General features: G+C 44.4%; 2 protein-coding genes across 8 annotated transcripts; one reads left to right on the forward strand and one right to left on the reverse strand.

Annotated features, from left to right (window-relative positions):
- Positions 1 to 18414: 18414 nt before the first annotated feature.
- TULP4 (TUB like protein 4) lies at positions 18415 to 241476 on the reverse strand. Of its 7 annotated transcripts, none has more exons than XM_044924040.1 (15): positions 241202 to 241476; positions 163781 to 165998; positions 90002 to 90130; positions 80958 to 81119; positions 52262 to 52442; positions 50336 to 50470; positions 47296 to 47462; positions 38211 to 38435; positions 37020 to 37254; positions 34103 to 34247; positions 30392 to 30536; positions 28361 to 28454; positions 27105 to 27248; positions 22204 to 24725; positions 18415 to 20571 (listed from the first exon to the last, which is right to left on the reverse strand). In XM_044924040.1, the coding sequence occupies exons 2-15, from the start codon at positions 164030 to 164032 to the stop codon at positions 20455 to 20457; spliced, it is 4653 nt and encodes a 1550-aa protein (XP_044779975.1). In that variant the 5' UTR covers positions 164033 to 165998; positions 241202 to 241476; the 3' UTR covers positions 18415 to 20454. The 7 variants fall into 7 exon arrangements, with proteins under 7 accessions (XP_044779975.1, XP_025150118.2, XP_044779976.1 ...); XM_025294333.2 differs by lacking the exon at positions 241202 to 241476 and adding an exon at positions 221849 to 221983; XM_044924041.1 differs by lacking the exon at positions 241202 to 241476 and adding an exon at positions 189997 to 190141.
- Positions 211193 to 211432, forward strand: LOC102407001 (60S acidic ribosomal protein P1-like). The gene has a single exon (XM_044924045.1). It carries the CDS (start codon positions 211193 to 211195, stop codon positions 211430 to 211432), a length of 240 nt encoding a protein of 79 aa, XP_044779980.1.
- Positions 241477 to 253610: the final 12134 nt, after the last annotated feature.

The raw sequence follows: 253610 nt of genomic DNA on the forward strand, positions 1-253610 counted from the left end.
TAGTGATGAAGAATTGTGGCCAAATGAGATGCCTCTTTCCACACGTTCTATAGCCACCAAAAAAATAAAAAAGCAAGTCTGTGCAAAGGCGTTTTTCTCATCCTCTGCAAAGCTTAACACTAGTGTGTAAAATAAAACTCACATATCAACACACCCTCCATGGGACTACTTATCTAAAGACAGTGTCATCTCCTTTTGTGAATTTTCCCATAAGAAGCAGAGAAACAGTTGTTCCAGATGATGTCAGCGTGCTTCCAGCTTAATTCAGGACAGGTTTCCATGTGGGGTTGATTGTGCAAGCAGGGGAGAAGCCTTTTATAAATATACATTTTGGGGCCCAACTCACTATTGACTCTAAATTATAAAATATGGTTCTCAGGAACCTACATTTTTTCAAAGCTCTGGTAAGTCTAATGATCACTCACGTTTAGATATTCTCAGAATTCCTGTATTTCCTGCTACTTTTAGCTGTGCTCTAATTTCACCCACTCTTCCTCGCTCTTTATTTTTATCATCCTGTTTTATTTGCTGCCCCCCCCCCCACCTTATATTTGGGAACAACTTTTCTGTCTGCTAGCCAAGCTGTCCCCTCAGGCCGTGCAAGTATTCCCGTAACTTCTGAACGTCCTGCACTGTGCAGTTTAGGTTTTAGCCCTAATTCAATAATGTGAGCATGGTATATAACCATCTCAAGAGGACAAAGAATGGAGCTCAGAACTAACTCGATACACCTAAAATACAGTGCAGAAAGACACACGCTGTCTGTACTGTGATTAAGATTATGAGACCAGCATATGCCATATTTCAATTATTTTACGACTGGCTACAGAAAGCTTATCATTAAGGGAAATATTAATTAACCTCAGAGATACCCCAGAAAAAATATCTCCAGGACTCCTCCTCTAGTTTCTCCAGCCTACACTCTCCTCAACTTTGAACTACTGCAGACCCTAAAAGGACAATGCAAATCTTCTGGCTCCAGCACCGTGGGGGTAACTAATGTGCTACATTACCTCTTGTACCACAAACAGCTGGAAATGCTAGATAAAATGTCACATGTACACAGGCGCTGGTATATATGTAACAATTCTGTGAGTATCACACACACTTGAGCCCCACAGTATACTGTAATTACTACCAGCTGTGAACTGGCTGCCTTATGCCTTGTGCAGAGCAGTCGTCTACGCCACCCCTTCACTATCAGCCAGGGAATTCCCTCCCTCTGTTCTTTGGATCCCATGCCTCTGTCTTTCTTGGTGGCACATATCCTCCAGCTGGAGGATCCAGTTCCAGGACGGTTCACTCACACTGCTGGTGATTTGATGCTGGGAACTCAGCTGGGCTGCTGGCCAATGGCCTCTCTCAGAAAGGCTTCTCCATGAAGCTGCTTGGGCTCCCTCACGGCATGGTGGTAGGTTATCCGGAAAAGACAGCATAAGCTGACAGGCCTTTTAAAAACCAGTGCCTGGAAGTCTCAGGACAGCACTTTCTTTGTGGAGCAGTATAGACCCAGCCAGGCAGCAGTGTTTTCTAGCTTTGGTTTCTTTGTTTTTGCTATATAGCATGCCACTGTGTGTGTACATACAGCACAATTTATCCATTCTCTTGTCAGGTTTTGGTTATTCTGATTATGAACTTTCTTGTGTATTTTTTGGGAAGGGCATAAGCACTCATTTTACTAGGGTTTATACCTAGTGAAATCACTGGGTTATAGATTAGACATATACTTGTCTTTAGTATATATAGTCAAACGGTTTTCCAAAGTGATTGTAACATTTTAATTCCCACCAACAATGTACAAGAATCCCAGTTGTGCCATATCCTTACTACTCTTGATTTTATCAAGATTTTTATGTATTTATTTATTAGTAGTGTGGCATATGGAAGCTTAGTTAACCCCTGTGACTCTGTACTGGAACTGCAGATTCTTAACCACTGGACCGCCAGGGGAGCCCGCTTGAGATTTTTTCTTGCAGCTATTCTAGTGGTCTGCAGTGACCCATCTTGAGTTTTGCCCCATCTTCACTCTCACTTCTAAAGAAAGTGACTCTGCTGTTAGTTCCCAAAATACTTGAGGAATTTATGGTGCAGACTGGGTTGTTTTTTAGCTTTTCTTACTACAGGCAAAGCATCTAGGCTTTGCATATCTGCTCATTTGCTTAATGATTTGCAAAATTTTGTTATTATTATCTCCTCTCCCATTTGCCCTGTTCTTGAGGGTGTACGAATTATTATTTTTTTAAATCCCTTTACTGTTGTTTCAGTGGAGTTGTAGGGGGGGTTGTGGGGTTTTAGCAAAAGTAATGAATGTTTAGTACCTTCATTTTAGCCATGTCTTACTAACAATGCTGGGGCTTCCCTGGTGGCTCAGGCGGTAAAGAATCTGCCTGTCAATGCAGGAGATGCAGGTTCGATCCCTGGGTTAGGAAGAGGCCCTGCAGAAGGAAATGGCAACCCACTCCAATATTCTTGCCTGGAGAACTCCATGGACAGAGGAGCCTGGTGGGCTACAGTCCATGGGGTTGCAAGAGTCGGACACGACTGAGTGACTCACACACACACCACTAACAATGTTAATGGGCTTGCCTGGTGGCTCAGACAGTAAAGAATTTGCCTGCAATGCAGGCAACCTGGGTTCGATCCTTGGGTTGCAAAGATCCCCTGGAGAATGGAATGGCAACCAACTCCAGTATTCTTACCTGGAGAATTCCATGGACAAAGGAGCCTGGGGGGTTACAGTCCACAGGGTTGCAAAGAGACAGGACTGAGTAACTAGCACTTATACAGTTACGTGTGTGCACAGTTCAAATAGGTACTTAATACATGTTTCTTGAATGTCAAATGCCTTGTACACTTTCACTTGTCAAAAGGACCATTATCTTATTCTGATGCTCTTATGAAACTGCAAGAAGGCAAACATATTCATTCAATTGTGGCTAAGAGCAGAGATACCAACAAGAAAGACGAGTGACACCACCGTTTTTTAACAATGAGCTTGTGCTGAATACTCCCTAAGTTTTGGCACCTTTGCAGTCATGAGTTAGTGGGTAGGATTATGTAGAGCACTTAGTACAATGCCTGGCCCACAGTGAATGCTCATTAATGGGTTAACTACCTTGGATCATTTACATATTTCCTCTCCCCAAAAGCACTGATATCCATGCTTTCTCATTATAGAAACGTAAATAACATACAGAAGCTTAGGCAAGAGAATGAAAATCATCCATCCATCCATCCATCACTGATAGATAATTACTGTAAACATTTTTTTAAACTTTTCTTATAATATGTATAATACTTTAAATTGCTGTCCCAATCCCTTCAGTGACTGGCTGGGGTCTCTTCATATCATAGAGAACTGGAACGGCACTAACTAGCTTACAGAAAACTTTTCCTGTCAATATGAATAGCCAGCAGCTCACTGCTAGTGTGACAAAGTCATCTTCTCTATGACCAAGACGTTATCTGTTTTTCTTTGATCTCTGGGTTATTTAGAATGCGTTTCAAATTTTAAAATATTTAGACAATTTTGTCTTTTCATTGATTTATACATTAAGTGCATTGTGTTCCAAAAATATAGTCTATTTGGTATAGATTATTTGAACTTTGTTGATGCTTGCTTTATGGTCTCCTATATGATCAATTTTTATAAATGTTCCACTTTTGTCTTAAAGCATTTTGTGATGCTCTAGTTGTTGGGTGCCAAGTTTTATTTATATCCACTAAATTAGGCTTTTGAGCCTTAGACCCATCTATAATGAAAAGAACGATGTTGTATGCTTCATCACAATGGTGGACTTGTCAATGAATCCCTGTAGTTCTATCAGTTTTGGCTTTATATGTTTTGCGGCTATTTAAAAACTTTCACTATGGAAATTTTCACACACACTCAGAAACAGTCTACTGAATTCCCGTGCTCACTCCTGGTCCACACATCCACCACCTCGCGACCAGCTTCAGTTACCAGTGCCATCTGATTCCTCTACCATTTTTGCTGTTGGGACATATTAAAGCAAATTCCTGATATAACATTTAACTTTAATATTTTTCTCTCATAAGGACTTAAAACAGACAAAGTATGTGGCACCTACAAGGGAAGAATTGCTCGACCTTAGTAAGCTGAATGTTCATGGCTTTCAGGATTTCCTTTGGGAAAGCTGATCCCTTCTCTAGGTCAGTCTTCTGTGGCAGAACAGAGTCAAGGTGGGTGTGTGAAGCAGCTGCAATGATGTCCTGTATCTGGTAGATGCTCAGTAAGTGACTACTTACCCACTGAAAGCTTTAGGAATGGTCTTGGGAAGTCAAGCGTGCTCAACAGCTAACAATCCCCTTGGGCAAAATTCTTGGGAAAAGTCTTGATGTTATCTTTGTTCTTTTGCTGTCAGGATGAGCACTTGGCACAGCTAAGCAGGGCTCCTGGCTGGATGGGGGAAATGAGAGTAGGGTGAAAGGGTTGACACCAAATGCTACCTTTAGGTACATCAAGGCTTGTGGCCAAAGTTTCCAGTTTACACTGGAATGTTGCTGAATGAGACACTGCTTAGGATGAGTGGTCTCTTAAATAAGCCCTGTTTATTACAGAGATTTTATATACACTGAGCACCCACCCTGTCCCAGGTACTTTACAGGGCACTGGGCATGCTCACAGAGTCCACAGTGTAGACAGGGCATGAACTAATGCCATGCTTACCTAGTGGGAAGGATGGTGACGCACTATTCTGAGCATTTAAACCTCTCCAGCGGGTGCTCTGTGATCCTCTTTCTGCAGGCGGGGAAACAGATACAGAGCTGCTGAATCTTGCCCCAAGGTACCCAGCTGGTGAGCAACGGAGCCCGAGGGCTGGGTCTGTCACACCTGATGGCCGTTAGAGGATTTTAAGTTGAGCAGTGATATAAAAACAGGGATTTTTATTAAAAAAAATCACCCTGGCTGCTGAGTAGAGAACTCAGGGAGAGGGAGTAGGAAGGAGTCTGGGTAGGGGGGTCACCAGGGCTTGTACCAGGGTCAAAGCTGCAGAGGTGGAGTAGTGGGAGGAGAGATGGATAGGACCCGAAGGAGAGGGGTGGGCCAGGCAGGCTCCTCCACAGCACAACGGGGTACGCTTCTGTTACCGAAAGGGGTGTGGGACTCAGCTCGCCACTCAAGAGCCAATAAACAGGCCAGGCTGGTGGAAAGGAAGTTTGTTTTATTTTAGATGCCAGCAACTGGTGGCGGGGGGAGGACATCTTTCCAAAGGCCACCTCCCCACCCAACTCCCCCCTGCCCAACCACCACCCCAGCAACCAGTGGGGCAAGAGCTTTTATAGACAGAAGTGGGGAAGGGGCTACATGCCGTAACAGCATAGTCAGCTCTGACAGTCATCTTCAAACTGGTCATCGGTGGTCTGACCAGCGTCATCTTGGTTGTTTTCGGTACAGTTTATCTTCATTTCCAGGGTCCATTTGTTCCCATTTCTCTGAGGCCAGTTCTCGGAATTGACAGCTCATGTCCTGGATGCCGTCTGATCATCATGTAGTTTTCTCCGCCTGGTGTTTTGTGTCTGTAGGATAGCTCACAGGATATGGCTCAGAATATTATCTATAGCCCGTGAGAAAGAACTAAAGATCCTTGACTAAGCTTAATGACTGCTGCTGCTGCTAAGTCACTTCAGTCGTGTCCAACTCTGTGCGACCCTATAAGACGGCAGCCCACCAGGCTCCCCCGTCCCTGGGATTCTCTAGGCAAGAACACTGGAGTGGGTTGCCATTTCCTTCTCCAATGCATGAAAGTGAAAATTGAAAGTGAAGTCGCTCAGTTGTGTCTGACTCTTCGCAACCCCATGGACTGCAGCCTACCAGGCTCCTCCATCCATGGGATTTTCCAGGCAAGAGTATTGGAGTGGGTTGCCATTGCCTTCTCCAAGCTTAATGACTACATTATTATAATTTAGTCTCCTTTGTTTTCACATTTCTCACTTCTCTGAATAAACTTATTCTTTGACTAAAGCTTTCCAAAGACAAAAGGCAGGCAGAGCACATGGTGGGATAGCAGTTAGAGGACCATGGGGTCCTGCCCTGTTTCACTTGCCCTGGGCCTTGAGTGGACAGGAGGAGCTGACCTGCTGCTGCTGCTGCTGCTAAGTTGCGTCAGTCGTATCTGGCTCTGTGTGACCCCATAGATGGCAGCCCACCAGGCTTCCCCATCCCTGGGATTCTCCAGGCAAGAACACTGGAGTGGGTTACCATTTCCTTCTCCAATGCATGAAAGTGGAAAGTGAAAGTGAAGTCGCTCAATCGGACACAACTCTTTGCGACCCCATGGACTGCAGCCCACCAGGCTCCTCTGTCCACGGGATTCTCCAGGCAAGAGTACTGGAGTGGGTTGCCATGGCTTTCTCCGGAGCTGACCTGGGAAAGGGATTTAGCAAAGCCTAGGAGACGTGACCAGCTGGGACCGTACACTCTGTGAGGCAGGACTGGGACGATTTTATCCATCCTGGGATGACCTGTCTGAACAGGAATATGGCATGGAGCAGGCACTTTGTTTATAGCTGCTGAATTCATAGAAAAAGTGTTAAAAGTCTATGTCTTGAACCCCTTCACCTGAGTAACTTCAGGTGCAGCACTTAGCCCCCCTAGCTTAACCATTCCAGCACTGCAGTCAGACCTGAGGCCCAGCTCGCTCTGCATTCGGAAAAACAGCACAGCAAACTTCGACGTGCTGGAGTCAGCTCATGCTGGCTCCTAACAGCTGACGGTTCAATTTTTAGGAATCATGAGAGCTGATTGTTTAACTCAGTCATTTTTAAACATTAAGCTGTTCCTCATTGTTCATCTCTTTCTGACTCCCTGTTCAGGGATGTGTTGGTTGCTTGAAATGGGCTCTGGTGGGACTATTTACATCATGAAAATCAGCAAAAAGCCATAAATCAGGAGTTAACTTGGTTTTGTTTATTGCTTCCAGTCTAGGCTCTAGACTTAAGTCATGGAGACAATGTTAATAATGTAGTTTAACTTGAAAACTGTATCATGTCAGTTGCCACCACATTGTAAATAGCACAAAAATTTAGGAAATTTTCTTCCAGTATTTGGAAACCATTATCCTATTTAGCACAGAAATTGCTCATGTCATTAATGTCCTAGTAAAGTTCTGGCAATGCATGCAATATACATCTTTGTTGTTTCACATTTGTCTCTCTCACAACCAACATTCATGTCAGAACTACGCTAATTTGTCAGTTGCAGTCATAGGTTGGCTACGGATATAAGTGTTTGGAGAAAATCAACAAATGCGTTCTCTGAGACCCAAATGGCCATATGGAATTATAATAGAGTGCTGTATATTTTATTATTTGTAATTGTGTGCTATGCATTCTTTGTATTGTGGCGATTTATAATGCTTATGTGGGCATATCATGCATTCAGGGCTTTGTTTCTAGAAAGCTAGTTGTTATTAATAGATATTTACCAGCGGGTCAGTGCACTCAACCCTGAGTTGAAAGTCTGGTTCTCTGAGAAAGGGGATCTCAAACGAGATGACACCCAAGCATCAGAGGACTTGTGGGGGCAGAGGGGAAGATGACCATGTCTGTCCAGCAGCCAGACATGGGCAGGCTGGATGACTTAAGGAGGAGCGTGGGTAAAGCTGTCGACATTATACTTCCACCCCTTCTACACGGTGAGTCAGTCAGTAGAGAATTAGATGCTCCCTGAATTTTTGAGAACACGCTGGCTTTCTATTCATGCGCCGCTGAGCTCTCTCAGAGTTGCTACGCCTTCCCCTGCCACCTCCCCAGGGGGACTCAGCATCCATTTTTCTCCCCAGGGTGGTATTCCTATTTAGAGGTGGAGAATTCTTATTCAGACGTGTCAGAAGCAGGTGGCCAGGCAAGCAGCAGCCCAGCCCTGTTGCGGGTGAGCACCGGTTCCCTGAACTTGGCTTTATCAGTGATAACAATGTCCCAAGTCTGCCACAGGAAAGGTGAATAAGCTTTGACGAACTCGCTGTGTGCTCCTGGGAGGAACTAAGGCAGTAAAATAAAACTGAGGTTTGTGATAAAACGTGGCTGTAACTGGATGACGATCTGCTCCGCATTTCCTAATTATCTTTCTCACATAACTTCCAGGGGCTCCTAGGACGTTTACCCCTTACGACTGTTTCTGCATGTGTCTTTTCCATTTTTACAAGATTAAATTAGAAACTGAGCGAGATGCGTGTTTTCTGGACAGCATTGCTTCTTTCTGGACAGTATTTAAAAATATAACTGAGGCAATTGTAAGGCTTTTTTTTTTTTTTTTTTTAACTAGTGCCAGTTAATTTACTGTTCACTGGGGGTAGGTTGATTTCACTCTTATGATAAACTCTTAAACTGAGAGGCTGAAGGGATAAACCGACAGTGAGCAGACTCTGTACAGACACCCTGACCTGAAACCCGCTGTAGCCACTCCCAAAGGCCAGTGTGCTCGACGTCAGCTTTGAGGGAGTCACACTGCCACCTCCAGCAACAACCTCTGTGACAACGGCCCCGTATAGTCAGAAGGTGGCCAGTAACTGACGGTTCCCCTAGTTTTCATCCCTGCTTCCAATTCAGGACCAACCAGAGAAAACCAGTATGCGTTCCTGACCAACCACCAGACCCCAGGCTTCCAATCAGTCACCTCCAGCTTCCCTGAAGCCTCCATCAGGACACACCTGGGTCACGCCTTTTCTCCACTAAGAAGCCCCCTCCCCTGACTCCTCTGAGTCTCTGCCAATCACACTGATGAGAAATGACGCCCTTGCTACATCGAGCTCTGAAGAACTAGGCTTTGCTTGTCACCACTGGTTAGTCTTTACTTCCATAAATGTAAGACAAAAACAAATTTCCAGATCATCTTGAGGCGACCCTGACCCCTGCACTGTCTCCCTGGTATCAGCGGGCACCACACAGTACCTCTTCAGCGGCCCTTTTGGGGCCCTCAGCCCCCGGCCTCCTTTTAGGAGGTGCTCCCCAGGGGCGTGGGACCCTCCCAGGAGCACACAGTGAGGCCTGGTCCCCCTCCATCGAGGCTGACCCCAGGTGGCCACCAGCTGTCCCCCGGCCATTTGGGCAGTCCCCAGTAGGATGCCAGCCTTCAGGGGCTCCTAGGGGACATTATCTGCTCTGACTTTCAGGTCATCAAATATTCTTGGTACTGGCAATTGACATGACAAGAAGTCTTTTGCAAGAGCTCAGAAGAGATGTTTACTTTGGTAAATCATCTATCGAGCCAGCATTTCTGGATATGAACCCCCAAGCCCTGGAGATCACAGACCTTAGGGTGTACTGGCTTCAACCCAGATGAACACTTGGCTGACCCTAAGTGGTTCTCTTCTCTAAACTGAGTGAAAGATGAGGTCTAGGGCCCCAGTGAAACTGGGGACAAAAATCTCCAAATATTAATTAGGAACAGATGACAAACGTGGTCAGAATGAGTCTGGCATTCTCAATCTCAATTATCTTAGGAAAGACTGTATTTGCGAGAGTTAAACTGCAAATTAAACAAGCTGAATATTTGCATCTTGGTAGGCTGTAAACGGCAAGAGCTCATTTCTGTTTCCATCGGCTCTGCTGCTTCAAGTAAGTACTCTGTAGTAACAAACCAGCACTCTACACCTGTGCAGCTCAGCAAACACACTCCACACTTGAGCAAGGGTCTCTCGCCTGCTTGAGCAGGAGCGAAGTAGATCTTTTATTCTATGAGAAGAGGGTGAAAGAAACCTGCCTTAGGTTTTCAGTAAAATTCACAGAAGCACAGAATTCTGAAGTCAGGAAGAATGTGGAGCGCATCCAACCCAATTTCCCTACTTCTATTTATTCCTTGGGCCGTTGGTCTTACTAAGACACTCCCTTAAAATCCAAGGGCAAAAGAGTTTGGGTTACTAAAAACTTCAGTATTTCTTCCCCTGTGTGGTCTACCATGCACAACACATTAGAGTATTGATATTTCTAGAAAACCCTACAGTAAAGGAAGTCTGTCTTCCTTTCATCCGAGTTCAAAGTACTTGGGAATATGACCCATCCCTTGGGGAATACAGACTTAGTCTGGTCTCCTCATTAAATAGTTGTCATTCACTGTGCCCGACTCTTTCTGACCCCATGGACTGCAGCACACCACACTTCCCTGTCCTTCACCATCTCCTGGAGTTTGCTCAAACTCATGTCCACTGAGTTGCTGATGCCATCCAACCATCTCATCCTCTGTCATCCCCTTCTCCTCCTGCCCTCAACGTTTCCCAGAATCAGGGTCTTTTTCCAGTGAATCACCTCTTCGCATCAGGTGGCCAAAGTATCGGAGCTCCAGCTTCAGTATCAGTCCTTCCAATGAATATTCAGGGTTGATTTCCTTTAGGATTGACTGGTTCCATCTCTTTGCAGTCCAAGGGACTCAAGAGTCTTCTCCAGTACCATAATTCTAAGCCATCAATTCTTCAGCCCTCAGCCTTCTTTATGGCTCAGCTCTCACATCCATACATGACTACTGGAAAAACCATAGCTTTGACTACATGGACAGTTGTTGGCAAAGTGATGCCTCTGCTTTTTAATGTGCTGTCTAGGTTTGTCATAGCTTTTTTTCCAAGGAGCAAGTATCTTTTAATTTCATGGCTGCAGTGACTGTCTGCAGTGATTTTGGAGCCCAAGAAAATAAAATCTGTTATTGTTTCTACTTTTTCCCCTTCTACATGCCATGAAGTGATGGGACCGGACACCATAATCTTAGTTTTTTGAATGTTGAGTTTTAAGCCAGCTTTTTCACTCTGCTCTTTCACCTTCATCAAGAGGCTCTTTAGCTCCTCTTCGCTTTCTGCCATTAGTGTGGTGTCCTTTGCATATCTGAACTTGTTGATGCAATTCTGATGACAGTCAGGATAAGTTCCTTCATCTCCCAGCTTTCAGAACAGTGCTCCTGATCCCACACCACTGATCTGGAACCTGATCACAGTTAATAGTCTTGTCACCACTCATTGAGAGTGCTGTGACCCAGCCTTTACCAAGAACTTCCCATTCAAGTCTGGTCTCAACTATAACTCTGTCATCCAGTGGTGCACACGGGCATTTGTTAAGGAGATAAGTGCTTTATAAGTTTTAAATAAAATTTGAACTGTTTCCAAGAACAATGCCTGGGTGTTAATGTCCAAACCCTGTGGATATGCCCACATCCTTCACCTGTAACCTTGAAGATGCTCAGCACAGAGGACCTCCGACCCAGCACAGGCCAGGCACCAGGTCTGGGTGGGGCTGACGAGTTTTGGAGTCTGGGCCCTGGCTGAGTGCTTCACTGCTTCTGTGAGAGGAGGGAATGAAACCCGGAACACTTTCATGGCACAAAGTGACCAGAAGGAGACCTCGGTGCAGGAAGGTCTGGGTCAGGGCCCCATCTCTTCTGCCTCATGTGGCTCTTTGCCCTGCCCAGGGGAGAGGTTTGAAGACCAGCTCTTCTTAGGAGGATGGCCGGTGTGGAAAACCCCCAGGCATATGGTACTTTCTGGTTCTTCTCTTTGCACCGAGTCCCTTCCCCCACACCCAGGTGGGTCTTGACTGCCAGCAGCACAGGCTCTGATGAAACGTCAGCTGTCCTGAGAGTGGCTTCTCTTCTCTGAATTTTAACTGAGCTTCTCAACACTTCTAAGACGTCCAAGTCAGGGGTCTGGACAAGGTGCACCCAGGTCTTTGGAGCATCATGCCCGTCTCGGGAAGCTGACCGTCGGGGAGGAATGAAGAGAAGGTGAATGTGAGGCCGACTCTCAGCCTCGCCCTGGGCTCTGGTCTGGGCCTTGTTTCCCCGGGAGGGCGGGTTTCCACTGGCCGGGAGCTGGTGCTCGTTCTCTGTCATTTATGAAGTTTTACACGTGCCCTTTTCTAAAAGCAGTGCTGGTCTGGCTGCTCTGCAGTGTGCTCCTGGCTCTCAACACTGCCTGGCTTGGAGCGAAGCCACTTAGGAGTTTCTACCTGCTCTTCTTGTCTCTCTGTTGGGACCAAACTCTCCCACGAGGGGCTTGAGAAGAGGGAGAGCATGCTTGCTCGTGGTGGTTTGCAAAACTTGCTGTTTTTAGGGGGCTGTGCTGTTGCTGTCCTGTTCACCTCTGCTCTAGCCTGGATACTATACATACAGCCAGGCAGCCTTGGGTTGTGTCGGTTGGAAGACCTTAGCTAGTTAGTTTTAGCTGCGCCTCTAAAGTGTGAGTGAAAGTCACTCCGATGTGTCCCTTTGTGATTCCATAGACTATACAGTCCATGGAATTCTCCAGGCCAGAATACTGGAGTCGTAGACATTCCCTTCTCCAGGGGATCACCCCAACCCAGGAATGGAACCCAGGTCTCCTGAATTGCAGGCAGAGTCTATCAGATGAGCCACAGGAAAGCCCCTCTATAGTGTACTGAAGATAAAAACAAGTACTAGGCTCCAGATAAAAGTCTCTTGGAACAGATGCACTTGTATCTGGCTGCTTTTGAAAAATTATTATGCTTTTAAATACACGCTTGAAAGTGAAAGTGTTAGTCACTCAGCCGTATCTGACTCTTTGGGACCCCAAGGCGGGCCCTGAAGCATGGTGAGACCCACCACCAGGGTGGAGCTGATGGAAATGAAAAGGGAAAGGCTGGGGAAGGGAGGCCAACTCCATGTGTGATCAGCACCATCAAATCAACCATTTGGTGCTGATGGGACTGTCTCCCACACGACTGGACACACGGAATGAATGGAGACAATTTCTTTATGGCAGAGAAATATTTTCTTTCATGATTGAAAACAAAGGAGGCAAGCTTCAGTACTGGCAAGAAACCATAATCCCCAGACTTGAGAGCCCCCTGTAGTCAGTACAGGTACTTTGGGAACATGTACCCAGGACTCAGAGGACCCCCTGGGGCTCCAGTAGAGAGAGAAATAAATCACTAGAGGACAGCCCTTCTCTTCCCAGTGGGAATCCATCACACGTTTGCATCCCAAGCATTGTGGTATCTGGCCGCTCGCCTTCTTACCAGGGAGACAAAAAGTAACATTGGTAAAGCCCAGATTTCCATGATATCAGACATGAAAAGTATGAGATTCGAGGATTAAAGCACTGCTCCTCTTCTACCTGGGACTGCACTACTACTGGGTCCATGCAAGATGCCACGGGTGGTTCGGGGTAGGGGCAGCCCTCAAGGTGACACGCGGGAGGCAGGAAACACTGAGCTGATTCGCTTGAAAGGGGAAATGACAAGACCGTTTGAATGAGCTGGAGGCCAAGCTAAAAGGACACTCAATGACCCTCGGTTCCCCGTGCACAAATGGGGAATGGCGTCAGGACTGGCCTCTTTGTCGTGCTTTGGAGACTGGAAGAGCAGTCCCGAGGTCTCTCCGCACCCTGTTAGCTGAAGATGGGAGAAATGACCAAGGTAATGGGCTTGACTAAGAGAAGGCAACTGGATCAGTGGTTTGAGACCCTGTGATGCAGCCAGCCTTTATCATCCAAGTTTCCCCCATTTTGGGGGGTCCTGGGGGTGGGGACTACTGTTGCACATGCAGTGAAAACTGCTGCATAACCACGGGGCTTAAGTGCCTGGAACACACAGAGCTAAGCAGCACAGGGGCTACCTAAATTTCAGATTAATCAACTGAAGGTACAGACATCCCACACGGCCAAGACGCTGTCCTGAGAGATAGCTGAGGTTTAATAAATTCCTCAGGCTTATCTTGCCTCAAGATAAACTCAGTAAGTTCTCTGCTATAGTTTTTTCCTAATTTCCCACAGCTTTTACTTTGCCTTAAGTGCCAAGTTTCAAGGAACAAGTCTGGGAACTGCACTGAAAGTTTCAGGAGAGAAGCTTTCACGTTCTCTAAATCACAGAGAATGCACACTCTGAGGAGTGAGGTGATGTGGAGGCAGGGACCCCAGAAGACAGAAAGAGGGATGTAACTATTTTCGCCCGGGACTCAGTTCCCTGCTAGGGTCCTGCTTCTAGGCTGCTGTACCTGCTGTGGCCTGAACCTACGGTTCCAACAGGAACTTTGAGTGAGATTTCAGAAACAAGCCTCTTCTTTGCGTGGATGGTTGCATGTTCTTCAGTGCATCGAGCAATGGTTTCTAAGATAAGCAGAGAAACAAATCCACGCAGACCAGCTCCTTCATGACGCCTGGGTGAGTAACTGTTCGATTTCCTGACAACTCTTAGAGGACAAGCTCTTGAGCGGGTGGGCGCGCCTGCTGGTGGGCGAGGGCGGCCCACCTACACTGCCTCTCTTTTCCCAGGAGATGACTGAGTGCAAGTGGCTCAGAGCTCATTACAGGCACATGATTACGAAACACCCGAGTGAGAAGCTGGGAATCAAAACTAGGTCTATTCATTAATGCGATCCAGAAACCTTCGATTGTACTTCAGGATTGGTTTTTTTTTTGTCTATGGAATCCAGAAATCATTTCAATCTCTCAATGCTTTAATTTTCTTCTGAAAGGTGAAAGGTATCCACTGTATAACGGAGTATGGAGATTCAGCTGTGCATTCTTGGAACAGCTGCAGTGCAATCTCCACGAGGCACTTGTGTGTCTCCAGAGTTTTGGGGGCCAGGATATGGGAGCTAAATTGACTCCCTATTCTCTTAACACTACCAGGGAAAAGAATACTGAACGCCAGAATAAAAACAGAATGCATCCTTTTCAAGATGAGGTTTTAGAAGGAAAGGGATTTGCCAAGTATCCTTACTTTGAAAATAAATCATTTCTGGAGACACCACCTCACACTGAATGGCCCCAAAGCTGATAAGGAGCCGGGCTGGTGGAGAAGGTAATCCCACTCCTACACATGGCCCTCAGCTCACAACAGAGCCTGGCCCTGAGGCCTTTGGGCCCTTGATTTCAGGAGAGGGGAGGAAGGAACTTGTTTCTGATCAGGTCTCCTTGCTACCTGATTTAAGCGGTGAAGATACAAGGAATATCAACTTCAGGCTCACAAACTTTCACACTAAAACAAGATCTATTTTGATTCTCATACAAAATCCAGGTTAGCTTTGTATGACTATTACTATTTAAAGCACAGATTTATAGTTCTATGCTTATTTAGAAATTAATGATTAAAATTTGCTAGAGATGACAGTGGTTTTTGGTTCTGTCTCCTAAAGCTTGAGTGATCATATCTATTTTTTATCTCTGGAAAAACCACATGGATGGCTCTGTAAATGCGCATGGGGACAGTATTCACAGGTGAGCCTCCTATGACCTTCAGTCCTTGCCTCCTTTCCAAGGTCAGAGAGAATTCCAGGGCGAAGCAGGGAGGTGCACCAAGTCTCATTAGAAGTAATAACAACAGTTATCTTAGCACTTGTAGTGGAATTGCTCAAAACCTGGGTTTATTAAGTTTGTTACAAAGTAAAAAAGAAAAGTGTCAATGTACTTAGCACCTCAGATCTTGTAGGTACTAACAGAAGCACCCTGAATTGGTTTTTTTTTTTTTACAAAAGCAAAGAGAAACAAAAACTCAGATCAGCTCAACAGGAAAACAGCATGACCTGGGACCTCTCAGAAGGAACAATGATAATAAAGGCCTCAGGTGTCACGTAACAGCTGGCGGTAACCCAGAAGTCTAACTGGAGCCGCGGTCATCCTGGGTCATGCCAAAGGACAGAACCGATTTCTTCTCAAATGACTTAAGACCACATCTGAATTTGGCACACAAGGAACTGATGGGTTTTTTTTTTTTTTTTTTAATCTGAAAATTTTATTAAGCAATAGCTGACAACTCTTACAACTTCAAATCATCAAGAAAAAAAAATAAGGAGATTGATCCATCTCAATAATAAAGATGGAAAATAATTTGGACAAACCACATCATTTTGAATGCAAACCACCAATGCCTTTTAGAATACCTCCTGCACAATCAAATACACAAAACACATAAGGAGAGAGGAGACCAGGGTGAGCTCATCAGAATGAAATTTGGAAACCTCAACAGATCTTGCTTGGAAAATGAAACAAAGCAGGATGCTGAGTTCAGAAACCAACCGATCAGCCGATAGGAGAGGAACCGGGTGCAGCAGGCAGCGCGCCACTCCGCAGGCGGGGCCAGGAACACGCAGGGGGTCTGGTTTGGTCTGGGGTGTGTGCACCTGCACTGCGCGTGTAACCGTTAGGAAAAAACAAACAAACAAAAAAACGAAAAAGGAGACGCCAGTAGTAATAAACTCAGAAAGTGTGTCCAAATTTACAGTACTCAAATGATGCATTTATAAACAAATGCAAAACCAATACTCCCCTTGGCAAAATAATACAGCGCCTTCTTCAGTCAAATGCAAACTTTTCTACGACACGAAAGAAATCGTATCTACAGTAAACAAGGTCTTAGAACCGTCCCCCTCCTCCTTTAAAGAACATATAAACAGAAAACACAGGCACAAGTTACAAGAAAATCACACAAAGCCAAAGAAATGAAAACCACAACCCTTCAGAGTTTCATCAGCCAGAGATAGGCAGACACAGGAATGGTGAAGAGTTTTTGAGTTCTGTGCTGTGACAAAAATCCCAGGAACTCCACTACATCTGGACACATCTTGTCTCAACCAACTCTGTTCACAACCACTGACTTGGCCGAGCAATACATGGCCCACGGGGGACACAACGGGTTCCTTCTTGAGAAACCTGCACATGAAGATCGTGCAACCCTGCAGAGCACACTTGGCAACTCAAGCCAGACGAGACATACACTCGTTTGTCTTTTTCCTACCCACCCTTTAGGGCAAATGGTGACTTGTTTTAGGGCCATTCTCAGGGGTGCCCACCAACCAGGGCACACGCATGTGTGGGTCCGTCTCACCTGGACTCGGTGTGCTTAGTCTTGCTCAGTCATGTGATCCCACGGACTGTGGCCCACTGGGCTCCTCTGTCCATGGAATTCTCCAGGCCAGAATACTGGAGTGGGTTGCCATGCCCTCCTCCAGGGGATCTTCCCAACCCATGGGTTGAACCCAGATCTTTCACATTGCAGGCGGATTCTTTACCATCTGAGCCACCAGGGAAGCCTGTGAATACTGGAGTGGGTAGCCTATCTCTTCTCCTGGGGAATTTTCCCAACCCAGAAATCAAACCCAGGTCTCCTGCATTGCAGGAGGATTCCTTACCAACTGAGCTACCAAGGAAGCCTGTCTGGAATTGGTGCTTTTGCATAATCTTATGAGAACAAACATGATTCCAAACTCATTTGCTTTTAGAGGTAAAGCTTCCAAAGGTATTATTTTAAATGCACTGGTTTACATTCAGTAGGTGGCTCATGAAAACAGGCAAAAAAAAAAAAAATTTTTTTTTCTACAAAAGGCCATGTTTTGAAACCTACCTTCCAAGTTTGTAAAGTGGAATGAGGAAACGTACATTTCAGGCCCTCACACCATTGATCTGGACCGCAGGCATTTATAAGATTGTTCAGACCGTCCTTTCATTTTACAGATGGATAAACAGAGGCCCAAGGTCACCCACCAACTCAGCGGCAGAGCTGGCTTGATCTGGGGGTCAGTCTCCTGGCTTTCATCTATGATCACACATTCAAGTGTCCTCTTGGGGCACGATAAGGAAGCAACAGCCAAGGGTGAAAACACTGCAAACCCTTTGACTTCTGCCATGAGAGCTTTGACATTTTCCTGCTTTCTTGGTGTGAGTTCTTCTTAGGATACACATACATTCAATGGGTGTACTATACTCAAAGCTGTGCCTTTGGTTTGATGAGGTTAAACCAAGTTTAAAATTGGTTTTCATGTTTGTTAATATACCGCTTCCCTCAAAGAGGTGTAGATCCTGTTTTGTAGTTGACTATTTACTGTGCTAATGTTTTTAACTTTAGAGATCCAGGGAGGTATCTTAATATTCATAAGTTGCTATTAATAAACACTAAGTATGTATACTTCCACTGCTTAAAGCACTGACTTTGACAGAGAATGACCAAATGAAGGCAATTTTCAAAATAAGTGAAATCATCACCATCAACTGCAAAGACACGGCATTACAATGGCTACAGCCACCTGTTTCTGATTGGCGAGTGGCTGCCTCCTCCTTCAGGCTGGGGCAGCTGCTGCTCATCAGAGGCAAATTCCTGCCAAACATCCAGGGTGGAGGCCTTCACCCCTGTGTAGGAAAAAGGGCTTCTGGGGACTGAGCTAAGCATTCAGCAAGTTTAGTTCATTATCTGTTACAAATACTCACTTTCTCTTCACACATATTTGTCATTTATCATTCCAATGATTTCTCTTCATTTCACCTCTTATTTTAATTGAAAATAAAATTTTCAACAGAAGAGGAAATAGTGTTTTAGGATCTGTTATCTCGAAGAAGTCTCCTTTGAATATAATTGATAACACAAAATGGAAAAAAAAAAAAATTACTTTTAAAGGATGAGTAGGAGTTTTTCCCAATCAGAAAAAGTACAAACTGTCCAGCAAAAAAAAAAAACACCTTCTACCATATCCTTTTTATTTCTTGCAGCAAAACATACTGCCACCAAATAAGTCATTACAAACATACTATTTTTCTAAATAAATAATAAAATGGCATAACTCACCAGAACATAGTAACAGAATAATTTCTACGAACACTATCAAAGCAAGATAAATAATTAACTCTTGGACAATAAAAACAAGGGAACTGGCTTTAAATTATTTAGAAATAGGCTCTAACCATTATTGCACAACTGATGATAAGCAGTGAAACATCATATTAAGCTACACAAACTCATATAAAAGAATTATGTAATTCTGAGTACACAGCTAAATTCTTTCTGGAAAAATTTACCCACCAAAGAATCAGGTTCAATATTTTAAAATATGGGAACCTCTGGTAATAGCGGGGAGATGGCCTTCACCATATTTAAAACCTCACCTGTGTTTCTTCGGGGTCTGGAGACAATGGTAAGGGGGTGTCATCTTTCAGTGGGCCTGTTTCCTTCCCAATTTTTAAACTAAAACAGAAGACTAAAAACCAATTTTTTTTTTTTAATACATTTCTGCAGTATCTTCCACTTGTTTCTTTTTAAACAAAATCCAAATTTAGGACCCTAAACCAGTAGACAGTTCCTGTGTTCCTGCCCTACTCTCACAGATATGAGTAACCAAAAACATGAACTGGGTCGTGTTATGAGCAGGGCTGAATATGGCCCAACAAGTCCTCTAGGAGAGGGAGATGGGGAAAGATAATCTCTGGATTTTTGTTGTTGCAATTAACAAGCAACAGTCGAGAACTTCGGTAGGTTCTGTAACTTTAACCATGTTCTCCCAGTGGTTTATCACCTCAGTAAACAGTCTGTACAGTCAATAAACAACTTTTTTTTTTCCCCCTAGAGAAGTTGGTGGGGCTCTTGTCAAAGAACTGATTATAACTGTATCTTTTCACACCCTGGCAAGTGCCTAACATCTTTTATTTTTTGTTACATTTCTAACCTGTTGGAAAAGGTCTCTAGCCAACTGAATTTTAATACAGCCCCAAAAAGGAAAGGAGTCCTTTCAAATCAGTGCTGTCAGCATTTCTAGGAGGAAGTACAGAACAGTGTTATCTAACGGGAAAAATACTGTGTCGGCTGGGGTTCCCAGATCCCACAATGAGAGCGGGAGAGGGAGGGAACCCCCGCTTCTTGGCTTCTAGTGACCCATCCCTGCAGCCCAGGAAACCGCTGCCCCCGCCACGTGTGGGGAGCTTGATTAGAGGGAAGGATCGCTGAGCCGACGGAATTCTGACACATTGGGAATCTAGTGGAGGCACCAATGTAAACGCGCTCTCACGAGCGTGGCCCTTGGACAGCGCACACACCTGCAGGAGCCCCTTCCTCCTGTCATCCTTCCCTGTCAGCTCACGAGCACATCCTGTTACACCTGGTAACAGCACCCCCGGGAAAAAAGCCTCCTTTTATTAGCCAAACACAGTGCATTTGCCAAAATACCCTTCATTAATCAAGTCACCTGGGGGGGTGGGGAATAACATAACATGTGAATTAAACGGTGCCCCACCAAGAGAACCTGTACCTTCAGGATTTTTTGGTTGTGTTTTTCTTTAAAAGTTTTTTTTTTTTTAAACACTAGTGGTGATGTTGGAGGAATAATAAAAGCTGGATGTTGTGGAGGAGGAAAACGACACAAGCTCCTAGTCTCGGAGAACCAGCCAGGCGGGAGGCCGGCTGACCCTCCCTCTGAAGGGCCCTCTGGCCTGTGGCCGACAGAAGCAAACCCAGGACATCCATTCCCACAGCAGCCTTGCTTCCCAAGCACCACCAGGTGCCTCGCACCCTTCGGTTCCAAATGCCACTCTCTTGTATCTTACTTTTGCTTAAAAAGAAGGAAAAAAAAAAAAACCACAATAAAGGATAGTAAAAACCCAAACAAACAATGACGAAAGGTCAGTGCCCTCTCCTGGGCCTGAGAGATGTTTCCAGTTCTGCCCTCATCTTCTGGGCCCCGGACCGCGGGGCTCCATCAGGTCAGGCCTCTCTCTCCTGCTCATACCAGGCCCCTCACTTGAGGCGCTGAGTCACGTTGGCCAGGGCGACCGCGAAGGCCTGCACGGCGGAGAAGGGGTACTGGAAATCCAGGATGTAGGCGCTGCCGTCGATCCTCCCGAACTGCATCACCTGGGGTGGGGTGGGGTGGGGAGGCAGACACGTTAAAGGAGACCCTCAGGGCCGCTCCCGACAGAGGCAGACAGCACGTCTGTGAGAGATCTGCGACTCTGATAAGCTCCTCAATCTAACTGTGAGTAAGTGGGAAATAAACGCATGGAGGACCATGTTGAACAGTGTGGTGGGGAGGCCACAAGGAAGATTCAGAGCATGGGGAGCTCCATGGGTCAGAAGAAGGGGTTTCTCCACCAAGGAAACAGAGAGGAGAAAGGAGCAGCAGAGAAAGGAATCTCCAGGCTCAAAGAGGCTTAAGAGAACCACCGTTTGTGACTATCAGACGTCCCTGCTCAGAGAGGGACCAGGAAAGCAAGCTCGGTCCCCTCGTGGGCCTCTGCATTTTGGTCACCCCAGGGCTTACCGGGACCACACTACTGATGTTGTTACATGACGTGACATTCATTTGTTCATGGTCTCTTTTCCATTTTTGTAAACTCCATGAGGAACAGGGACCTTTCCTCTGATTTCCTCAGTGCTCTAATTTCAGCACTCAAAACAGAGGTTGGCAAACTCTCTGGGAAGGGCAGATAATAAACATTTCAGACTTTGCAGGTCATGTGGACTTTCCCACAACTACTGAACTGCTGTTGTAGGGTGAGAGAAGGGTAGATAGTACTGAAGTGGACGGATGTGGCTGTGTCTCAATAAAACATTTACAGAAAGAGGCTGCAGGCTGGGTGGGCCTGTGGGCCATAATTTGCCAACTCCTGGGCCTAGAAGATTGCCAGGTATTTAGCAGGTACTCTATAAACATTTGTTGAGCAAATTAACAATGTTGAGATTTAAATGAGCAGTGAAGAGTTCCCAGAATAGTAGGGAAGGACAGTCCAGACTGACAGCCATGCAGTGGGACCACAACAACTCCAAGTTGGAACGGGAAGAACTGAGAAACTACGAAAAAGGCTCAAGTGTACCAAGAGGAGATGCATGTTCTGCCGGAGAGTCAGGGAAGGACTTAATGACAGAAACACAGGGAAATACGCGACCAGAAGCTGGGTAATCGCTACGTCTAGGGCAATGAGCCTACACAGTCAAGGAAATGTAGTGGCTCAGAGATGAGTCATATCTAGAGGCACAGTCAGGGACCCATGACGACTGATTTACCTGGGAAAAGGGGAAGGGAAAGTTCACCTGTGCTGGGGTGAGACTAGGGTGAAGAAAATGAACCCCCAGGTTGCTCAGAGAGAAATAAGTACATGACGCCCCAAACTCAAAAATCAAGAGACAGAAGTAGAAACGTGTTCTTTGCTGATGCATCGACAGACACCAGGAAAAGCACACAGAACTGGAAGAGTAAGCCTCTGGGAGGGTAGGTTCTGGGAGCGGGTAAGTGCCTACTACTTTCCTCATGGGTCTTGTAGGAACCATCGGACTTTAAAAAATCAGGACATGGGTTACTTTGGTGAGAAATAAATAAGACGGGCACACTGAAAATGAAAGGTCCAAGTGGCCCACCCTAAGAGACATCAGCTGCTTCCCATAGTTCCCATCGGCCTTCTGAATGATTCTCCTCGAAGGCCAGAGCCCAGAGATCTGTCTCGACCAGAAGGTCGCATTCTGGCCGCACCCCGGGACACGGCTTCTTACCTGCCGCCCCTCCAGCTCGATCTGGAAGTTCTTTGCCGACTCCTGGGTCACCCGCCCCCCAAAGTCCAGCTGGTACACCTGGGTGGCCTCGTTCCAGAGCGGCTGCTTGTTGGCCATGACGTACACAAAGCCCTGGCTGCCCAGCCGGCCGTCCTCCTTCTCGCTGGCCTTCCTGCACTTGAACTCCTCCAGCTCGCTGGCCGCCCGCAGGCTCCTCTTGCTCTTCCAGCCCTTCTTGCTGCCCTGGCTCTGGTTCATCAGCTCATCCCCACTGATGAAGAGCTCCGGCTCGCTCTCTGAGCTGTCCTGGAACTCGTTCGTCTTATTCAGCTTCTTGGACTTCAGCTGGTCCTTCTGACTCTTCACTTTCTTCTTCTCCCTCCCCAAGCGGGGGCTGGAGATGAGGGAATTAAAGTCGCTCAGCGTCCGAGCCTCCTTCTTCACCTTGCCCTCAGTGATGGCCTGAACATTGCCCTCCTCTGCCCGACTGTCCAGCCGCTTTCGGTTCTTCTTCCCGAATTTCTCTGTCCGCTGGGGGATCGGGCTCTCCGTCAGGGAGAGGACTTCCTGGAAGTTGTCTGCGGTCTCCACCATCACCTCTGTCCCCAGGTGGCTTTGGAGGTCAGTGGGCGGGGGGGACACCAGGGGCTTCTCCACCACCAAGTGTGCCTTGGGGGGGAGAGTGCCCTGGGGGTTCTGCACGGGGGGACAGGGGCTGTAGGAGTTCCAGGGGTGCAAGGCGATAGGGGGCAGCTGTAAACTGGAGCAGGCACTGCTTCCCGGGTACATGGGGGGCAGGGTGCAGTAGGCCAGGCTGGGCGGGTAGGCGGGCTGCAGAACCACGGTGGACTCCTGCTGGGCAAACTGCGCTGCGGCCAGGGCGTCTTTCGGGGAGCAGGGAGCCTGCACCCCTGGCAGCGGGGAGGTGCTGCAGCCGGCCGGGTAGGGCACCCCCATCCCATAGCTGGGCTGGAAAGTGGCAGCAGGGCTGGCAGGAGCCTTGGGGGAGACGAAGGGCACTCGGGACACGTCCAGGTGCTGGCCCGGACCCACCACCAGAGGGGGCAGTTTCAGGGGGTTGGGCACCGTGCTCTGGGCTGTCCTTTCCTGAGGGACCCACACGTCCTCCCCCAGCACGGGGTCCCACTGGTAGGGGGGCGGCCGCTTAACGGCCACGGCGGCCTCGCCCAGCGCCGGGTGCCTCGGCGGCTTGTCGGCTGGACAGTGCTGGGCCAGCGCCTCGTCCTCAGTGAAGGCCGAGTTCACGTAGTCAGCACGCTCGCGGGCGCCTTCGGCCGCGCCCAGGAGGCTGTAGGACGACTGGGAGGTCAGCGGAGAGGTGCTGGCCGCATGCACCAGGCTGGCACCCGGCTGCGCCCCTGGGTCGGGCCGGCCCGCCGTGCCCCCTGCGCCGCTGCACTGGCTGCAGGTGTAGAGCGCGGGCGGTGGCCGCGCGGGGAAGGGCGCCGCGCCCTTGGGCTTGGGCGGGTGCGGCGGCGGCCGCGGGAGCTCCGCCAGCTGCGCCGCCCTGAGCGCCGCCTCGCGGTTGTTCCTGCGCAGCGTGGCGTGGATGAGGCCGCCGTCTGGCCTCTGCCCCGCGCCCCGGCTGGGGCCCAGCGGGCCGGAGAGGTCGGGGTAGGGCGGCGGGTCCCCCGGGGGTATGGAGTAGCGCGGGACCGTCAGGCGGTTAAGGGTGGCGCTGGTGCAGGGCTGCGGGACCTTCTTCTCGGTGGCCGTGAGCCTCAGCGTGGCCGAGCTGCCCGGGCCGGGCAGCGTGTAGGTGTTCTGGGAGCAGAGCATCCGCGTCCGGGGCCGGCACACCTCCTCCACGTTGCCGCTGCTGTCGAAGGTGGTGATCCGCTCGTAGCCCAGGGGCGGCTGGTAATGCGCCGCCGTAGGGTATGGAGAGAAGTCGCCCTTCTTCAAGCACGTGTCCACCGGGGGCTGCGGGGGCGGCAGCGGGGGTGGCGGCGCCGCCGTGGTGGGGGCAGCGGGGATGGTTCCGGGGTAGGGGGGCGGGGGGTTCATCTTGGCCACCTGGACCTCCTGGGGGGCACTGAACACCACCGCATCCCCCTCAGTGGCCAACTGGGGCACCGGCCGCAGGGCCTTGGCTGGCTTTTGCAGATGCTCGTGGTCTCGGTCGCCATGGTCTAGCACGGACAGCTGGATGGTCCCCTGGGCCGGCGGTGGCAGGGAGAGCTGAGGTGGGTTGGGGAGGCTGCGGCCCATCTCCACGCCTCCAAAGATCACCTGGCCGGGGCTGGAGTAGCGGCTGGACACGGGGTACTGGCTGGACACGGGGTACTGGGCGGCACTGTCACTCGCGTGCTCGGCACCGCCCACGGCTGTGGTCTGATTGGTCAGGACGTCCAGCTGCACATTCTGGTTGGCCAGCAGGGACTGCACCAGCCCGATGCTCTGCGTGGGGGACATGGCTTGAGCCGAGCTGTGGATGGGGGCGATGGGGATGTTCACGGTACAGGGCGGGTTGTTTTCGGGTACACCAGATGCTCCTGTCACTGGAAGGCAATTAGGGAGATGAGCTGCTTACAAAACAGTGCCATGAAACTGGGTCAGCGCAACTCATCCAGTCCTCCTGCATACAAAATACAATGGCTACAGAGGAAGGTGTGTTTGCTTAGGGAAAGCCAGACAGTTCACACAAGTTATGCAAAACTTCCCTAATGTTTCTAGAAGATCACACAGGATGAACCTGATGGGTTCTTCAGGGCAGCCTACAGTCATCCATAAGCTTAGGGCATTGCCAGAGCTTTTCAATAAACACCATGTACCTCAATGGCAACGGGGCAAATAACTAAATGTTTAAAGATGCTGATTACTTGTGATCTTGATAAAAGGGGCCACTGTTTTGTGCAGGAAGCGGGCAGTGGTACAGTATCAAAGTCCACTGAAGACTCAATGCCTAGGCTTTGGGGTAGATTTCTCCCGAGTTATGGGCTGGTCAGGGTAGGACATGTCCTGCAGCACACGTGTGTCCGAGATTTGTATATAAATTAAGTTTCTATAAATAGAACCATGTGAAATGCAGCAGAAAAGACCACTGAAAAGACTCTTCCAGCAAATCTGCATATGAGGGGAAGGGTCATTTCCTAATTTATCTGCTTTTTAGCCTTTCAAACAGTATGTAAGGTGAGCCACACTGAATAAACCCTGTAGATGTATCTTATTTGTACAGTGTGCATTTGCACAATGATCGGCAGAGCACATGTGAGTGCTCAGGGCCACTGTCTGAATGACCCTGTCTACAGTGTTCACCGAGCGTGCCAAGCTGACTCCTGCAGGCCTGTGAGTGCTGCTAGTGTGTGAGCAGGAAATAGAGTTTAACAGGCTAATTGCAGAGGCTGGCTGACCTTTCACCAGGACTGTAGCATGAAGCCAGCTGGTTCATCAAAAGCCAAGCCTGCCCTCAGCTCCTATAACAGACTCTCCCCGCCCCTGGGTGCTCTAGTGAGACAGCATGACCTCCTGGCTGCCCGAACCCGGGCCCCATCTCAAATCTACTCTTTCTGTTCCGCTTCCTCTTCCAGATGCTCTCCCCTCTGCATGGAACTCTGAGGGCAGGCATCTTCCCCGCTGAAGGAGGGTCTCTGTCATGTCCTCAGCACTAAGTGTAAGCCCCTCATCCACAGGGAACCGCAGACAATTATGACCACAGCTTAGCGTCAGACAGAGCCCTACCTGTCACCTTCCAGGAGAATGGAGGCCAACACAGGGAAAGTGTAAAAGACACTCCTATATCCGAGGCTGTGAACAGCAGGACATGGGCTATATGCTCAAATGTGTGCAGCCTTGCCAAACGGCAGGCTCCTGCGGTTCCAAGACCGTGCCCATCAGGACTGCGTGAGTTGATAATATCTGCTTCACCACTCGGATAGAGAAGCTGTCAGAGAACCAGAGGCGGCTACCATGAGCAAGCACCACATTGCTTTACAGGTAAAAACCTAGGCTGAGAGAAGTCAAGCGAGTCCCCACGTTCAGGGCCTGAGGTGGGATCAGAGCCCCCCACCCTGCACTCCATGGGGAGGAGCAGAGCCCCTCTGTTTGAGAATGACCAGGGACAGGAGAAGTCTATGAACCATGCACGGTTCCTCTGGCTCAGAAACCAGAGATTTTTCAGAGCCTGTATTTACATAACTGCAGACAGGCTTTTTTGAGAATAGTCACAGACAAGTAACTGGCAGACTAATTACAAATCATTTTAATCTATTAATAATCAAAATAGGGTCCCCTGACCAGAAAGCACTTAAATTAATTTGAGATGCTACAAATATCTCAAATTTGTAAACTACAATTTTAAAACCTTGTACCAGATTTTAACTCAGACCAGGCTTCCATGCACAGAGCTCTGCACTGCACTTGAGAGAGAGAGAGGCTGAAATGCACAGGTTTTCCACCCGGGAGCCAGGGCAGGTTTGAGAAACTGGGCTTTGTGGGCACAGGGTCATCTCAGTGATGCCATTCTCTAAGCAGGGGCTGACAGGATGAGGACTGGCCTAGGGCCGGTGAGATGGGGCTTCAGTTCTGATTTCTGAGTCCTGACTGGTCCTGATAACGTCTCTTTATCCGGGCATGGGACCAAGAGGAAAACCGTGAGGGTAACGAGATGGTGGAGTACTCTGTGAACATGAGGCATCACGGCCCTGCGATCGCCCTTGCTCTGGTGGCTTCTTTCTCCCCAAACCAGTGACAGGATGCGCCCTTTTCCCCGCGACACCTCACACACCTTCCACCCTGACTGAGGAAGCTGTACCTTTTTCAAACCGTGTCCGCAGGCACACCTGACATGCTGGAATCCTCAACTACTTACCACTCTGTCCCCCTCACCATTAACAGAGAGTATGGGCTCGTGACAAACTGGTTGACATGCGTGAACACACCTGGCAAGTCATCTTCATCTTCACTGAAAACATTCGGGTTGAAGACAGGTAAATTAACGTAGTCCATGGAAATCTTCCGAACCTCCGGGAGATAGATGGTCATCTGCCGCGGCTGGAGATGCAGGAGGCTAGTTTTGTAGATTACTGGTGGGGAGGAGTAGGGACACAGTCAACAGAGATGCGGCAGACGACAGCCAAGGCATCAGCAGAGCTCCTCGCGGGAAGGGAGACGGGGCCACGGTGGCTCTGCCGTCAAAAGACAGATCTCGTGCAGGCAGAGCCCAGGGCCCAAGGGCAGCCCTTCCAGGCACAAGACCACCAACCCCTGACCCGGACACAGCGTGGATGCGGGAACAACACACGCCTGGACACGGCAAATTCTCAGTCTACACGACAAACTGCCCAGCCACTCTGCCAGTAGTTTGTCTATAGAACCACATACATTTCACATGTGAAAGACAAATTCTGTTTTGGAATGAGCTGGGTATGATAAATTTATTTTGAAAAAACCTCATTTGTAATCAGAAGGATAATTTAGTGAAAATAGTTATGATAACCACAATGCCAAGCTTGGGGAATCAAATTCTGCTTTTATTCAGGACTGAATTCTTGGTCTGACTCACTTTAAATATCAGGGTAGAGACTTAAGAGTGAACTGCCACCTGCTTTCTGTAAAACGTGAGCCGAGTAAAGGCGAGCAGACAGAGCTGCTCACTGGAGTTGGGTACAGAGAGAGCCAGATGCTCTGGGCTCCTGCTTGGCTCTGTCCTCCCAATTCCACTTTCCCCAATGTCTCAAGCTACCAACAGACATGACATTTAACTGATACTCGAAAATGAAGTCTATAAAGATTTACCACTAAGAACTGCACTAACAGTCAGCCAACTTGTTCTTATAGCCTCTAATGCTCTCTTCTTGGCTTTCCTCAGAAATTGCTTTTGCTTCAAGAACCTGAGGACACTGGTACCAAAATCTGCCCACAGTAAAAGGCCAGAAATCAAAATGACCAGAAAAACCTATCAGAGCTTTTGGCTATTTTTATCACCCAGGGCTTATATAAAAAAATGAAAGCACCACTGGCAAAAAAAAAAAAAAAAAAAAAAAAAATTGAACAATAATTCTATTCTTCACTAAATCATGGTGGCTTGAGTCAAACTTTGGAGGGAAATACAAACTCATCTTTCGGTGCTGTAAGAGCTCACTGTACACCACTGGAGGCTGAATCGATTCCTGAGTTCCGATGGTGCAGCACTTACCTGCACCGAGGTTGGTTGGCAGGAAAGCAGCCAAGCCCACGATCTTAAATTTGGTTCCCCAGATATTAGACGTGACCTGAGCGAGATAGTTGTGCTGTGGGAAAAAGGAAGAAGAATCACAATCTGTTTCCATATTTTCTATCAATCACTTAAGAAGTAAGAATGCTAACACTTTTTGCTTAAAAAGCCACTGGCAGTGGCCGCTGATAGAGATATTCACCCTGTGTCATTCCACCGTTTTCAAGACCAGACGCTGACAAGAGCAGAACAGCCCTGTTTCCAAATGGTGGCTCACGGGCTGTGGTTCTCGGGTTGGGAGCAAGGGGTGGACGGATCCCAGCGTCTCCATGCGTGGGGAGGTTAAAAGGTCACAAGAGTGACTTTGGCACACTTTTCTTCGCCTATCCTTTTGCCCATCACTTGAACTACAAGGGTACCAAGCTCTGACTCCATTCTTAGCCTTGATATTTCTCCTGGAAACATCAGTTGCACTGATAACCGTGTGTCCTGAGACCACCCAATTATCTGTTTTCTCATTCGATTAAATTTCAAAAAATTTTAAAAGTTATCACTGTGCCCAAAACCACACACATACATAGGCTGTGTGTGAGGCTGTGTGTGTGTGCGTGCGCGTGTGCACACACAGGTGCAAAAGCAATAATAAAGATGAGTAAAATCCAGCTCCTCAAGAAAAGGGAACCCTCCAACACTGCTGGTAGAAACGTAAGCTGGTATGGCCACTGTGAGAAACAGTATGGAGGTTCCTCAAAAACTAAAAATTGAAATACCATATGATTCAGCAATTCCATTTGTGGGTACTGTCTGAAAAGAAAACCCTTAAAACCCTAATTTGAAAAGATATGTGCACTTCTAATGTTCAGAGCAGTATTATTTAAAGCATCCAAGACATGGAGGCATCCTAACTACCCAACAACAGATAAATGGGCAAAGAAGCTGTGGTAAACACACACACTAAAATATTACTCAGCCACAGAAAGAGTGAAATATTAGCCATCTGCAATACCACGAATAGACCTGGAGAGTATATGCTAAGTGAAGTATGTCAGACAAATACTGCATGATTTCACTTATACGTGGACTGCAAAAAACAAAACAAATGAACAAACAAAAAACAGAAACAGATTCATGGGGAACAAACAGGTGGTTGCTGGGGTGGGGGTGGAGGGGGATGAGTGAAATAGGTGAGGGAGATTGAGAGCTACAACTCCAGTTACAAAATAAATACTCTCAGGGATGAAATGTACAGCATGGAGAATATAGTCAATAATATTGTAATAACTTTGTATGGTGACAGCCAGTAAGCAGACTTATCATAGTGACCATTTAAAACGTATAAAAATACCAAATCACTATGTTGTACACCAGGAACTAACAATAGTGCTGCAGGTCAGTTATAGTTAAAAACAAAAACCTATATACACACATACACTCAGCTTATAACCCAAGGGAGGAGATAAGGCTTGTAGTTATTCACACACAAGGGAGTCATGAGAAAGGATAAGGGAGCATAAGCAGGATGCACTGGCCTTATTGTGGCTAAGCCAGGGAAGGCGGGCTTTGGACAGAGGTGGTTACACCTGGAAACCTGAAGACAGAAACCACGGGGAGGAGACAAGAAGGTGGGCCCACTGACCGGGAGATGCAGGCAGAAAGTGGAAGAGTGCAGTCAACTGCGAGGCAGTGGCCCCGGGGTGAAGGGGGCCAGGAGGGAGACAAGCCGGCCAGACGTGGGGCTGCGACCAGGGCTGGGCTCCTGGGACGCTGGGAGTCACTGAGGGGTCAGGAGTGGTTGGGGGTCCTGCGGTGGACGTGCGGAGATGTCTCAAGCAGAGCTGCCTTGGAGAAGGCTCTCACGGCAGCCGCAGGGATCCCCGAGGTGGGAGAGAGGCCAAGTGCGACAAGGAGGCGACAAGAGCCCCGAGGGACGGCTGTTCCAGGCACGGAGACGGTCCCCGGGACTCAGCGGCCCTCACCCACGTGCAAGGGGGAAGGGGAGCGGGGCTCCAATACCTGAGTGATGTCTTCAAAGGGGAACTCCCTCCGCGCCAGGCTGGGCGAGCCGATGGACGGCTTGCGCATGGGCAGGCGAGGAGAGCGGGAGAGCTCCTGAGCGGCGCGAGACAGCTTGGGGGACTTCCGGGCCTCGATGTTGATCCTGCAGAGACCAGGCCGAGGTCAGGCACCACCCGTGGGCCCCCGGGGACGCCACACTCTCAGGGGTGGGGCCCTTAGTTTAATGAAGTCCATACCGCCTGCTTTTTTGCCTTATGAACGTGAGGAAAGAAGGACAGAATTGTATGTGGAATAGTGTATATTTAAAAATAAACTGCAGTTAGATCAAGTGATTCATTTCTAAGGAACTTTTACTTGAGGCTTCTCTGGTGGCTCAGATGGTAAAGAATCTGCCAGCAATGCAGGAGACCTGGGTTCGATCCCTGGGTTGGGAAGATCCCCTGGAGAAGGGAATGGCTACCCCACTCCAGTATTCTTGCCTGGAGAATTTCAGGGACAGAGAAACCTGGCAGGCCCCAGTCCATAGGGTTGCAAAGAGTTGGACACAACTGAGCAACTAACCGGAGAAGGCAATGGCACCCCACTCCAGTACTCTTGCCTGGAAAATCCCATGGATGGAGGAGCCTGGTAGGCTGCAGTCCATGGGGTCGCTGAGGGTCGGACACGACTGAGCGATTTCACTTTGACTTTTCACTTTCATGCATTGGAGAAGGAAATGGAAACCCACTCCAGTGTTCTTGCCTGGAGAATCCCAGGGACGGGGGAGCCTGGTGGGCTGCCATCTGTGGGGTCACAAAGAGTCCGACACGACTGAAGTGACTTATTAGCAGCAGTAGCAGCAGAACAACTAATGCTTTCACTTGAGAATTAACTTTCACTTTCTACTAATAGTGGGCCTCCCAGGTGGCTCAGTGGTAAAGCATTCACCTACAGTGCAGGAGATGTGGGTTCAATTCATGAGTCAGGAAGATCCTCTGCAGAAGGAAACGGCAACCCACTCTAGTATTCCTGCCTGGGAAATCCCATGGATGGTGGAGCCTAGTGGGTTGCAAAAGTGTCAGACACGACTTAGCAGCTAACCAACAACAACAAATAGTGTGTTTAGAAATGCATTCTGTCAGGGGTTTACAAAATTAATCCTGGGGAAAATGGCGGGTGGGAAGAGTTATTTCTCACCTGAAGGCCACAACAACTTCACAGGTCCTAATACATGATATTTGGATTTCAACAGACTGACCTAGCATTTTGCCACTATATTTAAACTAAACTAGCAGATCTAATGGAGAAGGCAATGGCAAGCCACTCCAGTACTCTTGCCTAGAAAATCCCATGGATGGAGGAGCCTGGTAGGCTTCAGTCCATGGGGTCGCTACCAGTTGGACGCAACTGAGTGACTTCACTTTCACTTTTCACTTTCACGCAATGGAGAAGGAAATGGCAACCCACTCCAGTGTTCTTGCCCAGAGAATCCCAGGGACGGGGGAGCCTGGTGGGCTGCCGTCTATGGGGTCGCACAGAGTTGGACACGACTGAAGCGACTTAGCAGCAGCAGCAGATCTAAAGTTTTCCTTCAGTTTCCGTGGTTATGACATAGGGGACATGTGTTTAACGCCAATCTGCCTCAGACAGTACAGTATTATAAAGATGAATATGGGAAGGCTGATGGCACTCTATGACGGAGCAACACTGAGTCTCACATATATGGGCTTGCTGCTGCTGCTGCTGCTAAGTCGCTTCAGTCATGTCTGACTCTGTGCGACCCCATAGACGGTAGCCCACCAGGCTCCCCCTCCCTGGGATTCTCCAGGCAAGAACACTGGAGTGGGTTTCCATTTCCTTCTCCAATGCATGAAAGTGAAAAGTCAAAGTGAAGTCGCTCAGTCGTGTCCGACTCTTAGTGACCTCATGGACTGCAGTCCACCAGGCTCCTCGGCCTGTGGGATTTTCCAGGCAAAGTACTGGAGTGGGGTGCCACTGCCTTCTCCGCTTATATGGGCTTGAGGACTCGATAAGACATCTAGGGCTGAGGAGGACGGAGCTGGTTAAAGCTCTCGTGTTGAGGACAACCAGCCTGGCTGCCAGGTAGGGGGATTCACTTGGAGATGGCAGGAAGGAGGGCCAGCTCTGAAGACTGCAACACCCAGGAACTTTAGAGGATATTTAGAGGTGAGGGTCTCAGTGACGATCAATGCACCCTTTAAGGAAATCGGTGTCCAGGCCAGGGAGCTGGGACAGGGAATGTTGGGTTTCTTATCTGTAACAACAAAGGCCCTTCCGTCTACTCTCAGCGTTTTGCCATTCCTTATGACAAACTTTAGGATTATTATTTTTTAGTTCACTACTTTCCCATTACAGAATTATAGGCATGTAATTGACATTTTCTTTAACACATTACATACAATGTAAAAACCTCTTCTTTATTCCTCTCAAAGTAGAAGATAAAACAAGATTGAGAAAAGAGTAAGGCAGGGCTGTCTGCTGTCACCCTGCTTGTTTAATCCATACACTGGGCACATCATGAGGAATGCCAGGCTGGATGAGTTGTAGGCTAGAATCAAGATAGGTGGGAGAAACATCAGCAAACTCAGATATGCAGATGATACCACTCTGATGGCAGAAAGCAAAGAGGAACTAAAGAGCCTCCTAATGAGCGTGAAAGAGGAGAGTGAAAGAGCCGGCTTAAAAAGAAATATTAAAAAAACTAAGATCATGGCATCTGGCTCCATTACTTCATGGCAAATAGAAGGCAAAAGGTGGAAGTAGTGACTGATTTCCTCTTTGTGGGCTCTAAGATCACTGCAGATGCTGACTGCAGCCATGAAATCAGAAGACATTTGCTTCTTGGCAGGAAAGCTATGACAAACCTAGACAGTGTGTTGAAAAGCTGAGATATTGCTCTGCCGACAAAGGTCCGTATAGTCAAAGCTATGGTCTTCCCAGTGGTCACGTACAGTTGTGAGAGCTGGACCGTAAATAAGGCTGAGTGCCAAAGAATTGATGCCTTCAAACTGTGGTGTTGGAGAAGACTTCTGAGAGTCCCTTGGACAGCAAGGAGATCAAACCAGCCAATCTTAAGGGAAATCAACCCTGAATACTCATTGGAAGGACTGATGCTAAAGCTGAAACTCCTGAATTTTGGTCATCTGATGCAAACAGCTGACTCAGTGGAAAAGTCCCTGATGCTGGGAAAGATTGAGGGCATAAGGAGAAGACGGCGCTAGAGGATGAGACAGCTGAATGGTATCACTGATGCAATGGACATGAACTTGGGCAAACTTTGGGAGCTGGTGAGGGACAGGGACGCCTGGCGTGCTGCAGTCCATGGGGTCGCAAAGAGTTGGACACGACTGGGCAACTGAACAACAATTTGACTTTCTCTTTAACATGCTACATACACTGTAAACCCTCTTCCTTACTCTTCTCAAAGTGGAAGATAAAATAAGCTCCCTGGCTGTGACCCCCATAGCACCCACCATCGGTGCTGACCCCTGGAAGTTCTGTGTGCTTAGCAGACCTCCTCCCAGATGTCTTTTTCTGTTGCAAAGGAGAGGATGAGGGAAGCTGAGATGGCTGCAGGCAGGCCTTCTGGATGAAAGGTGGCTGCCTTTGCCCCTCAGCTGTCGATTTCAGTGGGACTCTGCCGCAGACACACCCGACACATCTCCAGAGACACACAGCAGGGAGCACACTCCTGCACGTCCAGGTTACCTTGGGAGTTTGGGTGATTTGCTAGCCCGGGAGATTTTGGGAGACTTCTTGGCAGCCCAGTCATCACTCAGTTCAATGTCGCTGGAGTCTGAGCAGTTGCAGCTGTCGATCATGGTGGAAATCAAGCTGTTTCCATAGATTTCATCTGGTGAGACACCAAGCAGCAACATTTAGGGGAGTGACGCCGATTAGCCCCCAGCAGTGGTCGTTATTGGAAACCAGAGGACAGACTCACTCCACAGGCCGTCATTTTTAGTCTAGAGGTTGAAACAGGCAGGGGCAGTTTTCCTTCTACATTTTCATGCTATGCCAGTTGCTATCAACACAGGTATGAACTGTAACGCTTCTGGAATGTAAAAAACAGCCTGGCCACATTTACCGTATGGAAAGCTGGAGGCAAATCGGCTGTGCTCTCGCGCCACGGGACCCCCCAGCATCGGTCTGGGCCCACACAGGCTCTCAGCAGCCCTGGGACCCAGGCCACGCAAGCGGCTTGCTGACTCAGGGCCCTCCCAGCCCCATCACTGGGGGCCTGGTGCTGACCCGGGACCTGGGAAGACCCCCCAGTGGGTTCCAACCTGCTCTGAGCAACGGGTGGAAGAGGACCCCAGCAGCAGATACCGAGCGGCAGCTGTGGACTCCACGGAGGGGCCCGTGTGGGAGCCAGCCGGCCACCAGGCCAGAGATGGAGGCCCCGGGCCAAAGGTGATATGTGGGGAGTGGGCCGTCACAAAGCCACAGAGCAGATGGAGTTCATGTTAGACTTTTCCCCCAAAATACCCTTCTCCTTTGCTGACTTCCTCATCCCTTGGGGGCTCCAAGAACATTACCTGGCAAAGTAATAAAGAAGCCGAATGAAATTATTTCTAGAACATGAGAGATCTGGTCGTTCAAAAGGGCTACTTACATCTACAAGGATGAGTTTGTTCATTCAAACCAGTCTCTAGGTTTCTGAGCATATGGAGGTGACATCTGCAGACAGGGGCCTCTCGGAGGCCACAGGAGGCAGAGCAGAACAGCCAGGCACAGAGACCGCTGACACCCCATCTGTGTCACCACGCAGCCCTAAACTGCTGCCCAGACTGGGGAACACAACTCCTGCACCCAGCAAGCCCCAGTGCTGGGCATCCGAGCCCCATCACCCGCCCCGAGTAGTGCTTTATTGATAATTAGATAATTACAAACTATTCCAGGATCAGAGGAAGCTTGGCCACGATTCAGAAACCCCTGTGAGCCCACAGGACGCTTCCACGTGTTCCTGAGCAATGAGCCAGTCCGCTGACCTGAGCAAGTTCTGCAACAAACACACTGTCCACTCAGCACTGACCCACTTGTGTAGGCCAGGATTTCACCACTGCTATGGGACCCACTACTTGCTCTTTTTCTCACTAATGTCTTAGTCTGTTCAGGCTGCTATAATAATATACCACACACCAGGTGGCTTATAAACAACAGAAATTAAAGTCTTGCCGTTTTAGAGGCTGGATGTCCCAGATCAGGGGGCCAGCATGGCTGGGTTCCGGTCCTGCCCTCTTCAGGGCTGTGGACTGCGGGCTTCTCACTGTGCCCTCCTGCGGCAGGAGGGGCCGCTAATCTTACTGCAGCCCTTTTTATAAGGCACTGAGCTCATGATATGTAGGCCCTGCCCTCTTGAACTAATCACCTCCCCAAGGTCCCATCCCCTAATACTACTGCCATTTCAACCAGCTGAGACCAAGCTGTCAAACCAAACTGTCAGTGAATTATTGTTTTTTTCACAGCGAAAATGCTCAGAGCAAAGGTGTCTATGGAACAAAGCTTATGGCAAAAATACCTCACATGGGCTTAGACAACAGAAATTTACTTTCTCAGTCTGGAGGCTGGAAGTCCGGGATCAGGGTGCCAGCAGGATCAGGTTTTGGCGATGGCGCTCTCCCTTCCTGCTGACAGTCCTGCCTCATGTCCTTACATGGCATGCACGTGTGGACAGACCAGAGACCTCTCTCCTCTTTGCAAGGCCACGGTCATACTGGATTAGGACCCCACCCTTACAGCCTCCTTCAGTCGTAATTGCCCCTAAAAGCCCTGTCTCCAAACATGGTCTGCAGCACCCTAGCCTGCTGCCATGCTCAAATTCTTGTCCCTCTCCCGTGCAAGATACACTCACCCCGTCCTGGCAGCCCCCAAGTCTTCTGCCTCATTCCAGCATCAACACTCTCTTCTAAAGCCCAAGGTCCCATGTAAATCTGAGTCAGACATGGGGGAAACACCGTGTACAATTCATCTGAGGCCAAACTCCTTTCCAGCTGTGGAGCAGTGGAAGCAGACAAGCTATATGTGTCCAAAATACAGCTGTGGGGGCAGGTGCAGGGGAGAGTGCTGTCCAGAGGGAGAAGGGAGGGAGGAAGGAGAGGGAGGCTCCCGGGAGAACTGCGCAGGGAGCACCTGGGTGCACTCATGGAGACCAGTCTGGGGGAGCTCCTGGATGGACGGGCTGGCCCATCATGCTAGATCTCTATGGATGAGTGGGACACTACTCTCGGCAGTCAGCTAACAAGCAGCTAATGGTGGATGAGCAAGGAGCAGAAGTAAGATTCTAGAGGGAGGCTGAGGAGTGGGCTGGAGGTTCAGAAGCTTTAACTCTCTCGTTCCCTCTGCCCGCCCCCACTACGGCCTTCACAGCACATAAGGTCCTCAGTGAATACCTGATAAGTAACCCGCAGAGGCAGCTGCTGGCTGCCTCTCACCACAGCCCCGACCCCACAGAGCCCTACGGAACACTTTCATAACCCCGGCAGAAGGAGCATTTAGAGAAGCCTTAACTTTTAACAGAGAAACAGCGGCTTCAAGGACCCTACTGGCCAGCAGAGGCCGGCTCGTGCTTCATCCACAGGCCCCACCTCCACACGGGCCACCGTGCCCCGGGGGAGGGCCCCACCTGCTCGGCTGTCGGTCCGCGGGTCCATGATGACGAACTCGGGCCTCAGCTTGCTGACGCGCCGGCCCTTGAGGATGGGGACCAGCCCGCCCAGGTGCTCCAGGTAGAGCGTGTAGCACGGGCCGCCCACCTCCGGGTCGTCCTCCGTGCGCTTCATGGTGCAGTGCAGCCGCTCGCTGCCAGCCGACGGGTAGCTGACGAAGTCCCGCATGTTGTTGGGGTCTGGAATTGGGGGCTGCAGGCAGGACACGGAAGGAAGAGTGTGTGGGCCTCACCGGCGACTCTGCGCTGGCCGCAGCTCAGGGACTCATGGCTCTGGGGGCCCATGGGACTCTCCAAAGACCTCAGCCAGGACCCCACCTCAGACAGTGGAACTGGAACCTGTGGGCAGGCCTGGGCACAGGCATGTTCTCAAAACTCCCCAGGTGACTTGAATGCAGCCAGGGTTGAGAATTGCTACTGCAGAACTAAGACTGTAAACCAACTCGGGGTGGGGGGGGGAATCATAACAGGTTCTAAAACTCTGATGTTTTAGAGAAAAAGTAACCAAAAGCCCGTGTGATACTTAGAAGCAAGACAGAAAACAAAAGGCGAATATTGTACAGAAGAGAACCTAAGGAGCAGAGGGAGGCCCAGAGGGTAGGAGGGAAAGCTGCCCTTAAACAGCGACTGGCAGCACAGTCCACCCACTCCAAGAACATACTAGGTCCCGGGTTACTGCCAAGTTACAGCTGGCAGTCAGTGCTGTGTGGGGTTGGCCTCCTGAGCACAGGGGTGAGAACAGACCCTAGGACTGAATGGGGCCCAATCCTGACCACTCCAGTAACTGTGGATGAAGAGCTATCTGACTTCCAGGAACACGTGCCCTGCTCTTGCACATGGGAATCACGGCAGCGGCTGCCACTGAGTCAGGACTGAACCGACAGACTGGTCATTGGGAGGGCCACGCGGTCAGGCTCAGAACGCTACCTTTGCCACGAGAAGATCAGTTCCATCACCCAGGGCCAACCTGCCTTGGACACAGACGCGAGGGGTGGACTGCACAGGGGGAGGACAATGGCAGACTATGGGTGCCACGTGACTGGTGCTCTGCTTGCAGACTCTCGCCCATCTCCCTGACCCCACCCTCCTCCCTGTGGTCCCTTGGGGGCAGGCGGGCAGGGTGAGGGAGGAGGCGGTGGGGGGCTTCACCTTGATGGTGGGAATGAAGGCAGTGGAGAGGTAGGAGCAAAGGCGGGGGGGCAGGGTCAGCTTGCTGACGTCCTTGTCCTCGCGCAGGGCACTGGCGATGGCCTGCTGGCACAGCAGCTGCAGGCTGGACACCCGGTGCTCCACGCGCACCACGTACAGGGCCGGTCCCGAAGCCATCAGCAGCCGTGAGTCCCGGTGTCCCCAGCAGATGGAGACGATGGGGCGCTGCCGGGGAGGGAAGGGAGGGCGAGTCAGCCTGGACTCTTGGGAGAGCAAACCGAGGTCACGCACCCCGTGTCGAGCAAAACAAAGTCATCTCACAGATCTGCAGCAGGTTGGTTTTAAAAAGCACAATAGAGAACATTAAATCCATATGATAAAGAGTCAGTACTGTCGGTGAATAGCAGTTAGGTCCCCAGGCCAGAGCCCAAAGCACCAGAACGGTGTTACAAAACTCTTTCACATGGATTATCTCATTAAATTAGGTGACAAAAAAACCTACCTGAGCTTCATATAATGACATTTCTGCCAGGGGATGCACTTAGCCTGGGGTACAGTAACCCCTTTTCCTTACTGAGGCCCTGACTACTTGGATCCTGAAGTAACCAGTAGTAATCCAAGGCTTGGAGGGGTAGTGAGGAGGTAGACCAGATGGCCCATCACTTTGGTCCTAACAAGGACCATTTCAGATAGTCAGGTCAACACTGGATTCAAGCCACAAGCTTGTGACCCAGGGAATATTATATAACCCTGGAAGTCTTGTACTTTTTCATGAGTAAAATGGGGGCTGTGAGGATTAAAGGAGACGAAAGATAACAGTGCTTCTGGGACCCATCACAGGTGACAACCCACAGATTCTCAGCTATCCCTGAGCTGCTGACAGGGTAGGAAAGGGCAGAGAGAGGAACACAGTTTCTGTGGCAGCTGCTCTAGAGGTCTGTGGATGTTATTTGCTTTGAAAAAGGAGGATGATAGCCAAATACGCGAGTCAGAAACTGGCTGCATCGGGGAAAAGAAATCCAAAGCTCAGGGGTTCCATCGGCCAAGGAAGAAAGAAAGAGGTGGAGGGCTGTGATGGAGAAGCAGCGAGAGAATCTGCTCCTTCCGATCCGGGCAGATGGAGTCCTAATTTAATGGAGTCCTGAGGGGCTGCCAGGATTGGAAGAGGGGACACCAGGTCTTGCATATGAAACAGATAGGAGAACTTTCATGATACTTCAGTGACAATCGTCGAGATAAAAGGAACACATGAAGACACTAGCTTAAAATAGCCTCCAGGGTCAGCTAATTCTGGTTTCAAATTAAAAACAAAATGCAAGGCTGGAGATAATTCATCTTTCATTGCCATCACAACAAGGCTGGGCAGCCGCTGCGTGGGACCACGGCCGCGGTCCCCTGGAGGAGGCCCATGGGGCCTGGCGCTCAGTCTGGGGCCTTCAGACTACTTCCAAGATGGGCCTCCTTGTAAGAGGATCCCTCACAGAGGGTAGACCCAACAGAGAACACTGTTAACTGACAACAAGATGTGATCACAGCCGATGACAAGGCAGACAACACAGAAAAAAACATACCCCCCCAAACTTCTTGGCATCAGCAACTACCTTCCCATTAGTGCAGTTTAGGACAAAAGTTCTTTTAGTAGCATAATCATGCTTAGTCATACTATAATATATAAGTGTATCAAATCCACACCCTGTACACCTGAAACTCACAAAGTGTTCATATCAAATAAATCTTAATAAAGCTGGAAATAAGTAAGAAAATGAACACACACCACAAAATCCTTTTATACCTTGTGTTTACTTGCACAGGTGCCTACACGTCCTCCTCCTCTCTACAAGGCTCGCTTCCCGCTGGTGCTCGCCTTCTTGTGCTGTTCACTGGGGCCCCAGCCTACGAGCCCTCACTGTAAGTGCTGTGTTGTCTCAGAAAGCACAGGAGTCAAGGTGGCGGCACAGACACAGGGTGGGGCGCCTCCATCCAGCGGCCTCGCCCTCAGCCATTTCTGGGGCCCCATCTGTAGGTGGGACAGGCATTCCCCGGTCTCGTCCAACCCAGCCTCACACACGGGGCATGTCTTCTCCAGGCACAACCCCCCGCCCAGGGTCAGCTGCAGCCGAAGAGAACCGTGTCTGCCCAACATTCTCTTCCAGCAAACCTGGATACACACGACGCCCACAGATGATGTTTTTGTTTGAACAGCTGTCGTCTGCTAGGGAAAAACTCATGCAAATCTGTAGGCTTCATCGCTTTCTCAAATTGCACAAAATGACTATTTTTAGAACGAAAGCTAGAGGTGTGGAGTTGATAATATTCAGATTTTAATCTGTTGTAGGTATTTTGCACGTAAATCTGAGGCACAAGACAAGACACTGAGCTGCATTTCAGGAGCACTGGTGTGGCAGAAACCTGGTGCCCTGGTGAATGTGCTGGACAGACACAGGTGGCCCCTGGCTGGAGATGTGCGACGTTCACAGGGAGCTGGGGAGCAGCTGTGGACGGTCAGGCTGCCCTCTCTCTGTGGCAGACGCCAGCCCCTTATGAGGAGAGGGGAGAGTCTGCTCCCTCAGCCTCCCTGGCCACAGTGTCACGGATGGTCAACGGCCGGTTTCAACTCCTTACAGCACATGAGGAGACGCCAAGGAGCTCCTGACCTCACCTCCTGCTGCCAATGATCCGTGCCGTGCGTCCACCAATCACACTTGCCTATGAGCTGCCATCAGTCCATCAGTGAGTCCCTGTAAAGTGTATGTAGCGGGCCGGACACCTGCTGGGCATCTGGGGATTGACACAGAAGAAAAGGAATTCCCTGCTTCACGGGCCTGAGGCTCTGAGGAAGGAGGGGAGACAGGAGGGTCTTGGGCTCTGTGACAGGGACAGACGGCCTGATGGTGTCCGAGGGTGACAACGCCGCGAGGTAAGAGCAGTAAGACAAGGGCCAGAGGAGGAGCAGGGGTCATTTCAGGAGGGGGACAGAGAAGGTGTCCCCGGAGGAAGTCTCAGCTGAGGCCTGACACGAGGGAGCTGTGGATGTGGACACAAAGATGATGCCTCTGACTGGAGCCCAAAGCTTCCCACTACTCTACTAACTGTGTGCACTGCATGGGGTCCTCTGATAACTTAGCAAAGTGAAAGTCGCTCAGTCATGTCCGACTCTTTGCGACCCCACGGCCCGTACAGTCCATGGAATCTCCAGGCCAGAATACTAGAGTGCGTAGCCTTTCCCTTCTCCAGGGGATCATCCCAACCCAGGAATCGAACTCAGCTCTCTTACATTGCAGGCAGATTCTTTACCAGCTGAGCCACAAGGGAAGCCCAAGAATACTGGAGTGGGTAACCTATCCCTTCTCCAGCAGATCTTCCTGACTCAGGAATCGAACTGGGGTCTCCTGCATTGCAGGCAGATTCTTTACCAACTGAGCTATCAGAGAAGCCCCTAAAAACTTGAAGGGGATAAAAATAAAAAGCAGGATGTCCTTCCCTTCTTAAAGATAAGCTGTTCAAGTGGGATTAGAGTCAACAGACAACAAAAGGGTCAAACCAGCTACATTGGCCTGAGAGAAAGAAAAGGTGGCCACCCAGTTAGGTGGTTTCTGGGTGATGAGGCCCTGCTGGGGAGTCAGACCCTGGGAATGTCAGAGAGGTCTCCTGTTACCCAATCACCTGCCTTCCTTTCTGTTGTTCTTTAGTCGCTCAGTTGTGTCTGACCCTTTGCAACCCCATGGACTATAGCCTGCCAGGCTCCTCTGTCAATGAGATTTCTCAGGCAAGAATACTGGAGTGGGTTGCCATTTCCTTCTCCAGGGTGTCTTCCCAACCCAGGGATTGAACCCACATCTCCTGCATTGGCAGGCAGGCTTTTTTGACTTTTACCACTGAGCCACCAAGGAAGCCTAAGCTCCCCCTAAGAAGGTGGGTATCTCTTTCAGAGGAAATACGCTTTAAATGTTTCACAGCCCTAGACAGAAGAGGGTATTCAACATTTGTACAGGCATGTACACAGAAGGAAAGCCTTCAAGAACAGTTCACTTGTAAATAGACCAAGGTGGTGACTAGTCACCGTAAAACTGTGTTGGTTGGTGCCATGGACAATTCTGAGTATTAAGTTACAATGATTTGACCAAAAACTAAGCCACAGTAATAAAAGCTGGCTCAGGACTCACTTACCCAAACCTCCATTTTATTTTATTTATTTATTTATTTTTAATTGATTTTCTTTTTTTTTTTAAATTTTATTTTATTTTTAAACTTTACATAATTGTATTAGTTTTGCCAAATATCAAAATGAATCCGCCACAGGTCCAAACCTCCATTTTAAAAGAACACACACCATTCCTGAATTTTGTAAGCAGACAACCCCGGAAAGAACTTTTTCATCTATTTACAGCAAACAATGGGAAAAGCATACCTATGCCAGCTTTGTGAGAATAGGCAGAGTTAATTCTCAACAAAAGGAGGCAAGTACAGTTTTTGCCAAAATAGTCTCCTTCAAGAGCACAGAAAGTCAATGACCATAATCACTCACTTGACTTTTCAGTGTCCATACTATCTTCCTCCTCTTTTAATTTTTTACCCAAATATCTTATATTAATACCTGAACCTTACAGAATGTTAAGGCGATTCTACCAATCTGCCTTTAATACAGAAAAAGTTCATAAAGCTAAAACACACAAACCCCCAAAATCCAACAATCCAACCAAACAAAACCAAACAAAAACACACTGATCTGAATTACTGAAGCCTTTGAACTGCAGTCAGTGATGCTAACCCTCAAACTCTGTGGTCAGATGATCAGTTATGCAATTACATATATGCGTACTAAGCCGGTTCAGTTGTGTCTGACTCTTTGCGACCCGATGGACTGCAGCCCACCAGGCTCCTTTGTCCATGGGGTTTCCAAGGCAAGAATGCTGGAGTGTGTTGCTATGCCCTCCTCCAGGGGCTTTTCCTGACCCACGGATCCAACTCTCGTCTCTGGCGTCTCCTGCATTGGCGGGTGGGTTCTTTACCACTAGCGCTACCTGGGAACCCCCAATTACATAGAGATGGTCACAGATAGCAGCTGGTGAGATGGGACTCTAGACTTATAAAGTATGACAGGCAGGAAGGAAAGGAAAATGAATTAGAGTGCATTTTCTTCTAAGAGCATCAGCCTCAAGCATTGCTGCTGTGAGTAACTCAGGAGAATCCGTTTTAAAGCGAGGCTGCCACCAGTCTGTGCCGGGCACTGGTTTTGTGCGTAATAACCTACAATCTCATTAACTTGGAAATAAATTATCCAATCTAAACTGCATTTAGTTCTTTTTATAAACAGCCCAATAAGCTGCCTAACTTCCTTCCTGCCATAAAAACGTTCCTGCCTTTGGACAACTTGAACAGCACAGTACAGACACGTGATTCTAGAATCATTACAGACGACAGTTAAGCTGCTGCCACACACAATCGATACTGTACTTGGTTTTTAAGAGCATCATTATTTAACTGTGTATTATTGAGGCAATTTTTCAATGGCTGAAACAGACCCTCAAATGAAAAAAGAGTCAACAGTTTATTAAAATGCAGGGATGCTATGTGACTATCTTTTCCAAAGGTAAATAAGATAGCCAGTCTGTCTCTTATCCCTGAGCCTCAAATGGCTTAAACTCAGGATCTATGCTAGTTTCATGTGATAGCTGATGAGAACGCTTGCAGATGGTTAAGGTCATTGAGCTTCTACTGCATTCTAAGCACAGTGAAGATCAGAAAAATAGAGAAACTGAGGTCTTTAAGAAAGTAAAACAAATAAACAAAAAAAGTGTAATACGTGCCAGAGGTAGTATATACCCTGAAGGTTCACAGAGAAGAGGGGTAGCAGTCTTCGGGCAGATTTACCAAAGGACGTGGCTGTGTGGACAACAGAGACGATGGATTTCCCCAAGCTGAAATGGCCGGGAAGGACAGTCTCTGTGGGGGGATGCCAGGGGAGGGTGCCGAGTCAGACAGAATCATGGACGATGCTCAGTGCACTGGGAGTGTGTTTCAACGCTTCAATTCACAAATGCTCTAGCAGACATAAAAGATCTTAAGTCAGAAAGGGCTGAGAGTTCCCAAGTTCTCCTACTTGTCTCTCAGTGAGCCTAGAGGTAGAAAGCTGGCATGAGATCTGATTGAGGGCACACAGCCTGCTGGGTCAAATATTCAACAGAAAGAACTAAGAAACCATAACTGTCCATCTGTCAATCCACTGAACACGTACTTACTGAGCGCCTATACTAAGTTCCAGGAAACAGACTGGCAGTAGGGTCACAGTTACTGTGTAAGTAAGGTAACCTCTTCTTCAATCTCAAACACACAGGGACTCCAATATCTACATTTACTTTGCCACACACATTGGCCTCCTGCTAACGGCCTCAACTCTGCTCCACTTTAGCGCTTCCCAGGTTCGCCTCATCACTTGGAACCACTTCACTTCTAAAGCAGGAGTTTGAATTTCCTATCCATGCACCGCTTCCCACCCTATGTTTATCACTTCTTTCTGAAAATGCCTGATTATGACTTTTTTCTGGCCAGTATCAAATCACAGAGCTTCTTCCCACTCCAACTCCATGGCTGCCCATTTCTGTAACCTTCTTCCCAGTACCCTAAGTTCCTTCCATTCTTCATCTTTCTGCTACATAAATTTCTCCAATTCCTAGTATCAGGCAGCTTGTACCACTTCTGCCTCTAGGGGTTGCAGAGGCGGCCTGGGGAACACTGAACCTCACTTTAAAACCACGCTGCCCTTCTCTGGCTGGGGCGTGACTCCAGCTTGTTACCTTGACTGGCTCCTACATCACCTTCTATACCCCAGCACTCAGAGCTCTGAGCTCAGGGCCCAGCTGCATAGGAGCCCCGCAAAATATGTTTGCTGGATGCTTGAACAGATGAACAAACAAATATGCTTATCTGCTCACAGATTTTACATTGTCGAAACATACATTTAAATCCTGTAACTTGGGACCTTCCCAGCAGTCCAATGGTTAAGAATCTGTACATCCACTGCAAGGGGCTCAGGTTCGATCCCTGGTTGGGGAACTAAGATCCCACATGCCATGCAATGCAGCCTATATAAATAAATAAATAAAACTAATACCAATAAACATCTTTTTTTTTTTTTTTTAAATCCTACAACTCAACAACAAAAAAACCAAACAATCTAGTTAGGAAATGGGCAATGGCCTTGAACAGACATTTTTCTAAGGAAGATATACACATGGTCAACAAGTACATGAAAAGATGCTCAATGTAACTAATCATCTGCTGCTGCTGCTAAGTCGTTTCAGTTGTGTCCGACTCTGTGCGACCCCATAAACGGCAGCCCACCAGGCTCCCCCGTCCCTGGGATTCTCCAGGCAAGAACACTGGAGTGGGTTGCCATTTCCTTCTCCAATGAATGAAAGTGAAAGTGAAGTCCCTCAGTTGTGTCCGACTCTTAGCGACCCCATGGACTGCCTACCAGGCTCCTCCATCCATGGGATTTTCCAGGCAAGAGTACTGGAGTGGGGTGCCATTGCCTTCTCCAAACTAATCATCGGGGATACACATATCAAAACCACAGTGAGATCCACCTCATGACCATCTGTATGGCTACCACCCAAAAGCCAGAAAACAGCAAGAGCTGGCAGGGACGTGGGGGGTCTCTGTGCACTTCTGGTGGGAGTGTAAACTGGAGCACCCACTGTGGAAACACTATGGAAGCTCCTCAAAAAAGTTAGAAATAGAATTACCATATAACCTAGCAATTCAACTTCTGGGCATTTATCCAATAGAAATGAAAGCAGCATCTCAAAGAGATATTTGTATATTCCTGTTCACAGCAGCATTATTCATAATAGCCAAAAGCTGGAAGGAAACCAGACATCCACTGATGGATGAATGGATGAACAAGATGCAGTTGTACACATACAACAGCATATTCTTCAGCCTTAAAAAGGAACGAAATTCTGACACGGGCTACAATGCGGATGAAATAAGCCAGACACAAAAAGACAGACACTGCATGGTTCCACTTACATGAGGTATGTAGAATAGTCAAATTCACAGGAACAAGAAGGCATAGTTTCAGTCTTACACGATGAAACAGTTCTGGAGATTGGTTACACAATAGCGCAATACACTTAAAAAATGGTTGAGACAGTAAATGTGTATTGTACTACAATTGAAAATATATGTATTTAGATAATTAGTGCTGGCATCTGGATTCCCAGGTGGCTCAGTGATAAAGACTTCACCTGCCAATGCAGGAGACACAAGACACATAGGTTTGATCCCTGGGTAGGGAAGAGCCCCTGGAAGAGGAAATGGCAACCCACTCTAGTAATGCTTGCCTGGAGAATCCCATGGACAGAGGAGCCTGGTGGGTTACAGTCCACGGGGGTTGCAAAGAGTTGGACACAACTGAGCACACACACAACTACAAATTTCCTAAAATCTGGCACACCTGTCTCTCTGATGAGCTGGGTCAGACTAGAACGTAAGTCCCTAGTTTATCATCACCCCCATCAACCATCAACTCACTCTCAGACCTATCTCTACTATACCTCCATGAGAGTGGGGCTGTGTCTCCACTGTAACTGATCCACACCAGAAACGAGGCAATCTACAGACTTCTGGGAAATAAGAACACACAGAAAGGGGCCCGCACATGCACACTCTTTTAAAGACCTTTAAGCTTTCCTATTTATGGTTCAACAATAATTTAGCTTAAATGGAAAAGTATATTACTGGCATAACAAACAAAATCAGAGTAAATAAACGAAGATGCACCATTTACTTCTCTGCAAGTTGCTGATTTTTACTTTGTAAAGATGATAAACACTAGCTCACTCTGCTTACTCACTGTCCACCATTTAGGAATGGAAATGGATACATTTTGGTTAAAAGGCAAAAACTTTTTTTCCCCTTACTTCTTCTGGTTTATACCCTATAATTTAATTCATGGTCAACAAAAGATTAAAGTCTGCCAAAGAAAATTACAGTGAGTAGAAGCAGTTCACGAGTACTTAATGGAAGTTGGGGGCAAATTAACACACTGCTGTCACAGCGTGTGTCCGACACACGTCCTTACTTGCACAAGCGTGTCCAGGGTAAAGATGTGCTCCCCACGAACGTTGTAGAACTTGACCATGGCACTCTTCAGAAGAGGGCCATTGGGGAGGTCACTGAGCTGGCTTGGGCACTCCATACCAGCAACTGCCAGGAGGTCTCCCTGCGTGCACCACTGGGCCACCACCTCTGAAACAAAAAAGAGGGAGGTAGTCAACATGAGCTGGCGGGGTGGGGGTGGGGGTGTCCTTTCTGAACTCTCATTTAAGGAGTTTAAGAAATAGAGCCACTGAGCACGTACAACGGCGTCCAAGTTTCTCTTGTGAAGTCAATGGAGACTCTGAACACAGATGTTCACTACATGGGTGGGGAGTGCTCATTACATGGGTGGGAAGTGCTCACTACATGGGTGGGGAGAGTTCACTACATGGGTGGGGAGAGTTCACTACATGGATGGGGAGTGTTCACTACATGGATGGGGAGTGTTCACTACATGGGTGGGGAGTGTTCATGTAAATGGGTGGGGAGTGTTCATTACATGGGTGGGGAGTGTTCACTACAGGGATGGGGAGTGTTCACTACATGGGTGGGGAGAGTTCACTACATGGGTGGGGAGTGTTCACTACATGGGTGGGGAGTGTTCACTACATGGGTGGGGAGAGTTCACTACATGGGTGGGGAGTGTTCACTACATGGGTGGGGAGTGTTCACTACATGGGTGGGGAGTGTTCACTACATGGGTGGGGAGAGTTCACTACATGGGTGGGGAGAGTTCACTACATGGGTGGGGAGTGTTCACTACATGGGTGGGGAGTGTTCACTACATGGGTGGGGAGTGTTCATTATATGGGTGGGGACTGCAGTTTCCCCTGAAACACACCTAAACCAGGAGAAAACCACACATGATATATCTACTGCAGTACCAGCACTTCCACGATGAGAAGGCCACAACTACGAGAGTGCAGGTAAGGTCAGAGAACCCACCACTGTCCATCCTGAGTGTCCTTCCCTCTGCCGTGACCCCGACTCCCAGAGAGGACTCAGAGAGTTTACAAAAGCTCCAAGTGAAATGCAAATCAAGAGAAAAGCCTAAATTCAATTCATTCGATGTTCTGTGCACTACTAGACAGATGAAGTTCAGATAAAGGACGGGTCTGCGTATCAAGGCCTTGACTTTCACCCAGCATCTGGGTGATGTGATGTGGGGTCTCAGAAAAGAAGACAATCCCTCTGCTGGATGGCAGTGTTGTCAGACACACTGTCACAGAGATGTGATGCTCACCTACGAGCCATTCAGGACCTAGAAGAAATGGCTATTAGACATTGTGTCTAATTCCAATGTGAGCGATTCACTTATTCTTGCTGGTAAAACAAGCTGCTGGTACAGTAAGATTTATGGTGTAGTTTGTTTTCCCTCAAGATCCTAAAACTGGATCTGGCTTATCCAGAGATCCCTGAAACCTGGAAGTCCGCGGCCGATTCTGCAGAGAGGCTGGAGTTGAAAGGTGCACCCCATGACAGGGACGGGTTTCAGAACTTGGTCTAGATTTCGGCAGTTCCTGAGCTCCACCTGTGATCTCAGCAGCTCTCTCTCATTCACGTGCGGCACCGATTCTGACATCAACACCGAGCACATTCTGAGGTCACTGAAGTTCCCCAGTTTCCCTGGAAGACTGAAGAGCAGTCCTGGGAGAAGACAGCTCTCCAGACCCCGGGAACTGAGGGCCCACTTGTCAAGTCAGCTGCAGACGGAATCTAGAGACAGATCCCAGCAGAGGGCTGAGAGGATGCAGTTATGGACAAATACAACATGGTAAAATCTCCACAACTGGAGACAGTAAAAGCATCAATAAATAGAGGATTTTTCTTTTTCTTATAGACAGGTATAAATAAGGTTGAGTATTGGGTGGGCCCAAAACTCTGTCCAGGTTTTTCCTTATAGGTAAGTGGGTGGTGGCCCCCACAGGACGGACCCAGACACACAACAGATGCGCAGCAGCTAACACAGGGAAGCCCGAGGGCTCAAGGCGGCCGTTTGCTAAATGGCGACATCTGAGTAAGGATCTCAGTCCAAACGTTTATGAGCAAATGTGCAGGGATTTCTTTGGTGCAGTTATAACATTACACTGAGATGGCGGTAGTTCCCAAAGGTATGTCATTCTTTTGAAAAGAGTAAGTTTCATAAGAATAATGCCATTTCTCGTTCTGAAATTATATAATTAGGAACATAAAAGGATGCAGTGACAAGTGCGGGCCCCTCAATATTGAGCATAACCCAGGCCTGATCCACATGACAGGCATGCAGCCATCAGGGATGCCCGGCCCCATCCCTTCCTTAGACGTCCACATTAGTGACTCATCTATTAGCCGTTAGATGTGTGCACACTTGTGTGTGCATGTGTGAGAGTGCACCCGCACATGTGCGCCTGTGTCCAGAGACAGGGAGGGAGAGAGAGAACGAAAAAGAAAGCCAAGGTTCCGGTTTGCCCTACCTCCATTCAGATCACAGCAGGTCCCTTTACCATGGGGACCAGAGACCACCCTGGAGCTTTCTGCACTGCACCGTCCAATCCTGAAGAAACAGACTGGTTTTCCAGAGAACTCATCAGAGCCACCACCTCAGGAGACTTCCTGAACTGCACATTTCACAACACTCAGAATGCTGATGGACACCCATTTCCTCCTGAGACACCACTTCCTACCGCCCCCTCAGGAGGCCGTCAGCCACTGACCACTGACCTTCACACGGACGCCTCTATTTGACAGGTTTGTCACAACCACCAGCTCCTCAAGAAGCCTCAGAACCCTGGGGGCTCCTGTGTGTTGTCTGGAGGCGAGTGCCCCCTGTCTGAGAGGACCACTCCTCCCAAGAAGGGCAGGTGAGGACGAAGTGACTGTTGGGAGAGCTTCCTCAAGATGAGACTAGATAGGAATCGACTGGTCAGACAAGCAGAGGAGCGAGAGGAAAGACCTTCACGGACAGACTCCATTAAGCCCTGTACAGGCTGGCGGTCAGGAGGCCTGGGAGTGACGCCTAGCTCGCAAGGCGGGCCGCTCCGTACCTTTCAGCCCCGACTGGATGATGGTGGGAGACAAGTCGTCGTAGCTGTTCATCAGGCTGATGTCTCCAGAGGTGAAGCTGACAGTGAGCAGGGGCTTGATGTTCTGCACCGGGATGGGGTATGCTGCCGGACCATCTGCGGGAACAGAAGTGCCGGGTGAAAATGAGGTAACGAGCACGTGACCTGAACCCAGGCCCGCACGTGCAGCCCTGAAGAGGCCTGGAAACCGCTAACAGTGCAGGACAGACCCTGGGCTGGGGGGGTCACCCAGGAAGGTGGTGCTGCACAGCATCAGGCTCTAACCACATGGGCATGGGGGGAGCCCCAGACGAGAGGTGGTGGGGACAGCAGCCCTTTGGGTACCGGGTGGGGCTCCCTGGGCTCTGGGTGCCCTGCTGAGAGTTTACCAACCTGCGTGTCTCTGGTGATATGCAAACGTGAATTACTTTAATATCACGTGACATAGGAGGATGGGGGGGAAGGTTGAAAACATTTTCTTAATCCTGGTCCAATGTACCGAAAGCTGCCTTTCAACACTGGACGCACTTTCACTGAACATTACAGGCATCGAGCAGCCAACGTGAGTTGTTTTTACCAAAAGAGACCCCACATCTGGAGGAGGCCCAGACTGGCTGTGGCTGATGCCCAGGGTGCGTGAGTGTGAGGAGACGTGTGTGTGTGTGTGTGTCTATTAAGGAAGGAGCCCTGAGGGGTGCTCCTCTGCGTCCACCCCCTGCAGTGGGTCAGCCTGACACCTGCTCACTTGCCCTGCTCAGCCCACCTGCGGAGGCTCTTGTAATAACTGTCCTCTGCTTCACTTTTAAGATACTACAAATACTGGCCTCTGTGCTCAAATTCCCAAGGTCACCAGGAACACCCTGCTCTCTCTGAAAGTCAAGTTTCAGTTTCCTCCAAACTGCCCCACTGCTTCTGAGGAGGGGAACCAGTTAGAGTGCAGCTGGGAACTAATGCTGCTCTTAGACTTCATCTGGACATGCTCCATCACCTTGGTCTCTGGACCCTGTTTCTGCCCTAGTAAGAGGGGAAGAGCAAGTATGCATTCAACCCAGTAAGTCCTGTTTTAAAAGTATGCTGAGCCGAGTGCTGAAAGACACCAATTTGATCACTGCCACCGGCAGTCAGTCCTTCCGTCTCACTACTCATCACACTGTCTCCTTTAAAAAGAGAGGCTCTTTAAAAGGAGCAGGGATGGGACCCCGAGGGAGAGTCAGAGCCCTGCGGGGGGCACGCTGAGGGCTGACAGTGGGGACGTCCAGGCCAGCACCCACCCCCAAGGCTTCTGCTCTGGGGCCTCAGGCATGCTCAAGGTGGCGAGGGGAGGCAGAACCCAAAATCACCCCCACCAAGGGGCTGAAACCATCTGTCATGACTGGGCCAAATGTTCACAAACTCAGATGTCATCTACTCTAACGTCACTGTAAGGCTTGGAGGTGGCGGGGTGAGGGCAGCGGGTTCTTCTGAACTGAGCAAGGGAAGATCTTTTGCCTGAAATAAACAGGCAGGGACATGGCAACGTGCTGGCCTTCGTCAGGGGCAGAACTAACTAACCCTTTGGTCACACAGCCAGGGTCACCAGCTTCAGTAATGTTACGGATCTAGAGCACATGGGTTAGGGTGTAGGAACAGCACAGCAGTTTTCACCTTCGGCTCTGTTCTCCCTAGGCACCCCCCTCCCCCCAACACCTCAGGGTCACGGAAACGGCCATCAGTCTTGTTCTGCGTCTAGGAAAACCAGTGGAGGGCCAAGCCACCTGACCACTGATTCTGCGAAAAGGGATGGCAGAGAGGTAGGTGACAGTCCCATCCAGGTCAGAGACTGGGTGGGCCGGCTCTGCCCTGCATTCCGCTGAGAACCCTGCCCGATGGGAAGGGGTCCTTCTCCTCCTGCCCTCCCTGCAGGGCCACCTTGGGGCGGGGAGTAGTCGTCCGAGTCGGTGTCGCTCTCGCTGCTGTCCTCCACCAGGAAGGCAGGGTAGTTCCAGGACATGCTGAGGATGCCATCCGACTCGTGCAGCAGGACGTGGGCCAGCATCCGGCCGTGGCAGTCCATGACGATCACCTGTCCGTCGGCGGTGCCGAACAGTACCTGCAGCAGAGGAGCGGGACCCCCGATGGGCGGGCAGAGAGGACAGCGGTTGTGGCCCCACCCCACTCCCACCTCAATGTGTTCACAGGACACAATACCTAAGAGCTGGAAGAGACCAGTTAAGCAACGGCGGGATACATAAGGCTTGTTAGCTGGCTCTTACTGGAAGAATTTTAGTCCTCTATTAGCGAAAGGGAGCTAGTGCTGTAATAAATATGTTATGTGGACGCTTTCGAATGTCAAAATCACTGTCTCAAACATTTTGTGGGTTGCTTTTTTTTTTTTTCAGTTGGAGGAGGGGGGTCAAGAAGAAGATAATATTCTCTTATTTTTCTCTTAAAAAAAAAAAAAAAAAAGGCAGCAGGAGAGGATCATCATATGCAAGTGTACGTAAGCCTGTTTATCTTGTTGTTCCATTTCACTGAGAATAGTACCAGGGTTGATGTATTTAAGTAATAACGTTATAGTAAGTTAATGGTATTAATATATTAAGTACTTGCTTTGTACTAAGCACGATTCTAACAAAGCTCACCTCATCAGCTGTCTGAATAATCCCGGCGGCTAAGCGCCAGCACTGCCGGCATGGAGCTGAGACGGGGCTGGCGCCTTGTGCGCTGCGGGCTGCTCCTGGGGGCCCCAGTCACCCGCCCCGAGCACATGCTCAGGCACGTGCTGGGGCGCGGGCAGGCACACGGCCAGGGCTAGAGCACAAGCAGGCAGAGGAAGGCTGGACGCGGGGGTTGGGGGGACGGTGGGCGGCCTCCATCAGAGCGGCAGAGGAGCCGCTCACAGCTGCTGGAAGCCCCCTGACCGGCGTCATTCTGATGGGTGGCCCTGAAATCTTTGTATTTTTTGTGTCTAATGAGAATTCTCTAATCGTCAGCAACTCATTGTGAGACCCATGCAAGGTATTTCCATTTTATAGATGCAGAAATAACTTAGCAGAGCTCAAGTAAGTTGACAAAGTCATTAAGTGGTCAAGCCAGGGCTATTTACCTAGAAAGACCAAGATTTACATAAAGGGAAAGTTATTTAAGACTTTTTAGGTCCATGCCTCTTTCTGCTTTTAAGATTTTGACACTGAGCTTTTGGAGGTCAAAGACTGTCCACAGTTGTACCCCTGGGACCTAACAAGAGCTTTGGGTACAGTTAAGTATTTATGGTTACATGAGTGAGTTAAAGTCAGTGACAATCAGAAGGCAATCTTAGGACATAAATCCAGATGATTAAGAAAGATTAATTGCAAAAGAAGATATATTTCATTTAAGCAGTAATAAGCTGACAGAATTTACAGAGCTGTTGAGATAAACCAATTGTCCATCAAATATTCCTTTAAACATGAGCTACATTTTAATGACTGGAAAGTAAGAAAAAAAAAGGGAAAGCTGAAACAGTTTTCCTTCAGGGCTGGTGATGAATCATTATTGAATGCTGCTTACAGGAAAAAGAGATAAGTTGTACTAGGAACACAGTAAAAGTCATTTTAGGAAAAGCAGAATTCTTGGCCGCCAGCATTGAAAATGAGTATCCACCAGTATGCCCACAAGGACCTCATGAGACACGGGCAGGGGAGGCAGACACGGCAGGTGTCTCGTGAGCAGTCCGCAGTGCAGATGAAGATGGAACATGACCTCTTATAACTTCAACTACAATTTGCATATTTCAGAGGAGGAAGATGTATGGGCAGCCCTCTAAAGCGACATCCCAGGACGCAGGCTTTTATTCTCCACTTCCCACATCCTCACTCACTTGTTCAAGCACGTCTCAAGGGCAGCGTTTTACCTGGGAGCGTGTGAAGGGGTTATTTCACAGTTATGACTTTGTTTCTCATAAACACAGCTCATGAGCAGCCAACAGCAAACAGTTATTTTTCTCAAGTACCCAGAATTAAAATGTTTATCAATCCCAAACAAGCTCCCTGGGCCCTTCCACTTTAGTTCCCAGTCTCTGCTGGCATGGGATCCTCACTATTCTTGTGTCTTACTGTGTGGCTATCTGATCTGTCTGACTCCCGTGCTAGACATAAGCTTTTGAGGACATGGACTGTGTCTGCTCTCACTGCGCTCTCCCCAGGGCCTGTCCTCAGAGGACACACAGCAGCCTCTGTGAAGGGAGGGAGGAAATGAAGCATCGTTTGAGTAACACATTTTTCCATTATGGAGAACAGACACCATCTAATTCCTGAATGAAGGACTGGTGGCTTAATGAGTTTTCAGTGTTCAACATCACACTAAAGCAAAAGAGGACAAGAGAACCAGCCTCCAAATTCCCCAACATTAATCAACTCTGACTGCAGCTCTCTTGGAAGTTAATGCACTATTAAGATCAGGGAGAAGGAAAAAGGCATCCCTGACGCTCGAGCTGTCAAGCAGTGATGGAGGAAGTTACTCTGTTGTTTTTTTTTTTTTTTATTTTTTTTTTTTTAATTTTATTTTATTTTTAAACTTTACATAACTGTATTAGATTTGCCAAATATCAAAATGAATCCGCCACAGGTATATGTCAGATAACTGAAGAACACTGATGTGATATAAAATCAGATTTCTGAAGATCTCCTCTATTACAAGTTCTTTAAATGCCTCATCACTTTGAAATAGATAAAGCTTCTCCAAGCCAAGGACTTCAAAGGAACAAGACAGCAAAGTCTAAACAATAAGGAATACACATATGGGCAAAGGCATCACTCTCTGCAGCCTCTCCTCCCTACTTCTGGGGCTCAGGACAGACTGGTCTGGCTCCTCTTGCCCAGGCTCGGTCTCCTCCTTTAGGCTTGGCCCAGACCCTTTCCCTTCTCTAGGAGGTCACAGTCCTGTCCATGGCCTGGCTTGCTCCCTGTCCAGGCCATTCCCCTAAGCTCCAGACTCACACACTCCAACTGCCTGCCAGCCTCTGACTCCCGGATGTGTTAAAGGCCAGGCCCGTCAGAGTCAACCTGTCCCTGATGAGGTGCATGACCTCGTCTGTCCCCCGGGCCAACACACACAGCAGGTCCTCTGCCGGCAGAGACTATGGTTTGTGCTTTATCTCCGGTGTCCAGTACAGGGTCTGGTATGTAACAGGGACTCAGACATCACTTGTCAAGGCTTTTGAGACCCACCACACAGACTTGTCCTCACTCTAGCCATGGTCCCTACAGTATTCTGTTTCTGCGGCACCATGAGCTTCCCGAGGGCAGGTCTGTGGCCATAGGCTCTCACCTGCTGCCAGTCACCAGTGGACGCTCAGTGACTCTCAGTAAATGCATTTCTGCCCAAAGCTTTAGCCTTTGCCCGAGTTTTCCTACACATGAACAGCTTCTTTCTTTTCTTCTTTTAACTAGATCAATGCTCAAATTTTCCCATAAAACTGGCCTCCAAAACACTTTTAGTTATAGATAATTTAAATTTCTGTCTCATATGTCCCTTACTATTTCTGTTGGACTGCAGGCTTCACCGAGGGGTGGAAATAATGCTCCCTCTGTAATATGTACACTAAGAACCAAAGGTGGTAGAAACCTGCCAGCCCTTGGGTTCAATGGCTGTCCCTCTGGACAGGGGACACTGCTTCAGGGCAGTGTTTAATACCATTGCAATGCTTTTTAAAAATTATGGTATCCACATATAATCTCTCCATTCTAAACTATTTTTAGATGTAATCATTTTAAAATGTAACACAATTATCACCAGCAATTTAAAATGAACTAAGCCGTAGGAAGAAGACAGAAAATCATTCAAAAGATTCATGTTTTGCAACCAGTGATGATGTATCATCAGTACCTTTATCTCTGGAGACTGGTCCTCATCTACATGCTTGAATAAAGATCATGTTAGGAAATTTCAACTACAAAAATATATGCTTCTGTAAATGCAGTAGAGTTCAACGAGTAGCATACAAACTAGTCACAAAAGGAGTTGATTTTTCCCATTTATTTGCTTTTGTTAAATCAATTTAAAGCTGGGGGAGAGGATGACAAAGTTATTACAAATTCCGACTGCAGGCATACCTTATTTTATTATACTTTGCATATATTGTATTTTTTTTTAAACTAAAGGTTTGTAGCAACCTTGCATCAAGCTAGTCTGTCTATGCTGTTTTTCCAATATGATTTGGTTACTTTGTGTATCTGTGTAATATTTTGATAATTCTCACAGTATTTCAAACTTTTTCATTATTATATTTGTCATGGTGATCTGTGACCAGTGACCTTTGATATTACTATTGTAATTCTTTTGGGAAACCAGGTCTATGTAAGATGGTAAACTTGATTATTTAAATGACAACAAAGGCTCTAGAATATGACATAAACTTAGTTGATAGCAGGGTTTGTGGGAACTGACTGATTTTGAAAGAAGTTCTCCTCTGTATAGAAAGCTATCAAACATAGCACTGCATGCTACAGAGAAATGGTTCCTGCAAGGAAGAGCCAATTCATGTGGCAAGCTTCACTGCTGTCTCATTTTAGAAATGGCCGCAGGCACCCCCGCATTTAGCAACCACCACCCGGAGCAGTCAGCAACCATCAACACTGAGACAAGGCCCTCCACCAACAAAAAGATTACCACTTGCTCAGATGATAGCATTTTTCTTTTTAGCAATAAAGTATTTTAAAATTAAAGGATATACATTTTTTTCTTTTAGACATAATGCTATTGCATACTTTTAATAGACTACAGTATAGTATAAACATGATTTTTGTATGCACTGGGAAACCAAAACATGTATCTGACTCATTGCAGCGCAATGGTCTGAAAGCAAACCCACAACACGTCCGAGGAAGGCCTGCAGCTGGCGTCAAGTGCAGTGTCAAGCGTCATGCACGGCCACGCAGGGAGGACGGGAGGAAAGCGTGGTAACGCCCCTTTGCTCCTTGGCAGGAATCTTCTGTCCTGAGCTGCACTGAAGTAACACTTTTGTTCTGAAAGACCATCCTGTCAGCTTCAAAACACTAGCTTTCAAATGTGCTTCAAGGCCAGATTTGAGCATTTTGTGACTAATATTTTTCAGTATTTTTTCAGCCACTGACATCAGACAGTTGTAAAGGACAGAATTGCTCAGTTGATTAACAGAGTATTTCCTGGTTCAAAAAAAAGGATAAACTATAACTTCACAATTGATTCTAATAATCATTTCTAAAACAGGCATTTTAAGACTTATTCTGATAAACATGGGAAAGAAATCTAGCCCAAACAGCAATAATAAAAATTTGTATCTTTGGGCTAAACATGTAATTTTGAAGTCATTTCATCTCCTCACTGCAGGATAACTGCTTATAAACTAACCTATAAAGAAGAGCACCTACTCTATGTTTAAAGATTTTCAGAGAAGGAGATAGTCTATCCACCTCAAGTACTGAATTTAACATTAAATGATTTTCATTGCTATAACATTCTTCCCCAAATCTTTCAGGTTCCATTTTAAAGTTTATTCATCCTTTTAAGACACCTACACATTATTTCTGGGGAGTGGAGGGGAACAGTCTGACTACAGGAGTAATTTAAAAACACATTTAACTAGGATACCTCTGGAAGGACACACAAGTAACTGGAAACACCGATCACCTCTGGGGACAGAAGTGGGTGGCTGGGGATAGTGGGGAGAAAGGGAACTTTTCATCATATATCCTTCTGAACATTTAGGATAATATACCATGTGAGTATGCTATTGAAATATACTTAAGTACACATGGAATGAAGTAGAGAGAAAAGGTTCAGGAATACAGCTCCATTATCAGATCTTTGGAGCTGGATGAAATGTGCTGGGCCTGTTTGCTGAAGATCGTCTTAAGTCTACCGGCAAAACATGCTTTCCTTTGCAAAGAACTCAGAATTGGGAGTTGGCTTGCTAGGGGTATGGTTCTATTTTGATTCCTAACTACTTATGTCACTTTGAATTTGATCATTTGCCTTCCTGAGTACTGTTCTCGTCTTCATCTAAAAAAAGTTGTATTAGATGAGTTCTCAAATCCTTTCCTGTTTCAAAAGGTTCCAACTCTTTCAATAAATACCTAAATACATTTCTCATTATGTAGAAATAGTCATTTTTTTCTGTGGCTACTAATAAACTTCCTTAACAAAAGGGCTAAAAGGAAATGATTTCCTTGTCTGAGGAAACTGATAACCTTGTGACTCAACAGAAGAGGTCAGGGTGCGAAGTGATGCGGGCAGGCCCAACAGCGCCCATGGCTGCTGTCGAAGGTCAGTGAAGCCAGCACCAGTCAGGGAGGCAAGATCAGATTTTATCCAGGAATCACTACTGCAGGACAAGGAGCTGATCTCAACTTCCACTTGTGCAGACATGACTGGGCATCTTAAAGGGAGAATGGGAGAGGGGAAGAGGAGGGAGGCGGGGTGCTGAATCTTGTCAAATGCTTTGTCTGCATCTACTGAGATGACCATATGGTTCTTATCCTGTATTTTGTTAATGGGTGTATCACAGTGATTGATTTTTATATGGTGAACATCTTGTTATCCCAGGGATAAATCCCACTTGACTGTTGTGTGAGATTCTTTTAATGAGCTGTTTCACTCAGATTGCTAGTATTTTGTTGTGGATTTTTGCATCTATGTTCATTAGGGATATTGGTCTGTAATTTTCTTTCCTTACAGTGTCTTCATCTGGCTTTGGTATCAGGGTGATGGTGGCCCAATACTATTAAGCTTTTAGAAGAAAATAGGCAGAACACTGACATAAATGATAGTAGTAACTTTTTCAATTTAGCTCCTAGGGTAATGGAAATAAAACAAAAATAAACAAGTAGGACCTTATTACAAAGCTTTTGCATAGCAAAGGAAACCACAAGCAAAATGAAAAGACAACCTACAGAATGGGAGAAAATGATGCAACCAACAACAGATTAATCTCCAAAATTTACAAACAGCGCGTGGAGCCCAATATCCAAGAAACCAAACAACCCGATCAAAAAATGGGCAGAGGATCTAAACAGATGTTTCTTCAAGGAAGACATACAGAGGGCCAAGAGGCACATGAAAAGACATTCAACATCGTTTTTAGAGAATTGCAAATCAAAACGACAATGAGGTATCGCCTCATACCCAGTCAGAAAGGCCATCATCAAAAAATCTACAAACAGGACCTACCTGGTGGCTCATTGATGAATCTGCCAATGCAGGAGACATGGCTTCAAGCCCTGATCAGGGAAGACCCCATATGCTGCGGAGCAGCTAAGCCCGTGTGCCCCAAGTACTGAACCTGTGCTCTAGAGCCTGGGAGCCGCAACTACGCCACCCGCGGGCCATAACCACTGAGTTATGCACATCCTAGAGCCTGTCTGTGCTCTGCAACAGAGAAGCCACAGTGAGAAGCCCACGCGTCGCAGCTAGAGAGCGGCCCGCTCACCACAACTAGAGAAGAGCCTTGCGCAGCAGTGAAGACTCAGCACAGTCAGAACTAAACAAATAAATAAAAATTTTAAAAATCTACAAAGAATAAATGCTGGAGAAGGTGTGGAGAAAAGGGAACCTTCCTATACTGTTGTTCGGAATGTAAATTGGTATGGCCACTATGGAGAACACTGATGGAGGTTCCTTAAAAAGTTAAAAATAGAACTACCATATGATCCAACAATAGTATATTAAAAAGCAGAGACATTACATTGCTGACAAAGGTCCATCTAGTCAAAGCTATGGTTTTTCCAGTACTCATGTATGGATGTGAGAGCTGGACCATAAAGAAAGCTGAGCACCAAAGAACTGATGGAAGCAGTATGTGACATATTATACCACGTATATAATTATTTAAACAAACTTGATGTAGTGTTTGAAATTAAAAAAACACACATATCTGTTAGGTCTACTTGGTTTATATAGTTGTCAAAGGGCACTGTTTCTCTATGGATTTTCCATCTGTATGTTCTATCCAGTATTGAGAGCGACAGTGAAGTCTTCTATGTTACTGGATTGCTGTCTGTTTAGGGTGCTGCAGAAGTTAATTGTGGTTTTGCATTGTTCAACTTTGCTGTTTGATATTAAAATACATTCTTAAATGTGGTTATGTTATACATCATCTTAATGTGCATTTTTCACTTTATTTTTTTGCTAATGACTTGCTGTTTGTTTTATATTTATTTAGACTAGGGAAATGATGTTAGACAAAAAAGCAAATTTGAGCAATTTTCTTATTCGAGTTCAAAATGGGTAGTAAAGCAGCAGAGACAACTCACAATGTCAACACATCTGGCCCAGGAACTGTAACGGATGCACAATGCAGTGGTGAGCCAAGAAGCTATGCAAAGGCGACGAGAGCCTCGACGATGAGGAGAGCAGCGGCTGGTCACTGGAAGTTGACAACGACCAACTGAGAGAGTCACTGAAGCTGATCCTCTTACAACTACACAAGAAGTCACTGAAGAACTCAATGTCGACCATTCTACAGTCATTAGGCGTTTGAAGCAAACTGGAAAGGGGAAGGGGTTCCCAGGTGGCGCTAGTTGTAAAGAACCCACTTGCCAGTGCAGGAACCATAAGAGACGTGGGTTTGATCCCTGGAGAAGGGCATGGCAACCAACTTCAGTGTTCTTGCCTGGAGAATCCTGTGGAGAGACGAGCCTGGCAAGCTACAGTCCATAAGCTCATACTTGGGTGCCTCATGAGCTGACCCAAAATTTTAAAAAGTACTGTTGTATTGAAGTGTTGTCTTCTCTTATTTTACACAACAATGAACCATTTCTCAACTGGATTATGACATGTGGTGAAATGTGTCATTTTACATGACAATCAGTGATGACCATCTCAGGGGCTAACTAAGAAGCTCGAAAGTACTTCCTAAAGCCAACTTGCACCCAAAAAAGGTCATAATCATTGTTTGGTGGTCTGCTGCCAGTCTGATCCACTGCAGATTTCTGAGTCCCAGTGAAACCATTACATCTGAGAAGTATGCTCAGCAAATGAATGAGATGCACCAAACTTCAAGGCCTGCAGCCAGCACTGGTCAACAGAATGAGTCCAATTCTCCATGACAACACCCGACCACATGTCGCACAACTAATGCTTCAAAAGTTGAATGAATTGGGCTATTAAGTTTTGCCTCATTTACTCTATTCACCTGATCTCTCGCCAACCTACTATCACTTCTTCAAGCATCTTGACAACCTTTTTCAGGGAAAATACCTCCACAACCAGCAGGAGGCAGAAAATGCTTTCCAAGAGTCTGCTGAATCCTGAAGCATGAATTTTTATGCTACAGTAATAAAGAAACATTTCTCATTTGTAAAAATGTGTTGACTGTAATGGTTCCTATTTTGATTAATACACATGTTTCAGCTTAGTTATGATGATTTTAAATTCATGGTCCAAAATCCGAATTACCTTCTCACCAACCTTAGTATTTCTAGTATTTCTCCTTTCACTTGTGTCAGTGTTTGCTTTATATAATAATTGAGTGTTCTATATATTTAGGTGCTCTACTAGTGCATGCATATATATGCATATATATTTACAATTGTTCCTTCTTACTGGTAAGTTGACCCTTTTGCCTTTATGTTTTTCCTTATCTCTTGTGACAGTCCTTAACATCTATTCTGTGTGATATAGTCATCTTTGTTCTTTTGGTCATTATTTGCATGGAATATCTTTTTCCATCTCTTCACTTTCAGCCTATATATGATCTTCAATCTGAAGTGAATCTTCTACAGGTAGCATATAGTTGGATCTTATTTTTGTTTTTTTCAGCAGACCGGCTACTTTGTGTCTTTTTATAGGGAGTTTAATTCATTTAAATTTAAAGTCATTATTAATAGGGAAGGACTTATTATTACTATCTTGTTAACTGTTTTCTGTCAATGTTTTAGTTCGTTTGTTCCTCTTTTCCTCTCTTGCTATCTTCCTTTGTGTTTCGTTGAAATTTTTTTTATATTCATATGCTTGGATTTCTTCTTCTTTTTCATATCTCTAGAAGTATCTTCTTTGTTCACATGGAGCTTATATGAAAGAAATTATAGCTAATGTCAGTCTATTTTATTAAACTCCTAACAACTATAGTTGCATAAAAAACTCTACTTCTAATTATTTCATTCCACTGCATTTTATGTTACTGATGTCACAATTTGTATATTTTTACATTGTGTATTCATTGACACAGTCATTTTTAATATTTATCTTTTAAGTTTTATTATATCTAAAAGTGATATCAGTTCAGTTCAGTTCAGTTGCTCAGTCGTGTCCGACTCTTTGCGACCCCATGAATTGCAGCACGCCAGGCCTCCCTGTCCATCACCAACTCCTGGAGTTCACTCAAACTCATGTCCATCGAGTCAATGATGCCACCAGCCATCTCATCCTCTGTCATCCCCTTCTCCTCCTGCCTCCAATCCCTCCCAGCATCAGAGTCTTTTCCAACGAGTCAACTCTTCGCATGAGGTGGCCAAAGTACTGGAGTTTCAGCTTTAGTATCAGTCCTTCCAAAGGACACCCAGGACTGATCTTTAGAATGGACTGGTTGGATCTCCTTGCAGTCCAAGGGACTCTCAAGAGTCTTCTCCAACACCACAGTTCAAAAGCATCAAGTCTTCAGCACTCAGCTTTCTTCACAGTCCAACTTTCACATCCATACATGACCACTGGAAAAACCATAGCCTTGACTAGCCGGACCTTTGTTGTCAAAGTGATGTGTCTGCTTTTGAATATGCTATCTAGGTTGGTCATAACTTTCCTTCCAAGGAGTAAGCGTCTTTTAATTTCATGGCTGCAATCACCATCTGCAGTGATGGTGATGAACTACTTAGCTTCTGTGTGTCTGGGAAAGCCTTTATCTCTCTATCACTTTTGAAGTACAGTTTTGCAAGGTACTCTTGATTGGTAGTTTTTTCACTTAGCATTTTGAATATATAGTCACATCCCCTTCTGGACTGCAAGGTTCCTACTGAAAAGTTCACTAATAGCTTTATGGAGTTCTCCTTACATGAGACAAGTTACTTTTTTTCTTGCCGATTTTAAAATCTGCTTTGTCTTTGGACTTTTGACGACCTGATTATGATGTGTGTTGGTTTGTACTTCTCTAAGTTCATCTTATTTGGGAACCATGAGGATCACTGAATCTGTATGTCTATTCCCCAGATTTGGAGAGTTTTCAGCAATTATTTCTTTGGGTAAGCAGTCTTCCCCTTTCTCTCTCTTTTCTTCTGAGACTCCCATAATACATATATTGGTCCATGTAATGGTATCCCACAAGTCTCTCAAGTTTTCTTCATGCTTTCACTTCTTTTTTCTCCTCTGATTAAATAATTTCCAATGATCCATCTTCAAGTTTGCTGATTATTTCCACTGCTTCATTTAATCTGCTGCTGAAACCCTCCAGTGTATTTTTTCATTTCAGTTATCATACACATCAGCTACTTAATTTCTAATTAAAAAACCACTTTAAAAACATTTGAAAGTCTCACTTGGTTCATGCATTTTCTCTTTAACTCACTGAGCATCTTTATGACTGCTATTGTGAATTCTCTGTCAGGTAAATTTTATATCTCCATTTCACTGGGGTCAGTTTCTGGAGATTTATCTTATACCTTTGGGACTTATTTCCCTGTTTCTTAATTTTTCTTGACTCTCTATGTTGATGTCTGTGCATCAGACAAAATTACCACTTCTCCCAATTTTCCTGGACTAGGCTTGTGAAAAAGAAGACTCTCACTGCTCAGCCTGTTTAGTGACTCTGGAAGTCGCTCCAACCATCATACTAGTCCAAACCACTATCTTTGTTCAGAGTGACCCAAGATGTATGGAGTATGCTGGGTCCTGTCAGTGCTCAAATTCAAAAGCCAGTCCCCTGGGCAGCCCTAAGGAAATCTGAACACTGGATACACGGTCCAACTCTTTCCTACCCACTGCTTTTAACATAGTAGCTGAAATCTGGGACTTCCTTACCAGCTCACTCTGTATTGGGCCAGGAGAAGGGGCTGTGTTGAGCATGCTAGTTCAAACTGTCATCTTTTTTCTCAGTGGCCCCTGGTGTTCCATCAGCCCTTTGAGACAGGTAAGATAGAAGCCAGTGGCTTAGGCCACACCCAGAAAAAAATCAAAACATCGGACACATGATCCAGTTCTTTCCTTCTCTTCCCAGGGTCAGCTTGAAGCTGGGGTTTTTCTCCCAATTATATGGCACTTAGTGATTATGGCAAATCAAGTTTTTCTACCAGCTCTGATGTGGCAGTTTCATAACACATTAGGGGTACAAAAGCCTCTTAACTAGCTTCTGGATTTCTCACAAAGGGAATTGGTCAGTATATTATTGATTTGGTCTGTATGTTGAAGAAAGGAGGTTCCAGAGCTTGCTATTCTGCCATTCTGCTAACATCACTTTTGTTGAATATAATCTTTAGATGATGTATTTAATAAGAGCCAGCGTACACAAATAACTGCCTCCCATCTTTCACTCTTAACTTAAAAAATTTCAAGAAAGTTTTTATTTAGTGTATTTTAAATTCACCTATACTGAGTGTTCTATACAGTAATTCTTCAATGATCTGAGTTCAGAGATAACAAAGAGCAACTTAATTTTTAAACATCTTAGTTACCAGTGTCACTCAACCAAAACAGCACAAAATAGTACACAGTAGTTTGGCCTATTTTTGCTAAAAAAATACTATTTTCTCCTATGAAGCACTCAATAGGATATCTACAACACACATACACACAAGCAAAATCCAAAAAACTTTAAACAGTATTAACAGTAGTACAAAGATAGCCATAAAGGGTGGCGGCCATCTCCTGATCTCCTTTCCTGTGTATGTTTCCATTATTTTCCTTAATTATTACTTACATCCTCCTTGCATGTTTTTGGCAAGAGTCATTTCTATATGTGTTCAGTTCAGGGCTTAAAATAAAGATGAGCTTCCCTTTTACAGTACTTTTTTAGTACATGCACCACTAAAAAGTCATGGGAAAATCGAATGGGAAGGGAGGGAGGAGAATCACTTTTTCCACTGGTCAGATTAAATCTAATATCAAAGCTATGTTTCCACAAGTAGGCAGGATCTCTACTCCCCAGGGCCTTTAACCTGCTTATAGTTCACTCTTCATCGAGGGTCTCTTCTCCAGAATAAGACTGGTTCACTGAGTAATTACTCTAGTGAGTCTGCAGATTAAAAATAGTAATAGCAATAAATAATTTAAATACCAGAGCTTGTGTGAGAGAGATTTCCATGTGCTTCTTTCATTGAGTTAGCACAATGGCTTCCAAGTCTTCACAGGCAATCTAAGGCCTACAGAGCTCCTATGATTACTACTGAAGGGGCTAGGTGCAGGCTCATCCCTCAAACCAGCACTAACACAGCCAGCAGAGGAAAACGTTTTCTTACAGTGAACAAGAAACTCCTTGCAAATACCAAATTGTGATTCCTTTTATTTTGGTTTTATTAAGTCTGGCTTTCCCCCGTTAATGAGTGGGTCTCACCTATAAGACAGTCATTTCTTATACGTCAGATATCAGTAAATTACTTTTCATTTATAAAAATATGGTGGCAATATCATATTTTTAGCTGAGAATGTAAAGATTTATGTTGCTTTTTAAAGTTTCCTTTATAAACCGCTTTTGATCTTACAGTACAAGACACAGAGACACTTGAGAATAAATACCCATCTCCTGGACACAACAGATGTCCTCCTTTAAAGCCACAGTCAATCCAAGCCCCAGACAAATCATTTACTTTAATCTGACAAGAACCTTCTTCAAAGTAAAGAGGTGGTTGTGACAGATAACAGCACTGTGATTATGGCAGGAAATCCACATTTTGAAGAGATTTATTTTGAAGTAAGTATGGGTGAGAGGACATGTGATCTGGGATCTGCCTTAAATACAGCACAGAAAAAAAATAAAGGATAAAATAGCAAATGTCATGAATATATGTTCTTTGTTTCTATTTTTGATGTTACTGAATTTTTTATAATCTGTTTTAAAAATTATCGAATTAAAAAACCCTACAGAATCATTTATTACTTGGAATACTTTGAAGGAGTTAGCAAATCTACTTGACTTGTATGCTGGTACTTCATAACCTTAGAAAGAAGAGAGAAAGTTGCTCAGTTGTACCCGACTCTTTGCGATCCCATGGACTGTAGCCTACCACGCTACCTTACATTTCAAAATTAAATGAAGAGTTATTTTTTCCCACTGACTAATGCATTAAAGCTTTAAGCACATGCTAGTATCATAATTGGAGAAGGCGATGGCACCCCACTCCAGTACTCTCGCCTGGAAAATCCCATGGACGGAGGAGCCTGGTAGGCTGCAGTCCATGGGGTCGCTAGGAGTCAGACATGACTTCACTTTCACTTTTCACTTTCATGCATTGGAGAAGGAAATGGCAACCCACTCCAGTGTTCTTGCCTGGAGAATCCCAGGGACGGGGGAGCCTGGTGGGCTGCCGTCTATGGGGTCGCACAGAGTCGGACACGACTGAAGTGACTTAGCAGCAGCAGCAGTATCATAATAGTTCCTTTTTCATCAATTAATATCTCTGAAAAGATGCTGTATACTGATGATTTAAATATTTTGTTTTTAAAATGATTAGAATTAAATAAACTAATCCTGCACTGAAATACCCTTTGAATAATCTTGCCGTATCACTCAAGTCCTGACTCTACTCCAAATGAGCAATAAAGGTCATATCAATATTTCTTACAAATTATGTACAGAAAAACCAGTTTTCATTTCATAGATGTCACAGAGGCACAAAGGGCACTTTTAGTGATTTTCCCTGTTGCTGTCCGCATCGTGGTCCTGTCTGCAGTTAACATTGTTGCAAAAACTCTGGTGGCTCACAGATCGCATCAGCAGAGACCAGGAAGGACTATGTTCTGTGAAAAACTTCCTTTCAGCTGCTAAGAGGAACTGGGATCTACCTACAATTTGTATTCAGAAGCAAAAAGAAATCTTCTCTCTTCCTAGATTAAAAACAACAAAAACAACAAAACTTCAGGATGGAGGCCAGAGGCAAAGATTTCACCCCTCTCATATCTACATGTGCTAAGACCTAAAAAATGCTAAGTCTTCTCTTGGGGCTGTTTAGGATGTACCAACCTCACAACAAGGCCTTCAAGTTTATTTGAAATCATGGCTTAAAGTGTCTAAGAAAATACTAGGTCTGTTAAAGTATTTAAGACCTCCTTTAAAAAACTTAATATATAAACAAACATTACTCATAGAAATCTAAAGTCAAATATGTATTAGGTGAAGAATTCTCACTTCACATCAAACTACCTTCTAAACAGGGCAATTTTCATAACTCTACTTCTCTCCCTTCTATTGTAAAGGATTGTTCTCCTGTTTTCTAAGTTCACAAGCATCACTGGATAACCTCGGCTGAATAATTTAATCATAGTTTGTATCTGTCATGGCCTGGATAAACTCTACAAAGTAATGATCAGTACTTCCAAATTTTATGAAAAGCAAGTTCCTGCCTTCATGATTTTTTAAAAATGCTGACTTGTGTCCTCACTGAAGGCAATGAGCCTTAGAGTTTCCCTCCTGCGACTACAGACTTCCTAAAATGTAATTCTGGGATGTTCATCATGAGTTTTTATTGGGAGGGATGTCACCAAGATGGTGAACTGTTGTTCCTGACTTCACTCCCCCATACAAGAAGAGTAACTATTAATAACAACTATGCACTATACACTGAGTATCCCAGTGAGGCCGTGCACCGCCCCACCCCGTACCATGGAGACCAAGGTCTGCAATAGAGTAACTGCGGTACATCATTCACTTACAACCCCCGTGTAACGGTGAAAAAAATGAACAGGGGTCTTAGGCACACTGGGGAAAGAGGAGAATTCCAGATTAACTCTGAAGAGTCTGTTGGCACAGGATTAAAAGAGTTCTCATTACTGTAGAGAAGAGATCAAAGAGCTGGAAATAGAGGGGCCAGCTATGACACAGGAAGAAAAGAGGTAAAGAATCTGAGGGCGGGTGGTCTGTGAAGATGCCATCAATCCTATCCCACTGCCCTCGGGCAGTACCACAGGGACACATGCCAGGCAATGGGAACACTGAATCTTCTGAAAATCCTGACACCACGGCTCTGGGGCGCAATGGTAAAGAATCCTCCTGCCAATTCAGGAGATGCAAGAGATTTGGGTTCGATCCCTGGGTCGGGAAGATCCCCTGGAGAAGGAAATGGCAACCCACTGCAGAATTCTTGCCTGGGAAATCCCAAGGACAGAGGAGCCCAGTGGGCTGCAGTCCACAGGGTCGCAGAGTCAGATGTGACTGAGCACACAAACACACACAATCTTGCAGAGTGTTCTCAAAGGAACCACATGGATTTTCTTGGTAGAGTATCCTAGCAGCTAATACCTGTCACTGAGTTGAATTTTCTATATCATGGATCAGGATTAAACCAACAATGATCACATTTAGGAACTGTTTTTGGATTTGAGAAAGAGGAAGAATTCAGTTATTAGGATCCTCAATCAAACTGCTTTCTAAAGAAGGGATAACCACAGAACCTAAAAAAAAAACAACAATCAACCAGCCTTAACTAATGAAAGATTCCACACAAGTGTCAATAGATTTGAAAAAAACAAAAAATTAGACTAAAGAGTTATGATGAAAAATGTATGCAGGGTCCCCCCAGGGCAGGCTCTGTAGGGTAAACCAAGAATTCCTCTCACGTCTGTGTGGCACCCAAAGATGCGAGGAGACACGGAGAGTCCTCAGGCGAGGCCAGGGCTGGATCATCCCCAGGTGCCAAGGCCGGGGGAGCTGACTGGACAGAAGAGGGGCAAGGGCAGAAGGAACAGCCTGTGTGAAGGTAGAAAAGCAATGTGAGCTCAGGAAACTAGTCCACTAGGGCGAGTGTGAAGGAGGCAGCTGGGCAGAGAGAAGCCTGGAAATGCATGAGGGTTTGCAGGATGAACTGACACCTTCCCCAAAACCCACACAGTTGCGTGTAACAAGTGTAAAACTCTCACAGAGAACTGGAGACAGTAAGTCAGCAGACAGAGAAGTCAACGCTTAAGAGAGTGGACAGCAGACAGGTACATGGTAAGCGACAGAACAGACCAGAGCCAGCTGAAGCCCAAACCTGCAGCGAAAAGCACAAGAGAAAGCTGATTCCACCTCACCTTCCCAAAGTGGACTGGCTGACGTCTTGAAAAGGAACGGCTAACCCGCCACATCTCCTCCCCTCCCAGGCAGACGAGTGCGCATCTTACTCTCAGAAGGGGCTGAACAGAAGGCGCAGACACAGCTCAGGGGTCTATGGTGAAAAACCCAGCAATTCAATGATAAAAGTGAGTCCAGTTCAGCCACCGGGTAAGGCCCACAGGCAGCCAACCTCCAACACTGCCATGGTAGGGAAGATAGTACAAGACTCTGAAGTCCAGATGGGTCTTCCAAGCAGAAGGAAAGGTTCACTCACTACCCCACCTCCCAGGCTTTACTTTTTAGTATCCACATTACAAATATGAGGAGACAACCAAGGATCACCACACATTTGAGAAAAGCATCTAATATGAAAAAGAGAAGCCAAAACCAAACCAGAAAGAACATGGAAAAGAAAGACAATGAAGAATGCAGAAGAATACTTCAAAAACTCAACATCTCACATTGTTTTGTCCTCCATGAAATAAGAATTATATATATATATATATATTAAAAAGAACAGATCATAATCTAATCAGAAAACAAAAATAGAGCTCCAAAAAGTTAAAAATGTGATAGCATTAATTTTTTCAAAGTCAAAGAAAACTTGGAGTATATAGCTCAGCACATCACCTAGAAAATTACATTAGGCAAAGAAAAGAAACTGGGAGAGAAAAGAATTAAAATCAAATCATCAATCTAAGAGGACACCTGAATAATAAGATTTCCTGAAAGCGAAAAGAAAATATCACAGAGCTATGACAAGTCCTTGGAGGCAAAGGATGAGTTGGAAAGTGACCACCATGTTCCAGCCAAACTGGTGAGAGAGACAAAGCACATCTTGAAATTCACAACACTCTGACGACGTGTTCCACCAAAATGAAGGGACAAACCACAGAAATACAGGTGCTGGTCTGAGATCAACAGGGGGAGATGAAGGAACGGGCTCAGGCTCCAGGTGTGCTGCAGGCCGAGAGCAACCGGTCCAGGCTGAGGGCCCAGGAAACAAGTGAGTTGGATGCGCTGCTTGGGGTAGTGAAACTCTTCAGAGGAGCCTTTCAAGTGTTTGGAGAGTGGAAGGATTAGTTCGTGATCGGTACACTGACAACCAAGCAAATAAGTCAGGCAACTGACTAATTCTGGAAAATGCAAATGACTGCGTGACGATGGCAATGCCACCCTGGCTCTGTGATGAGTCACGTGTGCCCTCAGCAGGAAGACTGAGCACACTGGGCGAGTGGGATGGGGTGGGGACGTGGGTGGCCATGGAATAGGGGGAGAGCCAAGTCCTCATCTCCCAGGTAGGAAGTCAGTGCAGAACACCCGAGGCTGAAAAACATCAAGCTGACAAATAAGCCCACCACTCAGAAATCTGGAGGGAAACAAGCAAAAGTGGTGACCACGGGAGCAGAACCTGGGAGCGGGAGGGATGGCACCAGGAACTGAAAGGTAGTTTGTGTTTTGTGTGCTGTTTTTTTTTTTATTTAATTTTATTTTTCACTTTACATAATTGTATTAGTTTTGCCAAATATCAAAATGAATTCGCCACAGGTATACATGTGTTCCCCACCCTGAACCCTCCTCCCTCCTCCCTCCCCATACCATCCCTCTGGGTCGTCCCAGCGCACTAGCCCCAAGCATCCAGTATCGTGCATCGAACCTGGACTGGCAACTCGTTTCATACATGATATTTTACATGTTTCAATGCCATTCTCCCAAATCTTCCCACCCTCTCCCTCTCCCACAGAGTCCATAAGACTGTTCTATACATCAGTGTCTCTTTTGCTGTCTCGTACACAGGGTTATTGTTACCATCTTTCTAAATTCCATATATATGCGTTAGTATACTGTATTGGTGTTTTTCTTTCTGGCTTGCTTCACTTTGTATAATGGGCTCCAGTTTCATCCACCTCATTAGAACTGATTCAAATGTATTCTTTTTAATGGCTGAGTAATACTCCATTGTGTATATGTACCACAGCTTGCTTATCCATTCATCTGCTGATGGACATCTAGGTTGCTTCCATGTCCTGGCTATTATAAACAGTGCTGCGATGAACACTGGGGTACATGTGTCTCTTTCCCTTCTGGTTTCCTCAGTGTGTATGCCCAGCAGTGGGATTGCTGGATCATAAGGTGGTTCTATTTCCAGTTTTTTAAGGAATCTCCACACTGTTCTCCATAGTGGCTGTACTAGTTTGCATTCCCACCAACAGTATAAGAGGGTTCCCTTTTCTCCACACCCTCTCCAGCATTTATTGCTTGGAGACTTTTGGATCGCAGCCATTCTGACTGGTGTGAAATGGTACCTCATAGTGGTTTTGATTTGCATTTCTCTGATAATGAGTGATGTTGAGCATCTTTTCATGTGTTTGTTAGCCATCTGTATGTCTTCTTTGGAGAAATGTCTATTTAGTTCTTTGGCCCATTTTTTGATTGGGTCATTTATTTTTCTGGAGTTGAGCTGTAGGAGTTGCTTGTATATTTTTGAGATTAGTTGTTTGTCAGTTGCTTCATTTGCTATTATTTTCTCCCATTCTGAAGGCTGTCTTTTCGCCTTGCTAATAGTTTCCTTTGATGTGCAGAAGCTTTTAAGGTTAATTAGGTCCCATTTGTTTATTTTTGCTTTTATTTCCAATATTCTGGGAGGTGGGTCATAGAGGATCCTGCTATGATGTATGTCAGAGAGTGTTTTGCCTATGTTCTCCTCTAGGAGTTTTATTGTTTCTGGTCTTACATTTAGATCTTTAATCCATTTTGAGTTTATTTTTGTGTATGGTGTTAGAAAGTGTTCTAGTTTCATTCTTTTACAAGTGGTTGACCAGAGTTCCCAGCACCACTTGTTAAAGAGATTGTCTTTAATCCATTGTATATTCTTGCCTCCTTTGTCAAAGATAAGGTGTCCATATGTGCGTGGATTTATCTCTGGGCTTTCTATTTTGTTCCATTGATCTATATTTCTGTCTTTGTGCCAGTACCATACTGTCTTGATAACTGTGGCTTTGTAGTAGAGCCTGAAGTCAGGTAGGTTGATTCCTCCAGTTCCATTCTTCTTTCTCAAGATCGCTTTGGCTATTTGAGGTTTTTTGTATTTCCATACAAATTGTGAAATTATTTGTTCTAGCTCTGTGAAGAATACTGTTGGTAGCTTGATGGGGATTGCATTGAATCTATAAATTGCTTTGGGTAGTATACTCATTTTCACTATATTGATTCTTCCAATCCATGAACATGGTATATTTTTCCATCTGTTAGTGTCCTCTTTGATTTCTTTCACCAGTGTTTTATAGTTTTCTATATATAGATCTTTGGTTTCTTTAGGTAGATATATTCCTAAGTATTTTATTCTTTCCGTTGCAATGGTGAATGGAATTGTTTCCTTAATTTCTCTTTCTGTTTTCTCATTATTAGTGTATAGGAATGCAAGGGATTTCTGGGTGTTGATTTTATATCCTGCAACTTTACTACAGTCATTGATTAGTTCTAGTAATTTTCTGGTGGAGTCTTTAGGGTTTTCTATGTAGAGGATCATGTCATCTGCAAATAGTGAGAGCTTTACTTCTTCTTTTCCAATTTGGATTCCTTTTATTTCTTTTTCTGCTCTGATTGCTGTGGCCAAAACTTCCAAAACTATGTTGAATAGTAATGGTGAAAGTGGGCACCCTTGTCTTGTTCCTGACTTTAGAGGAAATGCTTTCAATTTTTCACCATTGAGGATAATGTTTGCTGTGGGTTTGTCATATATAGCTTTTATTATGTTGAGGTATGTTCCTTCTATTCCTGCTTTCTGGAGAGTTTTGATCATAAATGGATGTTGAACTTTGTCAAAGGCTTTCTCTGCATCTATTGAGATAATCATATGGTTTTTATTTTTCAATTTGTTAATGTGGTGTATTACATTGATTGATTTGCGGATATTGAAGAATCCTTGCATCCCTGGGATAAAGCCCACTTGGTCATGGTGTATGATCTTTTTAATGTGTTGTTGGATTCTGATTGCTAGAATTTTGTTAAGGATTTTTGTGTCTATGTTCATCAGTGATATTGGCCTGTAGTTTTCTTTTTTTGTGGGATCTTTGTCAGGTTTTGGTATTAGGGTGATGGTGGCCTCATAGAATGAGTTTGGAAGTTTACCTTCCTCTGCAATTTTCTGGAAGAGTTTGAGCAGGATAGGTGTCAGCTCTTCTCTAAATTTTTGGCAGAATTCAGCTGTGAAGCCGTCTGGACCTGGGCTTTTGTTTGCTGGAAGATTTTTGATTACAGTTTCAATTTCCGTGCTTGTGATGGGTCTGTTAAGATTTTCTATTTCTTCCTGGTTGAGTTTTGGAAAGTTGTACTTTTCTAAGAATTTGTCCATTTCTTCCTCGTTGTCCATTTTATTGGCATATAATTGTTGATAGTAGTCTCTTATGATCCTTTGTATTTCTGTGTTGTCTGTTGTGATCTCTCCATTTTCGTTTCTAATTTTATTGATTTGATTTTTCTCCCTTTGTTTCTTGATGAGTCTGGCTAATGGTTTGTCAATTTTATTTATCCTTTCAAAGAACCAGCTTTTGGTTTTGTTGATTTTTGCTATGGTCTCTTTTGCATTTATTTCTGCTCTAATTTTTAAGATTTCTTTCCTTCTACTAACCCTGGGGTTCTTCATTTATTCCTTTTCTAGTTGCTTTAGGTGTAGAGTTAGGTTATTTATTTGACTTTTTTCTTGTTTCTTGAGGTGTGCCTGTATTGCTATGAACTTTCCCCTTAGGACTGCTTTTACAGTGTCCCACAGGTTTTGGGTTGTTGTGTTTTCATTTTCATTCGTTTCTATGCAAATTTTGATTTCTTTTTTGATTTCTTCTGTGATTTGTTGGTTATTCAGCAGCGTGTTGTTCAGCCTCCATATGTTGGATTTTTTAATAGTTTTTCTCCTGTAATTGAGATCTAATCTTACTGCATTGTGGTCAGAAAAGATGCTTGGAATGATTTCTATTTTTTTGAATTTACCAAGGCTAGCTTTATGGCCCAGGATGTGATCTATCCTGGAGAAGGTTCCATGTGCGCTTGAGAAAAAGGTGAAATTCATTGTTTTGGGATGAAATGTCCTATAGATATCAATTAGGTCTAACTGGTCTATTGTATCATTTAAAGTTTGTGTTTCCTTGTTAATTTTCTGTTTAGTAGATCTATCCATAGGTGTGAGTGGGGTATTAAAGTCTCCCACTATTATTGTGTTATTGTTAATTTCTCCTTTCATACTTGTTAGCATTTGTCTTACATATTGTGGTGCTCCCGTGTTGGGTGCATATATATTTATAATTGTTATATCTTCTTCTTGGATTGATCCTTTGATCATTATGTAGTGACCTTCTTTGTCTCTTTTCACAGCCTTTGTTTTGAAGTCTATTTTATCTGATATGAGTATTGCTACTCCTGCTTTCTTTTGGTCCCTATTTGCATGGAAAAATCTTTTTCCAGCCCTTCACTTTCAGTCTGTATGTGTCCCCTGTTTTGAGGTGGGTCTCTTGTAGACAACATATGTAGGGGTCTTGTTTTTGTATCCATTCAGCCAGTCTTTGTCTTTTGGTTGGGGCATTCAACCCATTTATGTTTAAGGTAATTATTGATAAGTATGATCCCATTGCCATTTACTTTATTGTTTTGGGTTCGAGTTTATACACCATTTTTGTGTCTCCTGTCTAGAGACTATCCTTTAGCATTTGTTGGAGAGCTGGTTTGGTGGTGCAGAATTCTCTCAGCTTTTGCTTGTCTGAAAAGCTTTTGATTTCTCCTTCATACTTGAATGAGATCCTTGCTGGGTACAATAATCTGGGCTGTAGGTTATTTTCTTTCATCACTTTAAGTATGTCTTGCCATTCCCTCCTGGCTTGAAGAGTTTCTATTGAAAGATCAGCTGTTATCCTTATGGGTATTCCCTTGTGTGTTATTTGTTGTTTTTCCCTTGCTGCTTTTAATATTTGTTCTTTGTGTTTGATCTTTGTTAATTTGATTAATATGTGTCTTGGGGTGTTTCACCTTGGGTTTATCCTGTTTGGGACTTCTCTGGGTTTCTTGGACTTGAGTGATTATTTCCTTTCCCATTTTAGGGAAGTTTTCAACTATTATCTCCTCAAGTATTTTCTCATGGTCTTTCTTTTTGTCTTCTTCTTCTGGGACCCCTATGATTCGAATGTTGTAGCATTTAATATTGTCCTGGAGGTCTCTGAGATTGTCCTCATTTCTTTTAATTTGTTTTTCTTTTATCCTCTCTGATTCATTTATTTCTACCATTCTATCTTCTAATTCACTAATCCTATCTTCTGCCTCTGTTATTCTACTATTTGTTGCCTCCAGAGTGTTTTTAATTTCATTTATTGCATTATTCATTATATATTGACTCTTTTTTATTTCTTCTAGGTCTTTGTTAAACCTTTCTTGCATCTTCTCAATCCTTGTCTCCAGGCTATTTATCTGTGATTCCATTTTGATTTCAAGATTTTGGATCAGTTTCACTATCATTATTCGGAATTCTTTATCAGGTAGATTCCCTATCTCTTCCTCTTTTGTTTGGTTTGGTGGGCATTTATCCTGTTCCTTTATCTGCTGGGTATTCCTCTGTCTCTTCATCTTGTTTAAATTGCTGAGTTTGGGGTGTCCTTTCTGTATTCTGGCAGTTTGTGGAGTTCTCTTTATTGTGGCGTTTCCTCGCTGTGTGTGGGTTTGTACAGGTGGCTTGTCAAGGTTTCCTGGTTAGGGAAGCTTGTGTTGGTGTTCTGGTGGGTGGAGCTGTATTTCTTCTCTCTGGAGTGCAATGAAATGTCCAGTAATGAGTTATGAGATGTCTATGGTTTGGGGGTGGCTTTGGGCAGCCTGTATCTTGAAGCTCAGGGCTGTGTTCCTTTGTTGCTGGAGAATTTGCTTGGTATGTCTTGCCCTGGAATTTGTTGGCCCTTGTGTGGTGCTTGGTTTCAGTGTTTTGTGTTTTTAAAAAATATTCATTATAAACCTAGCACTACTATTTGACTTTTAAGAACTACAGCTCTTTAATAAAAGAAAAACAGGAAGGGAAGCTAGAGAGGGACCAGGGTCACACCCTGACATCACCTCTAAACTCACAGGGGTGGGGCTGCCCTGGGCTCCTCCGGGTGTTCTCCGCCTCCTCCCCCCGAGCCCCCGCCACCCCCTGCCCCAGGAAGGCAGCCACACCCAACTCCGTGAGGAACACACCCGGTGTGCAAGCCACTGCTGCAGCCAACAGGAACCTTATAGTGACTTCAAAGAACTGAACAGCCACTCATTCCCTCACGGGACATGAACCAAGAAAAAGGCAGCCCGGTTGGCAGAAGCAGCCACTGGACACAACAGAAGACACCAGCCCGGGGATGAAGTCGTAGACAAGGAGAGTTGGGAAGAACTTGGGAGCCCCCAAATCCACCAGCCCTACTCCAGAATTTAGGCACGTGGAGCCTTAACTATCTTCCCTGATGTCAGCCTGAGAATAATCATCTGTAACTTTTCAATACAAGTAAATAATTCCTGGCAATAAAGTATTCAGGAGGTGGACTCAATAGGGCTAAGTGACTAAGCAGAGGGTACAGACAAAGGAAGAAGGGAAGTTGAGCACAAATCCCGCCTGGTGTGGAGATGATCAGCAACAGAGGCGCAGGGTGGGCGTGGAGACTGATGCGGAGCACGGACCATGTGGGATTCCAGCGGCGGGGCAGCGGGGGGGGGGGGGTGGGGGGGGTGGGGTGGTCTGTGGGCAGCCTGGGCTTGGTGCAAAGGAAAAGAGGGAGACGGGAGCACAGCAGAGCTGGGAAGCTAGAGATGCACATGAGGCAGCAGAAGAAATTACCCCGAGGGCAGGAGAAAAGAGGGGGGTGGGGTGGGGGTGTTTGCGGTGGGGGAGGTGGGGGAGGCTGAGGCTGAAGCCCAGCAAGAGAAGAGGAGTACAGGAGCCGAGGGCGGCTGCTGGGAGACAGCAAGGGAGGAGCCCAGGGAGAAGATGTTCCAAGACCCCAGTGCCCGGGGGCAGGCAGCTTGAGAAGAAATCGGGGGAAGCTGGCAGGACAGGCCAGCAGGCCAGGACTGGGTCCAGTGGAAAGGGCAACTGGCTAGGGGAGGGAAACCGCAAACGCCGGGACGGAACAAGCCCTGTTTGATCAGGGGCTGCGCTGACTGTGGAAAAACGTGTTGCTAACTCGCCCCAACGGCACATGGCTTTGACACCTGAGGTCCCTTAAAAGAAGCCAAACACAGTTGGTGCACCCAGACCATCACATGCCTCTCGAGGGAGCTGTGACAGAGAAGTGGCAACTGAGACAAGAACGGGACAAGGCCACCAGCCTGAGACGTCCTCTGCAGAACCCTGGTCCCCGCCCCAGAGGACTGGTTCTGCGAGCTGCTTTCTTGCAGTTCTCCTAGGAAGGGCGGAAACGAGGGAGAGTTTTCTTCTGGTGCTTTTCTGCTCAGAACTGTGACCACAAAATTCTTTCTTCATTTAACCTAAATTTGTCAGCTCCAAGTCTGAGGCTCTTTCCTCCATCCTGCTCTTGCGGGCACAGATCCTCAGTGTCCTCTGAGGAGAGCGGTGTTTGCCCCGAGACACAGACTGGACCACCTGCCAGCACGCCTACCTTTCCTAATGGAGACACGCCTCAGGTTCTCCAGAGCCAGCTGGAAGGCTACGACAGCGAGCGACACTCGGCCAAGGCTCAATGCGAGTTGACTGCGTATCTGTAAACGTTTATGTCTGAAGAGCCACAGTGTCAACCCACCCAGACCACCCCCCTCAAAAAACTGAAAAAAAAAAAAAATTATATATATATATATATACATATATATATATGACAAATAGGAAAATACAAGATCTCAAAATCACTTGTTTGTAAAACAGTACTGCTTGTATTTTAAAGAGTTAACAGGAAGCAGCTTGATGACACAGAGGGGTGGGATGGGGGTGGAGGGAAGCTCAACAGGGAGGGGATATATGTATACTTGTGGTTGGTTCACGCTGTTGTCCAGCAGAAACCAACACTGCAAAACAATTATACTGCAACAAAAACATAAATTAAAAAAGAAAGATGTGGCGGCGGGGGTGGGGGGGCATCCTGGAGGCTGTTTACATCAAAGACAGAAGGTTATTAACTACATTACAAACACTACACTGTCTTCATACTCTTTTTCCATGAATAATTTTGAAACCAAGCAAGAGATATGAAAGAATGACCGAGACAGAGGGAGGAATGTTTCCGTTCACACATGACCCACAGAGCATCTATTCATTTCTTCTCTGTGTTGAATTCCTCCAAGGTCGGCAATATTTTTTGAAAGGCCATGGAGCACTTTGCTCAAATGAAACTTCATCCATTAGCTCTAAATACAGACCGACAAAAACAGTCATCTAGACTGAGGCATGGGCCAGGAGCCCAACCACCTGCAAAGCTGCTCTGAGGTCCTGCCGACCGGCCAAGGGAACCAAGTCCATGGCCTCAGCCGGGCTTCAAAGCTGCAGCCCATCTCCACTCCATCCTGCCCACGCTGTCCGCTACCCTCAGCAATCACGCTGGACGCAGCACATGACACCTGTGGGCCTGCCTCCTGGAGCAGCCCAAGGCCCTCAAAGGTAAGCGGGCATCTCATCCACTGTGTCCCCCGCATCTCCAGGCCCCATGCCTGTCACACTCCAGGTGTGCAGTCTGCTGGGGTCATTTGGTTGGCATAGCTCACGGGGGACCGAGACAGGAGCCTCATGGTTCCATCACTCTAAGCGAGAGAAGAATGTGAAGCCGAGACTTCCTCTGACATAGTCTGAAGTGCCTGCACATGTGTTCCCTTATCTGGTCATTACAAAAGCCCTGGGAATTAGGCAGGAAATAATTCACATCCCTCATCACAGAGGAGGAAACTGAAGCAGGGAGAGGTTAAGTGCCTGTGTGTGAGGTCACTCACTGGGCTGCGGACGCAGCTTCTGAGCAGACAGCAGGGACAGCAGAAGCCTACAGAAATAAACCAATGTGATAAATAAACCCAAGTGCTTCACGGAGAAACACACATATGCTACTGGGTAATCAGATGCCTCTAGGGGAGGGTGAGGGAAGAGACTCAGAAATTCAGAACAGACTACCTTTTGTAATTCTCACAACAAAAATTTTGAGAAGAGGAAAAAATATTGAACATTTTTACTTGAAAAAACTGTAAATATGAAATACACAGTGACTACAGGCAAGCAATTCATTAAAAAAAAAGTTCCCCTCAAATTTATGGTTTCATATTACACTTTACCAAAATTAAACTGAAATCTTGAGTGTGAAATGTCCTGGCATTTAATGGATTCTGCTGTACTTGGAAAACACAAGTTTTATATTTACAAAGGTTTTACTTAAAAAAATAAGTAAATAATCAATATATGATTTTATTAGGTTATTATATATTGTCTTATCATGAATATAAAATAGGCACATTAAAGGAAAATTTGAAATCAGGTTTTAAAAATGACCCCGAGGCTTATCAGCATAAAGTAACCACCTCCTTGTGACATTTTGATTAATTTCCTTCCAGTTCTTTTTACAAGATGGGTAGTTTCCTTTGGTTGTTTTATGATGTGGTACTCACACCATACATACAATTTCATATCCTGGCTTTCTTCTTAACACTATATCACAAGAGCCCTTTTAGATTATACATCATCTTTATAACCACAATCTCTAACTTACTGAACTCCAATATGATCCTTTAAGTGGTTATACCACGGTTTACTTAACCATTTTTATACTAGCAGACTGCTGCCAAACTTTTACTATCATAAATGCTTTAATGACTTCAACTTTTATTTTCTTCCTATTTTGTTTTAGATAAATTCCTAAAGCATATTACTAGATCAAAACAGATGATAATTTTTAAGACTTGCTTAAAAATTGTATTAAATTTTTGCTTCCTCAAAGATCTAATGCATATTATTACCAGCAATGAATGAGAATATGTATTTAATTAAACTCTTATGAATGATCAGTAAAATCATCTATATCACTTTTTCTGTTAATAAGTGAAAATAGACCTTCACTGTATAATTTTGCTTTTTCCCCCAGAATACATACATGGTGGGAACACCATGATTACTGACAAGCTGAACCTCTTTTGGGAATAATTTATGTCCATTATCCATTTATTAATTGGCTCTTTCTGTAGACTTTAAAATACTTTTGTATGAGTATTTTGTATAATTAAATTCTTAACTCTGTTTATAATACTGACAGGGCATATTATTTCCTCAATCTATGGTTCACATAAAATTTTTGTGTCGGTTGTTACTTGGGCAAGCTCAGTGCTCTTTTCCTTTGTGACTCTTTACGAGCCTTTTGAGGTGGCTCTTTCCCACCCTCTCCCTGTGTTAATACTTACTGCCTTTCCCCCTCAGCTCACGCGGTTTGAACATGACACATCACGTGCAAGAGGTGTTACCTGCTGGTCGTCAGGCGTCCATATGCCACAGGTGATTTGACTTTCCAAGTTGATCTCAGATGACCAGTGTCTTTGTCCACTGACAGAACCAACCAGGACAAACCCATCTCGATACGAGATCAGCGCCTGCGTCCCATCGTGGCTCCACGTGAAATCGCTCACCTTTGGGACACACAGGCAAAAGGAGTCAGCTTGTGATCTGAAAGGGAAGCACTATCTGTAGTCATTACCTGAGCCTTTGGCTAAAATCAAGACGGCCTTAGACACTATACTATGTTGTATGTATTTTAACAGTAACATATAAAAGACACTGTTTGGAAAGCATACGCCAGTGCATGCTAAGGGCTTCACACACACGTTACTTCATCAAGCTCATGATAATACCTCCCACAGAGGACATATGTAACTCCTCCCTGGTCTTACAGAGTGGCCAGTGGCAGAACCAAGACTGTCCCAGGGCTGTGTCCCAGCATCCTTGCATTTAAACACTGTTTGGTCTATGGCCTCCCCCTTATACTAACAGATTCTCCATCAATGTCTCTTGGTCACTTATCAAGAAAGCAAAGGTTTCAGTTTCTGATCATATGTTTCTCAGTCTTGCTAACATTCCCACAATCAAAATGAGAAATAATCTAACCAGAAAACATTACTTATACTTGTGTGTTGAGTTCTATCAAATGCATTTATTCAAATGACCACACGTTTTTTTTCTCTTAATCTATTACTGCAGTAAATTACTTCTCAGTTTTATGCCATCCTGCATAGCTACAAAAAGCCCAACCTGGAGGTAAAGTATTGCCCTTTGAAGCTGAAGTTGATTTGCTTATGTGTTTGGAATTTCTACATCTACATCTATATACAGGAGTGAGTCAAACTCATGATTTTTTTTTTAATGTCTTTGAATTTATTAGGCTTATGCTGACCTCTCAGTTTGAGATGGACGGTAGTCCCTTTTCTTCCATGGCTGGGAAGAATTTGTATAAACCGGCCTGACCTGTTGCCTCAAAGGCCAGTGGAACATGCCTGTGAAACCATCTGGCTCTGCACTTTTCTATGGGAAGATTTTTAACCATTGCTTCACTTTATTTAATAGTGTTAGCACCAGTCAAGCTTTCAAGCTTTTTATTTCTTCTTCAGTCAATTCTATTACAAAATATTTTCAGGAATATGTAAGTTCATGTAAGTTTTCAAAACTCTTGGCAAGTAGTTGTTGATAGTACTCACTATTCTTTTAAATACCAACTTAACTGAGCTATAATTTATATGTAATGAAGCTCCCTTTGGCAGTCAATTCCCTACCCTCACCCTTGGTCTGAGGCAACCAATGATCTAATTTCTGTCACTAGCTGTTTATTCTAGGAATTTTGCATGAACAGAAGCACACAGTATGCTCACGTTTGTTTATGACTGGTTTTACTGAAAGTAATAACTTTGAGAGTATTCTGAACTCTTGTGTGCGCCAGTAGTTCATTCCTTTTTATAGATGAGCAATATTCTATTGCATAAATGTGCCACCACTTATTCATTTCTCCAAACTGCTGGGTATTTGGGTTGTTTCCAGCATTGGGTTATTTTACAAAACTGCTATGAAGATTCATGTGCAAGACTTTTGTAGACATATGGTTTCATTTTTTCCTGAGTAAATACCTAGGAACGGAATTAATTGCTGGGTCAAACGTAAGTGTATGTTTAAATGCATAAGAAATTACCAAACTTTTCCAAAGTGGATAAACCATTTTACACTCCCATTAGCAGTGTGAGCGAGTATGTCCACACCTCACCAACACTTGATGTTGCCAGTCTTTTATTTTAGCTATTCTAGGTATGTAGTGGTAGGACACTGTTTTTAATTTTAATTTAATTCCCGAATGACTAATATGCTGAGCGTCATTTCATGTGCTTCTTGATTATTTGCACATCGTCTTTTAGATCCTACCTGTTCGCTTTCCTGCCATATATATTTGTATATCCGTTCATGTTTACCTATTCATTATAAATATACACATACATATGTAAATACACACACACACACACACATATACATGCATCGTTTACCTTACTTTGATGTAAAAATTCTAGATACAATCCTCTATCAGAATATATGCTTCAAGTAATTTCCCCCACTCTGTACCTCGCCTTTTCATTTTCTTATCAATCTCTTTCAAAAAGTAAAAGTTTTAAATTTTGATGAAGTCCAATGTCAAGTTTTCTCTCTTATGTTTCGGGTTTTTTGTATCCAATCCAAGAAACCTTTACATAACCCAACACTGCAAACCCAAGTTTTCCAGAAGTGTTATTTAGTCGGTAAGTCGTGTCTGACTCTCTGCGACCTCAAGAACTGAAGCATGACAGGTTCCTCTGTCCTTCACCTTCCGGAGTTTGCTCAAATTCATGTCCATTGAATCAGTGATGCTATCTACAACTTCATTCTCTGCCACCCTCTTCTCCTTTTGCCTTCAATTTTTCCCAGCATCAGAGTCTTTTCAAAGGAGTCAGCTCTTTGCATCAGGTGGCCAAAGTACTGGAGCTTCAGCTTCAGCATCAGTCCTTCCAATGAATATTCAGGGTTTATTTCCTTTAGGATTGACTGGTTTGATCTCCTTGTTGTCCAAGGGACACTTAAGAGTCTTCACTAGCACCACAGTTCGAAAGCATCATTCTGCAGTGCTCAGGCTTCTTTATGGTCCAACTCTCATGTCCATGACTATTGGAAAAACCACAGCTTTGACTATATGGACCTTTGTCAGCAAACTGATGTCTCTGCTTTTTAATATGCTGTCTAGGTTTGTCATAGCTTTCCTCCCAAGGAGAAAGTGACTTGTAATTTCATGGCTGTTGTCACTGTCCACAGTGATTTTGGAGCCCAAGAAAATAAAATCTGTCACTGCTTCCACTTATTCCCCGTCTATTTGCCATGAAGTGATGAGACTGGATGCCAAGATCTTAGTTTTTTGAATGTTGAGTTTTAAGCCAGCTTTTTCACTCTCCTCTTTCACGCTCATCAGAGGCTCTTTAGTTCCTCTTCATTCTCTGCCATTAGGGTGGTATCATTTGCATATCTGAGGCTGCTGATACTTCTCCTGGCAATCTTGATTCCAGTTTGAGATTCATCCAGCCCAGCATTTCGCATGATGTACTCTGCACAGAAGTTAAGGGTGACAATATACAGCCTTGTCGTACTCCTTTCCCAATTCTAAACCAGTCATTTGTTTGAAGTTTGGTTCTAATTGTTGCCTCTTGATCTGCATACAGATTTCTCAGGAGACAGGTAAAGTGGTCTGGCATTCCAGAAGTGTATGCTTTTACATTTATGTCTATGTTTCATTTAGAAGTTAATTTCTGCACAGAGTATATGGTAAGAATCAAGGTTCTACTTTTTAAATTTTCAGTACAGATATTCAGTTTTTCTGCACCATTTGTCAAAAAGACTATTCCCAGTATGTCAACTAGACTTACTGTGGTGATCATTTCCCAATAGATACAAATACTGAATCATTATGTTGTACATCTGAAATCAATATAATGTTGTATGCTATCATACTTCAACTTAAAAAAAGACTTTTCTTCCCCTTACTGAATTACGTACGCATCTTTTATTTACCTTTGATTACCTTGTAATCTCTACCTTATCTATAGTTATATTCAACTTTTCATTCATAAAATTATTTTAGGTTTTATTTTTCTTCTCTTACTCAAGTCTTGTCATTGATTTGTTTCCAAAGAACAAATTTTGGGGTATTGAACCTGGGCCCAGGCCGTGAAAGCACTGAGTTCTAACCACTGGACCACCAAGGAATTCCCAGCAATTTCTTATGTTTTTGTTATTAACTTCTAACCCATTCAGAAATTACAGTCCGTAATCAGGACACCTACCAATCAAAATCTGTTTTTGTTTTATTAACATCCTAAAATCCAGGGTGGCAAACTATGGCCAGTGGGTCAAATCTGCCCTGCCACCTGTTTTTGAACAGTCCAAAACTACAGTTTTAAAGGATCAGGGAAAAAAATTAGGAGAAGAATATTTTGTTATATGCAAAATTATATAAAATTCAAATTTTAGCATTCATAAACAAGCTTTTAATTTTATCAACAGAAACTTTTCTGGTTTCCTTTCTTGTTATACAGTACTTATATAATATCCTAAAGTGTGATTCCTGGCCCACAAAGCCTAAAATATGTACTATCTGCCCCTTCAAAGAAAAAATCTGTGAAACCTTAGAACATGATCAATTTTTGTAAACATTCAAATGATCCTTGGTTCTCTAATTGGTGAATTCAGAAACTACAAATGTCCATTAGGTCAAGCTTGTTAACTGTGTTGCTCAGATTTTCTAAACCTTTGCTGATTCCTTTTGTTGTTGAAACCTCTCAGTATATCAATGAATTTATCAATCTTTACTTTCAGTTCTATCAATTTCCTTCATGTGTTTTGATATTATTATTAAGTACATATATATTTAAAATATCATCTTAGTAAACTACACCTTTTATCATTATGTGGTAGCACTCTACAAACTAAACATTACTTTCTATCTTTAAGTCTATCTTATCTGAAGGTAATATTTGCTACTCCAGCTTTTTTTTTCTGGATATATGCTTAATATATTTTTTCAGCCTTTTAAACTTGTACACGTCAAGGTTCAGGTATGACTCTTAATAAACACATGGCTATGTTTTTAAAAATGCAATCAGTCAAGCACCATCTTGATTGGTGAAGTCAGTCTATTTACATTTATTCTAATTAGTGGTATTTTGATCCTGTTTCTATCACCTGAATTTACTTTTTCAGTTTGTGTGTGTGTTAGTCGCTCAGTCGTGTCTGACTCTTTGTGATCCCATGGACTGTAGCCCACCAGACTTCTCTGTCCATGGGGTTTTCCAGGCAAGAAGATTGGAGTGGGTTGCCATTTCCTTCTCCAGGGGATCTTCCTGACCCAGAGATCAAACCCGTGTCTCCTGCCTTGCAGGCAGATTCTTTACCATCTGAGCTACCAGGGAAGCAATTTGTATTACCTTTTATATCTTTTCTAACCTAAAAAGAAATTGGTATCTATGATTTTCCCTGTTGCTTATACTTGGAAATGTTCACCTCCTTTAAAATTTGTAGCACTACTAGATTTATCACATTTCAGATAATAATAAAATAAATGAACAAACACAAAAAAGGACATGAACTTTTTGCTGTTTTCCCAGACGGAGTTATAGGTTGTCAGCGACCAGCATGTTTCCATTACGACCATGGCAGAACTGTGTGAGATAACTTCTCGACCGCTCATCTGAAGTTACTGAAAAAATGCTGTTTGCTTAGGAAAACTCGGAATTTTGGTTTCTCCGTCCTTATGTTCCAACCAATTAAATTATTTAGTTTTTCTTAAGGACCAAAAAGATTTTTGACAGACAACACATTAATTCTGCAATAAAATTTAAAAGTCCTTTCATTTTGCAATGATAACACTACTTATTTACATGCAGTTTAACTCATTTATCTTTGTATAAAAGGAGCAGTTTCTTGCTAGAGGCTAAAACATATAGCCAGTGATAAGTCGCTTCTCTGAGATACCAGCAATGTTACAATCACAAAAAATTGGTAATACAGAATGTTTATCGGAAAAGGCAATGGCAACCCACTCCAGTACTCTTGCCTGGAAAATCCCATGGACAGAGGGGCCTGGTGGGCTGCAGTCCATGGAGTTGCTAGGAGTCGGACACGACTGAGCGACTTCACTTTCACTTTTCACTTTCATGCATTGGAGAAGGAAAATGCAACCCACTCCAGTATTCTTGCCTGAAGAATCCCAGGGACGGGGGAGCCAGGTGGGCTGCCGTCTATGGGGCTGCACAGAATCGGACACGACTGAAGCGACTTAGCAGCAGCTGCAGCAGAATGTTTATAGAAACTAATTGGGAGTATTAAATTAGGTCAGCACAGAGTGATAAGACTGTATCAAAACTGGGAAAACAAAACCAGGGGAAAGGAGTTCCCCGTGCTCTAACGGAAACAAGCAGAAAGCCCTTCTTTGCCGGTCTTTCTGATGCAGAGGCTGCTGCATTCCTGCCCTGATGAAAGCGAGCAGCCTGACGGCCCCTGCCCAAGGTAGCCTTTCCTCGGTCGGCCCGAGACCTGTGCCTGGCACAGCCGGCCTGTGACTAATACTATAACATAATGCAGGCACGCCTCCAGACTCATTTCTGAAATAAACGACTCACAATCATTTCCTGAAAAAAGGAGTGATAAAGCTTCACTTGGCTTCTGCCAAATGTTTGGTTACTTCATGACAATGAAAGGCACACTACATAACAAAGATCACCTGTCATTTCTTCTCCAGAGTCTCACGGCTCTCTGGGCAGACTTCAAGGACGGGCCTCCTCCCTCCAGACACCGCTGCCAGCCCACAGCCCTCTGCTCCCTCCACCAGTGAGTCATCGTCATCGGAGCGTGACGCTTCTCAGACAAGCCGTGGCCCCAACAGAATTAAAAGCAAACTCCCCAGAATGCAAGCGCTTAACCATACTTGCTCAGTGGGTTCTGAGGTTTGCAGAATCAGAAGGCCCAAGAGCAAAACTATATAAAAATCTGGATCAGATCACAAGATACAGTGGTTACTTTGGATCAACCTGAAGGGCACAGGCTTTTGTGAGATTCTAGGTGCTTCTAGATGTTCTCTGGTCCATGGAAGCCCATTCAACTCCAGCTCTGAAGTCATCCTCTCTCATTTCTAAAACCCTTTTTCTGTAGCGAACTCTCAATGAAAAGAAAAGCCAAGGGACGACGTGGGGGCAGAGACCACACAGCTACCACCAGAGAAGGCAGAAGCCTCGCTCCTCATCACCAGGACACAGTTAGGCAGCACCCTGGGGCTGATGGTGGTGAAGCCTGAGCTCTATGGACATACTACGAGCACGTGCGTTTCTGCTAAACAGAAAACAGTTTATCGTCTGGGAACAAGACAGAGATTTGGAGTCAACCCTGGGTTCAAAAACTTCCCCGGGTGAGTTACTAGGCCTCCATGGCCTGAGTCCTTTTCTTTGTTAACTCAGAGTAACATCTGCCCAGCAGGGTTCCTGTGGAGACTGAGGGAAGGCCAGCACCGAGTGACAGCCCAAGGTCCCCCTTTGTCGCCTTTCTCCGAGTAGTGCTTTGAAGACCTCGTGTCAGCCAAGGTCTGAAGGTAGGCCTCACCCGATCACTGGGCCCTTCTAGGCAAAGAGTTCACACTTCAATGGATGGGAGAACAACAGCACTCTAGAGACCTTCATGGGCAAGTTCAGAGAAATCTGCACTGGACAGAAAGCCGTGAACAGTTGCTGCTTCAAGGCCCGAAGCTGGTCTCTGGTGATGACCTCCTGGTGACTGTTTAAGGGCAGGTACACCCTGGGGTTGAGGTCTTTGGGTGTCGGCACCTCACAATGCTTCAGGCACCATCACAACTCGTGGGGTCAACCACCACGTCCAGATGGTGTCATAACATTTTCTGTATTTAATCCTATGTAATCCTCTGAGTAGGGTGTCCCTGGTAGCTCAGTTGGTAAAGAATCTGCCTGTAATGCAGGAGACCCCAGTTCAATTCCTGGGTCGGGAAGATCCCCTGGAGAAGGGATAGGCTACCCACTTCAGTATTCTTGGGCTTCCCTGGTGGCTCAGATGGTAAAGCCACCTGCAATGTGGGAGACCTGGGTTTGATTCCTGGGTTGGCAAGATCCCCTGGAGGAGGGCATGGCAACCCACTCCAGTATTCTTGCCTGGAGAAACCCATGGACAGAGGAGCGTGGTGGGCTACAGTCATGGGGTCTCAAAGAGTCGGACATGACTGAGCGACTGAGCACAGTCCTCCTAGTTATCCCTGGAGGCAGATACTGTTACAGTCCCAAGTGTACAGAAGAGGAAACTGAGGTACAGAAGTGAAGTGTCTCCTACAAGGAGTCACGACTGAGAGGCTGACTCCAGAGCTCACACTCGTGGCCACAAGGTCTACCTTCCGGTGACGTGAACTTCTCAGGGCATGGAGGTCTCCACATCTGTGGCTCTATTTCAGGTGAGTTAGCAGGCACAGGGTGGGTGCCATCTCTTCCTTCTTTCTCTCACAGGGGGATATAGGAAACTGATAAGGCCTTCTTAGAGCCCGTCAAAATTAGTACATTGACCTTACCAACTAAATAAACTCACAAAAACAGAACATGGTGCTTTTACTGGAAAGTAGGTTTGCCTCCTGTGATGGTATCTACGAAGTTCCTCAGCCTAACAGTAACTGCTGATAACAGGTTCATTCCCTGCAATTTTCTGTCACTTCACCAGTCTGAATCTCTCAAAGTTGGTGAGCTCGTAGCTTATTTAAGCAACAGCTGGGAAGAGAGATGGTAAGAATTTGTTTCCTTGGAAACGTACAGACAGTTGTGAAGACTATCCCTACAGAGTCAAACAGTCTAAGAAACCCCTCATCAATAAGGTCCCGTGAGGACTCTGGCCTGGCAAATCCTCGGGTGGGACCCGAGTCATTATGCACCTGGGACGGGAGCTCCATGCAGCCGTGCTCCAGGGGAGAAAGAGCCAGGTTGGTGCCATCAGCCACCGGAACCCACCAAGGGGTTTAAAGCAGCACAGCTCGGCGGGTGTCCCGAGAGCAGTGGTTCCCCACCGAGCGGAGACAAACTGGCACTGGAAAGGAGAGGCTAAGCGCCGACCACAGGTGGCCCCCCTAACTGGAACCTGACAGAGCGAGGGCTGAGGAGCAGGTGCTGAGAACGGCACGCGGAGTTCCCCACGAGAGCACGCGGAACCTGACGATGTGGGCAAACACCTTCGCAGGGGCGCAGAGACGCCCGTGCCAGGAGCACTGCAGAGGGTGTGAGTCAACAGGGAAGCACAACACTGATGGTGCAAAACGACTTCGCACACTCAACCGAAGCTCAGAAGGTGGAGATCCTCACGACAGCCGCACGCTGGAGGAGACGGAGGCGCCGTCCTTCCCCTCCAGAGGAAGCTCGGAGCAGGCCCTGGCTTCACTCGCCCGCCTCTGCCCAGCCCCAAGGCGCCTCCCGCCACTCACCTGGGCACCTCGGTCATTGACCAGCTCCACGGACCACCGGCCCTCGTACTGGATCCATACAAATATCCCGCCGTCCGCGTCGCACGTGGCCAGCTTCTGGTACGGCTCGTTCCACCTCACCAGCACGACCTGGAAGACAACCAGGAAGACATTTACTGCTGGGAAGGAGCCCATGGGCAAGGAAGCCATTTACAAAGTTATCAGATCCAGAACTAAAGAGAAAGTGCGGTCAAAGAAAGGATTCAAGGAGGACGGCAGGAGGGAGGAGAGGGCTGGGGGGCAGATCAGCAGAGGAAAGGATGGATGTGTCTCAGGGACTGGCCCACGTGTCAAGACTTCCTGACAAACAGTGGGCATCTGAGCAAACCATACTCAACTCCAGCACGAAAAACGGCCACCATCATGAAAACAGAGAGCAAGCCAGGGCCTGCCTATACCCGCCCTGCCTCCCGCAGCACCAGGATCACTCCTCTGATGGTCCCGTGTGGTGGGAAAGCAATTTTCTCAAAATTCATTGTGTATCTGAATCGGGGGCTCTTTATTTAGCACAGAAAAAAAGAAAAGGTGGGGCCTATTTAATCTCATTTTTTCCCCTAAGTGAAACTTTCTATGTCTTTTCCAAGACTACCTTATTTCCAAATAGTTCAGCATCTAAACACGCCAATTTGGAAAAAAATACACAGTAGAAATAAGTTGCTTGTGATTTATCACAGGGGAAAGATGAAGAAATAATTAACTTCAAAACTGATGCATGTAAGAACTTAATTTTTAAATTTGATAAATTCTGAATCTGGACAAATCATTTTCATCTTTCTCAACTATCACTCCCTTAGCTAAAGGTGGACCTTGCTAGGTGGTTGGTGGCATTGGCCCTCACAGAGCCCAGTGAAACCTGCAAGGACACAGGGCTATCAAGTGGTCACAAGAAGACACAAAACCAGCACCTGGGGTCACTGGGGGCAGGTTCCAGAGTGTGGCCTGACCCGCCCGTGCTGGTGACTGAGATTTCATTCATTCAGCTCTTTTTTAAAACTCTGCAGAGAGCTGAAAGTCTGCAATCTTCTGAGACCTGGCCATCATCAGCCAATCTAACCTAGTCAGTGGCCCCCATGCCAAACGGATACAAGCTCTCCATGGATGTAGGCACTGCCCACTGCCTGCCACTGGCCCATCTGACTTTGTCCTTCCGCCAGGACTGCCTGCCTTGCTCTGGTTGCAGCTCGGCAGGTGCTGCCCTCACCGCCCACCCCCCAACTCCTGTGCCCACAGATCCAGGCTCCCTCCGACCCGGAGCCCCGGCCACCTGAGGGATGGGTGGAGGCACCCTCGCCTCTGAACACTGATGCGCAGGAATGCCACGAGCGTGCCAAACAGCCCCGTGTAAGTTATGAGTCTCATTTGGCTATAGGTTTGAACGGTGGCTGAAAACTATTCCAAGTAGGTTATTTTCAACTCCCAAAGGCATTTTAACAACAGCCAATAATACTGACTGACTGCCTATTACCAACTGTTAGGTTGCGAAGGTAGAAGTTAAGAAATCCTGGTCCGTGTGGAGTTCAGTTCACTGAACAGACATCACATCCTGCTCTATATGCAGAGCTGGGAACATATGACAGACAGGAGGTGGATGGTGAGGAGCAACAAATCCAGACCCATTATCTTAAAGTCTAGTTTCTAAAGGGGCTTCCCTGGTGGTTCAGCAGTAAAGAATTTGCCTGCAATTCGATCCCCGGGTCGAGAAGAACCCCGGGAGAAGGAAATGGCAAATTGTTCCAGTACTCTTGCCTGGGAAATTCCATGGACAGAGGAGCCTGGTGGGCTATACAGTCCCCTGGGCCACAAAGAGTCAGACACGACTGAGAGACTAAGACTTCCACTTTCAACTTGTTTTAATTTTTAAAATTCTGTATTTAAATTACTGATCCAATTCTTAAGTGTCTTTAAACGCACCAAATGTGTCATAAAATTTAGAATTACCAAGCAGCCAACTTCATAAACTTCTTTCAGACCCAGTGGTGCCTGGCCCGAGCAGTGCTCACCACAGCGTGCCACAATCTGGTCCCCGAGACACGCTCAGCATCCAAGCCCACAGCCACTCGTGCATTTCAGAACAGTGACGGGAGGACCAGTGTGACTAATAAGAATGTGATCGATTTTAAACTATTTAAGTTAAATACGGTAAACATTCGTCTACTATAGTCTTCCTTGCTGCTGCTGCTGCTGCTAAGTCACTTCAGTCGTGTCCGACTCTGTGTGACCCCATAGACGGCAGCCCACCAGGCTCCGCCGTCCCTGGGATTCTCCAGGCAAGAACACTGGAGTGGGTTGCCATTTCCTTCTCCAGTGCATGAAAGTGAAAAGTGAACGTGAAGTCGCTCAGTCGTGTCCGACTCTTTGCAACCCTATGGACTGCAGCCTACCAGGCTCTTCTGTCCATGGGATTTTCCAGGCAAGAGTACTGGAGGTGGGGTGCCACTGCCTTCTCCGATAGTCTTCCTTACAGAATAGTATTTTGATGACAAGGCATCATCATTCAGAAAACAGAGGCGAGTCACATTTTCTATACTTTTGCCTTTTTCCTTTAACATGCATTGCCACATATGGTTGCACATTTAGTTATCAGCATCAGTAAAACCTCTCCTTGAGAACAGCCTGCATAGTCACAGCATGACATGGATACAAAAGAGCAGAGGTAAAAAAAAATATTTTACAGTTATTTCTAACATTAAAAATGTCTTGGTCTTGTGGTAACACTAGTGGTTGTTGGACAAACAAAAAGTTCACAGACTCGACTTCATCTTTTCGTAATTCCAGATGAGTTGAGACTCAGCAGTTAACAGAATGCAGCCCCCATCCACACACTACTTTGCTGGGAGTGTAACTGGTGTAATGCAATATAGGTGGGTTGCTCCCCTAAATTAAGAGAAATCTTTCCAGTGACTCTTGGTTTAAAAATAAAGTTTTCAAAGGCAGTGTTGTTTCCCTGGGTTAGTTTTCTCATTTCCTCTCTCGTCTGTGATTCCGAGCCACCCGTCTTATCTCCCGGCAGCTTATTTCCTGTTCTCCCAATCCCTCCAGTCTGCCTGGCAGAGTCAGGACATACCAGAGTGCTGAGGAATTGCCGAGCGAGCGGGGCCAGCTGGGTTCTCAGTCGCCCAGATCACACGGCAGGGTGCTGAGCAGAGCCCAGAGCGTTCCATGGCAGAGCCTTCCTTCCCTCTTAGAGGAAGATGGGGCTCCTCTTTGCTTTGGGCACAAAAGCATTAAGGATGTTAGGTGAAGCGTGCATTCTACTGAACAGACAGCATGTAAGTCAAGTTTTGACTTAGGTCTTTGATTATTCCCCCAAAATGCTAGCCTGCCAAAATAAGATTTCTATTGTTTTATAGTTATTCTTATCAATAAATACTTATGGAGGAATATTAAAGACAGAGAAATTCACAGTAAAAATGCAATGCAGGTCTGTGGAAGGCCTCTTTGGGCTGTTCTGTAATGCCCTCAATAAGTCACTTCACCTTCTATTCCTGGCACTATTTTTAGACAGAACAAAGCCCTAGTGTCAGCTAATCCACCTCAAGGATGTTCATCTTTTGAGACAGGAACCCTTCAAATAGTGTTGGTAGAAAAACTGATGCTTTTGAATTGTCATGCTAGAGAAGACTCTTGAGAGTCCCTTGGACAGCAAGGAGATCAAACCAGTCAATCCTAAGGGAAATCAGTCCTGAATATTCACTGGAAAGACTGACGCTGAAGCTCTAATACTTTGGCCACCTGATGCAAAGAACGGACTCATTAGAAAATAAGATGCTGATGCTGGGAAACAGTGAAGGCAGGAGGAGAAGGGGAAGACAGAGGATGAGATGGTTGGATGGCATCACTAACTCGATGGACATGAGTCTGAGCAAGCTCCAGGATTTGGTGATGGACAGGGAGGCCTGGCGTGCTGCAGTCCACGGGGTCACAAAGAGCTGGACACGACTGAGTGACTGAACTGATGATTCAAAAATGTTCCATTCTAAAACAAGGGAGTTAACCTCCTATATCTGGAAGAACATAGATAGACTACAAAAGCATCTGATTCTCAAAACAGCCTGGTACCTGGAGCAGGCATTCTCATCTTCACTTTATAGAAAAGGAAACAGGTTCAGGGAGGTTCCCTTGCCCACAGCACCCAACTGGCGAGAGGCAGAGAAAGGCTCGGAACCAGGCACACTCATCCCTGGTTCTTTGCGTCTTCCTAATTACAAAGTGAAGTCAGGCATAATCATTTTAGGAGCCTATTTTGGGGGGAATACTGATTCATGCTAGGAAAATGATTGTCCTTGTGAATACTCGATTTTTTTTAATTAGAATGCTGAAATATCTAGTCTAGAATTTTTGACCATCCAAAATGAGCTATAAAAAATTGTTCAGACGGGCTTCCCTGCTGGCTCAGTGGTAAAGAATCCGCCTGCCAATCAATGCAGGAGACACGGGTTCGATCCCTCGGTTGGGAAGATCCCACACTCCGTGGAGCAACCAAGCCCATCTACCACAACTACTGAGGCCCCAGTGCCCTACAGCCCATGTTCTGCAACAAGAGAAGCCATTGCAATGAGAAGCTTGCACATCGCAACTAGAGAGTAGGCCATGCTCGCCACAACTAGGGAAATCCCATGTGGCAACGAAGACCCAGCACAGCCAAAAATGATCAATAAAAAATAAATAATTTTTCTAATGTTGAGAAAACTAGAAAAACAATCTTGGGGCAGAATCAGGAGACATAAGCACAAATGATGAGAAGTCCATGAGAAGTACGTGAAAGAAGGCTTTCTAACAAGGAGCAGGAGCACTGCCTATCCGTGGAAGGGGCTGTCTTCAAAAGGAACCTGGAACGCTGGAGACAAGAGGCGGGACAGCCAACTGCCAGGGGTACCTAGGGGCAACGCATCTAACCGGGCTGGGGCAGGGGGCTACAACTAGGGGACCTCCATATTACCATCCATCCAACTCCGAGACGACAAATCAAAGTTAAATATGGCCTTAGCATTAGTGATGTTACCGCCTCAAAAAAAAAAAAAAAAAAAAAAAGGCTGATTTAAGCTCTTAAGCATCTACCAAGTGATAAACTGCCACTAAATTTGCCAAACGGAAATTCAATTATTAAAGTAGTTAACTTGGCTATTTGAATTAAAGTTTTATATATTACATATTATTAATACTCTTTGTCAACCAGGTGTGTACTTTAGTGATTTATAATACACTTAACCTAGTAGATTAATTTTCAAGATGTTCCTCTCCAGCTCTCAGAGAAGCTAAGACAGCCGGATTCTCAGCATCTTGCTCTTTAAAATCCCTATCTCTCAGTCCAGCACATCGAGCATTCGGTCAGGAAACAGCACTTCTCCAGGCACATGGCCAGGCTACCAACTGAAGACAGAACCTCAGCTCACCCCCCGACAGGCTGACGCTGACCCCAGCCAACAGCAGGCCTCTCAGCTCCGGAGAGCAGGACACAGCCGGAACCAGGACGCTTCTCACTGACCGCAGAAAACCCGAGTGGCAGTCTGCTCTCTAACACCCTGCAGCTTCATTGTGTCTGAAAAAGGAAGTCAGCCTAGACCATTTCTGAAGATCCTTCCAGCTCTAATACTTTCACACACTGAATTCTATTTGGACAAGTACTAAACAAATACAGCATACCTACTCCTAAGTGCAATATCCTACAAAACTTAAATACTGATATATTTAGCACCCAAGAAAAAAAATCTAGCACATGGATCATGACATACCACCTGGTAGGAGGGTACGTAATTGATGGGAGGGGGTGCATCTGAGAGAATATGTTATCATAACTCGATTCAGAGTCTGACATGAAATACAAGTTTCTTTCTAAGTGCTTGCTTATGATTTTTAAAACATGAGTGATGTTGCATTTTAAGTAATTAGTTCAAGAGTTACAAATAGAACTGCCTTATGACCCAGCAATCCCACTGCTGGGCATACACACTGAGGAAACCAGAATTGAGACACGTGTACCCCAATGTTCATCGCAGCACTGTTTATAATAGTGAGGACATGGAAGCAACCTAGATGTCCAGCAGCAGATGAATGGATAAGAAAGCTGTGGTACATATACACAATGGAGTATTACTCAGCCATTAAAAAGAATACATTTGAATCAGTTCTAATGAGGTGGATGAAACTGGAGCCTATTATACAGAGTGAAGTAAGCCAGAAAGAAAAACACCAATACAGTATACTAACGCATATATATAGAATTTAGAAAGACGGTAACAGTAACTCTGTATATGAGACAGCAAAAGAGACACTGATGTATAGAACAGTCTCGTGGACTCTGTGGGAGAGGGAGAGGGTGGGATGATTTGGGAGAATGGCATTGAAACATGTATAATATCATATATGAAATGAATAGCCAGTCCAGGTTTGATGCAGGATACAGGATGCTTGGGGCTGGTGCACTGGGACGACCCAGAGGGATGGTACGGGGAGGGAGGGGGAGGAGGATTCAGGATGGGGAACACGTGTACACCTGTGGCGGATTCATGTTGATATATGGCAAAACCAATACAATATTGTAAAGTTAAAAAATAAAATAAATTTAAAAAAAAAAAAGTTACATAAAAACCGAGTCTCTATGTATAGTGACAGTTAATTTTATGTGTCAAGTTCACTGTGCCCCTTTGGATTTTGGAGGCTACATGTCCCTAATTTGGGTGTGACAATCCGGCCTGTTTACCTAGTGACCCCAAAAGCTGCTGATTTTGAGTGGGGTCCAGAAGAAGAGAGAGCTCCTCATGGATCAGGCCACCATGTGACCTGCTCTGTGTCCCAGGTCATGTGATCCAGCAGATCCTGTGGTACCCAAAGCATCAGTGTCAGAAAGGGATGCTGTCTGGAGCCTTTGGTGGAAGAATCTTGGTGCAGGCCTCGGGGTTTGGAGCACAGCCCTGCCATCCTCCACAGACAACGACTCTCCTTCTGAGAAACAGCTCTTGGCCTGAAACAGACGGAACACTTAACCACGGGCCAGCAAGTCTCCATGAGACCTGAGCTGCCCATCAGGACCTGGGTATTACCTGACCACCAGCGATAAGTTAAAATATCAACATTTTGGTCAAAACTCATGTATTTTTCCTTTTTAATCTTTTTTTCTAATCACGGAAACATACACTAAGTAAAACTCAAACATTACAGAAGTATATAAATAGAAAATGAACATTTCTTGAAATGCTGTCTTAACTATTTGGCGCACATTCCTTGAGATCCATATCTCCTGTTCCCTGGCGAACAGACCTGCGTGACATCTTAATCCAAATAAATGTGCATTCACCCTCCTCTTTCTAACAGCAAGTTTCTCACATCACCTCCCAACTAGTTGGGATGTGAGAAACCTCCCAACTCCCAACCTCCCAACTCCATTTCCTGTCATAATCTCTGCACACATTATTACCTTGCCTTCAAATAATTTCCTGTTCTTCTATTTTGTACTTAAACGGAACCACAAACTCACGGGCTGCTTCTGCTGTCTGTCCCCACATCACAAGACCCAGGTGCCTGGGAAGAGCAGCTCCTTGGTAAAAAGCTCATGTTAACCAGCCAGGACTTACTCAGGAAAGTGACAGGAGTCCTCCCCCGAACACACCACTGACTCATCTTCATCAGAGTCCCTCAGGGTCCTCCCGAAGGTCTGTCCCCCCAGAGGGGTCCTCAGGACTCCGGGAACTGACTCAGTCGAGACCCACCACAGGGGTGAGTTTTCCGACTTTCTCAGCGGGCAGCCACACGAGGGCACAAGCCAGCCACTGCTGGCCGCTCGGCCTCGAGACACAGAACGCACATGAGGACCAGCGTCATGCGAGAGCCACAGCGGAGCTGGCCTCTCACGAGGGGCTTTTCCCGCCCGAATTAACCTGCACCTGCTCCCCACCTCCTGCTCAGCCACCCCACACTGTATCTCAGTGTGGGACACAGTCCCAGCCTGAGGGTACTGCCTGATTGTTGTCTGAATGGATTCCAAGTGGAAAAGTAGCGCACTCAAGGATGGAATTACAGACTGGTATTTAGTTTTGCTTTTTTATTGAAATACAGTTGATTTACAGTGTTGGGCTTCCCTGATAGCTCAGTTGGTAAAAAATCTACCTGCAATGCGACAGACCCGGGTTTGATTCCTGGGTCAGGAAGATCTGCTGGAGGAGGGATAGGCTACCCACTCCAGTATTTTGGGGCTTCCCTTGAGGCTCAGCTAGTAAACAATCTGTCTGCAGTACAGGAGATCTGGGTTCGATCTCTGGGTTGGGAAGATCCCCTGGAGAAGGGTACAGCTACCCACTCCAGTATTCTGGCCTGGAGAATTTCATGGACTGCACATAGTCCATGGGGTCTAAAAGAGTCGGACACGACTGAGCAACTTTCACTTTCACTTACAACGTTGCATTAGTTTCAGGTGTACAACAAAGTGATTCAATTATACATATACACGCTCTTTTTCAGATTTTTTTCCTTTATAGATCATTATAAGATATTGAGTATAGTTCCCTGTGCTATATAGTAGGTCCTTGTTGGTTACTATTTTATATATAGTAGTGTGTATATGTTACTCTCAAATTCTTAAATGATCCCTCCCTCTGCCTCATTTTTTTTCTTTTAATCAGTTAGCAGATAGCATTGACTATAACTATTGTTTCAAAATTATTTATATCACAAAAATTAAGTAAAGAATGGATGTCTGTGAGAAAATAGAAAGGAAAACAGTACAGTTTTGTACTGAAAACCATAGTCACATTAAAATTAACTGAACTTTCTCTGACTTCGCAGTTAAAGGGAAGGAAACCAGAATTTTAAATACTCTTGTTAGAAAATCCTTGGATGCATCTCACTGTACATTTGGTTGCATTTCAACTTTTTCTGAGACATAGTTATTATGAAGATAACACCATATGGAAGGAATGAATCATCTGTGGGAGGTCAACTCAGAACTGGGTTTTGGGCGATGTTTGTGCTTTTGAAGCTCAAGGCAGCACAAAAGAATTCTATTTAACTTGTCCTCAGAGCATCCCTGGGAACCTTCACAACTTTCTCAGTAAGTCAGGGAACGTTCTCGTTCAACAACATACATCCAAGTTTTATCCAAAGCCTTCCCATGACTTCTCTCTGAGCCAGCATGAAGACTCAGGATCCTAAAAATCATCCTGAATACCACACTGCTTTTGAAAGATTAATTTTAACCACATTGTGGTACAGACTGAAACACTTCTACAAAACCAGATGGTCACAGAGAATTAGAAAGAAGTCATATCCATTGAAAAAAAAAAAAAAGAAAGAAAATAAGAACAGAGTGAGGAGATGCAGTCTCCACCTACTAGGGTGACTCCAACGTACAGTAGAAGTTAATAGACAGCACTCTAAGTGAGCTCAGTGAGAAGCCCAGGCTCAGGTGAGCTTCGGACTGTGGGATGAGTCTCTGGGTCTGGAGTGCTCACTACCTGCTGAAGGCTGGTAAGGCCTCACCCACACCCTCGGCCCAAGGCTCCACCACACAGGGGTCCTTGGAGCACCTTCAAATGGAAGGGCCCAGCACAGCTCCGGCTCTGGCACTCGCCATTGTCTGATACCTTCCGTTTAATTCTTGGGTTGTGGGAGACACTTCACACAAAGACCCAGAACGTGCACAAAGGATGAAAGTGTGAGCACATGTTCACTGAGCTCTGTCTGAACAACAGGTCAACCTGAACCACAACTACCTGCAGCTGTTCTCTTCTCAACTGAGAGGCCTTACCGAGACCTTAGCTGCTGCTTGCTTACTTCAGCACACAGCCAAGAATACCATTCTGTCCCATCAATGGTTCCATGTTAGGAAATGAAATGCCATCACTCTTTTACGTTACACAATGCACAGAAATACACAAAATAAATATACTTAGGAGGGTGAAAAGCCCTGCTGAGCTTCTTCTCAAACTGAAGTATGATTTTCACCCTTTGAAAGGCTAGAACAGAAATTCGGCATTAATAACTGCATACAAAACTACTACCAAGAGGATTTAAGTCATTTTCAACGATGCAATTATTTACAAGAAATACTGAGGTGGCAGACTGCAGCATTAATAGGGATATGACACTGGGTTTACACCCCAATTAAAATGCATAGGACACAGTGGAGGAGCCTGAGGCACTTCATATATTTATTGAGGATTTGCCCTGCGCCAGACACACGCTGGAGCTAGAGAGGCAGCCAAGTCTGGCACTTGGCTCACACGCTCGAGAAGCTCTCAGGACTGGGGGGCAGACAAGCAACTGTCCAGCCACCAGCTCAGTGAGATGCTAGGAACGCTCTATGTGGAGGCTTCATTAGCACAGGTCTCTGCAGGAAAGGCATTTTCAGGTGTCTCCAACCCCCAGGGCCAGGGCACTGTTAGCATTCCCTGCAAAAACACTAATTATCTAGAATTCCTTCAAAAGGCAAGAGATTTCTGCCCAATACTCCCTTTTAGAGTGAAAATTGGGGTGGGCTTTTTGCCAGCTGCAAACAAAAAATTATAATTATAGATTCCCCAATATATTTGGCACTTGAGATTTCCACTTCAAAATACTTCTCAGTGTTTCATTTTCTGTGCATATGTGCCTCTGCAGTATAACTTACCACTAGATCTCAGTCAACAGCCTGAAATCCCTGAAATGTACTTTCAGTTCTTTTTAAACCTAAATTCCTAGTTAGTAACTCTGTATTTGCATTTAGTTCTATATTTCCATTTACTAAAGTTCAAATATTTTCCATCTTGCTGAAGATCAATTATTCTACCCATCTCTAGAGCCTGTTGGCAGATGCAAACGTAACATTCTTTGTGAAGGGAATTACCAAAGGCAACGTGAATGGTCAAAGAATTCAGCCACTGTTTTACTAACCTGTAAAAACAAGAGTCAGCTCTATTCCATCATGAGTACTGCTAACCAAAAACAGGGCACATGCCTTGCCAGCCCCTGGTGAGTCGCATCACCTGCTGAGCCTTGGTTTGCTCAATCTGTAAACAGAGGTGTTAGCACGTGACCAACAGGACTGCTGCAAGAGCAACTGGAGAGAAGTCACCACCGTTCGGTTCTAGACTTGCCATCATCTCCTGAGTTCTTCACACATATCACCTCCCTTAATCCTCCCGCAAACCCGCTATGGGTAATGAGGACCATCCTCACTGCAAAGGTGAGGAAACTGCGGTTTAGAGGTGCTCATCAGTTTCTCTCGAGTCTCTCAGCAAGTGGAGACAGACTCAGCAATGACCCTGGTCGGTCAGACCCCAAAGCCTGTCTTTATCTCTGAACTGCCTGCCTTCCTCTTAGAGACGATGCATGCAAGTCTGGGGCCAGGGCCTGGATGGAACAAGTCCCATAAACAGCATCCACAGTAGTGGCTGCTATTAAGAAGCACATCGGTTTTTAATGCTGGTGAGGAATCCTCAGCCCTCAGAGTGGCCTGGGCGTCATATCCCACCCATGTTCTCGTGAGCAGTAATAACCCAGCCTCCCGCCTCCCTTCCAGCCCCCAGACCGCTGCCCGCCCCGGCCTGAACCATATCCCCTGCACCCCCTCACTCCCTCCCATCAGCTTGGCTAGGCAGTCTCCCAAAGCCCACCCCAAATGGGTGCGTCCAAGGTTCACCCACTGCCCAGCTCTCAGCAGGGAGAAAGCACACAGCCCCGGAGGCGATCTGAGCCCTTCACCCTGTGTCTTTGGCTGTAGGAGTGGAGCTGGACCCCTCGTCGAGTTTGGCCCCACTCACCCCACGTCGCTCATCCGTCTCCCCTGAGAGCCCCTCCTTCAGTGAACTGTTCCAACCCCCATGGAGCAAGAAGGATCATCTCCGTGCAACAACTCAGACCCCATCTCAGACTCTGCTTCGAGGGCACCAAACCAGAGATGCTCTGTAAGTGTGCAAGATGAGAAACTTGGTCAGTGGCTCACCAAGTCCTGCCCCAGGTTCAGCAGCACAGAACCACCTGGGAATTTGTGGGAAAATGCAAATTCTCAGGCTGCCGAAGACCAGGTGATCAGAAATTCTGGGTTGAACTTTTGGCAACCAGCAGAGTCTCAAAAACCGGTTTGGGAGCTCACCTGGGCCCTGAAGGCAGGGCAGTAGTGACACCCAGGGACTGGAAAATGCTTCAGCTCCAGGTGCACCTCCTACCAGGAGCTCCAGGAAGGGCACTCGCGAGAGGCCTGAGCAGCAGGAAAACACACACATGCAGACAGACAGACAGACAGACACACACACACACACACACACACACGGGAGAAGGCAACAGGGAGAGAGGGCCTCTGCGTGTGTTCAGAACTTATTTCTCCAGCAGAAATAGGAAAGGTAAGATTCACTCTGTAAAATTTTTGGTAAGAGCAAGGGATTGAATTGGAAAAGGGTGGCCATTTGCAGTTAAACTTTACACAAATTCAAGAGAAGTCTGGGTATTCACATTTACAAGGCTGAAAATTCCTGTTGTCCAGTGGAAGCCTGATCAACAGTCCCGGGGAGACTGCAGTCACATGGCTGACTCCTGACAGTTTTGAACATGAGGTCATTTTTCAAGAGGACAGAAACCATCGACCAAAGACTCTAGTGAAGAAGAGCACATGACCCACCTTGGAAGGAAAACATGCCAGCATGAGGCAAAGAGAGCTGTGGTCCTGACCACATGGCAGAGGCCTTGTTACCCCCACGGAGTCTCAGGACTGGCTCAGGGCTCGGCAGGCAAACCCCACAACCACCTCCCACTGACCCAGGTGCCCCAGGTGTGCCCAAGGCAATCCACGGGATGCGGGGAGACGGCAAACAAAAATGTTATAAATAATATTTAATACATGAACTACAGTGCGGTCCCCTTTCCCAGACTGGGAAAGGTTACCCAGTTGAGATACGACAGGCTGGGCCCTGGAGGGGAGCAGGAGCTGTACGGGCCCTACACGCCCAGGGCCGGGTTCAGCGTGCACCCAGCGTAACTAAGCCAGCCTCACAGAGAGGATAACCAGCTTTGAAAGGACACTTCCAAGGAAAACAAAGGTGAAGATAAAACTAATTATGCAGCACAAGCACAAACAAGAAAACGGCAGGACTGACATTTTTCCTACAGTCAGAATGGGTCTTCACCAGCCAGAAAAGTATAGGGCTGATCCAGACAGACCTGACAGGACATGGCTTCCATGTGTGTATAAAACATATATGGATACTAAACACGTAAGTATGTGTATATGTCAGTGCGCCAGTTGCTCAGTCGTGTCCAACTCTTTGTGACCCCATGGACTGTAGCCCACCAGGCTCCTCTGTCCATGGGATCCTCCAGGCAAGAATACTGGTGTGGGTTGCCATTTACTTCTCCAGGGGATCTTCCCAACCCAGGGACTGAACCCACAACCACTGCACTGGCTGGTGGATTCTTTACCACTGAGCCACGAGGGAACTTCACCAGCTCCAGGCCTGGGCAGTCACACCACGTGGTTAGCTACATCCAAGACAGGAGGAGCCTGCCCACCGTGAGCCTGGCATGGAGAAGTGGTGATGCCTTTCCCCAATGTGGCATTTACCAGGGGTGATGTGCTGGCTTCACAGATCAGAGTGGCCAGAGACTGCAGGCTCCCCAGGGTTGGCCCGCGGGCCCAGTGAGGGAGGTGGGAACCTTGGCTGTTGGCTGGGGCACCTGGTACACCCGCATGGTCATCACCCAGATGAGGGTCAGGACACATCCCCCCAATGCACGGCACATGCTGCACGCTGGCGAGTTTACAAGGAAGGAACTTTAGAAATGGAAGGAGCACGAAGGACTCTGACCCGCCCTCATCCTTCTCCCCCAAAGCAGCCCCTCAGATCCTCATTTCGGAGGTGGCCTCCCTGAACCTGAGGGATGGAGCGCCAGCATCTCCAAGGATGGAGGGACATGAGAGGGCTGGACGGACAAGGCCTCGCTAGGTCACCCCAGTTCCCTGCGCTGAGCCAAGGCCCTTCTGTCATGTCGTGTTCCCACCACCCCTCCCCTCATCAAGCCAGCACCAGACACCCAGGATTAACCACGGCTTCATGGCTCATTTCCTCACGATGGCTCTCATCTCATGTAACACTTACATTAAACAAACGTGCGGGCTTTGCGCTTGTCTCTCTCTTGTTAGGAGACCCAGCTGAGAACGGAAGATGGGTACAGGAGACGCTTACTCCTCCTCGACCCACTAGCCTGCTGGAGCCAAGGGAGTCAGGCCGGCGCGAACCTAACCTGGACAGTTTTCTGGGTCTCCATCTGCCCTCATCAACTCCTAGTATCGTTCTGACTCAAAACATTCAAAATTTCGTGATATATGAAAAAGCAGGAGGTCATCGGTGTATTTCATACAACAAAATAAACCTAGTCTCCATAAATGAGGAGGACAGGATTGCCAACGTAACAGAAGCAGTATTACAGCTCCACCTGGGCCCTGCGTGAGCTGGTTCTGCAGATGAGGACAAGGGCCGAGGCCACGCATTAGCCAAGGGGGTCTACATCTTAATGCAGTCACAAAGAATGTCCCAAAGCCCATGGGCTTGTCTCCTGGTTACGCCTCAGACCCGAGGGGGCGAGCTGGGGGCTGATGGGGATTCCAGTGTCGGTGCCAGCATCCATGGCAATGGAGAGAGCAGGGCCGGAGAAAACCAGGCAGAGCTGTTTGAGGTTTTGTAGATAATTCATTGGCCAAAGCCAATGAATTCAGTTCAGTTCAGTTCAGTCGCTCAGTCGTATCCGACTCTTTGAGACCCCATGAATGGCAGCACACCAGGCCTCCCTGTCCATCACCAACACCCAGAGTTCACTCAGACTCCCGTCCATCGAGTCAGTGATGCCATCCAGCCATCTCATCCTCTGTCATCCCCTTCTCCTCCTGTCCCCAATCCCTCCCAGCATCAGAGTCTTTTCCAATGAGTCAGCTCTTCGAATCAGGTGGCCAAAGTACTGGAGTTTCAGCTTTAGCATCATTTCTTCCAAAGAAATCCCAGGGCTGATCTCCTTCAGAATGGACTGGTTGGTCTCCTTGCAGTCCAAGGGACTCTCAAGAGTCTTCTCCAACACCACACTTCAAAAGCATCAATTCTTCAGAAGCGCTCAGCCTTCTTCACAGTCCAACTCTCACATCCATACATGACCACAGGAAAAACCATAGCCTTGACTAGACGAAACTTTGTTGGCAAAGTAATGTCTCTGCTTTTGAATATGCTATCTAGGTTGGTCATAACTTTCCTTCCAAGGAGTAAGCGTCTTTTAATTTCATGGCTTCAGTCACCATCTGCAGTGATTTTGGAGCCCGGAAAAACAAAGTTGGACACTGTTTCCACTGTTTCCCCATCTATTTCCCATGAAGTGATGGGACCGGATGCCATGATCTTCGTTTTCTGAATGTTGAGCTTTAAGCCAACTTTTTCACTCTCCACTTTCACTTTCATCAAGAGGCTTTTGAGTTCCTCTTCACTTTCTGCCATAAGGGTGGTGTCATCTGCATATCTGAGGTTATTGATATTTCTCCCGGCAATCTTGATTCCAGCTTGTGTTTCTTCCAGCCCAGCGTTTCTCATGATGTACTCTGCATATAAGTTAAATAAGCAGGGTGAGAATATACAGCCTTGATGTACTCCTTTTCCTATTTGGAACCAGTCTGTTGTTCCATGTCCAGTTCTAACTGTTACTTCCTGACATGCATACAGATTTCTCAAGAGGCAGGTCAGGTGGTCTGGTATTCCTATCTCTTTCAGAATTTTCCACAGTTTATTGTGATCCACACAGTCAAAGGCTTTGGTATAGTCAATAAAGCAGAAATAGATGTTTTTCTGGAACTCTCTTGCTTTTTCCATGATCTAGCGGATGTTGGCAATTTGATCTCTGGTTCCTCTGCCTTTTCTAAAACCAGCTTGAACATAAGGAAGGTCACGGTTCACATATTGCTGAAGCCTGGCTTGGAGAATTTTGAGCATTACGTTACTAGCGTGTGAGATGAGTGCAATTGTGCGGTAGTTTGAGTATTCTTTGGCATTGCCTTTCTTTGGGATCGGAATGAAAACTGACCTTTTCCAGTCCTGTGGCCACTGCTGAGTTTTCCAAATTTGCTGACATATTGAGTGCAGCACTTTCACAGCATCATCTTTCAGGATTTGAAATAGCTCCACTGGAATTCCATCACCTCCACTAGCTTTGTTCGTAGTGATGCTTTCTAAGGCCCATTGGACTTCACATTCCAGGATGTCTGGCTCTAGGTCAGTGATCACACCATCGTGATTATCTGAGACAATGAATGGAAACATCTAATTTGAAGTGAAGGAGACGGGCAGTCCTTCATGTCCCTGGGCAAGTCAGGATGTCAGCACGGGGATCCCACCCAGGCTCTGGGAGGCACCTCTGGCTCTGGCCTCATTACTCTCAGAGGCAGGTGCCCACCCTGCAGGCAGATGTCTCTCTAAGGCTGTCCTAGGACAGCATCCGTGCTCTCAGGACCACGGCTAAACTTCCCTCCAGTTGCTCTCCACGTGGCGGTCAGTTAACACCTGAAGTTCATTGCATTGTTGAAAATCCCTCTTGCAGAACCAACACAGTCTCGCTTTTCATAATTACATCAGCTAATCCCAGCACGGCCCACTGTCTCAACCCCTGGTTGATGTCCTGTAAAGATAAAGCAGCTGAAGCCTGCCCACTCCAGCTGTCCTACCATGGGTCACAGACAGAAGGCAGCTTGGGCGCTTACTCCAGGATTCTGGAAACGAGGGCTTAGGACAGTGGCATGGACATTTCTTGCAGGGAAGTTAAAACAAGTCAGAAAACAAACCTCTCCCACTTAGACTATGGAAGTGAAAGATCTTGAGTTGTATCACAATGCACGTGTATGTGTGTTGAAAAAGCAGTCTGTAAGGAGATACCACAAGTACCTTTAGGAGACGGGATAACAGGTTTTTATATGCCTCCTGCAGTATATTTTTTTCCAAAATAAATATATTATTTATATAAATCTGTATATAAAAGATTACATAAAATGAGAAAAGCTGCATTCATTTGTTCCCTTTAGCGTATTTTCAAAGGATCCATTTCAGAACAGTGAATGCCTTTTGTATGCATTACCTCTTTCACTACCTTTTTAAAGCACTGAATCCGATGTAAAGAAAGGAAAACTAATTATCACAGTAGCTACCTGATTTGTAAAACTGAACCTGTTTCAAAGAAGGCATACAGAGCTAAGCTTTCTGTCAATGTTTCTTAATCATCTGACTCAACTGCCTAAAAATAAGGATAATTTTTTGCCAAGAACATAAGAAGTGTTGAAGTCAGCATGAGGGCAAGGCGACAGGGAAGCCAGCAGCGGGCTGGGTGTGACGGCGGGGCTGGAGGAGGTGGCGGCAAGGGCAGCCTGCTTCACCAGGGCCGGCTCTCTGCCTGGCCCTGTGCTGACAGGGTTACACATGTCCCCGCTGGACTCTTGAGGGTTACTTCACTGGGAAAGACTGCGACTATCCAGTCTCCTCCATCCTGGGAAGAGAGGGCAGAGGCCGAGGAAGACTTGCTCAAGGCACTGGAGCTGCCGGAGGCTGGGCCGCGCTGTGCGACACGGGCATCTGAGCCCAGAGCCAGCAGTGTGCCCCTCGCCCACGTCACTCTGCCATCCAGTGTAGAGCAGGACTGTGCAGGCGTCACATCACTGAAAACAGACAACTTTCTAAGCTTTGAGGCAACAGGAGAAAGTCAAAAGAAGAACAGCCAACACGACGTGAAAACCCCCGCGCGTACCTATCAGGTCGAGTGGACACGTCCGTTTCTCTGAGTCCAGGGATGACCCATCCGCCCTGCGTGCTTGTGCCAGGACCGCCTGTCACTGAGCCTCCCCGCCAGCTGGCCAGGGCAACCAGGACTCAGGCCGCCCGCCAGGCCTTCCCCGTGGCTGCTGGCTGACAGCTCCTGGGGTAGAGGGTCCACCTTTCACCGGGCGCTAGGAGCTGCTGAGGTCATGAAAGCTGGGGGCTATCAGAACCACCCCCATGAAAGAATCTGACGAGCAAACACAATCAACATGTGGAGAAAGCACAGCTGAAGACGCCACTTGATGTGTGGATGAAATATGCCCAAGCCAGACCAACCCAGGGCATTTCAGTCATGAGAGGCAATAAATTATGTATTTGGGGTAAAGTTAAAATCAGATTTTATACAACTTGCAAACAAAAAAAGATGTAACTAATGCTAACTGAAATTGCGAAATCAGTAAATTTAAAAGACCAAAACAAACTAGGAAAAATGTACCTATCACATATAATAAAGAATTAAGAATAGAAAATGTTAAATAAATAACAGGAAATTCTCAGTTTCCCTAGTGGGTCCTGAAATACAATTGTAAACAGACAGACACGGTGGCTGTGTAGGAGGGTGGAGGGCTCACCCATTATCCAATCCCAACAGGCCCCCTCCCTGTCTGCTTCTGCTGATCTTCAAGGCTCCCTCTCCCTGGAGTCAGGACTGGCCACAGAACATCACTCAGCGGTAAAGAATCTGCCTACAATTCAGGAGACACAGGAGTCACAGCTTTGATCCTTGGGTCAGGAAGATCCCCTCGAGGAGGAAATGGCAACCCACTCCAGTATTCTTGCCTGAAAAATTCCATGGACAGAGCAGCCTGTCAGGCTCTTAGGTCTTGAGACTTTTATATTGCAAAAAAGCCGGACATACCTGAGCACTGGCCAATGAGATGTGAGCAGAAAGCAGCGGAAGCCACCCTACCATGCTTTCTCTCACCCTGAACTCTCCTACTGTGGAGGGAGCTGCAGCAGTCATCTTGTGACCAAGAGGAAAAGGCCAAGAGAAGGGCAGAGACACTGCCTCGGGCTTTCAGAACAACAGCTGCAGCCACTTGCCTCTGAACCTCCCGTTATGTGACTCACCATCCTATTCCTATGAGCTACACTTAAGCGTACTGTGTCACTTCTTTCAGCAGATATCACTGAGTGCCACCACATTCCTTCTCTGAGGCTCAGGGAACACACAGTGGGCAAAGCAGAAAAGGCTTCTTCTTGTGGTGCTTCCCTACAGCACACAGGAAAGCACGCCTAAGCGCTACAGATAACGCAAGTGTCTATTCATAAGCACCACTGACAAGCATAACCACAAAAGGTCACTGTGAAACATAACATCCAACGCTGGCAAAGGCATGATAAAACTGCAGTCCTCACAGACAGCCTGGTACCCAATGGAAAGCAAGCAGACCACACGAACCAAAGCAGTCCATTCCCACTCCTAACTCGTCCTCATTAATCCAATAATCCCATGTCTTTTACACCAGGTATGGAAATACATTTGGAAGCCTGAGCCCGTGCCATTCAGTTGTTGCTGTTCACTCGCTCAGTCTTATCTGACTCTTTTTATCTATCTTATCTGCACCCCCATGGATGCAGCACGCCAGACTTCCCCATCCTTCACCATCTCGCGGAGTTTCCTCAAACTCATGTCCATTGAGTCGGTGATGCCATCCAACCACCTAATCCTTTGTTGTCCTCGTCTCCTCCTGCCTTCAATCTTTCCCAGCATCGGGGTCTTTTCCAGTGAGTCGGCTCTTCGTATCAGGTGGCCAAAGCATTGGAGCTACAGCTTCAGCATCAGTCCTTCCAATGAATGTTGGACTGGTTGGATCTCCTTGCAGTCCAAGGGACTCTCAAGAGTCTTCTCCAACACCACAGTTCAAAAGCATCAATTCTTCAGCGCTCAGCTTTCTTTATGGTCCAGCTCTCATATCCCTACATGACTACTGGGAAAACCATAGCTTTGACTACATGGACTTTTGTTGGTAAAGTAATGTCTCTGCTTTTTAATACACTGTCTAGGTTGGTCATAGCTTTTCTTCCAAGCAGCAAGTGTCTTTTAGTTTCATGGCTGCAGTTGCCATCTGCAGTAATTTTGGAGCCCAAGAAAATAAAAACTATCGCTGCTTCCACTTTTTCCCCCTTCTATTTGCCATTCAGTATTTCTGGTCTTTTTAAAATTTTATCTTAGGGGAAGCATGCAGTTGCTAAGAGAAGAATATTTTTTCACATATTCACCAAATTTGCTTTTTATGTTTAAATTTCCGGAGCATACCCTCATAAGGTACAACTGATTCTAAACCATCACTAATGATTATTTGCCTTTTGTCACAATTCCTCTGTCACCCTGTCCTATGGGCATAATGCACTTTAAACATGCAACTACTAAAAGGAAACAGAGAAGAAAAGCTTATTCTTAATAAAAGAATACCTTGCTGTATACAACGGCCATATTTGGTATTCAATTTTTCAAGATATATTCATATTCCACTTCATAATAAAGTATCTCCTTACGGTTTTCATATTAAATTTTACAAAAGGAAATAAATACCAATGCTCATCTCCTATCTGCCCCCAGACATAAATACATACACAAACACTATACTATTTAAAGAAAGAAATCCTTATGAAAGTTGTGTCCATGCTGTTATTTATTATTTCAAGGGTTTCTGCTTTATTCATATTTTAAAATAAACATAGTACCTATACAAAATAAATGTGCTAGCTGAGTGAAACTCTTCACTCTTGAGTTTTTAGTTTCCACAAAACTATTCCATTAACGGCATTCTTTTCTCTTCTCTATCATCTGACTTTTCAGGTACTTGGTACACAAGCTGCCACCTTCTCAGATCTTCTATTTGCTCCTTCCCTGCTTCGATCTGACTTTCCATCTGTTGAACATAGTAATGACTTCTCCTTATCTGGGGAACTGTCTCCTAAACACCCAATAGATGGTCTCTAGAGACACATCCAGTTACAGAATGTAGTTGATGAAATGAAGTGTAAAGATTGATAGGTCTAACAGAAGGGGTCAACCTTCTGTTCAGATGAGGTTGAAGACTTTGTGTGATAAAGTTACCTTTAGGAGGAAGTTAACAGTACAATCACGTTTGTAGACAGTTGCCGCTAGAACAACAGTCCTTCTTGCGGTAAGTGACAAGTAGAATCAGACTGCTACTTTTTAAGCTGTAGATGCTAACATATTAATAAGGAGAAAAAAACAAACATCCACCAATACATGGGTAAATAAATAAATAAATAATAGGCCATCCATTCATCTGAATAACAATCTTTTTCTCTCTTTTTGTTTTTGAAAAAGCATATTGCCAAAGAAGTTGTCATACAGAAGAAAAGAAGTTACACACAGTTATGTGAAGAAAAAAGCAAGTTGCTGGTCAGGTGTACCATGATCTAACTGTTTTATGAAAAGCTATGGACATCACGCACACATTTAAAATTATCTATTAATTTATTTGGCAGCATCAGATCTTACTTGCAGCACACAGGACTTTCGATTTTTGTTGCAAGATGCAGAATCTTTAGTTGTGGCATGTGAACTCTTGGTTGCAGCATGTGGGATCTAGTTCCCTGACCAGAGACTGAACCTGGGCCCCCTGCATTGGGAGCCCAGAGTCTTAGCCACTGGACCACCAGGGAAGTCCCTTATGTACATGTTATGTGCCTTTTTGCCCATTCTTATATGCACAAAAAAGCACACAAGAATACCGAACTGTTATCAATAGTTGCTTCCCCAGATATCGGAGATGGTATTTTACTTCATGTATTTCTTTATTTCTTACTATACACACGAATGACTTATGTTTTAAACATGTTTCAACACCATTAAAACCAAATAAAACTACCTAGCCTGGGTGTTTATTCACATTCACATGAATTTCTGTTCAACAACCTGAACTGGGCTAAACTCTCCAACAGACACTGTAACCTTAAACCAAAGGAGCTTTCCACCCTTGAGGCGGAGGGGTACCACTGGGCTCTGGCCATCTTCTGGACAGATCCACGCTCATCAACAGAAACTCTGTCAAAAGCGCTGTTTGCCAACTCCAAGGAGAGAAGCAAACCACAGAATAATTACAGCCCTCACAGCATTTTGTGATTAATCATATTAATTAAAACCTAAGAAATAATTTGTACAATAAAATCTCCAAATCCACTTCTCTTGATCTCAATCAAAACATTTATTTTAATGTAAATGATAACAAAGTTCAGGGGGGGAAAATGCTGTCTCACTTTTATCTCAGGGAAAAGTTGCCTTTTATTGATTTTAGTTGCGGGGTTTAGTGAGAAAATTAAATCCTTTGAAACTAAGATACTTTCAGCAAAACCTATCAGAACTGGCAAAACTAGGAAACTATTTTGGTTTCATGCATCTCTGTGAAACACAGATCAGCAAACTGCATCATCTTGAACTGGGGCCTTCCTCTTCAAACCTGAGATACAAATCAGAATTACTGAATGCCAGACAGGGTGACAGCAGACCTGTGCTTGCCTCAGAGCTCAGCTGGCAAAGAATCTGCCCGCAGTGCAGGAGACACGGGTTCGATCCCCGGGTCAGAAAGATCCACTGGAGAAGGGAAAGGCTACCCACTCCAGAGTTCTTGGGCTTCCCTGGTGGTTCAGCTGGTAAAGAATCCACCTGCAATGAGGGAGACTTGGGTTCGATCCCTGGGTCAGGAAGATCCCCTGGAGAAGGGAAAGGCTACCTCACTCCAGTATTCTGGCCTGGAGAATTCCATGGACTGTAGAGTCCATGGGGTCACAAAGGTCACGACTGAGCAATTTTCACTTTCACTCCCCAGTAAATACTGGCAATCACCATGGCAACTGCCACTCTTGCTGTCACCAACTCAGGAAAGCTGTGATCCAGTCTAGTCTAGTCTGTGCTTTGCAGTTCTTAGTAAGATTTCAATTGTGATACTAACTGACCATAATTTACAGAGTTAATTTACTTTTGACCATAATTCACAGAGTTTACTTTGATAACTTCAGGAAGCTATTTTTTTAACTTAAAAAATTATTTTCTAGGTGAGTGGTTGTTTTGTTTTTTTTTTTTTTTTCAAAATAACATAATTATTCCTGTGCAGAAAAACTATACCTCTGATGAGGGCTTTGTTTGATTCATCAGAAAAGAAGTGTATTATTTTTTTCTAACAATCTTATACAATGAGACCAATTTTATTACCAATCTTCTATTTAAACAAAATTTCAAGGCTATTTATTTGCTAGTTAAGCACAGAAATTACTAAGTCCTATACTGTATGAATTGAATTTGGCAATCTGCTATAATAGAGAACAGAAAAGATGTCATTATTTATATTTACTCTGGCTAAACCATTTGAGATACTTAAATCTCTTAAAGCAGCAATTTTCTCCAAGCAACTACATTATATGCATTAAAGGAAGAGAGCAGAACTGACCATGGAATTTACTTTTGGAGGGAATGAGTCTGAGTTGCTCACATGCACATTCATGAATATGATTTGAATATGAAAACTGCGTTGAGTTTGTAAAGATTCAATAAACGCAAGTCACTTAAAAAGATTTCCGTTCAATTAGGTGAGGGTGACAGGCAGTCAACAATTAAAGACAATCATTTACACAGCATGCCTACCGTGAGCCTTTCCTTCCAAGTGGCTTTCGCGTTCTGCTCACAATAAAGGGTTGTAACCATTACACTGTACAGGAAAGCTTTAAATAGGTAAATTGTACCGTACATAAATTATATCTCAGTAAAACTGTTTTAAAAAAAGAAGTTGGGGTGTGTGTGTGTGTGTTTGTGTGTGTGTGTGTGCCTCAGGGTAAATGGGGAGCGAGTGGTAAGAAAGACAGCCTGACACCCCAAGAGAACCTTTCTTGAGTAAAACACTGGTAGTATGGTATTTCAGCAAGCAGCACATACCTTGGACAATGGAAAAAAACATCATGGAGTGAATATATGGAAAAACTACTGGTTAATCTGCTGCTCAGAAATTATGCTTTAAGTCAAAGTAATGTTTAAGAAAGCAATGCCAAAGAATGCTCAAACTACCGCACAATTACATTCATCTCACACACAAGCAAAGTAATGCTCAAAATTCTCCAAGCCAGGCTTCAACAGTACTTGAACTGAGAACTTCCAAACATTCAAGGTGAATTTAGAAAAGGCAGAGGGACCAGAGATCAAATTGCCAACATCCGTTGGATCATAGAAAAAGCAAAAGAATTCCAGAAAAACATCTAGTTCTGCTTTATCAACTACACCAAAGCCTTTGACTGTGTGGATCACAGCAAACTGGAAAATTCTTCAAGAGATGGGAATACCAGACCACCTGACCTGTCTCCTGAGAAATCTGTATGCAGGTCAAGAAGCAACAGTTAGAACCAAACATGGAACAACAGACTGGTTCCAAATTGGGAAAGGAGTACATCAAGGCGGTATATTGTCACCCTGCTTATTTAACTTATATGCAGAGTACATCATGAGAAATGCCAGGTGGGATGAAGCACAAGCTGGAATCAAGATTTCCAAGAGAAATATCAATAACCTCAGATATGCAGATGACACCACCCTATGGCAGAAAGCGAAGAGGAACTAAACAGCCTCTTGATGAGAATGAAAGAGGAGAGTGAAAAAGCTGGCTGAAAACTCAATATTCATAAAACTAAGATCATGGCATCTGGTCCCATTGTTTCATGCAAACAGATGGGGAAACAATGGAAACAGTGAGAGAATTTATTTTGGGGGGCTCCAAAATCACTACAGATGTTGACCACAGCCATGAAATTAAGATGCTTGCTCCTTGGAAGAAAAGCTATGACAAACCTAGACAGTGTATTAAAAAGTAGAGACATTACTTTGCCAAGAAAGGTCCACCTAGTCAAAGCTATGGTTTCTCCACTAGTCATGTATGGATGTGAGAGTTGGACCATAAAGAAAGCTGAGTGCCAAAGAATTGATGCTTTTGAACTATGGTGTTGGAGAAGACTCTTGAGAGTTCCTTGGACTGCAAGGAGATCCAGCCAGTCAATCCTAAAGGAAATCAGTCCTGAATATTCATTGGAAGGACTGATGCTGAAGCTGAAGCTCCAGTACTTGGCCACCTAATGAGAAGAACTGACTCATTGGAAAAGACCCTGATGCTGGGAAAGATTGAAGGGAGGAGAAGAAGGGGATGACAGAGGATGAGATGGTTAGATGGCATCACCAACTCGATGGACATGAGTTTGAGTAAGCTCCAGGAATTGGTGATGGACAGGGAAGTCTGGCGTGCTGCAGCCCATGGGACTGCAAAGAGTTGAACACAACTGAGCGATTGAACTGAACTGAAAATGTTTAAAGTAAAATGCATCATTTTTTAATCAACTCCTTAGTTTATCCAACTTCTCTCTTTCTCCTTTGGGTTAACTAACCACCTGCCAGTCTCAATCCCTCCAAACGAGGACATCAACCACTGCATGCCATCCTGGAAAACATCTTTAAACTTTAAGATACACATGAGAAGGAAAAAAAAAAGATGCATATGTGACTGGCAGACAGTCATACGATACATAAGGCAGAGAGCAATTCTGATGTTTCAGATGACAGATGATCTTCAAATTTTGATTTGAGCTTTGGTGCAATACAATGAACCTGCATTAAGAGCTTTAACTGAGAGAACTACACAAACAGCTCCACGTTTATTACAGGGCAGCACCACCCCCTCTCTGCTGTAGCCCCTACGAGCTCAACCGGCTCTCCAACTGCACCGCGTGTGGTTTCGTCCTGATGTTGTCCTTGGCCTTTACAACATTTTCCTGTTTTGACGACTTTCTCCAAATTTTTCCCAACCTGTTCATTTCTATAATTACTTTGAGATGGGAGAAATAGAGGATAAATTTCTTTCTCAATTTTCCAAGTTTTAAAAACAGCTACCACTGTGTGCTAGTTACAATTCTAAGCACGTTCCAGGCTTTAACTCATTTAGTCCCCTTTACAGCCCTGTGAGACAGGAATGATTATGGTCCCCATTCTGCAACTAAAGGTGTGGGAAACAGAGAGAGGTTTAGGAATTTGCCCAAGATCATTCAGCTAATGGATGGTTAAATCAAATTTCTAATCCATAGCTTCTGTCTTCTGTCTGTGCACTAAGACACACCCTATCTGAACTTTGGGGTTCCCTGTGTAGTTCAGTCGGTGAAGCATCTGTCTGCAATGCAGGAGACCTGGGTTCAATTCCTGGGTTGGGAAGATCCCCTGGAGAAGGAAATGGCACCCCACTCCAGTCTTCTTGCCTGGAGAATCCCATGGATAGAGAAGCCTGGTGGGGTACAGTTCATAGGATCATAAGAGTTGGACACGACTTAGCACTATCTTTCTTTCTTTCTATCTGAACTTTGTAGCTCCACTAAACTGTAGTGAAGGGATTAAGTGTTCCTTCTTATCCATGAAACAAGTTACATCTGTAATACATTTGTTTTTAAAAAATAAATTTATATCCATTAAATCAGTGAAAAGATAGTTTACTCCACTGTCTTTATCAGCACCTATGAACACCTTGTACAACTGTCCTCTCTCTCTCTCTCTCTCTCTCTCTCTCTCTCTCTCTCTGGGGCTGCTGGCATACAAAGCTATCAGCAAATTTCACTTTGTCACCATGAGAGATTGGACATCCTCAATGTTTTGCTTTGTTAATTTTTGAGAATTTACTGTTTCATTAAGGTCTGAGCACTGAAATTCCAAATTTATTATTCTAATTAGGAAACCAACCTTACCAAATTTGTAGTAAAACTTAAAATTAATAGGGGGTAGTGCTCTGACAACTGTGGCTAGGATTAAATAAAATAATGTTTGGGGTGACTATCTCAGCTAGTCAACTGCAACCTTTACAATCAAGATATTATACAAGTATCTGTGAGCTTTTCCTTAATCCACATAAAGTTAGCTATATGGTACCATTTGGTTGACAAGACTATTGTAGAGCAGAAGGGAAAAAAATTAACATTGAATAAGGAACTTTATATACCAAGCAAATGATACATGCAATGCATGAATTACAACGTATGCTGCTGGTGCTGCTGCTCAGTCACTCAGTCGTGTCTGACTCTGTGTGACCCCGTGGACTATAGCCCGCCAGGCTCCTCTGTTCATGGGATTCTCCAGGCAAGAATACTGGAGTGGGTTACCATGCCCTCCTCCAGGATCCTGGAGGATCTTTCCTGGAGGATGCTGGAGAAAAGATCCAGAAAGATCCTCCAGATCTTTCCAATCCAGGGATTGAACGTGCGTCTCTTATGTGTCCTGCACTGGCAGGCGGGCTCTTTACCACTAGTGCTGCCTGGGAAAGGCGAGGGCAATGACTTTCCAGATGAAAGCACCTGTTTGTTTACTGAAAGAGTTAACAATCAACCAACTTTTAACCCAGTTAAAAGCCTAACTTTGGGGCTGGGCACTGAGAGGGAGAATCTGGAATTAATTTCAGAATTGTTAAAGCTCCCGCTGGAAAATATTCCAAGCAGATAATTTAATTTTGCAGACTCTTCATGTTACATGCTCTCCAAACATGTATAAGGTGAGCCCTTGACTACGTTCCAAAGCAACAAGGTCCAGAACATCGTGCTCCCAGAGTTCTTCGGCCACAGCCAACAAGGGCAGGTTCAGGTCCGAAGCCAGATGGCCATGGAGTCAACCTCTCATCCTAGTCGGGGTGACAATGCCACCTCACCCATCTCAGACAACCAGCTTAATGACCTGTTAACACTAAAATGCCTACCCTGACAAGGGATCAACTGCTGCCAACTAAGAAAAAGATACAAAAGTGTGAAACAAGCATGTAGTTCTGATACTAAAAGTCACATTTTCACAATTAAATTACTTCATCATTATGTGTACTACATTCAGGGAATGAAGAATTTGCATTATATGCTAGAAAAATAATTGTGTTCAGAATATCTGAGGTAAGTTATTTTAAAGAAACAGTACTACTGCCATTTAGAACATAAGGAACTTTACCAAAGTCTCCCCCCATCCAACCAACCAGACTCAGCAGTCACTGCCAGACCCACCTCCATGCCACCTGACTTCACTGCTGAGACTGACAGCCAAGGCGCCTCAAGCTGAAGTTCAAAGCAGAAGTCTTGGATTCTTGCCCCAAATGTGGTACTTGATCTTTACCATCCCAGTAAATGTAACTCTATCCTTCAGATCCACCAGAAAGCTTTGAGTCTTCTATCTCACCTCAAATGTGATTCACTGGTAGATCCTGTCATCTCTACCAGAATCCACTCTCATCATCACCGCACGTGCCACCAGCCTGGTCTCCCTCCTAGAAAACTCTGTCAGTCCTCACTGTCTCCCTTATCCACCCTGGTCCTCCTAAGACCGGCCTACCTCTCAGACAGCATTCAGATTTCTGCTCCTCCCTCTCAGAGCAAAATCATTCTCATGGTTCCTCGTATCACCCTGGGACGACGATTTCAAAAGTTCACTCTTGGGCCCTGACTTCTCCAGGTCCAAATTTCCAGTTAAGGGCTTTCCTGGTTGTCCAATGGTTACGACTCCATGCTTCCACTACAGGAGGGCGAGGCAGAGCCCTATGTCCCCATCCGCTGAATCTGGGCTTGCTCTGGGACTCTAGCCAACAGAAAACTGCAGAAGAGAGGATGTGCCAGCCCCAGGCTTAGGCCTCCAGAGACCCTGCATACCCTGCTTTCTGTTGGAATCCTGCCCAGCTACCACAAAAGAAAGCCCAGGCTAGCCTGGATGCCTGCTGGATGAAGGACATGTAGCCTGGTTGCCCTGGTCATTCCAACGGACAGCCTGCCAGTCCTCAGAACAGAGCTGCCTAGCTGACTGGAGGGTGACTGCAGATACATGACTAGTATGATGAGTCTGGCCCAGCCCAGGAGAACCACTTTCCTCAGCCCAGCCAACTGCTCACCCACAGAATCTTGACCTAAACAAACAGCTGTTGTTTTCCATACTGAATTTTTAAATGGTTTGCTATGCCACAATAAATAGCCATTACAGAAGTTAATTTAATGCATTAGAAAAGAACACAGTGAAATGTCACACGAGTTAATAGGAGGCCCTTGATAGATGTGTGTCCCATTCGCAAATGTGGTTCCGTGCAAGTCAGCCTCATGTTCCATTTGGCTCGTCAAAGGCACAGGTCCCATTGTGTTCACCTCCGTGTTCTTGGCACCCAGCAGAGCATCTGGCACAAGTGCAGAGGCTCAGAACAGAGGCTAGATGAAGTGAAGATCCAAGAACTCTGCACTTCCAGGGCAAATTCCTTTCACATTTAAAGCAAGAGAAAACCTTACAATTAAACGTAGGCAAGTTATTCAACCTTTCTAAGCATCTTTTCCTCATCTACTTGAGAAAGGAGATCAGAGTACCTTCCTCATATAATATTTCTGAGTTTAAATTCAAGAAGTCATATTATATCCTTAGCATAATACCTGGCCCATTAAAAGTCATATACATATATGTGTATCAGTATTACCCACTTGCTTATCTCTCTTCAGTGAACTGTAAGTTACTTAGCAACAGTGATGTTATTTTGTGCTTTTTTAATCTCCCATGGTGCCTAAGACACTGCTGGGCCTATAGTAGACACTGATAAATACTTCATCAACAGATGGATTTCAAACTCTGTACAAGAAGCTCAAATGGCTTCCCATTGCCTATTAAAATGTCAACTACTCTCATTCAGGTGTAATAACAAAAAAACCTTACTGCCTCTCCAATCCCATATTATATAATATCACATACTATCTCATTAGAAGGGCATTTAGGTAGAAGAAATAGAAACTTCAGAAACAGTGTCTCAGACATACAGGAGTTTTTCTCTCCCATTTAACAGAAGCCTGAAGGCAAACAGGTGCTGTTACTGGTCCATGACTGTCTAAAGTTCCTACAATGAACTGAATGTGTTTCTCCAAAAAGTTTATGTTGGAATCCTAGCCCCAAAAGAGACGGTATTAGAAGGTGGGGACTTTCAGAGGTGATTAGGCCATGAGAGTAGAACATCATGAATGGGATTCATGCCCTTATAAAAATGACCCCAAAATCTCACCCCAAAGAACCTTACCCACTTTCCAAAATGTGAGGTTACAATGAGAGGTTGGCAGTCTAAACCTGGAAGAGAATGGTGACTAGAACCCAACCGTGCTGGCACAGGGTATCACACCTCCAGCTTCAGAACTGTGGCAAGTTTCTGTTGTTTATAAGCCACCCATTCTAGGGCACTTGGTTATAGCAGCCCAAACTGACGATGCCAGAACCAACCTGACTGCCTTGGCTCTTCCTTCATGGCCTCAAGATGGCTGCCACAGTCCCTGGCATAACAGCCATGTCCAGCAGGGTAAGCATAATGCAGTGACAGCCATATCTGCTCCTGATATATGGAAACAAAGTAGCGATACATGGAAAACAAAGGTTTTCCCAGGGCTGCCAGCCAAACTCCTCCTTAGGTCTCACTGACATCCCACAAGACAACCCGACACAGTAAACAGGCTCCCGTCACCGTGAGAGGCTGTATTCCCCCAAAGATGGCCACACTAACCTACTGCGTTCGACATGTTCTTCTTATACAGACACTGAAACGCCCCCTTTGAGATGTAGGATCTAAGTTCCTGCCTCTTAAATCGGGGTCGGGGGGGGGATGTCTGTAACAGCAGAGCTGATGCCATACGACTGTCAAGGCTCAGTTAGCGGCAGTGACCCAGCCTCTACTGAGACTTCCCTTCCTCCTGGATGGAGTGCCTTTCCACGAGGAGTTTGGCTGGAGAGACCACGAACAGCCTGGAGGTAGGGCGGCCGTAAAGGGCTTTCCGGATGACCGCAACCCAAGCCCCTCACCCCTGGACTGTGACCTCGTTAGACCCTGAGGCAAAACTGCCTGAAGGGGCTGCTCCTGAGTACTGGATTCACAGAAACTGTGAGAGAGAATCCATGATTACTACTGCTTTAGGCCACTGAGTTTTGGGGTGATTTGTTACACAGCAGTGAAGACAACTGAAACAGCTGGAGACAGGGAGGTGAGAAGGGCTTCGGAAGGGAGCTGTCTTTCCAGCTGTGGTCCTTGCGTCCCGGGATCCCGCAGCTGATTCTGGCCTCTGTGCTTCGTTCCTGCCTCACCTCGAACTACAGCCCCAGCCAGCACACACAGCCGCGGCCGCACATCCTCAGGACAGACCCCGCCTCCCAAGTCAACCAGGCCACAAGGATCTCTCTTTTCTCTGTCCCTGAGAGACATTTTAAATTTTAACTACATTCCATCACATTCTCTGCCCCACTACTCTGGCTTCTTAGATATAGCATGGGGTTTTGTTCATGAAGATCGTGGCACAACTGCACAATGTATGCTAGTCCACTCCTTACCAGGTAAGGACGGAAACTGAGCATCCTGGGTTTCATGCTGCAGCCAGGGTCTCTTCATCGCTGGTCAGGGGCTATGTCCTTTTCTTCTCCCACCCTCCCTTCTCCAGGCCCCTCATCTTCTTTCAGTTGTCCCATTATCTTGGAACTGTGGGCCTGTGCCCTCACCAAACCACTTCGTCACTAAGGGGATGACCACATTTTACATTCCAATGTGTATTTACATTACTCATTTTACAGTCCAAACACTGACACATGGCAGGTATTCAACAAATGTCTGATGAGTGGAACACATACCAAATTGCCAACAACTCCCATTTAATTGCTTAAATTATGACTGAGAACCTGACTTCTTTAACACTTGGTTTAGGTGACAACTTTAAGGACAGAAATAACACCGTGATAAACTCTATAATCACATCAGCAAGTATCCTTAATAAGCAACTTTGTGAAAATGTTACATTTCAGATCTATTTTAAAACAAACATACTGAGTCTTAGGAGGTAACACTCATGAATAAATTCACTGCTTTAGAGCTGAGACCTGGAATTCTTGTATAATAATGACAGCTGGGATAGTAAAATGTCTCCTATGTTCTTATTAATATTGTTGGAAAGGGCAATGCTCCTGTCAACAATTCTGACCACATCTAAGAAACTGAGAGTGAAACCACGAATACGTGGAGGTACATGGAGAACTGAAGGGATAAACCCTGTTGTCTAAAGCAGTGGTGGCTAGAGGGCGGCTCCTGGCCTCCTCCTCGGCCTGTATGTCAGCTTTCCTCTCCTATCCAGCAGAGCTCCCATGACTGAATCCAAAACTGGAGAGCAGATCCTAGGAGACTTAACAAGGTAGTATCTTCTCTGAATTTCATAATTCTTCCCCCATTTCTTTCCATTTTTGGAAAATCAATGTAAACCACAAAATACCACTCATATTTGCAATACATCCACACTACCAATTCACTCCTGGGAAATGTCTGCTATTTGCTTCTAATCAGAGTTTGCATCTAAGCAGGCCTCTGCATTGTTCTGTTATTAATAGTATCCTAATGATACTATGAAAACAAGTCCAGAAACAGTCTGGGCGATTGAGTCCCACAGAGCAGGATGTATCACCCCAGAGGTTCAGTTTCCTAGTTTGAAGTATCTTACAAAATAAAGGAGAATAAGCCTTTCTCATGCTCTTCTCTGAACAACTGCACAGACTGTTTTCCTTGAGTAAGATCTCTCGGTCTCGTCGCCCACATGGAACAGACCCAGTCTTAAGAGAACCAGTATGGTTCTCAATCCCCATCTCCAGGGATTGGATGTCCTTTCCTTGAACAGTACGCATATCATTAAGACAGTATTACTATGGGGAGATGAACTCCATAACGGTAAGCAGAACCTAACACACCGTTTTTCAAGAATCTCTCATACTGTCCAGCCTGGTGCGGCATGTAAATCTGGCTCAAGTGCAAAGCCATCAGGGGGATGATCAACAGTTTCCTCAGAGATCACCTTGGCTTTCTCAACCTGTCGCTCAGCAAAGGCACTGTCCCTGGGACTTCTTCCCTGGTGGTCCACTGGTTAAGAATCTGCCGTGTAATGCAGGGCATGCAGGTTCAATGTCTGGTTGCGGAACTAAGATCCCACATGCCACGGAGCAACTAAGCCCACACGCCATGAGTACAGAGTCCGAGCGCCACGCTGAAAAGATCCCACGCAATGCAATGAAGACCCAATACAGCCAAATAAATAAATAAACTTTTTTTTTTTTTAAAGAGGGACTGTCCACTTGGGAGGCATGACAGGAAGTGGTGGCAGCAGCATGAGCACTCTGGCTGCACCTGTGCTAACGGGGCGCCCGGAGCAGACGCCCTCACCGTCCTGCACACGGCTTCTTAGAGGCTGCTGAGAGGACTCGGGGGTAAGTGTGTGCAGAGCACTCGGCACAGCGCCTGGCACACAGCGAGAACTGTGAGAGTATCAACCCCTCCTGCTGCTGTGATCCTCTCACCACCATGAACAGGCTCTACACTGGCCATCAAAGAACTCTGTCTGGAAGAACTGGACTCACTCTGCTCATGACCTGTTTTAACCTTCGGGTTCTTTCTCTCTGAGCAGCGGCAAGCTGACCAGCTCCTATTCGCGATTAGCAGTGCCTGCTGATGTTGAGTACTAGCAACTTCTCTATCATCGCTGCATGAAAATAATCTAAATAATCAACCAGCTGGATTTCCTCGTTCTTTATATTTAAGCCTAATGTTTTCTAGCTGATTTGCTATGCTGTGTGCTACTTTTTCAGAATGTGAAAGCAGTGAAGTGGCAAAAACAAAACCACATATTGTGTACATTAAACTTGCTGGCAACAAAAGAGACAGCACTTTAGAAATGTGGTGTCTGGGATGAGATGATCACATAAAAGCCCTACAGGGGGGTAGGTCAAGATTATTGCAAATAGGGGCCATGAGCTCCATATGCATTAGAAACACTTTTATTTAAAAAATCAGGTTAGCTGGAGTGTATAAAATGCTTGTCATTTCAGGGTTCATTTCTGTTATTCAGAACAATGATTCTTAGTCATTACTGAAGCACTCCAGGGCCTTTCCAATTATCTCACTCTACTCAAATTCTCAAAATAGGAACTGATTTTTAATTCAATTTAATCTTTTAAAAATATGCAACACTGCACTTTTAGGACAATGTTGAGATGTCAGAAAACCAACAATGGTATTTCTGCTATTATATAATCTAACGGGTTCTGTGATTCAGTGTTAACAACCTGAAAACCACATTCCCACTCCTGTAGTTGCTTGCTCTGACTTTCCTGCCTTGGAGGACCTGGTGGTCAAAGCCCTCATGCAGTCACGAGGTGCTGTGTCTTCTAAAGCCTGGATCAGTCCTTGGCTGTTTCTATTATTGTTCAGATCCTGTTTTTTGTGGTTAAGTCACCCAACACAGCTTTCATTTCTTTTTTTTCTTTAAGAAGCAGATCGAATGAAATTGTTTTGTTTTTGTTTTTAATTAGAAAACAATAAGGAATTCAGACCAACTCTGAAACCTAAGCAGAGCTAGTGTTTCCCAGCTGTGATACAGCAAAGAGACTTGGGTTTTATCTTAGCAAAGTATTCGGCCTTGAGCAGAAGTGGAGTGTATCTTTGCCAGGCCTGGGAACTAAACACACTCTTACAGTCTCTCCCCTGGCCTCCACTCCACCTCAGAGCACGTTACCGGTGAAGTGTGACTAGATGTTCCAAAAGTGGCCCACGTGCCAGGCACCACACTTTATGGACACGTGTCTTGAGAAACACAAGTTCGATCCCTGTATCGGGATGATCCCCTGGAGAATCAACTCACTCCAGTATTCTTGCCAGAAGAATCCCACAACAGAGCAGTCTGGCTGGCTTTGGTCCACAGAGCTGCAAAGAGTCGGACATGAAGTGACTTAGCAGGCATTCACGTCATTTAATCAACCAGTGATCCTGAAATTTAAATGCTCATCCCCTATACCAGCTGGGATCTTGTTTTCTCACATACATGACAAGAAACTAACTAAAGCTGGAAAGTGAATTTACTGGCCTCAGGATGTGGGGATCCTAGTCATCAGCTGGGGCAGAACGAGCTGCCGTGGTGGCTCCAGGCTTCACACATCTGTCCTCATTGGCTTTGCCTCTGGTTCCTAGGGTTAGAATGTGGATGACTGCTATTCCAAAGCTCACACTTTGTTTTCAGTCAGTGGGAAAGAACAGGAATTTCATCCTTGGATGAACTAACAAAAGTCTCTCTGCCTCTCCCTGATTGTGCCAAGGTCATGAGTCTGTTCCTAAGCCAATCACTGTAGATGGGGAACCATAAAGCCAAGCTCCAGGTCCCAAAACCACCCTCACCACACTGGAACCCTCGGAGGAGCCCCCGTAGGGCTGTCGTGAGGGGAGGATGGACACTGGATATTAAAACTAACAGATGGCTACTATATTCCCCATTTTCTAGAAGAGAAAACTGAGCCTAGATGATAATTCCCTAAGATCAGAGCTATTATCTGACTCCACTGAGTCCTGTTACCAAACACAATTTACCACAACCAGAGGCAACCACGGTTACCAATTCTTACATAGTATCTTCTGAAGACAGTCTATGCATATAAAAGTGTGTGTGTGTGTAACTGTCTTTGTGTGTGCTTGCGTGCGTACTCAGTCATGTAGGACTCTTGTGACCCCAGGGACTGTAGTCCGCCAGGCTCCTCTGTCCACGGGATTCTCCAGGCAAGAATACTGGGGTGGGTCTCCATGCCCTCCTCCAGGGGATCTTCCCGACCCTGGGACTGATCCCACGTCTCTTGCATCTCCTCCACTAGCAGGTGGATTCTTCACTACTCTGCCACCTGGGAAGCACATACAGAAGCATACATAAATGATTTTTCCAAAACCAAAGTATAGCACCATCTGTTCTGTACTTGGCTTTTAAAACCATGCTCACACAGCTCCCAACTCTGGAAGTCTCAAGTGGAAAGTCTCAAGTGAAGATATCCCAGCACAAGATGCAACAGAGTTATGCCCCCAGATGAACTCGGGCCTCTCCTGCCCTGGCCTCCCATGGCAGAGGCTGATTCAGAGCCTCTGAATACTTGTTTCCTCCCTTGTAAAGTGACATTCATCACAAGCCATTATAACAAAATAAAAGCTGCACAAAATAAGGGCCATCTTGAGGTTAAAATCATGGCCTTTCAATGAAACTCTATTTATAGTCTTAAAATTGATTCTAATAAGATACAAAGGGAGACACTTCTTACGATCTGGCACCATATTTCCTTCAATGGCTCTCTGATACTATAAAATTAAATTCTAAAAAGTACCTTCAAAACAGATAAAAACTATATCATGCCACATTTTTCTTCAAGATTATGGTTACACAGAGACCAAGAGTCACATCATAAAGATTCTTTATACCACTCTGAGTGAACAAATACTCTTTGAACAAATACTTTGCTAAGTACTGTATAAATAATGCAGAGAAAAACATCTTTAAATTAACTCTCTGCTTGTCCCACAAGGGGCAACTACGTAACTTTTATATACTTAAAAAAAGAGACTGTGTGTGTACATATGTTTTCATGAAAATAAAACTGATATACACACCATGCCCTACTCACCCACCCTCAAGTTGTTTTTATGACAGTGATGTGAGAATCTACTCCTCTGGGGTGACCGAGGTGAAAACACAAAGAAATTAACTGTGTTCAGAAAAGCTAAAGAAATTGACTGGCCAACCCAGGAACTGAAGCAAGACTCTGCTCTCTCCAACAGCGTTTTAACCAACTGGGCTAATTATCAGCCCAATTCACAAATGTCATCATAAACTATTAGGGATGGGTTCCTGATATGATTTAAAACTTAAGACAAAAGGCATATCAGATGCTGTTCAGAAGGGCTGAGATCATTACACTAAATCAAGCAGTTAAATGAGGAGTACAACTCAATTTTGTTCTAAATCATTTTAGCATTAATGATCACAAGGTCTCACAGAAAAAATTCTAATCGTTTTATAGTCTTTTTTTCTTTTTTTTTCAGACAAACTAATTAAGAGGCAACAGAATTCCCATCAAAGAAAGTTCATGGGCAGCGCAAGCTTCCTCTTGAGATCCAAAGGATCACTTCTGATACCAGCTTTGAGGCCCTGGTGTTCAGGTCGCACCTCATTTGCCAGGGAGGTGGGGGCCACGGCAGAAGGCGGCCCGGACACCTGCTCACAGCAGCATCACCCTCTTCTCCTGGGCCCACTCAGGAGCCCATCTCTCCCCTCTGTTCTACCTACATCCTTCCGAATTAATGGCAGAACCTCAGCCCACTCTTCTCCCTGGCTTCACTCCTTCACCTGGCTCCCTGAAACCTGCAGTCACCTGTAATTCTTCTACTTAGAAGGTTACTAGTAAGAGATCAGAGAACCATCAGGCTGGGATCGCCATCTACATTTCCCCAGAACTTCCGCTTGTCAAATTTAATATGCTTTTTGAAAAGTTTAAAACTCCTAGATCTAATTTTTCAATTTAACAGACACAACTTTAAATTTAGTAGATTAACAGTCCACAGGGCCACAAAGAGTCAGACACGACTGAGCGACTACACACACAATTTTTAAATAAACAGATATAATTTTAAATTTAATCATAAATCATAAAGACTATTAAAGTGGAAGGGGGTTTTGGTTTGTGTCTGGCCTTTTAGTAGGTCTGTTTTTTAAATAAATGCTGCTGCTGCTGCTGCTAAGTCGCTTTAGTCATGTCCGACTCTGTGCGACCCCATAGACGGCAGCCCACCAGGCTCCCCCATCCCTGGGATTCTCCAGGCAAGAACACTGGAGTGGGTTGCCATTTCCTTCTCCAATGCATGAAAGTGAAAAAATAAAGTGAAGTCGCTCAGTCGTGTCTGACTCCTAGCGACCCCATGGACTGCAGCCCACCAGGCCCTTCCGTCCATGGGATTTTCCAGGCAAGAGTACTGGAGTGGGGTGCCATTGCCTTCTCCGAAATAGATGCTACACCTCCAGTTTTAAACAGATACCATATGGTTGCTCCCTAACTAAGTAATTTATTTTTCAAAAAATGTTAACTGTAATTTTGGCAGTTCTTCATTAAACATTATTCATAAAACACAAACAAACAGCTTTACCAGTCGTCCATTAAGAGACTTCAAGATGGGGAGCATGGGTATATCTGTGGCAGATTCATTTTGATGTTTGGCAAAAGTTTAAAAATAAAATAAAATTAAAAAAAAAAATAAGAAAGTAACACAGCATAAAAAGACCATAAATAAAATATATGAAGGACAGCAAAAAAAAAAAAAAAAAGAGAGAGACTTCAGAAGCTTCTTTCCACCTCCTTCTAACTGACAACGACCCCTCTCCATTCCTTCCCAAGTCCCCTCTGGGAACTGCTGAAATAGTTTGCTGAACAACCTATTATTACTTCTTAACAGAAAATAAAAATGAGTTCTCAGTTCTTATGAAGCTGCTTCTGGAAGGAGCCAAGTCTCTGAAGTCATGCCAGAGAAAAGGAGATGTATGTGGTGAGAGAGACAAGGAGACAGCGGCCAGCTCCATTTCCACAGCAGTGGGATCTTTAGACCAAGAAACACCCAGGCATTACTCCTATGGGTTAGAGAGGTTTTGTCTTTGCTTTTCCTACAAAAGCAAAGTCTGCCGTGAAAAATAATGACCAGAAATACTTCTGCAGAGACCACAATATCTTTGATCTCTTTGGAGATCAATAATTTGTGAGCTTCTTTGGCCCAGATCCATAAGGACAGGAAAGTGACTGGGTTGATTGGAATGTGCCAAACCCCTGATTTCACAGATAACTTCTCTGGTTGCCTAGTGTGTATGGAGAAGTTAGAATTTTTGTAACTTGAAGGGACCTTTCAGATTACTTAGTAAAAATGAAGAAAGTCAGACACAGAATTTCTGGGCAGGATACCTTGTAACTTCAGGTTTTAAAGATAGTAACAATAGATAATTATTTTTGAAAAGGAAGAGAGGAAAGAAGGGAGGGAGAGTTGAGGAAGGAAGGAAGTCGGTCATATTTACAAACAAGAGAAATAAGATACACGGAACAACAATGAGCTGGCAAGAGGGGCTGAAGCCACAGGGCTCCGGTTCAGAAACCGGGAGAAGCCTGGAGCAGAACCAGCACTCAAAGGCATCCGCTTGCTGGCGGCAGCCAGCGTGCAGGTGGACCTAAGTAGTTCAGGGCAAGGCTCATAGCACTGAACCACACTAGCCGGACAAAGCACACTCTCCCTGTGGAGAGAAACTGAAAAGGCCTCTGTGAACACTGCTGGGGTGACAGCTGTGATAGAGCCAGACGTCTGGAGCAGCAGGAGAAAGCAGAGAGCACCCAGCCCAGGGAGCACGTCTGCATTATTCTCCACATCAACAAGCACAGGGGCCCGAACCTCCAACTGAGATCTGGTTCTAAGTGAGGGGCGTGGGGTGGGGCTGAGACAACAGCAAAACCAATACATGGGGAAGGGGTGCAGAAAGAGGGGCACAGAGTCCCACTTAGACAGGCTTTTTTTTTACACTGAAAGCATTACACAGGAGGGAAATTAACTTCAAGCTGCTGCTGCTGCTGCTGCTAAGTCACTTCAGTCATGTCTGACTCTGTGTGACCCCAGAGACGGAATCCCCATCCCTGGGATTCTCCAGGCAAGAACACTGGAGTGGGTTGCCATTTCCTTCTCCAATGCATGAAAGTGAAAAGGGAAAGGGAAAAAGGGAAATGCATGAAAGTGGAAAGTGAAAGGGAAAGTCGTGTCCGACTCTTCGTGACTCCATGGACTGCAGCCTACCAGGCTCCTCTGTCCATGGGGATCTGCCAGGCAAGAGTACTGGAATGGGGTGCCATCACTTTCTCCTAACTTCAAGAAGGACTGACAAATACTCAACAATCAGAGAAAGATAATCTTGAAAACATGAAAACATGGAAAACTGAAAAGGACTCTAAGATACATGTGTCAAAACCTTCAAAGAGATACAAAAGAAAAATAACCACCCCTAATTTGTGGAATCAAAAGCAGTCAGATAATGAACCAAGAAGAGATATGAAAACAAAAATCCACTGGAAGTCCTGGAAATGAAAAAAAAAAAATATATATATATATGGTCTTGATTAAACAAATCAATAGATGGGTGAAACTCAACAGCAGGCACAAAGAGAAAATGAGTAAACTGAAGTTTGCTCCACGTGTAGAAAAAGAGAGGACGTACTGCAAGGAGATCCAACCAGTCTATCCTAAAGGAAATCAGTCCTGGGTGTTCATTGATGTTGAAGCTGAAACCCCAATATTTTGGCCACGTGATGCAAAGAGCTGACTCATTTGAAAAGACCTTGATGTTGGGAAAGATTGAAGGCAGGAGGAGAAGGGGATGACAGAGGAAAAGATGGTTGGATGGCATCACTGACTCAATGGACATGAGCTTCCGTGGACTCCGGGAGTTGGTGATGGACAGGGAGGCCAGGCATGCTGTGGTTCATCGGGTGGCAAAGAGTTGGACACAACTGAGTGACTGAACTGAACATACAGAGAAGTAATACAACAGGTAGACACACACACCTCACAGTATTTCCAGATACAAAGTCTGAAGGAATGGAGGTAAGCAGTATTAGATCTAACACTAAAAATCTTCCAGAATTGAAGACATGAATCCTGATACTGAAAGCCCACAGTGAGTACCAAGAAATAAACCTCCTAGATGAACTATAGCGAGGCTATAACACATCAAGGAAAAAAAGTCTTGAAAAATAGCTTGAGAAACAATGGGGGAAAAAAAAGAGTTACAAGGGAATGATAGACTAGCAGCAGACTTCTCAATAGTAATAAATACTATTATTATTATTATACTATTATATATATTTATATATATTTATTATACTATTATACCACTATTATTACACTATTATTAAATACAATAAATACTAGAAAGCACTAAGTTCGTATTTTCCAAGTTTTGAGAAAAAACTAGTTAACCCAGAATCCATACCAAGAAAGAGTGAAAATGAAATGAAGCCTTTTTTTCTGAAATATAAAGACTCAGTTTACCTTCTACAGATAGTCACCACAAAAACTAATAAAGAATATATACTTCAACAAAAATTATTTTAAAAACTGAAAGATAATACAAGAAGCTAAGAGAGAAAATAAAAGACTTACTTTAGGTTTCATAACTAGTTAATGGCTGAGACAAATAAGAACACTGGTATGCATGGACTGACAGTTTAATATTCTTTCCTCTAACTCTCTGCCTCTTAACTTTTCAATTCTACGCTTTTGTATTTTAACTTCCTGTTACATAAAACCACAAGTTGATAGCTCCTGCTTCCCTGATGCCTCAGCTGGTAAAGAATCAACCTGCAATGCAGAAGACCTGGGTTCAATCCCTGGATTGGGAAGATCACCTGGAGAAGGGAACAGCTACCCACTCCAGTATTCTGGTCTGGAGAATTCCATGGACTGTATAGTCCATGGGGTGGCAAAGAGTCAGACACGACTGAATGAAATAAAGATTAAGATAAGCAAAATATTTTTCACAACATTTAGATTCTTATTTCTTCTTTCTAAATTTGAAGACTTCCCTGGAGTGTAATTATAAAGAGGAGGAATTCCAAAAGAAGTTACTTATTAGTCATTTAACTTACTGTGTTCCTTGGTTAAATGACCTGGCCCTTAGCAATATGTTCCATTTCCTCTATACTTAACACAAAAATCATGATTTTTTCACCTAATATTAAAAGGTGAAATTTTGAGAAGTAAGTTGTTCATAATTGTCTTTGATTTGCAAGCAAATGAAGAGAAGATCTGTCTGTGCATCTCTAAACAAAGTTGCATGTTTCTCTTAATATGACACTAATTATTTTGTTTTAATATGCACTTATTAAAATGGGTTTTATGAATACCAACTGCTTACTGACTTAATAAAAACAAAACACATGTGACTATCATATCCTTAATTCAAATGGAAATAGAAGCTGAACTAACAATAGATAAAAATCTAGCTGCTACTCTTAAGTGAATAAAAAATAGGTGCCCCCAAAGATGTAACAGCAGCTCACAAATAAATATTGGTTCCTATGCACAATCCTTGGTACATTCACACATTCCCTAATTAAGTCATCCCACAATCTCCACATCTGGATCCTAGAGCAATTATCTGCCTATTTCTACTTGTACAGACGGCCAGCAAGAGGAAGGGCAAGAGTTTTTCATGTGATAAAACAGGCAATAAAAAGAGTATCAATTTCAAAAGTGCATAGCTGGAAAACACATCCTGACCCTAATACAGAGTCTGTGACTTTGAAACTGACTTTTTTCAGTCTGACAACACTGTTTGTATACAGGTTCAGGGTAGTTACAATCTTCAACCTCAGCAAACGAGACCTCAGAGCAGAGTGAAGTAAGCCAGAAAGAAAAACACCAATACAGTATACTAACGCATATATAGGGAATTTAGAAAGATGGTAACAATAACCCTGTGTACGAGACAGCAAAAGAGACACTGATGTATAGAACAGTCTTATGGACTCTGAGAGAGAGGGAGAGGGTGGGAAGATTTGGGAGAATGGCATTGAAACATGTAAAATATCATGTATGAAACGAGTTGCCAGTCCAGGTTCGATGCACGATACTGGATGCTTGGGGCTGGTGCACTGGGACGACCCAGAGGGATGGAATGGGGAGGGAGGAGGGAGGAGGGTTCAGGATGGGGAACACATGTATACCTGTGGCGGATTCATTTTGATATTTGGCAAAACTAACACAATTATGTAAAGTTTAAAAAATAAAATAAAAAGAATATAAAATAAAAGTTAATTCCCACTTTGAGAGCTCAAAAAAACAAAAAAAAAACCAACTATGAAAATCCTCCAGTGCTGGCAAGTCAGCCCTGCAGACACCAAATGCTGTCCGTCTGCTGTGCTGTCAACAGCTGCAACAGCATCAGATGGCATGGCAACAAGCGTGGGGCTCCCACAAAGGATCACTTGGCGAGACACACTGGAAGCCAGTCTGTGGTCAGAGTTCGTACAAACAACCAAAAGACTGCAGGTTCACAGCCCTCAGCAAGAGCTGATGCTACCCAACTGTTATTTTTAAACACAGGACAGTTATGCAACAGCGCTATTTCAGTGATGCTCTGGGACCTTCTGTGTGGAATCCAATAAAAGTAATCTCATACCAATCTTTCAACTACCAGAGAAATTTTCAAAACTGCAGCGCCTGAATATTCTCAAGGCAAAATGAATAAGGCACCTAAAACTTGTATGTTGATGACTGGGAAATGGTCTAAGCTGTAAGGAGAAGTAGGTGGAATAGACTTATCTACAAGTTAACCTTTAAAATCAGGAGGAAGCGGGGATTGAACTCGTGTCTCCTGCATTGGCAAGCTGATTCTTTACTACTGAGCCACATAGTAAAGGGAAGTCTTCTGTGCCAATGTCTATTTCACTGAGAGGATTAACTCTGGGCACTTAAAATATTTTTAAATTACATGCTAAAGATCATGTTACCTCCCTTTAATAGATGTAGGAAGGAAGAGAGCAATAATTACCAAAGAAAGATGCTTTTTCTTTTAAAAAAAAGAGGGAGTACCTCATCCAAATTCCACGGGCACACACCTCCTCTGTAAACAGAGAGGCCCACTTTCTCTCCGTTTAGCTCTAGGTCAACCAGGGTGGGGAGGGCTCACGGCACAACCTATGCAATTAAAACAATAACCTGGGGCAGAATCCTCTATGGAAAGCAGTGTTATAACTAAGCACACCATCTCTTACTCCTAACTTAACATCAGAGCAGCTATCCTTAGAGAAACGTGTGTATGAATGAACACAGCTCCAACAGAGTACACAAGCACCGCCTCCTGCTGGGCCCTCCCAGGCCCTGGCCAATGTCAGCTGCCAGTCTTCTCACATCCCTCACAAGGGCTGTGGGTTGCCATCCCTTGTTTTCCATTCTTCCGTTAGGGGACTCCTCGTGGCCTGTCAAGTCCCAGCTCAAGTCTATGGTATTTGAACGTGTGTGTTCTCTGGCATCATCAGAGACAATGCCTCGGGGAGCACAGCACTTCAGTAAGCGCCACTTATTCTAGAATTCTTCATGGTTTGTGTATTTCTAGCCTACAGGCATGTCTCCTGACGTCAAGCGAGAGCCCTGTGACTGCAGAACCATTTCTCACAGACCTTTTCATATCCTGTGCTAAGGACATGTTGACTAGCCTCGTTTTACTGATACTCATTTCACAGCAAGAACAGATAAACTCGTGTTATCCTCGTTAGACTGACACTGAGAAAGGCTTACCTCTGATGTTCTCTTTGCAAAACAGGTGCTAATTGCCTAAGCAAGGCATACATCCATGGGAGTCGGTACGTTTTTCCCAAATGGACCAATTCAACTTAACAGTGACATCATCATGAAGATTAATGGATTTGGATTGGTTTAAGCTAATAAAATACCTTTGTAGGACAAACAGCCTTCTGAGAACAATTCTGACACGGTGATCACAAAGCATGTTTAAATTTACACACAGAATCACTTTTGTCTCTAACAAAGAGTTCACACAACTGTATCATCTTATTTAAACAAAGACTTTAGTTTTGTTTTCTTCACCCCCACACCCCGGCCATGTCATGCAGCCTGTGGGATCTTAGTTCCCCAACTAGACTATGAACCCACACCCCTGCAGAAGCGCAGAGTCTCAGCCCGGGCCAGCCAGGAAAGTCCCCGAAGTCTTCCATTTAAAGCAGCACTGAAGTCTCTCAGACACAAACCCCCCACTGCTCCCCCACGCTGCCCGCACCCCCATGTGGCTGTAAAGAGAAAATTCTGAGAAATGGATCTCTGGGTGGCACAGGAAAGGCTGAAACGCTGGAAGTCAAGTCTTCTCTGGATTCACAACAACATGAAAGCAAACATTAGAGTGGGGTTTTACAATTTCCTGATCATTTTTGCTTAGCCCCTCTTATTTAGTGCCCTGGGCATTCCGTTGCAGTAGGCAGGACAGACACGATCGCGATCCAGCACCCAGAAGTGAACGCTATGTGTTAAGGGATACACTTGACTTCACCTCCTTACTGAGGGCATCTTCAGAAACCCATGCTGTTTGAATGTTGCACATAACCGAGGTCCTAAGTTTTACAAAGAAACAAGTCAAGAGGTTAGAGCCCAGGAAGCAGCAAAGATGGACATGAAAGCTCTCTTCCCTGCTTTACCCAACCAGCCCAGCAACTGGGAAAGGCCAGGCACGTGGGACTCCCTGGTGGAGCTGGGCCACGCAGTGTCTGCAGGGCAGGGCCAGGCCCCGAGCCAGAGCAACACTGTGGTTCTGGGGACGTCTCCTCGTCCGGGCCCAGGATCACAGAGGAGGGTGGAGCTCTGCCGCCAGTAACAGCAGCAGGAGAAACCGCAGCGCTTTCTCCACTGAGCTGGTGGAACTGCCGGCATGTGGAGTCCTGCGAGCGTACCGTGGTCATTGCACCTCAGATGTGCTTTACACACCAATACGGGTCCTGGGAAAGAGAACGCTCTCGGGGCGGTCCTCCGACCAGAAGCTAAGGTTTACATTTAAAGGCCTGTTAGAAGACGGCACAAAGGACTCACCTGATGGCTCGGGTTCAAGCCTGCCGTCAGCCCTCTGCCAACCCTGCCAGCTAAACACCAACTGCCACTCCTGCAGCCTCCTCTCATTAAGGAAAGCATATTCTTGGGGAGTGTGGGGCAGTGCTGACGGTGGTCAAAGGTCAAAGTGAGAGTAAGTTCTAGAAGTGATGCACAGCATGCCAACTACAGGTAAAACCATATTGTGTATCTGAAAGCTGTTAAGTGAGTAGATCTTAAAAGTTCTCACCTCCAGGAAAAAAAAAAATCTAATAAAGTGAGGTAAAGCATATGTTCACTAATCTTCTGTGGTAATTATTTTACAATACATACATACAGGAAAACGTTATATTATATACCTTACACACCCAGTATATATGTCAGTTGTATTTCAATCAAGTTTGGGAGGGTTCAGAGCATATTCTCCTCAGGCAAAAGGCTCTAATTTCTAATCAAACAAAATCTTTATCTGGAGAGCCTCAAAGTCAAGTGTTGAAGCTGAGTTAATCCAGTAGACCAAGTCTGTTCCCTGTGTCTTTCATGAGTCTTCTGATGCTGCTTGGTCTCAGCTGTTTTAATGTTGAGTTTCAAGCAAGGTTTTTCACTCTCCTCTTTCACCCTCACCTGATCCTCAAATGCAACATGTCCCCAAATGAAGTCTGTGTTGTTTGTCCCAGTCATTCCCACCCATTTATCAATCTGGGAGTCATCCTGGGTTCCACCCTACTTGCCATCCACAGCAACCCCATAATCTGCCCTCTTCATCCTCACTGCCGTTATCTGAGCATACCCTCTGTGCCTAGGTCCCTGCAAAAGCCCAAAGCCCCAGCTCCCAGCCCCTCTTCTCTTGTGATTCAGAACCTACACCACACAAACAGAGCTTCCATGAATGCGTGAACCTGCAGGCCACCTCCTGCTTTCACTCCCCCAGCTGCACCCTGCCATCAACAGGACGATAGGATCCCTTACTTGGTATGCAAGGTCCCCCTCATCTGCTTCCTTCCCTATTATGCTGACTCCTGGACAAATGAGTCTCCTCACAAATTTCTATTTACACTTCAAAACTGCTTATAGTTTCTCTGGTCTGAACTGTCCCTGAAGAACCCCCTCACATTCTCCTCAGAGCTTCCAACACCTGTACACACCTCTACCCAAACCCTTCACTGAACAGGAATTTGACTTATACTTGACAATGAGCATCTTGACAACAAATATTTTGCCCTTTACTCACGTGTTGACAAGTGGCCTCAAGAAGTATTTTTTTTTTTTTTTGACAAGCTGTGAAACAAGAGAAGACATACACTACCACACCTGCGTGTTAGACACACTCCAAATCTGTCAAGATGACAGAGTTCTGTATCTGTTCACGGCGACACCAGCCAGCAAACACAGTAACAGAACAGAAAACACTGGCGCCCACAGCCGTACTCGCTCATGATGCTGTCATGTGGCTGGACATTCTCGAGATGTCTTAGAGATGAACTAAAACAAGCTGAAACACCTAAAAGTTACTCACACTTTAGCTCCAGCCTCACTAGTTCACTCACTCTTTCTGTCAACTAACAATTATTAAACATTTTTTTCCAAGAAAAAATGCAAATACTGGGGGAAAATGAAGACATAATAATCACCTAATGAAATCGCTAATGTACAGAGATTGTATAATTACCCCCTGAAATTCCAGAGGTGCCCTTTAGCGAAGAGTGGTGGTGGAGAACCCTGATGGGCCTTCAGAGTAAGGGACATGGTATCTTCTGGGTCAATGGAAAAGTCCCCTGAAGACTCTGGAGCCTACCTCCACAGCAACCACTGCAGCTAATTCACAGAGGATGCTGCTCTTTGACATCCTTAACACGTGCTCACATTTTAAAAACCACACACACACACATACACACATACTTTGTTGTTGTTCAGTTGCTAAGTCATATCCGACTCTTTGCAACTCCATGGACTGCAGCATGCCAGGTTCCTCTGTCCTCCACTATCTCCTGGAGTTTGCTCAAACTCATGTCCATTGAGTCAGTGATGCCATCCAACCATCTCATCCTCTGTTGCTCCCTTCTCCTGCCCTCAATCTTTCCCAGCATCAGGGTTTTTTCCAATGAGTTGACTCTTTGCATCAGGTGGGCAAAGGATTGGAGTTTCAGCTTCAGCATCAGTCCTTCCAATGAATATTCAGGGTTGATTTCCCTTAGGATAGACTGGTTTGATCTCCTTGCAGTCCAAGCGACTCTCAAGACTCTTCTCCAGCACCACACTTCAAAAGCATCCATCAGTTCTTTGGCACTCAGCCTTCTTTATAGTCCAACTCTCACATCCATACATGACTGCTAGAAAAACCGTAGCTTTGATTACAAGTTTTGTGGGCAAAGTGCTGTCTCCACTTTTTAATACACGGTCCAGGTTTATTATAGCTTTTCTTCCAAGAGCAAGCGTCTTTTAATTTCGTGGTTGTAGTCCACTTTAGAGAATCTCATAAGGCTTTACTTCGGAGACTTTTATTGTTAAGAGAACTTATAGTGTTTCAATCTCCAAGGGGGAAAAAAGAGATTTTAGTGCTTATAGGAATTTTAAGAATGATGCATTCTCAGAGATCTAAAATTTAAAGACATAAGATAAAATAGCACTGTGTCTGAATATATCAACTAACAAGCAATCTGGCACTTTAACACTCATTACCTGTATCTCCACAAACAGCACTCAGTAAAGAGATACCTGAACTAATCAAAGAAGATGTAAACCTATACCCAGAAGTTGGAAAGGCACTTTCAGATAGAGTAAAAAAAGAGAACACATTGTGAATTTTACTAAGCAGACTGCTTTCAATTTACGACGAGCACACACTAAAATACTTAGGTGGTACAAAAGTAATTGCAGTTTTGGACCATGAATTTTAAACCATTATAACTAGGCTTAAACATATCTTTATTAATCAAAATAGGAACCATTACAATCAACACATTGTTACCAACGAGAAATAAGTTTGTTTATTCCTGTAATGTAAAAATCCGTGCTTCAGGATTCGATAAACTCTTGGAAAGCATTTTCCACCTCTTCCTGGTTATGGAAGCATTTTGCCTGCAAAAAGTTGTCGAGATACTTGAAGAAGTGACAGTAGGTTGGCGAAAGGTCAGGTGACTATCACGGATGAGGCAAAACTTCATGACCCACTTGTTCAACTTTTGAAGCGTTGGTTGTGCGATGTGAGGTCAGGAGTCGTCATGGTAAGAACTGGGCCCATCCTGTTGACCAATGCCAGCTGCAGGCGTTGCAGTTTTCGGTGCATCTCACTGACTTGCTGAGCATATTTCTCAGATATAATGGTTCCACCGGGATTCAGAAAGCTGTAGTGGATCAAACCGGAGGCAGACCACCAAATAATGACCTTGACTTTTTTTTGGCGCAAGTTTGGTTTGGGGAAGTGCTTTGGAGCTGCTTCTCAGTCCAACCACCGAGCTGGTTGTCGCTGGTTGTCATATAAAATCCACTTTTCATCGCACATCACAATCCCATCGAGAAATGGTTCATTATTGCTACACAGAGTAAGAGAAGATGACACTTCAAAATGACAATTTTTTTGATTTGCAGCCAGCTCATGAGGCACTGACTTATTGAGCTTTTTCACCTTTCCAATTTGCATCAAATGCTGAATGACCACAGAATGGCTGATGTTGAATTCTTCAGCAACTTCTTATGCAGTAAGAATATCAGTTTCGATGATCCTTTCAATTGGTCATTGTCAGCTTCCAATGGCCAGCCGCTGCACTCACCTTCAAGACTTGCATCTCCTTTGCAAAACTTCTTGAACCTACCGCTGCACTGTACAATCATTAGCAGTTCCTGGGCCAAATGCATTGTTGATGTTTCAAGTTGTCTCCGCTGCTTTACGACCCATTTTGAACTCAAATAAAAAAACTGCTCAAGTCTGCTTTACATCGAACATCACTTCCCTAGTCTAAAATAAGTAATAAGTCACTAACAAAAAAAAAAAAAAAAGGCAAGAAATGCACACTAAAATGATATATTACATAACCACACTTACCACACTTAAGAATATATTCCAAACAACAAATTCCAAGCAAAGTTCAACAATGTAAAATCGCAATTACTATTGCACCAACCTGAAGTATATACATAATGAATGTTGTCATTCTGTGGCTTCAAATTTTTGAGAAAGTATATACTGCCATAGGACCAAAATGAGTAAAGCAGTATCATCTGCACTAAGAGTAACTTAGGGGAATTAACTTAAAGAAGGACACAAGCAATCTATTTAAAGAAAATTATAAAACCCTAATGGGAGATAAAGATAAATGGGAAGACATTGGAGGATTCTAACTGGAATTCTAAATGCAACGATGGAGACCTGGGCCCTGTTAACATGTAGATTTGTAGCATCTTCAGACTTGATAAAATCTACTGGCAGAGTCACAGGCGGCGGGAGTGAAAGCAGCAGACGCGATACTGAAGCCAAGCAGTCTGGGAGGCAGACGGACCACACACCACAGAGCAATGTCAGCTCCATGCAGACATTTCTGGCTGGCTCATCCTTATTTGGGTTTGGGGCCCAGTTTTTTTTTTCATAGCTAAAACCTGTTCTCTGCAGCCCTGATGATTATGAATTTTTAAAAAAATGATAGTAAAACCTCCCAGAAATATAAAGTTGGCACAAATACAAAAGAACACTTTTAAAGGAAAAATATCTTAGTTGCCTTTTCTTTATTATTTAAGTCATAATATTTAGAATAAAGGGGTTTATGTACTTATTTTAGTTGTAAAATAAAGCTCAATGTGACTGTTACAGATATGAAGGGTATGATTAAAGATAAAATGGGCTTTTTTAATTTAAAAAATATTTTAATGGGTGGAAAAAAGCAATAAAATACAACATATAAAAATTCACTATATCTGAAAAGTTAAAAGAATTAATAATAGTCCATACAGCTGGCAAATTGATACTTTTTAAAATTTCAACCTAATTCATAAATGAAGATGGACTTCCCAGGTGGCACAGTGGTACAGAACTTGCCTATCAACGCAAAAGACACAAGAGACATGGGTTCGATCCCTGGGGTGAGAAGATTCCCCGTAGAAGGAAACAGCAACCCACTCCAAAATTCTTGCCGGGATAATAATCCCTTGGACAGAGGAGCCTGGTGGGTTACAGTCCATGGGGCCTCAAAGAGTCGGACATGATTGAGCACATGCACACATATAAATGAAGAAATAAAACCAAAAATCATAATATATATTACATACTACTTTACCCCTTAGTTATCAAAAAAAAAATTTTATGACTCCATATGATTTACCACTTCCAGAACTCTTTTTAAAAAATCTAGGTTTCATCACTTGCCAATCCTTCTGGAAAAAAATCTGGAAATACACAACAAAAATTTTAAATTACTCTTGTCGTTAACCTTATTAATCCCCCTTTTAAGACTATAGCACCAAAAACTAATCCCAAAGGAATTTCTACAAAGAGTATGTTAACACTATTTATTCTAAGAAAAACTTGAAAATATTTTTAAAGTATACCCAATGAGCAAATGATTAAACAAATCATAATACAGTCATATGAAAAGATGCTACTTAATCATCACAAATGACAAACTCAGCTGAACTAACGCAAACACTCCCTGAATTACAGGGAAGCTATGTCTGCAGGCCCATAAACACTAGGCCACACTCATAAAGCAGGCACGTCCACCAAGGGCTCTTCCCGGGAAACACTACCAGTGCCTCCTCAGCTCCTAAGAACACGACACGTGTGACCCTACACTCTGAATGAAACAGCCCAGTGTTCAGCTAACACCAGCCTTACTTCCACTGCTGCAGTTCCCATAAGCAGGTTGCTGAGCCTCCTCCACGCGGAGCTGAGACACACCAAGTCCTGCTCAGCCTGGGTCTCAAGAACAGGCCGTACACGGCGCTCAGGAAGCAGGTGCAAACACCAGCCTGAGCACACCTGGATCCAAGGGGCTGGGCAGCAGGCCAAGACAGTGAGGGCACTAGCCTAACCAAGCACCCAGGCTTCTCCTCTCCCAGGAGCCTGTGTAAGTGCGAGCACGTGTGGCTCAGTACCAGAGGATGAGTTCATACCCCCGAGTTCTGAGAAAGCACCCAGACATGGAGGAGAAAGACCACAGCACAGGGTCAAGCATATATACAGTCAGCATTGGGGATTTATGACATTTATATTCAGGGTTATGCTGTTGAGAGGATTCCCTTGTAGCTCAGTTTAAATGCTGTTTAAATGACTGTTAGAAACAGCATCTTAACAATGAAAGGAACTCAAAGTTTACTGTAAAAAACATATATGTTCAAATGAGAGAGCAAATCAAGAAAAATATCCCGGTGTGAGAGTTTGCATTTGATGAGATAAACCATTTAGAACACACTTCTAGATTCTTTATTGTTAAAAATCATTTTTATAGATCTTTTTTTGGATGTGGACCATTTTTTAAGTCTTTATTGAATTTGTTACAATGTTACCTCTGTTTTATGTTTTGGTTTTTTGGCCTCAAGGCATGTAGGATCTTATCTCCCCAACCAGGAATCGAACCTGAAACCCTGCACTGGAATGCGAAGTCTTAACCACTGGACCACCACGAAGTCCCCACTTCTAGATTCTTAACCTGAAAGGTTCAGTTCAGTCGCTCAGTTGTGTCCAACTCTTTGCGACCCCATGAATCGCAGCACGCCAGGCCTCCCTGTCCATCACCAACTCCCAGAGTTCACTCAGACTCACGTCCATCGAGTCAGTGATGCCATCCAGCCATCTCATCCTCTGTCGTCCCCTTCTCCTGCCCCCAATCCCTCCCAGCATCAGAGTCTTTTCCAATGAGTCAACTCTTCAAATCAGGTGGCCAAAGTACGGGAGTTTCAGCTTCAGCATCAGTCCTTCCAAAGAAATCCCAGGGCTGATCTCCTTCAGAATGGACTGGTTGGATCTCCTTGCAGTCCAAGGGACTCTCAAGAGTCTTCTCCAGCACCACAGTTCAAAAGCATCAATTCTTCGGTGCTCAGTTTTCTTCACAGTCCAATTCTCACATCCATACATGACTACCGGAAAAACCATAGCCTTGGCTAGACGGACCTTTGTTGGCAAAGTGATGTCTCTGCTTTTGAATATGCTATCTAGGTTGGTCATAACTTTCTTTCCAAGGAGTAAGCGTCTCTTAATTTCATGGCTGCAATCACCATCTGCAGTGATTTTGGAGCCCCCCAAAATAAAGTCTGACACTGTTTCCACTGTTTCCCCATCTAATACAAATGTTCTTTGAGAAAAAATCTAATCAGGATAGGCAAGAAAGCTAGAGAACAGGTAATTTGTGACTTGGGGGTCAGGAAAGGCCCCTCAAAGGAAGCAACCTTGAATAAGGTAGAATCTGAGTGCAAAACGGCACTAAATGGGTGGGGGCTCCACTGGATGTAGCCAGGCCCTAAGCCTGCAGAGGGAGGTCTGCACCTCAGGGAGGCAGGAGGAAGTAGGCGTTAACCGAGGCAGACAGGCGAAGGGATCTAATGCTTGGAAATGTGATTCTGGCCACATGTGGACTGAAGGGACACCCAGAGGAGAAGTGGGTAAGCAGCTAGCTCAGCACAGTAACCAGAATCAGAGGGCAGTAGCTCAGACCACAGTCAGCAGCAGAATGGGAAGAAGTGACTGGATTAGGGATGCATGCACATTATTTACTATTTTTACATTTATAGCTATATGCATATGATACGTATATGTTAATGGATCATGTATTACTTTTTAAATGAAAAAGTGGCCATATATGTGATATAAGCAGATCTCTATTTTTCAATTAAAATGCAGTAAAACACAAATGAACTAAAAAACTATGCATAAGATAATTTTTCTTTAATGATTCAGAAGACACTCTGGAATATCTTCATGTCTTGCTGCTGCTGCTAAGTCACTTCAGTCATATCCAACTCTGTGCGACCCCACAGATGGCAGCCCACCAGGCTCCTCTGTCCCTGGGATTCTCCAGGCAAGAATACTGGAGTGGGTTGCCATTTCCTTCTCCAATGTCTTAGGATCATATTATCAATGTCAACTACCCTTGCAGTGCAGAAGAATAGGATTTCCATTTAAAGCTACACAAACTATAATTTATTGTACTGGCTTATTTCAGAAAAAAGTAAAACAAAAGTTTATTTGCCAGAAGGAAAAAAAAAACCTACCTTACATTTCTACATTCTGGAATTTCATAATGAACTTTATCTTGCATGTTTGCTACAGCTGTGGTCATATTTTACATCCAAATTGTGATACACATGCATTAAAGTTCAATGCCAAGTTAGCATGTAGCAGAGATCAGAGAATTATGAATCATAACAATTCAGTCATGAGGGAAGAGCTTCCATGAGAAATGGAAGCCAAATTTATATTTTAGGTAAGAAGGAAGGTAAGAAGTGACTGAATCAGGGTTTGCTTTAGCAGAAGCTTAAAGTCTAGACCAATCTTAATTCATCAAAATACTCTGCCTATAAACCTTTATAACTCAAAATAATGGATTTTAAGTACTAAAAGAAGCCCAGGTATGAAATGACAGATCCTTTTTATATTCAGAAAGCTAAACAAACAGAAGTGATAGAAACATTCACACAGTTAATTTTATTATGATTTTCTCTATGTACTTCATTTTACTATTACTTTCAAGTTCAACTATTTGTCTTCACAGATTAAAAAGAAAAAAAAACAGTGAAGAGCATTTACTCTTTGGCTCACCATGTTTTCAGCAATAACTTGACTTGTGTCTTGCTTGGTTAGAAACACAGCAGAAAGCAGCAGCATATGTACAATGACTAACCCAGCCAAAGTGTGGAGAAGCTACATCACAACATCAGTTTGGGCCCCGTTTCAATCATGATCTGACTATTCTAGCTCAGCCCTTTGATGGGATAAGACAAGGCCTCACCTTTGGAGTCAGAGCTCCTCCCCTTCACAGACAAGCACGAAGCGCAAACTCTCCTGCCAGCAGCTCCAAGGTACACGCACCTATGTGAGCACAGCCTGCGCACGACTCCTACCTCTTCTGGGTCAGCCGTGAGGGAGCCTTGGGTGAGTCCTGCCACCTCCCCTGATGCAGTGGTCCATCACCCCATCACCCAGGGCTGGTTTGGAGCAGCAGTCTTAGAGAAAGTGGCCTGGCAGCAGACACATGGTTGTATGTGTTTGCATAGCAAACCACTATTCTGATGATTTTATCACATGATAACTGAAGTGAAGTGAAAGTCAGTCACTTGTGTCTGACTCTTTGCGACCCCATGGACCATACAGTCCATGGAATTCTCCAGGCCAGAATACTCGAGTGGGTAGCCTTTCCCTCCTCCAGGGGATCTTCCCAACCCAGGGATCAAATTCAGGTCTCTCGCATTGCAGGTGGATTCTTTACCAGCTGCATCACAAGGGAAGCCCTAACTGTGAAGAAGTATCCCCAAATTTGGCCCCAAAACATACAGCTTAGTTTTAATCTCATTGTTCGTTTCAGGAAATCTAGCAGTTACCATTTATTGAGCATCTTCTCAGGGTCAATCTCTGTACCAGATACTTCATAAATGAGACAAATATACACTGTCCTGTTTAGTCCTCACAACAGCCCAATATGCTTTTAAAACTTGGTGAACTCTTTTTTAAAATACATTTCTTTATTGGCTGTGCTGAGTCTTCACAGGTATGTGGGCTTCTCATTGCAGTGGCTTCTCTTGTTGGAAGAAAAGTTATGAGAAACCTAGACAGCGTATTAAAAAGCAGAGACATCACTTTGCCAGCAAAGGTCCATATGGTCAAAGCTACGGTTTTTCCAGTAGTCATGTATGGATGTGCGAGTTGGACCATAAAGCAGACTGAGCACCGAAGAATTGATGCTTTTAAACTGTGATACTGGAGAAAACTCTAGAGAGTCCTGTGGACTGCAAGATCAAACTAGTCAATTCTAAAGGAAATCAACCCTGAATATTCATTGAAAGGACTGATGCTGAGGCTGAAGCTCCAATATTTTGGCCACCTGATGCAAAGAGCCAGCTCAATGGAACAGACCCTGACGCTAGGAAAGATTGAGGGCAGGAGGAGAAGGGGATGACAGAGGATGAGATGGTTGGATGGCATCACCAACTCAATGGACATGAGTTTGAGCAAACTCCAAGAAAGTTTCAGTGTCCAGGAGCAGACAGACCTCAAATACACTCACCTGGCCACTGAACTGATGTTCCCTGAACTATGCAATCCTCTCAGGAAGTCCTCCATGTGAGGGTAAGGATACTCGCCCATCTGCACTCTTCGATCCCTCTCAGGAAGTCCTCCCAAGCGAGGGTAAGGATGACTGCCCATCTGAGCTCTGTGATCCTTCTCAGGAAGTTCTTCCAGGTGAGTGTGGGGAATGCTCACCCACCCAGGAATGCCTATACCTCCATGAGAAGTCCTCAGGGACTGCCACATGGGAAGTAGCAGACAAAGTGAGGCAGGGCTCCCACAGTCAGGAGGAACCTTTGCATAATCATGGCCTATCTCAAAACCATGCTGTCCATGACATGTTCTGTAATAACCCTCTTCCATCACAGGGGCAGTGATTCAGATCCCTGTGCAGACCTCACTGTGTAGTCCACTTGGCTCTCTCTCACTCAAGGTGCAACCGAGGTGGCTGTCCCACTGTGACAACACTGAACCAGCCCCCATCACATGGAAACGTAGGATGTTCACCACCACAGGGAACACTGCTTGAGAGGTCACTGCCCCGGTGGCCTGGGGGCAGTTCACCACTCAGTCTTCTTGCAGCAGAGACCTGGCACAGCCAGGCACCGACCCAACAGTTTTCTGCCCAAAAATGTCCAAGATAGGGTTAACTGCCATGTTCCATCACCAAATTATATGTCCTTCAAACATGTAATTTTAAGAGTCTGCTTTTGATTGTTATTCATTACACTTTAAAGAAAGACTCATCCTGAAGCGCTCTGCTGGGTGTTCCCTTGGCAGCCTGTGTTTCCTCCATTAGAGCACTACCACTCTTCAGGGTCTCTGCTGTTGAAATTCCATCTTGCTCTACTAGGTTGTAAGGTAGAAAACGGTCACTGCTGACTGCTTTCACCCCTTGCTTCTAGGTCACGCGTGCGTGCTTCAGTCTTGCCTGACTCTTTGCAACCCTATCAACAGGTTTCCCTGTCCATAGGATTCTCCAAGCAAGAATACTGGCGTGTATTACCACGCCCTCCTCCAAGGGATCTTCCCGACCCAGGGACAGAACCCGCATCTCTTGTGTCTTCTGCATTGGCAGGTAGGTTATTACCACTAGGCGCCATCTGGGGAGCCCCAAGGCAGAGCCTTCATTTCCCCCTGGGACCACCATTCCCTACTCTCCACTCTCCTGCTAGAAAAGGGCTGACTCCCTCCACCTGGCTCTGGCCTGGCCAGTCAGAGCACTGCCTCACTTTGACCACAGTGATGGGTTCAGGTTCCGGCACACAATTAAGTCCACAATCAGTTCAGTATAGTTCAGTTCAGTCGCTCAGTTGTGTCCGACTCTCTGTAACCCCATGAATAGCAGCACACCAGAGCTCCCTGTCCATCACCAACTCCCAGAGTTCACCCAAACTCATGTGCATCGAGTCGGTGATGCCATCCAGCCATCTCATCCTCTGTCGTCCCCTTCTCCTCCTGCCCCCAATCCCTCCCAGCATCAGGGTCTTTTCCAATGAGTGAACTCTTCGCATGAGGTGGCCAAAGTACTGGAGTTTCAGCTTCAGCATCAGTCCTTCCAATGGACACCCAGGACTAATATCCTTTAGGATGGACTGGTTGGATCTCCTTGCAGTCCAAGGGACTCGCAAGAGTCGTCCAACACCACAGTTCAAAAGCATCAATTCTTTGGCGCTCAGCTTTCTTCACAGTTCAACTCTCACATCCATACATGACTACTGGAAAAACGATAGCCTTGACTAGACGGACCTTTGTTGGCAAAGTGATGTCTCTGCTTTTGAATATGCTATCTAGGTTGGTCATAACTTTCCTTCCAAGGAGTAAGCGTCTTTTAATTTCATGGCTGCAATCACCATCTGCAGTGTTTTCGAGCCCCCAAAAATAAAGTCTGACGCTGTTTCCACTGTTTCCCCATCTATTTGCCATGAAGTGATGGGACCGGATGCCATGATCTTAGTTTTCTGAATATTGAACTTTAAACCAACTTTTTCACTCTCCTCTTTCACTTTCATCAAGAGGCTCTTTAGTTCCTCTTCACTTTCTGCCATAAGGGTGGTGTCATCTACATATCTGAGGTTACTGATATCTCTCCCGGCAACCTTGATTCCAGCTTGTGCTTAAGAGTGGTGTAAGAGTCAAACTCAACACTTTCATTGGGGAAGAAGAGTCTCTCTTTTCCTTCAGAGTGAGAACTAGGTGGCCAAGGACAACCATGTTGAATGAGCCTGCCTGCGAGGCCCACACACACAGAAGCAGAGAGACAGTCACCAGGCCCACTCCTCACACCTGATATCCCCTAGATGTTCTCAGTTCCACAAGCCAGCACAGTCCTTTCACTGCCTCCTTAAACCAATAAGACACAAGCAACTCCTGCAGCTCAATTCCAAAAAATTAAACAACCCAATCAAAAAATGGGCCAAAGAACTAAATAGACATTTCTCCAAAGAAGACATACAGATGGCTAACAAACACATGAAAAGATGATCAACATCGCTCACTATCAGAGAAATGCAAATCAAAACCACAATGAGGTACCATTTCACGCCAGTCAGAATGGCTGCAATCCAAAAGTCTATAAGCAATAAATGCTGGAGAGGGTGAGAAGAAAAGGGAACCCTCTTAGACTGTTGGTGGGAATGCAAACTAGTTCAGCCACTATGAAGAACAGTGTGGAGATTCCTTAAAAAACTGGAAATAGAATTGCCTTATGACCCAGCAATCCCACTGCTGGGCATACACACTGAGGAAACCAGAAGGGAAAGAGACACGTGTACCCCAATGTTCATCGCAGCACTGTTTATAATAGCCAGGACATGGAAGCAACCTAGCTGTCCATCAGCAGATGAATGGATAAGAAAGCTGTGGTACATATACACAATGGAGTATTACTCAGCCATTAAAAAGAATATATTTGAATCAGTTCTAATGAGGTGGATGAAACTAGAGCCTATTATACAGAGTGAAGAAGGCCAGAAAGAAAAACACCAATACAGTATACTAACGCATATATATGGAATTTAGAAAGATGGTAATGACAACCCTGTATGTGAGATAGCAAAAGAGACACAGATGTATAGAATAGTCTTTTGGACTCTGTGGAGAGGGAGCGGGGGGATGATTTGGGAGAATGGCATTGAAACATGTATAATATCATATAAGAAACAAATCGCCAGTCCAGGTTTGATGCAGGATACAGGATGCTTGTGGCTGGTGCACTGGGATGACCCAGAGGGATGGTATAGGGAGGGAGGTGGGAGGGGGTTCAGGATTGGGAACATGTGTACACCCGTGGCAAATTCATGTTGATGTATGGCAAAACCAATACAATATTGTAAAGTAAAAAAAAAATAAAGTGCAAAATAAATAAATAAATAAAAGAGTAAGTTTCCTGTGCCTGCAACCAAATATATCATAATCAATAAAAGCTATGCTCATCTTGTTTGCCCCTATAACCACAGCATTCAGCATGGCAACCAGCACACAGAAGATGCCTAATATTTTTTCAAATGAACTGAATAAAAACTTAGGGTCAAAATATTTTACACAGGTATTTACACACACACACACATACATATAATGTCTTTTATTCTTCTCTCTTTTTTTCCAGCCATGTTGCTGTAGTTTGCAGGATCTCAGTTCCCAAACCAGGGATTGATCCTGGGCCCCGACAGTGAAAGCCCAGGATCCTAACCACTAAGCTACCAGGGAACGCCCTACGTGGGTATTTCTATCTTTTAAAATTTCAACAGTAAAACAGTCACCACAACTCACTTTCACTAGGAAAAAATATGAAAAGCGGATTTCCCAGACATAATCTATACTGGAAAAGAAGACTTCCATTTATAGTAATAATTATAAGCCCATGGAGCTTAAATGAATTTTATGTTACACAAAAGTCTTGGCATTTCCTTCCAGATTAAGCTAAATCTATGATAACCACTGTTACGTGGCAACATGAATTGCTTTATACTTTTGATCATTACAAAAGGGACATGGGCTACCTCAAGAGAACATTTGGCTCTGGGTCACGTCTTTGAAAATTTAATTGGCTTTTTTTCCACATAAGAGAAATAAGATAGCTACTCAACAACAGGGCCAAATGTTCTTAATAAATGTCACACCAAGTGAGAATGGATTTTCTTTTTAATAATTAAATTCCCCATTCTTAAGACATGAAGGAAATCCATTATACAAGTGAAACAGCAGAACATAAGCTGGGGGCAGAGGGAACTAATATTGAATGTGGTTTCGGTATAAATTCATTACCGCATTTTGCATTGTTTTTCAAGGCACTGGGACAGATCTGCAAGGATTAGGCAACACTTCCATCCTTTCTGCACCCAACAATGAATTTTCATGATCTCTGGCCATAGTTATGAAAGGGTACAACCTAGAACACTAAAACAAAGGCAGATTACTGGTGTATATGATAATAAACCTGAAACGTTAAGGCCTACCTCAGTGTTACTAAGCCCCTAGAATTGAATGCCCTTCTAAAACCACGACACGCCAAAAAGAAACACACGATCTTTTATTTTTGAGTGCTAAAGCCAAGTCCCTGTTCTCATGCAGCTTACACTCAAACAGAAATGACAAAATGTCAAATACCAATCAACTTATCAGACCAATACTCTTTTAATTCTTATTTCTCTGGCTCTTTTTAAAAAAGATACTTGTTTATTTATTTGGTTGTATCCAGTCTTTAGTTGGGGCATGAGGGATCTTTAGTTGCAGTGCCAAGGCTTCTCTCTAGTTGTGGCCCATGGGCTCCAGAGATTGCAGGCTCAGAGGTTGTGGGGTGTGGGCTCAGCTGCCCCTTGGCATGTGGAATCCCAGCTCCCCAACCAGGGACTGAACCCATGTCCCCCGCATTGGAAGGTGGATTTCGAACCACTAGACCACCAGGGAAGTCCCTGAGCAATACTCTTAATACTAAGAACATTAAAAACAGAAAATTTTAGAAGGAAGTAAATAATTTTTTAAAAAAAGAATAAAGGACTCAAAAGTGCTTATGGTTTTGGGGACTAGATTAAAGTAGGAACTAAAAGACACTAGAAGAATTTAGAACCCGGAGTTGGGCAAGTTCTTAGAGACCACCTGATTTTCAGAAAAAGAAAATTAGAAATAAAAAAAAAAAAAAAAAAAAAGAAAATTAGAAATCAGAAAGAACTGGCCGCCAGTCACACCTGAATGACCCTAAGCCAGAACAGAACTCAGGGCCCCTCCCACTGCACCATCCATCAGGGATCACAGAGGGCTTTCAGACCCTAGGCCTCAGCATCTACTTGCTGCTGCTCCCTGGCCTGGTTTGCCTTCTTCACTGTTAAAGAAAGGAATCACTACAGCATTATTTTCATCGATTTGGTAGCAGAGGGAAGCTGCCCTCTCCAGCCTCTGGACTGCGGAGGGGGCCTCTCACACAAGTCTCTACCAAGAAAGGGCTGTGAGGACTGATTTCTGCACACACACACACACACACACACACACACATCCCCACACACATACAGGTGATCATATCTTAAGCCTCTCCTCGGCAGGGGGAGGAACACAAAGGACGGCTAAGAAATGTCATGGCCGTTAACCGCTCTCCGGGTAACCTTGCCCTGTGCTAAGACACACAGAGCTCTAAGACGTCAAGGAGACTTGGCAAGACATCCTATGAAATCAGGAAGAAACCACCTTAAATGAAAGGACCCACTAACAAACAAGAATCTCAAAAACAGTAGATTGGTCTTAGGAACTAACTCAAAACAGAGGAAGAACACAGAGTTTTTGAAAATAAGTGACAGTCTCAATTCTGTCAACTGACTGAAATTCTAACTTATCCCGAAAGGTTCTCTCTGTTCTTTCGCTTATCTATTTGTAGAAGGAGTTCAAAACCCAGCTCCCTGTGAAGTCTGAGAGTTCATAATTACCATTTGTCCTGCTGCAAGGAAGCCATGGATGACAGAGTGCACAGCAAGGACAAAGTATGCGCTGACTTCTTCTGTAAGAGCAGTACTCTATGATGGGTCTTCCTGAACCTAAAGAAAACATGGGTGAATTTCTCTACAACCAAGGTATATAAAAAGGCTTTCTAACTACTGATTCAAAAATCCAGATGCAATAAAAGACTGATAAATTTGACCAGATAACATTTTTTAAACTTCTGTATGACAAAAAATATAATAAGAAAAGTTAAAAAGATCAATAACAAACTGGGCAAAATATTTGCAATATATATCACAAATAAAAGACTAATATCCCCAGTACACAAAGATCTTTTAAAATTTAAAGACAGCAGAGTGATCAAAAATACTATACAAAAATGGACACTGTGACTAGACAACTATAAGACATAAAATGGCCTGCTGCTACTGCTAAGTCGCTTCAGTCGTGTCCAACTCTGTGCGACCCCATAGACAGCAGTCCACCAGGCTCCGCCGTCCCTGGGATTCTCCAGGCAAGAACACTGGAGTGGGTTGCCATTGCCTTCTCCAATGCATGAAAGTGAAAAGTGAAAGTGAAGTCGCTCAGTCGTGTCCGACTCTTCGCGACCCCATGAACTGCAGCCTACCAGGCTTCTGCACCCATGGGATTTTCCAGGCAAGAGTACTGGAGTGGGTTGCCATTGCCTTCTCCTAAAATGGCCTATAGATATTTAAAAAGATGTCTGACTTCACTCATAATAAAGGATATCAGATCAAAACTACACTGAGTCACCACTTGTCCCCTAGCAGATTAGCACAAGTTTCAATGAAGCTGTGGGAGAAAGGGGTCTTTTCCTATATTGCTGCTGGGAATGCAAAAGGGTTCAAACACCACAGGAGGGCGACTGGCAACATCTAACGACTTATGTTTTCACACTTCAAAGCAGCAATCCCACTTCTGAGGACTTATCCTGAAGATATACCTCCAACAATATGAAAATATACATGCACAAGTTATTTACTGCAGCATTAGTTACAATTACAAACTACAGAAAACTCTCTGAACACACAAACTTGGACACTGTTCAAATAAATTCTGGTACACAGACACAATAGAGTGCCATTGGGACAGTCTGCATGAGCTGACACGGAGCACTTCTAGATGCTGGTAAGCAGAAACGCAAAGGTACAAAAGAGCATATATACACACCTAACACTGACACAATATTGCCAATCATATCCCAATAAAACAGAAAAAACCGAACATATAATATGCTCTTTTGTCACAGAAAGAAAAGACAATAAGGAAACATTATAAATAAATATAGACATACATACACACAAGCTTATTTTTAGGTAAGATAAGAGAAAAACAAAGTAAAAAAGAATGAAGTCAAACGGAGGGAGTGGACAGGGTAAGGGAAGGAGTGCAGTTCTCCGGGTAGACGTTCTTATGTGGTTTTCATGTTTGAATGCTTATTAATATTCTACATATTCAAAACATAAAATCAATAAGAACGGAAAGAGGAAACACTCCAAAAATCAAAGTAAAACTGAAACAAACCCAACTGTGCTTCACATAAATTACCCACACTGAAGAAGAGCAGAGAGGAATTAATCCAAGCAATTAAGAACATTGACACTTCAGTATGCACACTGGGTGTGGGATGTGGGGGCTTGCAACTATTAGCATAAAAAATGGCTCAAGCAAGGAACATTAATGGATGAGAAATCTATGGAGAAAATTCTGATGGAACAGGCTATCTGCATGGTTTTAAAGATCCTCCCATAAAACACTTGTCAAATGCAAGGGGAAAACACAGTACCCACACAGTAAGAGAAGCTGGACAACACTTTGACCAGGTGAGCAAAATTAACATCAGCAATGAGGGACAGACAGATACCAGATACCATGAGCCTCCACCAGTAGCACTTAAAAGTTATTCAGCTATGGACAATTAACCTGAATTTTAAAACCCCACGTGCAGAGAGAGAGGAAAGGATATTCTTCTAAAACGTCAACGACATGGAAAAAAGAAAAACTCAAGAACTGTTCCGGATTAAAGGGGTCTAAACATACATAACGGGGGCTTCCCTGGTGGCTCAGACAGTAAAGAATCTGCCTGCAATGTGGGTTTGATCCAATCTGTGAGTCTAAACTAGATTCTGTACTAGAGAAAAAATTCTGATGAAAAGGGAACAAAAACAATATATTAACACGCCAAATCAATGTTATATCTCCTGAAAGTGGTAACTGTACCACTGTGGTTATGTGAGAGAATGTCCTTATTCTTAGGATTCATACACTGAAATATATCGGGGTCAGAAATCAAGAAATATGTTCTCAAACAGTTTGGGAGGGGAAATACACAAACACACACAGCACACAAGCAAGCACAAGTTGACAACAGGTCAAACTGAGAAAAGACAGAGTTTAACTTTCTTGCAACTTTTATGTATGTTTGAAATTATTTACAAATAAAAAGGTTTTAAAATGCCTTTTGTCCATGGTTCTAAGTCATACATTAATAAGCTCTCCGGGGTAGACATGCAGCCCTGCCACAGTTACTGTCCAAAACAATGCAGCTCAACATGGTAGCCGCTAGCCACATGAGGCATTTGAGCACCTGAGATGTGGCTAATACAAATTGAGAAGTGCCATATGTCAAAGATGTAATATGAAAAAGAAGATAAATTATCCCATTAATAGTTTTTACACTGATTACGTATTGAAATGATATTTTAGACATACTGAACACACAAAATATATTATTAAAATTAATTTCACTTTTTTTTACTTTTTATACTTTTTACTGTAGCTACTAGGAAATTTCAAATTATGCATGTGCCTCATGTTATATTTCTCTTACAGTACTGATCTAATATATATTAAATTTTTTAATTTTAAAGAGGTGTTGATCTCCTAAACAAGTATTTGTTCCCTGAGAAAAATGTCAATTAACATTACAGATTCTGACTTCCCTAAGGTGATTTTGATCTTGGAAATCAAGTAGATAATTAGGTTTTTTTAAGGTTTAATTAAGGGAAAAGAAATATTTAAGGCCTTAGAGAGAAGAGCTCTTTGGTTACGTTGCTTAAGTAATTCTCTGCTGCTGCTGCTAAGTTGCTTCAGTTGTGTCCGACTCTGTGCGACCCCACAGACGGCAGCCCATCAGGCTCCCCCGTCCCTGGGATTCTCCAGGCAAGAACACTGGAGTGGGTTGCCATTTCCTTCTCCAATGCATGACAGTGAAAAGTGAAAGGGAAGTCGCTCAGTCATGTCCTACTCTCTAATTAGCCACAAATCCCATCTGTAGTAAATTTCCTGAAGAGGGGAAAAAATAAAATCTCCAAATTGTGAAAATATCAATAGAATGGTGAGACAACAGAAAGGCTTTTACACTTCTGTTTTCTAACTCTGTATGAATAAAATCAATCTCCAAGTCCTAAAAGTTAACTTATAGCATGCTATGAACAGGGGTTTCACTGGTGGCTCAGCAGTAAAGCAACCACCTGCAATGTAAGAGATGCAGGTTTGATCCCCGGGTCAGGAAAATCCTCTGAAGAAGGAAATGGCAACCCACTCCAGTATTTTTGCCTGGGAAATCCCATGGACAGAGGAACCTGGTGGGCTACAATCCATGGAGTCTCAAGAGTGGACATAACTTAGCAACTAAACCACCATCAAATAAACAAAACCTTTAAACATATACTTCTGATACTAAGAAGTTTACAAAATAAACTTTACTGACAACAATGTTATTTTCAAGGTTATTTATTTTTCTATTTTAATCTTCTGAATAACAAACGCTTCCTTAACTGTAAAGGTATAAGAAGGAAATAAAGAGAAGCACTGAGCCAAGACAGACAAAATTTGCTTTTGCTTGAAACACTGTTTTAGGGATTATACACAGGGAGGAGAAAGGAAGGCTGGACATGAGTTTAGACAGGATTATTTCAGGAAAACTAAAGGTCCCTGGGACAGAGAGTTTCTTTCCTCTATATTTTATTTGACCAAATCTAACTAGGCCAAGTGAAGAAAACAAATGTCAATAAGAATTCTACACAAAAGCAACAGTTAGGAAGAAAAGCCAAATGTAGGTTGCCAGGAGGTTGATAAAAACCCCCAGCAGTACAGTCTTGAGCAACATGCATAGGCGGATTTGTTTTGGAAGTTTGCGGTCAAGCATGTGGATGGAGCCAGCTTCCCAGGTGGCTCAGAGGATCTGCCTGTCAATGCAGGAGTTGCAGGAAATGAGGGTTCGATCTCTGGGTCAGGAAGATCCCTTGGAGAAGGAAATGGCAACCCACTCCACTATTCTTTCCTACAGGAAGAATTCCTACAGGAAATCCCATGGACAGAGGAGCCTGGTGGGCTACAGTCTGTGGGAAGCAGAGAGTCAGAGATGACTGAGTACACGTGAATGGAGCCAATTAGAAACATCAAGCGGATGCACAGCACAGGTTCCCAGGCTCTCTCTCCCGACCTGCACCCTCTCCACCCATCCCAGGCCACATCCCAGAGAGATGACTTTGATCAACACTAGACAAAAATCTCCTACAGAATGTGGTACCTGCTGCCAGGGCACACGGATCCATTCCTGAGCTGTCCCGTGGACTCGGACAGCAGCCAACAGGATGGGCGAGCTCTGCTTGAGACAAAGTCAAGGATGCCTTGCAGATATGGAACCTCACACAGATGAGGTGCCCAAAGTCCCAGAATCACACCTGTAATGAAACTGTTGGCACAAGCTCGGCCTCCCCCACCCCTTAGCTGGGGTACCTCCCATCCTGTTCCTAATCCCTCAACCTGCCCCCACCTCCCATTCTATTCCCATATTCTACAATCAAGAGGCCAACTCATGCAATCTTAGCCAAGAAGCTGTGGCTCCACTGTTTCAGCTTCAGAAGGAAATGCAGAGTGGGTAAGACATCCAAGGACAACGATCTAACAATATTAAACAAGAACTAAAACTAGAGCTCTTTTATGTCACTGTCTGTGGGTCACATCTATTGGTCACCACCACCCTTTCAGGTGATAGGTGGTGTGTTCCCTTGGAGACCAAACAACACAGCACACAGAAGGTACACACGTGTCCCAAACCATGCAGAAAGGGGCTCAGCTCAAACCCAAGTTGTCTGGCTTGAGAATCCATAGGTTCAGCTACTAATAAATCATGAACACAGATTCCCAAGAGTTATAGAAATATTTCTTTCCCAGACTTCAATAATAATCTCATTCTTGTTCGCTCTCACTTTGACATGATAAAGCTTGCAGCTGCTTCCCTAGGAGGCTGTTACCAAAAAAATTACCGTCTTGTACCCACATCCCTTTCTCATCCTCTTCAGCAAATATACACTCAAAGGATAGTTTCCCATGTGTCTACATTACTTTCAGGCATGATCACTTATTGCTATTGAGAGAAAAAAAAAAAGACAAACCAAACTGCTAAAGGAAAATATGAACAATGCCATTATTTTGACAAATTCTATTTTCTTAACAAAATATAATTAAATTATATTCTGGGTTTTGTCTAGGGAAAATAAATCTGCATCTTATGTCTTTAAGAATCTTTTAAAAATATGTCAAAATAAAAATGATCCTAATCCATTTCTTAGAAATCATCTTCAAACAAGGAGCATGAAAACACACCCAGAAGCCCAGATCACGGCACATGAAGACAGAAAGTGGAGGAGGGTGGCAACTGGCTTCACAGAACAGAGTGCCTGCAGAGAGGTCCTAGGAGAAGGAAGCCTGGGGAGGCTCAGGGACAAGGCTCAGACATGGCGAGAGGAGGGGAGCTGGCGGGGCGGACACCAGAGGGCTTGGGTGAGCACCCGTGCAGCTGGGCAATGCTTCCCTCCTCAGGGTCAGCAGAAATGTCCCCAGGCACTTCTCGCCCTCCATGTTGGAACCTGAAGGCAGAGTGAACCACAGAAACCAGTCTTGAAACCACTGAGCACAGAGAAGACAATGAGTACTGAAAACAAGGGTCATTTTCTGAGAGGCTAAGAGTGTGGAGTCTGCGGGGCTCCGGCACCGTCTCAGCTCCGTCACTTAGCACAGGCGCGTCATCACAGGTGAGCTGCTTGAGGCCGCTGCACCTCGGTTTCCTCATCTGGAAGATGATGGCAAGAGCAGGTTCAAAGTCCTAGAGCTGATGCCAGGGTGAAACGGTGCCGGCACACGGCACACACTCGATAAGCACTAGCTCCTCTTAGTACCTATGTCATGCAGTATTTTTAGGAAAGAGAAAGGATAACTAAGGTACACTGGATATAAATTCTTTAGAATAGTTTAACAATACTTGAGAAACCAAACATACCCTGTTAAGCACAGCCCTCCACAATGGGTTAACAACAGAGTTTAAGTCAAAAGATCTGTGAGATGGCAAAGGAGAGAGGAAGGCATGGCTTAGACATCACATGGACGTTGAAGACACTGCAAGGACTTGCTGACAAATGGGAACAAGGAAAGGAAGGGCAGGGAGGTGCTGTGCTGGACGTGACTCCCTGGCCAGCCGTGGGGCCATCTCCTGAGATGGAGAAGACAGATGGTGAGATAGGTTTCACGGCTGAGGGGGCAGTGGAGAAAGAGGCTCTCAGAGAGGACTTAGTGTTTGAGAAGCCGAATGACTGATGTCCAATTCTGTATCTCAGACAACAAACTGAAGAACAGAATCTGGAACTTCTCAGGAGATGCAGGTGGAAGACATAAATTTGAGAATCATCAGCGTACAGGTAGATCTGGCACCTGACAACCTAGAGAGATGATCTAGAATTCAGGGGCATGCCTGGGGCCCTCCAACACTGAAAGACCAGGCGAAAAAAGGCAGAGCCAGCAAAGAAGGGTAGAAAGCAGAGACCAGAAAGGTAAGAGGAAGATCAGGAGAGCCTGGAGTCCTGGGAAGCTTCCAAGAGAGCGAAAACAATAAAGTGGCCTACAGGTTCAGCAACGTGGCGTCACTGGAAACATGACCACCTCAGTGGAGCGGTGGGGAAAGAAGCCCCACTGAAGCAGGCTGACAAGTTAGAGGAAATTAAAATCAATGAATGATATTTGAAATAGTGGGAGGTGAGGAAATTAAGACCACAAGAACAGACCATTTTCAGTAAGTTTTACCAGCCCACACAAGCAGGTAACTGTAATAAAGCCTCACCAGTGCAAGGACAGAGGTCTGTTCAGTGTACAGCACAGAGCCTGGGCTGGGGAGTCAGGCGTGCGGAATAAAGCCTCACCAGCGCAGGCACAGAGGTCTGCTCAGTGTACAGCACAGAGCCTGGGGTGGGCAGTCGGGCAAGCAGAGGGCCAGAAAAAGCTTCTCTGCAAAAAAATAACAAAATCCAAGAACCCAGGAAACATTGTTCTCACAGTGGATGTATTCCTATAAGGAAACTAATCCCACCAAGCATGGACGAATGCCTGTCCACTGTCAAGTGAAGAAAATCTTATTAAATAAAGAATAAGTGACTAACTTGCATGACATCAATAATAACTGTAAGAAATTGTTTTCCTGGAAAAAAAACATTCCCAAGTGTTTCAGTTGTGAAATCAGCCGACGACTAGATATGACGTCTGCAGTCTAGTTATCCCGTGGCCAGAAAAAAGAGTAAAATCCTGCCGCAGCCCTTCACTAGAGTCTTCAGGGTGTCCGTGTGTCAGGGTGGGCACAAGGGGACTTTGCGCCTTGTGTGGAAGGGCAGTGAAGATAAGGGAAATGAGCAATGGACAGAGATACCAAAATGTCATCCTTCCTGAAAAGGAAAAAAGATAGAATTCTTTGGAGGTTGCCTTTCATGATTCCCTTAAAGAAAAATGCAGGTCCATAAGCATTTACTCAAAATGAGTAAATCATTGCAGTACTCAGCTGCAGTGAATAATCCTTGCAGCTTAGGTAGGTTTTGAAATTCAGAGTTTCTGAAATTTTAGATGCTGAAAACAGCAGACACCATCAATATATGACAACCCCAGCAGGGTCTGGGTAGCACCTATAATAAAATATAAATATTTCTGCAGCTGACGTGATGGGGTGGTGACAATAAAAAGCCTCACATCAGTTCAGGTCTTGCCAGAAAAATCTTTTCCTTTTCAGAACCCTGAGACTTCACAACTGTGGATTAAGGACTGAGAACTCACACACAACACAAGTTCTAAGAAAATAAAGATATGTTGAAGGAGAGCAGCAGAGCTCTGGGGTCCAAATCCAGCTGTCCTCCATACAAGCTGTATGAACCAAGGCAAAGCAGCTAACGTCCATAAACCTTAGCTTTCCGACCTGTAAAATGGGAATGATAGTATCTACCCCTAAGTCTGCTGTGGACATCCATGAGGAACTGAGGTTGGAAGGCAGCTGGAACCAAGTCTGGCCCAGGGCAGTGGGATGACTAACCACGGCAGTCTGCCCATGACCTCTCCAGTTTTAGCACTGGGAGTCTCACACGCTGGGAAACCAGGATGGCTGGTCACCCTACTTGGCAGGCGCCCAATAAATAGAACTATTCTAACATCAGCAACAGAAAGTAGCACAGGGAACTGTATTCAGTATCTTTTTTTTCCCATATGTATTCCAAGCTATACTGAATATCTTATAATAAATCATAATGGAAAATAAATGAAAAAGCATTATATGTATGGATAACTGAACCACTGTGTTGTACACTAGAAACTAATACAACATTATAAATCAACTGTACTTCAATTTAAAAAAAAAAAACAGAAATGAAAAATAAAATTACAAAATGGAAAAATCACATAAAATAGTTTCAATGGTGAAACATGCATGCCACTGGGAATTATCATCACCTCTCTGGTGGTAGAAAGAATTCTAAAGCAGCAGTCCCTGGTGTGTATACCCTGGACGACGCCCTCACACGGAGATGAGCCCTCTCCAGAGGTGCAAAGTCAGACTCGGAGCTACAGCGGATGCTTTCCTGCCAGCCGTGGAGACACGGTGGCCATGCTGTGGAGAGTGCCATGAGGCAGGAGCCTGGGCAGCTCTCCGGGCTGAGGGCCTCAGTCCTACAACTGCAAGGAACTCATTTCTGTCAACAGAAATGAACGAGTCTGAGGGCTACCCCAGCCTCAGAAAAGCTCACAGTCCTTACCGCCATCCTGCTTCCCACCCTTGAGACCCCACACAGAGGACCCAGCCAGGACTGCAGACCTACAGACTGTGAGATAAGAAGTGGGTACTGGGAACTACTAAGTCCGTGGTAATTTGTTATGCAGAATCTAAAATACATTTTCTAAGAGAGCATCCAGTTCAAAATTACAGGTGTGTGTGTGTGTGTGTGTGTGTGAAGAACATAAGCATCTGTTTATAAACAGAAATTCATTGCATAAAATCACATTTTTAATATGAAAAATTCAAATCCAAATTAAGTTTCTTACACAACTGACACTTTCTATACACTGACTACAGCGGTATCAAATGGCACAATCACTTTGGAAAATCGTTCCGGGCAATTCCTACTAAAGCTAAATGCATGCCCATCCTACGGCCCAGAAACCCGTCAAGAGTGCAGAGATCCACAAGAAGGCACACACACGAGTCTTACCGGCACATTTCACCAAAATGGCCAGAAACTGGAAGCATTCCAAATGCCCACCAGCAGAATGGACAGACCGTGGTGCCCTCCTCCAGGGGGAGACTGAAGAACGCACGAGAGCGCACTCGCGGCACACAACAGGGCTGTCCCTCACAGACGCCGCTGAGTGAGAGGAGCCAGACGCAGAGCCAAAGGAATGACTCCACTCACAGCAAGGTCACGCACAGGCGCAACTGGTCTGAGACGACAGAAGCCAGAATCTCAGTCACCTCGCAGTGGGGTACAGGGCCTGCAAAGAGATCCCGGGAATGCCCTGCACCCCAATCTGGCTGATGGTTACACTTAAGATCGCATATGTAAATAATCACTGAGACGTACGCTTAAGGTTAATGCACTTTTACCACAGGCTAGCCACGGGACTGGAAAAGGTCAGTTTTCATTCCAATCCCAAAGAAAGGTAATGCCAAAGAATGCTCAAACTACTGCACAATTGCACTCATCTCACATGCTAGAAAAGTAATGCTCAAAATTCTCCAAGCCAGGCTTTAGCAATATGTGAACCGTGAATTTCCAGATGTTCAAGCTGGTTTTAGAAAAGGTAAAGGAACCAGAGATCAAACTGCCAACATCTGCTGGATCATTGAAAAAGTAAGAGAGTTCCGGAAAAACATCTATTTCTGCTTTATTGACTATGCCAAAGCCTTTGACTGTGTGGATCACAATAAACTGTGGAAAATTCTGAAAGAGATGTGAATATCAGACCACCTGATCTGCCTCTTGAGAAATCTGTATGCAGGTCAGGAAGCAACAGTTAGAACTGGACATGGAACAACAGACTGGTTCCAAGGAGTACTGGAAAGGAGTACGTCAAGGCTGTATATTGTCACCCTGCTTATTTAACTTATATGCAGAGTACATCATGAGAAATGCTGGGCTGGAGGAAGCACAAGCTGGAATCAAGATTGCCAGGAAAAATATCAATAACCTCAGATATACAGATGACACCACCCTTATGGCAGAAAGTGAAGAACTAAAGAGCTTCTTGATCAAAGTGAAAGAGGAGAGTGAAAAAGTTGGCTTAAAGCTCAACGTTCAAAAAACTAAGATAATGGCATCCGGTCCCATCACTTCATGGGAAATAGATGGGGAAACAGTGGAAACAGTGTCAGACTTTATTTTTCTGGGTTCCAAAATCACTGCGGATGGTGATTGCAGCCATGAAATAAAAAGATGCTTACTCCTTGGAAGGAAAGTTATAACCAACCTAAATAGCATATTCAAAAGCAGAGATATTACTTTGCCAAAAAAGGTCCGTCTAGTCAAGGCTATGGTTTTTCCAGTGGTCATGCATGGATGTGAGAGCTGGACTATAAAGAAAGCTGAGTGCTGAAGAATTGATGCTTTTGAACTGTGGTGTTGGAGAAGACTCTTGAGAGTCCCTTGGACTGCAAGGAGATCCAACCAGTCCATTCTAAAGGAGATCAGTCCTAGGTGTTCACTGGAGGGACTGATGTTGAAGCTGAAACTCCAATACTTTGGCCACCTGATGTGGAAAGCTGACTCATTTGAAAAGACCCTGATGCTGGGAAAGACTGAGGGCAGGAGGAGAAGGGGATGACAGAGGATGAGATGGTTGCACGGCATCACCGACATAATGAACATGGGTTTGGGTGAACTCTGGGAGTTGGTGATAGACAGAGAGGCCGGCATGCTGCGGTTCATGGGATCGCAAAGAGTAGGACATGACTGAGCGACTGAACTGAACTGACCCTTCAAAAATATTCCCTTTGCTGCTGCTAAGTTGCTTCAGTCGTGTCTGACTCTGTGCGACCCCATAGACGGCAGCCCACCAGGGTCCCCCATCCCTGGGATTCTCCAGGCAAGAACACTGGAGTGGGCTGCCATTTCCTTCTCCAGTGCATGAAAGTGAAAAGTGAACGTTAAGTCGCTCAGTCATGTCCGACTCTAGCGACCCCATGGACTGCAGCCTACCAGGCTCCTCCATCCATGGGATTTTCCAGGCAAGAGTACTGGAGTGGGGTGCCATTGCCTTCTATCCAAAACCACTTAATGACAATATAAGGTGGATTCCTCATAAGAAACTAGTGGACAGGGCAGCATGAATATGGTTAACAGGCTATGTAAGTACACTTCTTTTAAACACACTGCTCACTAAATGCTGGTTGAAGGAATTTCAAAGATAATGATCACATTTATGTCATCAGAAGCGCAAAGGAATCTATACATAGGTATACATAGCATAATGTCCTCAATATACTATACCCAGCAGATGTGAAAAATCACGGCTCTTGTCCCACTAATTACTTCCTTCATTTCCGTCTAGTTAGTTCTTTTGTCTACCTCCGACATGGGAATACATGCTAGGTGTGAGGCCACCACCAAGCATGCAGATGTGAACTGTGCATGACCGAGACAGCACCATGTCCGTGGTCTGCACGGCCCATCTGACGCAGGGGCAGGGACTCTGCCTGGATAAAGGTGACCATAAGGCTCAGAGCGTCACAGGCAGGTTAGGAGCATCTCATCCAATCTCACACCTGGTCAGAATGCTGCCCTGGGGTCCCTGCCAGGGGGCGGCCCACCAACCACGGCGAAAGGAGAACGAGGGATGCTGGAGAGGTGATACAGGCCACCGGGAATTGGGTCTCCCTGGGAACACACACAGAAGACAGGGTTCACATCTGAGAAGTCTCCCCTGGCAGCAAGTCTGAGGACCTGAAGTCCATGCCGGGCGGGGCTTACAAACACCGCCCGTGACCAGACCGAAAGCGAAACAGAAGCCCGCTCACCTCACTATTGTGGCCCCGCAGGTTGAAGTTGATTCTCTGTGGAGTGTTTCTGTCTCGGCGGCAGTGGCTGGAGGTGAAGGTCACCCCAACTACGCCGCGCCCGTTGCCCGTGGCCAGCCAGCCCTCCTCGTAGTAGCGCCTGCGGCACACGGGCTTCTCCTTCTCACTCTTGGGGACGCGGCCCTTCCAGGACAGGCAGAGGATGTTGGAGTCGCTGCACAGGACAGGCCCATGCTCCACCGCTGCATACATACTTTTTTTGGAAGAACCGTTTTACTTAAAGAGCAAGGCTGAATGCCGAAAAATTTAAACAATTGCTCTCACTGACTGGTGTTAATTCTGTGGTTGGCTTGCACTGTTTTGCCCGACCCCTTTAATTGAAACTGACCTCGTTCTAATTAGAAGGTCAGTATTTTAGAAAGCTCCACCAAATGCATAGTGAAAAATTCCTCTATAAAAGATGATGGCAGTCTGCTAAGAAAAGATAATGCTTAAAAAAAAAAAGTGGCGGCCATTTTTATTTTCAAGTCCTTAGAGGAAGAGCCGGGTAACCCTTTGGAGAAAGAGCATCGTTGACAACTGGTGATAAAGAAACTGAGTGTTCTTTTCACTTGGTTCTTCTTATTCAGCCTGAGATTCCAGTTTAGTGTAATGTGATTCCAGACACAAAGGGCTGCAAATACATAGATTTCAAGTAACTTAAGGCTTTAAGAATCCCTCGAGCTGGAGCGTCCCCTTCAAAAGTTCAGATACAGAGGCAGAACACACGGGATCATCTTCCTTCTGAAGCCACCCTCAGGCTTGCTTTCTCAGCTAGACAAATTTCTGCTGCTAAAGCTGAAGATTGCATAAAGGGAAAAAGGCACACAAACCATGCAAAACAGACTAGTGTTTGTGCAGACAGCCGTCCAAATTTTAGGAGGAAAAAAACCAAACTCTTTCCTCGCTGTTCAGAGCCAGAAACCTCCGACTTCAGAGCCCAACCGGGCTTCCCAGCAGGTGGCTGTGTCCCCAGGGAGGGCCGTGACACAGGCTGACGCAGCCCTGGGGGCCATAGAGGCAGGCGAGGAAGCCCCTGCCCCCAGCAGAGCCAGGAGGTTCCAGGGCTCTACGGGAGCGTGGGCCTCCAGTGAATCTAAACACGTGTGCGGACAAAGGGCAGCCCAGCTGGGCTACAGGAGGTCTCCGTACTCCCTCCCCTAGTCACTCCTCCCCTTTCTGCTCTTAAGGATGACGTGCTTTTCCATCTTGAAGGGAAAAAACTAATCCCAGAATTAAGTCCATGAACTGGTCCCCCTCTTACATGCAAGTATGCCTGGACTCAACACGGGAGAGAACCCCTTAAAATGGAAACACAGGCAAGAGTCAGGTTCTTTTCTCACTGTCTCCCTGAAGAGTGACTGTGCTGTCTGAAGGGCACTCTCCTGACCACCTTCAGAGACCGTCTCCAAATGCCCCGGGTACAGTCCAAGGAAAGAAGCTTTACAAGGATGCGCCTTGATAATTATTTTGTGATTAGCAGTTTCAATTGCTACCTTAAGGAACTATCCTACAGATACAGGCAAGAAAAAGGGAAATAATAAATTAAAATTTCTGGACTTTTTTCAGTTAACTGAAAGAAGGCAAAGGAATCAGTTCATTGTTCAAACTTGCCCCATCATGCCCTGGCTGGCTTTCTTCCAGTCATAAGCACACAGTGAGAGCCACCCTTCAGTCCTGAATTTTAACGTCTGTCCAAATCACCAGACCCACTGAAAAATAAAGTGCAAAAAGCACGGCACACTCCCACCTGCAAAGCTTGAAATCACACTTCCCCCTCAGTCACCTTCTCACTTAGTTCCTTCTTTAAACTGGAGAGGTATTTTTGAGGCTTGATCTGTGCAAGCTTTTTTTTCTCTTCTTTTTGCAAACTTTCTTTACCCGTGAAGACCATATGGAAAACTGGCCATTAGTGATGTATTTCTCTCCCCGGGCTCCCAAGCCCAGTGGTGTCAAGTTGCTCCATCTGATTCTTAAATTAATTTTCATCAGTTGTAAAACTCTTCAAGAGAGCACAAGAATGAGCCTGTCTTCTCGTGTAAATGTGTATGTATAGAAAGAAAGTTTTAAATATACATAGACACACACTCTTCAAATGGCACACAAAACGTCTGTTTTCCCAGTTGTTTCACGAACCATCAGATTAATCACAGCTTGAAGGCCCTGGAGTCTGACAAATCTGTAAGACAAAATGGGACACAAAGAAAAAGAATTAAAAATACTGAAGAATAAAACTTTAACACACTTTTACTGATAAACATATGAACATAATATAACAACATAATAATCAGTGTAACTGAATCAGAGACCCCTCTGGACACACACGTTTACCAAATGGAGCTACAGACTGGTAAGATTTCAATAGTAAAAGAGCACTCCACGCAGACTCACAGGCAACACGCACCATAAGGAGCCGGATGCCACGTGCCATTTACTAAGCTTGCCAGTAGCTGTGCAGAGTGACTGAAACAACACTGCGCTGTCCCTTCCAAGACTGGGAGCCCTGAATGTGCGCACTTCCTGGCCAGAGGTCGCCATCCTGAGCTAAGCGACAATCTCAAAAAGGAGATGGAAGAGGCTCCAGCAAGTTATCTGAAGGGATGTTTTCACTTTCAATAAAAGCTCTTCCCTGAAGACACAAGGCAGCGAGAGCCTTTAAAACTCTCCATTCGTGACTGCCGGCAGGTCACAGAGCAAAGCCCAGCTGTCTCGGCTTTTACATCATCTACTAGCAATAAAGTTCCAGAGAATCTATCTCCAGCAAACCCATTCCTTCCTGCTGCCTTTGGTCCGGCTCCACATCATATCCACAGAAACACTGGATGACTTGCTCCCTAACTTCTCCCCCTCCCACCTTCCAGAGAACCCTCAGAGTGATCTTTCTAAAACTCAAGGCTGCTCAAAGAGCCTGAACTGTTCTCTCACCTCCCCCGCACCAGGCCATCCCCCAGAGAGCTAGCTGAAATGGACAGCCCAGCCCAGCCCCACCCCCATACCTGGCACTGGACCTGGATATCTGCATCTTTAACAAGTTCCCAAGAGACGCTGACGCTGCTGGTCTGGAACCAGCTTTCAGAGCCACTGGCCTATGAGGTCAAGTTCCAGCAGGACCCTTCGAGATCTGATTGCATGTGTCCTCCTCTGCGACAGCCCCCGCACGTGGCCTGTGTTCACCCCTCACCCTCTGGCCACTCCCTGGACTGCGTCCCCTCTCCTTCTTGTTGCCATGGCCTGTGCTCCTTTCCCAAGCCAGGCCCACATCTTCTCTAACACCTACTACACAGCACCTTTCCTGGGAAGCTTCCCAGAGACCCCGTGCTAACCCGCCAACAGACTTCATCTCGCTTCATCCTGACTCTCTTCCCTGCGCTCCCAGAGGCTGTGAACCTACCCTTTTCGTCCCTGACACAGAACTTAGCACAATTTACTCAATGGAAGTTTCTCAGAGGATGCAGGCCAAGGTAAGGGAGAAGCTACAAATAACTTCCTTGAGATACCCTAATTCAAATGAGTCACAGTACATATACTTTCTTTGTGTCTAAAATCAAAACAATTCAATTCTCTCAGGAAGCACTTGTACCTGAGGGGGAAAAAGTAAAAACAAATGCTATCAAATTCAAATGAATGCTATGTTCTTCCTCCAGAAATTCTAACACCATAGTACAATATTCCCTTAGTCCCTACCCCTGGCCTGCAGACAAGCACCAGAGGGGAAAAGCAAAAGCAACTTCTCAAGACCCAGCAATTACTAATGTTTAAACCCACATTAAACACGACAATGTATACCATCCATTCCCTCACATCCTCCCCAGACAGGAAGTGGTCCATAACATCAAAATTACTTTCAAAATAATACTAAGACATTATAAGTCTTCTTCACTGCATCACAATTTCTATCAATGGTGCAAAAGCAACAGTGGGGCCATCCGCCAGCCCAATGGCACAGACCAAGGCCCAGCATCAGCTGGTACCAGAACTCGTCAGATCTTTTAACATGCCACCCACGTTTAAGGATGTTCTTAATGCAGAAGTAAAAATGATTATTATTCGGTCTCGCCCCTTGAGGACATGGTTGTTCAGCACTCTGTTTCAAACAGTGAGCTCTTACACAGCCCTTGTGCAGACGGCAGCACTATGGGGCAACTGAGGAGAAGCGCCTGTGCTACAGCTTCAGTGGTGGGCTGAGCAAACCGCCTTCTTCATGAAATACCGTGTTTACTGGAAAGAAGGACTGACAAATCATGGCCATTCAGGCTTGGGTCTTTGGCAGACACTTTTCTTTAACATGAACAAACTGAGCTGTCACTGATGGTATTTGTTGCCAATAATAAAAGAGTTTTCAAGTTAAAATTGTGGGAAAAACAGCATCTATCATTCTGTGCTTGATAGAATCCCAAGATTTAAAGATACTCTGCAAGCAAAAGAAGGTGGTATTGATAAAGGTGAATTTTTGATAGCAGACTTCATATTTCATAGTGTGTCAGTATTTGGAATATTCACATAGCTTAAAGCAACATTTTTCAAATGACCAATGCATGTTGATAACAATTATGCTTTACAGAATCATTCAAAGTGCAAAAAAGACAAATGGATTTTAGTATAAATAAGTATGAAAAAGTCACTAATACATTTAAAATTCCACATTGCTACTAACCTTTTAAGAAACTACCACTTGTTGAGTTCTGGTGGAGTAACAAAAATATCCATGATTAGCTGAAAAGACTATTAAAATACTCTTCCCTTTTCCAACCACATATCTGTGTGAGGTCAAATTTTCTTTAGACATTACAACAAAACAGCATATTGTAACAGATTGAATACAGAAGCAGATATGGGAATATAACTATCTTTTCAGTATGTTTAGACCATTTCTGCTTTATTGACTATACCAAAGCCTTTGACTGTGTGGATCACAATAAACTGTGGAAAATTCTTCAAGAGATGGGAATACCAGACCACCTGACCTGCCTCTTGAGAAACCTATATGCATGTCAGGAAGCAACAGTTAGAACTGGACATGGAACAACAGACTGGTTCCAAATAGGAAAAGGAGTCCGTCAAGGCTGTATATTGTCATCCTGCTTATTTAACTTATATGCAAAGTACATCATGAGAAACGCTGGGCTGGAAGAAGCACAAGCTGGAATCAAGATTGCCGGGAGAAATATCAATAACCTCAGATATGCAGATGACACCACCCTTATGGCAGAAAGTGAAGAGGAATTCAAAAGCCTCTTGATGAAAGAGGAGAGTGAAAAAGTTGGCTTAAAGCTCAACATTCAGAAAACTAAGATCATGGCATCCGGTCCCATCACTTCATGGCAAATAGATGGGGAAACAGTGGAAACAGTGTCAGACTTTATTTTGGGGGGCTCCAAAATCACTGCAGATGGTGACTGCAGCCATGAAATTAAAAGAAGCTTACTTCTTGGAAGGAAAGTTATGACCAACCTAGATAGCATATTCAAAACAGAGACATTACTTTGCCAACAAAGGTCCATCTAGTCAAGGCCATGGTTTTTCCAGTAGTCAAGTATGGATGTGAGAGTTGGACTGTGAAGAAAGCTGAGCACCGAAGAATTGATGCTTTTGAACTGTGGTGTTGGAGAAGACTCTTGAGAGTCCCTTGGACTGCAAGGAGATCCAATCAGTCCATTCTAAAGGAGATCAGTCCTGGGTGTTCTTTGGAAGGACGGATGCTAAAGCTGAAATTCCAATACTTTGGCCACCTCATGAGAAGAGTTGACTCATTGGAAAAGACCCTGATGCTGGGAGGGACTGGGGGTAGGAGAAGAAGGGGACGACAGAGGATGAGTTGGCTGGATGGCATCACTGACTCGATGGACGTGAGTCTGAGTGAACTCTGGGTGTTGGTGATGGACAGGGAGGCCTGGAGTGCTGCAATTCATGGGGTTGCAAAGAGTCGGACACAACTGAGTGACTGAACTGAACTGAGACACTGAAGATATTGTACCAAAATGTGAAATAATGATACTCTTCTCAGTAAAGCTTTCAGTTAGAAAATACAGCTATTTTTCCATAGAAAATAGATTATTTATAATTTTTAGGTTTGTTTTTAGATGAGCTAGTAAATTTTTTTGTTTCTCAGTTTTAGTTTCTAATATGGTAAATCAGCAGCTCACACCCACATTGGAGGAGGAAATGGCAATCCACTCCAGTATTCTTGCCTGGAGAATCCCACGGACAGAGGAGCCTGGCAGGCTACGGTCCATGGGGTTGCAGAGTCGGACACAAGAGACTGAGCACCAATACCCACATACTCAAAGCTCTTTTTGGACTTCAGTAATTTTTGAGATACAAAGGGGCCCTAAAACCAAAAAGGTTAAATATCACCGACATCCCAACTCTCCAGAATGCAAGCCTTAAATAACTACTGAAATAAAGTATCAGTATGTAGGATAAATTTCCATAGTAAAAGCACAGACAAAAGTGTTTCATTTTGTGTATGTTGCTATGGTTTTTAACCAAACTTTTAAAATTAAAAGTTCCATATATGCTAGACAAATAAGGCAGCTATTTTAAAGAAAAATGGCATGCAACTTTATTATTTCTCATGGATACTGGATATCAAAATCTAACAACAAAAGAACACATAGTCTCCTAATTACTGAAAGGCAGGTGCCTATCTTTTATTTTTTAATTCTTTGCTGTTCTTAACTCCATGTAGTCCTTTATTTTTGGCTTCATTGCTGCTCAGGCTTTTCCGTAGTTGCAGCAAGCAGGGACTACTCTCCAGTGGCAGAGAGCCGGCTTCCTGCTGTAGCGGCTTCTCTTATTACAGGGCATGGGCTCTCCGGCTGGAGGCTTCAGGAGCTGCAGCTCCTGGGCTCCAGAGCACAGGCTCAGTAGCTGCAGCACATGGGCTTAGTTGCTCCACAGAATGTGGGATCAAACCCCCGTCCCCTGCACTGGCAGGTGGATTCTTTACCACTGAGCCACAGGGAAGCTCAGCTTTTCAGTTGCTAAGTTGTGTCTGACTCCTTGCAACCCCATGACCTGCAAGGCCCAGGCTGGTGCCAATCTTAGTGCTACCATTAATAGAAACAGGCGATGTGGGACGCTCTCCTTCTTTCTGTCTTATTTTCTCATGAGAAAATAAGAATATAACTGATCAGTTTCTAGGGGAAGCTGATTTTCAAATCAGCACTAGTAAAAGGGTTTGGTATAAAAAGGTTAAAAAGCAACTATTCAACTGAAAGCAGTGACTCGAAACAAATATTTGCACATGCACATCCATGTTCAAAGCAGCACTATTCACAAAAGCTTGAAGGTGGAGGGAACCCAAGTGTCCTCAGACAGATGAGTGGGTAAAGATGTGGAAACACATACAGTATTATTCAGCCTTAAAAAGAAATTCTGACACATGCTACATGGATGAAACTTGAAGACGTTATGCTAAGTGAAATAAGCCAGATACATAAGGACAAATATATATGTAAGTATGATTCCACTTATATGAAGAATCTAGAGCAGTCAATTTCATAAAGACAGAGTAGAATGGTGGCTGCAAGGAGCTGGGAGAGGGGAGATTGGGGAGTTCTTATTTAATGGGTACAGACTTTCAGTTTGGGATGAAGAAAAAATTCTGGACCTGGCCAGTGGTAATGGCTGCATAAAAATGTGCATGTACTTCTATTAAGGTCATTGTTGTTGAACTGTACGGGTAAAAATGATTAAAATGATAGATTTGTTACGTATTAATATATCTCACCTCGATTTTTAAAATCAGGTGAGAAAAACAACTATTCATACAAAGTTTTTCAATAATAGATTGCATAGTTGATTTTTCTACCCTAAAACTATAATACAGGCCCATGAGCCACCGCCGGAATCTTTCATTAGAAATAAACAATGCTAACGTCTGAATTCTAGCTCAAACGTGCTTTTGTTAATTGCAGCTTATTTTCAAACTATTCCTATATTAAATCACCGAAAAATCTATTCCTGCCTTTAGGAGATTACAATCTAAGAGCAAATAATACATGTGCCTGACTGAAGTAACAATATGACAACCATCTTCTAGGAGACAGTAAACTGGTAAGATGCTTCACACTCTAACTCTCCACACCATCCAGTTCTAATGGTAAATTAGGAGTTCCAGAATTTGGGAAAGTACAACTTAGGGATACAACTGTACATCATTAAAAAAAAATCCTTTACCAATTATAGGCACTTCTGGATTAACTGACCAACAAACCTTAACTGAACATCTACTACCCAGGAGGTCCCATGCTACACACGCTGCCCCACCTGCCTCCAGTCAGAGATTCTATTTTCCAACTAGAATTATCTCACTACGGGTTATTCTGGTTTTATCTGATTCCTACTTTCCACCAACACAGATAAAATTTACTATTGGGGGGGATAAAAATGTATTTTCATTTTTTTTTAATTATCAGAATTAATGTTAAACATCAGAGATAAAATAAACTGGGGGAGATGTCTTTCATTTAGACAATTTTGATAGAAATGGATTCATTAAAAGCTATAAGGCTGTCACCACTCTGGAAAACTGCTGGTGTTAGCTAGTACTACTGAAGATGTGAATGCTCTGCAAGCAGCAATTCCTCTCCTGAATATGTGCACCAGACAGAGCCTTCAAACTCTCCAGGGAATAAATAAACAGCCATTTATAGCAGCAGTGGCATTTACATTAGCCAGACACTGAAACAAACCTAAATGGATCGTGTGTGCTATACTCTAACAACAGAATTCTATACAGCAATGTAAATAAACACTACACAGAAGAGGAGGGAATTTCACAGGCACAATGCTGAGCAGAAGGACCTTATGAAAGAATACTTACAACATGAATTCATTTACATAAAGTTCAAAACAGCCAAACTAATTTATCACTTAAGACTGTGTAAGTACAAGTAAAATTTTTAAAGCAAGGCAAATATAAAGCAGTAGACTAATTACCAGAAAAGGAGAGGGGGCTGGAAACTGCGATTAGGGAAGGGCACACATGTGGTCTTGCAGGTCTGGATCTGGGTGGCAGTTTTGGGGTGTTCCCTCTGTCATTGTTCTTTACGACCTCTGTGTCTGACATATTTTTCTACATGGATGGTATATCTCACAATAAACAGATTTAACACCTGTGAACTGTATTAGGCATCAGTCCTCTGAAGCTTTTAGATAAAGGGGATGACAAGATGGTGGAGGAGCAGGTGGGCATGGAGTACTTTCTCTCCACAGATGCGTCATGAATACATCTTCAGAGCTAAGGATCTCACGGAGCACCAGCTGAGAATGGGCAGGAGTCCCTGAGCACCAGAAAGGCTCAGTAGGATGGGGATTTTAGACTATTCAAATCAATTATTAAGGAGTTTTTTTTAGTTATAATGAGTATTCTCTCAATTTAGAAAAACCCAATAAAGAATCAAAAAATGCTATTCTAGTTCTCAAGCTAAGTGTCTTAGAATAAACAAAGAAAATACATACTAACAGTAACAAATGGAGATAAGAAATTTTCAGAATAAAGCTCTGCTGCTGCTACTGCTAAGTCGCTTCAGTCGTGTCCGACTCTGTGCGACCCCATGGACTGCAGCCTACCAGGCTTCTCTGTCCATGGGATTCTCCAGGCAAGAACACTGGAGTGGGTTGCCATTTCCTTCTCCAGAATAAAGCTCTATTTCTTCTTAAAGTATAAAATTTTAAGACAGGAATTAAGCAGAAGATTGAAATGAGAAGCAAAAAGTAGATTTGGGGAAAAAACATACAGATGTTGCTAGACGAATGCCAAATACAAAGAAAAAATTAACAAAGCAGAAACTTTTGAATGAAATATTCCAAACAAGCTTAAGTTGAAGCTTGTGATTATAAACCTGTTTGCAGGTTTGAGAGAAGAGGAGGAAAGAAAAATGAGTTTTCCTGACTGGTGATATAAATTAAACACACCCCAATTTCTAGAAAAGAACCTCTTGATAAAGGTGAAAGAGGAGAGTAAAAAAGCTGGCTTAAAACTCAACATTCAAAAAACAAAGATCATGGCATCTGGCCCCATCACTTCACAGTAAATAGATGAGGAAAAAATGGAAACAGTGACAGATTTTATTTTCTTGGGCTCCAAAATCACCGTGGACAATGACTGCAGTCATAAAATTAAAAGACGCTTGCTCCCTGGAAGAAAAGCTATGACAAACCTATACAGCATATTAAAAAGCAGAGACATTCCTTTGCCCACAGAGGTCTGTATAGACAAAGTTATGGTTTTTTCAATAGTCATGTATGGATGTGAGAGTTGGACTATAAAGAAAGCTGAGTGCTGAAGAACTGATGCTTTTGAACTGTGGTGTCGGAGAAGACTCTTGAGAGTCCCTTGGACAGCAAGATCAAACCAGTCAATCCTAAAGGAAATCAGTCCTGAATATTCATTGGAAGGACTGATGCTGAACCTGAAGCTCCAATACTTTGTCCACCTGAGGCGAAGAACTGACTCATTGGGAAAAGACCCTGATGCTGGGAAAGATAAAAGGCAGGAGAAGAGGGCCACAGAGGATGAGATGGTTGGATGGCATTATCGACTCAATGGATATAAGTTCGAGCAAGCTCCGAGAGATAGTGAAGGACAGGTAAGCCTGTCCTGCTGGGGTCACAAAGAGTCAAACAGGACTGAACAACAACAACAAATTTCTACTCCCTGGATGGCGGCTCTCCTGCCTCAGCCGCCTGCTGACTCAGACCGGCTCCAGGCAGGGTGGAGGGTGGGTGGCTTCCTCCACCCCAGGGCTCCCAGGCTGTCACCTTTCCACAGACAGCAACGGAGCCCGAACGCCACATTTTTTTTTAACTACAATGACCAGCATCTAATTACAGTCACTCTTTTCCCTGGGGAATTTTCCACAACCCACAAGTATCAAAGGAGCCCAAGGCAGTTCTAACTGGTTACTAGTTTCAACAGCTGCCTTGAGGCTAGTTCAAATTTGCCTTCCAACACTGCCTTTTTTAAGGTAAACTCTCAGATGGACCTAAAGAATAATACATTTAGTGAAGTAAGTGAGAAAGAGAAAAACCAACACGGTATACATTATCACCTATCAGTTCAGTTCAGTCACTCAGATGTGACCCCATGAACCGCAGCACGCCAGGCCTCCCAGTCCATCACCAACTCCCAGAGTTCACCCAAACTCATGTCCATTGAGTCGGTGATACCATCCAACCATCTCATCCTCTGTCGTCCCCTTCTCCTCCTGCCCTCAATTTTTTTCCTCCTGCCCTCAATCTTTTCCCAACATCAGGGTCTTTTCAAATGAGTCAGCTCTTCACATTAGGTGGCCAAAATATTGGAGTTTCAGCTTCAACATCAGTCCTTCCAATGAACACCCAGGACTGACTTCCTTTAGGATGGACTGGTTGGATCTCCTTGCAGTCCAAGGGACTCTCAGGAATCTTCTCCAGCACCACAGTTCAAAAGCATCGATTCTTCGGCGCTCAGCTTTCTTTATAGTCCAGCTCTCACATCCATACATGACTACTGGAAAAACCACAGCCTTGACTAGACGGACCTTTGTTGACAAAGTAAATGTCTCTGCTTTTGAATATGCTGTCTAGGTTGGTCATAACTTTCCTTCCAAGGAGTAAGCATCTTTTAATTTCATGGCTACAATTACCATCTGTAGTGATTTTGGAGCCCTCAAAAATTAAGTCAGCCACTGTTTCCACTGTTTCCCCATCTATAATGTGGAATCTATTATATGTGGAATCTATAGATTCCACAATCTATATGTGGAATCTAAAAAATAAATCAATGTATATAACAAAATAGAAGCATATTCACAGTAGAAATAACAGACCATTTACCAGTGGGGAGAGGGAAGGAGGAGGAGCAAAACAGGGGTAGGGAATTAAGTGGTACAAATTCCTGTCTATAAAACAGACAAGCAATAAGGATAACACAAGGTACAGCACAGGGAAATACAGCCATTATATTATTATAACTTTATATGGAATATAATCTATAAAGATATTGAATCACTACACTGTACACCTGAAGCTAATACAATATTATAAAACAACTATACTTCATTTGTTTAAAAAAATCAATGTCAAACAGTCTATGGAGCAGGAGGAGAGGCAGGGGAAGATAGGGATACCTCGGCAGTCACTTGTCTCTTGGCTGCCATGTGAAAAACCTAGAGCACCACTGTAGAGATAATGGAGTTTAATAATGATTTAATATATTTTGCTGTTATTCTCTAGCTCTTAATTCTCAAAACATGCTAGTGAGATGATAACTAAAGATTTGAATGCACACTTGTGCCCAGGCTTATTTACAAGATGCAATCTTACTACAAATGCGTGAGTGTCAAACCATTTTCCTGTTGATTGTTCACTTCAGAGACATCTTCCACAGAAAAGCTGTCTTAGTCCAAACAGCACTAGCTCCTTTCGATGCTCGTAGTACGCAGAAGCACTGCCCAGACTCACAGGGCAAGAGTCTTCCCTGCTCGTGGTACAGCTGTTTTTGTGTGTAATCCATCACATCTACTAAACCGCAAACATCTGATTCCCATTTCTCTCTCCCCTGCAGTATCCACCAGTAGCGCATTTAGTGAAGTGTTCAATAAAGTGTTAGGCACAGTGCAGTGCCCCAGTCTTCTAAGAAAAAAGGAAGCAATAAATGCTGACTGAATGCTCTTCATAAACCCAGTCATTAACACCAAACATTCAAATCTGAGCCTTTTGCGAGCCTGAGGCACTGCAGCCCGGGCAAGTGAAAGAATTTGGGGAGAGGGCGAGGGTCCGAGGCTGTGTTCAGAGAACAGGGAAGACAGACATTTTCGGGGAAGGTTACTCCTATTTACTTTCTGTGCCTGATTTCTACTGCCAGTTCTGAGAACATGAACCATCTGTACAGAGAAAGGAGGGCATGGAGACTGCAAGACAGACTGATTACAAGCTGAAAAGAGAGCGGGAGTTAGATACTTCTGAGGATGAACCCACATCTGAAACTTAGATGTTAAAATACTGAGGCACCATTTACAGGGCTCGCTGGTATCAAAAGTCAAATGCCTTCAGCAGAAAGGGAGAGCATCTCACTTACCAAAGTCACAAGGACCAAGAAACTATCACTCCTAGTGTCATGTGGGTGCAGAGAAATGAGAGACAATTTGGTGATATAATTCAAAAGACTTAAAATGTGACAAACAATTTGATTCAGCAATTCTACTTCTGGAAATTTATCAAATGAAAATAATCTTCTACAAAGATATAGCTATAAGGGTTTCCACCACAGCATTTTTATAAGAGAAAAATCTGAGATAACTTATATGTCCAAAATGGAATTAGTTCAATAAATGTTGGTAAAGACATAATGCAGAAAATATGCACCCACCAGCAACTATATTGTAGATGACTAGGGAGTGATATGGTAACATGCTCTCAACAACAGAAGTAAAAAGTGAAATTACAGGTTACAGCTCTGTAGGGCCTGCCCACTGCTATATAACTGGATCTTGAGTAAATTACAACAAACAAAATTTGTGCTGGACTTACAGGAAACCATGAGAAATCGCTGAGGAAGGCACGCATGGACGCGTGGGCGCAGACAGACACACACACACACACAAATACAGGAGAAAGCTGGAGTTATCCAGCAAATGCAGACATAAGATACCTATTTGTCCAGAATTGTCTGGACTAATGCTGTTATAAACAGTGGGATCAGAATTAGGTGCCTAAATGTCCCAGTTTCCCTGGAACTGTGTCACTTTCAGCACTGAAGATCCCACATCGCAGCAAACCCCTCAGTCCTGGGCAAACCAAGCCGCTGGTCCCACTCTCAGGTACTTGAACTCTGGCCCAGCCTCAAAGTGGAGAGCCTGAACCTGAAGGACCAACATTCCACAGGGCCCACAGTGGAGGTCAAACCTGCCCCAAGGAAACCTGAACTGTAAAGGATGAAGTGTAAGAGGCTCAGAGTGCGCAAGTCTGAGAGATAAAAGTCTCAGGGGGACCCACTTCGGTAACTTTTACCTCCAGGAGCTCAGCAGGTCCTCACAGTAATCTTGAAGAAAAACGTCCTGGCTTCTGGCAGAGGAAGAGGAAAAGGAATCATCTGGAAACACAGCAGAGCACTCTGCTCTTCTTAACAAGGCCTCCTCTCCAGAAAACTATTTAACCAGGGCCTAACCAATCAGGATTTTCTACGAGCAGAAGTGACCTGGGAGCAGAGACAGACCCAATTCCAGACCACCCTGGCCAACCTGCTCCACCTAAGCAGAGAGCAGGGAAACTGAGAAAAACACGTGAGGACGGTCCAGAGGTAAAGACCCACACAGACAGACCAAGCCCTGGGGATGTCACGGACAGCACGGGCTTTACGGTAACGACACTCCATTACAGACCTGACAGGTGCTAAGAGAGTCAGTCTTAAATCCTGTCACCACGAAACAGAAATGCCAATTATGAGAGGTGATGGAAGTGTTAAGTCACACATTCTGCGATATATAAGCGTATCACATCATCCCTATACACCTTAAACTTATACAACGTTATGTCAATTATGTTGGAAGAAAAAATAAAGAAATGCAGGAAAAGGGCGGGGGAAGGGGAACAGGGAAACTTGGAAGTGACAGAACTGCTCCATGTGTTGATATGACGGTGGTTATACAACTGCGTATGCTTCTCAAAATGCACAGAGCTGTACACTAAAACAGGTGAATTTACTGTATGTAAATTGTATCTTCATTTTGAAAACCAGTGTCTGGCATGGAGTAAATGCTACACAGTGATGATTATTAATGTTGCTGCTGCTGCTGCTAAGTCACTTCAGTCGTGCCCGACTCTGTGCAAACCCATAGATGGCAGCCTACCAGGCTCCCCCGTCCCTGGGATTCTCCAGGCAAGAACATGGGAGTGGGTTGCCATTTCCTTCTCCAATGCATTAAAGTGAAAAATGAAAGTGAAGTCGCTCAGTCGTGTCTGACCATCAGCGACCCTATAGACTGCAGCCTTCCAGGTTCCTCCGTCCATGGGATTTTCCAGGCAACAGTACTGGAGTGGGTGTCACTGCCTTCTCCTATTAATGTTGCTACTGTTAACGTATCAGGCAATAAGTTGGGTGCTAAAAACACAATGGTGAGCAAATAGAGATGTGCTCCTACCACCAAGGGGCCAACAAGCCCAGTGATGCAGATTAGATATTAATCAAATGCTCATGGCGAAGACAGAAGCCACAAAGGGGAGGTGTGTGATGTTCTGACAGCAGCAACCTGAAGGAAGAGGAGATCTCAAGTCCACAATGGAAGAGATGGTGGAGGCAAAGGGAGGATTATAAGCAAATGGGACAGCGTGTGCTAAGACCATGGCGAAGGCCAAGAGAATACAGTGCTCCGGAGAAACCTGAAAGAGTGCAAGTGTGGGAACTGTTCACACCCAAAACCACAGTGAGACATCACCTCCCACTCAACAGGACGACTAGTATAAAAAAACACTGACAGGGATGTGGAGAAATCGGAATGCTTACGTATTGCCGAAAGGACTGCACAATGGCATAGCTGCTATGGAATATGAAGTTTTCAAAAAAAAACCAAACACAACCACCATCAGTTCACTTCAGTCCAGTTGCTCAGTCGTGTTCGACTCTTTGCGACCCAATGAACTGCAGTACACCAGGCCTCCCTGTCCATCATCAACTCCCGGAGTTCACTCAGACTCATGTCCATCGAGTCAGTGATGCCATCCAGCCATCTCATCCTCTGTTGTCCCCTTCTCCTCCTGCCCCCAACCCCTCCCACCATCACAGTCTTTTCCAATGAGTCAACTCTTTGCATGAGGTGACCAAAGTACTGGAGTTTCAACTTTAGCATCATTCCTTCCAAAGAATCCCAGCGCTGACCTCCTTCAGAATGGACTGGTTGGATCTCCTTGCAGTCCAAGGGACTCTCAAGAGTCTTCTCCAACATCACAGTTCAAAAGCATCAATTCTTCGGCGCTCAGCCTTCTTCACAGTCCAACTCTCACATCAATACATGACCACAGGAAAAACTATAGCCTTGACTAGACGAAACTTTGTTGCAAAGTAATGTCTCTGCTTTTGAATATGCTATCTAGGTTGGTCATAACTCTCCTTCCAAGGAGTAAGCGTCTTTTAATTTCATGGCTGCAGTCACCATCAGCAGTGATTTTGGAGCCCAGAAAAATAAAGTCGGACACTGTTTCCACTGTTTCCCCATCTATTTCCCATGAAGTGATGGGACCGGATGCCATGATCTTAGTTTTCTGAATGTTGAGCTTTAAGTCAACTTTTTCACTCTCCTCTTTCATCAAGAGGCTTTTGAGTTCCTCTTCACTTTCTGCCATAAGGGTGGTGTCATCTGCATATCTGAGGTTATTGATATTTCTCCCGGCAATCTTGATTCCAGCTTGTGCTTCTTCCAGTCCAGCGTTTCTCATGATGTACTTTGCATATAAGTTAAATAAACAGGGTGACAATATACAGCCTTGACGGACTCCTTTTCCTATTTGGAACCAGTCTGTTGTTCCATGTCCAGTTCTAACTGTTGCTTTCTGACATGCACACAGATTTCTCAAGAGGCAGGTCAGGTGGTCTGGTATTCCCATCTCTTTCAGAATTTTCCACAGTTTATTGTGATCCACACAGTCAAAGGCTTTGGTATAGTCAATAAAGCAGAAATAGATGTTTTTCTGGAACTCTCTTGCTTTTTCCATGATACAGCGGATGTTGGCAATTTGATCTCTGGTTCCTCTGCCTTTTCTAAAACCAGCTTGAGCATCAGGAAGTTCACGGTTCATGTATTGCTGAAGCCTGGCTTGGAGAATTTTGAGCATTACTTTACTAGCGTGTGAGATGAGGGCAATTGTGTGCTAGTTTGAGCATTCTTTGGCATTGCCTTTCTTTGGGATTGGAATGAAAACTGACCTTTTCCAGTCCTGTGGCCACTGCTGAGTTTTCCAAATTTGCTGGCATAGTGAGTGCAGCACTTTCACAGCATTATCTTTCAGGATTTGAAATAGCTCAACTGGAATTCCATCACCTCCACTAGCTTTGTTCGTAGTGATGCTTTCTAAGGCCCACTTGACTTCACATTCCAGGACGTCTGACTCTAGGTCAGTGATCACACCATCGTGATTATCTGGGTCGTGAAGATCTTTTTTGTACAGTTCTTCTGTGTATTCTTGCCATCTCTTCTTAATATCTTCTGCTTCTGTTAGGTCCATACCATTTCTGTCCTTTACTGAGCCCATCTTTGCATGAAATGTTCCCTTGGTATCTCTAATTTTCTTGAAGACATCTCTAGTCTTTCCCATTCTGTTGTTTTCCTCTATTTCTTGCTCTGATCGTTGAGGAAGGCTTTCTTATCTCTTCTTGCTATTCTTTGGAACCCTGCATTCAGATGCTTATATCTTTCCTTTTCTCCTTTGCTTTTCACTTCTCTTCTTTTCACAGCTATTTGTAAGGCCTCCCCAGACAGCCATTTTGCTTTTTGCATTTCTTTTCCATGGGGATGGTCTTGATTCCTGTCTCCTGTACAATGTCATGAACCTCATTCCATCGTTCATCCGGCACTCTATCTATCAGATCTAGGCCCTTAAATCTATTTCTCACTTCCACTGTATAATCATAAGGGATTTGATTTAGGTCATACCTGAACAGTCTAGTGGTTTTCCCTACTTTCTTCAATTTAAGTCTGAATTTGGCAATAAGGAGTTCATGATCTGAGCCACAGTCAGCTCCTGGTCTTGTTTTTATTGACTGTATAGAGCTTCTCCATCTTTGGCTACAAAGAATATAATCAATCTGATTTCGGTGTTGACCATCTGGTGATGTCCATGTGTAGAGTCTTCTCTTGTGTTGTTGGAAGAGGGTGTTTGTTATGACCAGTGCATTTTCTTGGCAAAACTCTCTTAGTCTTTGCCCTGCTTCATTCCGTATTCCAAGGCCAAATTTGCCTGTTACTCCAGGTGTTTCTTGACTTCCTACTGTTGCATTCCAGTCCCCTATAATGAAAAGGACATCTTTTTGGGGTGTTAGTTCTAAAAGGTCTTGTAGGTCTTCATAGAACTGTTCAACTTCAGCTTCTTCAGCATTACTGGTTGGGCCACAGACTTGGATTACTGTGATATTGAATGCTGCGCACTAAGCGCAGGCGGCTGCGACCGGCGCACTAAGCGCGGCCGAGAGGAGCTACCCCACATCCGAGGTGAGGGGCAGAAGCCGGGAGGACCCCATGCCCGAAGGGCAGCAGCCAAGAGGAGTTACCCCACGTCCGAGGTCAGGGGCAGCAGCCCAGAGTGCCAGGCTGCGACGGGGCAGGAACGGCAGAGAAGAGCTACCCACGCCCCCACGCCCAAGGCCAGGGGCAGCGGCTGGGAGGACCAACCCCACGTTCAAGGAGCCCTGGCTACACTGGCGCAGGAGGGTCTAGAGGAGCTATGCCACGTTGAACGTCAGGAAGGGCAGCGGTGCTTTGCTAGAGCAGCCGTGAAGAGATACCCCACGCCCAAGGTAAGAGAAACCAAAGTAAGACAGTAGGTGTTCCAAGAGTGCATCAGAGGGCAGACACACTGAAACCATACTCACAGAAAACAAGTCAATCTAATCACACTAGGACCACAGCCTTGACTAACTCAATGAAACTAAGCCATGCCCATGGGGCAACCCAAGACGGGCGGGTCATGGTGGAGAGATCTGACAGAATGTGGTCCACTGGAGAAGGGAATGGCAAACCACTTCAGTATTCTTGCCTTGAGAACCCCATGAACAGTATGAAAAGGCAAAATGATAGAATACTGAAAGAGGAACTCCCCAGCTCAGTAGGTGCCCAATATGCTACTGGAGATCAGTGGAGAAATAACTCCAGAAAGAATGAAGGGTTGGAGCCAAAGCAAAAAGAATACCCAGCTGTGGATGTGACTGGTGATAGAAGCAAGGTTCGATGCTGTAAAGAGCAATATTGCATAGGAACCTGGAATGTCAGGTCCATGAATCAAGGCAAATTGGAAGTGGTCGAACAAGAGATGGCAAGAGTGAATATGGACATTCTAGGTATCAGCGAACTGAAATGGACTGGAATGGGTGAATTTAACTCAGATGACCATTATATCTACTACTGCGGGCAGGAATCCCTTAGAAGAAATGGAGTGGCCATCATGGTCAACAAAAGAGTCTGAAATGCAGTACTTGGATGCAATCTCAAAAAAGACAGAATGATCTCTGTTTGTTTCCAAGGCAAACCATTCAATATCACAGTAATCCAAGTCTATGCCCCCAACCAGTAACGCTGAAGAAGCTGAAGTTGAATGGTTCTATGAAGACCTACAAGACCTTTTAGAACTAACACCCCAAAAAGATGTCCTTTTCATTATAGGGGACTGGAATGCAACAGTAGGAAGTCAAGAAACACCTGGAGTAACAGGCAAATTTGGCCTTGGAATACGGAATGAAGCGGGGCAAAGACTAAGAGAGTTTTGCCAAGAAAATGCACTGGTCATAACAAACACCCTCTTCCAACAACACAAGAGAAGACTCTACACATGGACATCACCAGATGGTCAACACCGAAATCAGATTGATTATATTCTTTGTAGCCAAAGATGGAGAAGCTCTATACAGTCAACAAAAACAAGACCAGGAGCTGACTGTGGCTCAGATCATGAACTCCTTATTGCCAAATTCAGACTTAAATTGAAGAAAGTAGGGAAAACCACTAGACTGTTCAGGTATGACCTAAATCAAATCCCTTATGATTATACAGTGGAAGTGAGAAATAGATTTAAGGGCCTAGATCTGATAGATAGAGTGCCGGATGAACGATGGAATGAGGTTCATGACATTGTACAGGAGACAGGAATCAAGACCATCCCCATGGAAAAGAAATGCAAAAAAGCAAAATGGCTGTCTCTGGACAGCCTTACAAATAGCTGTGAAAAGAAGAGAAGTGAAAAGCAAAGGAGAAAAAGAAAGATATAAGCATCTGAATGCAGGGTTCCAAAGAACAGCAAGAAGAGATAAGAAAGCCTTCCTCAGCGGTCAATGCAAAGAAATAGAGGAAAATAACAGAATGGGAAAGACTAGAGATGTCTTCAAGAAAATTAGAGATACCAAGGGAACATTTCATGCAAAGATGGGCTCGGTAAACAGAAATGGTATGGACCTAACAGAAGCAGAAGATATTAAGAAGAGATGGCAAGAATACACAGAAGAACTGTACAAAAAAGATCTTCACGACCCAGATAATCACGATGGTGTGATCACTGACCTAGAGTCAGACGTCCTGGAATGTGAAGTCAAGTGGGCCTTAGAAAGCATCACTACGAACAAAGCTAGTGGAGGTGATGGAATTCCAGTTGAGCTATTTCAAATCCTGAAAGATGATGCTGTGAAAGTGCTGCACTCACTATGCCAGCAAATTTGGAAAACTCAGCAGTGGCCACAGGACTGGAAAAGGTCAGTTTTCATTCCAATCCCAAAGAAAGGCAATGCCAAAGAATGCTCAAACAACCACCATATGATCTGGCAATTCCACTTCCAGATGGACACAAGAGAACTGAAAGCAGGATCTTGAAGAGACACCTGCACACCCAGATTCACAGCAACATTATTTACAATTGCCAAGAGGTGGGAGCAAAGCAAGTGTCCATCATCAGATGAATAAACAAAACGTGGCATACACATACAAAGGCATATTATTTGGCCTTAAAAAGGAGAGAAATTCTTACATACACCACAACGTGGATGAACCTCACAAACATTTCACTAAGTGAAATAAGACAATCACAAAAGACAACTACTGCGTACTCCATTTATACAAGGCATGCAAAACAGTCATATCCATAGAAGCAGAAAGTAGAACAGTCACTGCCAGGGGCTCCAGGGAGGCAGGAACAGGAGAGTCACTGTTCAACAGGTGCAGAGTTTCCATTTTGCAAGGGGAAGTTCTGGAGACTGGTTGTCTCCAGACAGCCATATATTCACAAGTGTGTGAATATATTAACATACAGAACTGCACATTAGAAATGGTTAAGATAGTTTGTTTCACATTATACATTGTTCAACACAATAAAAAAGAAATCTGTATTCACAAACACACGCACACACAGTTGAGATGCAATCACTGGACTACAGAATACTTCCCCTACCCAAACCTTACCCACCACATTACTAAAGGCCTGTTTAAAGCAGTTCCTTTTAACCAGTACGTCATATCCACCTATGAAGAAAAACTTACAAGACATACTAAGAGGCAGAAAACACAGTTTGAACAGACAGAGTAAGCATCATAACCAGACTTAGAAATGGCAGGGATGCTGGAATTATCAGACCAGCAATTTAGAAGGACTATGATTAATATGCGGCCCTGAATATTCATTGGAAGGACTCATGCTGAAGCTCCAACACTTTGGCCACCTGATCCGAAGAGCCCACTCACTGGAAAAGACCCTGATGCTAGGAAAGATTGAAGGAAAAAGGAGAAGGGGGCAGCAGAGGATGAGATAGTTAGATAGAATCACTGACTCAATGGACATAAATCTGAGCAAACTCCAAGAGATTGTGGAGGACAGAAGAGCCTGGCGAGCTACAGTTCATGGGGCCACAAAGAGTTGGACATGACTTAGTGACTGAACAACAACAATCCTCTAAATAAGAAAGGAATTGCTTATTTTTTTTTTCCATTAAAAGAGCTGGAAACTTAGGACTTTTAATAGGTTAAGCTACAGTCATCTAAGACACTACAGTCTTGGATGACAGTAAATGCATGAGTACAATTAGATAATTAGTTTTTCTTCAAATACTAATAAACACCATTACAATACAAAGTTCCAAGTAGCTAAAAACATCCCCCAGGCCCCTCAGGTGATGTCGCCACACAGAGGCTGACAAGAACACCAATAACTCAGGGTTGTTTGACAGACGCACCACAATGCAGGACACTCCAACCAGCTCCAGGCTAGTACATACACAAGAATAAACAAGTCTAGGTTAGGGGAGAAAACACCCTCTTGGTCATGCCTAAAAGGAAATATAAAATGTCAGCAGTTTCCTATACAAAAAAGAAGAAACTGTCAGAGTCAAGCGAAGAATTTGGAAAACAACTGCAGCATTAGTTCTATCAGATGTCCCACACTCCGGAGAGTCATTATATCTGCATGAAAGGGACACCTGATTACAGTAAATCTGAATTTTTATACATCTCTGGGATTACTTAAAACTTTTAAAACTTATTTCAATACTAACATAAATTGCAGTAATTTTTTTTTTAAACTTACAACTTGAAGTTCTTTCCAAAAGACTAAACTGAACTTTATCTATTATAATAGATAAAGGCAATTTGTTCTTTTTCTTCATTTTTCATGAATACCTATACACTGTTAAACTAAGATGAAAACAACTATCATTTTACATTATGATGAATAAATTTGTTTTCGCATCTGATGCCATCTTTTTTACTTGCAGAAATAATCCCCTGGCATTTTCATGTTTTTCATATAGCAAGGGCTCAAATGGGTCACTGGAATGCAGCCAGCAGCTGAAAGAGAACAGAAATCCTGGCTGTGGCCCAGCCTCAGCTGGATTCTATGGGAAGGATAACTTCCAAGTGCTTCCTCCTTGGTTCCAATGATGAGCAAGAATGCCCGACCCTTGAGCAATAGATGGACAGGGCAGACACAGAGAGCACGCCCGACAGTCCATCAAGGTGCTGTCCTGGCGCAGAGGGCAGGGCAGGAAGGCAGGGGACCAGAGCTGACTGATGGCCCAATGCTCAGACAGGGGGACACATTTCCAATCCTAAAACGAGCTCAGGGCTACACAGACGCAGCTGTTGGCGTTCAATAGTTTCCAATACATAGACAGAGTCCCAGCTTGGTGAGCAATACCCACACACATGCCTGGGCATGCACAAATGAGCAGTCCTGGACTATAAAGGACACCGCAGCATGAAGCCAGGTAGGAATCATCTTATCCATCAGGAACAGAGAGCAGAATATACATGTCTACATCATAAATATATAGCCAGCAAAAGTGTTTTCTTACTTTGTCAAAACTCTCGAGTGTGTGTGTGTGTGTGTGCACGTTCACTTAGTCGTGTACAACTCTGTGACCCCATGGATTGCAGCCCACCGGGCTCCTCTGTTCATGGGATTTTCCAGGCAAGAACACTGGAGTGGGCTGTCATTTCCTCCTCCAGGGGATTTTCTTGATCCAGGGATTGAACCCACGTCTCCTGCACTGGCAAGCGGATTCTATACCACTGAGTCACTCTCACATTATGACCATGATGACATTTTTGGACAGAAATATTTTCATCTACTCATAACAATGGCACTACATGTTTAATCAAGCAACAATAAACAATTATTGTAAAACATCTACCAAGTAACTATTCATTTTCCCATGTAGCTCAGTCAGTAAAGAATCTGCCTGCAATGCAGGAGACCTGGGTTCGATTCCTGGGTCAGAAGATCGCCTGGAGAAGGAAATGGCAAATCACTCCAGTATTCTTGCCTGGAGAATCCCATGGATAGAGGAGCCTGGCGGGCTATAGTCCATGGGGTCACAAGAGTCGGACACGACTTAGCAACTACACCACCACCACCACCAAGTAACTAGCCCAAGACTAGATAATACAAAATTAATATAAAAATCCAGACAAGATCTGGTCCCTGACCTTAAACAGTTCACAGTCTAACTAATGAAAGCAAAACTCACAAACATGAAATAATCTGAGAACGATTAACAGTGAAGCGTTGGATTCTGTATGGGCTTGAACAAAGACCTCTTGGGAATCGAACCAGTAGTAGAAAAGCATCTTGCCTGAAAATCAGAGCTGAGTCCATACTGTGACTATCCTGGGCACAGAGAAGGAGAAAAAGTATATTTGTGGCAGATGAAGTGTGGTTTAACCTTTCATCATGGCAGCACCCAAGAGGTAGGTATTATCTCCATTCTACAGACAAGGAAACCAAGGTTCATTATATTGGGCAGATCACTTAACCAGTGGCCTTAGTTTTTTCACTTGTAAAATAACAAACTTCAAACTAGGAAGGGAAAAGCACCAGTTTCCTCAAAGTGACTCAGAAATCTGAAGTGGGCAGGACTCTGGGGCAAACGTACCAAGTTCTCGGGTCAACAGCAATACCCACTTCCCCACTAAATATTTGGCTCTTATAAACTTAGCACTGAGAAGAGCACCTAGTGTACAATGAAACGAGATAAAACGAGAGGCATGAACAGAGGCACAAATGGCACAACACAATGGGCTTCAAGGCGACTCTCCCTCATGGTGGCTCATTTCCTTAGATGTTGAGTTTTTGTTGTTTGTTCATATTTCAGAGTTCTTAATCAGTGGGGTGAGGATGGCATTCTTCTAGAGGGGATTTGTGTTTACTTCTGCCAAGCCCTTGGGCACTTCAACCCAGATGCACTGAGATGAGCTTCTCAGCCTGGGGTTTTCCAAACTACGCAGGTAGCATAAACTCAAATTCCAAATCCGACAAGATTCAAAAGGAACTCCTTTTTTAGAGCTAAGAAGACATCTCCTTCCTTTGCTAATGGATGTTCTTGCCCCACGCACGCACCCAGCCTAGCCCTTCAACAAGGTTCAGATGAAACCATCTCCTGAAATCTAGGTCCCCGGAATCAGCCAAAGTCCTTTCACTGTCATGTCCCACTATGGTTTTAGATCCTCTCTGTCTCAGAAACGTTCACTCTTCTTTACCCTTTTCCCCACCTGTGGGTTTCTCACTTTCTTATAATAAGGACTATAAAAGGGTATTTGTTTCATTTTCTACAGGTGTTTCTACAGGTGTTTGTTCTCATTTTCTTCCAGTATTTCTACAGGAAGTGTTTCTAGTAGGACAGCTTCCAGAATGTCTGGTAGCTTCCATTTCCAGGAGTGGTCCACACTCTACCCTCTACCACCTTCCATTGTGCGTTTGGGAATCATCCCTAAGGTGAGCAAGAGCTGCAATCAGGTGAGTGGTCAGACTAGGAAACACCCAGAGCAGGCGAAGGAAACACACACACCCATGTGAGATGCAGTGAGGGCGGCTCGGGGAGAGCAGGCCCCAGGGCGTGGTGAGTGCAGGGGACAAAATGCAGGCGTTTACTTCATCATATATGCGTGCTCAGCCAATTCGGTCATGTCCGACTCTTTGCGACCCTATGGATTGTAGTTCCTCTGCCCATAGGATTCTCCAGGCAAGAACATTGGAGTGGGTTGCCATTTCCTACTTCAGGGGGGCTTCCCCACTCAGGGCTTGAACCCGCATTTCCTGTCGGGTGCCTTTCCCTTCTCCAGATATATAACAATTTTAAAAATTCAATGCAATGCCGGGAATTGTAGTCCAGCAGAACAGGGCAGGACAGGGAACAACACATTTTTGGGCGGCAGGGCAGAACGCAGAGGTTCCTGTCTTTTCCTGTCTTCCTGGCTGAAGGACATGGGCGCCTGTGCCTATGCCTGCTGGGGCCTGAGCAGAACTGAACCGCCCCACCCTGCTGGCAGAGAAACTCCTCACCAAGAATGGCCCAGCCCTGACCTCTGACCTTCAACTCCAGGACCATGAACTTCAGCTCCATCAGAATCCAGACCGTCAGCCCAGAACCCTGACCCTCAGCCCCAGCAGGACCCAGACCCTTAGCCCTGACCCCTGACCCTCAGCCCTGGAAGGACCATGATCCTTAGCCTTGACCCTTGACCCTCAGCCTCCAAGGACCCAGACCCTCAGTTCCGGAAGGAACTATGATCCTTAGCCCGGACCCCTGACCCCCAGCCTCCAAGGACCCAGACCCTCAGCCCTGGAAGGACCATGATCCTCAGCCCTGACCCCTGACCCTCAGCCCTGGAAAGACCATGATCCTCAGCCCTGACCCCTGACCCTCAGCTACGGAAGGAACCATGATCCTTAGCCCTGACCCCTGACCCTCAGCCTCCAAGGACCCAGACCCTCAGCCCTGAGCTCTAACCCTCAGCCCCATAAAGACCCTGACCTCAGCTCCCACCTGACCCTCTCCCTGCTGGGGACCCAGCTTATCTGGGTGAGTCTCAGCCGTGGATGCTGAACTTTGGCCCCACTCCCTACCCAGCAACCCTAAACCAAGCCTGGCCACAGAGCCCTACCCTAGATACCCAGGCAAAGCCCTGCACCCCCAGTTCCCACCCTCCCTGCAGAACCATCCCCAATCCCACCTGGACAGGGCTCTGAACTTGCACGCCCTCATCACCCAGACCTCACTACCAGGCTCAGATCCTCCTGGGTCCCACTCAGCTCATAGGTGCAGACCCCGCACCTGAACAGGCTCCATGGGCAGAGAACTTCTGAGGGGTCTGCTCCAGGGAACTGATGGTGATCCCAGCCCAAGCCCTCCTGCTTCACAGGCAGGGCATGTGGAGGCTCCCAACTCACCCATCAGCAGCCTCCCACCCAGAGTTTCTCAACTCCTGACCTTCCCAGCACCACTGGCACTAGGGCCTGACTGTTCTCCGGGCACTGTGGTGGGTGGAGCAGCTCCCCGCCCCACCCTCTCGATGCCAGAGTCCACCAGTGTGACAACCACATGTTAGTGGATGTGGCCCAGTACCCCTACCAGGAGAGAACCACTGTCCTAACCCCTTAGGCTCAGCAGGGATCCCAGGACTCAGGGATCCAGTGGAGTATCCCAACATTTCCATTCTCTGCTCAGGGACACAAAGTCACTGCAAGGACAGGGCACAACCCCCTGCCCCCCCCCGGAAAAGAGTCCCAGTGGTCATGCAGAAAGAAAAACGGGTGCCATGAGTCACAGAAAATCAGTTTACAAAAGGTGTTTTATTTAACCAGGTATATCCAAAATATTATCCTTTCAACATGTACTACTTAATAAAGATTGAGATTTTTTACATTCTTTATTCATAAAAAATAATTCAAGACAAGTACACAGATCTAGTTAATTCAAGTAGGAGATACGGTTAGGAAGCCCCACATACAGGAAATGAGATGAATGAAGTGGATGTTCCATTATTGGAAATAAATTATCAGTTGTGTTATGCTACTGTCAAATCGTAAGATTCACAGCACAAGCCAAACCTTGTCACATTCTATATCAAGGCACTGTCTTACACAGAAATTTGGTTATATAGATTGGGGAATAAGCGGACCATCACCAAGGGCTTGGAAATGTTTATTATTCTAATTCAATTATTACTGAATGTAGCCAGGCATAATGCTTCAAGATTTTTTATTATCTTTTTATTATAACAATAATAATACAAGGGAGAGCGTCATAATTAGCAAAAATGATGCTCAAAGCAGCTGGATAAGGATTCAGTGTCACACCACTACATCTCAGCACTTAAGGGCACACAACTCTAGCTTTTCATGTAACGTAATGTTCCATATAGGAAATAGCTGAAAGAAGTCAAAACTGAGAAAAAGCTGAAGTGGGATTCATCAAGGAAGGTGTCTGTGTCTCTAGAGGACCCAGATTCCTGCTTCCCACAGGTGTTGTTACAGTGACACGAATGAAAGTGAAAAGTGTCGGGGGAAAAAAACCAGTTAATTCATAGTACTGTTGAGTAGGTATGCAAATAAAACATGAGAAAATTAAATGCAGAACTTTCATCTTCATATGATTCTCTCTAATCAGGGGAGTAACCCTTCTTCCCAAAAAGCAGCGTTACCTCAAATAGAAGAGAAGACACTGGGTAACAGGAAAAAGGATAATGATCCAAACCTCCCCTTAAACCACATTTCAATCAAGGGCAATAATCACAGCTGGAGAAAATGAACACGAATCTTAGGTTCAGGCAATGATTTATATCACCCAGGTGCTCAAAAGGGATTCACAGTCATTCATCAAATGCTTAGCTTTTGGAAGAAACAGATCATTTCTATTTCCTTCAAGTTCTTATACGGCAACCTTAAGATCTTAAATAAAACAGTATTTGTATACCAATACATGGAAATGCCTGGCCCAGGACTAAACAAGAAAGAAAAATGGACTGGAGTTAGCAGGAAAAGAAGGTTGTAGTACAACAAGTATAAAGTCAAAGCAAGTACTTAATGAATAATGATATGCATTGTTACTTTAATGAATATATTAAAAGCATGAATCTCTGCAAAAAGAATTTAAAGCACCTGATAAAAAGTGCATACAAAATAAGATCATCACCTTATAAAACAATTTTAAGACAGAAAAGAAAAAGGAGACAGCAAAAATGTTGACACTGAGCACATAAAACCTGGCCTTAAGTATGCCTGCACCCAGGGCAGAAGAAGACTCAGGATGGCTTATGTAAATCTTATTGTCAGAAATGAGGAAACTGTATTATCTAGGAAAGAAACTTTTCCCCTCTAACTGTATTCTGAAAAAATTTCAACATCAAAGCACTGCAGAAAGGCCATCAGATGATGGAAAAGATATGTCTGTAACAATCTCACACAAATGTAAAAGATTTACAATTACTTCCTATAGTAAGCTGAAGCTCCAATACTTTGGCCACTTGATGCGAAGAGCCCGCTCATTGGAAAAGACCCCGATGCTGGGAAAGATTGACGGCAGGAGGAGAAAGGGAGCAGAGGATGAGATGGTTTGATAGCATCACTGACTCAATGGACAAGAATCTGAGCAAGTTTGGGGATACAATGAAGGAAGCCTGGCGTGCTGCAGTCCATGCGGTCACAAAGAGTCGGACACCACTTAGTGACTGGACAACAATAAAACAGTAAAACGTGAATAAAAGGTTACAGCAGTTTTGGGAATGCCAGGGTACTGTGGTTTGAAATGCACTAATAAGAGAGAATGGGTCCTTTCCAGCCTTCCTGAAAACTTGACTTTTAATCAGACTAGCTCCAGACTAAGAAAAGGGGCCTAAAGCATACATACACTCCACCTCCTGCCCGCCCCTCGCTCGTGAAGAACCGCCACCAGTCCCTTTCATCCCTTGGGCTGATGGAAGGATTAAAAACCATGGTGGGAAAAAAAGACCTCTCTCCTCAGCCTGATTCTATAAATAAGGAAATTAAGGCAAGGACTTCAACCCAGGGACCCCAAAGTCAGACACCAGTAAAATGCATGGATACTAATGATAAGCTTGTGTCCCTCTCCTGCCTTTCTGAACATCCTGCCCAGAAGGTTCCCAAGCTGAGGCAGTTGGCTCTACCAGGCCCTATGCAATGATCCATGTCCTTCCCAGCCACCTTCCCAAAGACTTGGGAGCACCGAGGATTCAAAGTGGACTATTTTTTTCTCAGATTTAACACAGCTGCTGTTTCTTGCTAAATAAAATATTTTAAAAATAAAAACAACTAAATTCATTTATCCATACACCTATCCTGCTATTAGTTCAGTGAACAAACACCTATAGACTAAGAATGCTGCCTTCATATCAGCAAACCAAGGTTATGGCCATCAAACTATCAGCCACTAGAGGCCCCCCAACCATCTCCTTCCCGACAGTGAGACCTGAGGGAACTCAGGATGGTTCTGGCCCCAGATGGCTAAGGTGGGATGATTCCACATCAAAAGAACAATGTCAGTGAGCCCAGATTCTTGCAGCTTCCCATACATAGAAAAATGTGAAATTCCTTAACTTAAGAGGTTTGGTTTCCTTTAATCAACAGTCATCTTTTGATGTTCCCACTACTTGGCTTTTGCTGCACAAACCCTTCTACATCCTGGGTCCTCCCTTACCCTTGGGAGTAGTTTCTCAGAGTGATCGGGGAGACTGTCTTCTTGGCTTTCAGTCCTCAGAAAATTAGCCGAATAAAACATAATACTCAATTTCTAGGCTGTGCATTTTTTTTCAGTTGACAGCTTGAGCATCTTACACCTCAGCCTCTGTGCTAAGCAGTGAAGAAACTACAAATAAAACACATCCTTGACTTTCTAATTAGAAGGCAAATGACAGTGTTTCCCTCTCCCAATTTAAACAGTTGAAATGTGTACTGCACGTTAAGAACACACCTTTCAAACACTATTAGGATGTACAACTTGTCTCCTGCAAACCCGTCGACAGCCTGGGCCTCAAATACAGGGTCACCCGACTACGGCCACCTTCCTGAGGACAGTGGGCGTTCGGCTCTGTTCCCACAGCCAGCAGGGGCTGTCCCGACCGTTTTCAAAGCTACAGAGGCACTGAGGCAGCCACTGAAGGGGAAAAGCAGGTCGTGCAGGACTCCTCATGACCACGGTTTTCTCCTTTGGTGTGAAGCAGTTTTTAATTTCACTAAAGACTTTGTATAAGAAACTAATCTTCATGGTAAAAAATAAAATCTACATTTAGGCAGCCACTTACCCCAAAAAAGCTAAGAAAATGAACCAAAAAATATGAACAAAGCTGATTTTAAATAACCAGAGAGGATAAAGTAATAAATGACCAGTGGAAAGTATTAATAATAAAAAAGCAACACTACCCACACAAAAAAAGATACAATGGCACAAAAGCATAGTACCAAGTACTTGGCATGGCTTCAGTTATTCATTTTATAATGTGTAAGGCTTCTTTTTAAATGCATTCACATTACACTAGGCTTGCTATCACAAGATTAATGTTGTACAGTTCTAATTAAAATCCACCCCAAGGCCAACCTCTCAACAACAAACACTGAAGTTGATCAATAGAAGGAAGTGAAGAGAAAATATATTTTTAAAATATGCCATTTTCTCACTTACCAAATGGTCAATTTCGACTCCCCAGTTTCTGAGAAAGCCAAACCCATACATCTGCCATGAGGCATCTCTTGTCTATCCACATATACGGTTACTGTCTCACACTGAGTCTGCTCATAAAGAGATATCACCCAGTTTCAAACATGGTTCTGAAGTAACGGCCTATGTTCTAGGGAATGACTGTCCAGGTAGAAGAGTTCATGTGCTAATCCCACACCAAGTAAGTACCCAGTGTTCACAGTTGTCTGCTGCATCTGAGAACTTTCTGGAAGAAAAAGAACAGGTCTGTGTGCCGTGTGCCTCAGTGCCATTCCAGGGGCCAGAAGGAAACAGGCCAGGACACTGTCCTAGTCATGCTAGTGTCAAACGACTGGGCTGGGAGAGGGAGAGTTTTCGTTTCTTTTCTTTTTTAACATAATTACCTGAAGTTAAACACTGATGAAGTCATTTGAAACTTACTGATATTTTCCCATAGTTTAAGCCATGTATTAAATAAAGACTTGATAAAAACTATATTAAAGCCACAAAGGGAAAGATCGGGAGCTGGACTTGGCTCTTTATGAAGCTGCATTGTTGATAAAATCCACCAAGAGTGGACACCTTGAAGAGTCTGAAATGAGCTGTGAAAACAGACTCTATCCTTCCCCTAGTACTTCATCTAAAGCAAATACAGTGCTGTCCACTTAACTGACAATCAACAGATTTAAGATCCCTTGAAGTCGTCACTCCACAACTATGATGATGAATTTAGCATGAGAGGAAGGGAGCCCCTGCCTCTCGCTGAGAAGGCCCAGCACAAAACTGACATGAGAAATGAGATGTGACCCAGCCCAAGCTGAGCTCCCCCACACCAGGAAGGCAGCAGAGGACAGGGAGGAGGAGCTGTTCCTGCCTGTGTGGCCCTGCTGCAAACTTCCCCGTGGGTCCACACACTGAACTCTGACTACACAATCGTAACAAAGTGACCTCAAGCATTATCACTGCTACACGGGCTAGTCCATAAGTCACAGGCCCCACAATGGACTTGGGCTAATACAACAGTACTTCCCCTACACACACGCACGCACGCACGCTTTAAAGTCCATGAAGCCATCTCCATCTTCCCCTGACCTCCCTGGCTGAAGAACTGTAAAGGGGGCACCTGGGACCAGGAGGAGCCAGGCAAAAGGACACTTACAGATCCTAAGAGCTGAGGGCCTATCTGCACAACAGAAATGCCTTGGGATGTTAGCAGAGAAAGTGCTGCCCTACATCTATTACCTCCCAGTAATTCCAAATTAAAGACCCACAGTGCTGTGGGCAGGGGATCAGAAAGTGTGCAGGCCACAAGTCAGCACCCTCTACACCACTGTTGCCTGCGTGAACTGTGAGCTGAGGACCGGGGGGCAGCCGAGGCAGTCACTGACCAGGGTTGTGTGCGCTCTTTCACAGTCAACTAAGAACATGTTGTTTTTGTTGCTTCAGAAGAAGGGTCTCCCCGGTTCATTTGGGGCCCTGCTGCTGCTCAAGAAGAGCTGAGTGCCCTGGGAGAGACCACAAGGAGAGACAATGTTTAGGGCAGCCATTGAGGGCCACAGAGAGGAGCACACATCTAGCTCTGAGCACAGAGGGAGCCCCTGAAGAGCTTTCTGCAGCAGACAAAAACATTTTGGTTTTCAGGCTCAGGCCAGTGCGGCTGCCTTGTGGAAGAGCCCTCGGGGGACAGAGACAAAGCAGAAAGCACAGGCAGGGGGTTGTGGCAGTGGGCCAGCTCCAGTCACCAGTCGGAGGACCTGCAGGGTGGTAGAAAGTAAGTCATCTCTCTGTGTTCCAGTTTCTAACATGATCTGTCAACCAGGGATAGTACAATATCCACCTCGGTGATTTGAGAATTCACTGAGTATTTACAACATGTTTCGAGAACAATGGCTGGTATATGCTAGGAGCTAAATCATCTCACTATGACGAGTGTAACACTATCATCACCTGCCTCATGGTATTCTCATTAGAACACACAGATCAAGTTAATTCATGTAATGCCCTTAACGAAGTACCTGGCACATAATAAATTCTCAATAAATGTCAGCTCTTACTGTTATCATCACAGCTGATTCCCAGTTGGCGGTGGCAATAACTGAAGAGCAGGACAGGGTTGCTATGAACAGCTACAGAGGTTTCATTTGGCAAGTTAAGTTTGCAGTTTCTGTGAAACATCTAAATGTCAAGGTCAAGTAAGTAGCTGGACACATAAATCCAAAGCTCAGAGGAGAAGTCTGGACTAGAAGTATGAATTTAAGAGTCAGCTACATCAAGATGAGTTAACTACAAAAAAAACAGTGAGTCCATGAGGGAGAGAATGAAGATGAAGGAGAAAAAAGGGTCCACTGACAAACCCTACAGAACTGCAACACTGAGGCCACACCAAGCGGAGGAGCTGAAACCGAGAAAGAAGAGGCAAGAGGAGGAGGGGACCAACAAGGGGTGGAGTCTTACCAACGGAGCAAGAAGGTCTGCTGGGAGTTCAGGCTGGATGAAGGCACTGGGTGGGGCCCCATGGAGGTCAGGCCAGTGGTTCTGATGAGGGCATTTTTATTAACAGCATCTTATGTATTCACTTCAACTCTACTTAACTTCCATTTACAACACTATCTATAAAAGAACATGTGTTCCAAAGGCAATGTGCAGTAAAGTCAGTAGACTGAAGTCCATTCCAGTGAGGTCTGGAGTAAATCCCTGAGAGATCAGGGTGTCTGATCTCTCCTCAAGTAAAATGGCAAGGCTCGACCAGATTCCCAAACACAGGTCATGAGTTCCCCCAGACATCTAAAACCCATGAATCAAAGTCCATAAGCTATTTCTCTATATTTAAAACATGTACTGATCACATCTCAGTCTTTTGGCTAAGAAGAAGTATGTGGATGAAAACTACTTCCTGCCTAATACATCAGTCAACAAATGGCTTGCAGCCATCAAGCCAGCAGCCACTGCAGCCACCACCCCCAGATGGAGAAAAGCAGGGTATCAGCCCTAGATAGTTAAGGTGCATGCTGAAGGAACGACTTCAATAAGCCCAGACTCTGCCATCTTCCCAATCAGAGAAAAGTGCTGAATTCATTAACTTAATTAACAGTAATCCTTTGATGGTCCGACCACCTGGTTTTTGTTGCAAAAACCCCTCTATATCTACTCCTCTCTTCCTCTTTGGAGTAGTCCCTCAACATTATCTGAGAGGCTGTCTTCTAGATCTAAGTCCTCAGTTTTGTTCACCAAATAAATCATAATTCTCAAATTATAGGCTTTGCATTTTTTTTTCAGTCTACAAATGTAAAACATATACTGAGAGCTATGCATCTCCCTAAGATTAAGACTCTTGAGAGTCCCTTGGACAGCAAGGAGATCAAACCTGTCAATCCTAAAGGAAATCAGTCCCAAATATTCATGGGAAGGACTGATGCTGAAGCTCCAATACTTTGGCCACCGGATGCAAAGAGCTGACTCACTGGAAAAGACCCTGATGCTGGGAAAGACTGAAGGCAGGAGGAGAAGAGAGCAACAGAGAATGAGATGTTTGGATGGCATCACCGACACAATAGACATGAGTTTGAATAAGCTCCAGGACTTGGTGATGGACAGGGAAGCCTGGTATGCTGCAGTCCATGGGGTCGCAAAGAGTCAGACACAAGGAACTGAACCGAAGATTAAGTTACAGAAACTACACTGTCACATTTCTTTGTTTTACATTGAAATTGTAACTGGGTGTGGTAATACCTGTAAATGTCGGAAGCAGAAGAGCTTAAGAAGGGGGGACTCCGGTGTCTGAACGCACACTCCATCACTCACTCCTCAGCCGTGACTTTACAGACAGCTTTGTCATTATACCACTCAGAGTCTCCGCTTCCCCATCTGTAAGATCTTGGCAGGAACTCCCTGCCGGCCTTCCTCTTCCCTCTTGACTATTCTTTCACTGTCTCCTTTGCTGGTTCTTCCACCTTGGCCGGACCTGGAATGTTTGCATTCACTGTGCTCATTATTAAGTATCTACCTAACAAGTAAGAACTATTAATACCATCATCTTCCAGACTAAGCAAAGTGAAGTGAGAGTCACTCAGCTGTGTCTGACTCTTTGCAACCCCATGGACTATACAGTCTGTAGAATTCTCTAGCCCAGAATACTGGAGTGGGAAGCCTTTCCCTTCTCCAGGGGATCTTCCCAACCCAGGGATCAAACCCAGGTCTCCCGCACTGCAGGCAGATTCTTAACCAGCTGAGCCGCAAGAGAAGCCCAAGAATACTGGGGTGGGTAGCCTATCCCTTCTCTAGGGGATCTTCCCGACTCAGGAATCAAACCGGGGTCTCCTGCAATCTAGGCAGATTCTTTACCAACTGAGCTATTTGACTAAGCAAAAGTTCCTAGCTATTAATAAGATCACAGTCATTTCTGGGGACAATGAAGAGAAATAACTAAAAGAATATAATGGTGAAAACCATGGTGGCCGCCAGTCCACCAGTGACCCCCAGTGCAGAAACTCCTCTTCCGGGTGCCTGAAATACATCCACCATCCTATCATATGACATTCAGCATCATCCCTGAATTAAATCTAGTGGGTGTAGCTTTGCCCCTCCTGCCCCCAACTGTAACCTCCTGGAGGGCAGCAACTCTTGAGCTAATCTCTTGGAATTCAGCCATCTTACTCCTAAAATCCACTCCTAAATTTCTCTTTAAAAATCAAAGATTCTAACCTTTTGTTTCTGCAAATACTTTTAAGGTCTCCACTGCTCATTCTTTCAAGGACCTTCCCCTCCAACGCTTGACGCACATGCTTTATTTCAGCTCAAGCACAATCCTAGATTCCCAAACGTGGGAATCTTTCCCCACACAGATACATTCTCGGAGCTTTCTAGCTTTAAAAAATCCAACTGCTGAGAACTTTTTATTTTATTTTGGGAGGATAGTTACACCTGAATTAAAACTTCCTTTCAAAATTTCTAAAGGGTAATACAATTAAAAAACAAAAACAAAAACAAAAACCTTTCTCTCAGCTAAGACACAAAGCATATGTGGGTTAGAGGTTTCTCTTCCCATCCTCCTCATTAAGGCCTCATGACACAACACTGAGGAAGGGGAACCGAACAGCTATGCCCCTGCGGAAGATTCAAATACTTTGGTGATTACCACATGATAAGCAACAAGTGAAAAAGTAAAATAGGACAGGGACTATCACAGACTGCTTACACTAAATAAACCTACTACAGTCTATGATTATAACAGGCTGGCACATAAACTGAGATAAAAGTGAAAACAGCCTTGAAAGATGCCACTATTTGGGCACAATGGAAGCTAGGAAAAAAACTACCTCTAATTGAGGAGAAGTTTCATCAGGGAAGAATCAAGAATTTCAGGGAGAAATTCTGGGGACAAAGAGGATAAATAATGAAAATAATATAATGGTGAAAACTACGGTGGCCAGTTTTATTGATAGCTGACGTGTGTTAATTTTAGCTGCAAGAGTCCAAGGTGAGATAGGAAATAAGAAAAGCAGCCAAGGGACACCCACCACCCAAGCCCAGATACCCATGTGGGGACTCAGCACTGTGAAACTCAATGAAATCCAGTCCCTGCCCAGAGCTGCTCCCTGTGTCATCAGAGAGGATGGGTGGAACACATGAAGGTCAATGTTACAAGAGATACGCTATAATGAAGGCCAACGAAGTGCAATGGGGCAGAGCTGAGTGAATCTTGACTGAATGACTGATCCTGACAACATAAAGTCAGTGTAAGAGCTTAAGGAGATAGTGCAACAGTGAAGGAAAAAAAGCAAGAGAAAGACCTTAACCATGAGCCAAAGGATGGAGAACTTACTGACAAGAAACATATTGACAAGCAAGTCCAGATGATGACATGGAAGCAAATGTCCATCAATAGATAAATGGATAAGCAAAATGTAGTATATGCATATGATGAAATGTTACTCAGTCTTAGACATTAAGGAAATTCTGACACATGTTCTAACTTGGATGAGCATTGAGGACACTATGCTAGGGACACAAAGCTAGTCCCCAAAAGACAAGTGCTATACAATTCCTTATTTGAGCTATTTAGGTTGGTCAAAGAGAGAGGAAGTGAATGGCGGTTGACAGGGGCTTCAGGGAGAATATTGTTTAACAGGTATAGAGTTTCAATTTTACAGAAAGAAGAAAGTTATAAAGATGGATGGTGGTCACAGTTGCACGACATTATAAGTGTATTTAATATCACCGAACTGTACCTTAAAAATGATTAAGATGGTAAATATTTATGTGTATTTTTAATATTTTTTTAAATATCCCAATAACAAACACTTTATAATAATCTAGGACAAAACTAAACCACGGTTCTAGACATATAGTAGAGACGTTCAGATCTGTATGGAAATTTCAAGGGGGATAAATCAAATTATACTGCCTAGGTAAGGAAAAGGTCTTAATGACGTCTAACAGATTAGAATTAACATATTCAATAGATACAAGTGCTCTATATTTGACACTTGCTATCTAACTTCATAATATGTAGCCTTTTCAAAAATGAAGATTTGTTTCTACACACACACATACACATACTAGAATGGGCTTTAGGAATAAAGAATAAAGGGAACAAATCCTTCAAGGCCACAATGGCAGTCCAGGGCAGCAGCAGTTAGAAGGACAGCTCAGGAGTCAGATGGCCAGAAGTACAGTCTGGGTCACCCTCCTGAGCTCAGAGACCTGCCTGAGCTTCTGTGACAAAGGATTGCTGGGAAGATTAAATGAACATACACAAAGTACTTTAATTACCTGCTTGTCACACAGTTATAGTTGCTCAGTAAATGCTAGATATTGCTGTTGTAATGTTATTTACATTGCACCCATTAAGCAATTTAAAAACTTGAATAAAGTAAATTATTTTAAAAAATGTAAAAATAATCATTCACTCTGACTTCAATGGGAAAGTCAGGGACAAAGAATCATGAGGCATGGGGAGTAAAACTTATCTCTGAATAAAATGAAAGTCTATCAAAATCTTGGCCAATTCCTGCTGAATGGCCCTAGCATGTTAATAAACCACTGGGCAGAGAAGAGGCAAGGATCAGGAAGTGACTTCTACATCACTAAGAGCCCACTGTGAGCCTTCTTCCACATTCAAAGCCTCTTCCTAGTGCATAAATGATTAAACCAAGATTCAAAGAGTTTAAGTTAAGCTTATCAAAAAAATATCAGGCTATTAGTGACAGAGCTATGATTTGATATCTAACTCCAAGGCCTACACTTTCTCCACCAAACTGTGTTGCCAGGATAACAATAGTAATTTCCACTCCATACTGAAGCTGCTTTGGAATAGGAAGGGAAAGCTGTAAGGTCAACTGTGGCTGTTCTCAAGGACTCCAGAATGTTTAGAGGAAATAACCAATGACAAAACTCAAATTTAATGTTAACATGACAGAACTATAGGTTAGGAAGAGCTGTGGCAACACTCTGGGTACTCAACACTGGTGTGGCTGTAAGTGACACACACACTCAATACCAGTTCCCCTTTCCAAAAAGCAACTCGGCAATATGCAGAAAGTGACTAAAATCAACAGTGCTAAAGGGAGTTTGGCTAACACGAAGATTAGGCCAAAAATGTTCACCAACAATGTTATTCAGTATCACTCTACAAATTCCAAGAAATGCATTATGACAGGGAAAAAAAGTCATACAAAAATGGAAAGAGGCAAAAATCATCCTTATTTATAAATAATATAATTTTCCATCTGAAAAACAGAATTGAATGAAATTAGTACTATTAAGAGAATTCAGTAAAATGGAGAACCAAACACATAAGAATCAATTTAAAGCGATGAATGAATCCATGTGTTTACCTAATCCTTCCCTACCTCAAAGTTCCTTATAATGATCAAATATAAATGTAACATAAAAAATGTCTTCAGGGATTTCCCTGGTGGCCCATGGGTTAGGACTCCGAGTTTCCACTGTTGGGGCACGAGTTCAACCCCTGGTCAGGGAACTAAGATCCCACATGCTGCGAGGTGCAGCCAAAATGGGGGGTGGGGGGGAAGGAGGGTCAGAAAAAGTGAAATGTGAAGAGGACAGGTCAGCAGTGCTAGTTAGTTGGGGGTGCACAGCTGCTCCCAGACTGTCTCCCATCTGTGAATGAAGAGGCAATTTGCTCCATTCTTTATCACCTTTACTGACAACACTATAAAGATCAAAGGTGACAACGTTTATAAAAATGCTCTGAAGAATGTAATGTGCTTTATAAACTAAAAGGTGGGGTGCTTTGTCAAATTTACAATACTAATTTGATTCTTTCTGGGTTGCCATAAGGCACCACATGAAACTGGCCTTCTTGTAAATGCTTTTCTGTTTTTACAGTATTAATTCTAACTTGCTGTTTTGAAATCACTGAGTCTCCCCAGTCCTCAGAGCATCCCAGCTCTGCAGTTCTGAGAGAGAAGGATGGTTGCATGTGTTCTATTTAAGACAAGACATGTCAGAGGCATCCCCCCCATGGTGTGCAGGAGAAAAAGGTCATATGGAATAAAGGGTTTCCCATAACCCACACGCAGCACTCCCAACTTTCACTCAACAGCAGGACTCCTTTAGCACTGCGTTAGAATACCAGGGGCTTATAAATCTTTTAAAGCAGTAATAAATGTCCTTCAGAAGGTAGGACACTCAGTAGAGCAAGGGGCATGTCAGACAGAGCAGCCTTCCAGAGGGTGTGGTCTTCCACTGCAGCACCATTTATTCAGGTGCTCATCATGTCCTTCCCCACAAAGCCAGTAATACTCACGCTTCCTCACAGCCCACGTTTTCTGAGGAGGGGAAAACTGTTTTGAGTTTTCATTTTAAATACACTAATAAGTCAAATGGATAATAAACCACCTTTGTGACTGATGTGCAAACACAACAGATCCTGCACACTTGAGGAGATGACCAATTCCCAAACCCTCGAATTGCACTATGAACAACTCTCAGGATTATCAGACTGCTCTGTCTTTGTCTTGCAATCACTAGGTGATGCTTTCGAACCTGCCTGGATTATTGCGTACAGCTTTGCAATTCAGAAGCGTATTTTAATCCCAATTTAATTCCAACTCATAGAGGGCTCTCAGATTCATAGAGGGGACGACCTACGTGTGTAGCCAAACAACTAAAAGAGGACTGCTGCTGCTGCCAAGTCACTTCAGTCGTGTCCGACTCTGTGCGACCCCACAGACGGCAGCCCACCAGGCTCCCCCGTCCCTGGGATTCTCTAGGCAAGAACACTGGAGTGGGTTGCCATTTCCTTCTCCAATGCATGAAAGTGAAAAGTGAAAGTGAAGTCACTCAGTCATGTCCGACCCTTAGCATGGACTGCAGCCTACCAGGCTCCTCTATCCATGGGATTTTCCAGGCAAGAGTACTGGAGTGGGGTGCCATTGCCTTCTCCGAGCAATTGACTGTACTTGGCCACTAATAATCCTTTGGGCTATTGTTCAAAACTTCAGAAATCGGTGGAGTACTCGATGTGCCAATGAACCAGTAACCCCAACAAGACAACGACAGCAAAAATGAATAATCCACTGGTACACCTTGATCTAGTGAATGTGATATTGGAAGATTCAGTTTCACAGGGTTAAAATTACTGGATTTTAGAAAAAAAAAAATCACAAAAGGATCCCTTCTGATATCAGGGGATCAGAGCCTTAACCACTGACTCTCCTTGTATATTAAAAATATGATTTAATTTAAAATATTTTATTTATACTCAGGTTTTCAGGAACATATCTCCCACATCAAGCTACCCCACTTAATTAAACTTCAGCCACAATTTCTCCGAGTTCAAACAATGCTGACAGAAAAACAGGCTATAATTTATTTCACTAAAAAATTTTTTTAATAATTCATTTCACTAAAAAAGAAATTTAATTTTTAAAAAGGCAACTCCAGAATTTGTTTATCAGATTCATCTCCTCAACTTACTGGATTTTTTTGTTGGTCGAGTAGTAGGGGTGGGTAATATTTTGTTTTGGTTTCATCTGGGGTTTTACTCTTCTGTTTAAATCTGAATGCCAAGTTGCCTAGGAACATTCACAGCCTGGTTCCATTTTCCGTGACCCCTCATCAGCTCTTCCCAGAAAATGCTGGAACAGAGAAACACTCTCTAGTCACGACATGAAGAACAGGGGTGTTGACAGCCATGCTCTGCCACATGGACCGGGGAGTAGGGGACACTGGTCTGTAACAGAAAACTCAGAAGCACTGAGGGAAGCTAAAGATGGGGACAGAAAGAAGCAAAGAGCTTCCCAGGCCCATCCACTGGAACAGCGTGTTCCAGTCTCTGGGTCCTGGTCTGTAGTCCAGCTGTATCCCTGCAGAGACAGCCCGAAATCCTTCCAATCTCCTTTCATGTGTGACTGAGTTCACTTAGATCTCTCTTACTTGTAACCAAGAGTCCCCTAACCGACAGCAGACTCCATGGTCCTTTCTGTTGACTGTTTTCAGAGACAAGATAGAAGCCTGCAGGAGGCAGAGGGAACCCAGCAGGGTCTACAAGTCAGAGGGAGGCAGGCAGTGCCTCAGCACCTGTGCTGGTGGCAGTGGCTGAGCAGATGCCTGCCTGCAGCCTCATGCATCCGCAGCAGGCCACCCGAGGTCAGCTCTTCCAGTTAACCAACGGGTAACGCCAGGCTCAAAGGGAAGTGAGCTACTCCCTACCCCACACCCCTGCTTCACAAGAGAACAGCATCACAAACCACTGTGCCTGTAGAGCAGAGCTTCCCAGCTGCCAGACAGCAAAGCCAACCCAGAGAAACAGAGGCACAATACCTCTAACCCACCAAGTCAACTCCCATGCAAAAGGGAAGCAAACCCCAGCTTAAAACCAGAGGGACACCCATCAGACAGAGCAAACTGATGGTTTTTACGCATACATTTTGTAAACAGAGAAGCAACATCCACTATTTCTTATGTACATCAAAGTACTTGGTGAAAACATGACCCATTATGACAGTCACACAACTGTGAAACTGGACTGTTGCTGAACTGTACACAATCCAAAGAGCTACAATGGTAAAACACACTGCGCATGTTTTACCACAATTTAAAACAACAACAAAAAAAACATGATACATCAAGAGTGACAGAGACAGCCTGAACCCCCCACCCTGTGACAAACACCACACATGGTGTTACCTGCGACAGGCATGTAAATAACGTGTCCCCTTACCATGGGCAACTCAGGACAGAATTGGAGTGACCTGAGAGGTTGTCTGAGTGGGGAGAATAGAGTTGTGGTTTCGGGGAGGTGGGAGTGGGGACTGCTGAACCCAGGCCGCTTTCTCCTAAAATGAGGAGTGATGAAAACTCACTCCACAGTCTATTTCCCCCACCTCCTAAGACCTGATCAGCATGATCTTACTATTTCTAATTCCTAAGTATTTCAACATAAACTCCTCAGAAGTCACTGCTGGTTTCCTATCAGCCACAAACAGATGGCAACCCAGAAGAGTCCTGTTCCCATTATGCCAACTTGGCGGGAAGCTCACCTGCCACCACCTGAAACACTGATCCCTCCCACCTGCACACAGAAGGCTCCCAAACACAACTCCATTCCCACCCAGATGCCCACTGATCAGCATCCTTAAAAGCAGGGGGGGAGTCTCATTACAACTCCACTAATTAATAAACATAAAGAGGGACCACATCGCATCCTAATATGATTACAGGAGACTGCAGCTTTCGTTGCAGTTCCACTCTGCAGTTCAGGCTGGTTCCCCGCCTGATTACACTGGGACAGAATCCAGTTTTCTAATGTATCCATATGTATGAGAATCAGAGCAGATCTTACTCCACCAAACCTGGAGAAAAACCTCTGGAGATGCTAAAAGTTCGCTTTCAGACACATTAATACATCCTTAACACTTTATTTACAATGAAACCATCCAGCTTGTTTTTGTAACTCCAACACAGACTTCTTAGCTGCAATTTTTTTTAACTTAAATGATCAAACACTAAGAGAATGCGAGACTGTTCACAAATTATGCCTAAATTAGAAAACATGAGAGCTGCCTCTGTGCATGCAGCATGTGTACATACACACACACAATAGCAAGGAGGGAGAAACGGAAAAGTAGATTGTTGCCTTCATCAGACTCCAAGCAGAGATGCTCCTCTGTGTGTTGTGGACACATGTGCTAATCACCAGGGCCTTAACCACTGACTGCTCCTTGCCTGCTCAGCAAATCAAACAGGACTCTTTGGAATGTTAAGCCATGGTTTTCTTTAGTAGCGGCAGCTTGAATGAACTATAGCTCGTGGTTCTCCTGCCACTCTCCAGTAATGAAACCCTTCAATGGCTCTGCTCCTGCAATAAAGACCAAAACCTTTAAGCATGGGATACAAGGCCCAACACAAAATGGATCTCTCTCACCAAGGCCTGTGCCTTTCCCCAAGGAAGCAATCTCTGATCTTCTGACCAGATCAAATCTCTTCACAATTATGAATGAATGAAACAGCGTGTCTTTCAGTACAAGTAACAGATAATCTCAACTCAGGTTGCCTTATACAACAGGGAAATTTACTTCACACAGACAAGAGGGAAATTTATTTCACACGAGAAGTCCAAAAGCAGTGGGGGCTGGACTCTGAGAAACTCTGCTCTCTTCTCAGCTCTGTCCTCTCCCCAGCTTCACATTCAGACTGAGGCAACACGGCTGCAGCAACTCCAGGCACCACATTCAGCCAGGACCATGCTCAGAAGACAAGAGCTATCTTTCCTACTGCTGTCATTTTAAGACTGAGAAGTTTTCCAGAACCTCCTGGTAGAACAGAACTAGGTCTCATGCTTATCCCCACAGCAGTCACCGGCAGTGAGCAGGACCAGCATGACCGGCTGACACAGACCAGGACAAACCCCTGTGCTGGGACAGAGTCATGCAGACAGGGAGGGTATGTGAACAAAGCCCCAGATCCCCTACAAAGCGAAAAAAGGACAGGGGCAGCTAGTTACCAGTCTGAAAGATATGCCGGTTGTCACCAAGAGACACCGCCACTGGCCTCGCCCACCTGTGTCTATAACACCAGTGCCAACAGGCTGGAGGGGAGGCCACAGGGTAGAAGAGAAGAGATGCAGGCTTTCGATCAGCAAGTGCGGATTTGTCCCAAGACTTCTGCTGAACAGTTACAAGGCCATGAGCATACCCCAGACCTCAGTTTTCTGATAAAATGAAAAATACATGCTTAACCTAATGTGTAGGGTTGCTGTGAAGACCAGACAAAACAGCTGATGTAAAAAAAAAGGCTTTGTAAAAGCAATGACTGTAACTAAAACTCATAGAAAAAGTCACAAGCCACCAAGAAAAACTCTGAGGTGGGGAGGGTGTGGGTAGGCTAATTCTGGCCAAACTGAAGCAGGTATATAATCTACTAATGGCCATGTGCTTTAAAAATTACATTTCTATTGATTTACTTGTGACCTGGGTGGAGGTTTTCCAACGTGACTTACTGATTTTCTCTAAGAGTTGAGATAGAATAGAATAACGCTACAGAGAATGTCAGGGGTCTGCAGAAAACCAGCTCAGGATACTCTTCTCAGCTTTTTCTTTGATTTCTTCTCCTCAAGCATGCATGGCAATCACATTTTCACTGCTTTCTAAATCGAAAGGCAGGGTAGTGGTGTTTCACAAGTCAGAAAAGGCTAAGAAAATGTGTTTTCAGTCAGAAGAGGGGACTGATTTGAATGCACTGCAGAAGCCAGAGGTCGCCCACGAGAAAGCTCAGCCCAACTCACGTGAAGGCGTTGAGTCGTGATGCCTACAGATAGCAAGTGCAGAGGCACCTAAGGCCTCCCTGCCATTCTATTTTTATCAGGCAGTGTGCGCATGGAGTCACCCAACATGCCTTGTGTTCTACACCTGATTTCCTGTCTGCCCTCCCCACCTCTGACTTCATTCATCTGTCTCCACTCACGGTGGGGTAGAGATGGGCGAGCAAGCCCCAGAGAGTCTCAAACCCATCTAAAGAGTAAAACATGTGTTCGTCTATGCCAACCACATTTTTTCCTCATTAGATACAACACCATTTGGGCAATAAAGTTAGAAGACTGGCAGTGCCTAGCACCACATTTCTGGAGGATGAAAGAGTGATATTCTGGGCTTACTTTGATGTCGAGGAACTTGCAACGATTCCTCATGGTGAGGGCACCTTTCTGAGACTTAAAAAAATCAACAACATATGATTTTTCACTCCAGTCCAGGCAAAAGAACGAGGTAACAGTGTGAGAGCAAAGACATTCTAGGGAATTGTCATTAACTTAAGCTCTAGACTTCCTTCCAGTTACATGAAAATACACGCTTAACCTAATGTGTAGGGTTGCTGTGAAGACCAGACAAAACATGACAATGAAACAGTGTGGACAGTTTCAGAGGTATTTCTATGCCCACATGGCCACACAAATGCAGAAGACACTCCCAAGACACATGCTTTCTAGGAGCAGGTGTGTCTAATAAGACTGACAATCAAGAATATTTTCCCTCGGACTTCCCTGGTGGCTCAGGGGTAAAGAATCCACCTGCAATGTGGGAGACCTGGATTGGATCCCTGATTCAGGAAGATTCCACGTGCTGCAGAGTAACTGAGCCAAGGTACCACAACTTCTGAGCCTGGGCTCTAGAGCCCACGTGCGGCAGCTACTGAAGCCTGCACACCGCAACTCCAGAGTAGTGCCCACTCACTACAACCAGAGAAAACCCGCACGCAGCAACGAAGACCCCGCACAGCCAAAAATAAATTTTTTTTAAAAAGAATATTTTCCATCTAAATTATGTGTGTGTAAAAGAATTCTGTAAACCATAAAGCTGCCACATTTCACACAAGTGCAGTGTCTGGAGCTCACCTACTTCACAGAACACATTGCCATGTGTGGTCCTGCCTCTTCAAAACTCGCCCCTCTTAAGCAGCATGGTACCCTGGGAAGGACATCAGTGAAAACATTCGTGCAACTGGAAGGAAGTCTAGAGCTTAAGTTAATGACAATGCACTTGCACTGATGTTAACTTCTTAGTTTTGGCAAATGTTCTATAGTTCTATGTGATGGTAAACATCAGAGGAAGCTGGGTGAAGAGCCTAAGGAACTCTCTGTACAAAGTATCTTTGTACCTTTTCTGTATATTATTCCAAGATTAAAAGCTTATTTTAAAGTTTAAAACACCTGACTGCTTTATTAAAAGAAAGAAAAGCACTCCACAGATAAAGACTTTCTAAACAAATGATCAAAGCAGAAACTATGGAAAAAAGATAGATTTGACTACATAGAAAATTTGAACTTTTATACATAAGATGTACTATGAACAGAGTTGGAACTGAAAAGCAACCAAGAAATGAGGAAATCATTGATACACAAGAAGAGGGATACATATACAGAATATAGTAAAGTTTTTTTTAAGTAAAAGAAAGAAAAGGCCACATGCCTAAGTGCTCCATCTGCTTTCACACAACTCAGATCCATACGTCCGAACTCGAATCTGGGCTCCTTAAACCACATGTTTTCCCCATTCCACCCACCACCTCTGACCACTCCACCCAAAACACCTGGGGGCTCTGCTATAGAAAGCAGAACTTCAGTGCAGCCTTCCCCATAAGCAGTGAACTCCAGTTAACTTCTTAGACCACTCCCAAAGTGCCCTTCTAGAATCCACGACTCTTTTCTTCTATGAGCCCAATACGTTAAGGTTACCTACTTGGTGCCCATAATAGTGAAAATAGGTCCAACCACAAGGAGAAGAGGGAATCCTGAGAGAAGACTAAGGTGTGCAAAGACCTCCACAGGTCAAAACCAGATTTAAATTTCAGCACCAGCCAATCAGAAAAAAAGGAATCAGAAAAGCATTCACCACAGGTGGGCAGTCGCTTCCCACCTGGAGCCCCATTTACCTGGACTTCTAGAAAGACTCACATATTCAAAGAAAAGCATCTTTTTAAAAATAAAATATTACAACAACTAAGTAGTTTACATTGGAACCAACCTATCTTAGTAATCTTTTGGTTGTTGCTATTTTTGTGCTTTTAAATTTAGAAGGGGACTAGAGAATTTGAAGAAAGAATATATTTCTTTCAAGATGTCCCCAGGACTTCCCTGGTGGTCCAGTAGTTAAGAACCCACCTGCCAGTGCAGGGGACACAGGTTTGATCCCTGGTCGGGGAAGATCCCACATGCCGCAGGGTTCTAAGCCCATGAGCCACAAGTACTTGAGCCCACACCCTAGAGCCCATGCTCAGCAACAGGAGAAGCCATTGCAATGAAAGGCCCTAGAACTGCAATGAAGACTGAGGACAGGCAAAAGTCAACCAGTAAGCAAAGTTTTTAAAAAAAGATGTCCTCATATATGCATAGTTTATATTATGTCAGAGTTAGAATCATATTAAGAAGTAAAGTCATATTATCATATTAAAATTAAGCAAAAAGAACACTGAAGTTTCACACATAAAACAGTATAGAGGTCAAGAAACAAAATACTTTTCTTACAACAGTGTGACCATGATTAAGACCACTAGATAAAAATTCAGGAGCTGCTTTCCACAGCTGCTGCTAAGACGCTTCATCCTTCGGAGGGAGCTCAGGCTGCGCTGGGGCGAAGCCCTCACTTCAGCCGGTGACTAGCACCTCGCCCAGCAGCCCCCGAATACTTGCCCACACCGTGGCCTCCGTCTTGGAGCTTGTCTGCATCTACTGGGCCCTCATCCTGCACAACAAAGAGGTGATGGTCACGGAGGGCAAGATCAATGCCCTCGTTAAAGCAGCCGGTGTAAACACTGGCCCTTCCTGGCCAGGCTTGTTTGCAAACGCTTTGGCCAGTGTCAACATCGGGGACCTCACCCGCAAGGCGGGGGCTAGTGGGCCTGCCCCAGCAGCTAGTGCTGAACCAGACAGAGGTCCTGCCCCCTCCACCCCTGCTGCCCCGGGTGAGAACAAGAAAGCAGAAGCCCAGAAAAGAATCTGAAGAGTCTGACCATGACATGGGTTCTGGTCTTTTTGACTAAACAACCTCTTTAGGAACACATATAATAAAAGGCTGAGTTCTTTGCAAAAAAAAAAATAATAGGAGCTAAAAGTCTGCATCCCAGTTGATTGTACTCTCCAATATAAGATATAATTATATTACATATTGATATATAACCTTCTGCAGACTTTCTGTTGCCCTACTTACCTAGAATTTCCTATGCTATGAGACGGTTCACTTCTCAAAATAACACTAAGTACTTAAGACAGTGCTTAAGGCGAGGTAGATACAAAGAGAGAAGAATTAAACTCAACCTTAACTTCTGGAAGCTCATTCATGATCTAATTTATGAATGAGTCCAAGCCCCTCAGCACGCCTCCTTCCTCAGACAGGCTACGTACACCTAGGGCTGTAGCCCACTAGGCTCCTCTGTCCATGAGATTCTCCAAGCAAGAACACTGGAGTGGGTTGCCATCTCCTCCTCCGGGGGATCTTCCCGATCCAGGCAGCGAACCTGCGTCTCTTACATCTCCTGCATTGGCTGGAGGATTCTTTACCACTAGCGCCACCTGGGAAGCCCCCTATTTACTATACTGTATCACAAAATTTTTCAAAACAACATTAATGAGTTGATCAAAAACCTAAAGAATTCTATTCCATACAGCACTGTAATCATGTGGCTTGTTAATCCTCCAGAAAAGGTTCAGTACTGATAAGTTAAAATTAAAGGTTGACATAATTAGATAAAATTGAATTATGGTGATAATTTGTGGACTTCATATATCAGCACTTTGCCCTCCACTTATAACAGAGATCTGGGCTGTCATGGCTGTTTAAGAATGGTCAGGAGGAGGGAGATGCAAAATCAAACACAACCAGGATGCTATAAATTCAAAAATGTTGGGAACTGATGCTTGAGTAAGCCACAATGGATAGATTCTGGGCAGCACCCCAATCCGACACAACTCTATTTATTCCCAAATCCCTCAGAATCACCATTGGGTGAGGAATCAAAGCAATGTGTATGCCACTTACACACTCACTCCATCAAAGTATTAAAAATTATTACTACTGGAATAAGCAAACTGTGAGCTATCTTTTACTAAGAGTTGCCGTGTTTTATTCCAAACATTTCAAATATTACAGAATTTATTTCATCATTCAGATATCAGAAAATTTTAAAAAGTTAACCTCCTACATAAGAAGCACAGACTGGGTTGCTCATTTCATGGGCCATGGGTTTCTCGTTTCTCATTGCCATCTTTACGGCATGCACAAAAATGAAAAAGATTCAAACTATTGGTAGGCACTGGAAAACGTGACCTGAGTTAAGCCACATTCACCCACCTACCCGTCCCATGATCCAACCTCCTTAAACTCCTTTCTTTCAGGTAAGTTAATTCCAGGTATGACTTTTTTTAAGGCATTCTTATATATGACAGATGTTAATTTTCAGATGTTAAGACAGACACAAATTTTCTGATGTTTTAACATTTACATACAGTAACTAAAATGTCAGCTGAAATGTCAGCTCTGGGTGTGCAGGCTTTTCATCCACAGCATTAGCCTAACTTCTTATCATGCATGTTCTGATATTCTAACCTTTGGAGCTGAATTTGCCCGTCCAGCTAAGAGGCTGTCTGAAGCTTAAGAAACTGATTTATGGGTGAAGATGAGCCTGTATATTCTTAGCATATGGAACCATCACTACTGATCAATTTTTCAGGAATATTAAAACTACTCCAGTACTAACCAGCATGTCCTCATGGAGAGGACCTCGTGGAGGGCCTCTGACAACACTGTTTTGTCACGGCTATCACTGACAGTGCCACGTGTTTCCCCAGGACAGTACCATATACTCTCAAAAGCCAAAGATGCAGGAAAGCTAAGTATGGGGACAACAACACAGTACTCAAAGTATGTTCTACATAAGACTCTTGATTTCTCTTGCCAGAGGCTAAAATTAACAGACACACATCATGTGTAACTGCCTTGGAAGTCTAAACTAATCTTCCCTTTATTGTTTGCAAGAAACTGGTCAGAGAAACATTCAATGTGGATGAAAAAATTCTGAACCCAGTGACATTTCTCTATATCTCAGTAGAATTTGAAAACACTAAGCAATACTTTTAGAAGGCAGATACCAAAGAGCCTGTAGAATTGAGTGTCCCAACTAGTAAAAAGCTTGGGATCAACAGCTGACTTAAAAGGAAAGGCTGAGGCTGTCATAAAAATTATTTCTGAAAAAGGCCAACTTCTTAGTCTTAATCAGACATGAACAGATATCATACAACCAAAACTTTAACCCAGGAGCTCTACCATGCCCATTCCAAACAGGGAGGAAATGTCCAAGTATTAAGACTACCAAAAAAGAAAAAGCATAAATAACTGTAACAACATAATAACTTCTATTATGCATTTCCAAATCCTTGCACATCCGTTAAGGTCTAAATTAAGTCTTTAATTTTTAAAAAGTGAGAACTTGTGAATCTTAAACTGTAGTGTGTGTTATCTTTCTCAAAGCTCTTTCCATGTCCAATTACATGGCTGTAATTGTGCTTTTGATTAAAAATAGTAACAGTGAGAAAGATGTTCAAGTAAGGCTATATTATCTGCACAGACCTCTGCACACCTACAAAATAATTTTCTACACTCTACAATCTACTATTCCATTATTTTTGGAGGTTTTCCATAAACACTACTTTTCCATTCTATTCTAAAAATACTCTTTCTCTGAAAGGTGGGTATCCTTGTCACCATACAAATGCAAAGACTTCTATTTCTGCCTGCTGACATCAGAGAAATAGACCTGATTTTGAATTAACCACATTTAAAGAGAAAACAGCATAATTTTTAAAATCCATGAATAATCCAAAATTTTAATTTTGACCCATTATTTTCTATGAAAGATAGAAATCAAATAGAGTTGATCCACTTGTATAGGTTCTAACATGACAAAAACAAAAGTTAAAAAGAAAAGAAAGACCAAGTTTATCCGAGTTTGTAGTCTTTTATGTAGATGTAATAATTAATTCAATGTTTCTGATCAAAGAATGTATTTAATTTTACCTGAATGTGTGGTGATGGTGTAGTCATGACTGTATCAGATTCTTGTAGCCCTATGAACTGCAGCCTGCTAGGCTCCTCTGTCCATAGGATTTCCCAGGCAAGAATAATGGAGTGAGTTGCCATTTCCTTCTGTAGGGGATCGAACCTGAGTCTCTTGTGTCTCCTGCATTGGCAGGCAGGTTCTTTACCACTAGCGACACCTGGGAAGCCCCACTTGAATGTGAAGCAGGTGTCTATCTCCTTGTCTCCCTGGAATCATCCCTTTCTTTAATAAAAAAGCACCCCAACTTACCTTTGATTCAGTTAAGTCTCTCAGTCCTGTCCGATTCTTTGCAATCCCATGGACTGTGGCACGCCAGACTTCCCTGTCCATCACCAACTCCTGGAGTTTGCCCAGACTCATGTCCATCCAGTCGGTGATGCCATCTCATCCTCTGTCATCCCCTTCTCCTCCCGCCTCCAATATTTCCCAGCATCAGGGTCTTTACCAATGACTCAGTTCTTCGCATCAGGTGGCCAGAGTACTGGAGTTTCAGCTTCAGCATCAGTCCTTCCAATGAATATTCAGGACTTATTTCCTTTAGGATTGATTGGTTTGATCTCCTTGCAGTCCAAGGGAGTCTCAAAAGTCTTCTCCAACACCACAGTGCAAAAGCATCAATTCTTCGGCGCTCAGCTTTCTTCTCAGTTCAACTCTCACATCCATATATGACTATTGGAAAAACCATAGCTTTATCTATACAGACCTTTGTGGGCAAAGTGATGTCTCTGCTTTTTAATACGTTGTCTAGGTTTGTCATAGCTTTTCTTCCCGGGAGCAAGTGTCTTTTAATTTCATGGCTGCAGTCACCATCTGCAGTGATTTTGGAGCCCAAGAAAATAAAGTCTGTCACTGCTTCCATTGTTTCCCCATCTATTTACAATGAAGTGATGGGACCAGATGCCGTGATCTTAGTTTTTTGAATGTTGAGTTTTAAACCAGCTTTTTCACTCTCCTCTTTCACTTTCATCAAGAAGCTTTCCTACCTTGTTGATTCCTGGACTCTAAAAACAAGTTCCATCTCTGTGGTGCTGTCAACTTCGAGCAAATGACAAATTACCTAACAAGGCCGATCATATTCTCTCTCCAGAAAAATGAAATCTTATGACACAAGAATGAAATCAGGGGGTGCTGTCTTTGAGACCATGGTACCTGAAACAGATTGCTCACTAAGCGGTCCCTGGAGCCTAGATTCTCATAGGTATGATTCTTGGCCTCCAAAGCCTAGTTGTCCAGCATTTTCTATGCCTACAGTTCTGTAACCTCCCTTTTTCACTCAATAATTTATAATGGGCATCTTTCCAGACTGGTTAATACAAACATATCATTATTTTCAATGCATGCAAAGTACCCTAATGAGTTCTTTACTCAGATTATTTATGAAATAACTGCATACAGTAAATAGTTCTTACTATATACATATCTGTTAACTTTTCCTATTATTTTTCGGGATAAATTCCCAAATATGGAATTGCTGAGTTAAATGCGAATTTTACATTCTGATACATAACAGTTGCTATTGTGGACTTCCCTTGTGGCTCAGATAGTAAAGAATCTGCCTGCAATGCAGGGGACCCAGGTTTGATCCCTGGGTCAGGAAGATCCCCTGGGGAAGTGCATGGCTACCCATTCTAGTATTCCTGCCTGGAGAATTCCATGGACAGAGGAGCCCGGCAAGCTGCAGTCCATGGGATCACAAAGAGTAGGACATGACTGAGTGACTAACACTCTACACTCTAAGTAGCTATTTAGAATGAGTGCATCAGTTTATAAATCTACATATAAATGTGACCAAGAGTACACACTTCCTTCATCTTCACCAGCACTGAGAATTACTATCATCCTTATTCCCATTCCAAACTGGGAAATGCCCAAATATTAAGACTACCTACCAAGAGGAGGCATACCAGAAGTAATCATAATAATATAATACCTTATATTAAGCTTTACCAAATTGTTTCACATCCATTAAGGTCTAAATTGAGTCTAAATTATATTGCCGACACAATCATTGAAAAATGGTGTCTTAGTTGGCTCAGATTGCCATTAAAAAATACCATAGTCTGGGGTGGCTTAAACAACAGAAACTTATTTCTCACAATTCTGGAGGCTGAAAACTCTAAGATGAAGATGCCAAGGTCGATTTCATTTGAGACTCTTCTCTTGGCTTCTAAGTGGCTGCCATCTGGCTATAGGCTCAAATGACCCCTTCTTTGCACATGGTGGGGGTGGGGAAGGAAGTATTGCAGAAAGGGTTAGTGAGCTCTCTGGGTGTCTGTCTCTTCTTATAAGGGTACTAATCCCATCATGAGGGCGCCATCCTAACCCTAATTACCTCCCAAAGGCCCCATCTCCAAATACCAGCACACTGGGGGATAGGGTTTCAACATAAGAATTTGAGGGAGAAACATTTGGTTTATTACAAATGGTATTTTATTTTTGCTTTTTTTTTTTTTTGGCTGCAGTGCGTGGAATATAGGATCTTAGTTCCCCAACCAGAGATCGAGCCTGTGCCCCCTGTATTGGGAGTGCCAGGAAAGTCCCTTATTTTTGCTTTTAATTTCATTTCTTTAATTACTAGTAAAATTGAACATTTTAACATATTTATTGATCATTTACTTTCCCTTCCCTTGGAACAGGAAGAGTACAGGATAAGCCTGGAACATTTCGTCACACCAGAAAGCAAGAAAGCTACTACAAGCCACTGGAGGTCTGTCATAAGGACTCGGAGCCAACCTGAATACGTCTATCTGACTGGAGATATGGCAATTTGAGTATCAAAAGGACAGTAATTGAAATGAACTCAAACACATCATATACGCTAAAACACAGAAGTTCATAAAGATCCTCAGAAAAAGAAGAAAAAAAAGACAGAAAAGAACCCTCCTCCATCCCCACTGGAGAATGTCAGGGAACCAATGCATGATTTTAAAAAGTGGTATGCTAAGGCATTTCAGTCACGTCCAACTCTTTGCGACCCCGTGGACTGTAGCCTCCCAGGCTCCTCTGTCCATGGGATTCTCCAGGCAAGAATACTTTAGTGGGTTGTCATGCCCTCCTCAAGGGAAACTTCTCAACCCAGGGATAACTTGCGTCTTTTATGTCTTCTGCATTGGCAGGCAGGTTCTTTACCACTAGCACCACCTGGGGAGCCCTAGAAAGTGGTAAACAAAGGGAAATAAACCTTCCTATACAGAAGGCGATGGCACCCCACTCCAGTACTCTTGCTTGGAAAATCCCATGGGGGCAGGAGCCTGGTGCCTGCAGTCCACGGGGGTCTCGACGAGTCGGACACGACTGAGCGACTTCACTTTCAGTTTTCACTTTCATGCATTGGAGAAGGAAATGGCAACCCACTCCAGTGTTCTTGCCTGGAGAATCCCAGGGACGGGGGAGCCTGGTGGGCTGCCGTCTGCGGGGTCGCAGAGAGTCGGACACGACTGAAGTGACTTAGCATAGCATACAATCTATAGGGCTTCCCTCATGGCTCAGTCGGTAAAGAATCTGTCTACAATGCAGGTTAAGACCAGGGTTCGATTGCTAGGTCAGGAAGATCCTCTGGGGAAGGAAATAGCAACCCACCCCAGTATTCTTGCCTGGAGAATACTATGGACAGAGGAGCCTGGCTTGCTACAGTCCATGGGGTCTCAAGAGTCGGACATGACTCAGCAACTAAACCACCACCACCACCATACACTCTATACCTCAGGACAAGTCCTTCATGTTCTTCCATATACATCATCACTATATTAGGTAGGAAACAAAAACATCACCTGCATCAGCTGCAAATTTCAGAAAGATACACCATGTGTCACTATACACATGGAAGGGAAATTACAGGACCCACCAAGGATACAATGTACATCTTAGCTTTATCCCCCACTGTTCCTATATTTTTAAAGGTACTGAGCACAGAAAAACAACTAATCTGATTTTGTTTTCATTAAACAGAGGTATCTATAATTTTCAGTGAGAGCTCTTGATCATCATGAAAGCTCCTTGGTTGCTAACATTTGGTGTTAAAATTTAGGATGTTTATAAACAAAATGTTATATATATATATACACACACACACACACACACACACACAATGGAATATTATTCAGCCTTAAAAAGGAAGTAGTAGATGAACCCTGAGAACATGTAAAGTGAAATAAGCCAGTCACAAAGGGACAATTACTGGATGATCCCACTTATATATGAAGGACCTAAAGTAGTCAACGGGGGGGCTGCTGTCTATGGGGTCGCACAGAGTCGGACACGACTGAAGCGACTTAGCAGCAGCAGCAGCAAAGTAGTCAAACACTTAGAAAAAGAAAGTAGAAGGGTGGTGGTCAGGAGTAGAGGAGGAGGAGGACAGACTAGGATGGAAGTTAATGGATGCAAGTTTCAGTTCAGGAAGATGAGTAAGTTCTGGAGATGCTGGTGGTGATGGCTGCCCAACAAGGTGAATGTACTTAATGTCACTGATCTTACATTTAAAAATGCTTAACATAGTAAATTTTATATTATGCATATTTCATCACAAAAAACTTAGAATGTTTAATATGTTTAAAAGTTTAGTTGACTAAATTAACATTACCCCAGCCAAATTAAAAGACATTTGACGTCTAAATTACATATTCCCTGCAGTTTCACTAAAGGCAAATGTACAATTTGGGGAAAGCTTTTGGTAATACTGAAAATACTTCCCAGGGTCCTAACTAGGAACCAATGAAATAACTAAATCAAAACATTTCGTAACAGAAGTTTTACTCAGTTTTTTAATGCATGTGATGAACCACATGCATAGTTGGGTCACTCAATCTATCTTCAGTCTTTCTCCATCTACAGAAGAGAACAGGAAACAGTCTATAACTGATATTGTAAATGCAGTGAAACAGATGAAGAACAATGTCCAAGCCTAGCCCTGTGCACGGTAGGCACTCGAAAAACCTTTTAGAAATCTGGATATTCAGTGAACCTTCAACAAGATCAAAAGACCACCTGGGCTTCTCATTCAGTCCTCAAAACCACCACAGCGAGAGCGTTGAAATGCATCCTGAAAGAAGGCTGCTGTGTTGTCATTGTTCCTTCCTTACTGGGGATGGTTCAGTGTAAAACAGATTTCATGAACCATGTATCCTTTCATGGATTAAAAAAAAAACTTTTTTCCAGAATTTTGGTGGTGTTGCTCATTAAGTCATCTCTGACTCTGCCACCACATGGACTGCAGCACGCCAGGCCCCCCTGCCGTTCACTATCTCCTGGAGTTTGCTCATGTCCACTGAGTCACTGATGCCGTCTAGCCATCTCATCCAATGCCATCCCCTTATCCTTTTGCTTTCAATCTTTCCCAGCATTGGGGTCTTTTCCAATGAGTCAGTTCTTGGCATCAGGTGGCCAAAGTATGGAGCTGTGGTGGGTAAAACATAAATAAACAAACTGCACTTGCACAACTCCATATGAAAACTAGGAAGTTCAATATGATACATCTTTTCTAAATGAAGTCAGTTCTAAAATAAACAGTAGTAAATTCATTACTATTTCTCAGTCACAGGAAGTAACTGGCTCTCTACTCTTCTCCCAGGTCATAAAGCTCCCCTGTGTTTAAAAAAAAAATCCCCCTATATATCTCCCTATATCCCTAACTCAGAATTACATACTTCTAACTCTAGAGGTCAACACCTCCCCCATCACATGGAAACACTGCTACTTTCACTTACTAAAATAGAGCACTTAAAATTCTCCAAGGAAATTCACATCCTCCACCACTCTCACACAAATTAAGTACTATGCCATAATTCAGGAACTAAACACTAGATTTTGCTATACAAATTTATTCATATACTTACATGCACAACGGTAAACTATCAATAAGAAGGGATGGCTGAGATCCCCTCAACACAAGCAGTGGCTATCACTGTACAATGTTCGAATCAGCTTCCAAACCACCCGGCCAGATCGCCAGTCCAGGAGGCCGCCTCCTGTTTGCAGCGGCTAGGTGCCAAGGTGCCCTGTCACTTCACATCCATCCCAACCCCAAAACCCAGCAAACAGAGCTGCCTGGCTCCAAGGGTGAGCATCCTCCAGGGCCACAGCACCACTCCCAGTGGCCGTGCCTGCAAGAACTCAACTCCAAGAAATGGACACCTGAGACACAACGCTAAGGGACCCCCAGCTGAATTTTCACATTCTGCAAAACCTCAGGAACAAATTATTTTCCCTGCTTTTTTTTTTTTTTTAAAGAACCTGCCCAACTAGGTATCCTTAAGGTGCTGCCGCACTACTGCAAAATACAAAGAGGAGGAGAGCCCTCAAGGGGGAGAAACCCAGGGCCGAGCTCCCTGTAAGGGGAGTTGACTGTCCACAAGAAGTGTTTCAAGACTTTCTGATCACCACGGCCCTTTAGCAGGTAAGTCACATCCGCCCCCGACAGGGCTGTGTCACCCTAATTTCCTTCCACAAGGCGAGAAGAACCTCACCTTTCCAACCTTGAAGAGGTGTGACGACGAAAAGACACCTCTTCCTACTAATGGTCCAGACGGGTCAAACTTCAGAGGCGGCATCCTGCACTTTGTTTTTAGCGCAGGCAAGAGGGGGAAGAAGGGTTGGCGTTGGGAGCGGAATCCCCGTGATTTGCCAGAGGAAACGGCACCGACCAGACAGCACACGCGCCAGCCTTTCCATGCAGCTGCCACGACAGGTGACCGGGCCGCTTTGCAGACTCCCCCGCTCGCTCGGGGGGCTCCACGGAGGTGGGGGGCAGGGGTGAAAGGCGGCCAAGAGGCCGGGAGGGAAATCCACTCGGTTCAGACGCCGGGGACGAAGAGGGGCAGCACCGTGTCCCCGGGGGAAACCGTTTCAAGGGGTTTTCTGTCTCCACAATTAAGGGGGGAAAAAATGGCTCCAAGCCAAACGCCTCCTGATTTATATACACACACACACACACACACACACACACAACCACACACACACTCACGCGCGCGCGCACCCAGCTCCTCTATCGCCCCATTTTTCTGAGACAACTGAAACAAAAGGCTCAAACCGCTAAACGGCAGCCAGCGCCGCCCGGAGCCCGGGTGTCGGCCACCGTCTCCTCACCGCGCCCTCCGGAGAGCCCACGGCGGGGGCCCGCCCGCCGCGCCCCGGCCCTCCCGCCCGAGGCGCCCAGGCGGAGGGGCCAGGCCGGGGGCCCCGAGCGCCCGCCCCGGCTCCCGAGGGCGCTCCGGCCGGCGCTCGGGGCCCGCCGCCGCCGCCTCCTCCTTTCGAGGGCGGCAGTTCCCGGGGCCGGGACGGCGGTGACAACAGCCCCGCGCCCGCCTCACCTCCGGGCGCCGGTGGCGGCGGCCCCGCGCTCCTCCGCCTCCAGCAGCCCCACGCCGCCGCCGCCGCCGCCGCCAGCCGCCTCCCCTCAGCGTCTCCGCCGAGTCTCCGCCTCCCTCAGCAGCCGTTGCCGCCGTTGCCGCCGCCGCCGCTGGGCCCGGCTCCGCGCCACGTGACCGCGCCACGTGACCCGGCGCGGCTGGCAGGCACCGCCCCCCGGCCGGCCTCGCGCCCTCGCGCGACCCCCTCCCGCCCCCCACCGCCCGGGACCCGCGTCCCGACTGTTGACGCCCGCCGGCTCCGGGCCGAGGGGCGCCGCCGGCCTCGCCTGCCTGGCCTCGCGCTCCTCGGCCGCCTGCAGCCAATGCGCGGAGCCCCCGTCTCCGCAGACTCGCCGGCCCCCGCCCCTCACACCCACGGGCGCTCCCTCAGCTCACACACGCACCCCCGAACACCCCACCGGCCCGGGGACTCAAGCCCCACGCACGTGTCACACGCGCACATCCCGCAGCCCGCTTCCCTCCGGGAAGCCGTCACACCGCCTGGGCAGCAGTGAAAACAGCGGAGACCTAGTCCAGTCTGAACCCCGCTCCCTTGAGGGAATCCTTCCTAAGCCGGGAACGGAATAGGTTCGGGTGCCGTCTCAACTTCATTTGAGCCGGACGTGGACGTCACACTCGGTCTGGAGTTGAAAGTCTCTAGAAAGCGCACGTTGCTTCTTGCAGGGAGCCACCGTCTGTCTCCCTGAAAACAGTCACTGAAGTGCCTTTGATGGTGGTGATCTCGGAGATACTGTATCTCTTTTTTTTTTCAGTGAGTCTTATGGGGGAAAGACTGGATTCATTTTAACTCGCACAGAGAAAAAGCATGCAGAGCCTTTCCCCTCTCTTAAATTGATGTCCTGCTAGGAACAGAAACTTGATACACCTGTCCTTCATTTTCCATCACGTACACAGAAATAGCGTTGATGGTTGTGTGACTGTTCACGTATGTGTAGTTAAAAAAAAAAAAAAAAAAGAATTCTGGCGTCTGTGATTTTCTGGTTGTCAGAAAAGAAGAGTTGGGCTAGAGTCTTTAAATTCTGAAATTCCGTGCCTATGATTTCACAAATGTTGGCAAATGCTGCCTAGATTGTTTTAAATTTTTAAATAATATTTGCCCCACGATCATATGCACATAAGTAAAATATGTTCAAGAGAAGTATGAGCATACACATTTTGTAACATTTCTAAAATTAATTTTGAAACCTTTTAGAAGTAAAACTACATTTAAGTCTTAGAATACCTTAAACATAAAAGATAATACTCATTCAATGAAATGAGTATTATGCTTCAACTGAGGGCTAAATTTTATACTAAAGTCTGTGGAGCAACCAAAGAAAGTATATACAACATGGCCCTTACTCTCAAAATGTACAGACTCTAACAAGAATTATTTAAAATATATACATTTTTTAAAAGTCTGTTTCTCACACACATAGACACACACACACACACGTGTGTGTGTGCGTGCATGTGTGAGCGCACTAACTTGGATCATGCAATCAGGACCTGGAGAAAATTTTGAAAAATATTACCCTGACTATTAGACCTTAAAGAATTAGCTAAAAAAGTAAAGACGAAAATATGCAGTTGAAGAACTTTGACTTAACAAATGCAATGAATGTTAACAGTCTAACAATGATTTAACATACCATTAAGACTGAACAACGTGGGTGTTCTTTCTTCTGCAAAATGAAAAAAATATTAACCTCGAAACCGCTTTTGTCATAATACTGTAGTTTTCCTTATGGCTCACATGTGCAAACTCTCTTTTATGCGAGCACTGTGGGCACACACACAGCCAGCTCTCAGCAAAACTGCAAAGGCTCTCAGGCCTCACTTCCACCTCTGTAGTTTTCCACTGCCTGAGCAGCAATATCAATGGTCTTCGAAGCAAGTATCTTCATAGAAGTCCTGCTTCTACCGCTTAGGAACAAGTGTTAACAAGAACAATATGCTTAACATTGTTTCTTTAACAGTACATTCAAGTAACAGCATCTACCTCACAGGGCTGCTGAAAGAATTAAATAATTTATGTAAAGCACTTAGTATAGTGCCTGATACATAAAATAGGTACTCAAACCCAAATAATAGCTCAGGTTTATTAAATACTTATCACGAGCCAAGTGCTATGTCTTGTTGGTTCTTACTGTTCCTTCTGCTCCCTGTCACTCTGGGTGGGTGTCCTACGATTCCCTGCCCTTACCTCCACCAGCCCCTTCCCTATTCCCTCTCTCTGCCTTTTCAGGATGAAAATGGCTTCCTCAAGACATTTGAGAGGAACTTCCCTGCAGGTTCAGTGGCTAAGACTCTGCACTCCCAGTGCAGGGGGAACTGGATCCCATATGCTACAACTAAGTTTGCAGGCCGAAACGAAGACCTGGCGCAGCCGCATTAATTATTTTTTAAAAAGACATTTGAACTTGAAGGCTAATTTACAGAGGTCTATTGAATCAGTTGTAAATAAGCATTTTAGGCTTAAAAAAATCTTTCAAATTTTTTATGAAATAAAAATTACCTATTTAAAATCTGAGGCAACTGGGGGCAATTAAGAAGGAGATTTGGCAATAGGGACCCTACCAATGGCCTTTGGAATCCCACTGGTCCAACAATTCTCATCTTATTGTGCTTAAAATACTTTTAAATATTAGACAATTTGGCAACACACTTGAAGAAATTAAATCAATCCCCAATAACTGTTGAATGTTAATTACTAAAGGAAAGCATCTCTCCTATGACATTCGTGATTGTGACTCTGTTAACTGGCTGTCCTTTAGCTCTAGGTTCAAGTCTGAGATAAACTTCTTACTACCCTGACCAAGTACCTGCAAGTTCTGAGAGATATGTGACCTTTCTTTGAGAGTTATACTATCCTTGTACCTGACTTGGGTCACACAATGAGCTCAGAACTCCAACTGGATCTGATAGGCCTCTGGTATCACTATGACAACTGGGTGACAATGTAAATATTTTACACTCATCAGTGTTTGGCTGTGCACCCGTGAAGGACCCATGGGCCACTATACTCTGCAGAGTCAGCCCAGCCAGACTGTTTCTGCCCTGGGTCCCACCAGTCACATTTTGAGAAGGACCTTGATAAGTTGCAGCGCAACCTGTGAAAGGTGACCAGGATGGAAGGGCTCTGGAAACCCTATTATAATGTTATGTGTGCAGTCAAGCTCAGTTGCTTCAGTCATGTCTGACTCTTTGCCATCCTATGGACTGTAGCCCACCAGGCTCCTCTGTCCATAAGATTATCCCGGCAAGAATGCTGGAGTGGGTTGCTATCTCCTCCTCCAGAGGATGTTCCTGACCCAAGGATCAAACCCGTATCTCCTTCAGCTCCTGCATTGGCAGGTGGATTCTTTACCAGTGAGCCATCTGGGGAGCCCATTATAATGTTATACTGTTTTATCAATAGCTGTTGAAGAAAATAGAAATGTTTAACCTAAAAGAAACAGAAGACTATGCTAGTGAGTATGATCATGTGGTGAGAGTACTAGTCATTTTTCATTATTTATTGAGATCCTACTTTGGAGCAAACATGGTCCAAATCAAGAACTGATGTGTGTGCATTTATGGGAGCAGAACTTGATTCAGATAAGGAAGAGCCTTCTAACTGGGTGGTCCATCAGGGAAGTGGCAGCCTTGTGAAGTGGCCTTGTGCCCATCCATGCATCTCCTTTCACTCTGGGGAGCTGGGCTGGACACTCGGGGAGCTACTGTGAGATCCTCCTCTTTTCTCAGCCCCACAGCCCGGAGCCTCTGCTCAGCTCACTGCTTCTTCTTCCTCATCCCACTAAGTGCTCCAGAGCAAAGGTAATGCGACATCTGGGACCAAAAGTACTGCTTTACTCACTCTGGAAAGGAAAAGATGGGAAGAGCTGATTCATTGGAAAAGACCCTGATACTGGGAAAGATTGAGAGTGGGAGGAGAAGTGGGTGGCAGAGAATGAAATGGTTGGATGGCATCACTGAGTCAGTGGACATGAGTTTGAGTAAACTCCGGGAGACAGGGAAGGACAGGGAGTCATGGTATGCTGCAGAATATGGGGTCGCAAAGAGTCGGACACAACTTAGCAACTGAACAACAGGAGAAAATGGCTTTGAAAAGGAAGAGTGTTTTCATCATCACCCCCTTCCCCACATCCAGGAGTAGAGAGAGGTGAGTGAGCTACACACTTTGCCCCCACTTGAAGCTTCATTCTCACTCCCAATCCTACCAGTGCTGAGTCCTTCAGGACTCAGTCCTTCAGTCCTTCAGGAAGCCCTGAGTGCTCACCACACCCTGTCCGAGCAGGTAACTGTAGTTGTGTACAAATTTTTTTCTATAAGCAGAGGAGTCAGTGGTCTTCCAAAGGCACCAAAGTGGCCTTATAAGCAACTGCTGAGGCAAGCAGATGCTTTTTTTTCTGGTGATGTCCTAAAACTGCCCCGCCTCTTGAAATGCAGAATTGGTCTCTGGGAAAGAAGAGGAGTGATTTCAGGTCAGTGACCCCTACAACCTTTTCCTGGTTCTATATTAAGGCCATGAGAGGCCAGCCATGGCTGGGAGCCTCCAAAGTGAAGGCACCAAAACAGCAGAGAACATGGCATCGTGGCCACACCTGGAGCCGGGCAGGGGCAGCTGCACGCACACCCAGGGCAGGGCTCGACAGTTTGGACTCAAACCTCAGGAGATTGGCAGCCCCTGGGAAGCTGCGGGGAGGAGAGCCATGGAGATGAGAGCTGAGGGCTGTCGTGTTGGGACTGTGGATGATCAGGGGGTAATCGTGTAATCCGAAATATAACAGCAGAAACGACTTCACGCAAACATCAGACACCTCGAACACTTAGCTGTTACTCTGTCCTATGTAACCTGGTTGTTATATCCTCTTTTTGCTTTTGCTTTAGCCACCACGTGGAAGAACTAGTCAGAATGTGAGAAGAACAGACATGGTCACAAGGCCCAGGGTTATCTCCATATCATCACTTGGTGACGGTGAGCTTGAACCCGTTCTCCAGTTCTCCAACCTTCACTCCTCAGCTTGTAAAAGGGGCTGGCGGTTTTGGTCCCTAGTTCTTCTGGACTTTAAAGTTCCATAGCTCATTCGAACAGATTTGTTAATAGAAAGACATAGGGCCCTGTCCTAACCTGCGACTTGTCTATAGTTTGGACTATTCGTACCAACCTGTCAGGAATATTTCTTTCGACTGGGCCGTATGAAAGGAAAGGACAGGGTGGGCTGCACAGGGGTGGGGGCTTGGCTGCATGTAGTTTTAGACCTCAGTGGACTTGTTAAAGTATAAAGTGCCAAAATGAGTTTGCAAAGGGTATGTATGTGTGTGTTTCATAGCTAAGTCATGTCTGACTCCCTGCAACCCTATGGACTGTAGCCCGCAGGCTCCTCTGTCCATGGGATTTCTCAGGCAAGCATACTGAAGTAGGTTGCCTTTTCCGTCTCCAAGAGATCTTCCTGATCCAGGAATTCAACCCTCATCTCCAGCATTGGCATGTGGCTTCTTTAATCCTGAGCCTTAGTTTCTCCACATCCAATTCACCCAATTTACATTTCTTAAGCTAGGAAGGCAGTAGAAGAGGAACGAGCATTTTAAAAGCACATTTCTACCTCCACCCCATCCTTTCCTTTTCTGTGTCCCTGCTCCCTTACTCAACCTTTTCTTCCCCTGACCATGAATCCAAAATATACATGGTCGCCAGGACAAAGTCACTAACAGGACCCATGTTCAAGTACTTGTCTATTCTGCAGAGGCCTGCCATAAATCTTGAGAATATAAGCCCAGCAAACATGGTTGAACCAAGCACCTTTCTCCCCTCTTGCTTGCTAACAGAGCCCTGTGTGTTAAGCCTGTCCACGTCCTCCCCGTCCTCCACAGACCGGTGCTCCCAGAAGCCTGGCCTCAGCCCACCCCCACCAGGGTCTCCGCCACTGGTTCACACGGTGGATCCCAGGCCAGCCACCGCGGTACTTCGAGTAGTCAGAAACACACCTTCTAGATCCACCTCAAACTTGCTGAAGGAAACCCTAGCGTTGGGGACTGGGCATCCTGTGTGGTAAGACACCCCACAGGCGATCTGCGGCACATGGAAGAATCACTGCTCTTAAGCCAATCTTGACCATTCTACTCTCTTCCCTTAGAAACAGGCAAGTGATCCCATTCTGGTCAGTTAAACCCGAGTGCTAGTCTGCTAGGGAAGCCTTTGAAAACAGCTACTTACCTCCTAAAAAGAAATATAAGGACATTCTTCTAGGGAGTCTGTGGGCTCTAACTGTTTTCTTAAAATACTAAAACATCATTTACATTTTTATTCTCATTCTTTCATAAATGTATACTGGTCTTCTCTAGGGGTTCCAGAAATGTCGATTCCACAACAGATTGAGTGCCAAAGCAGACATGAGAGCCCACTTGGTCTCTAATAAAAAACACATTACAGAGATTTGTTTAAAAAAAAAAAAGCAAATACATAAAAATAAAACAATGCCACTCTTTCCACAAGATTTTGTTGTTGTTGTTTTGGAAAACATAGTTGGTTTTTTCATAAAATATGTATGAATTTTATCAACATATAAAGATGTATTGTTAAGAACTAATACATGTTTTTTAAATTCCTATTTTAGTTTATATAAATGGTAAACATAGAGGTGGTTCAGTGGTAAAGACTCCACCTGCCAATGCAGGAGATGCAGGAGATGTGGGTTCGATCCCTGAGTCAGAAAGTTCCCCCTGGAGAAGGAAATGGCAACCCACTCCAGTGTTCTTGCCTGGAAACTCCCCTGGACAGAGGAGCCTAGCGGGCTACAATCCATGGGGTGGCAAGGAATCAGACACGATTGAGCAGCTGAGCACACACACACACACAGACATCGATAGCTCTAACCCATATTATCTTTTTTTAAAGCTCTTTGGAGTTCTTAATTCTTAAGAATGTAAAGGATAAATCCTGAGAAAGTCTGAGGGCGTCTCCGTGGGGCAAGGACACTGTGGCTGCTGCCACTGCTGCCATCTTGTGACCACGAGGATCAGGCACACGACCAGGAAGGCAGGGCAGCGAGTCTGTGCGGCCGCTTTGACCCTCTGAAGCCCCAGCCCTGCTATGTATTCTACAAACTTTCACCGTCTTTAAATGTCTTACTCTCTGAGATAGTAAATCCCCTTCTTGCATAAACAGTTTTTGGTTGAATTTCCTCTTACCAGCTGAAAAAATCTTCCCAACCATTGTAATTTACATTTAGCTCTGAGGACCTCAATGACCTTTTTTTAAAAAAAAAAAAAAAGTATTTTTATTTTATTTTTTGGCTGTGCTGGGTCTTTGTTATTGCATGTGGGCTTTCTCCGGTTGTGGTGAGCATGGGCTACTCTTCGTTGCAGTGTGTGGGTTTCTCATTGCGGTGGCTTCTCTTTTTGCAAAGCACAGGTTCTAGGGCATTCAGGCTTCAGTAGTTGCGGCTCCTGGGCTCTAGAGCACAAGCTCAGTAGTTGTCGCACACGGGCTTAGTTGCCCGAAGGCATGTGGGATCTTCCTGGACCAGGGATCAAACTGGAGTCCCTTGGATTCTTAACCACTGGACTGTCAGGGAAGTCTGACTGCAATGACCTTTACATCCATTTTGCTCATGTTTCCATAAACAGGATCAGTGACATTATTTACCAAACGAAGACCCTGAAGCCCCGAGACAGAACTTAGAAAAGAATAGAGAATAAAATGTGATAAAGCTGTCATTCAGGAAGTTAACAGAAATAATCAGCACTCTAAAAAAGCAGATGCCGAAGAGACAGCCAAATATCACAGTGAGAATATACGAGAACTCACACACATTTAGGAAAGCAAATCTCTTGATTAAGACTATGGATTTAAACCATTACAGTCTCTATTTTGTAAAAATAATAATTTTAATGCAAATGCTAGCCATTTTCAGTTTAGTTTAGTAAAAAGCTTAGATTTAAAATGGCAAATTTGCAGAATCAGAGACTGATTAAAGTGATGTTTAGCAATAAGACGGATGAATACAAATATCATCATGCCTATATAATTAAGCATTGCTCCAATGAGAATCACTTATTAGATACTTAATAACTTTTGTTATATAAAAAACTAGAGGACTTCCCTAGTAGTCCAGTGGTTAAGAGTCCACCTGCCAATGCAGGGGACATGGGTTCAACCCCTGATCCAGGAAGATTCCACATGCTATGGGGCTACTAAACCCACGTGCCCCAGCTTCAGAGCCTGGGCTCTAGAGTCCAGGCTCTGCAGCAAGAGAAGCCATGGTGACAAAAGGCCCCCTCACTGCAACTGGAAAGTAACCCCCACCCACCCCAAGTAGAGAAAGCCGGACGGAGCACAGCAGTGAAGACCCAGCACAACCAAAACAAAAAATAACCTCCAAAGCTCTGAAAGACTGAAGTATTCACTGTTTAAGCACAAGACTATAGAAGAGATTGAACTAGCAATCTTACATCGAACATTACATTGAAACAGGTAAGTGATCCCCATTGATTTTACTGCAGTAGCCTTACTCACACTTGCAAAATAATGCAAGAGTTTGGGATATTGTTGCAGAGATGGCTAGTTGTCCACCAAAAGCCTTATCACGTGATAGGGCCGCAACCAGGAAGTCTCTTCCCAACCAGGGACAACATTTCCCAGAACCCCGTTCTGCCTAAGTGGGGCCATATGCCTGATGCTCACCAGTAGAATGTGAGAAGTAAACATGTGTCACTTCAGGCCAAGGCAGTTAAGAAATGGGTGTGTTTCTCCATCCTGTCTCTTCCCCTGGATGCCAGCTCAACACAAAGAATGTGAGGCCCCAGGGAACAAAGCCACCAGATGGAAAGGGCCTGGATTTCTGAATCACTTATGATGGAGACTTGATTGCCAAGAGAAATACCTACATGGGACTGCTAAAGGAGTACAAAATAAATTTAATTTTTTAAAGCCTTTAAATACTACAGTTAATGTTAACATTACCTTCCCTGGTGGCTCAGTGGTAAAGAATCCTCTTGCCAATGCTTACTCCTTGGAAGGAAAGTTATGACCAACCTAGATAGCATATTCAAAAGCAGAGACATTACTTTGCCAACAAAGGTCCGTCTAGTCAAGGCTATGGTTTTTCCTGTGGTCATGTATGGATGTGAGAGTTGGACTGTGAAGAAGGTTGAGTGCCGAAGAATTGATGCTTTTGAACTGTGGTGTTGGAGAAGACTCTTGAGAGTCCCTTGGACTGCAAGGAGATCCAACCAGTCCATTCTGAAGGAGATCAGCCCTGGGATTTCTTTGGAAGGAATGATGCTAAAGCTGAAACTCCAGTACTTTGGCCACCTCATGCAAAGAGTTGACTCATTGGAAAAGACTCTGATGCTGGGAGGGATTGGGGGCAGGAGGAGAAGAGGACGACAGAGGATGAGATGGCTGGATGGCATCACTGACTCGATGGACATGAGTCTGGGTGAACTCTGGGAGTTGGTGATGGACAGGGAGGCCTGGCGTGCTGCAGTTTATGGGGTCGCAAAGAGTCGGACACAACTGAGCGACTGAACTGAAGTGAACCCTACAGGAAGTCGTCAGCTTCTGGTGTTGTGGCCTTGCAACCCTAAACACATACAGTGATAATAATGAATATCAATTGGCATGACAATAAGAAAGATATTTGTTTTTGATATTAGTTTTAAGAAAAACTTATATCTTTTTTCTTTTTTTGACCATTTCGCACAACTTGCGGGATCTCAGTTCTCTCATCAGGGATTGAACTCAGTCCAGGGGCACTGAAAGCCCAGAATCCTAATCACTAGGCCACAGGGAACTCCTGGAAAAACTTAAGTCTTATAGGAACATTTTTAGAGATTAGAGAGAACATATGCATTGACATTTCTCTAAAGAAGAATTCTAAATATTATTTGTCTTAATAAGGTTGAAAGATGGAATAGAAAGTTGGTTTGGAGAAATAAGACAACACAAAGTCCACAGAAGGGATAGTTTACCTGGAAATTTTTCTATTGAAAAATATATCTATTTGTTATATATATGAATATAATAAATATATTGTATATTAAATATGATCATTATAATAACTATTCTATATATTTTTGTGTTACATGGTACATACTTTCTGCTAACCTTCTAGCATCTCCTGAAGAAAAGAAGAGATGCTATGGAAAGTAGACTTGTTGCTTAGCAACCTGAAATCATGACATATCCTCTTTCATTGACTTGATTTTAAATGAGGCTCTTCAAGGGCAACTATGAGATAAATGAAAAAATGTGAGAACTCGCAATGCTAGTACCATGCAATGAGCTTTAGGAACAAAGCTAGGTATGTTGCCACATATTAGGATGTTGAGATTACTTTAGAAAATATTAATTTTACCCTGGAACACTCTCTCTTTTCCCTGTAGTGATCACTCTTATTTAAAAAGTCTCTTGATAAAGTGGTAACTATCTGAAGAGTTGAATATGTTAATTAGCTTGAATGAATTCATTATTTCACAATATATAGGTTTATCAAATCATCATATTGTACACCAAAAATGTATATATATACAACTCTTAACTGTCAAATGTACCTCAGTAAAAACAAAAATATCTTACTTCTAAAGACAACATAGGTTAAGAACAAGTCAAAATAAAATAGGAAAAATATTTTGAATTTAATAAAAATTAAAACACAGCTACAAAAAATAGCCCTTGCTGATGAAGGTGTACCTTTCCAGAGTGTGTGTGGGGGGGGCTCTTTTTTTTTTTTAATAGTAAAGGGAGTGTGGAAACTTAAGGGTAAATTTAGGTCTGAGGCCAAGAAAGCCTTTGTAAAGCTTTCTGTACAGTGGTCTTAAAAGAAGGAAAAGATAGATAGATAGATACTGTTTGTAATCTCCAAATGTGGAATGTTATTAAAATAGGAAATTATGCTTTTTTGCCAATACAAGATAATTGCATTATTTCTCTGGTAGAAATTGTCTGAAATCCAAATCTACTTCATTTATTCCAACGTACTGCTTCTAAGGAAAAAAAAAATAATATAGTTTGTAACAGCATTTTCTTTCATTTAACATGACACAGGGAGCAAGGAAGAACAAATTCTAGGAAACGAAAATCTGCATCCCCAAAGCAGAGAGAAAAGCACATCTATGCTTTTAAAACTCTTGGTGAGGGCTCCTCCTGCTGGAATAACTTATTCAGTATCATGATAGCCAACTCCTGGTCAAGATTCAAATTTTTAACAATTGTAATACAGTGTTGCATGGTCAAAAAGTCACAAATTCCTTTTTTGTGGCAAGGATGGCAGGGAGAAAGATTTCGCATTAAGTGCTGATTTATTAATAAAAGGTCCCTGTCACATCTCCCGTTTACCCTATAATTGATGTTTACATTGAGAGTTTGGTTAACATTTACAGAGGACTTTTGACCTGCCTGGTGGTATTCTAGGTACTTAAATATAGCTATTCATTTCACTCTCACAACTGTATGAGGGAGGGCTCCTGTCATCTTCATTTCATGTGTGAGGAAACTGCAAGGCATGCAGGAATGGATCTATTTCCTAGGTAATTTACATTTTTCATGTTATTGGAAATGGCATTCCTAAAATTTCATTTTTCAACTTTTCATTTCTAGTATGTAGGAAAAAAATGGTTTTTGCTTATTCATCTAGCATCCTATGACTGCTTATTTATTAGTTGTCTTTTTTAAATATCTCACAAAGTTTTCAACATACATAATCATGTTGTTTGTGAATACAACAGTTTTACTTATTCCTTTACAGTCTGCATGCCTATGATTTCTTTTCCTTGAAAATTGCTTCAGCTAAAATTTCCAGTATAATGTTGGGTAGGAATGGTAAAGGGGCTTCCCTAGTGGCTCAGTGGTAAAGAATCTGCCTGCAATGCAGGAGATGGGGGTTTGATCTCTGGGTGGGGAAGAGCCCCTAAAGAAGGAAGTGGCAACCCACTCCAGTGTTCTAGCCCTGGTGGGCTACAGTTCATGGGGTTTCAAAAGAGTCAGACACAAACGACTAAAAGCAACAAGGAATGGTATAAGTGGATATTGTTGCTTGTTCCTAGTTTTAGGGTGGAAGTATTCAGTCTTTGCTATTATATGTAAATTGTAGTTATTTCAATAGATGCATTTATCATATTGAGGATGTTCCCATATTTTCCTAGTTTGTGGAGAGTTTTATGATGAATGAGTGTTAAGTTTTATTAAATACCTTTTTGCATTTATTTAGTGGTCATGTGGTTTTTCTTCTGTATTCTGTTAATGCCGTGAGTTATAAATTACACTGACTTATTTTCATTTTTCTTAGTTCCCCAACCAGGGATCGAAGCTGGGTCCCAGCAAGGAAAGCACAGAGTCCTAACCACTGGACCGCCAGGGAATTCCCAACACTGATTGATTTTCAAGTATTGTTCAATTGGTCATGATGTATTATTCTTGTTATATATTATTGGTGTTCAGTTGCTGAGTCATATCTGATTCTTTGCAACCCCATGGACTGCAGCATGCCAGACTTCCCTGTTCATCACCAACTTCCGGAGCTTGCTCAAACTCATGTCCATCGAGTTGGTGATGCCATCCAATCATCTCATCCTCTGTCGTCCCCTTCTCCTCCTGCCTTCAATCTTTCCCAGTATCAGAGTCTTTTCAAATGAGTCAGTTCTTCGCATCAGGTGACCAAAGAATTGCAGTTTCAACTTCAGCATCAGTCCTTCCAATGAATATTCAGGACTGATTTCCTTTAGGATGGACTGGTTGGATCTTCTTGCAGTCCTAAGGACTCTCAAGAGTTTTCTCCGACACCAGAGTTCAAAAGCATCGATTCTTTGGCACTCAGCTTTCTTTACAGTCCAACTCTCAAATCCATATAAGACTACTGGAAAAACCATAGCTTTGACTAGATGGACCTTTGTCAGTAAAGTAATGTCTCTGCTTTTTAATATGCTGTCTAGGTTGGTTATAGCTTTTCTTCCAAGGAGCAAACACCTTTTAATCTCATGGCTACAGTCACCATCTGCAGTTATTTTGGAGTCCCCCAAAATAAAGTCTGTCACTGTATCAATTGTTTCCCCATCTGTTTGCCATGAAGTGATCAGACTGGATGCCATGATCTTAGTTTTCTGAATGTTGTTTTAAGCCAACTTTTTCACTCTCCTCTTTCACTTTCATCAAGAGGCTCTTTAGTTCATCTTCACTTTCTGCCATAAGTGTGGTGTCATCTGCATATCTGAGGTTATTGATATTTTTCTCCTGGAAATCTTGATTCCAGCTTGTACTTCATCCAGCCTGGCATTTTGCATGATGTACTCTGCATATAAGTTAAATAAGCAGGATGACAATACACAGCCTTTTCCTATTTGGAACCAGTCTTGTTCCATGTCCAGTTCTAACTGTTGGTTCTTGATCTACATACAGATTTCTCAGGAGGCAGGTCAGGTGGTCTGGTATTTCCATCTCTTGAAGTTTGTTGTGATCCACACAGTCAAAGGCTTTGGCATAGCCAATAAAGCAGAAATAGATGCTTTTCTGGAACTTTCTTGCTTTTTTGATGATCCAACGGATGTTGGCAATTTGATCTCTGATTCCTCTGCCTTTTCTAAATTCTCCTTGAACATCTGGAAGTGCACAGTTCGAGTACTGTTGAAGCCTGGCTTGGAGAATTTTGAGCATTACTTTACTAGAGTGTGAGATGAGTGCAATGGTATGGTAGTTTGAACATTATTGGTGTTATATGTATATATTTCTTTTATACATATATCCTTTATATATGGTGGTGGGTTTGTCATGTCTGACTCTAGGAACCCCATGGACTGTACCCACCAGGCTCCTCTCTCCATGAGATTTTCCAGGTAAGAATACTGGAGTTAATTGTCATTTCCTTCTCCAGGAGATTGTCCCGTCCCAGGGATGGAACCCGAGTCTCCTGTATTGCAGGTGGATTCTTTACCACTGAGTCACCTGGAAAGCCCCCATCCTTTATATATATATATATACACACACACACAGACACATGTATCCTCCTCCCTGAGCTGCAGATCTGTGTGCTGTAAGTTAAATAGCAGCCTGCTGCTTGCCTTGGGGCTGCTGGAGGGCCCTCTCTTTCCTTAAGTCCTGTTCCTGGGTCTCTGTGTTTGGAAGGTTCCTTTCACCCTGCTGTCCTGGCCCAGTTTTTCAGAAGGCCACTGCACTCACCTGAAGATGACCAGAGGGCTTGCTTTCTGCCCTCCTGCCTGCCCCCAGCCTTTGGAGGGTCACAAGAGTGTACCGTGTGCAGGCCCAGACGCTTCAGCAGGATCTTTCTCAGTTTCCTGCCTTGCCCCCAGCCTCCAGCTTCTTGCCCTCGGGCACTTTGGTGAAGACCTGTAGATGGGCACAGACTTGATGGGTGACTGGAGTTCAGTCCATCGTGCCAGTCCACACATGGCCATTAAAGTTTGTTCAAACTTGGGCTGATTTCTCCATCTATGGCAGGTTCCTCCTGCTCTGGTCACTATGCAGAGTGAAAGTGGTCATAGGTCTCTTCTGTCCTCAGAAGTGCGCATCATTTCCTGGAATTTAGTTCCTTTAGGTTTCTTTCTGACCTCAGCTGCCTAATGAGTTTATAAAACACATGATTTTTATTTTTTTTAACTTTAGCTCCCTTCTCCTCATTGTTAAGAGTGATGTTGTCTCACAACTTTTACTAAACAGAACTAGAAGTTAACATATGTTTCTAATCTTGAAATTTTGCTTGATCTTTAAAGTCTTTGTGACCCTATAGACTGTAGCTCTCCAGGCTCCTCTGTCCTTGGGATTCTCCAGGCAAGAATACCAGAGTGGGTTGCCATTTCCTTCTCCAGGGGATCTTCCCAACCCAGGGATCAAATGCAAGTATCCCACATTGCAGACAAATTCTTTACCATCTGAGCCACCAGGGAAGCCCATGATACATATAAATTTTTATTTCTCATTAATACATATATATGTGTGTATATATATGTATATATATATATATATATATATATATATATAAAACATACAATGTTTAGATGAAAACTTTGCCCAGGAAAGAATCTTCTGTTAAAATACAAGTAGTCCATGGTCCTACCTCCTTATCCAAACTTTCCACATCATTAGACACCACTGGAGGAGCAAAGGGATGTACCCACTGGAGCAGAGGAATAAAAATGAGGCCAAGGTCCAGGGACCCCTGTGTGTGGAGCCAATGATACCACAAGAGAAGTGAGGTGAGGGAAGCAAGCTGTAGCTTGTTGTGTTATTGTCTAAGACTCTGATTGCTCCATAAACTCCTATCTCTGTATGCCACTCCCCGATTGAGAATACAGGATCCAACTTGCCAGCAACACCTTTGGTTCTATGCCCTGAACTGGTGTTATTCCACGTTGATTTGTTCTCTTTTGTGGCTAAATGTTAAATGTATACTGTAAATCTTCCATCTCTCCTGCTTTTTTTTGTTAAAATATGTTGATGGTTATTTCCTATCTGTCTCCATCTTTACAGCTCACGTTACTTACTATTCCCATTGACAACAATAATTTATCAAATCTTTGTTTTTGCTCAATATGAAAGGATTAAAAATAGAAATGAACAGTTTAAAAAGACACCTAGTTTTCAGCCAATATGAGAGACAATATTATAAAATGCATGCATGCTCAGTTGCGTCTGACTCTTTGCAACCCCATGGACTGTAGCCAGCCAGGCTCTTCTGTCTGCCGGGGTCCAGCCCTGGCTGATCCAGGGTCTTCGAAGGAGAGACGGCTAGGCGGCCTATTCAAATGTTAATTAGATATAATAAAGAGGAATAGAATGAGGATAGCTCAGTAGGAAAATTCAGTGGAGAAAAGAAGCTGAGTGGCTTGGTTTACGCAGAAAATCAATATAACCCGTGACACCAGGTTAGCTCTGACCACGGAGGCCGCAGGCGCCCTCTCGAATAGCGGAAGGTGCCCCACCTTAGACACCTTCTCGAGTGGGTCTTAGAAGCCCAGGCAAATAAATGGTCGCAGAGGACATCCACGCTCCAGATGGACACTCAGCTAGAAGTTAAAGGGAAGAATGACATGGGGAGACCAAGCGTTGGTGAGCAAGGCCCATAGCTTTATTTTCAACAGGGGCTTTTATACCCTAAGTTACACATAGAGGACAATAGGGGATGCAAAATCAGCAGTCTTTGATGCTTATCAAAAACCAGGGTTTCTTTCCTGCAGATTTATCGTATACAAATGGTTTAGGTGATTTACATCATCTTCTGGCCAGAGGCCTATTAACATTTTATGACTCTTGACAAGGACTTATCAACAAAGACTTATTTTCTCTAAGAGTAATTATTTTAAGGTTTGGCGCCATCCTCCGAAGATAAGATTACGTTCCTATAGGGTGGATGTGTAATGGGTTTACAAAGGAAAGAATTTACTACCTTAAGGGTCTAAAGTTACTAACACCAGGCCACTACTTATTTTTTCTACATACCAACTATATTAATTAATGCACATTCAAGGATACAATTCAAGGGATGTGAAAACTTGGCAACAAACATTGGCTCATCAATGAAATCTCTTACTAGTTTTATTCTGACAGTTTCTAATTCTCTGAGAGGCTCTAAGCTATTTGAATATCTTAAGCTTCCCGTGCCTCTGGAGGCTGGGAGACTGTAAACAATCGTATGCATAGCTGTAGGTGTCCGGGTAAACTTGTCAGGCGAGTTAGAGAGCCATCTGAGGGGTTTGGATTTAAACACTCCTAATTGCCCAGGAACTTTATTAATTGGAGCTGTAAGTTAACTCTTTGACAGAGAGAGTGAGATGGTGGTGGGGGACAGCCCCCAGTAAAGTCAGAGGTGAGAGCACAAAGCAATAAAGTAGGCAGACTCTGGTTTTTTGGGGGGTAGATGCTCGAGAATATCCGGGGGCACTCCCGAGGCTCGATCCCGCCTTTGCGTATGCCGAGCCCCCTTCCTCATGACCTTTGTCACGAGTGGAATGTCTCTCGCCGGCTCCCAGCATCTGTCCACGGAATTTTCCAGGCAAGAATACTGGAGTAGGTTGCTATTGCCTACTCCAGGGGATTGAACCTGCTGTCTCCTGCATTGGCAGGTGGATTCTTTACCATTGCGGCACCTGGCAGGCCCTTATTATAAAATAAGTTCATCCAAATGTATCGGAAAAACATTAAGATCCTGGAAGATAAATAAGGCAAAGGACATGTGAGATAATTAGTAAGAGAGAATAGTGAAAGCTGTAGCTACCTCCTATACAAATGTCCAAATTTCTATCACAACCCTATTTTTTTTTCCCCTGCTACTTGCATGGACTCAACTTCTACACTCTAAAATCAAACAATGCTCTTCCTTGACCCTTCTTCTCTTGCTTGTCTTGGTGAATGGGTTGATCAATCCCCTCTCTCTCCTCCCAAACACCACCACTTACTAGCTCCTGTCAACTCAACCTGCTAGATACCTTTGTTTTTCTATTTTCCATCTTTATTGCAACCTCAGTAGTTGAGACCCCCCTCATTTTTCACCTGGTTATGTTGAGACAACTTCTTACCCAGATTTCTGCCTTTGGCCCACCCCCACTCCAGTTCAAACTCCTGCCAACTCTTCCCTTGACCCTTCTAATAGATATCAGAGATTCATTTATCAGACTAAATGAAGACAAATCATGAAATTATTTTGCTTAAAACTTTTCTGTGGCTTCTCATTGACTCTGTGATGAAATTCAGATACCCCATCAGAAAACTACCAAGTTCTATGGGATCTGCTCTCCTGCAGATCGAACCCATGTCCCCTGCATTGGCGGTTGGAATCCATCCACTGTACCACCAGGGACATCCTCCCTTCCTCTTTCACATGGCATGTTACAAATACTTAGGTTTATGACACTTATCATGTTGACATCTCTTTCCTGCCCTGGAATCTGTGCACTGGGGCCACAAGGACTTTGTGTTTATCTCCCCAAACCCTAACCCATATCTAACACAGTTGAATAATGAAATGAAGATGTTCTGGTCAGTGTACTGTGGAACTGGTACACTTAGACATTGCTGATGGACTTTCAGTTGTTGCCATCATTTTGTTGTTGTTCAGTCACTCAGTTGTGTCCAACTCTTTGTGACCCCATGGACTGCAGCATGCCAGGCTTCCCTATCCTTTATTATCTCCTGGAGTTTGCTCAAACTCATGTGCCAATTTTAGAAACATGTATCAAGGACCATAAAATTTTGATATTAAGTCAGTGAATCTATATGTAGGAATGTTTCTTAAGGAAATAATCCCAAATCCTCTGTACAAGTTATTCATCATTGTATTACTCAGATAATCAAAATACTGGAAACCACCTAAATTCTAGCAGTAGGAAAATAGCTGAGTAAAAACGGCTAAGTAAATGACATGATATTAAGACAAAGTGCAGTCATCAAAATTTGTGATTTTTTAAGTCAACACTGGGCAACATAGAAAATTGCATATATCACACCACCACCAGATACTACAGTCACCCTAGGACCTAGCTAAGACTAGGTCTGCTTCTGGGATTGCCTACAACAAGCAGAACTAGCAACTTGAGTAACCTAAGCCCAGAATTAAATCCTTTAAAGGGTGATGAAAGTTGGAAGCCAGAGAAACCAGGCACAGTTGTTAAGTTCAAAAAGAACAACTCTATCTTGAAACAGAGGATCAGTGGTTGCAAAGAAGGCAGGGTGGGTAAAACTGGAAGGAGAGTTTGGGTACTTGCTGTGAAGGCTGTTGGTTTTCTGAGACCCCAAAGTTGAAATGACTAAAAGCACAGGGCCAAGGAAAAAGAAATGAAGTAAGGTAATACATACATAAGGGAAAATGGATCCATACTCCATCCTCTGGACTCAAGGCAGGGAGGCAATGACTCTGCACTGCACCCTTTAAAGAATGTAGAGTACATGGTGAGCTGGGTTCTGAATTGAGCCAAGTGGTGATTCTCTCCAGGTCTGCAGGTCTTATGAGGCATGGGCTATTGGGGAGCAAGCATGTTGGCAACCAGGAGGTGTATGTGTGTGTCACAAGGTGGGACGGGAGCCTAAGTTGTTGACTGCCTGGAATGTTTCACTGGGCCAGAGGACATCCACGGAACTGTAGAACACACCAGAGATTTGCCCGAAATACACCAAAATTCTGATTTTGGGGTGAGGATCGTGAGGTGGTGGCTAATAGTTTAAAATTTTTTCTGTAATATAAAGCTTTTAAAAGGACAAAGTTAACATTTAAAAATAAGAAGTGGACATGTGATGATTCTGACGCAATAATAACAGGCTGAGTCCTGTCACAAAGTAGTGTAAGATCAGCAAATGAAGCAGTTTACCTGACTGGCATAGCCCAAGGGGACTTGTGATCTGTGGACAGCAGCCAGCCACCCCGCCATCCTGTCACCTCGCCAATTCTTTTCTGTGCTGTGGGTTTCCAGGTCACTGCTCCCTGTGACATCCAGCCGAAAGGGTGAGCAAGGGCTAAAGTCCTGTGTTAGGACAGGTGTCTTTTTCTTCAGACAAAGGCCTTGACCAGTAGCAAAGCCAGTATCTGTCACCTTTTTCTGAGCCCCAGAAAGCCACTGGACAGGGCAGGTCTGTGCTTCCCATCTGTGAAGTGGAAATAATCCCATGTCAGAATTTGTAATTTTTCTAAGCTAACAGAACCTTGACCCTATTTCCCCTGTCTGGACTGGGTGGTATTACGAAGCTTCTTCATGGAATGCCAGAGCCATCTCACGGTCTTTAACCCCCATGTTTCTCCTGGGAATTGGGAGAGTGGGGGTCACAACTTGAAAGGCATTAGGGTGAATAACAGCCTCAGAATGACTGCTGGGAAGACCCTCATCTCATCTCTCAATCGGCTACCCCTCTGGCTCTCCAAGCCCTGAATCCTCTCTCGCTGGCCCCAGGGTGGTTCCTCCACAGTTCTTCGTCTTTAACGAGCGCTAAGAATCATCTGGGAAATTCGTTAACATGTGACTCTGATTCAGCAAGTTTGGAAATAGGTTCCCGGGTGAAGTCAATGCTGCCAGTCTGTGTACCACCTGGTTCATCAGGGCTCCAGGGCCTTCCAGACCCCTATGACAAAGGCTGGAAAGGAATGGGGGTGCCCCCCCAAAGCCGGTTACTGGAGGAAGAGGGTACTTCCCCCACGGACCCTGTGCTTTCAGAGCGGACTGTGGACTCTTGTCTGGGCCATCCTAGAACACTAGAGGAGCAGTCAGCCAAGCCTGGCTTTCCAGGGAGGAAGAGGTCTCTGTGGTGGTGATTCTGAGGCTTCAGACTTCACAACGAGGGAAGAGGGTGCAGAAGCAGAGGGAGAGAGAAAGTATCAGCTTATCAAATTGAGGTCATGGGGTGGGGGGCAGGCTTTGGAAGTGCTGAGCATTCCTAAGAGGGGGTACTTGCCTGGAGAGCACAAGAGGGCAAAGGACCAGACATTCCCTGTCCTTGAAGAGTAACTATTTTAAAATAACCCTACTGCCTAAGTTCTTGTGCATTTGGAAGCCCTTCTATAGGGAAGGCCTTCCAACCTGGCAATGCATGCATCTCAAGATCGCTGTTAGTCTCCCAAGGTGATAGAAATAAAAATGAAAATAAACAAATGGGACCTAATGAAACTTACAAGATTTTGCACAGCAAAGAAAACCATAAAAAAAAAAAAAAGACAACGTAAAGAATGGAAGAAAGCATTTGCAAATGATGCAACAGGCAAGGGCTTAATCTCCAAAATATATAAACAGCACACACAACTCAACAAGAACAAAAAACAACCTAATCAAAAAGTGGCAGAAGACCTTAATAGACATTTCTCCAAACAAGACATGCCAATGGCCAGGAAACACATGAAAAGATGCTCAACATCACTAATTATGAGACAAATGTAAATCAAAACTATAGTGAGGTACCACCTCACACCAGTCAGAATGGCCATCATTAAAAAGTCTACATATAAATGCTGGAGAGGATGTGGAGAAAAGCCAACCTTTCTGACACTGTGGGTGGGAATCTAAGTTGGTGCAGTCACTGTGGAAAATTGTGGAGGTTCCTCAGAAAACTAAAAATAGAACTACCATATGACCCAGCAAGCCACTTCTAGGCACACACCTGGACAAAACTATAATTCCGAAAGACACATGCATCTTTATGTTCAGAGCAGAACTATTCCCAATAGCCAACAACACACGGAGACAACCCAAATGTCCACAGACAGATGAATGGGTAAAAAAAGTGCACATATATACGATGGAAGGCCACTCAGCTATAGAGAGAAATAATGCCATTTGCAGCTGCATGGATGCGACTAGAGATTATCATATGAAGTCAGAGAAATCCATGCTATTACTTATATGTGGGATCTAAGATATGGCACAAATGAACCTATCTCAAAACAGAAATACTCACAGACACAGAGAGCAGGCCTGTGGTTGCCAAGGGGGCAGGGGACGGGGAGGGACAGACTGGGAGCTCAGGGTTAGCAGAGGCAGACTATTACATTCAGAGTGGATAAACGGCAAGGTCCTATTGTCTAGCACAGGGCACTAGATGCTAACTCCTGGGATAAACCATAATGGAAAAAAGAATATAAAAATAAAGAATGTATATATGTGTAAGACTGAGCCACTTCGCAGTACAGCAGAAATTAGCACAACACTGTAAATCAACTATACTTCAATTAAAAAAAAACATACATCCAAGGAGAATAAAAAGATCAGCTGTTAAAACTAATATTGAGCTTGTCTGAAGAGTTAATGTGCTAAGTTGCTTTTGTTCTTCCCAAATAAAAAGTGTCATGTGAGGAAATAACACACTATATTCTTTTGGGATGGTAGAATCAGATCAGATCAGATCAGATCAGTCGCTCAGTTGTGTCTGACACTTTGCGACCCCATGAATCGCAGCACACCAGGCCTCCCTGTCCATCACCAACTCCCGGAGTTCACCCAGACTCACGTCCATCGAGTCAGTGATGCCATCCAGCCATCTCATCCTCTGGCGTCCCCTTCTCCTCCTGCCCCCAATCCCTCCCAGCATCAGAGTCTTTTCCAATGAGTCAACTCTTTGCATGAGGTGGCCAAAGTACTGGAGTTTCAGCTTTAGCATCATTCCTTCCAAAGAAATCCCAGGGCTGATCTCCTTCAGAATGGACTGGTTGGATCTCCTTGCAGTCCAAGGGACTCTCAAGAGTCTTCTCCAACACCACAGTTCAAAAGCATCAATTCTTCGGCGCTCAGCCTTCTTCACAGTCCAACTCTCACATCCATACATGACTACAGGAAAAACCATAGCCTTGACTAGACGAACCTTTGTTGGCAAAGTAATGTCTCTGCTTTTGAATATGCTATCTAGGTTGGACATAACTTTCCTTCCAAGGAGTAAGTGTCTTTTAATTTCATGGCTGCAGTCACCATCTGTAGTGATTTTGGAAACAGTGTCAGACTTTATTTTTCTGGGATGGTAGGATAAAGAGTCACTAAACAGAATAAACTTCCATTTTTCCTATGAACTTTATTAAGTGCCTAATTGGACCTAATCTGTTTTTTGGGGTTGGGGAGGCAAACGTGAGATCTTAGTTCGCTGACCAGGGATTGAATTTGTGCCTCCTGCATTGGGAGTATGGAGTTCTTAACCACTGAACCACCAGGGAAGTCCCCTAATATGGGTTTTAAAAAGAAAATATTACGATCTACAAAGGATTCACAGTTTCCCACATTCCTTCTTCATTATATTATTCTCGCTGCATCAATCCTAAAGGAAATCAACTCTGAATATTTTGGAAGGACTGATCTGTAGCTGAAGCTCCAATACTTTGGCCACCTGATGGGAAGAGCCGACTCATTGGAAAAGACTCTGCTGCTGGGAAAGATTGAAGGCAGAAGAAGGGGGCAGCAGAGGATGAGATGGTTGGATGGCATTGACTCAATGGACATGAGTTTGAGGAAACTCTGGGAAATAGTGAAGGACAGGGAAGCCTGGCGTGCTGCAGTCCATGGGGTCACAAAGTCAGACAGGACTGAGCGACTGAACAACTCTGTATTCATCCATCATGAGGATATAATTTAGAAAATGTGCTTTTTTATCTTGCTGTGTTAATATTTTTGACCTGACCTGCTTAATTATCATCGAATACTGTCCTTGCCAGCTTCTGCTAGCCTTCTATTCATTTCAAAATTTCCAATACTGATATATAAAGTGAAATATCAGTTTTTACAGAGGAAGAGTGAGTAGCCTTTGATTTTTAATTGAATGATTCTTTAAATTCTATAATGCTTTACAATTTTCAACTTTGACACACACGGTTTCATATAATCCTTTTCCCCCACCCCTTTATTCCCCCTCATTCTTCTCCCCACTGTTAACTACTAGTTTGTTTTATATTATCTTTTTCACTTTATTCAGTTTGTTGTATTTTTTAGATTCCACATATGATATCATACAGTATTTGTCTTTCTCTGACTTATTTCACTTAACATAATGCCCTTCATGTCCATCCATGTTGCTGCAAATGGCAGTTCCCTTCTGTTTTACGGCTGAAGAGTATTCCATCCACATCTTCTCTATCCATTCATCTGTTGATGGACGCTTAGGTTGCTTCCATATTTCGACAATTGTAAATAATGCTGCTATAAACATTGGGGTGCATGTGTCTTTCAGATAGTGAGGTTTTTTTCAGATGTCTACCAGGAGTGGAATTGCTGGGTCATATGGTAGACTGTCTTCCACAGTGGCTGCACCAATTTGCATCTCCACCAACAGTGTCTTTGGTCAAGAAAACTTAGAGGCTTTCTTGCCAACATTTCTGTGTTCTTTTGTTCTTTTTGAGAATGGTCATTCTGACAGTTGTGATACCTCACTGTGGTTTTGATTTGCATTTCCCTGACGATTAGTGATGTTGAGCATCTTTTCACGTGCCTGTTGGCCTTAGCATTTCCTCTTTGGAGAAATGACTGTTCATTCTTCTGCCCATTTTTTAAGGTTTTTTTTTTAATGTTGAGGCATATGAACTGTATATATAGGTTGAATATTAATCCCTTAGGGCTTCCCTTGTGGCTCAGACAGTAAACCAGGTAAACAATCTGCTTACAATGCAGGAGGCTTGGCTTTGATCCCTGGGTTGAGAAGATCCCCTGGAGGAGGGTGTGGCAGCCCACTCCAGTATTCTCGCTGGAGAATTCCATGGACAGAGGAGCCTGGTGGGCTGCAGTCCATGGGGTTGCAAAGAGTTGGACACAGCTGAGCAACTAACACACACACGTATTAATCCCTTATTGGTCATATCATTTTCAAATATCTTCTCTCATTCAGCAGGTTGTCTTTTTGTTTTGTTGATGGTTTCCTTTGCTGTGCAAAAGCTTTTAAGTTAAATTGGGTCCCATTTATGCTTGTTTGTTTCCTTTGCTTAAGGAGATGGATCCAGAAACGACTGCTGAGATTACTGTCAGGGAGTGTCTGGTCTTACATCCTCATACAATTTTACTGTTCATAAAATGCTAGAATATTATACTAAATATGTTCTAAAATAGGTTGTGTGAATATTTGTTCATTATTAAAGACAGTTAGTTTTGCCATATCCATCTATCAGGGATCTTGAATGGACAGGCAGGAACCTTACAGCTATGGGCCACCACCCTCCTTCCCTCTAGAAGTCAGAAGTAAGAAGCAGAGAACCCTGGTCCTCAGCTGTGCCTGGAGAGGGGTTGGAAGGTCTCTGATTTTAGCTTTTGTGAAGCTCAGCTACATCCCCATCCTTGGGTTTTGTGAGACTCAGCTTGATAATAAATTCCTCTTTTTTTGCTTACCCTAACAGAAGTGTGCATGCGTGCTAAGTCACTTCAGTCATGTCCAACTCTGTGTGTGTCCATGGACTATAACCCAGGCTCCTCTATCCTTGGGATTCTCCAGACAAGAGTACTGGAGTGGGTTGCCAAGTCCTTCTCCAGGGGATCTTCCCAGCGATTGAACCCATGTCTCTTACGTCTCTGGCACTGGTAGGTGGGTTCTTTACCACTAGTGCCACCTGGCAAGCCCGTATTTCTACTAATTAGAACTAAGAGAGACTAGATTTATCTGCTGCTGAGGAAACTTTCAAATTACTCAGTGCTTATTATGTGTCATGCAATGTAGCAATGCATGCTTTACCTTATTTAATCCTTAAAAACAACGCCAAGAGGGAGGTATTATCATGATTATTATTACTTGCACTTTATGGATAAAAACATTAAGATTTAGTAAAGTTTAGTAATTTGTTCCAAATCACCATCTATTACGTGGCAAAACTGAGATTCAAACACAGAATTGTTGATACAAAAATATATGCTATTAACCATTATATTATTTATTGAAACACCTATAGGCATATTATGTACCAGAACAAAATATTTGCATTTAAAAACTTTTAATGAAAAATCTTCAAGGATACACAAGAGCAGAAAAATCAGCCTAAGAAGCCCCAGTGAACCACGGCCCAGCTTCTCTGTTTATCAACATTTTGCCAATCTTGGCTCATCTACCCCTCCCCGCCGCCACCTTCTAACTATGGTTAACATGTTGCAATCTTACATTCATATGGTACATATGTCACAGCCGAAAAATCAAGACTGGTGCATTAACTAAACTGCAGGCCTCACAGATTTTCCTAGTTTGTACCCTGTGTCCCTTTCCTGCGTCGCGATCCCATCAGGGTGCGGCTTCACCGCTGCACTGTTCAGTCGCGCTGTCTCCTTAGTCTCTTCCACTTTGTGTGTTTCTCAGTCTTGCCTGTTTTTCTTGGCCTAGATGATTTTGAGGTGCGTTGATCAGGTATTTTTTAGAATTCCCTTAAATTTGTGTTTGATGCCTTTCTCATGGTAAGACTGGGGGTTACAGTTTTTCAGGAAGAAAATCAGAGGTGAAGTGCCTGTCTCATCACATACAGGGTACCTGGTCTCAACATGACTTATTTCTCATTTAATCCTGACCACCTGGCTAAAGCAGTATTTTCCAGATTTTGCCACTGGACAGTTACTTTTTCACTCTGTACAAACTTATTCTTTGGAAGCAAGTCACTAAGTACGACCCACACTCATGACAGGGGACTTAGTGTTACCTGGACTGGCCATAAATTTGGAATTCTTCTACAAGAAAGACCACAGGTGATCTTAAAATATTCCATTCTTCTTTGCCAGTAAATGGTCTAGGGATGGGCATGTGTGATGATTCTAGGAAAGATTTTTCTCCCTGATGAAAAGAAACAATTATGCCAGGAGGAAGCTTCTCCTTGTCTTCTCTGCAGCAAGTGGAGCCCTCCTCTCTTTGGTTACATGTATCCCTTGGAGTGACAGTCACTATCTTGGGGCCATGAGGCGATAAGCCAGGGATGGAAAGTCAATGGTATTGGGATGGCCAGAGTTAGAAGAGGGTTGAAGGCCTTGAAACTATCTACCTCCAGCCTTGTTACACGGGCCTAAACGTCTTTATTTTTATGTCACCCTTAGTTGCTGTTCTGTTGTGCTTAGTCGCTCAGTCCTGTCCGACTCTGCGACCCCATGGACTGTAGCCTGCTAGGCTCCTCTGTCCATGGGATTCTCCAGGCAAGAATACTGGAGTGGGTTGCCATGCCCTCCTCCAGGGGATCTTCCCAACCCAGGGATTGAACCCAGGTCTCCTGCATTGCAGGCAGATTCTTTACCATCTGAGCTACCAGGGAAACCCAAGAAAACTGGAGTGGGTAGCTGATCCCTTCTCCAGGGGAACATCCTCAAAAGCATTCCCAGTTGATACGGGAACCTCATCCATCTTTTTTTTTTTTTTTGAACAACAGTAGCTGTCCTCATCTAGGACATGGCACACACTTTTTAAATAAGTAAATGAAGGGCTAAATTAAGAAGCTATTATAACCATAAAACCATTAATATCACTAAGGCCAGAATATTTGGCAATTAGATTCTATACTTCCATTTCTTCTCTCAAAGAAATACAACAGAGGTATATGCATTCTGCCATTGCAGAAAAAATTTATTAGTATGATTAGTTGACAGCAGCAAAAATTTTTGATGTGTATCAAATTCAAATTTATATATATATATAATTATTAATTTTTAGGACTAATTTATTATTAAATCTTAGGACTTATTAACCAAAATATCTCTTTGCCTTTGATTGAGGAAAATAATGGAATGCCTACCATATAGCAATGAGAATGAAAAACTACCATCCATGCAACAGCATGGATGACTCTCACATGTATAATGTTGAGTAACAGATGTCAGACACAAACGTATACACTGCATTGATTATATTGATATAAAGTTAAAAAAACAAGCAATCTAATCTCCACTGTCCAAAGTCAGAACAGTGTTTATCTGTGAGCGGTGGTAACAGTAAACGTTTCCACGGAAGGGCTCTGGGTTGGTGATGTTTTCTTGATCATGGTGCTGGTTACAGAGGTGTGTTCAGTTTGTGGCAGCTCAGAGATGTGTACATTTATGACACACACTTTTATGTATACTTGATAAAGCTTGCTTTAAAAATTCACCCTGAAAACGTCTACCTCTAGCATCTTATTAATCAACTTTGGGAGTGGATATGGCAACCCACACCAGTACTCTTGCCTGGAAAATCCCATGGATGGAGGAGCCTGGTAGGCTGCAGTTCATGGGGTTGCTAAGAGTCAGGCACGACTGAGCGACTTCACTTCCACTTTTCACTTTCATGCATTGGAGAAGGAAATGGCAACCCACTCCAGTGTTCTTGCCCGGAGAATCCCAGGGACAGAAGAGCCTAGCGGGCTGCCGTCTATGGGGTCACACAGAGTTGGACACAACTGAAGCGACTTAGCAGCAGCAGCAAACCTCTTCAACAGTGTTTCGTAATTCAGTTGTTACAAACAGTATTTCCCCACAGGTTTAGTGTTAGAATAACCGTTTGGGTAGAGGCCAACTGGTAATAATGAAGCTGATAGGCTATTTATTTCCCATTAAACAAGAGCATATAATTATCCCTGTTATACATACACAAGGCTGAAACAGCTTTCAAAAATAAATATAAAAAGATAAAAACATAATTGAGATTAAATTCTACTTTAAATCCATCAGATTGGTGGTGGTTTAGTCACTAAGTTGTATCTGAGGGTGAGGAAAAGTGGCTTAGTTTTAATAAAAATGGACTGTGTAATTCTAATAAAGACTAATGATATTTAAGATTGAAGGGAGATGCATGCAAAGAGTAACATGGAAACTCATATTACCATATGTAAAATAGATAGCCAACGGGAAATTGCTGTATGGCTCAGGAAACTCAAACCCAGGTCTGTATCAACCTAGAGGGGTGGGATGGGGAGCTCAAGGGGAGGGAGGTTCAAAAAGGAGGGAATATATGTATACCTGTGGCAGATAGCTCAGTTGGTAAATAATCCGCCAGCAAAGCAGGAGATACTGGTTCGATTCCTGGGTAGGGAAGATCCCCTGGAGGAGGGAAAGGCTACCCACTCCAGTATTCTGGCCTGGAGAATTCCACAGACTGTATAGTCCATGAGGTCGTAAAGAGTCGGACATGACTGAAGGACTTTCACACACACACACGGCTGATTCATGTTGAGGCTTGACAGAAAACAAAATTCTGTAAAGCAATTATCCTTCAATAAAAAAATTAATTAATTAAAAAAAAAGAGCGAAGGGAGAGGGATGGTCTCAGAAAAGATAAGCATTCAGGTATTTCTTGACAAAGTCGCCCGAACTATCTACTTAATGTTCTTTTACAAGGAATTCCCCACCTCCCCCATCTGCTTGTTCTCATAGTATAGTGATCATGCAAAACAAAATGTGTATGTGTGCTGAAATGTCTTTTTTCCCTCTTTTTCATTGTGCTTTTCTCGATTCAAGGTAACTAAATTTCAGAACCATCTGCTTTATGTATTTTAACATATAATCATCCAAACAAGTTTTGAGGATAACTTTTCCTGTTTTCACAGACAAGGGCTCAGAGGCACAGAAAAACTCAGCAACATGTATGAGATCCCAGAGCTGGAAAGCAGGGAGCTAACATTTGGACCCAGGCAGACTGGACCCAGTCAGGCCTGTCATCACTTTTCTGTAGGGAGAACAGTGTTTTCCAAAAGCATATTCAATAATCTCACCAATAGACCCTTTAGTGTTGTCTCTGCTACAAATGAAGCAGAGCTATGCATACCTGAGAATATGAATTGACCATATTTGCAGGCTGCATCGTTTCTTCATCTTTAAAACCTACCCTTTTCCTGTCTGTAAAGGTGGTTGAGAGAATGATTGCAGTAAAATCAGAAGGCGTATGTCAGAGTTTTTAGTTTCTCTGGAGCTAAGAGAGGTTTAATGTAACTATGAAATTGAGCAAGCACATTATTTACCATCTTTTCAGAAAAGTGTACTACTATGTCAAATCACCTCTATTATAAATGTTGTTTTGTGCTCACTCAGTCATGTCTGACCCTTTGCGGTCCCATGGCTTGTAGCCCTCTAGGCTCCTTTGCCCGTGGGATTTTCCAGGAGAGCATACTGGAGCGAGTTGCCATTTCCTACTCCAGGGGATCTTCCTGACCCAGAGACTGAACCCGTGTCTCTTGTGTCTCCTGCACTGGCAGGCGGGTTCTTTGCCACTAGTGCCCCGTGGGAACCCCCCATAGATAATGTTAAGAACAATATAATCATTAATAACTTTGATTGGCACCTTTGTTGCCTATTATCAGTTAGTGTTCACCAAAACTGATTTCTCAACAAACATTTTTAAGTTAATTATTATGCCTACTTAGGATGCTTGAAATTTTGTAATAATCACACTAAATTTCACAAGGAAATTGGGGTTCCAAGGAATTCAGAAGTTTTGACCTTAGACGGTGTTAAAAAAGGAACTTTCTAAAGAACTTAGCATAATTCTAAAAATCAAGTTTTAGTATACAGGTACTTGTGACTGGTCAACTCTCTTCCATAAATTAACATATGATTCTTTTATGCAGTTAGGAAAATTTAAGTTAATACTACCTTTTCACCTATTTAGGACTTTGTTAAAGACAGCAGTTAATTTCTCCTGTATTCAGCAGCCAACCTCTCCTGTTCTATACAACCAAAGTGTGCTAAATCGAATCGTGTCAACCAGATTCCAAGCAGCAGAGCCTGGGGAAGACGTTGCCTAGATATTTCCTGTTCTCTCCTAGCTTCTCTCACCGTCGGACAAGTCAGCTCAGTGGCTGCCGTGTGGCGCTCCCAGCACTACACCGTCCCATCTTTCTAACGCTGTCTGGAGAAACATACTGAGCATTTGCCCTAACTCCACTTTTTAAACAATTAAAAAGATTTTCTTCCACTTAACACTCTTTGTGGTCACGGTCCAATAGTCTTTCTGGTACTTTTTAAACTCTGATATTCTAAAAAAATTTTCTCTCACTTTCATGTTAAAAGGCTAATGGACAAAAAACCCTAAGGCAAATTGATTTAGACATGCCTGAAATACAAGAGTCATTAACATTTCAGGACAGCTGGAAATCCTAAAGGAAGGAACTGTATTCAACAAGTTGTGGCACTGGAAAAGAGACTGAAAGTCTCTCAATCGTGTCTGACTCTTTGTGACCCCACGGACTGTGGCCTGCCAAGGTCCTCTGTCCATGGAATTCTTCAGGCCAAAGGACTGGAGTTGGTCGTGTTCCCTTGTCCAAAGGATCTTCACAATCTAGGGATCGAACCTAGGTCTCCCACGTTGCAGGCAGACTCTACCATCTGAGCCATCAGGGAAGCCCAATGACTCATCAAAACTGTTTGCACGGTTATGTGAAAATCAAAATTGGGTGGTCTGAGTTATATGGATGGGAATCATGATAAATATGCCAATGGAAGTTTCTAGGTTTAGGAATGCATGTGCAAGTGACTCTGGTACACAGATGCTGTGAATACACACACCATAGGGAGGCAGGTGAAGTGGGGTTTGAGAAGATTCCACCTAACATCCTGAAAGTTCTCTTTTCTCTTGGAAAACTCCTGCTATCTGAACCCATCCTGCTAACACCATCTTCAGGAAGGGAAGCAAAGCCTCCAAAAGGGTCCTTGTGTCTGCCTGCATCAACCACAGAACTAGATGCAACAAAACTTAATCTCATCATGCCGCCTCCACCAAGACTGACTTTGATTCTGTCTGTTCTTACCTTTCTTTTTGAGATAAGTTTAAACAGGGATTGTCATAGGGAAGAAGTCCCAAGTAAAACTGACTTCCTAATAAAAGGACACTTGCCTTAGTAAGAAAATGTGACAAAGTCTGAATAAGGAATGATGAAAGCTGCAAAGCAGCACATACATTTTCCATTTGGTTGTTTCTAATCCTCGGTGCTTTTAAAAACTGAATTTTTGGGTAATGTTACATGGTTCTCCTCCACATCTTCTTCACCAATAGAGCTGGCTGGTATGCAGATATTATTTGTAAAGCACAAATATTACCAAAGTTCCCACCCTGGCATATTGATTTGGTTGAAACAAAACAAATCATACCTTCTCTATCAAACCCCCAATTACTAATAGGAACAAGCAAAAATAAGTATCTAGATTATTAGATTGAGGATTTAAAAGCATATTTCATTATATTTTTAATGGAATAAATTGGCATGAAAAGGTAGGAAAACCAATTACATTTATGGTTTTAAAGTGAAAGTGAAGTCGCTCAGTCGTGCCCAACTCTTTGCGACCCCATGGATAGTAGCCTGCACCAAGCTCCTCCGCCCATGGGATTTTCAAGGCAAGAGTACTGGAG

The sequence above is a fragment of the Bubalus bubalis genome, chromosome 10 (genome assembly GCF_019923935.1).
Source record: "Bubalus bubalis isolate 160015118507 breed Murrah chromosome 10, NDDB_SH_1, whole genome shotgun sequence".
Classification (NCBI taxonomy): Eukaryota; Metazoa; Chordata; class Mammalia; order Artiodactyla; family Bovidae; genus Bubalus; species Bubalus bubalis.

Bases quoted from the DNA above. Each gene is read 5' to 3' on its own strand.
- TULP4 (XM_044924040.1), bottom strand. From the start codon at position 164,032: ATGTATGCAGCGGTGGAGCATGGGCCTGTCCTGTGCAGCGACTCCAAC. The intron at 47,463-50,335 runs GTACGGAGCGGC...TTTTTGTTTCAG, and splicing joins CATCCAGTCGGGGCTGAAAG to AGGTGGTGGCCCAGTGGTGC. The intron at 30,537-34,102 runs GTAACCTGGACG...TGGTCTCTGCAG, and splicing joins AAATCACCCAAACTCCCAAG to GATCAACATCGAGGCCCGGA.
- LOC102407001 (XM_044924045.1), top strand. From the start codon at position 211,193: ATGGTCACGGAGGGCAAGATCAATGCCCTCGTTAAAGCAGCCGGTGTA.